Below are 288,358 nucleotides of genomic sequence, written 5' to 3' on the forward strand. Positions count from 1 at the left end.
TGGGTCAAACAAGAGCTAATGGGACTAGGTTGGTCAGCGAGCTGGACTGTAGGGCCTTGTTTCTGTATTGTTCTATGAATGGAAAACTGTAAATACAAGATGGCTTAGATCTTCCATTTTAAGAATGTCAGGTGGCTCCAATTACCAAGATCCTCAAGCACACTGGTCTGAAATCTGAACATTCCTCTGCTATTTTCCCAGCTTTCTTATTGGGAATAAATGTGGACGTGTGCCTACGGTCCGAAAGTTAAGTTAGCCTTTTTATTTGATTAGTTGTTAAGTTTAAAAGTATTTAATATTTTTAAATGTATATGAAACTTTGTATCTGAATATTTTAAAACAAATATTTTCTTAACTTTATTTTTATTCCTGAGTTTTTTTGTGTGTTTATGTTCAATATCAGTGAAAGCTTTGACAGTTTTTGAGCTTGGGGGCACAGCCTCACCAGATATCAATATCACTCTGGGTATGCAGCTGATCACTTAAGAAAAGAGCTTCTGCACTGTAGTAGAGTGCCGAATGTCTTCAGTCATCTGGGAGCCAGGTTTTCAGCAGAAGACTTGAGTCCAGGACCACACTAGAGGAAATTATGTGCTCCAAAGACGGATAATGGTGATTTGGGCTCAGTGGAAGATTTGCTGTATTGTTTGAAAGTTGACTAGAGTCCTGGGTAGTATAACAGCTCCTTGTCCCATTGCTGGTCATTATGACAATCACAAAAGCAGTGAATTTCCTCAATGTTAGATATTTGTATCTGATGCTGACTGAAGTTTTGTAACTTAATGAAAATATTAACGGCATGAAGTAATTCCATGTGGATACTTGAGCACTACACTACTGATATGGATTGTTCAAAAAAAAACATTATGAAGTCGTCTTTGCCGTCTGCCAGCTGGTTTCAATGAAACCTATCTTCAAAGAAATAAATTTCAAAATACAGTGTCAGTAATAATTTCATCATTAAAAAAACATTTATACAGAGATTCTCTTGCATGCCCTATCAAAACACTTACAGAAGCAGAAATATGGTCTTGCAGCAGTGGAAAATGGGAGATATTTGATGACTGCTCATTCTATAATGTTTAAAGAAGGATATAGGATATTTGCCTTCATTGTCATGGCTGCAGAGTGTAATAGCAGAAGTTGTGGTTTTCAATTGGACCACAGTTGAAGAAGATGATGCCAGTGAACAACATGACCAAAGGTGGTGTCCTTCATACAATTTTCAAAACTACTACTTTTACTATTTTTTTCTTCCAAATTTTCAAAGATTAAAGACTGCTACTATTGGAACCTATGATTTACATTTTGATTGTGTGCTTTCAGGCTGATTGGGTGATCTGGCACTTTGCTGAAGGAGTCTGGTGGGGTTTTAAGCAGAATGTGCAGCCTGCAGGCCAAGAAGCCTGGAAAGGGGGTGTGAGCCCATGATCAACTCTATTTCTTGCTGATTAAAGCATCAAGCAAGACTGAAATCAATGAGGACAAGAACAGATGTGCAATGCTGTCTGCCTGCGTTTGACTGGTCTCTCTATCCCTCTTGCTCACTGGTGCCAGAGTCTTGGGTCTTGGGCAAGGTTTAAGCAACACAGTTTGTGGATTGGACTCTTTAGTTAATGTTATGGTGTGTTTCTGGTTTCTAGTTACTCCTTTTTTTATAATTGCTATTTTGTGTGATATTGATCGGGGTGGACTGGCTCTGTAGCCTGCAGGCAACGAACATCACAGTACTAAATTGACTGAACAGAACTACACTGAACAGTCCTAGACTTCCAATGACTCTGTGATGTATACTGTGTTTTTCGTTTGTTTTTTGGCATTTGTGCGACTCGTTCATTTTTGCGCATTGGGTGTTTAATGTTTTCTTTGAACTGATTGCATGGTGTTTCTTTGTTTCATGGCTGCCTGTGGGAAGATGAATCTCAGGGCTGTATATTACATACGTACTTTGATAATAAATGTACTTTCAATCGTTGAAGTATTGTGTATAATTCTGATCACCACACTAATGGTGCAATGATTTAGAAGGATAAAGTCTCAAACAACAATTGTCTGCTGCCTGGTGGTCAATGATTGTTTCTAGGGGACAGAAAGAAGAGCTCTAAGAGCAGATTGAGATCCCATTGATGCATGTAGTCTTTGGCTACCTTCAACTGCATGATAATGGAAATAGAAATTTGCCCAATAATCACTGCACAATGAAATACGTATCACCATCTGTGGCACTGAATTGCCTATCTCTTTCCTTTTGGGAAGGATGTTTACCCACATTCCTTGATATCATTTGAAGGCTGACAGCCAAGCTGTACCTTACAATAAACCTATCAATGTAAATCCTTAGCAACACACACAAAATACTGGAGGAACTCAGAAGGTCAGGCAGTACCTATGGAAATGAATGAACAGCTGATGTTTTGGGCCAAGACCCTTCAGGACTGAGAGGGAAGCGGGGGAAGATGCCTGAATTAAAAGGTGGGGGAAGAGAAAGAGGCTAGCTGGAAGGTGATGTGAAGTCAGGTGGGTGGGAAAGTTCAAAGGCTGGAGAAGGAAGTATCTGATAGAGTGGACAATAGGAGAAAAGGAAGGAGGAGGGGACGGGGGTGCGTAATAGGCAGGTGAAAAAATGTAAATGGTCAGAGTGAGGAATAAAGTTCGGGGAGGGGGGAAGTTTTGCTCACAGAAGTAGAAATCAATATTCATACCATCAGAATGGATGTTACCCAGACAGAAAAAAAGGTGTTGCAAACAGGAGAAAATCTGTAGATGCTGGAAATCCAAGCAACACACACAAAATGCTGGAAGAGCTCAGCAGACCAGGCAGCATCTATGGAAAAGAATAAACAGTCGACATTTCGGGTGTTTAGGGAATGGACATCCATAGTGAAAATGAGACAATCGGGGCCAGGAAACTTGAAGACATTGAAAAAATCCAGAGTGTGTGATGTGTCATGGATGCAGACAGGAAAGGTATGAACCAGGAAGGGTAAAACAGAATTGAGGTATGCAGATATAAGTTCAATGGGGCAAGAACAAGCAGAAACAATGCGTCTACCTGGAGAGGCAGGTTTGTGGATATTGGGTGGGAGGTGCAGGGTAAGGGAACTTTTAAGGTTGGTGGCAGTGGATGGGAGATCCCGGAGTAAATAAGGTTGGTGATAGTGTGGGCGACAATGGCTGGTGCTCCTTAGCGTGGTCCTGTTCGAGTGGTAAGAGGAGGTGTCTAGAGTCATCGCCTGGCCTCAGCAAGGTAGGCATCAGTTCACCAGACTACAGCACCCTCTTATGTGTGGATTTGATGGTGAGGTTAGGATCAGTGGGGACAGAGTGGAGAGCAGTGCTTTCGGAAGGAGTGAGGTTCGAATTGGAGAGAGGAGTGGTGAAGTCGAGTTGGTTAATGTCTCATCAGCAGTTGGCAATGAAAAGATCCAGTGCAGGCAGATGGCGAGGAAGAGGAAGGTTGAAGAAGGAAGAAGGGATCGTCAGTGCGGGCTGGAGAGTCCTTGCCAAAGAAGTAATACAAGGTGTTGCTCCACCACCCTGCGGTGGCCTCACCTTGGCACAAGAGGAAGCCATGGATCAACACATCGGAACAGGAATGGAAACGTGAATCGATATTAAAATGTTTGGCGACCAGGAAGTCCCACTTGTGGTGGATGGTGCAGAGGAGCTCAGTGAATTGGTCCCACAACTTACGGCGGATCTCAACAATACAGAGGAGGTTGCAGTGGGAGCAACAGACACAATAGACAACCCCAGCAGATTCGCAGATGAAATCTTGGCTCGCCTGGAAGCACTGTTTTGGGCCTTGAATGGAGGAGAAGGAGGAGATGTATGCTTGCAGGGTCAAGTGCCTGTTGGGAGATTAGTGGGGAAGGATGAATGATTCCAGCAGAGAGCACAGGGGAGGGGGACAGGTAAAGATATGTTTAGTGGTAGTGTCCCTTTGCAGGTGGCAGAAATTGCAGAGGATAATGTGTTGGATGTGGAGGCAAATAGGGTGGTAGGTAAGGACAAAAGGAACTCTATCACTATTATAAATGGATGGGGTAAGCACAGATGCACTGTAGATGGAGGAGACTCTTTGGAAATGGAGGAAGTCACAGAGGATAAACCAACCACATAAAGTTGATTTAGATGAAGTTACAGAGAGGGGATGAGGAAACTGTGGTTGAAGTGATACATACAGTATGAACTTCTAAAAGGTGTTAAATAAAATGCCACATACTGGATTTATCATCAAGATTAATGCTCATGCAAATTGGCTATAGCAACACAGACAGAAAAATGACCAAATAGCAGGAAACACAGGTCTTGAAAGATTGTTTTTCAAATTGGTGGAAAAGGTATATTGGTGTTCTCAGGTTCAATGCTAGGAATACTGATATACGTTAAAGACTTGGACACCATTTCAAAGTTGCAGATGACACACAAACCAGAATCAGATTAGAATCATACTGTCATATGTCGTATTGCAGCAGCCGTATATTGCAATACATAATAATAAAAAAACTCTAAATTACAATAAGAAATATACTTTTGAAAATTAAATTAAATAAATAGTGCAAAAAAGAGAGCAAAAAATAAATACAGAGGTAGTGTATATGGTATCACTGTCCATTCAGAAATCTGATGGCAGACGGAAAGAAGCTGTTCCTAAAACATTGCGTGTGTGTCTTTAGGTTCCTGTACCTCCTCCCTGATGGTAGCAATGAGAAGAGGGCACATCCTGGGTAATGGGGGTCCTTAATGACAGATGCCACCTTTCTGAGGCATTGAAGATGTCCTGGATACCGGGTAGTATAGAGCCCATGCTGGAGCTGGTTGAGTTTGTAACTTCCTGCAGCTTTATCTGAAACTGTGTAGTGGCCCCTCCATAGCAGATGGTGATGCAACCAGTTAGAATGCTCACTACAGTACATCTGTAAAAATTTTCAAGAGTCTTTGGTGACATACCAAATCTCCTCAAACTCCTAATGAAATATAGCTGCTGCCGTGCCTTTTTTGTAATTGTATCAATATGTTGGGCCCTGGATAGATTTTCAGGGATCCAGGAACTTGAAACTATGTGAGGAGGGTAATAAACCAAGGATACAGAGACAGGCTAATGAAAGTTATGAACACCACACTTGAAGAAGGATGTAAAGGATCTGGAGAGAGTACCGACGAGATTTAGTAAAATGATAAATGAGCTGAAGAATTTCATTAATGTGGATGGATTGTAAAAGCTGACTATATTTCTGTGAACAGAATAGTCAAAGTATCTTGCAGAGGTAATTAAAATAATGAAAGTACAAAAAGCAAAGCAATTTCTTTAATGAAAGGCACAACAACAGTGACACAGAATAAAGGTGATTGGTAAGATAATTAAAAGTGAATGCTTTGGGTCCAGAATGCAGTGCCTGGGCGGTGGAGGTGAATTCACTCATAGCATTCCTAAGAATACTGAATAATAATTTGAAAGAAATACTCACAGGACTTTGAGAAGAGGGCAAGGAACAGGGCTAACTACATAGTTATTATGTCGAGATGGTTTCAAGTATTTCACATGGCTTCCTTTAATGCTGAAGCCATTGTGATCCAGACTCTCTTTGTGCCAATATCACAGTAGCATTGTAACATATTAACATAGCACAATGCTTTAAAGTACAGGTGACCTGGGTTCAATTCCCATCATTGCCTTTAAGGACTTCTGTACTTTCTCTTGGTGGCCGTGTGGTTTGCCTCCGGGTGCTCAGGTTTCCTCCCACAGTCCAAAGACCTACTGGTTGGTAGGTACATATACCTGTCTGGACACGCCCCCCCTGCTGACTGCTCCTGTGGCTCCTCCCACGGACCCCGGTAGAAAGGTGATTGGGGACACCGCCCCGGCCTCAGTCTCCAGGATGCAGTGTGGTGGTCAATTGCTGCTTGTTCTTTCTTCCAGCCGATAAAAGCTTATATCTCGCCTCATGTCTCCAAGAGTTATTGATGGTGCATCACTTTGTAAATTGTTCCATGATTGGGCTAGGTTGCTGAGCAGCATAGCTTGAAGGGCTGTAAGGGCCTATTCCATGCTGTATCTCAATCAATAAGTAAATAAATATCGACCCTACAGCTTGATAACATGAAGAGCAATCATTCCGCACCTTCACCTCCTTAGTATTGTGGCTAGAGTGTAGTGTATTTCTCCTATCGGAAAGGGGTTTGGAGAAAAGTAGAAGTAAATTAGGTCATGAAGGGTCTGGGTCTCTATCCTGGGAGATTTAACCAAAGTAAGAATTTCAACAGTCTCATTTGAGACAAAAGGCTCAGCAGTTAAGAACTGAAATGAATAAACGTTTCAAGCAATACAAGTATGATTATTGTATCAGAGCCTTGAGGTTTAGTATCATGAATAAGTAAAGGATGAGGTACAAAGATAGTTGAATGGCTGTGAAGCACAGTCATATGACATGAGGAATGAGGAAAACTTAATGTAACAAGTATTAGAGTTACAAACAAGAGAAATGGATGGGCTCAATAGCCACCTACATCGTCTTGCACGAACCATAAATGGCCGTATTGGGATGTGAAAAATTGTAACTCATTGTTCTTATTTTGTAGCTGCATAAAACTGGGTGTATTGAAAGCCCCGGAGCCACTCCCATCAGTGTGATTGCTGCAGAGTTCTCCCCTGCACACTTCCATCTGTCAAATTAAAGGCTCACTGCATCTGCAGTTCGGTACTCCATATTGTACTTCATTCACAACTTTGCCATAGAGTGCACAATTGTCTAAATTGACATGTATCATTCCTAAAATAACATGTTGTTAAAATGCACAACCATTTAATATTGCAAATCATGCATGCACATAAGGTTTTTTAAGCTCAACAGTTGAAAATCATCATACAAAGCCAGTTTAGTATGCTTTCAAATGAAAATGAGTTTCTAGACCTATGCACAGAATGTGCTGGAGGAGCTCAGCAGGTCAGGCAGCATCTGTGGATGGGAATAAACAGTTAACCTTTCATCAGGATTATTACCATCCATAGATGCTATCTGTCCTGCTGAGCCCCTCCAGCACATTGTATGTATTGCTCGAGATTTCCAGCATCTGCAGTACCTCTTGTGTCTTGCTTCTGGACCTGTTTTCTTCTGCACTGACAATCTCAAAATACAGAATATGCTGTTGTTAGAATTGCTCACCCGATGTCACAAAATTTATAAAAACCCATTGTAAGTGGAAAATTGTTTGCTCTAATCTAAAACTGCTGAATACCAAATTATACACATTTCATTCGTTTATTGAAGAATATTTAGCTCCATTTTTCTTTTGAGTTGAATTGACTTTATTACTTACATCCATCGTATGCATGAGGATCTTTATGTTACGTCTCCATCTAAATATGCAATGTGCAATTTATAATAAGTAGTACGTATCTACAACAGGACAGTCAATATAACATAAAAATACAGTTGTGTCAGCATGAATTAAGCACTCTGATGGTCTGGTGGTAGAAGCTGTCCTGGAGCCTGTTGGTCCTGGCTTTTATACTGCAGTACCATTTCCCGGATGGTAGCAGCTGAAATAGTTTGTAGTTGGGTTGACTCGGGCCTCCAATGATCCTTCGGGCCCTTTTTACACACCTGTCTTTGTAAATGTCCTGAATAGTGGGAAGTTCACACCTCGAGATGCACTGGGCTGTCCGTACTGCTCTCTGCAGAATCCTATGATTGAGGGATATACAGTTCCCACACCAGGCAGTAATGCAGCCAGTCAGGATGCTCTCAATTGTGCCCCTATAGAAAGTTCTTAGGATTTGGGGGCCCATACCAAACTTCTTCAACCGTCTGAGGTGAAAGAGGCGCTGTTGTGTCTTTTTCACCACACAGCGGTATGTACAGACCACACGAGATCCTCGCTGATGTTTATGCCGAGGAATTTAAAAACCCCAGATCCATTGATGTCAATAGGGGCTAGCCTTTCTCCATTCCTTCTGTAGTCCTCAACCAGCTCCTGTGAGGGAGAGGTTGTTTTCTTGACAACACTGTTTCAGGGTGATGACTTCTTCTCTACAGGCTGCCTAATTACTATTTGAGATTAGGCCAATCAGTGTAGTATCATCAGCAAATTTAATTAGCAGATTGGAGCTGTAGGTGGTAACACAGTCATGGGTATACAGAGTAAAGGAGGGGGCTTAGTACACAGCCCTGAGGGCCACCTGTGTTGAGGGTCAGAGGGGCAGAGGTGAGGGAGCCCACGCTTACCACCTGCTGGTGATCTGATAGGAAATCCAGGATCCAGCTACACAAGGCAGGGCGAAGGCCGAGGTCTCTGAGCTTTTTGTCAAGCCTCGACGGAATTATGGTGTTGAATACTGAACTGTTCACCAAGAACAGCATTCTCACATAAGCATCCTTCTTCTCCAGATGTGTAAGGACAGTGGGTAGAGCTGTGGCTATTGCGTCATCTGTCGATCAATTAGGGGAGGGAAGTTCAAGGGGGATATTAGAGGAAGGTTTTTCACTCAGAGAGTGGCTGGTGCGTGGAATGCACTGCCTGAGCCAGTGGTGGAGGCAGATACACTAGTGAAGTTTAAGAGACTACTAGACAGGTATATGGAGGAATTTAAGGTGGGGGGTTATATGGGAGGCAGGGTTTGAGGGTCGGCACAACATTGTGGGCCGAAGGGCCTGTACTGTGCTGTACTATTCTATGTTCTATGTTCTATTATGAAAATTAGGTGAATTGTAGGGGGCCCAGTGTGGGTGATAGCATGCTGCAGGTGTAGTCCTTCACCAGCCTCTCAAAGCGTTTGCTTATTATTGAGTTGACTCCGAAAGGACACCAGTCATTCAGACATGTTACCTTGTCGTTTTAAGTATCAGAACAATGGTGGATGTTTTGAAGCAAGTGGGCTTCATTACACTGGGAGAGGGAGAGATTAAAAATGTCTGTAAACACGCCTGCCAGTTTTGCCACGCACACTCTGAGTACCCATCCTGGGATGCCGTCTGGTCCTGCAGCCTTGCAACTGTCCAAAGAAATTGGACAGTCTTTACAAAGAAATTTTGATAACCTGACCACCTTTTGAAATGATTTCTGATGACTTTTAAGATTCTTATCCAAGTTTAATTCAGAATTTTAGATTATTATATTGGATGTCTAAAATTGAAGGATGCTTAAACATTCTTTTAAAGACTAGTGTTGTTATTTTCTTAATCGTCTGCTTTATCACACAAGAGGAAAAATATGTAGCCATGAACAAATTTTGTGAACCTGTCATTTCTTTTCAAATAATGAGGTTGTATTTTTTAAACAATGCAGTTAGTTTTTTCCAATGTATTTAGATTACGGTAGATTAAATTAGTTTTATTGTTATTCACACCAGGATGCAATGGAATTCCTTGTCTGCATGAAGCTTGCAGTGTAAAGCATACATGGTAATAAATAGTACCACAATAAAAACAACATGCACAGAACAACAGATTAGTACTTAGATTGCAGTGCAGTTTGATCTTGTACAAAAATAAGCATTTTGCAGTGGAAACTTAATGTCAGATTGGCAGCTGCAAGTAAAAATAATGTCAGGCTGACCTGATTTCATGGAGAAATCACTGAATGACATTCAGTACTACATTATCCAGAGACAATACGTTCATTTTAAGTTTGACTGGCATGGAGGAGATATTTAATTCCAAATTATTATATGCAGATTGGAGTTGGGAGAAAGAAATCCTATACAATGAAAACACTTCAGGTCAGCAAAGTTCTCACAAAAAAGGTTCACTCTACCTGCCTGCATTTCTATAGTGATATGACTAGAACATGATAGATACATACTGTATAACCAGATAAGAGCCCCAAATCAATGAAGATATTTCCTCAATAACAATAGTTCTCTGATATTTTCTTCCCCCCCCCTTGATTTCTTATCTATCTTTTCCAGAAACAAGCATCTCATGAGTTATCAGACCATGAGTATCAATGGCCTTCCAATATCATACCTAAATGACCAATCTACACTCAAACAGTTAATTGGTTAGGAGAGGCATATTTAAAAACAGGGATTGACTACCAGGGTTGGTTATTCCTTAGTAATTAACATTCACACATAAGTAGTAGCTAGCACAGGATGAAAACCTTCCGAACAGAAGTGTTTACAGAATTGCCTTCTTAGTCCTTGTTCATGGCCACAGCAACATTAGCTTTAGACTGTTTCTAAACTGTTTCTGCGTTAGAACATGTTGGCTTAACTGAAGCCTTATAGAGTATCAGACCTTGAGAGTAGGCCTTAAAGCCTATGGGGTGGTACAGTGAAAGAATAAAAGATTAATTGGCTGACCGAGACAGGGTTCAGGGGAGGAGTGGAAGACAGGGTGGCATAGACTAGTGCTTTAATCTGGAAAAGTGAGAAGGGATATTAGGGTTGGTGAGTGCAGGATGTAGGTGATAACTGACAATAGCTTATACTTATTATAGTGCCAAGGGAAACACAATTTTTTTTAGATGTCTTATTAATACACTTCTCAACAGTGGCTTGAACAGGTTCCTTTATGGACCTTTCTGTTAGTCACATTTAGATCTGTTTTTTTTAAAACTCAACTCTGCCAAACTGACACTAAGTATGTTCAGGGAAATCCAAATTTATAGAAGAGGCCTCAAATAGGCATTCATCCCCTTACATAAGCAAAGTCTCTTAATGCCAGGTTTAGGAGCTCACCAAATGGAGCACTGTGGACTCCAACACACACACACACACACACACACACACACACACACACACACACACACACACACACACACACACACACACACACACACACACACACACACACACACACACACACACACACACACTGTATTTGTATTATCACATTTGATTGTGCTTGAACTTCTTCCAAGTCTTATTCCATCAACACTCTGTGGGGGATTGCTTTTAGAATACTCTTCACTTGTCTAGACAAGTACCTAATTCTTTGCAATAGTCAACCTTCTTGGTTTTAATTTAACAAAAAATGCATTCCCATGGCAACCACTTTATTTCTAAATTATCTCTTTTCTGTATATTCCAAGAATTTATTGCTTGGAGTTGGCATATTCAAAAGTATCATTAAAAAAGACATGTAAAGGGAATGTTTTCAGAAGATTATTCTACGTTTTAAATGGATATTACTTGCACTTTGAGCAATAATTCATATAGTTATATGTTAATTTACACATTTTGTTGATTTTATCAGGAATAATGATTTATTTAAAACTTAACATTGCAATAAATCAATTCTTAACTTTTTTCTGTTTTGTATCTTCTCACACTTCTCACACTATTTCTTCACTTATTTTACCACCAATATTATCAACCCTAAATGCTTTTGTGTGCAATCCAAGTAAACTGAAAAGTGTATATCACATGACGAGAATACAAAAATCTTACACAATTTTACAGTCAATAATGTGTTTGCAATAAGATGCTGGTACAAGCAGGCCATACTAACCAATGACCCCTAAGTCTGATTTAAATTTATGGCACAGGATGCATTGAAAACAATTGCAAGGAACTCATTATATTCAACTTTTGGACTAGATTTGCAGCCTGGCAGTACAACTCACTGAACTTGCCAATATGCTGCAATACACTAAGTTTGATGCCCATAAATTCCTGATTTTAGTTGGGCTGAAGAAGAGGAAATATGTAAAAGAAGACAAATTAGAAGAGAATTTGTGTTCTCACTCCAAATACCTCTTAGCCATAAGAAAAGCTGTTGATGCCAAGGAACATGACGCTGCTTGCCCTATCTACTACTATGAGGACTGCTATGTGTTGTCCTGACTTTCCTTTCATAAACTCAGCAATTAATTCCTTGGTCTTACAGATGTTGAGCACAAAGTCCATTGGATATTTCCATTTTAACATGGACCGTCTTTGTTCTAAACCTGCTATTTCCTAACTTTCATCATAATTTTTCTTCCACTTCTCATCAACAGATGGGAACAGGTGCAGCAGGCTAACAAGAAGGTAAATGAAATATTGGCCTTCATTGACAGAGAGGCTGAATTTAAGAGCAGGGAGGTTATGCTGCCACTTGCAAGGATACTGGTGAGGCTCTACCAGGAGTACTGTTTGCATTTCTGGTCTCCTTACTTGAGGAAAGATTTGGAGGCAGGGCAGAGGAGGTTCACCAGGTTGATTCCAGAGATGAAGGGGTTAGATTATAAGGACAGATTGAGTTGCCTGGGATTGTACTCACTGGAATTCAGGAGAATGAGAGGAGATCTTACAGAAACATATAAAATTATGAAAGGGATAGATAAGATAGAGGCAGGAAAGTTGTTTCCACTGTTAGGTAAGCCTAGAACTAGGGGACATAGCCTCAAGATTTGGGGGAGTAGATTTAGGATGGAGATGAGGAGAATTGCTTTTCTCAGAGTGATGAATTTGTGGAATTCTCCGCCCAGTGAAGCAGTGGAGGCTACCTTAGTAAATATATTTAAGACAAATTTGGATAGATTTTTGTATAGTAGGAGAATTAAGAGTTACAGGGGAAAGGCATGTAGATGGACATGAGTCCATGGCCTGATCAGCCATGATCTTATTGAATGATAACAGCTCAACAGCCAGATGGCCTACTCCTGCTCTCATCTCTTATGACCTTATGTTATGAGCATAGCATAGTCGGTTCCAGGTTTCGTATGGAATATTTACAATTCATTCTGAGCCCTTAGTCATCCTTCACAGAGGGAAATGCCAGTGGCCATCATTTAAGGAATATCAGAATGTGACTGGGGAATTTGGCCACGATCTACTGTTGTCCCAGTTTCATTCAGCTAAACTAGATTTTTGGTTGTGAAAACAAATGTTAGAGATAGATTTTCTTTACACAAAGAGTGGTGAGTGCCTGGTATACATTGCCAGGGTTGGTGGTAGAAGCTGATACATTAGGGAAATTTAGGAGATTCTTAGATAGCTAATTGGATAAAAGAAAAATGGAGGATTATGGGTTAGGTAGGAGGGGAGGTTTAGGTTGATCGTGGAATAGATTAAAAGATCAGCACAACATTGAGGACCATTGGATGCATACTATGCTGTACTATTCTATGCTTTGTGCATCTCATTTTTAAAAAAGTATATGAAAGCTTTTTAAAAAGTTCTGGAAAAGATTGACCCCAAAGGTTCTGGGAATGTCAGTAATCACCCAGAAACCAGAATTGTTTTCCACAAGCATGAAGGCTGAAAAACAATTTGTTGGTATTCAAAATCATCCAGATTTTAAACAAGATAAATTTGATTTTTTCTTACCATTGGAAGAATTGTTAAGTGTCAAAGGATGCTGACTTGAGGGATCGGTAAAATAACCAAAGCTGATTAGAGTATTAGGAAAAAAAATTCCAAGCAGCACGTAATTATGACCAGCAATTCATTGACTGAATCTATAGTGGAAGCAGCTACATTAGTGCTTTTCAAAAAAGATTTAAATAAATTAAAATGTACAGGGCTATAGAAAAAGAATGAGGAAAGAAACTAACAGGTGTTCTCTGTCACAAACAAGAGAAAATCTGCAGATGCTGGAAATCCAAGCAATACCTTCAAAATGCTGGAGGAACTCAGCAGGCCAAGCAGCATCTATGGAAAAGAGTAAACAGTTATTGTTTCAGGCCAAGACCTTTCATCAGTTGACTGTTTACTTTTTTCCATGGATGCTGCCTGGCCTGCTGAGTTCCTCCAGCATTTTGTAGGTGTTGCTTAGGTTTTCTCTATGCTGTATGTGCTGTAATGATTCTAATATTCCATGATGTTGGCTTCAGCTACCAATTTTCACTGTCCTTGCATCTTCTGACAAAGTACAGCAGAACACATTACACACAATTAGGAAAGCTCACTAAGGCCTCTACTTTCTGAAGAGGCTGAAGAGAGCTGGACTATGCACATCTATACTCACATCATTCCACAGATGAGCATCTGAAAACATCCTAACAAGCTGCATCACTGCATGATTTGGACATTGCACTGTGGTGGACAGGAAGGCTCTACAATGGGTAGTTATAACTGCCCAACACATCACCAGCACCAGCCTACCTGCCATCAAGGATGTATATACAGAAGGGTGCTGGAAAAGACCCAGTAAGATCATGAAGGATCCTACCCGCTCTACTCATGGACTGCTTGTTCACTCCCATCAGGGTGGAGGCTATGTAGCATGCACACCAGGACCACCAGACTCAAAAACAGTTACTTTATCTAATGTAAGGCTGGTCAACACCTCTAGCCACTAATCCTCTCCTTCCCTCAAGGGAACTATACTTCCCTCAAGTGCAGGGCTCTGCAGAGAGTGGTGCAGACAGTCCAGCGCATCTGTAGATGTGAACTTCCCACTATTCAGGGCATTTACAAAGACAGGAAGGTAAAAAGGGCCTGAAGGATCATTGGGGACCCGAGTCACCTCAACCACAAACCACTCCAGCTGCTTCCATCCGGGAAATGGTACTACAGCATAAAAGCCAGGGCAACAGCCCCTTTCACCAGGCCATCAGTCTGTTTAACTTATGCTGATGCAACTGTATTTCTATGTTATATTGACTATCCTGTTGTACAGAATATTTATTATAAATTACCATTATTGCACATTTCATATTTGGAGACGTAATGTAGAGATTTTTACTCCTCATGTATATGAAGAATGTAAGTAATAGTCAATTCAATTCACACCCCTCAACCACACTACTTTGTCATTTCCTGTCGGTCACCTTATGCACAGAAATCCTGTGCCTAGCATCACTTTATGGACATACAATCCACATATATAGCTATCTTATGTATTTATATTCATTGTGTTTTTTAATATTATTATTATGTTCTTTATCTTATTTTTTTTGTGCTGCATCTGATCTGGGAGCAATAATGTCTTAATTCTTCTCTGCACTTGTGTACTTGAAATGATTTTCCACAATGTTGAATCTCAAATAACTAAAATCAAATGATTTCAAACTCATACATCTGCTGGTGAGTGGCTTTAAGATGTTCATAAGCCCCACAATTCAAAACAACATTGTGAAGTTGCAAGAATGTGACCTGTCCACCTGCTCCATAGTGCAAATATTTAATCAGTCAATCATGTGGCAGCAACTCACTGCATAAAAGCATGCAGACATTGTCAAGAGGTTCAGTTGTTATTCAGACCAAACATCAAAATGCGGGGGGAAATATGAGCTAAACGACTTTGACTGTGGAATGATCATTGGTGCCAGGTGGTTTGAGTGTCTCAGAAACTGCTAATTTCCTGGGAATTTCATCCACAACAGACTCTAGAGTTTACTGAGAATGGTACAAAAAACAAAGAAACATCCAGTGAATGGCAGTTCTGTGGGGGGATATGAATGGCAGCAGAAGACCACACTGGCTTCCCTTCCTGTACCTAATAAAGTAGCCACTATGATAATAAATTTTGATTTGAGAGAAGGCCACAATCAGATGCTAAAGTCATGAATAAGGTGTCAAAGTCACAATGCAGCTATGCAAAAGAGAGCCACAGCTTGGGCTCAGTTTGTTAATATAAGACCACATAGCTAGCAATGATTCTGAGTATTGCCAAAGTAAATCTCATTGTGGAGATCTGCTTTTGCATGTGTCGTAAGTATTGAATGTGAATCAAGCAATTACTATTGCATTTTCCAGAAGTAGTGCCCAAGTGAGGTTTTCATACTGTAAAGATTCAGTCACAAATTACATACAGTGTAAACACGCAAACTAACACATTTCTTACATTAGGTACCTTGGCATTAAAAAAATGGCTTTGAATGTTACCTGCCTTATAAGCTTGGGGCAGTATCTATCTTTAGCCCTATTCCCCCACATGACAGCCTCACAAAGGCAATAACTTGATTTGTCAGTTATCATAAATGCAAAATCGTATTTCATTCTTCTACTACTATGCAAAAAATATTAGATAGATAGATAGATAGATACTTTATTCATTAGGCAATGATCTGCTGAATCATCAACTTTCTATCTGGCAGGATATTATTAAATGATTATATGTTTTGACATTTTATTGCATACTGTTATAATTTTTCATCAGCTTGTGTAATTCATTTTGCTTTTTCAATCACTTGCAAGAGTTTGGGATCATAATTTTATTATCTTACGAACACTTCATGACTGAAAAACATTTAAAGATTGCTTTTAAAGCAAAGTGCATTCATGCATTCTGTTAATTTAAAGGTATTCAGATGCAGTGCATCAAAGTTTGATTGGACTTCAAATGAAAAGAATAAGCAACTTGTTAACCAGTCTTATTGTTTTATAATTATAAAACACCAATATCCTTATTTTATGACTTTCCCAGTGCCAAATGTCTGGAAGTGGTTGTCCAGCAAATAATAATAACTTGTGTGGCACCTTTACTAAAGCAATATAGCACACTGGAGTTCACAGCACCCATATCAAATTAAATTCAACACCAAACCACAACAGTTCAAGAACTATAAGCCAAAAGCTTAAAGTGGTAGAACTTAACTTGTGTCTTCAAGAAAGAAAGAGTGGTAGTGAACATTATGGACTGAATTCTAACAATGAAAGTCTTAGCAGCTGGAAGGTGTAGCCACTAATGGTAAAATGATAGATAACCCTCTTTCTGTCAGCTTTAACCATGAAAAATACAGCAGAAAATGTTCAAAATGCTGGCTGGAGATAGGTGCCTTTTGGGGTAGAAGTGATAGGTAGATGTTATGGTTTTCATTGGGTGTTGTGGGGGTAGAGAATCCAGGGAATCAAACAACTGGGGAATTAACATATATCATTGCAAAGAGAAGTATTGTTTTGATATGAGTTGGGATAATCTGTATCATGCTCTCTGATAGTCTGATGGAAGCAGATTTCATTATAATTTTAAAGAGGAATTAGATATATGATAAAATAAAGAAAAATAGGTGGGGGTGGACCAGATTGAAAATGGGAAAAAAAAGATAAGGGGAAGACAGATAAATTTTGAGAAACTAATTGTTCATGTCATCAGTTTAGATGCTGCACAGATAGAAGATGTGTTGCTGCTCCAATCTGAGTGTGACCTCATCATGGCAGTACTGGAAGCCATGGACCCACTCTGGTTCCCCTTCTCTTCTCATCTCCTCACCTATCCATCACCTCCCTCTGGTGCCACTACTCCTTCCCTTTATTCCATGGTCCATTGTCCTCTCCTATCAGATTCCTTCTTCTTCAGCCTTCACCTCTTCCACCTATTACATCCCAGCCATTTAATACATCCCCCTTCCCCTCCTACCACATTTTATTCTGGCTTCTACCCCCCCCTTACTTTCCAGTCTCAATGAAGGGTCTCAACCTGAAATGCTGTTTATTATTCTTCTCCATAGATGCTGCCTGACTTACTGTGCTTCTCCAGCATTTCGAGAATGTTGCTCAAGGAAAATGCAGTTAGTACTTTACAAGGTTTGGCACATGCAAGATAGGCCAAATGATGGATGGGCCTGATTTTGTATGGAAATGAGTAGAAAATAGCAAAATTTTGTAACATTAGATACCTACTTTGTGATCTAATATTTAAGGAAAAACACCTCAAAATTGCAAGTTCAGCTTCCACCAATTATTTATTAAAGAAAAAACTTAATTTTCTCTGAGGCTTAAATAAGTATTTCATCCTTATGCCAAAGTAGGACATTAGACTAGATCCTCACAACCTCCATTCAATAATTAAGGACCAGAATAGAATATACCTACAAGGAACCCTCTAAGCCAATAAGACATATCATTACAAAGGTTTCTCAACATGATTGACTTCAGCAAAGCCTTTGACAAGGTCCTGTATTGGAGGTTGGTGAAGCAAGTTCAGTTGCTTGGCATTCAAGATGAGATAGACATTGGCTTTGTGGGAGAAGCCAGAGTTTGATAGTAGATGGGTGCCTATCTGACTGTCGACCTGTGAATAGTAGTGTGCTGCAGGGATCGGTGCTGGGTCTATTGTTTGTCATCTATATCAATGATATTGATGACAATGTGGTAAACTGGATCAGCAAATTTGTAGATGACATTAAGATTGGTGGTGTAGTAGACAGCGAGGAAGACTATCAAAACTTGTAGCAGGATCTGCACCAGTTGGAATTCAATGCAGACAAGTGTGATGGGATGCACTTTGGGAGGACCAACCAGGGTAGGTCTTACATGCTGAGCAATAGGGCACTGAAGAATGTGGTAGAACAGTTCCATAATTCCTTGAAAGTGGCATCACAGGTACAGTACTGTGTAAAAGTCTTAGGCACATGTATATAGCTAGGGTGCATAAGACTTTTGCACAGTAGTTTAGTAATTTTATGTAATACACTGTACTGCTATTGCTGCAAAAAAGACAAATTTCATGACATATGTAAATGATGATAAATCTGACTCTGATATGGGTCTCTATTGTGGACTGAGAGTAGGTAGGGACCAGGGAGGGGGGAATCACGGTTGGAAAAGGGGAAGGGAAATGGGAGGGAGCGGGAAGCACAAGAGAGACATTCTGTAATGATCAATAATCCAATAGTTTGGAATCAAATTACATGGAAACATAGAAAACCTACAGCAAAATACAGGCCTTTTGGCCCACAAAGTTGCGTCAAACATATCCCTACCTTAGAAATTACTAGGCTTACCCATAGCCCTCTATTTTTCTAAGCTCCATGTACATATCCAAAAGTCTCTTAGAAGACCCTATCGTATCCGCCTCCACCACCGTTGCTGGCAGCCCATTCCACGCATTCACCACTCTCTGAGTAAAAAACTTACCCCTGACATCTCCTCTGTACCTACTCTCCAGCACCTTAAACCTGTGTCCTCTTGTGGCAACCATTTCAGCCCTGGGAAAAAGCCTCTGACTATCCACATGACCTTGCCTAGTGTTTCAGGGCTGAGTATGTCTGCACCTGTGCCAACCCCTTTCCCTGGCACTCCCTCTTTGCCACCTGCCCCACACCCCTCTGGTGGTGTTCTACCCTCACCATTCCCAACATCCTTTGTTCCCACCAGATTTACAAACTTGCTCTCCGTTCCATGTTGACAAATAAAAGTACCATGCAAATGTCTTAGGCCAGTGGTCTCCAACCACCAGTCCATGGCCTGGTGGTTGGGGACCACTGTCTTAGGCAATGTAAGCTATGCGCCCAAGACTTTTGCACAGTACTGTAGATAAGAGTAATAAAGAAGGGTTTCATTGGCATTCATAAATCTAAGTATTGAGAACAGAGGTTGGGATGTTATTTTGAAGTTGTATAAGACATTGGTGAGGCCTCATTTGGAATAATGTGTGCAGTTTTGATCACCTTGCTACAGGAAAGATGTCAATAAATTTGAAAGAGTGCAGAGAAAATTTACAAGGATGTTGCCAGCACTTGAGGACCTGAGTTATAGGGACAGGTTGTATAGATTAATACTTAAGTCGCTAGAGTGTAGAAGAATGATGGACGATTTGACAGAGGTATGCAAAATTATGAAGGGCTTTTTCCACTGAAGTTGGGTGAGACTAGAACTGGAGGTTATGGGTTAAAGTTGAAAGGTGAAATGTTTAAAGGGAAAATGAGGGGGAACTTCTTCATTCAGAGGGTGGTGAGAGTTTGGAATGAGCTGCCAGCGAAAGTGGTGGAATTAGGTTTGATTTCAATATTTGAAAGAAATTTGGATAGGTACATGAATGGGAGGGGTATAGAGGGCTATAATCTGGGTGCAAGCCAATGGGACTAGGCAGCTCAGTAGTTTGGCATGGACTAGATGGACCAAAGGGCCTGTTTCTGTGCTGTAGTGTTCTATGACTCTGACTCAAGGAAGTAACCTTGGTTCAAGTGACAATGGCTGATTTATCAATGAGTATTTTTTCAGCATAAAGTTATAACCAGCTGTTTTTGTTACTTATTCCATAGTGTTCATTCACAAATATTTTGGTAACGAATCAAACCATTGCAGTAGCTGGTAATCAGCAAAGTCCATGCTGGTAGGTTGCAGGTAATATTTTCATCAAGTCACTACCAACCACAGACAAGCAAACAAAGAAATAATTTAGCTATCCTCCCTTGAACTTCTATGATCCCACCATTGTCAAGTCCACTGAAATTAAAGTATTGATCAACTGGCATAGGTATACCAGTACCATGGCTGAAGCTAGAAAAGGTTTGGGTACTCTAAACGAGAGAGCCATTTCATATTTCATTAAGGTTCAATATTTATTTTTGCCAGGTTTCAAAATTTGCACTGAAGTGGTTTCAAATAGATTGTTATCCAATCTAATATTTCAAAGTTCAAAGTAAATTTGTTATCAAAGTACCTATATGTCACTATATACAGCCCTGAGATTCAATTTCTTGCAGGCATACTCAACAAATCTATAATAGAACAATAACCATAACAGAATCAATGAAAGACCACACCAACTTGGGTGTTCAACCTGTTTGCAAAAGACAACAAACTGTACAAATACAAAAAGAAAGAAATAGTAATATTAAATAGATAAGCAATAAATATCGAGAACATGAGATGAAGAGTCCTTGAAAGTGAGTCCATAGGTTGTGGGAACATTTCAATGATGGGGCAAGTGAAGTTGAGTGAAGTTATCTCCTTTGGTTCAGAAGTCTGATGGTTGAGTAGTAATAACTGTTCCTGAATCTGGGGGTGTGAGTCTTGAGACTCCTGTACCTTCTCATCTCCTATACCATCTAATATTTGTTCTTTATCTTAATGCCAAGACCTAATGCTTGAACCAATATTCTATTAACAACAAACTACTCAATAAAATTAATAAAGTAGAACTTTATTTCCTGAAAATATTCCAAATAACTACCCAGTTGTGGAAGTTAGGTATTATAACCTGCATAACATTTTCCAATCCCTTTATTATTATTATTCATGGCAAAATCAGCATCTATATTTCCCATTGTCTGATCCTCTCTTTCTTATATAGTGGGACCAAATCACCACTCTTCAGTTTTGAAGAATAACTAATCAGTTAATCACACTTCACTCCCATTTACTTGGCCAGTATTCAGAATAAATGACATTGAACCCTGTTGCCAATTGTGGGAGAACCATGGACAAGGGAGTGTAGCTACAAAATAAGACATGCATTTCAAACTGAAGTGAGGACATTTCTTCTCTCAAATGATAATCAATCTCTGAAATTCTCTGCCCTTGAGGGTGTGGAGGCCAGATTATTAGACATTGTTATGGGGAACTGATGCAGAAGAGGAAATGAAGTCAGCCATGATCATACTGAATAATAAGGCAAGCTTGAAGAGCTGAATGGCCTACTCTTCTCCTACTTTTTTGTATGTTCCTGTGATCTGCAAGGCTATGAAATCAGTGAGGGAAGTTGGCATTAGACTGGAAAGTTATATTTTTTGGGACAGATACGATAAACCAAGTAGTCTCCTCCAGTACATTATCCTATCAATATGAATCACATTATAGCTACATATCCAACTAATAATACTGGTTCTGAGGTATTGTCCTTACAAATAAAAATTAAAAAGAATAACATCAAAATTCTTTACTTTTGTAAATAATCTGCAAAAGCAAATTCCTCTAAGGTCAGCTGAGACTTTTATTATTGACTGGTTGCAAACATACTTGGGAGAAAAGCCTTGCCAACTAATGCCATCTCAAAATTTCATTCATTTTTAATATTTTGTGTCAGCTTTCGCACATTGCTAAAAGTGAAGTAACATCTAGGCTGCCTCTGTAGGTCAGCAGAGGGAATCCTGCACAGTTGGTGACTTCATCTTCCAGTTGGGATATTAAGCCCCAATGCCCTGTTCATGCTCTCAGATGCACATAAAAGACACAACAACACATTTTTGAAGAAAAGCATAGCCAGACCAGGATACACAGAAGGCCCATGTTTTTCTTCAATTTTTTTCTCATGTATTTAGCCAACATTACTAAAACCATCTGTTTGGTCATTATCACACTGCTCTTTATGGAACCTTGCTGTTTGCAAATTGGCTGTTGAACTTTCATCATCACAACCTGTGGAATTTGTTGTCAGGAATGGCTGTGGAGGCCAAGTCATTGGGTGTATTTAAGGCAGAGATAGATGGGTTCTTGATTAGCCACAGCATCAAAGGGTATGGGGTGAAGGTAGAGGAGTGGGGATGACTGGAAGAATTAGATCAGCCTATGATTGAATGGAGGAGCAGACTTGTTGGGCCGAATGGCCCGCTTCTGCTCCTATATCTTATGGTCTCACAACCTTATTGATTCTTCAATGGAACTCAAATGGTTGTAAATCATTTTTGAAACTTTAGAACACCTTTAAAGGAATAGAGTCAACACAATCATACAGGGATGAATAGGGCCGTTTGGCCTCTCATATCCACAGTGTCCTTTGCTCCAATCTTTACTACAGTAGTTCTATTTACCTACATTAGGTGATGAGCTTCTATGCCTTGGTGATTCAAATGCTTGTCCAGGTGTTTCTTAAATATTGTGAATTTATAAACCTCCACCAGTTCCTCAGGCAAGGCATTCTAAATAGTAACCAAATAACATGTGCAAGTTTTTCTTCTTCATGTTTTAATCTTAGTTCTTTGGTGATCAAACATTTTTAAATTATAGAAAAATTATAACATCTCCCTTAAGCTAATAAAACTCCAATATCTGCCATAGTCAGGAAGATGATGGTACCGGAAAACTAATTTTCCAAACCATTAAGTGTTATTAACCCAACCCATTTTTATTTCACTTATTTTAGATACTATACGCTACTCAAATAAAATTTTCAATGAATCTGATAAAAAACGGGAACCAGGTCATGGTCAGTTTAAAGAGAGCTCATGAACCAGAGTTCTGGTGAATTGAAGGGGAGCATGCAAAACCTGGCCCAGTGAATTAAGTGGCATGGGTAACTGGGGCCCAGTGGTCTGGAAGGGAGCATGGCAAACATCACCTGATCCAGTTGTCAAACAATTGGTATTTCTAAAAACACATACAAAATGCTGGTAAAACTCAACAGGTCAGGTCGCATCTATGGAAAGGAATAAACATATACAGTCATCATTTTGGGCTGAGACCCTTCATCAGGATTGGAGAGGAATGGAGATGATGCAAGTAGAAAAAGGTAGGAAGAGGGAAAGGAATACAAGCTAGATGGTGATATGTAAAGCCAGGTGAGGGGAGAGGTAGATGGGTGGAGAGGTAGAGAGGTGATGCAGTGAGAAACTGGGAAGTGATAGGTAAAAAAAGGCCGACAAAGAAGGAATTTGACAGGAAAAGAGGGACACCAGAGGGATGTGATAGACAGGTGAGGAGAAGAGAAGAGGTAAGGGGGAGCTAGAGTGGGGAATGGAAGAAGAGAGAAGTGGGAGGTGGAAAATAATCAGGTTAGAAAAATCAATGTTCATGCCATCAGTTTGGAGGCTACTCAGACAGAATAGGAGGTGTTGCTCCTCAAACCTGAGGGTGGTTCATCATTGCAGGACAGAAGGCCATGGCCCAACATGTTGGGAGGGTAATGGGGATTAGAATTAAAATGGTTAGCCACCAGGAAATTCCATTTATTGTGGACAGAACAGAAGTGCTTGACAAAGCATTCCCCAAAATTGTGTCAGGTCTCAAAATGCAGAGGAGGTCACACTCCTTCCTCTCTCCCAACCTCCTTATTCTGGCGCCTTCCCCTTTGCTTTTCAACCTTGATGAAGGGTCTCGGCCTAAAACATCGACTCTTTATTCCTTTCCATCGATGCTGCTTGACCTGCTGAGTTACTCCATATATTACTGAGTTATTTTAATAAAAGTTAAAATTACTTTCCCATCAAATTCAGATATTAACTTATAAAGTAACATGAAGAAAAGACTATTAAGAATGATCTATTGAATGGTGAGGCAGGCCTAATAGATGAGGTTGCCTACTCCTGCTCTTTTTTTATGTTCTTCTCTGCACTGCCTTGAAGGACATGAAGAGATATAAGTTAGGAAATTAAAATGTTAGAAATGACAAGTCATGTTTATTCAGGGTAAAAACAGTAGCTTGCAGGGGGAAAATATTTAGCGATTAATTTCTCCTGATCAAAATGCCAAACCGGGTCAGACACAAATTATTTCCGTTATTATATTTCATAACAGTCCAGAGGTGAGAAATATATTTCAAATCTGATCACCTGTTATTTCACTAGACTCGACAAATAATTAATTATAAATAAGAAATCATTTAAGAGTAATAACTGATGTTACAACGTGCTCCTTAAACTGTAACATGAAGCAGTGAAAACAAATCGGAGAAAATAAATGAATACTTTTTAAAGTAATGGTGTCCTATTAAACGTGCGTGTTTGTATTAAAATAATAAAGGTTATTAAAGAATGTAGTTTGTATTCAGTGCCTGTGGAAAACCCAGTGTGCGCTCAGTTCTGCAGGGTTGTGATCACGTGAGCGGAGTAGAGCTGGAGTTCGGGATAGTTGTAAGAAAACAAGCTGAAAGTTTAGGGATCGCGCTACGCTGCTGTCAGTGTTTCACTTGGGTGAGTGCACATAATCTCTTGCCATTCTGTTTGCTTCTGCTCTTATGCAAAGTGCAATGGTGAAATGAGTCTCGCAGATGTCAATTAAAGAACTTTTAAGCACATTGTAAAAGGCTGCTGCCAATATAATCAAGACAGGAAAGGGCAGATATTTCTGAAAGCAGCGGAAGATGGCGACTCGAGCATCTTTCATTGCTCCAAGTTCCCGTGGAATGTTTCGTTTGCGGTATCAACGGAGTTCCGAGAGCTTTCTGCGAACCCTTCCAACGCAGCCCCCTTGGCGTAAAATGAATGAGCCAGTGTAGATGAAGGTTCCTGAGTTTCTATGTAAACAGTGCTAATTAAAATACAGGAGCAGAAACCTTCAACTGCGTGAAAATGACTTTAATGTGTGAGATCACCTTGTAAAAAAGAAATGCATCAGTGATCAGTGGAACAGCAAACTAAGAAAGATTAAAGAGTAAAATCAGATTAAATGGGGGGGGGGGGGGGGACGTATCGAGTGTTGATGTGAGTCCTGGTTAGAAAAAGAATAGTGTGAGTTGGGAGAGTGAGTACAAATCTGGCGCTGAGTCCCAGTAAAGAAATTTTCTGTGCAAGACTGTACATTTCCCCAACTTCGCAGTGACATTACGACAGGAAAGATGAGGTGGATTTGGGAAGGGATCCTCTGTGAAATGTTTTTTTTTGTTATTCACTGATTTTGCGTTCTTTTGAGAGGGCTATGGGCCAGGGCTATGAACGTGGGCCGAGAAGTCTGGACCTTGTAATGTAACCGCGGAATCCAGCCAACTAACTGTCGGAATTTATTCAATTCCCCCACAAGACATGAGTTTATATACTAAAAGAAGCAGCCCCGCCAGTACTGAATTAAATTAAACTGCATCGAAACTTCCCTTCGGCATTTTTGCTATTCAATATCCTGCGTTGTTTACTTACAGTGAAACGATTTTACAGCAAGACTAACATTCTGCCATATTCAGAGGATTTTTTAAAAAAAAAGTACATATTCAGAAGTAAAGTTGTTACTTTGAGTGCACGAATGGTATTGCCCTTTACTTTGGGGGCGGCGAAGCCCCTCGGCCTAAGCCGCGGGTGTGATGAAGCAGTTGCCGGGGAGGGAGGGCGGCCGGCCGGCCGGGCAGGGGGTTTCTCTGCCCCCGTTGCAAAGCCGAACCGAGCCGCTGGCCGTTGCCACGGTAACGGGGCCTGGCGCCCGGTCCACCCTGCTCTGACAGCTGGGAGACTGATAGCGCTGCCATTGTTTGAATGGCTCTCTCATTGTACTCGGTGGGTAAGCACCCCGATGCGATTTAAATGTTAATGGCACAGATGCAGGAATGCAGCAGCTTATTCTGTGCCGTCAAGTACTTTTCTTTGAGAGGAGTTTGCCTTACGGGGTGGGAGGGGAGGGGGCTGCAAACGGAGTTTTGAAAAATTTGCAACTTGCAGCTCTTTAGTTCTGGAAAACACTTTGGATGTTTTTGCATCTTAAATTTGCTATTGAAATATAAGCTGTCAGTCAACTTTATACTTGATGCAAAGGGATGAGAGGCTGACATATTGTTAAAGAAATCACGAGGTCCTTAATATTAGACACATGTTTAATATAATTTTCTATGACATCATTTTCCTCAAGGATTTCTTTATTGAAGAAATATTGGAATTCTATTTTAAAGCAGTAATTGATGTTCACACAAAATGTTTTTTTTCCAATCTTTCATGACGATGTAAAACGCAAAGCAACACATGCCTTTTATGATTTGTTTTCTGAAATTTTGAGTTCTCTTACAACCATGCCATCTTCACACATTGATCTTTTTGGATAGTTTCACAGTTCAAAATAAATTATTATCAAAGTGCATATATGTCACCATAAAACCCTGAGATTCATTTTGTGGGCATTCACAGTTAATACAAAGAAACAAAAACACAAGCAAAATAATAATAATAAATAAATAAATAAACAAACAAGCAAGCAATAAATATCAAAAACATGATATGAAGAGTCCTTGAAAGTGAGCCCATAGGTTGTGGAAACAGTTCAGTGTTGGGGTGAGTAAAGTTGAGAAGTTATCCCCTCTAGTTCAAGAGCTGTAATAACTGTTCTTGAATCTAATGGTTGTGAGTACTAGGATCCTGTACCTCCTTCCAGACAGCAATAGTAAGAAGAGAGCATGGCTTGTTGTATAACAGTGGTAGAGTGTGTTGGGACTCCTTCTACTGCAGGTGATATATATATATATATATAGATGTATGTGTGTGTGTGCCTGTGCCTTTATTTATTTATTTATTTATTTATTGAGATACAGTGTGGGATATCCTCTTCCAGCCCTTTGAGCCACACCCCTCGATTTAATCCTAGCCTAATCGGTATGTCTTTGGACTGTGGGAGGAAGCTGGAGCACCTGGAGGAAACCCGCACGGTCAAGGGGAGAATATACAAACTCTTTATTGGCAGCGTGGAACCTGGGTCGCCTGTACTGTAAAGCATTGTGTTAACCATGATGCTGCTGTTCTGCCCCTTTTCATGATGAATTTGGCAGAGATATTTTCAAACAAGCCTGACTGAACTCCCTGACAATGATTTGAAAGATGTTGTTCTAGGCCTTTTTTCATTTGCTAATCATTTTATGATGTTCCCAACATTAAGCCCTAATTTCACTTATTTAAGTCAACTGGACAGGCCACTTCATTCTTGTACCAAACTCCGGAAATTGTCGGAAGAAAGTGGAGAGTAATTGAGTTTTAGTGACTTGGAGGATTGTGTGCATTGAGGCTGCACAGGGTTCAGGACTAGATGCTTTGCTTTTTGTGATATTTTTTATTTTATTCAATGTAAAAATTATGGTTTAAGTATTTTTGGAATTCAGGAAGGTAATAATGATTTGGTTTCATAAGCACTGACAGATAGAATTGTTATGTAACTTCTGTTTAAACATACCGTGGGTTAACAATGAAGAATCATATTCTGGAAGAATTAGAGAACTTTTATTTATAGTAATAAACAAATGCGTCTTAACCCAGCCATATGCTGGAACATTCTAGCAATCCTGTGCACGCTCAGTGCTCTGCCCAATCATGTACTGGCACATCATGGCACATGATATCACCACATCTGATGACACGGCCATAGTGGGGTGTGTCAGGAATGGACAGGAGGAGGAGTATAGGAAACTGATACAGGACTTTGTGATATGGTGCAACTCAAACTACCTGCGTCTCAATGTCACCAAGACCAAGGAGATGGTGGTGGACTTTAGGAGATCTAGGCCTCATATGGAGCCAGTGATCATTAATGGAGAATGTGTGGAGCAGGTTAAGACCTACAAGTATCTGGGAGTACAGTTGGACGAGAAGCTAGACTGGACTGCCAACACAGATGCCTTGTGCAGGAAGGCACAGAGTCGACTGTACTTCCTTAGAAGGTTGGCGTCATTCAATGTCTGCAGTGAGATGCTGAAGATGTTCTATAGGTCAGTTGTTGAGAGCGCCCTCTTCTTTGTGGTGGCGTGTTGGGGAGGAAGCATTAAGAAGAAGGACGCCTCACGTCTTAATAAGCTGATAAGGAAGGCGGGCTCTGTCGTGGGCAAAGTACTGGAGAGTTTAACATCGGTAGCTGAGCGAAGGGCGCTGAGTAGGCTACGGTCAATTATGGAAAACCCTGAACATCCTCTACATAGCACCATCCAGAGACAGAGAAGCAGTTTCAGCGACAGGTTACTGTCGATGCAATGCTCCTCAGACAGGATGAAGAGGTCAATACTCCCCAATGCCATTAGGCTTTACAATTCAACTGCCAGGACCTAAGAACTTTTTTTTTAAAGCTATTATTAATGCTTTTTGAGTTAGTGATTTAGATGCATATCATATTATTACTGAGTTAAGTATTGTATGTAATGAGTTTTTGCTACAACAAGTGTATGGGACATTGGAAAAAATGTTGAATTTCCCCATGGGGATGAATAAAGTATCTATCTATCTATCTATCTATCTATCTTATTTTCCTTAAAAGAAAAACAATTAACAGCATTAATCAAAGCAAATACATAATTCAACAAGTCTCTATCAGCCTCTCTGTGTGTTTATGAAAATGAGTAGACCTTCTAAGTGGTACACACAGTTCTTGTGTTCCTTGTTATTATTTACATGATTTGTCTCGTCTTCATCAGATAACTGAATCTCTGAAGTTGGCTCTTTCTTGAGGTCTTTGCGATTTCTTCTTAACACTGCTCCCTCCTCTGTTTGGACCATGTATAATCTGGGTTGTACTTGTTCAAGGACTGTAGCTTTCTGTGTCCATGTGCTCATTTTGTCTTGTATTCTTATTTCCTCTCCTGGATGCAATTCAGGTAATGAAGAATCATATTCTGGAAGAATTAGAGAACTTTTATTTATAGTAATAAACAAACACGTCTTAACTCAGCCACGTGCTGGAACATTCTAGCAATCCTGCGCACGCTCAGTGCTCTGCCCAATCACGTACTGGCACATCATTGCATGTGATATCACCACAAGAATTAAAAGAGAAATGTGAAGTAATGTTTTGTGGATGGCAACTGAGCAAGAAAATATACATCAACAAAGTAGATTAATAGAAAGTGATTGTTGTTAGGAAAGTGTATGGGATAGTTGCCTTTACAAGTTAAGGCATCCTATGTAAGAGCTGGATTAAACAATAGTTAGGCCTCAGAGAAAATACTGTGTATATTTCTGGTCACTACACTACTGAAAGGATTCAATATTACTAGAGAGGGCACAAGGAAATTTTTGAAGATGTTGCTATGGATTGAAATTTAAGTTACTTATTGAAAGGACAGCAGACAGCACAAGTAGGGGAAAAATATGTGAAAGGATGGCTGGGACAAAAAGCCTCTTCCCATTTAGAGGTCCTGGATGAGCATTAACATGGCTGTACTGAAAGTTGGGGACTTGAAGTAATTTAAGCAAGATTCTGGATGGTGTAGAAATGTGTGCCTCCTGTGCTATGAGTTTTGGATGTTCTTCGAGGATATCATTGCTGCATTTCCTGTAATACAGTTTTATTTGGTAGATAAATGGTTAAATCACAAAATACTTGATGGCACCTCTCATTGCATGATTTGTTCAATAAATGTTCAACAGAAATCACAGAAATCTAGGGATACTAATTTGTAATTTGTTGAGGAAGTTTACATGCATCTGAAATTTTTAAAGAGGAACATTACAAGTATAAAGTATTTTTGTTACCATCTCTTAAGACGTCTGAATTTATCAACATCAGAATATAAAAGACATTTAGTTGTAATTGTCTTTTATGACATTGATGTGAAGTCTAAAACAAAAGTAACCTTGTTTTGTCCTAAATGTGTAGTGTTAGTCATGTTTTTATCCCACTTGTCCTTCAACTGTTTCTAATTTTGTGAGATCATTCTGAAACAGGTTTTTTTTTCTCTTGAACCATGTTCTCTCCAAGATGCATTATAAACACTCCACTCATTTCTTACACTTTTTTTTGTATAAGGACTAATTAGCTGAGCGAAGGGCGCTGAGTAGGCTACGGTCAATTATGGAAAACCCTGAACATCCTCTACATAGCACCATCCAGAGACAGAGAAGCAGTTTCAGCGACAGGTTACTGTCGATGCAATGCTCCTCAGACAGGATGAAGAGGTCAATACTCCCCAATGCCATTAGGCTTTACAATTCAACTGCCAGGACTTAAGAACTTTTTTTTAAAGCTATTATTAATGCTTTTTGAGTTAGTGATTTAGATGCATATCATATTATTACTGAGTTAAGTATTGTATGAAATGAGTTTTTGCTACAACAAGTGTATGGGACATTGGAAAAAATGTTGAATTTCCCCATGGGGATGAATAAAGTATCTATCTATCTATCTATCTATCTATCTATCTATCTAATTAGCCAGAGCATTTCCTATTAATTCTTGAGGACTTTAGATAGCTCCCTTGAATACTTCTATTTTGGAATGTACTGTAATTGCAGTTCTGATTACAGTGGATTCTGGTTAATTGGGTCATCAGTTAATCAGGGTAGCTGCTTATTTGGGACAACTCATAAAGAACAAAAACTAATTGAGAAAACAGCCGGGATTCCTTTCATTTATTTGGGGCACTGTGCCACTTAATTGGGGCAAGAAGCTGCAAGAGCAGTTTTAAAATAGCTTCAGTTGTGTGCATTTGTGTTCAAAAGGCAGTGATTTTTTTTGTCATTGATAATTGATGAGAAATAAGCAGGAAGATAATTCAGAACTGCTTTGCTCACTGTGGTTTCAAGCATGCAGGCTTGGAGATGCCAGAAATAGCCGGGAGCGAAAATGAAATGATTTCACTGCTTCAACAAGTGGGGAATTATGAAGGTATTGACGATTCTTAAATGTTACTATGAGGATGAAGTCATCAACAGCATTGAATGAAGGCAGTCCATTATCTGCTTTAGGTGTCTGTAGTAATTTTGTTCATTTACAGTCAAAAGAGCCCAATGTGGATGAAGTCCTCCCATCAATATGCATTAGGAACTAATACACAGGTTTCTAGTACTGAAGTAATATTGATATATTCTTTTTTGTTCTGTATTTCATTTAAATACGTAATTTGCTACTCAGTTTGTTTTCTTTATACCTTTTCAACTATTTCCATGAAACTTCAGCTAGTTGGGGCAGCCACTTAATGGGGTCAAAATGTACTCGTCCTGAAGTGTCCCAATTATCCAGAATCCACTGTATTTGATTCTCCATTATAAAACTTTACCCTCTCCTTTTTTAAAATATGGCTACCATAATTTCTCTGATCAGTAACAGAATACAAATTCTGTCACTACAGCAAATTAAGGAAATTTCTGTCACCATTGGAGTTATTCTTGGCAGTATTTTTAGTTTTTAAATAAATTTAAGGTATGGTGATGTTGAATACTATAAGATGGACAGCTGGAATGTGAGCTCTTGAATTAAGTGCCTTAGTCATGCAAAGTTTAGAGTGGAAGTAAAGAGAAGGCTAACACAGCAACCTTGGCCTCTGTACCTCCCTCTGTAATTGGATCCTCGACTTCCTAACCAGAAGACCACAGTCTGTGCGGATTGGAGATAACATATCCTCTTCGCTGACGATCAACACTGGCGCACCTCAGGGGTGTGTGCTTAGCCCACTGCTCTACTCTCTGTATACACATGACTGTATGGCTAGGCATAGCTCAAACACCATTTACAAATTTACTGACGATACAACCATTGTTGGTAGAATCTCAGGTGGTGACGTGAGGGCATAGAGGAGTGAGATATGCCAACTGATGGAATGGTGCCGCAGCAACAACCTGGCACTCAACGTCAGAAAGAAGAAAGAGCTGATTGTGGACTTCAGGAAGGGTAAGGCAGAGGAACACATAACAATCATAAAGGGATCAGAAGTGGAGAGAGTGAGCAGCTCCAAGTTCCTGGGTCTCAAGATCTCTGAGGATCTAACCTGATCCCAGCATATTAATGTAGTCATAAAGAAGGCAAGACAAAGGCTATACTTTATTAGGAGTTTGAAGCGATTTGGCATGTCAACAAATACGCTCAAAAACTTCTATAGTTGCACCATGGAGAGCATTCTGACAGGCTGCATCACTGGTATGGAGGGTCTACTGCACAGGACTGAAAGAAGCTGCAGAAGGTTGTAAATCCAGTCAGCTCCATTTTGGGTACTAGCCTACAAAGTATCCAGGACATCTTCAGAAGCCAGAGAGTGTAAGTACTGTAGATGGTTTCCTTTCTGACTGGAGGCCTGTGACTAGTAGAGTGCTGCAGGGATAGTTGCTGGATCCATTGTTGTTTGTCATCTATGTCAACATTCTGGATAATATGATTAACTGGATCAGCAAGTTTGCGGATGACACCAAGATGAACAGCGAGGAAGGCTATCATGGCTTGCAGAAGGTTCTGGATCAGCTGGAAAATGGGCTGAAAAATGGCAGATGGAATTTAATGCAGACAATTTTGTACTTCAGTAGGACCAACCAAGATAGGTCTTATGTAGTGAACAGTAGTGCACTGAGGTGTGTGGTAGAACAGAGGGATCTGGGAATACAGGTCCATAATTTGTTGAAAGTGGTGTTACAGGTAATAAGAAATTTTTTGGAACGTTGGCCTTCATAAATAAACGTATTGTGTACAGGAGATGGGATGTTATGTTGAAGTTGTAAAAGACTGTGTGTGTGTGTGTGTGTGTGTGTGTGTGTGTGTGTGTGTGTGTGTGTGTGTGTGTGTGTGTGTGTGTGTGTGTGTGTGTGTGTGTGTGTGTGTGTGTGTGTGTGTGTGTGTGTGTGTGTGTGTGTCTCGCCGGGGCACTGTCATGACAAGCTTTTTGCACTGATCTTTTTGGCGATTGCTCGTCATACGGTGTGTCTGCACATCTGAAACCTGGCAGAGCCCATCAGTCCCCGATTCGAACTCGGGAGCCTTCACTCCAAAGTCTGGCACTGATGCCATTATGCCACCAGCCGGCATATAAGACATTGGTGAGGCCTAATATGGAGTATTTTGTTTAGTTTTGGTCACCTACTTAAAGGAAAGATGTAAACAAGGTTGAAAGAGGACAGAGAAAATTTCCGAGGATGTTGCTGGATCTGGAGGACCTGAGTTATAAGGAAAGATTGAATAGGTTAGGACTTTATTCCTTAGAATGTGGGAGCTTGGATGGGACTACAACCAGAGGTCATTGATTAAGGGTGAAAGGTGAAAAATTTAAGTAGAACATATGGGAAAACTTCTTCACTCATTTTGCCAGAGTTTGGAACGAGCTGACAACACAGGTGGTGCATGCGAGATTGATTTCAACATTTAAGCAAAGCTTTTATAGGTACGTGGATGGTAGGGGTATGGAGGGCTATGGTCCCACTGCAGGTTGATGGGAATAGGCAATTTAAATGGTTTTGGCATGGACTAGATGGGCCAATGGACTTATTTCAATGACTTTATGACTATCAGCGTCAGCCCAGCATCTGCCTACAATAGCAAGTATCACCACAGCAAAGTCACAAACAATATACAGGAGTCTCCAGAGATTATAACTGCTACATCACTCACTCAGTCACCTTTCAATCGATGTCAGACCAAGGAGATGATTATTAACTTTAGGTGGAGGAGACTGGAGGTTCATGAGCCAGTCCTCATCAGGGAGGGATTAGGGGTCAAGAGGGTCAGCAACTTTAAATTCCTCAGTGTTATCATTTCAGAGGATCTGTTCTGGAACCAGAAAAATGCAATTCTGTAAATGCAATTATGAAGAAAATACAGCAACACCTCTACTTTCTTAGAAATTTGTGAAGACTTGGCGTGTAATAAAAAAATATGACACTTCTATAGTTGTGTGTTGGAGAGTATATTGACTGGTTGTATCATGGCCTGGTATGGAAGCACCAATGCCCTTCTATGGAAAGCTTACAAAAAGTAGTGGTGTTACGTACCCGTGACATGTGACAGTGGTACCCTTGTCCCGTGACTGGGGTTGAAGCTATACTGGACGTGAGGTAATGGTCTTGTGATGGTGGAGTGATGTCATTTTCCCGCCAGTAGAGATCATGTGACAGTTTTTTTTTACAGGGTATAAAAGGAGGACCCCTCCCTGTGAGGAGGGGCAGTTCGTGGCTGGATTTGCCATGTTGACTTCATGCCACTGCGTGATTTAATGTTATGACGCAGTTTAGTTGAAAGATGAAGTTTTATCTAATACCTAAAGTTTAAAAGTCATTGCCAGCAGTTTCTTTACAATACTGCTAGTTGAGAATCAGTGGAGAGTGAAGATTGGAGTTCGGGAGTTAAAGATCGAGAAGAATCGATTTTCGACGGTGAAACGGGTTCGACCTTGTTTGATCCTTATTCGGAAGGATTTCGTTGACTATTCTCGTGTTAATCCCTGAGAATCCAGAAAGGATTGAGAATAGTGCGGTAAAGGAAAGGTCAGTGCCTTTAAGCCGTTTTGTTTCGTAAAATTCTTTGTGGGAAGAGTTTGACTTTGGGGAACCGAAGCAAAACGACGTGAAAGAGAATTTAAATCGTCTTAAAAAGTCTCTCCTTTTAAATGGACTGTGAGCATTTTGAACTTTTGGCAATACTACTTTAAAGAACTGTTCTTGCAACATCGCTTTAAGGACTGTAATCTTCATTGCTTTAAGAACTGTTCAAGCTGCCGCACAGCAGCTGATTTCCGGTTACGTTAGTGATTTGTTTAATTTTGGGGGGTTTGTTTTCAGTGTTTAATAAACGTGTTATTTGTTATAAAAACCCTTGCCTAACTCATATATTTATTGTTGCCTGAATCCGTAACAGTGGTTACAGCCCAATCTGTCATGGGTAAAGCCCTCCCCACTATTGAACATATATACACAACGTGCTGTCTCAGGAAAGCAGCATCTATCAAGAACTCCCACAAACCACACCATGCTCTCCTCACTGCTGCCATCAAGAAGAAGGTACAGGAGCCTTAGGGCTCATACCATCAGATTCAGGAACAGTTACTACTTTTCAATCATCAGGCTCTTGAACCAGAGAGGATAATTCACCCCATCTCTGAAAAGTTCCCATGAACTATGAACTCACTTTCAAGGACTTTACATCTCATTGTCTTGATATTTATTGCTTATTTATTTATTATTATTATTTCTTATTTTTCTCATTTTTATCTGAACAGTTTGTTGCTTTTTTTGCACATTGGTTGTTGTCTATCCTGTTAGGTGCGGTCTTTCATTGATTCTGTTGTCTTTCTTGACATGAAATTGCAAAAGTTCTTTGATAATAAATTAACTTTGAACTTTGAATCAATCCAAGTCTCAAATTTACAAGACTATTATGCACTTTTGATAAAGTCATCACATTGTCTCCCATCATCCTTGTTGACCAATAGCACTATGCATGGCAAACCTCTGTATACAAAATGGATTCCTCTATAGAGGTTAGAAATACAACCTGGTAAGTGAAACTTTGCTCACAAACAACGAAGTATCAACTGTTGCAAACTTTATTTGGGCCATCCGTCTGAACTTTGTTTCATACAGTTCTTATTTACTCCCTTTTGACTTAATTATTTTACAGATAAAAGCAAGAAATAATGCAGTCGATTCTGGTTAATTGGGACATCAGTTAATCAGGGTAGCTGCTAAATTGAGACAATTCTTAAAGATTAAAACTAAAATGAAAAAATATCTGTGTTTCTTGTGTTTATTTGGGCTCACAATGCCATTTAATTGGGATAGGAAACTTGCCAAACAGGTTCTAACTAGTGTCAGTTGTATGCATTTGTGTAGCTGTTAGAAACTGCAAGCAGTTTTTAAATAGTGTCAGTTACATGTGTTTGTGTTCAAAAAGCAGCCATTTTTGTCATTGATATTTGCTGAGAAATAAGCAGTAAGACAATTCAGAACTGTTTTGCTCACTGCAGTTTCAAGCATTCAGGCTTGGAGATGCCAGAAATGGCATGAAGTGAAAGTGAAATGATTTTGCTTCAACAGTTAAGAATTATGAAGGTGTTGACAATTATCTTAAATGTTACAATGAAAATAAAGATTTGGAGGGTGCAGTCATCGACAGCATTGTATAAAGACAGCCCACTATCTGCACTAGGTGTTCATTTACAGTCAATCAAAAGAACACAGCACTTGAATCTATTAGGAACTAATATTTTTATGGTATTGTAGTGGTATTGGTGATCTTCTAATTTGTTCTGTTTTTCATTTAAATATATCAATTGTTACTAAGTTAAACAGTAGTTTGTCTTTTTTATACCTTTTAACTATTTCCATGAAACTTTGGCTAAATGGGGCAGCTGCTTAATTAAGCCAAAATGTACTGGTCCTGATGTGTCCCAATTAACTGGAATCCACTATGTTTATGAAACACAACATCTGGTTGTACTCATTCCTCTTTTGCTCTTGTGAAATTACTTTACCTTTTTCACTTGATCCTCTAAACCCTAGTTTACAATTCTCTTCACAACCCTGTTTTTGCTGTCGGCCAGCTGGTTGAAGTGGAGCCTGCGTTAATAGTATAGTCTCTTTTAGTCTTGGTACTGATGCAGGTGTCCATGGAAATTGATCTATTTACCAACTTTACCCCTTTAACCACATGGTCAATAGGCATTTCAAATGCGTAATATAGAAGTCCTTTTGTTTAGCACCATTCTCCCCATACAATTCAAATAGGATCTTTCCATTCATTATAAGACTTCCAGTTATGCTTCTAAGAGGTGATGTCTCTTTATTGGACTACACAGTGATTTGTTATTTAATTAAAAGCTGTCAACCTAAATCTCAAACCTGCTGAGTCTTTCCACAATTTTCTGTTTTTATTTCAGATTACCAGTATCTTCGGTTTTATTTCTTATAATGACCACAATTTTTTTATTTCTATAAATATGTGACAAAAATATGTTTTTAAATTTGATTTGTGGAAAATTCAGCCTAAATTATATCAACCTAGATGAGTAATAAGCTCTTACTCAGAGTTCATTGTATAAACATGGTGCTGGTTACTTGATCCACTCTGAGGTATACTTAATTATATTTACATGCATAAGGAATGCAGTGACTGATACTGTGGGTTCTCAGAGTGTGAAAATTTGAGTCATCTTTGAAGAAAGAGCTGCTTTTTCCATGGAAAGGTTAAAAGGAAAGATTGTATTATATGAAAAGTTCATATATTTTACAAATTTCACGACACATACTGATGAGAATAAATTTGATTCTGATATATTTAATTATATTATGTTTAAACTTAATGGCGAAATAGTATTAAATGAGTATACTTCATCACTGCCACATTTTCATTAATATAAGAGTACAATAGGTAATTACTTTCCAGCAAAGAACTAATGTTTCCTGTGTCTGTAAAATTGTGTAGTCGTTCTATTTCTCCTAATTAGTTTCTCTATTTCATCACAGTATTAATTGCATTTAGGAAACCTACAAGCAGTTAATCCAGCTTCTATTAATATGTAGAGATCATCTGAACATCTAGATAGTTTGATAGGATTAGAAATGTAGCTTCGTTAGACAGATATGCCACTCAATAAGATTATAACTGATCTCATTTGTTTCCCCTTTTGATCACCATATCATTTAATTCAGTTAGTATTCAAATATGTATTGAACATACTCAGTGATGATTATACAGATTCCTCTGGAGAGAATTCCAAAGATTTTCAACCCTCTAAAGGAGAAATCTTTCCTCATCTCAGCTCTAAGATGAGGCAAGGGAATTTCTTACTGTAAGATGTTTTACAATTCCCTATTCCTTTGACTTCTCTTTATTTCTTTTTCAGACTCCTTGTATTCCTTACAGATTAATTGCCCAGTTAACTTTATAGAATCATCAAACATGAATGTATTATACTCTCAGTTAAGTAGATTGTAAATGACATAAATCCCGGGACTGAGTGCCTTGATATTCAGCCCCCACAAATATTTTTACATTTTACTGTTTCATTTTCTAAATTTAAAATATGTTGAAGTAAGATTTTTTGAGCTTATCTACAAAACATTGTGCATCATGTCAATTCAAAAGAAAAATTCAGAAACCTGTCAACAATTTACTAAAAATTAGAAAACAAAATTGTGAGGCTGAGGAAGTATTCAGCCACTTGTAATTACTATGTTAACTTTCCTACATTACAAACTCACCCAATTTGTTGATGTAGAAAATTGGAGGATTACCTGTTTTTGATGAATTCGTAAGAATAAATACTCCCTCTCTCTGTAAGGTCCAATAGTATGGTAGATTTTTAACAGACTAAACCACAATGAAGTCGAAAAAGCATTCAAGGCAAGTCCAGGAAATGCCAATAGAGAAGTGCAAATCTAGGGAAAGGTACAATACCATTTTAAAGACATTGAACATACCTCGGAGTTTAGTGCAGTCCATCATGAAAAAGTGGAAAAATATGAGATCACAGAAACACTGTCTAAGTAAGGCCGTCTCTCTAAGCTTAATCACTGGAGAAGAATTGCTCTTGTAAGAGAGGCTACTGTGACGCCAACAGTTGATCTGAGTGAGCTGCAGAAGTCAATGGCTACAACTGGAGATGAAGTTCATGGTTCCACAATATCTTATCTAAGGCTTTGCACAAAAAGGGTATTTAAGCAAGAGTGACAAGGAAGAAGCCTGGCTTTAAAAAAAAAGGCATATACTTGCCCATAAAGACTTCGCAAAGTATTGTTAGGATGTGGAAGAAGCTCTTATGGTCAGCTGAGACTAAGTGGAAACTTTTTGGCATAAACACAAACGGTACATGTGGCGTAAATCTGCTGCACATCTGCTAGATAACGCCATTCCTACTGTAAAGTATGGTGAAGGTGGCATCATGTAATGGGGATGCTTTTCAGCAACGTGGACTGGAAATCCGGTCAAGATTGATGGAAAGGTAAATGCTGTAAGTACAGGGAGATCCTGGATAAAACCTGCTAGCCTCTGCCAGAAAACTTAAACTGGGGAGGAAGTTTGTCTTTCAGCAGGACAACGACCGAAAGCAGAATGCCAGAGCAACCATGGAATGGCTTCAAATGAAAAAAATTGATGCCCTTGAGTGGCCCAGTCAAAGTCCTGACTTTAACCCCATTGAACATCTCTGGCTATATATATGTATATATATATACATATATATATATATAAATGTATTTTTTTTTCTCTCACCCCTTATGGGTGGTGTATATATGTATTTTTCTCTCAGCCTCGGGTCTTCTGCCAGAGGCCTGGGAGCTTGAGGTTTGGCATAGTACCCTTGCTGTTCCTAGTAGTGCACTCTTCTGGACCAAGATCTCAGATGTTGCTTCCGGGATTTGTTGGAGCTTCTCTCCCAGTCCAGGTGTCACAGTTCCAAGTGCTCCTGTCACTACCGGGATTACTCTGGCTTTAACTTTCTACATCCTTTCTATCTACTCTTTCAAGCTCTGGTATTTCTCCAGCTTCTCATACTCTTTCTTCCTGATGTTGCTGTCATTCAGGATTGCCACATCTATTACTATTGCTTTCTTCTGTTCCTTGTCCAGTATTACTATATCTGTTTGGTTGGCCACTACCTACTTATCAGTCTGTATTTGGAAGTCCCACAGGATCTTAGCTCTGTCATTTTCCACTAACTTCTTGGCTTCTAGGCTTCTTATGCCAGCCTCATCTGATGTCTAGGGATGGTAAATCCCGTGCAGTGGCTTATCTTGCCACGGCCTCTGATCCTCTGGCTCTGCTTCAGCTATTTGGACTTGGGAGTGTTCAATCCATACTCAGCGCCGAAATTCCTGCACACAATTTCTGCAACTTGGTTGTGCTGTTCAGTGTATGCTGTCCCTGGCTGCATCTTGCACCCTGCTACTATGTGCTGGATGATTTTAGCAGATTTCTTGCACAGTCTGTATCTTAGGTCTTGTCTGGTGTGATAGACCCCTGCACCTATTGCTCTTGTGCAGCGCCTCTGTGCTGTCCCTTAGTCCTGCCATTTCCAGCCTTTGGTAGGATTTTCTTATGCCAGCCTCATCTGATGTCTGGGGATGGTAAATCCTGTGCAGTGGCTTATCTTGCTACGGCCTCTGATCATCTGGCTCTGCTTCACCCACTTCCATTTTCATGTCCTCTGCTTGCAGTTGGAGGTATTCTCCAAACAAGTCATCCTTTGGAGCCATCTTCCTGACATACTCATGGGTGTTTCACATTTCTTCCAGACACTTCCAGGTCCCCATCCTTCTTTATTCTGGTGGGTGTACACTTGCTCAACGTTGGACTTTGGGTGGAATCCTCCATGTATTGTTAGTAGTTTCCTGGTCTTGATGCTAGCTGCTTCCAGTTTGTTCCTTGGCCAGCATCCTATTGCAGCTGGGTATCTGATGGCTGGTAGGGTGAATCTGTTGATGGCTCTAATCTTGTTCTTCCCATTCAGCTAGCTTTTTAGGAGCTGTCTCACTCTTTGGAGGTATTTGGATGTTGCAGCCTTCCTTGAGTTCTCATCGTTATATCCATGCACCTGCAGGATCCGCAGGTATTTGTAGCTGTCCTGTATATCTGTTATGTGGCCTTCAGGTAACTTGACTCCTTCAGTCTTGATGAGTTTGCTCTTTTCACCATCATCCAGCTGCACTTTTCCAGTCCAAATGACAACCTAATGTCTCTGCTGTACACTGTTATCAGACGGATTAGTCTCTTTTGTTTCTGCCATACAGCTTGATGTCATGTACAGGAGGTGGCTGATGGTCACTCCACTCTTGAATCTGTACCCATACTCACTCTCTGAGATGATCTGGCTGAGGGGGTTCAAGCCTATGCAGAACAGCAGTGGGGATAGTGTTATCACCCTGGTATATTTTGCATCTGATGGTCACTTGTGCTATTTGAGTTAACTTCTTGCATTGTCCTCTAACAGCCCATTGAGTTCTTGATAAAGATCCTTAGTTGACCTTGTACAGAGACAGGCATTCCAGGATCCCTGTGTGAAGCATTGAGTTGTATGCTTTCTGGTAGTCAATTGAGGCCGTATATGTATATGTGGTGAAAAAAGGAGCAAAAAAAAAGTGAGGTAGTGTACATCGGTTCATTGTTCATTCAGAAATCTCCTAACTCCATGAGACATTTAATGTAATAATGTTCATGTCATACCAATTAACCTTTGGAAATTCAGATAAACTCTTGCCACGGTTTGCCCCATATCTGTAGTCATAGTTACAACTTCAGAAAACTCTTACCAAATTTGTTAAAAACAGTCTACATGGAACATCGTTGATTCTCTTTTTATATTATGATTTTCTATGTTACTACAGTCTGAATCTTTTTCCTGACAACTGGCGTAAGACTAACTGCCTACAATTTTCCAACTGTCTCTTTTTTTTAATATTAGGCATTTACATGTGCTACCATCTAAACTGCTTCACAATTGAGGGAATTGAAGGGTGCGTGCATTTCTGCAGCCTCCTTTTGTAGTACACTATAATGGTGGCTGTTGGGTCCAATGGATATTTCTCCTTTGTTAATAACTCCTTAAGTAATTACTTTCGTGGTGATTGCTTGAGAACAAACTAAAAGTCCCTGCGAGGCTAAGTGAGGGAATATCGCACTGTATGATGTGCTTCCAACCAACTGAGTTCCAAGTCAAAAAAGTACATTTCATCCTTTATTACAAACCAACAATAAAATCATTTGGCTCTTCTGTAACTCATGTAAAACAAAAACGAGCGAGACGAGTGTAATTGGATCAAATTCAAACAAAAACGAGCGTAATTGAATCAAAAACAAACAAGGACGAGCGGTCAAAGAGGAGCGTAATTGAATCAATTTCAAACATGGACGAGCAATTTTATTGTTGGTTTGTAATGAAAGATTAAACGTACCTTTTTGTCTTGGAAGTCAGTTTGTTGGAAGCACATTGTATAGTGCGATACTCCCTCATTTAACCTCTCAGTGACTTTTAGTTTGTCAACAAAAAATATGCGCTCCCTACAGTTGCCAAGCAGGTCAACAGGTGACTATATTGATTTATTTCTATTGCCATCCAGTGCTGCATGCCGCCCAAATCCATGTGACAAACTACCTTAATGCAGAGTGAGGATGCACAACACAAATACACTACAGACAGACAATAAGTAAACATGGCTGCTACAACTTTATTCTTCCATGAAGATGCTTAGGTATACTTATGTCAGGTATAATGAATCAGATGTTTAATCCTTTAGCCATTACTTCCTGATATACTGTAACTTTAGCTTCTGCCTCCACGGGAAACTGTTTATTGTAGCAGCCCTCTGTTAACACATTTATAGAAGTTTCTATTTTGGTTTTATTTCATGGAAGTTTGCCCTCATATTCTATCTTCTGTATTAACTTTTTTGAGGATGTGATTCTAAAACTCGAAATCCTCGGGCTTATAACTCTCCTTGATAGCATTGGAAACATTTTATTTTAATCTAATATATGTTAATCATCCTTAGTTGGTTACAGATGCATCGATTTTCCCAAGGGATTTTTTTCTAATACTCCATCTGAGTGTACATTTTTTTCATGTTGCAGTTGCTTATCGACTGGAAAAATCTTTTAATCTAATTTTCTAGCCCATTTTAGTCAATTCAGCTCTATATCCATGGTTCAGGACTAATTTAAGGCTGAATCGTATTTCCTTTGCACATAAATATTTGTCATATTACAGCCCTTTTTATGTTAAGGATATCTTACTTACACTAATTAGCCCTGTCAAGTTGCACAAAATCCAACCTCCAAACAATTTTTGCCAATTTGATTTGTCCAATCAGTAGGAAATAGTCTCAACCAATAATTCATGGTATTTGTTAATATTTTCTAATTAATACGTCAGTAATACCTCTCTGTTACTGTGGTTAGAGGGTAAGGTGGGGAAGGAGCTGTAAACCACTCAACAGTATTTGTTTCTGTTATTTTTTGTTTCCACTCATGTTGATGATGCTTACTGTTCTTTTGGACCAAGGTCATTATTTCATTTTAATCCCTTATTATAAGAGCTGCCCCATCTTTTCTCTTTTCAGCTTTATCTATCCTTTCTGAATGTTAATCACTCTGATATACTGTATTCCTGCTTTTGGTTACTAAACAAACGTACTACACTGACGGTTATTAGATCAATTTGATTGTTTTATTGGCTTTGAGCATTTTAGCAATTTGCCATTTAAACTTATTCTGGCTATTCAAATGGTAACTGGAGATGAGGAGGAATTTCCTTAGCCAGAGAGTGGTGAATCAGTGGAATCCACTGCCACAGGTGATTGTAGAGGTTAAGTCATTCGGTATATTTAAGGTTGAGGTTGGTAGATTCTTGATTAGTCAGGGTATGAAGGGAAGGCAAGAGATTGGGGCTGAGAGGGAAAATGGATCAGCCATGATGAATGGTAAAGCAGATTCAATGAGCCAGATGGCCTAATTCTGCTTCTATATCTTATGGTCTTTTGGTAACCTTGTTTCATAGTAGTGACTGGACCCTTTTTTTTAATGTAACCTTCACCTTCCTTATATAGATTAAACCCTTAGCTAAAGCCTGAATTCACTATCACTACTATAGGACAGCTTATTTTAAATTGACTCTGCCCTAACTTCCCTCTTTATTAGCTTCTATGTGCTATGAAGTAAAACCTCGATTCTACTATTTGAGCCATGCTTTCAATTCCCTGATCTGTTCAACTCCATACCAAGGAACAATCGAATCATAACTACTCTTGATATTCTTCTTTTAACTTCATTCGCAGCTCCTCAAACTCTCAGCAGAACCTAACTGCTAATTCTCCGCTTCCTATATAGAACAGGACAACCTGGATCTTCTTTCTTGCAGCTCCAAATTCTCTAGACACAGGCCTTCCCATTATGGCAACACAGTGCATTGTGTCCCACCCTTTGCTGAATTTTGTACCCATGTTCCAACAATATCACATACCCACAGCTTTACCTGGCATCCATTGGGCAAAGGATAAAAGATGAAGTTCCTGCATTGTTAAATAATGGCCTAATGTGGTCAGACTTTCTTTCAAGCTACTGCCTAAGCCAAGTGGTGGGACTGCTTTTGGGATCAAAATGTGCGTATTCTTTTCTCCGCCCGTGATTATTGTGTTCAGGTTTAAGCAGTAAATTTCAGAATGAAGTAGTAAGTTATTTTCAATGTTGGCGTAGCAGGCGACATCAGAGAGTGGCAGTAGATGGTTGCCTCTCTGACTGGAGGCCTGTGACTAGTGGTGTACTGCGGGCAATGTTGCTGAGGCCATTGTTGTTTATCATCTATATTAATGATTTGGATGATAATGTGGTAAACTAGATCACCAAATTTGCAGATGACAACCAGATTGGGGATGTGGTGGACAGCAAGAAAGGCTACCAAAGCTTTCAGCAGGATCTGGCACATACTAGATGGGCCTTTTGAAGATGCCCTTGATGCTGAGGAGGCTAGTGTCTTGAGTTTACAACTTTCTTCAGCTTTTTTTCTAATCCTGTGCTTCCATGCCAGTTGGTGATGCAGTCAATTAGGATGCTGTCCACGGAACATGTGTAGTAATTTTTGGAAGTCTTCGGTGACATATCAAGTCTCCCCAAACTCCTAATGAAATTTAGCCAGCATTGTGCTTTCTTTGTAGTTGCATTAATATGTTGGGCCCTGGATAGATCTTCAGAGATGTTGTCACCCAGGAATTTGAAACTGCTCACCTTTTCCACTCATCACACAAATTTATTTAGGTATCCTTGGAGCTGCAAGGCCCATTCTTGATTTTTTTTTGGTTTATTTGAAGAAAATACTGTGTTCATTTTAGGCATGTTTATTCAGTGAATATATAGTCACTGTGAACTCTGCTCAGTCTTCCTCACATTCCACTATTGGAAAGCCTTATTACATGAGAGCTTCAATCACAGTTTATCATACCTTATCATCCAGATAGATAAGCTGCATGCCATCACATGTTAAGTGAACTAGAATCAACAACTTACATATTGGTGAATAGGTTCGATGTTAGTAAATATCTATAGCTACTTTTTAAGCATATGAATTATGATTATATTTGCTTTGTTTTTCTTTATTGTACTTTTATTAACTGTAGCAGGTTAACAAATCATTGTATTAATGAGCCTATTTTTTAAAGTTTTAGCAATACGGTGTGGAATAGGGCCTTTGAGCTATGCCATCCCAGCAACCCCCGACAAACCCCATTAACCTTAACCCAATGAAAGGACAATTTACAATGACCAATTAACCTACCTACTATGCCATTGGATTGTGGAAGAAATTGGAGGACCCAGAGAAAACCCAAGCATTCCACGGAGAAGATGTACAGAGTCTGCTCATAGAACGATGTTAGAATTGTACGCCTTGAGTTGAAGTAGCGTCATGCTGACCGCTAGCTACTGTGGTGCTTTTTAATAAGAAGTAGAGTCACAATGGTTGCGACTTGAAAGGAGGCCATTTGGCCAATAAAGTGCACAGAAGCAGTCCTTTCAGTCCACTGTCCAACTATCAAGCACCAATTTACATTAATCATACATTAATCTCACTTTTTATACTTCCCACACTCTTATCAACATCCTGGTCAGCACAGGCATTGTGGGCTGAAGGGCTGGTTCCCATGCTGTACTGTATGTTTAATTTTCCCCATATTCCTTTACTTAGCAACACATTAGGGACAAATTACAGTGTCCAATGAACATACTAATCCACATATCTTTTAGGATGTAGAAGGAAAGCTAGACATTCACAGGGAGAACATGCAAACTCGACACATCCAGCAGCCGAGGTCAGGATTAACCCCAATCTGTATTACTGTGAAGTGATGGTTTAACTGGTTGCAGTACTGTGCCTATATGTAACATCAAACCTGTTCCTTTCCCCTCACTTTTTTGAATTGTTTTCTTTGAGATATTCAGCCTATTTTTAACAATACAATTGAATTGGATTTTGGATCCTTCATGATTTTAATTACCTCTGTTAAATCTTCACTTCCCCAATCTGAATATGTTATTGATGTCCCTCAACCGTGGAATCTTTTGGACCCGTTTGCACCTTCTACACTCTCACCAATGCCTTCATATTTTTCCTAAAGCGTAGCTTCCAGAACTTGTCACAGAACTTCCATGTTACCCAAACAACTTTTTTTTAAATATAAAGTTTATCAGGACTTTTTTTCATGTATGCAACTTCTTTATGAAGGCTAGGATTCAATGTGTATCTTAATTTTTGAAAGTTTCTTAATTCCTGTGCCACATAGAAATATAACAGCAGTTAAAGAACAATTGACATATCTAAACAAATCGCTATGTTCATCTTTAACAGGTTTTTGCAACTAATGAGCAGTTGCCGAGCACATACTGTATAACCATTCAACATCAGCAAAACCAAAAGACTTTTTTTAAAAAATCGCTTTCAAGGATTCTTTACAAATCATGCTATCAGTATTATTTTTATTTGCACAGTTTGTCTTCTTTTGCAGTTTGGCTTTGGCCAGTCTTTGAACGGTTATACATAGTTTTTTGTAAAATTCTGTTGTGTTTTTTCATATAAATGTCTACAAGAAAATGAAGTACGGTAATATATACTGTGTGTATTTTAATAATAAATTTAGTTTGGATTTTTATATCTCTCTGTTCTTATACCATTTAACAAATTGTGTCTTCTAGTTTATATTGACTTTTATTCTTCCTATCAAAATCTAACATCTCATTTCTCAGCAGTAAGATTTGTCTACCATCCAATCATTCATCGTACCAGCCTTTCTACACTACCCTCCTCATATTTCAGTACACTCCTCCTCACACTTCTAAGTTTTATGTTATCTGCATATTTGGAAATTGTGTCCTGTATATCCAAGTCATTAATATATATTATATTCATGTCAGTATGCATGATGTTGCATGACTGATGCAAGAAAAATGTGGAAACTAATCATTTTAACTTTTATTTTCATAGCATCTTTTTGAATGGACTTATAACCAAGTGCTTTGCTGAACTTTTTTTTGGTCTCAATGATGAGTTCCTGTGAAATGCCTTGATGAAAAGAGAAACCAAATGTGAGTTGCAAATTAATTTTCAGGAGATTTTAATTGCGTAAAATGTTTGCCCAAATGACTAGTTATGTTAGTTCAATTCTAAGTACATTTAATAATCAATGTATTTGTACAGAATACAACTCTGAGATTCATCCTCCTGAATTTTTGCTCTTTGGTACAGTACCAACTATTTAAACTTTTATATAGAAATATTTCCTACAAATGGCTAATACTTACACCTAAAAATTGCCTGGCTCAGGTGAAAAATTTGTTAGAATTTTGGGTGTAGTAAATTCTGAATTTCAATCAGATTGCTTGAAGTTGTAGTTAATTGATGCTACTGTGGAGTGGGAAGGGAACATAGTACGATACTTGAAACTGGAAAACTCATTCTGCATACCATCGGGTTTTTGACTACTCAAGTGGAATATGAGGTGTTATTTCTCTAGTTTGCATTTTCCTCACTGTGGCGATAGAAAAGACCAAGGACAAGCAAATCAGTGTGGGAATGGGAAGGAAGTGGTGTGTCTTCTCCGCATCATTTCCAGTGCAATCAGATCCTTCCTATAGTGTCCCAACCAGAACTCTACACAATACTCGAGTTGGGTCTATCGAATGTTTTACTAAATTGTAACCTGATGTCTCTGCTGTTACATTCTGTGCCATGTCTGCAGAAGTCAAGCATCACAGATTGATCTGTTCTGCCACTTATAAGAATCTCTAGACTTGTATCAAAAAGGTCCCTTTGGTCATGACCTCTGATGGCTGTGTATTACCTACACATATTGAACCTTCCAAAATACATCATTTCACATTTGACAGGAATAAATTCCTTCTGCTGTTGCTGTGCAGTTGATCAATATCAGGTTGTAATCTAAGACAATCCTCTTTGTTATTTGGAGTACCATTAAATGTTTGTGTCTTCTTCATACTTATGGATTATATCTCATATATTCAAATGCAAGTTGTTAATATTTATCAGAAATTTCAAGAGTATCAGTATTAACCCTTGTGAAAGACTACTGACTGGGGATCGCTAATTGGAAAAACAAGCTTCCACTACCACCCACTGCCTCCTATTACCTAACTAATCTTGTATCCAGTCGGCCAGCTTGCCTTACATCCCATGAATAAGAGAAGCAATTTTTTATGATTCCCTTTTAATGTCATGATTTGTTTGTGCCCTATTTCTGGTGAAGACCATGACCATAAGACATAGGAGCAGAATTAGGCCATTCCATTGAGTCTACTCCACCTTTCCATCATGGCTAATCCTGGATCCCACTAACCATGAACTTGATGAATTTGAATCTATCTGAAAATATGCCATCCACTTCCTCCTTGGGTGACGATATGGCATTTCTTCCAGGAACTTTGAAAATATCCTTTAATCTTTTCCTTGTCACTCAGAATATGATGACTGTATTAAAAGAACATTGTAGACATTGGTAATTCTGATTGGGTAGTTTCATAACTCATTATTGCTTGCTTAAATTTAGTCTAATGGTAAGAGAGAGGTTTCACCAGCATTTGACTGCTGACTTAATACTTGATGGATACCTTAGTTATGATGGTGCAGGTAAGGTTCTGGTAGCTGCCAACAAGAATGTCAGCAGCTGTAACACCAGTGTTTATTTTCTCTGTATTTTAATGGATTTCAACAGTGCTAGTGTGTTCAGAATGATTTAAAATATAATAGAGAATGATACAAGCATCATAGCATGTTTTTAAAAATTATGTACCCTGTGCTTTTTCCATTTTACCACCTTTTGGATGAGATTTGAAGTCCTAGTGCTGCTTCACAATATCACCTGTATCGCTGCAACCTAACTTCTGGAACAATGCTTAAATTTACTGTAGAATCCACTCAGATGATCCTTATGATTGAGAATGTCTTATTCTAGACCAGGGGTTCCCAACCTCTTTTATTGACCAATACCATTAAGCAGGGGGTCTGTGACCCCAGGTTGGGAACCCCTGCTCTAGACAATCAACCAAGGCCAATGGCCGATTTTGAACAAGTTACCTGAGAAGCTGCGGTGGGAGGTGATTTGAAGACCTCATGAGGGAGGGCATTAATGGACAAAGCCTGCAATATCTCGAGAACCTGGGTAGACAAAAGTCCTTCGACCTGCTAGACCCCAATCTGCTCCACCGTGATTTCATCCAGAGCTGAACTAGATGACAGAACTTAACCACTGATGCTTGATGTCTTTACTCTTCGCATCAAAGTCATCTACCAAAGTTCAAAGTAAAATTTATTATCAGAATACATACATGTCACCACATACAACCCTGAGATTCTTTTTCTGTGGGCATACTTAGTAAATCTATAGAACAGTAATTAAACTGTAAACTTCAGGAACTATAGACAGTAAACAAACTCTGCAAATGCAGATATAAATCAATAGCAATAAATAATGAGCATGACATAACAATATAACAAGAGTCCTTGAATGAGTGTAGCCATTCCCTTTTGTTCAAGAGCCTGATAGTTGAGGGGTACCTGATGGCAGCAGTGAGAAAAGAACCCTGCCTGGGTGGTGAGAATTTTTGATGATGGATGTTGCTTTTCTACAGCAACATTTTATGTAGATGCGCTCAATGGTTGGGAGGGTATTACCCATGATGTACTGAGCCAAATCCACTACCTTTTGTAGGATTTTCCACTCAAAATCATTGGTGTTCCCATACCATGCCGTAATGCAGCCAGTCAGCACACTTCTCACCACACATCTATAGACGTTTGCCAAGGTTTTTGATGACATGGCAAACCTCTGCAGACTCCTGAGGAAGAAGAGGCGCTGTTGTGCTTTCTTCGCAGTATTATTTATATAATGAGTCCTCTGAAATAGTGACACCCAGGAATTTAAAGTTATAGACTCTGTCAGTCTCTGGTCCTCTGATGAGTACTGGCTCATGGACCTTTAGTTTCCCTCTTCTGAAGTCTATAATCAGTTCCTTGGTCTTATTAACATTGAGCTGGAGGTGATTGTTATTACACCACTCAGTCAGGTTTTCAATCTCACTCCTGTATGCTGATTCATCTCCTTTGATCTGGCCCACAACAGTGATGTCATCAGCAAACTTGAATATGGCGTTGAAGCTGTACTGAGCCACACAGTCATAGGTATGATGCACCATCAATAACTCTGGGAGACGGGAGGTGAACGTTAGGCTTTTATTAGCAGCAAAAGAGACCACGACATCTTGGAGACTGAGGGAGGAGCAGTGCCTCCAACCGCTTTTATACAGGGGTCTGTGGGAGGAGCTACAGGAGCAGTTAGCAGAGGGCGTGTCCAGACAGGTATACATAGTTTACCACATTCACCCCCCCCCCTTTGTTTTAAAAGAGAGTCCTCACGGGGCGAAGTTTCTTACAAATATATTTACAGGTTAAGTTTATCAGGCGGTCGAGTCTGTCGCTGCGATCTACGTAGCACCGGTGGTCATTGCACCAGTGACGGTGGTTGTGCTGACTCCGGCCTGACTTGAGGTGTCAGCCCGTTAGGCCTCAGTAATCCCTCATGCGTGTGCGAGGCGCCCGGTATGGGAGTGTCGTGAGGAGTCTGTGTAGGGCTTGATGTGCGCGGTGTTTCATGGGTATATACCTCGGTGGGTACGGGGTTCATAGTCACCGTGGAGTGTTCGGGGTAGGTGTCTGGTGCTCCTGCGGGCGCCAGGTCATGAACGGAGACCGTGTCCTCCCACCCATCAGGTAAGACCACGTAGGCATACTGGGGGTTCACATGAAGTAGGTGAACCCTCTCGACCATCGGGGAGTATTTATTGCTCCTCACATATTTCCGGAGCAGCACTGGCCCTGGGGACGTCAGCCAAGCCGGTAGGGTGGTCCCAGTGGCAGACTTCCTCGGAAAAGAGTCGCTCATGAGGGGTGGCATTGGTGGACATACATAACAGGGAGTGGAGTGCCTCAGGGAGGACCTCCTGCCAGTGAGAGACCAGCAATCCCTTTGACCTAAGGGCTAAGAGTGTGGCCTTCCACACAGTGGCATTCTCCCTCTCTACCTGTCCATTCCCCCGGGATTACCCCGTAGCAATACCCCTAGCCAGCAGGTACTGGCGCAGCTCGTCACTCATAAAGGAGGACCCTCTATCACTGTGGATATAGCAGGGATATCCGAACAGAGTGAAGAGCTGGCGCAGGGCTTTTATGACGGACGTGGCAGTGGTATCGGGGCAGGGGATGGCAAAGGGGAACTGCGAGTACTCGTCGATTATGTTGAGAAAATAGACATTGCGGTCGGTGGAGGGAAGGGGGCCCTTAAAGTTGACACTCAGTCGCTCAAAGGGGCGGGTGGCCTTGATAAGTTGTGCCTTTTCAGGACGGTAGAAGTGCGGTTTGCACTCAGCGCAGACTTGACAGTTCCTGGTCATCGTCCTGATTTCCTCAAGGGAGTAAGGCAGGTTCCGGGCTTTCACGAAATGGTAAAGTCGGGTGACCCCCAGGTGGCAAAAGTCTGCATGGAGGGTGTATAGCCGGTCGAGCTGTGCTCTGGCACATGCTCCCCGGGATAGGGCATCAGGGGGCTCATTGAGCCTTCCAGGCTATTACTGGATATCACAGTTGTAGGTGGAGAGTTCTATTCTCCACCTCAAAATTTTATCATTTTTGATTTTGCCCCGCTGTTGTTTGCTAAACATGAACGCAACTGAGCGCTGGTCGGTCAGCAAGGTGAACCTTTTGCCGGCGAGATAGTGCCTCCAGTGCCTAATAGCTTCTTTCTCCACTGCGGAGTGCCAAATTTCAGGGCCTTGAAGGGTACGAGAGAAGAATGCTACTGGCCTGCCTGCCTGATTGAGGGTAGCAGCAAGCGCGAAGTCGGAGGCGTCGCTCTCTACTTGGAAGGGAATGGTCTCGTCCACCGCATGCATCGTTGCTTTGGCAATGTCCCCTTTAATGCAGCTGAAGGCCGCGTGGTCCTCGGCTGAGAAGGGAAATGCGGTGGACTTGACCAGGGGCGGGCCTTGTCTGCGTAGTGAGGGACCCATTGGGCGTAATAGGAAAAGAAGCCCAGGCACCGTTTGAGGGCTCTGAGGGTAGTGGGAAGAGGGAGTTCTAACAGGGGGTGCATATGGTTGGGATCAGGGCCAATGACCCCGTTCTCCATGACATACCCAAGGACAGCAAGTTGGGTGGTTCCGAACACACACTTGTCCCTGTTATAGGTAAGGTTAAGAGCTTTGGCCGCTTGGAAAAATCGTTGGAGGTTGGTGTCGTGGTTCTGCCAGTCGTGACCTCAGATGGTGATGTTATCCAGATATGGGAACGTGGCCTTCAGTTGGCACTGGTCCACCATCCGGTCCATTTCCCTCTGGAAGACAGAGACACCATTCGTGACACCGAAGGGGACGCGCAGGAAGTGATAGAGCCTGCCGCCCGCCTTGAAGGCGGTGTAGGGGCGGTCCTCCGGGTGGATGGGGAGCTGATGGTAAGCGGATTTTAGGTCTATGGTCGAGTACACCTTGTACTGAGCTATCTGATTGACCGTATCCGCGCTGCGGGGTAGTGGGTATGCGTCAAGCTGAGTGAACCTATTGATGGTCTGGCTATAGTCCACGACCATCCTATTTTTCTGCCCTATCCGAACAACAACCACCTGGGCCCTCCAAGGACTTGTGCTTGGCTCAATGATCCCCTCCCTGAGCAGCCGCTGCACCTCCGACTGAATGAAGGCCCTGTCCCCCGCGCTGTACCTCCTGCTTTTAGTTGCCACAGGTTTACAGTTGGGGGTCAGGTTGGCGAACAGCGGTGGGGGAGGGATCTTGAAGGTGGAGAGGCTGCAAGTGGTGTCAGTAGTGTGGCTGTTGGCATGGTGCTGGGTGGGATGTGCGGGTTGGTGTGTGTATGTGGTCAGTAGCGGGGTATATGACGAAGTCCCACAAAACTGAGGATTTCTGACAGTGATTGGTGGGAGGGGCCCGTCATACTCCATTGTCACACTTTTCAGGTGGCTCTGGAAGTCGAGCCCCAATAGCACAGGGGCACACAGTTGAGGCATGACCAGTAGCGCAAAGTCCCGATATTCTGTGCCCTGCACCACCAATGTCGCTACACCCCCCCCCCCCCCGGATGTCTGTGGAATGCGATCCAGAAGCCATGGTGACCTTCTGGCTTACCGGCTATGTCAGGAGTCCACAGCGTTGCACTGTATCCGGGCGAATAAAACTCTCAGTGCTGCCCGTGTCAAACAGGCAGCTAGTCCTGTGCCCCTCCACCAGGATGTCCATCATTGACCTTGTGAGCTGGTGTGGAGCGCTTTGGTCGAGGGTCATGGAGGCCAGAGTTGAATCGCCGTCTTGGTGCCCAGTAAGCACCCGTGGGTCGGAGGTGGGGCGAGGTGGCGCCGACAAAGATGGCCGCCCCCATGCCTCGCATGCGGCGGGCAGGCAAGATGGCCGCCCCCCATGCCTCGCACAAGGCGGGCAGGCAAGATGGTGACCCCCATGCCTCGCACGCGGCGCTGCTCGACTCCACTTGTGGTTTGGACTTACAGGCCTTGGCGAAGTGGCCCTTCTTTCCGCAGCTGGAGCAAGTGGGTGCTTTTCTTTCGGGGGTGCTTTTCGAGTCCGCAGAAGTAACACTGCGCGGACTTGCGACTGGCAGCAGCCGTGGTCGACTTGCCGGTGGGTTGCGGGGTCTGCAGCGTCCATGGGGCCGGTGGGAGATCGCACGCCTGGACAGCATCAGCGTTGTGCAGAGCGGCCTCCAGCGTGTCGGCCAGCCCTATCACCGAATGTAAGGTAAGATCGGTGTGTTCCAGCAACCACTGGTGCACGTACACTGACCTGATCCTCGTAATGAAGGTGTCTTGTACCAGGAGCTCCGCATGCTGTTCTGCCGTCAGTCCCCTGCAGTCGCAGGCCCACACGAGTGTCTGTAGTGTCCGGACAAACTCAGCGCTCGACTCTCCGGCCTGCTGCCGCCGTGTCGCTAAGTGATGTCTTGCGTAGACGGTGTTCACCGGCCGCTGGTATTATCTTTTGAGGGCATCCATCACACCCTTGTAGTCTGTTTGGTGTCTGATCATGGACTAGACCCTTCCATTGACTCTGGAGAGGAGAACCCTACGCCTTGTGGCAGGGTCGGTCACATGAATCTCCTCTAGGTACAATTCGAAGCATGCCAGCCAGAGTTCGAAAGCGTCGCCGGCTTCCTGGGATTGTGGGTCGAGATCCAGTCTGTCTCGTCGTAAAATGCTCTCCATGTTTTAATATTGCTGCTAATAAAATTGATGCACCATCAATAACTCTCGGAGACGGGAGGTGAACGATAGGCTTTTATTAGCAGCAAAAGAGACCACAACATCTTGGAGACTGAGGGAGGAACAGTGCCTCCAATCACCTTTATACAGGGGTCTGTGGGAGGAGCCACAGGAGCAGTCAGCAAAGGGGCATGTCCAGACAGGTATACATAGTTTACCACAAGGTATAAAAGAAGGAAAGCGAGGGTTAAGTACACATCCTTGCGGTACTATGATAAAGGCAGGTGCTAGTGCAATGCATGTCTTTGGTCCTGCAGAAGGTAGATATTTCTGTTCCTGTAAGAGAGTGACCTGTGACCTGGGGCAGCATGGTAGTGTGCAGTTAGTGTAATGGCTTACAGCACCAGCAACCCAATTCCCATCGCCGTCTATAAGAAGTTTGTACATTTTGTACATCTTCCGGTGCTCCAGTTTCCTTTCAAATTCCAAAGATGTAAGGTTTAGTAGATTAATTGGGCAGTGCAGACTCATTGGGTCAGAAGGGCCTGTTACCATCCTGTATCTCTACATAAAAAGAAAATGAACAAATTTCTAGCAAATTTGTATTGATGAAGAAAGAATGGCTGCGCGTGTATACTGTAATATCCTTTGCTCCTGGAAGATTGTGAGCTACACACAGATAGTCATGTTTTTATCCATTGAGAGCAGCACTCTGCTCACACAAGTCATCTCATTGCTTGATGTGAAAAGTAACCAGCTTGCAGGTGGCATCTTTCTTAGTACCATATCTGTAATTTTGGATAACATATGGTAGAGACTGTACCTCCAGGTGAACTATAGTGAGATAACATTTAAATGTTATGTTTTTTTTTCATTCTAATTAATTTTCCTACCCTTGCATACATTTATTAATAATCATTCTAAATGGGTAGAGCCTACGTGAAGAGATTAATGTCAACGCTCAGCAAAGAAGGGCATATCACCTCTAGGGTGGAAGTCATGGTCATCTTTTCCATTAAGATCTTGGAAGTAGAATTTTCTTTGCTCCTTGTTACCCTACTGCATTTGGTGAGGGGCTTACTACTCATCTCAGTGCGCTCTTGCCTTAGCCTCGCATGAAACCATTTCAGATGTGGCCTTCTTTTAGCCTTCCTGTGTAGTATAGATGCACTGAACCTTCCACTAAGCAGTTTTCTTCCAACCACGTTGTTTACAAGGGATGGCAGACTGTGACTGGTTGGATCCCAGCTTAACTCTGTGTGATGTACACCCTTTTAACTATAACTGCTCAACCTGGTGGTGTAAGACTCTGATGTGAGGTTTTTCATTTATTTTATGCAGTATATATAAATATATTTTATTATGCTGTAGCAGTTAGGACATCACTATTACAGCTCAGGGTGTCAGAATTCGTAGTTCAGTTCCAATGCCATCTGTAAGAAGTTTGTATGTCCTTCCCATGAAACACATGGATTTCCTCCTTATGCTCATGGTTCCTCCTACAGTCCAAAAACATGTTGGTTATAGGTTAATAGGTCTTTGTAAATTGTCCCATGATTAGGCTATGGTTAAATAGGTAGGTTGTTGGGTGGTGCAGCTCATTGGGCCGGAAAAACCTGATCTGCTTCTTGTCTCTAAATAAACAGATATAAATAACATAGAAGGAAGTCATTCAACCTACTGACTTTTTACCAGCTCTCTGATTGTAAATCAAATTATTTTTCTGTAATGTATTCTCTCATATATGCCTATTATAATTTCCTTGATGTTTCACGAGCTACTTGCAATCGGTGTCATTGTACAGTCGCCAATTGACCTGATGAAGGGTCTCCGCCAAAACATCAACTATTTACTCTTTTCCATAGATGCCATCTGGCCTGCTGAGTTCTTCCAGCATTTTGTTTGTGTTGCAGCCAATTGATTTACCATTCTACAGGGATATGTGTAAAAGTACCAAAGGGAAACCCACGTGGTCACAGAAAGCATGCAGGTTGCAGGCAAATGACTCCAGAGGCCAGCATTGAAACCAGGTCACTGGTCAGCTGCACCATCTGTAGTGCTATTGTGAAACCTAATTATCACACCCCTCCAACTCGTCTCCTTCTATTGTTCCTTCCAGTTCCATCTCCTCTTTAATGGGGTGGCTTATATTAAAACCCTGCAAGCAGAAAATTGGAAAACAGCTGCATCCGTGAGCTGTGGTTACAGAGATGCAACAGCACAAATGCTAATGAGGGTATCAAATCAAGTAGGGTGTAATGGTTACAATAAAATCTTGTTAGCAAGGTTACCTGACAGATTATATGTTCTACTTACTCCAGAGCTGGTTTGGGGTTTGATCGTATCTCTGCGCATGAGGAAGAGGATAGTCCCTTGGGAGATGGAATAGATGCTGAACACCCAAAGATCCTCCTTCCAGGGTTGGTAGGATTTCTCTTATTCCTTGCTGTCATTGTCTAAATCAGAATCAGATTTATTGTCACTGACTGATGTGACATGAAAATTGTTGTTTTGCAGCACTTATACAGGATAAAATGACTAAAAAGTAAATAAATAATGCAAAAAAAACCAATAACAAGGTGTTGTTCAGGGGTTCATGGACTATTTAGAAGTCTGGCGCGGGAGGGGAAGAAGCTATTTTGAAATCGTTGAGTGTGAGTCTTAAGGTTCCTGTACCTCCTCTCTGATGATAGTAATGAGAAGAAGGCATGTCCAGGATGGTGAAGGTCCTTCATGATGGATCCTGCCTTCTTGTGGCACCGCCTCTTGAATATATCCTCAATGATGGAGAGGTTTTTGCCCGTGATGGTGTTGGCTGAGTTTATGGTCCTCTTGCGGCCTCTTGCAATCCTGTGCTTTGTAGCCTGCGCACCAGACAGTGATGCAACCAGTCAGAATGTTCTCTAACATACACCTATAGAAATTTGTCTTTGCTGACACTCCAATTCTCCTCAAACTCCTAATGGCATGCCTCCTTCATGATTGCATCAATGTGTTGGGGTCAGGGTAGATCCTCTGAGACATTGATGCCCTGTAACTTGAAGCTGCTTACCCATTCCACCATGGACACCTCAGTGAGGACTGATGTGTATTGTCCTGTCTTCCCTTCCTGGTCCACAATAAATTCCTTGTTTTTGATGGTTTTGAGCATGACACACTTAACCAGTCAGTCTGTCTCACTTCACTCCTGATGAAGGGTTTCGGCCTGAAACATTGTCACTACCTCCTCCCATAGATGCTGTCTGGCCTGCTGAGGTCTGCCAGCATTTTGTGTTTTTATTAGTCTGTCTCACTCCTGTTTCCCACCTTGTCTCCATCTGAGATTCTAGCAACAATAGCAGCATCATTGACAATGTTACAGATGATGTTTAAGTTGTGCTTAGCCACACAGTCATGAGTGTACAGAGGGTAGAGCAGTGGCCTAAGCATACATCCTTGCGGTGTGCCTGCATTGATTGAATTGATTGAAACAGGTGAAAGATATTTAGGACTTTCTAATTCACCTACAGTGTATTTGAAAGCTTGAGCTTTGTATGGGTAGTGTAGGAATTAGAGTTAATAGTGGAGCGGGAATGGGATTATGAACTGAGTCACAAATGATGTAATGCAGAGTGTGCATTGTGAGAAAGAAAGGGGGACATCAAGTATCAGAATTAAAGCAATATTTTTGGTGTGAGATTTGACACTTTTCTGTGGTACAGGTTTCTCGCTCTTAAAGGAAACCACTATAGCCACCTCTTGCCAAGTTCTTGAATTGGGGCCCTTTGATGATCTCTTGGCAGAGTAAGCCTACTTCTACTTGGTCATTCGGACTACATTGTTGCATTGAGTGAAGTATGGAGTTCTCTTCCTCACCCATGGAGTTTCTCTTTCCTCCTTGGCAAATATAAGATTTGATCTGCTGTCTGGCTGCCATTGACTGTGTACTTTTAAAGGCAGATATCTTTGATTTTTGCCTGAAAGAATGCTTGCAAGTATGCTAAATCAGTCTGGAACCAGATCAATGCCTTTTTAGGGCACGATTCAGGGTATAAATTTTGGCTCTGTCTTAAAATGTAGTTCTGTACCATTTCATGTCTTTTTGTGGTGTTTCCAGTTCAGATTAATTTTATACTCAGCATACCTACAACTCACAAACTATCAGCCAAAGTTTAATACCTAGACATTGATTCACCTAAGTTTTTGAAATTTAGTATTTGATACTCAGTGCTAAATGTAAGGAAGGTTATTTTGGTGAAGGGGTGAAAACGGGCACTAAATGAGTGCTGTGCTAATAGGACATTCCTGCTATGAAAGTCTTGCTTTAGTCTGTAATTTTGTTTCTAATTCTGATTACCATAATTTGAATTTGCCTGAAGGTGCTGAAACCTGTGGTTAGTGCACCCAGGCAGTAATTAGACTAAATTTCCATGGACTAAGTGTTTTCAGACATTACTGAAGGCATGCCAACTAGTACATAATGATGCAATTCTGATTTGTAATGGCCAAATCTGAGACTTTGTAGGTTGTTAAACAACGCACTTGAGATCTAGAGATGGAGGCATATCCTATTTGCTTCAGGAAGCTTTGTCTCTCACCTTTTACTGCAGCTGCCTTACCTCATGTCTCCTTCCCATTCCTTAAGGCACCCAGAGAATCCCTGGCATGTCCAGTCATTGCCTTTCTCCAAGTTAGTAATGCTCTTGTTTTTTTTCCAGATGAAGCTGCATGTGAATGTCTATATTTAATATTCTAATGGTAAACTGTCCCAGAAAGGTTTTCGATGTATTCTAGTATTCTGCTTCAAACCTGAACTGTAACATTTGATGGTCATATAAATCTGAATCAGAATCAGGTTTAATATCACCAGCATAAGTCATGAAATTTGTTGTTATGCTGCAGGTACTTTGCAATGCAAATTACAGTAAGAAGTGTATATATTTTAAAAAGTTTGATTAAGTAAGTAGTGCGCAAAAAGTAGTGAGGTGGTGTTCATGGGTTCAAAGTCCAATCAAAAATCTGATGGCAGAAAGGAAGAAGCTGTTTCTGAATCATTGAGTGTGTGCCTTCAGGCTCCCATTTCCCCTAATTGATAGTAGCAACGAGAAGACGCATGTCCTGGGCGATGGGGGTCCTGAATGATGGATGTCGCCTTTTTGAGTCATTGTTCCTTGAAGATGTCCTGGATGTTGGGGAGGCCAATGCCCATGATGGAGCTGACTGAGTTCACAACTTTCTGCAGCTTTTTCTGATCCTGCGCAGTACCCCCTTCCTTTCTAATCCAGATGAATAGTCTTGGTCCAAAGCATTGACTATTTATTCCCTTCCATAGATGTTGCCTGACTTGCTGAGTTCCTCCAGAATTTTGTGTGTGTTGTTCAAGATTGCTCTAGATTTCCAACATCTGTGGAATCTCTTGTGTTTATGAGCTTTTTTGCCAAGATTGCACATCCAGCTGAAAATGTGTTGAACTAGCATTTCAATTTGTGGCGTCATCTTGACCACCTTAGAGGACTGATTTATGGTACCTTAAATGTCCAGGGGGAAACAAGTCTCACATTACAGCTGAAATTAATTTAAGACCAAAAGGAAACTGTTGGCATCAAGAACGGAAACAAAGCACTGGAAGAACCCAGCAGATCTAGCAGCATCTCTGGTAACAAACAGATGGTCAATATTTTGAGTTAAGATTTTGAGCTCTAATTTTTCTTGTCTTATAAATACAGAACTAATTTGCCTCCTTGCTCCCTTGGTCTGAGAATAATGTGTAAAAGGAATGTGCAGAATTCCAGTAAACAGTAATTTTCATTTGCATTAGCAGTGAATTGGTAGCATGGGTAGAAATCCTCTGAGAGAAATTGCCAATTTTTTTTTCTTTTACACTCATAAAACTAAATGGGTTGAAAATCAATCTGGGTCTCCAACTGAGTGGGCGATCTGCTGCACCAAATTAACATGCACATTGTGATATTGAAATTTATCCCTCCTGAGCCTGTTGGATGATGTGTACTAAACATTGTTTAACAATTGAATTAGGTTTTCGCCTAGCCCTAATCATTAGATGCCTTAAAGTGATTTCCTTTTTATGCTTTGAATAACTTTTAAGATTGATCTCTTTTATTTAAAAAAAAAGCTTGAGGAATGAATGTTATGAAAATGAATTATATCTACTGTTGAGTTGCATGGCATATGATTGACTATGAAGCAGTATAAGTTTGTGTACTTTGAACACTTATTTGTTTAAATAAAGGCAGTGTTGTATCTTTGAGGTTGTCTGAACTCTTGCTGGGAATTGTTATTTATACCTCTGCAAGGAATAATTAAGAAACTAATGTTTAGATCTTTGGCTGCATGCCAGAGTAAGGTTGTGTCATAGGAATGCTTGGCAAAATGGAAGAAGCCATTATTTATTTATTTATTTATTAAATTTTAGAAATTACAAGGAATAAATGTGATAATAAAATAGTAAGAAAAATAATGTTGACCCTCCCCCCTCCCCTTAACCCTCCCCCCCCCCCTTAACCCTTATCTAAAGAAAAGAAAGGAAAAAAAAGAAAGAAAGAAAAGAAAGATTGCCTGGATATCGGAGGATCCCCACATGCTCCATGGAGTTCAAAATAATTTTGATATTTATTTTTACTTTCCCCGATTACTATGATTTTATCTTCAAAGGACCTGTGTTGTAAGTATATATAAATATATATACATAAATATAAATATAAATATACTATCTTTTGTAAGTATGGGAGCCAAATTTTCAAAAATATATCATATTCATTTCTTAGATTATACGTAATTTTTTCAAATGGAATCATTATTATTTTTATTAGGAGACATTGAAGGGACAATACCGAAACTTAAATTGAACAAGAATCAGAAAAAATTTATAAAAATTGCATTGGCAGTAGCCAAAAAAGTTATCGCAGTTAGTTGGAAATCTGATTTATATTTAACTATGGATCATTGGAATAATGAAATACATAGTTGTATTCCATTTAAGCCATTCTTTTAAGCAATATTAATAGATTAATGGAATATAAGAACCTGCAAAGAGAATAAGACCTCAGATGCAGAGGAATGAATAATGAGCATATAAACTGATTGATTAAAAATCCTGTCTCACAGAGAATTATGCCACCAAACAAGATAAATGTAATTGTTCAGATATGCTATGGAAAAGGATGAGGAGGACATTTGAGTAGTTGTCACTTTATTTTGCACAGTATGAACAACAGTAGTAAAGTAAAATGATTGATATTTTAGAAAGAAAATAGTATAAACCAAAATACAGATTCTGTCAATAAACACTCTGATCTTGTCATGGGAAAATAGTAAGATTAACATTCAGAATAGATGAAAATTGGCATCTTTTCATCAAGTCACGTCTTGTATGGGGTTACATAGGATGTAAATTTATTTTATTTTATTAATTGAGATAGCGCAGCATAGGCTCTTCCACTCCTTCGAATCACGCTGCCCAGCAACCCACGATTAAATCCTAGCCTAATCACAGGATGATTTACAATTACTTATTAACCTACCAACTAGCACTTCTTTGGACTGTGCAAGGAAACTAGAGCACCAGGAGGAAACCCACAAGGTCATAGGGAGAACCTACAAACACCTTACAGGTAGCAGCGGGAATATACATCACAAAACTGTTCATTCTGGCCAACTAATCTATACCAGAGTTTATGCCCCACTTGAAACTTGTCCCATCTTACCTCAGCTAAATCTCTCTTTAGCTGAGGTAAAGAGAGATTCCTTTCTCTCTCATATGTTTGTCCAGCTTCCCCATATATGTGCACTTACCATTTGCTTCAACCACAATCCATGATAGGGACTCGTAAATAAAAACTGATTACTGGAAATACTTAGCAGGTCTGGCAGCATGTATGGACTGAATAACAGAGTTAAACACTTAGGGTCACATCAGAACTAGGGTTAGTTTGGAATCAGCTGTGTTTTAAATTGCAAAGAAGGTGGAATGGTGGAGAGAATGAAGTGAATGCCTTTGATTGGGTGGAAACCCAAAAAGGTCAAATTACACAAAAGCTGATGGTGCCAGTTTAGGGATGGAGGAGATAAATTGCTTATTATAGCTAATCAGAGAAGCAAACCTAAGAAGATGAATAAGTGGAAATAACAAACAGAGTTTAAATTACACAATACAAAAGTTGCTGGAAATCTGAAGTGAAAGAAAATGTTAGAAATACCCATAGGCCTGCTACCTCTGAAGAAAGATGATCAACCTATTAAATTCACTCAGATTAGTTTTTCTTCACAGTGTGGCTATTGTTAATAGAAGTTAGAATAACTGGTTCTCCAAAACTGTTGACTTTAATGCTGACTCCTGAGGATAGTTCGCCTCCACTCCATCACAGATGGCTTAGTCTCTCCACCATTTGCTCTTCCCTAAATCAAATTTTCAAAATCAAGCAAATTTATTCCAGTTTGGACAAAAGACCGTTTTCTTCCTTGACCTAATGAATACTTGCTATGGTTTCTGTTGAAGTTCCAACATCGGCAGATTTTTGCTTTACCATATTCTAGACAAGTAAATTTCTTTTGAATTCATTGTTGAATTTCTTAGTTATTCTTATAATCATCCTATCTCCGCATTTGAAAGCATTCTCCCTAAATCCACTCTGTCACAACCTTCGAGAATTTTAATCAGGCAGATTACCCTTGGGCCTATGTCTGTATAACTTCTGCATTAAATAATTATCTTAATTTTCTCAGCACATTTTATGTTATAGATTTTCTATAGATTTGCTAAGTATGCCTGCAGAAAAAAGAATCTCAAGGTTGTATGTGGTGACATATATGTACTCTGATAATAAATTTTACTTTGAAATTTTTTATTTGATGACCAAAATATATGCAATATTAAGGTGTTGCCAAACAAATGGGTTTGTCAAAACTATCCTTTCTCTTCTGTCCCATTAGTACCTGTTTTGTTATTCTTTTTTAAGCCCAGTTTGTAGTAATTTTATAATATATGTAACATGAGATCACTTTGTCCCTGTACTCCCATCTGGACTTGCATCTTTCAAGTAATGATAAACCTCCATATTCTTCCTGCCAAAAATGTGTATCTTCATTTGTCTATATTAGCTTAATTTAACCATTCCTATTTTGCAAGTTTTTTTTTTAATGTCCTCCTACATTTTGGTGCAGACTTCAGTTTTGACTAACCCCCAACCATTACTCCATTTTGTATTATTTGTGCTAAATTGTATCCTTGCAATTCAATTTGTTGCTTGTGCCCTGATTCTGCATTCTTTGACCTTATTAATTTGTCAAATGTGTGAGATCTTAGCAAAGACCTTTTATTAAATCTGTATTAGCAGTTTACTCTCTCTGTCACCAATTCAAAAAAGTTCTACAAGCATGGATTCCTTATTGAAATCCAAGCTACTATAATTTTCATTTCTAGGTGTATTGCTTTTCTCTCCTGGTAGGGATTCCATTATTTTGCCTACTACTGATGTTAAGCTAACTAATTGACAATTCCATAGACATGTTCTAATCCCCTTCATAAAATGTTGGTATTCTGGCAGCACAGCAGTTTGTAATCAATGATTAAATGTATTGAACACACTCTCACAATAGTATTTTGTAGTGAGTAACAGGAATTGGACACGATGATGAAGTGTCAGCAACATGCAGATGTAGGCTTGGAATAGAAACGACACACTGCTACCCCTGTCCTTCTTGGTTTTAGAGGTTGTTGGTTTAGCAGGCGCGGTTGAAGTAATCTGAGGGAATAGGTGTAATATATTTTCTGGATGTTACACATTGCAGCCTCTGTATATTAATGGTGGAATGAATGAACGTTAAGGCTGGTTGCTAGTGTGTCATCTAAATGGGCTGCTTTCTCAGGGGATGCTTTCAATCTCCAAGAGAGTTATTGGAGCTACACTCAGTGCAAATAAAGTGAAGGGAATTTCATTGTGCTCTTGACTTGCCCCTTGTAGATGAAGAACAGGATTTAGCTACCGGTAATCCTTTTGCAGGATGCACAACCTCTAACTTGTCCTTGTAGCCTTGACCTAGAAGTATCCAGTTGAACTTATGATCAGTGGTGACTAAATTCTGTGAGTATGTATATACAATCCATCTAGACCAGGATTTATTCTCTTCTTTTAAGTTTATTGCACAGCAGTAGGTTAATTTAATATATCCCCATTTTCTATCTTAACTGCTTTCATCTCATGACTTATCTATTGTCTTACCAAAATGTACTTTTAGAAGGTATTCAATTTAATCAGTGCCAGAATTTGATAAATTGAACTTGATTATTTATAGTATTGAATCTTTGATTATTGCCATACACTGGTACAGCAGACATATCTTGTATTCATGAATAATATGTTGGTTCATGCTTACATCAACACCTGTAATTTTATCAGATCAAAGTAACCCATTTCAATTTTTTATGAGGACTTTTTGTCCCTTTCTCCAGGATTAATGAAGAGTTCTGCTGACAGAACATGAACTGTTATGTTGTTGAATTTGAATGTTGAACATTAAGAAATGTGTAGAACTTTATATTATCTAAAGCAAATCTGTACTTTGCTTGTACTCATTAGCCACTGCTGTGCAAGAAAATAACAAAGTGCAGACAGTTACCACAAGTAAGAAACGGGCGTAATTCTTCTTTCCTCTGATCTGCTAAATCTTGGATAGTAGATTTATATTGTTTTGGAAGGCATAATTATGCTGTGGTTAGTCGGGACAAATTTGGAGCTATATTATGGAGTGCAGTGAGTCATGTATAGTGGATTGAAAATTCCATTTTGTTTTACCACCTGTCAACTTCATCTTAGCAACCAATTTTTTGAAAACCTTTCTTTCTACATACTAGATTGAAGAGTGGTGTGCAATAATGATATTAAACCAGTTAATCTTGCCAAGATTTCCAATGAATTCGTTTATAATGTTACATGCAACTATGAAAGATAGAATTATTTTCAGTAATGCAGTTGCAAATCCGATCTAACAAAATACTGAAGCACTGGAGTACTGTGTAATAAATACTTAAGTGCCTCACTATTACTATAAATAATGGAATAGTAAACATTGCAACTCAATTTGTATCTATTCTCTCTTAAGTGAAATACTTACAGATACAAATATCTTTTTTTCCCTGAGAAGCAGGCTTTCATGCTGCATAATAATGCAATGACCATGCTTCACATTAGATCATCTGCAGTTAAAATTTTGACATTGTGGAGGTGTCCTGGAAGCTGAGGGATAAATTGAATGGACGTAATAGCTTTAAGGGAAGACAGCTGATACAATGCAAGTTTTTGTAGTGTCACTTTGTTGTTATAGTAGCCAATTTGGACAAAATGACAGAGAAGGTAATTGAAGAAGAAAGGCTTTATAAGTGAAAGAGTAAGCAGTGGCCTCTAGAGGGTGAACTGTAATCCTTAATGGTGTGAGCTGTGCCTTGGTATTTTCTAAGTCTTACTTAAAACTGGATGATTGTCCTGGGTAGATGCAACCGTGAGCTGTGGAAGAAGGTAGTAGACAAAGTTTGCTCCACACTAAGCACACAATAGGGTGTAAATGAGTTTGGGTGCAAAGGTGACGTAGGATAATGGGCTAGATTAAGGGAACCACTGCCTTTTGATAATATTCAGTACATCTGTTTCTCTGGACTGCAACGTGGTGGTCAGAAGTGTACTGGAGACACATGCCAAAATACCTGACCTTTAACTCGGCTGCTGGATTCATTGTTCAGCCAGTGACTATTACAGACTACTGTGCTGAGGGGCAAGATGGGTTTTACAATCTTCCCTTCATCATTTATCAGCAATGGCTGGTATACCAGGACAAGTCCTCATTTACAGTGCTTTGAAAAGTATTCAGCCCCCATTACTAAATTTACTGTTCATTTTCTAAATTTAAAATATATTGTAGTAGGATTTTTTGAGCTAATCTAGAAAACATTGCAGATCATGCCAATTCAAAAGAAAAATTCCAAAATCTGTCAACAATTTACTAAAAAAATAAAAAAAAACAGAATTGTGAGCCTGGAAAAGTATTCATCCTCTTTGTAATTACTATGCTAACTTTCCTCAGGAGCAATACTGTATATTACCTTGCCAACTCACCCTATTTGTTGAGGTAGAAAATTGGAGGATTACCTGTATTCAATGAATTCATAATAATAAATACCCCCTCTTTCTGTAAGGTCCACCAGTATGGTAGATTTTCAACAGACCAAACAAAAATGAAGACAAAAGAACATTCAAGATAAGTCATGGAAGTGATGATGGAGATGCAGATCCGGGTAAGGATACAAGACCATATCAAAGGCATTGAACATACCTCGGAGCTCAGTGCAGTCCATCATGAAAAAGTAGAAAATATATGAAATCACAGCTGCACTGCTTAAATCAGGCCACTCCTCTAAACTTAGTCGCTGGAGAAGGGCACTGAGAAGAGAGGCTTCAGTGATGTCAACAGTCATCCTGAGTGAGTTGCAGAAGTCCATGGCTGCAACTAGAGGTGAAGTTCATGGCTCCACAATCTCTAAGACCTTGAACAAAAAATATGGAAGGATAAAGGATGAAGGCCAAGGACGAAGCTCTGGCTACAATGAAGCATATCCTTCCTTTTAAAGATTTTGCAAAGCATCACTTAGCAGATACTGTAAAGATGTCGAAGAGAGTCTCGTGGTCGATGAGACTAAAGTGGATCTTTTTGGTTTCGACACTAAGTAGTACGTATGGCATAAATCAGCCAGGAAACACCATCCCTACTGTAAAGTATGGTGGAGGTAGCATCATGCTATGGGGATGCTTTTCAGCAGCAGGGAATGGAAACCTGGTCAGGATTGATGGGAAGATGAATGCTGCCAAATACAGAGAAATCCTGGATAAAAGCCTGCTAGGCCTCTGCCAGAAAGCTTAAACTAGGGAGAAAGTTTGTCTTTCAGCAGGACAATGACCGAAAACACGCTGTCAAGAGCAACCATGGAGTGGCTTGGAATGAAGAAAATTATGTCTTTGAGTGGCCCTGTCAGAGTCCCAATTGAACATCTCTGGCAAGACCTTAAGAATGCTGTCCACCGCCACTCCCCAACTAAACTGGCTTGAGCAATTTTGCAAGGAGGAATGAGCAGCTCTTGCTCCATTGCATTGTGCAAAGCCAATAGACTTATCGAAAAAGACTTCTGGCTGTAATAGCTGCAGGGGGTAGTTCAACTAAGTACAGAGCAAAGGGGGATGGATAATTTGAACAGCTGACATTTCAATTTTGAAGTTTTAGTGTTTCATGCTTTTTACAATTTTCCTTGCTTTTTGGGCCTGCTGTGAAAAAAGATTCACAAATAAAAATTCTATTTTAAATTGATCAAAATTGCTGGTTATAATACTCATTTATGTGAACAAAGGGGTTGGGTCTGAATACTTTTACAAGCCCTGTATTTGAATTGGACTGCTAACTTCCATTAAAAAGATGAATGCATGCAATGTTTTGTTTTTAATTTTCAACCATATATTCAAGTTCTCGATTTACAATGGCTAATATTTATATTTAAACTGTTATTTTCTGTTTATTTTTAAATTAATTAACAATAGCTGAATGGTCTGGAGCCTTGACTTTTGTTGCTTGCTTTCCTTGTAGAAGTACTGTATTGTGAAAGCCTCCAATACAGCAGATTCTACAGTTCTATGAAAATTAAATACAGCCATTGGAAATGCATGTGGTATCTACAACAATTCAGTTCAATGTCTGTGCCATGTGGTGCTTTAACTGTGTTTTCAATAAAAATGTTAAATTATTAGTTGGAGGAACTAATTTGTTGAAATGATTCAGTGACAATGGGGAAAATTGGGGGCGGGGGGGGTGGTGGTTTGGCATGGCAAAGCAGTAAGAAGGGAAGTTGGTTACCACTGATAGAATTTAACTGGCACGATACTATATCTGTACTGAAACATTGTGTATTAGTTAACGATGCTGAAAGATTTATTGTGAACATAAAAAGTTCACATTTGTGTAAATGTATATCCTCTATTTTAATTGAAATACGATTATACTCAGTTTTAGAAAACAACTACTTTAATCTGAACACATTTAATGACATCCTTTGTTCAATCCTTGCTATTACTGACGATTTTAAAGAATAAATGAATGAAATTTTAAAATCAACACTATTGTAAACAAAAATTGTGAGACTTATATTGATTTTTTCCAACTTGCAATAGTGTTGATTTAATATGTCTCAGGAAAAGAATTTCAACTTGCAACCTGTCAATTTACAAATTTAATTGAAAAATCTTATAGTAACTTACAATGTTCAGTAATTTTATTGCATTGAAGGTTATGGTTCGAAAAATATCACTAACAGCTCTGTTTCCAATCAATTTTACATTCAAAAATAATAAAGACAATAGTTTAGAAACAGATTTGTTTTACTGATTAAAACAAATTCAGGATTCATAATTTGTGTGGAATTTTCAGCTATATCGATGTTGAAAAATTGAAGCAATCTTCCTTTTGTTTATTGTGAACATGTGAATAGAAATTGCTCTTGGTCAAATGCTGAAAGTCTTAATTTTTTTGCTGTCTTCCTGTTCACTGTGGGCTCCTATAAAGATGTGCAGAACTGGCACACAACTTGATGACTGAAGAATAAATTTCTGCTGGATAGCCTTTGACTTTTGTGACCTTAGGAGGTAAAGCAGCTGTCTGTGGTCAATTCAGTAATGGTGTGATCTGACCTGTGCTGTCATCCACAAAGTTTTTAGTCATCGTGATGGTTAGCAGCAAGCAGACAAGAAGTTGCTTTAGTAAAGAGGACTGGACTACAAAGTTTAAACTTGGTTGATTATAAGATCATGAAATCTTTAACTGTGAAATAAGGTTTGCTGGAATGTAGTATTCACTGAATATTAATAGCTGACAGGACTCCTACTCTGACATACGTTTTGTATCCAAAGGGTGGACAGCTGTAAATGTATTGTGACTTGATATATGGGGAGATCCTGATTTTTAAGAAGAACTTCAAAGTTTGAGAAATAAAAACAAAATTATGCTCATTCTCTGCATTTTGGTTTATTAACCATATAACCATATAACAATTACGGCACGGAAACAGGCCGTTTTGGCCCTTCTAGCCCTTCTAGTCTAGTTTAGTTATTAACCTAAGTAAATACTAATTTGAACTAATTCATTAGAGATGGAGATGTAATAAAGCAAGAAGAGGCTTGAAATGGTTTGATATGTTTCTAAGTAAGATTAAGCCTTTCAAAAAATATTGTCTGCAATCAGGGAACATTTGAAGTAGTTATCATGCTCTCATTCAGACAAGAACTTCTGGTACTGTCATTGTTGTGACTGCACAACTACATATCAGTTAAACAAAAGCACACATGTGGGAGATGGCTTTAACTGGTGTTTTCACATTGCAATGAGAGAGAGAACAGTGCACATGCATAGGAAACAGTGCATGAGCAGGCAACAGATCAATACATAGTGCTAAGGGGATCATACTCTAAAAGAAGTAGATCCAACCATTACACATTACAGTCATGTTTTCTGTTTTTGTAAATCTTTGCAAAAGTTGTATGTTCTGCATAATTTTTTTTACTGGTGGTTAGATTGCATGGTTTCGTTTTACAGCAATTAAAATATTCTATCCAATCTTAAACTTTGAATCAAAAGCCCATTTTTTTCAGGGTAATAGCAGCAATTCCAAATGGATTTATTGGAATTTCTCTGCTTGAAAGACATTGAGTTTGGAATTTACATGCAAAGACATAGATATTAAGCTTTCTGGTTGCTCTTCACAAACCTTTTCATCACTGCACTCCTGGTGTTAGACTCCTCATGGAGTTAAATGGTAGAGAAGACTCTGATAGTTTATCTCCCAAAATTTAATGCTGGGAGATTTGTACGATCTTACAAGCCAGGTTGCTGATTGTAGAATTCATTATCTGAGAGGGGGATAGAAATGCATTTAATATTAATTTTTTTAATGGAAAGTATTATGTAAGTATTTGAAGGAGAAAAAGAAAGTTAATGAGGAAAGAGCAGGCAGGCAAGCGATATTAATATTTATGTAGTAATTTAATAATTAATGTGATGAATTCTCTAGGATGGCAGTCAATTACTGTTGACAACCCTATAATCACCTCAATTTTTTGATAGAATCAAAGAATGACGCAGCTCTGAACACCATTTGGGCAAATGCTGGAATGAGCATTAATGCCAAACATAAGAGTTATCACATAACTAACTTCTCCATGTGATGTACTGGTAAATAAGTTTTTCAAAAATACTGAAAAGCTTATTTTGATTAAAAACCATTCTGTTCCTTCTCCTGAGCTGATTGTCTTTGCTTCATTTTTGGGATATTATGGAAACTAATCTTTCATTTTTAGTAACACACACGAAATGCTGGTGGAACGCAGCAGGCTAGGCAGTATCTATAGGGAGAAGCGCTGACGATGTTTCGGGCCCGGACGAAGGGTCTCAGCCCGAAGTGTTGACAGTGCTTCTCCCTATAGATGCTGCCTGGCCTGCTGTGTTCTACCAGCATTTTGTGTGTGTTGTTGTTTGAATTTCCAGCATCTGCAGATTTCCTCGTGTTTGCCTTTCATTTTTAGTATTTGTTTTTATTGATAGGTTTGGTGGTTGTTTCTGGAAATATGAATATCTGACAGATGTGACTCCAATGAATATTGCACTTTTCAGAAGTTGTGAATCATATAGAAACAAATAGTAATGTTCTTACTGATTTGAATAAAATTTACTATTCGGTTTGTGTATGCTGGCCACATGCACAATTTGGCTTATTTGTTAAGAAGTGAAATTGACCTCTGCTTTTATATGTTAGGATATATCAACATACCAAACCATGAAGTTACTGAAGATACACATCTCAGAAATGCTTTGTTTAATCAGACTACATAAACCACTTACCAATGTGGTTTCTTTATAATGTGAGGCAGGTGCACAATGGAACTTTGGAATCTCCTGCTGACTTCTTTATATAGTGTTGTTCTTACAGTAGTGGAGGAGATTGACATTTAATGTAAATTCCACTGTATATAAAGTTAATTGTTTTTATCTATTTTTTTCCCCACTTTTGTCATTGTAGTGCAAGTCTACAAGTGTCAGGTGTTATTTATTTGGCTCGTTGCTTGTTTTATTGTAAGTGCTAATTGGATACCTGTGGTCTTGTGCAATTTTTTCCTCATGCACCTTGCTCATTAAAGATTTTGAAGGCAAGTGGCTTATGCAGCCAAGTCAAAACCTGGATTGAATTTTTGATTTGTAATAAAAATGCCTATTTCCCTACCAAGTGGGCTGTGGAGATGGTTGATGGAGGTGAGAAGGATAGGGGGAGGGCTGTGGATTATAGGTTTTGGGGAAAAGAAGCAGAAATGTTTTGATATGGCATTGAAGTCATTTTGTGCTTCAGTTTTCTTGCCTAAGTCCTAACAGTCAATGGGGGCTTTTGATGAGTTTGCTAAACTTGGACCAGCATACACCAATTTTACTTTTTTTGTGTGTTTTAAGATTAAAGACTGAGTTCAAGATTATGAAAGTATTGAGTTCAAGGTTCTTCCCTTGACCTAGTTAGAGAACAAGATCAGAAGAGAAATGGGAAATTTGTTTCTATTACGAGATAAGCATTTTATAAATCATCAAAGCAGATATAGGCAAGAATTCAACAGAGCACATCATTCCTCTGTGAAATGATCTCTTGATTAAATTTTACTTCCTTCAAGCATGAAATACAATAACTGTAAACTTGAGAATGTGATGTATTTATAGTTATGTAAATAAGTCACGTGCTCAGAGAACAGACCACAGACTTTGTGTGTCATATTCAGGGTTATTGCACCATATTCAGGGCAACACAGAAAGTGCTGGAGTAGCTCAGCAGATCAGGCAGCATTTGCAGAAGAAAATTAATAGTCAATGTTTCAGGCCAAGACCTTTCATCGGGATTGGAAAGAAGGAAGGGTGCAGAAGCCAGAATAAGAAGGTGGGGGGAGGGAAAGTAGTCCAAGCTGGCAGGTAATAGGTAAGACCAGGAGAAGGTGGAAGGTAGGTAAGAGAAAGGGAATGGAACTCACAGGTTTAGTGCCACCTCACTTGGAAGGACTGATTAGGGCCCTGAAGGGTGGTTGATAAAAAGTCTCAGCCCAAAACATTTCCCTCCGTAGATGCTGCTTCTCATGCTTGGATTCTCCAGTATTTTGTGTGCTGATCAAAATTTTCAGCAACTGCAGAATCTCTTCTGTCACCATATTCAAGGAGTTGCTTGTTCACAGAGTTGAAATAAATATCCTCGTTTAAAGCTTCTGTGTCCTCTGATTTATTAGAAATAGAAAACATAGAAAAGATAGAAAACCTACAGCACAATACAGGCCCTTCGGCCCACAAAGCTGTGCCAAACATGTCCTTACCTTAGAAATTACCTAGGATTACCCATCGCCCTCTATTTTTCTAAGCTCCATCTACCTATCCAGGAGTCTCTTGATATATTACTGGGCAAGTCAGTGTTGATGGTAATGTTTGAGCCCCATCAATATTTTATTCTTTTAAGTGATGCAACTTAAAAAGGTGGTGTATGATCCTTCCACAGACCCAGGCACAGTTTGAAGTAATTTATGAATGGTGATGGCTCTCCAATGTCCAGTTGGTCAATAATTAGTTATGCAAAACTGTAGGTTAACAGAAAACAGCCAGAATTCTTTGAAGGCGGTCCAAATTTTGTGTTCTTTGCAGGTAAAGATTGTTTTGAGAACTGTATGTTTTTTGTCCATCACAGTTGTAGTGGATCCTATTTCAAGGATTTAGGAACTGAATACATCCGCTTGGAAAATCCCGTTCAGACAAATTGTCCGTTGTAATTGTATCTTTAATATATGCAAATATTGAGAAAAACTAAAAGTCATTGAATGTCCAATCCTCATTCCAGTTCCAATGTGTTGGTTTATGACCTCTTCTCGTACCAAGATGAGGCCACCCTCAGGATGGAGGAACAATACCTTCTGTTCTAGCTTGATACCTTTCGGTCTGATGGCATGAATATTGATTTCTCCTTCTGGTAACTAAATTTCCCCCCCCCCCCCCCCATTCCCCACTCTGACCCTTACTATGAAGGGGTTAGACTATGAGAAGAGATTGAGTCACCCGGGACTGTACTCGCTGGAATTCAGAAGAATGAGAGGAGATGTTATAGAAACATGTGAAATTATGAAAGGGATAGATAAGATAGGGGCAGGAAAGTTGTTTCCACTGATAGGTGAGAACAGAACTAGGGGACACAGCCTCAAGATTCGGAAGAGTAGGTTTAGGACAGAGATGAGAATGAACTGCTTTTCCCAGAGGATGGCGAATCTGTGGAATTCTCTGCCCAATGAAGCTGCGAATCTGTGGAATTCTCTGCCCAGTAAAGCAGTGGAGGCTACCTCAGTAAATATATTTAAGACCAGGTTGAGTAGATTTTTGCATAGTAGGGAGATTAAGGGTTACGGGGGAAAAGCAAGTAGGTGGACATGAGTCCATGGCCACGTCAGCAATGATCTTATCGAATGGCGGAGCGGGCTCAATGGGTCAGATGGTCTATTCCTGCTCCTATTTTTTATGTTCTGATGTTCCTCTTCTCACCTGCCTATTACTTTACCCTGGGTGCCCTCCTCCCCTTTCTCCTATGATCCTTTCTCCTCTCCCAGCAGATTCTTTGTTCTCTAACCTTTGACATTTCCCACCCACTTGGCTTCACCTATCATCTTCCAGCTAGCCTCTTATTCCTCCCCTCACCTTTTTTCCTGGCATTTCAGTCTTGAAGAAGGGTCTTGGCCGAAGTGTTGACTGTTCCATAGATTCATTTGTGTCTGGCTATTGACACGATCAATGCCTCTCATCATCTTACACACCTCTATCAGGTCACCTTTCATCTTCCTTCGCTGTAAGGAGAAAAGGCCAAGTTCACTCAACCTATTCTCATAAGGCATGTTCTCCAATCTAGGCAACATCCTTGTAAATCTCCTCTGTACTCTCTCTATAGTATCTATATCCTACTTGTAATGAGGTGACCAGAAGTGAACTCAGTACTCCAAGTGGGGTCTAGCTAAGGACTTATATAGCTGTTGAAGTGCATCTTTTGATTTTTTTGACACAGGTTGGTATCTGGGGCAGAGGAGTGGGTGAGGGAGGAGTGAAATGCTCTCTATAGTGGTAAAAAAAATCTCACCAAATATGTTAGGTGTGTGACACTTTGAAACTTTCCCAGGCCAAGATATTTCTTGTGTTTCAGTTATTCCAGGTGCTACTTCATGCCAGCGCAATTCAAGCGACTATCCTCTATGATCAGTGAATTTTTTTGGTGGGGTGGGGGGGAATTGAGTGTTGGATATAGAGATGTAGTGTCTGGGATGTAACTTTCTGTTACATTGATTGTTTTTATTTTGCATGGATGTTTGCAGGAATATGGAGTTAGGTTACAAATTATTGATGTCTGAATGCTGAAATATCCTTCAGGGACCAAATACCCTACACTTGTCTCTGCATTTTTATTACAAGAATAAAACACCACCTGATTTTAATTATTGTAATATTAGTATAAATGTATTTTAGCATTATGCAATGAACTGGAAATTTAAGAGTGCAAAAAGCTACATAAGACATCTGCTTTCAGCATTTTGTTTGTTGGGGACCCCTGAGAAAAATGGCACATGTTTAGGGTTCCACTGTATCACAAGGTCTGAAAGCAATAGTCATTAATCTTTTTTTAAAAAAAGAAAACTATTATTGATTAAAAGAAAACCTTTAAATATTTTGTAGTAAAATAATCTGCTGGTGAATTAATAAGTTTGTGCAAAATGCGATCTTATGACCTTATTGAATTCCAACCTGAATTATGTACAGCTTGAAACCTCATTTGTTAAGCATACCATGTAAAGGTTAATAACCTTCTTTCACGTCAAGATGTTACAAGTCCTGTGTCTAAAGATGAAAATGTGTAGATCCGTTCATTTCAAATTTTCAAGGTCACAATGTACTAAAACGTGATTTTTTGGGGGGTTGTCACATGTAAGTCGCTGAAAATTTGGCCATAGTCTTCATGACATATCCCATTCAGCCACTTAAGTCAAACCACATAATTCCTCATAGAGCATTTCACTAAGGTACTGAGAAAGGAATTAGATCATATTGCCCGAGGAGCATACATCATTGGGCTTATTTGGGACAATTCTATCTCTACAGTGCAGTACTGGACTTCGTTCCCAATAAGGCAAGTTTCATTCTTATGTCAATGCTGTTCCTCCAATGTGCCAGTCTTCTCCCGTAATTGACTTGGCAACCCTCCCCTGATGTGGAGACTTTGACCATTAGATCCTGGCTCAGATACCACCAGTGGCTCTCAATTCTTCATCCTTAAATGTGCCATATTCTGCAGTAGCAAGTCCTGGAAGTTCGATCTTAGCATTAATTGTAATAGACATTGTTGCAATGCTGCCTAAAGTCATTCAGGGGACTTTTTGGGGTGTTCTCCAACACTTAGCTGTTCAGTGTCAGATTTTCAAAAAAAAAAGTAGAGAGAGCCAAATGTTACATAGGTCAGCAAGTTTCTGTAAATGAATTGAATGTATTTGCTTTTAAGAGCTTAAAACAATTTTGGATCCAAACATACGTACCTACTGATTAATGTATAAACATAAAGTTCTGAAAAATTTCCAAGACTAACACTCAAGTTCTGAAAAACTCAAAAGACTTGGCAAAATAACATAAGTAAGTGATTCTGGTCCTGTTTTCCACGTCTTGCTCTGCTTACTTCTCTTCCCTCCGCAAGTACATTTCCATTCATTTGCAGAAACCTCTGTCCCCTCAGCCTTCTCTCACTTTTTCCATTTGCTCTTCTTTCTCTCCTTCCATGGTCTCCCTGTCTTTACATATTCAGCTTCAGATTCAAGTTCATTTATTTATCACATGCACATCGAAACATACAGTGAAACATATTGACAACCAACACAACCTAAGGATATGTCGGCAGTAGCCTGCAAGTGTTGTCACATGTTCCAGTGCAACGTAGTATGCCAACAATGTTTAGCACAGCAAAACACAACAGGTAACAAAACAACAGCAAAACAAGCCCCTTCCCCCCTCTCACACACATGACAGACAATCCTCCAAACCCAGGACAGGCCTTCAGGATTAGACAATGAACCTCTGACTTCCCCAGCGGACTCTCAAACTCATAGACCCAGGATGATAGTTATTGTGCTTAGACTTTCTAACTTCCGATCAACCTTCGGGCTTCCATCTTCTGTATTGTCCCCAGGACTAGCCAATGAGTTGTTTAGAGCTCAGAATTCTAGACTCGCCAACTCATGTACGTAGGGGTTCACTGTGCCACCACAGAGTATTCATACCATGCAGTGATACAGTTGTAGTACAGGTAACGATGCTGCTTCACTGCTCCTGCAGCTTGGTTGGAATCTGTGTGGCGCTTGCAAACTCTCACTATGACCATATGGATTTTCTCTAAGTGCTCTGGTTTCCACCCCAAATCGAAACATGCGGTAAGTTCATTGACTGTTGTTAATTATCTCAGATGGGTAACAATAGAATCAGGGGAGTTAAGCACATGGGAGGGAATAAATTGCAGGGATGTAAGTGGAGGAATAGGATCAGTGGGTATGCTGGGGTCTAGCCTAGATGATGTAAGGCCTCCTATTGCAAGGAATTATGTAAAGTTTGTTCTTATTCTCCCATTTTCTGACTACTCTCTTTATTTATTTCTCTCTGATTATTCCTGTTAGAGATGGGTTGTCTGATGGGGATAAATTGAACAGGTGTAGAAGAATAAGAGGTGATATTATTGAAACATGTAAGATCCACCACCTTTTTCTACCCTTCCTAAATGAAGGAGATGATGGGATGAATTCATGCCAGTAATGTGACTTCTGCAGGGATTTCATCTGCTCCAGAGGCCTTATTGTTTCTTGGCTCATTCTTGTGAGACTTGGGGTGGTGCTGAGATTGCATTACAAAGGACATTCATGTCAAGTTAATGAAACTTTGACTTGGTGAAATAGATCTTTGAAGTTCTTCTTCCAGTGGGCACTGACTCTCTCAATACTTATTAGGATCTCTGTTTTTGGTTTGTACCATAGTGTGTTAATGTGTGTTTGGACCACAGATCATTACTGAAAGATCTGTCATGTAGCGATTGTCAGGTATTTGCTGAATCGATTTCAGTTTTCCACCTACTAGCTGTTCTGTAGATTACACGTCTTTTGCTGCACCTACTGATGCCTGTGTTATGAATACAATTAATATGTTCTAGTGGTCTCCCTTGTTATTCTCATCAGATCAGATTTAGTGATAAGGAGACCAAAAGTGTGAATATTTGTGGACTTAAGGGTATTCTGGCAGCCCAGTCAGCAGCAGGAGCAGGCCACAGTGATGAGGTTTCTCTCAGGTCAGTAATGCTTGTTTAAAAGTACAGAAGGGACAAGTGGGGCATCCATTATTGGGAGTAGGCCAGTGTGAGACACAGAGTCTCCCAGGGAACTACATCTGCATGAAGTGCATCCAGCTGTAGCTCCTTGAAGACCGTGTTAGGGATCTGGTACAGCAGCTGGATGACCTTCGGCTTGTATGGTAGAGTGAAGAGATAATCAATCACAGTTACAAGGAAGTAGTCACCTCTAAGTTGCAGGAAGATGACTGTCAGGAGAAATTGGCAGAGTGCCTCTGTGGCCATTCCCCTCAATAATAGGTATACTGTTTTGGATACCTTTGTGGCGGATGATCTCTCAAGGGAATGCCACTGAAACTAGGTTACTGGCACTGAGCATGGGTCTGTGACGCAGACGGGAAAGGGGAGTGGTAGTGATAGGGGACTCAGTAGTCAGGGGAACAGACAGAGGTTATGTGGATGTGAACGGGACACCCGAATGTTATGTTGCCTCCCAGGTGTCAGAGTTAGGGACATCTTGGATTGTGTCTACAGCATTTTGGAGGGAGAGGGAGAGCAGTCGGGTGTCTTGGTACATATTGGTATCAAAGAGATAGGAAGGAAAAGCAAAGAGGTCCTGAAAAGAGAACTTGAGAACTAGGCAGAAAGCTGAGAAGCAGGACCTCCAGGGTAGTAATTTCTGAATTACTGCTTCTGCCATGCATCAGTGAGGGTAGAAACAGGATGATTTGGCAGATTAATGCGTGGCTGAGAATCTGGTGCAGGGGCAGAGCTTCAGGTTCTTGGATCATTTGGATCTCTTCTGGAGGAGATATGACCTGTACAAAAGTGACAAAGGGATCTATGTTCTCATGGGAAGGTCATTTAGAGCTGTTGGGGAGGGTTTAAACTAATTTGGCAGGGGGTGGGAACCAAAGTGAAGGGACTCAGGATAGGACGGATGGTTAAAAAAAAGCAAATATAGCATGCAGTCAGACTGTCAAGAAGGGCAGGCAGATGATAGGACAAAATTGCAGTCAGCAGGGTGAGTATCAGTGCATTCAGAGTGCCGAGTAAAAAAGGGTAGCAAATATTACAGATTGCGAGGTATGATGTGGCCATCACTAAATCGTGGCTGAAGGATGGTTGTAGATGAAAGCTGAATGTCCAAGGTTACACGTTGTATCAGAGGGGTAGGAAGGTAGGCAGAGGGGGTGGCATTGTTCTGCTGGTAAAGAATGACATCAAATCAGTAGAAAGATGTGACATTGGATCAGAAGATGTTAAATCCTTGTGGGTTGTGTTAAGAAACTGCAAGGATAAAAGGACCCTGATGGCAGTTATATACAAGCGTCTCAACAGTAGCTGGGATGTGGACCACAGATTACAATGGGAAATAGAAAAGGTGTGTCAAAAGGGCAATGTTATGATAGCCATGGGAGATTACAACATGCTGGTCAATTGGGAAAATCAAGTTAGTAATGGATCTCAAGAGAGTGAGTTTGTTGAATGCTTACGAGTTGGCTTTTTAGAGCAGTTTGTCGTTGAGGTAGGGGATTAGCTATACTGTATTGAATGTTATGAAGTGGAGGCAATTCGGGAGTTTAAGGTAAAGGAACTCTCAGGAACTGTGCAACAGTCTCTTCCCCCAAGCCATCAGTACTCTTCAATACTCAAAGTCTAGATGGACATCTGCATCATTTACTATTATATTGTAATTTGTCCTCTACTGTGCCTATCGTCTTGTTTATTAATTATTGTATTCCCTGCACTGTTTTGTGCACTTTATGTAGTCCTGTGCAGGTCTGTAGTCTAGTGCAGTTTTTATGTTGTTTTGTTGTTTTATGTAGACTATGTATGTTATGTATGTTGTTTTATGTAGACTAATGTAGCCTTGTGCTGTCTCACATAGTCTAGTGTAGTTTTGTGTTGTTTCATGTAGCACCAGGGTCCTGGAGGAATGTTGTTTCATTTTTACTGTGTACTGTACCAGCAGTGACAATACACTTGACTTGACTTGATGCAGTGATCACAACATGATTGAGTTCAATTTGAAATTTGATAGGCAGAAAGTAAAGTAGCAGCATTTCAGTGGAGTGAAAGAGAGAGGAGTTGGCTAAAGTAAATTGGAAGGAGATGTTGGCAGGTATCACAGCAAAGCTGCGGTGGCATGAGTCCTGAGAAAAATGAGGAAGGTGCAGATAGATGTACAGTCAGCCCTCATCCACGGGGGATTGGTTCCGGGACCCCCCGCGGATACCAAACTTTGTGGATGCTCAAGTCCCTTATTTAACATGTATCAGTGCGGTGGTCTTTAGGACCCAGCAGAACCCTGGACTTGTTTTTACCATGTCTCAGTGCAATGGACATTTGGACCTGGCGGCACAGCTCTGAATCCGCAGTGTTTCTGTTCACGAAAATAACGACAATCGCGATTGAAAATAAGGTGGAAGTAATAACGTGATTGGAAAGAGGTGAAACTCCATCGGTCATTGGAAAAGTGTTAGACTACAGTAGGCAATGATTGGAACAATTTTAATGGAGAATGCGAAAGGCCCTGTCCGGATGAAAGCTACAATTATTACTAAGCAACGCAGTGGTTTGATTATTGAAATACATATGTTTCTTAAGTGTTTTATATGCATAGAATGGTAAAATATATACTATGTACTAAGAAAAACGTTTGACTAACTGACGCTAAATAATACCGGATGTACCTGTTCTGACTTCAAATCCGACTTAAAGACAGACTCAGGAATGGAACTCATTCATAACCCAGGGACTGCCTGTACTTTTAAGTCATTTCTAGATTATTTATAATACCTAATACAATGTAAATGCTATGTAAATAGTTGTTATACTGTATTGTTTAGTGAATAATGACAAGAAAAAATAGTCTGTACATGCTCAAGCAACGAGTGCTGGAGAGAGAACTTCCGGGTTTTCCTGATCCGCGGTTGGTTGAAACCGCGCATATGGAATCCGTGGATAAGGAGTGCCAACTGTATTCCAAAAACAAAGAAATACTCAAATGGCAACATAGTATAACCATGGCTGACAAGGGATGTCAAAGCTAATGAAAAACAAAAGAGAAGGCATACAGCAAAGCAAAAATTAGTGGGAAGACAGGATTAGCAAGTGTTTAAAACTCTACAGAGAGCAACTAAAAGAATCATTAGGAGAGAAAAGATGAAATATGAAAGCAAGCTAGCAAACAATATCATAGTGGATAGTGAAAGCTTTTTCAAGTACGTAAAAATAAAAGAGAGTCGAGAGTGGAGATAGGTCTGCTAGAAAATGAGGCTGGAGAAATATTAATGGGGAACAAGGGGATGGCAGATGAATTATATGATCATTTTGCATCAGTCCTCACTGTGGAAGACAATAGCAGTGTGCCAGATGTTGAAGGGTGTGAGGGAAGAGAAGCAAGTACAGATATTATTACAAGAGAGAAGGTGCTCAAAAAGCTGAAAGACCTAAGGGTACATAAATCACCCGGACCAGATGAACTGCACCCTAGGGATCCGAAAGAGATAGTGTAGAGATTGTGGAGGCATTGGTAATGATCTTTCAAAAATCATTGGACTCTGATGTGGTGCCAGAGAACTGTAAAATTGCACATGTCACTCCATTCTTTAAGAAAGGAGGAAGGCAGCAGAAAGGAAACTATAGATCAGTTAGCCTGACCTCAGTGGTCAGGAAGATGTTGAAGTCAATTGTTAAGGATGAGGTTATGGAGTACTTGGTGAGACAGGACAAGATAGGACAAAGTCAGCATGGTTTCCTTGAGGGAAAATCTTGCCTGACAAACCTGTTGGAGTTCTTTGAGGAGATTACAAGTAGGATAGATAAAGGGGATGCAGTTGATGTATATTTGGACTTTCAAAAGGCCTTTGACAAGGTGTCACACATGAGGCTACTTACCGAGTTAAGAGCCCATGGCATTACTGGGGAGTTACTGGCATGGTTAGAGCATTGGCTGATTGGTAGGAGGCAGCAAGTATGAAGAAAAGGATACTTTTCTGGTTTGCTGCCAGTGACTAGTGGTGTTCCACAAGGATTGGTGTTGGAACTGCTTCTTTTTATCCTGTATGTCAATGATTTTAATGACGGAATAGATGACTTTGTTGCCAAATTTACAGATGATACAAAGATTGGTGGAGGGGCAGGTAGTGTTGAGGAAACAGGTAGGTTGCAGAAGGACTTAGACAGATTAGGAGAATGGGCAAGAAAGTGGCAAATGAAATATAATGTTGGAAAATGCATGGTCATGTACTTTGGTAAAGAAATAAATGTGCAGACTGTTTTCTAAATGTGGAGAAAATCAAAAAATCCATATTTCTTTAACCAAAGGGTGGTGAATTTGTGAAATTTGTTACCACAGGCAGCTGTGGGGGCCATTTCATTGGGTGTACTTAAGGCAAGGCTTGATAGGTTCTTGATTGGACACAGCATCAAAGACTACAGGGAGATGGCTGGGGAATGGGGCTGGGGAGTCTAGAAAAGAATCAGACTCGATGGGCCAAATGGCCTAATTCTGCTCCTACATCTTATGGTCTTTTACCAGGTTATTCTCTGAATCCCAATGGAACCAGACACCATGTAATACTCTGCAGCTCCAGTCAGTTTGAAAGTGCTGAATGAGTTGAACATTGTGATTGCTGACATTTGCTTTCCTGCTGCAGAATTGCTGTTGCCTTCATGGTTTAGAGTCTATGTTAATTAGATCTAAACTTGTTTATCTTACAAAAGGCCATGTTACAAGTGTTTATGAAGAGGAAGATTCCATTAACATTGGTTTTCCTTATCCCTGCCCATCCCAGAAACGTGCAGCCACTGCACTTATGGGCGCTCTCAGAAGCAGTCGTCCTCTTTGATGTAAGCCATTCATCAGCAATTAAGAACATAAACAGAAGCAGGAGTAGGTCATTCTCCCTCTTGTTGAGTCATTGAATAATCAGCATAGGCTCAACTCATCCATGCCGACCAACAAGATAAACTACACTCATTTGCCCATATCCTTTTAGATCTTTCTAATCTATGTACCTGTCCAAGTGTCTTTTAAATGTTGTTGTTATTGTCCCTGCCTCAACCACTTCCTCTGGCAGCTTGTCCATATGTATTCCAACCACTGCATGATGAAGTTGCTCCTCAGCTCATTTTTACATTTTTCTCCTCTCACCTTACCTCTAGTTCTTGATTTCCTTTGCCTGAGGAAAAAACTGTGTACGTTCACCCTCTCGATGCCCCTCATGATATTTTTATATTTCTATAAGTTTCCCTATCAGCCTCACTCCAAGGAATGAAATCCTGGACTGCCTAACCTCTCCTTATGGTTCAGGTCCTTGAAGCCGGGCAACATTATTGTAAATCTTCTTTGTACTACTAGCTTAATGGCATCTTCCCTATAACAGGGTAGATGCAGTGCAGAAAACCACCTTTTCCTCTGATCCCCTCAATTATCAAACAATTCACCAGTATCTCCATGTAGTTTATTTTTACTTTAGTTAGGAAGAAGAAAAGTGATTTCAGCATTTCTGTCGGCTTTGGTTGAAGATTTTAGAGAGTGAATTTGAGACTGCCTTTGGATGGCGATACATATAACAAACTGAAGGCTGTGATCAGAAGCTTCAGACGTTGTGTATCTAAGCTTCAGTTAGAGTCATAGAGTTGGTTCAGCAAGAAACATGATCTTCAACCCAACTTGTCCATGCCAAATATTTACAGAATTTGCATAGGTTAAGCTCCTATCATTGAATTCTTTCCTCTCCAATTACCTGTCTGAAATGTTTTTAGTTGGGTCCAAATTGGATCACTAGATTTGACTATAAGGCAGAGGAGAAGAATTAGGCCATTCAGCCCATTGAGTCTGCGCCACCATTTCATCATTGCTCATCCATTTCCATGTTGACCCCATTCTTCTGCCTTCTGCCCATAAACTTTCATGACCTGACTAATCAAGAGCTTATCAATGTCTGCTTTAAATGTACCCAATGACTTGACCTTCACTGCCACCTGTGGCAACGAATTGCACAGTTTCACCACTCTCTGGCTAAAGAAATACCTCCTCACCTCTGTTCTAAATGGACATCCCTCTATTTTGAGGCTGTGCCCTCTGGTCCTAGACTTCCCCGTCAAAGGAAACATCCTTTATTCACCATTTGAGGTACATTTGGATTGTTGATAAATCAGTGATGCAGATGTAAAAATATGTGTGTGTATATGGTTAAAGTTTCCCTATAACACAGACCATCAACTTTCCCTTTTTAGTGATAACATATTGCTATTTTCTCCACCACCACCACCACCACCAAGGTGTGCTCCGTCTTTTCTTTCTTGGGGTAACTAGAAAGGAAGAAACACAAAGCTGAAAGAATGATAACACAAAGGCATTTGCTGTTCTGTGGTTTTCTTTTGTATTCTGGCAATATGTCCAGTTTTGCTCTGCTTTTTCATTCACTGTTTTGTTTATATTACTGAACTCTGTTTATTTTTTTCAGTGGCTAACTTCAGTGTTATGATTAGAATGAATTTAGTTTACTTACATAATTTTCACTGCTAAGAGTGTTGTTTGTTTAAAAATAATGTTCCATTGAAGATAATTACTTAAGCCGTATTTTATAATTTAGTGCACTTTTTGGCAAAAATTTTGGGATATAGTAAATAGTTAGTTGTATCTCATTGTTCCCAAATGGAAACTGTCAACTCTCTGTGATGACTGAAGCTAAGAATCTCCAAAGATTTCGAAAGATACCTAAAGTCACTGTGAAGAGAGTGGCTTAGCACAGAAATTTGGAAGCTTTACCTAAACATTTTAAGCACTGTTTAAACAGTGTATACATTCTTTACCTTTACATGTCAGAAACTTCTACCATATGATCTTGACTTTTACAGCCTACTTGACATCCCTGCTTAAATATTTACTTTAACCAGTTGTAGAATGGCCTTGATTTTGTGTGGGGTAGTGGTTGATAATGAATCGTAGAACTCTGTGAACTGATTGTATGTAAGTAGTACGCTTAAGGTACCCCAAAATACTAACCAGCATAATGCAGACATGTGTTTGCTTTTTTGTAATGAGGCCCACCACAGCTGATTTTCACTGTATACATTTTCTCTTTTTGTGAAGTGGCATATTATTTATATGATTTGCTGTTAAGTAATCTTATAAATAGTCTGTAGAAAATCCCACAGACCCCATGCAGAGATGGATGTAATGAATTTATAAGAGTAAGGATATCAAGGAACATCAGCTTTCCCAACAGAGGAGGGAGGGCATCTGGACTTCTTTGTGAAGTACCCTATTCCACCCTACCCTCTAAATAAAATCTGGAAGGTAGATCAGAAGCCAGAATTGGGCCTCTTGTTCAATGGATATGAGCTATAAAAAAAAGTCCTTCATGCCTTCCCACAGTAGAAATAAATATGAAAATTGACTGTTAGGTAGTATAAAATATATATTTAAGAAGGCCAGATCCATTACAAAATTCAATCAGTAAAGATAGGGTTATGGACACAAACTAACAAAAAGCTAATTTATAATTGAAGATGCAAAGTTCTGTTTATATAAGAATGATCATTCTGTGGAACAATCTCATGGAAAAAGCACTGGAAACCCAAGATCTGCCATTAGTTGAGAAACAATGGGATATTGCACTGGGAGACCCTGGGATGTTTCAGCTGAAATGAATTAAAATGAGTTGAATGACCTTCTCATCCTCAATTATCTTGCGATTTAAGAACAGTTTTCCTCACAGACATACTCCGCAAGCCAGAACATTTTTCAAAATGGTGACAGTCCGGCTATGATTTGCACTTTACTGAATTGTAATTAGCTCAATCAACCAGAAAAATCCTTTCATTGTAGCTTTGAAAATAGCGCTGAGAAGGCACTCTTTGAGTTAATCTGTCAGTAATGTCTTGCACAATAGCAACTATGTTTTAACTAACAGCCTGCCATTGTCTTGAGGGATCACATGATCCGTCATTTATTTCAGTACTGAATTAGAGTTTTGTGTCTCATTCGTATAATCTCAAGTTTCTGTGTGTTTTTCCATTTGTTGCTTTGGGTAATGTGTTTATTAATGCACTTGGTCACCAACGTGTGGTTGGTTCCATTTTTTAATGTTACTAGCTGCAACAGCATTTTTAAGGAGCTTGGCTTTGCAATTTTCTATCATTTGCATCACCGACATCAGAGAAATCTTAATGAATTGGATGTTCTATTAAAAATGAACTATTTTACTTATGCTTTTGTCATTCAGGTGTTTCTGTAATTGAATGTTTTAATTATATGCTGTAAATATTAAAATAGAGTGTATTCTTATTTTGGATATTTATTTTGGCACGATGCAGTAAAGGTTCTCTCATAAGATGTTCTGGACTAGGAATATTGATTTAGTGAAGCTGGCTCAGGGATGGCCAGTGATACTTTTTTCTTAATCTTCTTCATATGCATCAATTAAAGGGATTAAATTATAATCCTGATTCAGGGAAATAAATGTAGAGATTATCATCTGATGCGCTTCATATATGAAGGAAAGAAATGTTGACGAGCTTTTGTTGGTATTGCTGTATGCTTTCAGCAGTGTTATTTTTGCAATTATCACTTCTAAAGAAGGTAGCTGTTGGGTTAGTGATAATATTGTGACACAAACCATGGTCTGGGACAACTGTTAATTCCTTATTCAGCATTACAACAATACAAATTACACTATTCACATTTGAAGAGTTTACATAATGGCAAACAACAAGGCTTCAGAATTCCATCACAGCGGAAGGACAACAGTGTTACATCCTAATGGTTGTTTTGTATCCTTAACATTTGAGTATAGTGTTGAAGTACAGCTTGACAGTTTTCCAATCTCATTACTTGGACAGGGATTTGTAATAGTATTTTTAAACTTTGAGCAGATTGCACAGCGATGCTGAATTAATCTGTTGACTCCCCCAAGTATAAAAGCAACATTTTGCAAAAAAAATCAAAAATGCGGGAAATGTTCATCAATATTTTGTGGAGAGGAATAATAAAAGCATAAAATAAGCTCAACAAGTCGGGCATCATCAGTGGAAAGAGCGGCTGTTTTTCACATTAGTAGCTGCCTATTGTACTTTGCTTTTCAAATTCCATTCTGTGAAACAGAATATCAGAAATAGAATAAGACATGCATTCACAAATATAAATTATGTTTAATCCTGCAGACTGAGCAGGGTGACTACCTACCTACCTCATTGACTACCTACTCCATGGCAATAGGATTTTGAATAAATAAACAAAATGATACAGTATTTGTAGTTTATTTCTTGAACACTTTCTAGACTTTTCACAATAACTTCAGCTTCATACTTAAGAGTTAAGAAGAGAAAAATCAAATGTACTAATAAAATTTTGTTAGGTTAATAAAGAGGGAAGGGAGAAGTCATTGTTGCTCCCATCCTCCACCGAAAAAGTGAGTTATGTGTTCAGAAAAGTTTCGCGTTTTCATCAAATTTTCTGTTATTTAAAATTGATCTGTAGAACGTTTTATTGGTCTAAGACAGAGATCTCAGATTGTTGAGACCTGTTCTGAATCCACATTTCAGAATTCCAAATGTAAGTACTATGACCGTGACAGCATCTTCTGTAACGTGATGAACGCAGATGTTGTCTCAGTATCATTTTATTTCTTTCCCAAGTCTGGCAGGTGGGGTGGAGGGGCATAACTATGCAACTGGGATGAGTTGTGATTGAAAATTACAACAACAAAGGTAAAGAAACAAAGAAATCAATTACTTACCACAAGGTTTCCTCTCAATAAGCTAAATTATTCCCTATGAATTTCTCATATATGCATTGGAAGCTTGGGTTGTTTTGCATCATTTATTTAGCCAATCTATTAATTGTGTCATATCCCCCACTAAATATCTGGAAAGACTATATACTAAGTTTTGTTTGCTGGAAGTAGCAGTTCAGAATCAGAATCAGGTTTATTATCACCGGCATGTGATGTGAAATTTGTTAAGTTCTGAGGGTCACCACAGACTTCAGCAATTTAGGCATTGCCCAGATCTTGGCAGGTCAGCAGTAAGTCTCAAGCTGGTCTGTCGTTCATTATGTTTCATCCCTGGGTATCACCTCTTTAATCTTTTGCAGGTCAGCGCTCATTTATGATCTGAGACCTCATTCATTTCAATTTGAATTCTTGGATTGAGGAAAGTGTTAAGTTTTTAAGTATTTTTATGACTTATATGTGATCAAATTTGTTTAATGAACTTTGTTTAAAGCATTTTTGAAATACTTTACAGTCTATTAATTAATTATACCAGTGTTTATATTTTTATATACCTCTGAGTGCCACCAACTTTTAAATGTTAAAAGTAAGTCACAGAAACAAAAGCTTGAGCCCAATTTTATTTTCAGTAAAAGGTTTTAAAGGCTGTTTGGTCTAAGATAGAGATCTCAGATTGTTGAGACCTGTTCTGAATCCACAATCAGAAATTGATTGCCTGACTGTAGAGGGTTAGCAGGTTTGGCCTAGTGCATCAGCCCTGGATATAGGGACTGCACAGGAACCATGGAGGACAGCTGAAGCCAATGCAAAAGTCCAGGCTGTGATAATGTTGCCTAGTAAATAAAATTTTAGGCTTTGGTTGGATTCTTTAGATATGTAGTAATAATCTTGGTAAATCTTGAAAAATAGTTTGAAGCTTTTTAACATGGAATGGACTCTGTGCAAATTATCTACTGTAGTTTTGATTTATCTTGATTGTAATTTGGGGCAGGAATTAGTCTTAGACTTGGATGGATGGAGGGAGGTGTTAAACTACTTTTGCATTGCTGGAAATTAATTTTGAATCTCCGGTGTTTATGATCAGTATTGTCTTCCCCAACAAACAGTAGCATAATAGTTTAATTTTTGGATTACTAAAGAGAAGTCTGAAATTTTGACTCAGAATCCCAGCATTGCGGCAAGGATCTTTTAATTCAAGTAATTAAATAAATTTGGAATTAGGAAGGCTGGTATCAGCCAGTCAAGCTACATTTGTGAGAAGAGAAACAGTGTCAATGTTTCAGGTTGGAGACACCACAGATGCAATCTGACCTGCTGAACATTTCCGGTGTTTTGTATTTTTGTTCTAGATTTCCAGCATCTACAATTTTGTTGATTTTCAAGTCTAGTATCAATTATAATACCCATGAAATTACCAGGTTGCTGTAAAAGCCTAATTGGTACACTAATATCCTTTGGAAAAGGAAATCTTTGTTTATTTTCTGGTTTTGATCCACTGATGTGATTGACTTTAAATAATCCTCTCAAGTGGCCTGGCAGCCCATTCAATGGGACACAGGGATAGGAAATAAATGTCAGTCTTGTTTCATGATATTTTTAATCTGATCTTTTTAACCTATGACAAAGGCTCAGTATCTTTAATATATTCTAACTAAATTAACAGTTTTATTTTACATACTGTTCTGCGAAGACCAGGGATACTTTAACACCAGGTCTTCAAGATCCACTTTTGGATCTGAGCATAGGCCAAGATTTGTACAGAGATGACTAGATGTGCTTGGTGATGTTAAATGGCATGCAGCACTTAACAAGCATAAATTTAGAAATTTTTTTACCATGCACTACAGGCCCTGAAGAATATTGAAGCAGAACTGACAAGATTGAACTGTGGCTGGGTATTAAAGCTTTTCACTCCCATAGGCTATTGCTGAAAGATTCATCTTTTTCTGGCAAGAGATTTTTTTTTGCTATTACTAATGGCCCAGACCCCTCTTTCCCTCCTCCGCCTTACCCTCTGTCCTCATCTAACATATTTTATTATCTCCACTCCTTGACAGCAGCAAGATTGTAGCTTACACGTTCTAAACTGCGAAACACCTTTGTCTGTCTCTTGTCCAAATTGTTTTTAGTAACTATCACATTGTATAAAGCTCTTGGAAAACTTACTGTTTGCATTTTTTTCAAACAACTTAATGGTGCAAACTGTTCATAAATCATATTACTTTGTGGCTAGCCAACTTTTTGTAAGTTTATGAAATAGTCACAGTATTACCTCCGGATTTTTATGCTTTAATATTCATAGTCGTAGAAAGTTTATAACACCAAAGGAAACCACTTGGCCATGTCAGCCAAAAGAGAGCCACACCACCTAGCCCCATCTCTCATCATTAACTCCATAGTCATCGAGGTTGGGGTTCTTCAAGCACACATGCAGGTGTTTTTCAAGCATGACAAAGGTGTCTGCCTCAACGCAGACAGAGTTCCATACTCCTACTACCCTTCCTAGTCTCCCCTTTAGTCCTTGTACCAATTAATTTAAATTTATATATTGTTCCTTCCTATTTACTGTCTAGACCCCTCAACTACATCCTCCTCAGATTATTTTCTGAAGAACACAGCATAGCCTGATCTTCTTTCATTATTGACATTTTCCAGTCCTAAAAACATCCTCAAAAAATCTTCTCCAGTGAAGCCACCCACAAAGACTTTTTGGGAAAGACCACACTCTAGAGATACTTAGCTAGTGGTCACTGAACAGTCGGCCTCTCAAACATTCCACAGATCCATGTTTAAGAAGCAAACAGGAGTGACACTGATGCATTGTAAGAAAATATATTTAATTGATAGTATACTGAATGTAGAGAAAGGCAATTGCCATAGGTATTTACTGTATATGGAATAAATAAAATGTATTGTTAATAAAAGAAATACAACTGCATACTTTACCATGTCCCATTCAATTAAGTCAACTTAGTAATATATATGACATGCAAAAAGGGACTGCAGAACACCATTGGATTTGGTTCTCCAAACACAGAGGTACTTGCCAGCCATTATCCTCTCCTTCCTGCCTTGGCCATTTTTTTGGATTCAATTTGCCACATTCCTTTTAATTCCAAGGACCTTTTCTTGTTTTGACCTGCCTGCTTTATCAAATACCTTGGTTAGATCCATTTTGACCATATCAAACACACTACCAAGCTTGTGTTCTGTTACACAGCAGTAATTCCACCTTTCTGTATGCTTCTGAGCCATGAACTATCCATGGTAGGCAACCTAGCATACGAAGAAGATAAACGATTCAACATCAGCATTCTATTGTGGAGCCAACTACACTAAAAATGTAGCTGATGCCATTCACGTGCCTTACACCAGATTGCTGATGCTGACACTTTATTCTGAGATCTTTCATGGCAAAATATTGCTAGTAGTATAGAGGGAAAAATGTAAGAGTGATTTTCATGTTGTCTTGAACGTGTTAAACATCATCACTGACTTATAGGAATCCCTAGCCCATGACAATTTAAATGTAGAAAGAGCATTCTGGCTGACAGTGATGACATGGAAGCCCAGTGTGATCTGTAAAAGGAGTACCCAAATTATCCACCAACCGCCCCGTCAAGCATCGCCTGTAATGTCCCTCTCTAGTAGTATCCCTGCATTGCTTTCATCCAGAACACATGTTGAAGTAAGTCATTTTCAACTGCAAGAGGCTACTTAAGAAGAATGCCAGAAAATTAAGTATCTTGCAAATAATAAGTCTGTCTGGTTATAAAATTAAAACTAGACCTGGCCATGGTCTTGTTGGAACCTTATCAAAGCCTAGAATTTAGTTTGATTACCAAAGAAATTCTAACCTGAATCTGACAGGTAGAAGGGACCTGTTAGGTAATTAGTCTCTATCACATATCGCATGCTGTATGCCATGAGCTGAGGATACCCAGTCAGTGAGGATATTAAAAGCCAGAAATTCTAAGTTTCAAGCACGTAAAACATTATAACTTCCTGCTTTACTACTAATAGTTCTTTAAGTTGTTTATTGAATCTTAATTGAAGTATTTCTATGTTGCAAGTTGTGGTATATTGCATTACACCAAAGCACTGCCAAAAACATTATTTTTTCACCTGCAGATTGATGCTCTTTAGGTGTGGGAATGGGTGACAATGTGCGCCTGTGGGTGATAGTGTGTGGTCTGCAGAACATATCTGTGTGTTCTTCATTAATCTTATGAGCAACTGAAAACTGATTATTGTACCCAACACTGTTTGTTGGTTGTATTTGACCAGCCATGTTCCTATGAACGTCTATTGCATCAGTATGTTGCCTTACCTTTTCCCTGCTGTGGACTTCATCCTACCAATTTATCCTCAGAGAAAAGTAAACAAAAAGAGGAGATTAACTGCAATAATGTTTTAAATTATCAATGGGCCAACTAATGCTTGTATATATATATAGTTACTATTGCAATAACTTAACGATAGTGCTGCAAATATATCTGATGATGGAAAACTGATAGCCATAAATGGCAGTCATAGACCTTTGGATTATCTGTAAGCCACAGAAAGAAATTGAAATAGTGCTACACTGAGCTTAGGAGAAATGTGAAAGGAGTTGTACCGTGGATAGGTGTCTGAAACAACTATTTGTATTTATAATATCAATAGCATACAGTCGGCCCTCCTTATCCGCATGCATGAATTCAACCAACCGCGAATCGCGAAAACCCGGAAGTGCTCTTCCAGCACATGTTCGAGCATGTACAGACTTCTTTTTCTTGTCATTATTCCCTAAACAATGCAGTATAACAACTAATTTACATAGTATTTACATTGTATTAGGTATTATAAGTAATCTAGAGATGATTTAAAGTACACAGGAGGATGTGCGTGGGTTATCGTGGATCGGGATTTAAAAAAATCGGATGTTCTCTTACTAAGTGAGTCAGAACAGGTACATCAGGTATTATTTAACGTCAGTTAGTCAAACGTTTGTCATAGTATATAGTATGTATTTTACCTTTCTACGCATACAAAACATTTAAGAACGTATGTTTCTGTGCTGGCTGAAACATGTGGGATAGGTGTCTGAAACAACTATTTGTATTTACAATATCAATAGCATACAGTTGGCCCTCCTTATCCACAAATTCCAGTGGATCCAGTGACAGATCGCTCCGAGCATGCTCTCTACTGTGCCGGGTTGATGTGGAGGATCAAAAACCCAAAACCCCAAAACCCAGTAATTAAACTATTGCGTTGCTTAGTAATAATTGTAGCTTTCATCAGGGCAGAGCCTTTCTCACTTTATCCTTTAAAATTGTTCCAATCGTTGACTGACGTAGCCTAACACTTTTCCAATGACCGATGGCGTTTCACCTCTTTCTGATCGCTTTATTATTTCCACTCTATTTTCAATCGTGATCGTGATTATTTTCGTGAACAGAAACACTGCAGATTCAGAGTTATGCCGCCGGGTCCTAATGTCCACTGCACTGAGACAGGTTAAATAAGGGCTGGGGTTCCGCTGGGTCGTAAGATCCACTGCATAGAGACAGGTTGAATAAGGGACTTGCGCATCCGCGTATTTTGGTATCCGCGAGGGGTCCCGGAACCAATCACTCGCGGATAAGGAGGGCCGACTGTATTTCCAAAATCTATGTTTGCTCCAGATTTGAAACATGGTTGAAAACCTAATTATTGTTGGTGTTGAACTAAACTGAGAATTCACATGAAAGTAAAGTGCTGTTGAAATTGGACAATTGCAAGTTTTCAGGCAACAATTATGAAGAACAGAACAGAGTTAATGTTTCATGCAGATGAGGTGGGGGAAACGCTAGAAGTAAACAGTTATTTCACATGCACAGGAAGTTGGGTATGGAGGGTGGGGTTGGGCTAAGGATGATAGGAGAAAACAAAAAGAAAAATCAGTGGTTGATGAGAGTGGTCAAATGACAAACATGATGAGACTTCAAGGTGAAAGACTGGGATAATATTGGAATAAAAGATCATTCTAGGGAAGGTACACATGGGGAAAATAGAAATAAAATATTGGGAATACTGTTTATTTGAAGTCCAACGGCTGTAGGTCTGTTTGGAAGGTAAGGTGCTGTTTACACTGAGCCTTGTTAAAACATTGCACGATGTCAGTGAAGAGAGAGCAGGGTGGGAATTAGATTGAGAATTAAATTGACAGAAGACTGTAAGTGTGTCTCAAATTTGTGCACTGTCGACGTTTCGGGAAGGGTCTCGGCCCGAAACGTCAACAGTGCTTCTCCCTATAGATGCTGCCTGGCCTGCTGTGTTCCACCAGCATTTTGTGTGTGTTGTTCACAATGATGTTACCTGGACTGGAGTGCTTGAGCTATATCCAGACAGATTCGGTAGACTATGTCTTTTTTTCTCCCTGGAGTGCAGGAGAAGAGTCATGGGCAGGGTAGATAGCTAGATTCTATTTCCCATGATAAGAGTGACTAAAATTAGAGCTGAGAGAGAGAGGAGGTTAAAAGAGATCTGAGGGATAATTTTTTTTCACATAAATGGTAGTTTGTATCTGGAATGATCTGCAGAGGAATGGTGGAGGCAGGAACAGGAACAACATTTGAGAGGCATCTTCACATACCTGATGATCAGGTCATAGAAGGATATGGAAGTAATGCTGGCAAGTGGAATTAGTATAGGTTTTGCATGCTGGCTAGCTTAGGTGTAATAGGCTGATTGGCCTATTTCTATTCTGTACAACTCTGACTCTTCCTGTCTCAAATTAAGTTCTTCTCCACTTCCAATTTTTCCATTGGTCTGCTATATTCCTTCTACTAAAATTATTACTTTTGATCTTTTGATGTTATGGCAATAATCATCCTAACTTTAATTGAGGGAAGTGAGGGAAGTATTTTCAAACTGGAGTATGCTAGATGAAAAAGTGAGGCAAAATCTGCAAATAACTGTCATTTCAGACTCGCAGCTAAGTCTTGGTGCTCTATCAGTGCTTTTAAGGGCCCTTCATCTCATTCTCTATTTATTGCTTGCTTATTTATTATTGTTAGTTCTTTTTTTCTTTCTTTTTGTATTTGCTCAGTTTGTTGTCTTTTGCAGACTGATTGTATGCCCTGTTGGTGCGATCTTTCATTGATTCTATTATGGTTATTGGATTTATTGAGTATGCCTACAAGAAAATTAGTCTCAGGATTCTATGGTGGCATATATGTGCTTTGATAATAAACTCACTTTGAATTTTGAACTCTCATTGTCCTTGGGAATTTTGTAACGGCATTAATTTTTAGCATTGCAATCTCAACATTTTAAACAATTTGGTATCTTGTGTACTGTATCCTCCTTTCAATGTTCAGCGAATTGTACAGATGTCTTCATGGGGTATTGTTTCTTTCAGGCTTAAACTATGTGAGAAAAGATCTTTAGAGTATTCAGCTGGTTCTTCATTAAACATGGACCAGAAAATAATCTGGCTGTTATTGAAAAGGCTAAGTGTGTGACATAAGATAAGCACTTGAATTTAGTACCTAATTATGTTTCTCTTTATATTAAGCCAAAAATGTATCTAAGTATTGTCATTACTGTACTGTATTAAGAATTTCAGTTAATTTTTAAGCACATCAAAGTGACTCTTGTACCCCCTCTAATTTGCATAATGATAATACAGACAATTATTGTGGGAGAGTTGGCGTTACAAGTTGTGATGATAATTGGTAGGGTCAAGGTGATATAAATGAAGTAAATTGCTTCATTTGGATTTAAATACTAACTAACATTTTCTCTTGTCAAAAGTTTTTGTTTATCCTGTGTGCACTTAAGCATTTTGGTCATATATTGGAGAAGCTCCAGGATGTTTTTACCACTGCAGGATATTTATTGTGGTGTATTTATTTTATATAAAACAGTATTTCCATAATAACACAGCAGATTTGTTTGTGTTTATATACTCTTGGCATTGGAACATTGTTAGTAATTATTTGACCTCGAGGATAAGTACAATGCTCCCAGGGAATAATTGTGTTGCAATTGTTGCAAGAGGTTGAACAGCAAAAGCTGCATTCTGCCAACCATGTGTTGAAAGGAGAATGGAATGCAGTTCTTCAATTCAGATTCAAATACAGTAGGACCTTTATTAGCTAATCACATGGATAATGTGGTATGAATCTAGACTCGTTGGTGTATATCGTACACTGCACTTTTTACATGTGAGTATATATGGCGATAGCCGGGATCCTGCAGTAGATTACTAGCAGTGTAGAACTATAACACAGCATGCAGAGCCATAGTTGCTACATGTGCTTAGGACTTAGAATGAAACCATTCTGCCTTTCTAGTCTCTGCCAATTGACAGAGAATCTCATTCCCCAACACATAAAATGCTGGAGGAGCTCAGTGCGTCAGGCAGCATCTATGGAGGGAAACCATTAGTCAATGTTTCAAGCTAGGACCTTTCATCAGGAAGAGTCCACTGCCAATGCATGTGTAGAAATTAGAAAAAAAACCAACTAATACATTTTCTCAACTAAACATCTTACACATAAGCAGATAAACTCTGGCAAGGCACATGTATACACAAGCCAGCCTAACATGGACTGTGGATGTATGGTGCTCAAGTTATGTAAATATACATCACAGTGCTTCCGTTTTCTCCTTTCATCTAGCATTGTAGTGAAAACTTACAGTCTGATGGATATACAGTATACTGTATCTTGTGGGGAAGACTCACCAACGGACTAGACATGCCCATGCATTGTCCTTGAGGAAGATAGCAGAGTTTGTCATCAAAATGTCAGTTATAATCAATACCTTTACCTGGCTGGAAGCCCGAGAAGAGGTTATTCGTTAGACTCTTAATAGTTTTTGAAATGCCACAAGCCACGTTGGAAGCATATTATTTGAGTGTAGAATTTTGTATAAATGATTCTTAATTATTGCAGATCAAATGCATCAGATAATAACTCATAGATATTTACTGTTGTTCTCTATTAAAGATAAGTAAATTGAACAAATATTTAAGCTGAAGTAGTGGCTTATTGGACCAGACATCATATCCCTCAATAAATGGAGTATTACAGTTTGAATTCTCAGTGGGTTGACATGAGTTGATGTGAGCTGCCCTGAAGGTTATTAATTTATTGTCACTACAAATATATTTGAATCTAGACATGCATTCAAAATGGTCCCCTTACTAAAGATCCTTATTTTTATCGTTAGCTTGCAAATCAGAGACTTTGTACTGCTGCCTAGGTGTGATCAGCTAATGCTAATTGGAAGAGTTGTCGCATTTTTAAATTTGGAATGTTGCTTTCACTTTACCTAATTCTTTGTCACAGGATACTCTATGCTAGAGGAGTGCTGGGTGTTTAACTGATACTGTGGTCTAGTTAATTAAAATTTACAATTCCCAAGAGTATGGAGAGAATACTCTGGCTTCAGAGTGAATCATTGCATTGTTTCAATTTGTGCTGTTAGATTGTAGATTGCGCCAATAGAAATTGTGGAATAATTAATTGGTTATTAATTTCTGATATATGGAAATGATTTTTGAAAGCAAGCTGTTCACTTGTTGAAATGCTAGCCTGGGTTATGTGTTCATATTTCGAGAAACATGAGGAGATAACCTAGGCTAGCACTTCACAACACTGTGCTAGACTTAAATGATGGTCCTTTCATATTCAGGTTTAAGTAAAAGATTCTCAGTACTGTTCAGTAGAAAGGCTCTTCCAATAACTTGTTTATTTAAGGTCTTCTAGATGATCATTTTCAGAGGAGAGTTTCTCTCAATACACAAAAGGATATTGTGTATTATGTAAGGGAAGTTATGGTGCAATGGGAGGAATTCATTGTATAAAGATAAGGTCACACATAAAAGAAGTTGTGTTTGGAAACAGATTAAATTTTGAGTTTCTTGCTTTACCATAATACACGTGCATACTAGAGAATAGAAAGAAGAATATAAATCTTTGTTGAAGATAATGGTTACATAAGAAATAACAGTGGTTAAAATTTGTTTTATGATTTGTTTGCAAAAATATGAATCATACTCCATTTGGGGATTGGGGTTTTAATAATAAGTAAATTTAAGTTAATAGCTGAATTATTGTTTGAGAATTGCTTTACTCAGATGAATTGCTTCCAGTGAACATAACCTTTCACCAAAGTCTATTGCCAAAGTGAGAAAATTTCTGCAGCAGCCTGTTCAAATCTTTTAAGAGATAAGAAGGTTGGCTGGACTAATCTGGATCCAGATGGAGGCCAGTCCTTGTTTTAGCTGTTTGGAGATACTGTCCAGAGTTAGCACCAGAAACTTAGTATGATATAAAGTTGCCAATTAGTTGCATTTCCTTTTTGAAACAGACCATCATTCCCAATGATAAGAACTGAAATTCTTTTCCCTGCGCTGTTTTCCTTAGTCATGTTCTAGTAGTTTTTATCTAATGATAGATCCCAGTGTGGACTGAACTCAGTAAAGAGAGGGAAGGAGGGTTTCAATTTTGTAGTGACTTTTGTAAGGCTGAAATTTGGCATATAATTAATACTTTACTAAAATAGCTAAGAAACCAGCTAAATTAGTTTTAGAACCCTCAACAAATAAGATAATTAATTACATAATTTAATGAGGATTTGTCATGGATACAGTGTAGGGGTATGCCACATCGACAACTTGTCCAAACTTTTTCTTGATGAACAGTGTGGTCCAAGGCTGGAACATCCACAGTAACAATCTGCAACAGGAGATATATTTTGATCTGTTGTTGAGCTGAGGGCTGAGTACAGGCATTGCAATACATCATGAAGGGAGGAGAATAATTCAGGAGGCATGATCAAAGCTGTTTTATGAAAAAGAGTATGACTGTTACATACATAAAAGAAAAAAGTACATAAAGTATATTGGGATTTTTGGGAAGTATGCAATAAGATATTACAAAGTAAAGTTAGCACATGTGATTGGAGAAATAAGTTAGTATGAAGGGTGATCCAATTAAACAAAATAGCATATGAATAATTGTGCAATTTTTGGTTTGTCATGGTGGTTTGATGCAAAAATCTAAGGGAGCCAGGTATAGTATGACCAAGTTTACTGCACTTGCTAACGCAGGGATGAAAGTAAATATAGATTGGTTGAATATAGAGTAATAAAGATCGGTTGAATGATTAGATTGACCAAGAAGGTAGCAGGTGGAGTTAAATGTATTGAAATGTGAAATACTTACTTTATTAGGAAGAATGAAAAAACAGAATATTCTTAAATGATGAGACACCAGTAAATGGTAATGTTCAGAGGGATTTGAATGTCCTTCTATGTGAATCACAAAGCCCTATCAAGCTGGTATAACAAAAGCAATGTTAGCTTTTATTATATTGTGGTTGAAGTATGAGTGCATTAGGGATTTCCTTGTTCCGAAGGAGGAGTACTTGTCACTCACTGAGGTGTTGCCTTGTGAGGAAAGATTTGGTAAAGTAGGACTTGTGTTCTCCAGGATTCAAGACAATACAAGGCAATTACTGTAATTGAAAGACGCATCTGCCTTGCAGGCCTTGACATGGTTGATGTTGTGACACTCTTTCCTCCATTCTAGAGAATTGATTTCTTTAAATTATGGAATAGTCTTTGATGGGCACCTTTTATCAGTGAGATCCGACTACATTGGGAGACCACTTCGCCGAGCATCTATGCTCCATCCACCAGAAGAAGCAGGATCTCCCAGTGGCCACCCATTTTAATTCAGTTTCCCATTCCCATTCTGATATGTCAATCCATGGCCTCCTCTGCTGTCGCAATGAGGCCACACTCAGGCTGGAGGAACAACACCTTCTGTCTGAGTAGCCTCCAAGCTGATGGCATGAACATCGATTTTTCAAACTTCTGGTAATGCCCCCCCCCCCCCCCCACCACTATTGCCTATCCCCTTTTCCCTCTCTCACTTTATTGCCTGCTCATCACCTCCCTCTGGTACTCCTCCCCCACTTTTCTTTCTTCCATAGCCTTCTGTCCTCTCCTATCAGACTCCTCCTTCTCCAGTCCTGTGTCTCTTTTTCACTCATCTTTTTTTCTCCAGTCCTGCCAAAGGGTCTCAGCCCAAAACGTCAACTGTACTTTTTTCCATAGATGCTGCCTGGCTTGCTGAGTTTCTCCAGCATTTTGTGTGATAATTGAAATGACCAGATATCATGGAAAATCATTTTTAAATGATAATGGTACATAATGAATTTACTTACAGCCTACCTACATAGAATTTCAAAAAATGCTGGAAATATTCAACAGGCAAGAGGTGGAAACTGAACATATTAAGCAAATGATCTTTTACTAGAACCAAGCTGAATGACAATTGCACACAGAGGTTGACGTTAATGGAAATGTAACCTCTTTTTAAAAAGAAGAACGTTATTTATGGGCTTTTGCATTTTTGTTCCACATGGGGTGTGTGTGATAGCCATACCAGCAAAGATTTTCACACCTTGAGTTTGCATTGTATTTTCACCTGTTATTTGCAGCTCGGCCACTAGGTGGGGCACTCTAGTAAATAGAGCTAAGACTGAAAGAACCAGGTTGGCCTTGGAGAATGAATTATATTGGTTAATTTTTAAGTCGGTATTAGTGATAGCAGATTAACAGAAAATAGAGGAATTTTGATTGTAAGTGAAACATGCCTTTTACACAATTAGTGCAGAGTACAGAAGACAAATAGGAGTTTAGATCTGCAGTTAAAGGAATATTTCAGTAGTGAGTATTATGCACAGATATGGACACAGCATCACTGGGCAATTCTGTCTTAGAAGAATTACAGAGAACGGCAAAGAAATTTGATAGAGTGAGCCATACAAAAAGATAGATAGGCAATAGAGGTTTTTAAATTGGAAAAGTGGCGACTCCAAAGCAATGTAATTGAAGTATTAAATTCTGAAATTAGTTGGTCAAATTGGATCCTAGAATCATGTGCAGAATTAATATGTTCTGACAAATGGATGGTGATTCACTGAGAGAGAAATTTGACTGGTCGAGAAAGTTAAGTTCACGAGTAGTGAATTCACCCGGAGAGATGATGGAATATATTCTCTTAAAGAAACACTTTTAAGTTTCTACAATGGAAAAATAATTTAGCAGAAAAGGCATAAGGGAGGAAGTCCATTACTAAGTCTCTGCCCTTTGGAGTGACCCTCCACAGGAGCTGTAACTCTGAACTGAGCTGTTTAATACTTTTTATGAATGATGCTTAATCTCATTGGAGATGTTTTTAATCATTATGAGAAAAATAAATCCAGTTGCATTGTAGGTTTATAAATTGTGCAATGACTGCTGTTAATTGGACAATTTGTTTTTATAATGGAAGACTTCTTTAACAATAGCCTGCATTTAGTGACAAAACTATAGCCAGACAAAATGGTAATGGTAGGATAATTCCCTTGACTGTTAGGCTTGGGCCTGAGGTAAGTTTTATGTACTTGATTTATATGTAGTTGTCTTCCACTCACTGCATTTTTAAAAAATAAATTACTCTCTTATGCAAAGTTTTGTAGTTTCTGTTTTCTCCACTCTTTAAGTGGATTATAGTGTTTCATTAAATTTATTTGTGTGCATTATGTTTCTCTGAGTCATACGCCCCACCTTCAACTCATTGGCTGGGTGGTGTTGTCATAGCACTGTTTACAGTGTGGTGATAGAAACGACTCCAAACCTTATAGTCAGGAGCAAAGAAAATGTTGGGAAACTCTATGTGTCATACAGCATTCATGGAGGCAAAGGGATAGAGGGAAGTTTAATGTTTTGGGTCAAGATCCTGCATCAGGCAGGGCTAGTTGATGATATGTGGAACTAGTTGAAGAGAGAAGGGGAATTCAGAAACTGTGCCTGATAAAGTGATATGTAGAGGCAGATAAAGGGAAAGAACAGAATTGGGGTAGATGTAGCCTGGTGGATGTAGAGACAGAGGCTGGTGTTTCTTGTGAGCGACATCTCTATTCTGTTTTGTCTAAAGATGCTGCACCACCTTGCTCCTTTCTCTCTCTTTTTGATTCACCCAGACTCTCCAACCCACTCCCAGTACTCCCCCTCCCCACCAAAATGGTTCCATCCTCCTATCAACCATGCACTAAACCTCCTGGGTCTCCACATCACTTTCCCTATCTATCATCTTTTGCAGCCTCTTGCTTATCCTTTTTCTCAACTTTCACCTATCCCTCTTCTCATCTGGCTCCATTTGCCTATCATCTCCCTCTGCACCTGGTTCCACCTACCGTATCTCCTACCTGCCTCTAATGCCCTCCACCCTCTCACCTGTTTATACCGGCTCTTTCTCCCCTACAATCGCAGTCCTGATGCATGGTCCCAGACCAAAATATCAACTAATACTTTGACTCCACAGGCACTGCCTGGCCCGCTGAGCTCCTCCAGTAGTTTGGTTTTTGTTCCGTTTACTGTATGGGCTAATTGAGCAGGGCAGCCTGTTTCTTTGATATATTTTTTTGTATAAAACAGCACAAATTTAATTTTATAGGAATTGGAGGACATTTGTAAGCTTATAGTATTATCTAATTGATCCAGTTAGCCATATTCTATGTGTAATATTGCTGTAAAATGAGGACAACATTTGTGCATGTTATTCCTTTTTATAGTAAGTGAAGAACCTATGAAGTTGCAACATGCATATAGTTATCTATAAACTGTATATCAGACACATCATGAGTTGTACTTCTCATTTATAACTTCAACAGATCAAGATAATCCAGCAAGTTTAGCTACTACTCCAAACATCTATCACCTATTAGTTTTGAATTAAAGAAACAGAATCAACATACTTGTGGTTTAGTGATTTTTTTTAGGTGTACATCATGTTGTTCTGTAGGTGCACAGGAGCAAAAATAAAGACTTGTTTGCATTCCACCTGGGCTGTCAGTCAAAAAGATGGATGAGGCTTAAGTGACAGAAAGATGGTAGAGCTTTCACTGAGCAACCAATACGCCAGCAATGTATATGAGATCTCTATCTTTGTCTTTCTAGCTTATGTTTTTAATGATGTATGTAACATTGAAATTATTAGATATATGTTAAAATTATTATCTAATATTAATGTTTTAATATATCTAGTCAATTAAAATGTTTTATTTTCAGTAAATTGTGTAATTTTAAGTGTAAAATACTCCACCTGTTCTCTTGAATTGTTTTCTCCATTCAACTGGTTAATCTTTTACCACCACCATTTCTAAGTACAGTAGGAATAATTCTCCAATTTAGTGGTCTTGATGGTAAGCCATGCTCAGAAGATACACTTCAGAAATACACGCAGTTTATAATATCCATGTGTGGGTATACACTTAGCATTGCCAGTGGCGAAGGGAAATGAGAAAATTACTCTTGCCATTTATAGCTAACTAGTGAGGCACTGCTTAGAAACTAGTGTGAGATTTCTGATTCAGGAGCTGGTTCAAAGAATAATTCAGCAGATCTGTTCAGATTTTCTGCTTTTATCACAAGCTGCGAATTGATTCGGGTTTGAATTATCCAAAGGATAAGCAGCCTCTAATGGAAGAAATTTAGTATGACAAGAGGACAATTTACATCATCTAATGATTTGAATGACAGTTTTATATTTCAAAAATGTAGGTGTGTTTTCTCAGCAGCTCACTCCATCCTTCCCATGATTTTCAGTAATTAGCTTGGCTCACCTCCATTCTCTGAGGTATTTCTTCATAAACAAGAGAAAATCTGTAGATACTGGAAATGCAAGCAATATACACAAAATGTTGGAGGAACACTTTTCCATAGCTGCTGCCTGGCCTGATGAGTTCCTCCAGCATTTTGTGTGTGTTGCCTGAAGTATTTCTTGTTGCTTTTGCAGTACTCAGCAACTTTGGATCTGAGACCTGAAGGGGTGACAAAACTTGTCCTGCATTACAACATATTAAAATATGTTGAATTGCAGGATAAAAGACATGCTGTACTGATTTAGTTTGGAGCTACCTCTTATCTCTTATCCTGGGCTTTTGGCAGTCCTAGTTTGTTGTGTCTTATACTGACAATTTTCACATGAGGACTCAGAATAAATAGATGTGTCTGCCAATCATTTTGCACTTGATTGTGTGTGCATGTACATGTCACATATTGTCTAACTGGATTGATTTGTGTGTCTTTAAAGGTATTAAGCATGTAAATTTGCTTTTACTTGGAGATCATGCCTGTTACAAAATTGATGTGTACATGGCTTCAGCATCTCAGGTAAATTACATATAGTATATTTTATATGGTGCTTTATTAATAAATACCACATTTATCATCTTGAGTTGAAATGTGCTGTCATATAAACCTTTGCTATATTTTGTTATAAAGTCTGTAAATGGAGAATTTGTGACAAGAGTTGCTCTTCTTTCAGTACCTTTGCATTTGTTTGAGGTAAATCTGGCCGATGATTAATCTTGGTCTAGGAGAGCTCAAAGACCTAGAGACCACAGGCTCCTTTTGTAACAGGTCCAAAACCACACAGTGCACAGTGTAAGTTAGCAGTGTTTAAAATACTTTACATTTTGAAAGCTCCTCCTTTTTTATATCTCCTCTGGCTCCCAGATTGTCAAAGTATACTTTTTGAAATAATTAATTGCAGATTAAAAGGCACTATATTTACTTTCTGTGGGAATAGGCTCTGGCTCAGACGTTCTGGCACCGTTGCGTGAATGGGTTTAAAGTATCTTGACTGGATAATCTAGTGGCAGATTCTGCCACTGTAAACTTGAAGCTAGGGGATAAATTAGCTCCATTATTCACAGCATAGTAAAATGTAGTTAAATTAGACGTGCTCAGAGTATTGTAGCATTCAATAACATTACTTCATCACACAAAAGGACTCTAAAACCTGTGTTTTGGTTTACTTGAAGTGAAATGTTCATTTCATGATATTACATTCAAACTGCTATTTTGATTTTGCAATATTTGCTTCTGCTCTAATTGTTTTCAACATTTTAACAATTTCATTGTGAAAATGATTTGGAATGGTCTCAGATTTGATTCTTGACTTGTGTTGATGTAAGTAACCTTCTGAAGATGGCAGTGATAGCTATATCATTTGCATTCAGATTTCCATGGAAGTTAAAGTCAGTATCCATGTTCCCGAGACATATTTGATGACTCTGAACATAGTACATTACAGGAACAGGCTCTTAACCTCATTAAGTAAGCTAGATGTTCTGCCAGGAAATGAGCACGTGTGTGTTTGGTGAACATAGAATCAGTTTGAACTGTGATGCTTCTAATGGCTGTTCTTTGTGTCTATGCTCATCACACTAAAGAGTGACACATGGACAAAATGTCATGAAAGTAGAACATTGCCTGTTTCTGAATCCTCTGAAATTATTCTTCATTTTTCCGTAGAAGCAATGAGAAATTTATATTATTTCTGCTTCTTGTTCTACATGAGCTACATCTTGATTAAAGGCATCAGTGGAATAAATCTTTTCTAAGATTGAAAATGAATTCAGTACTTTTGTCTCAATAAAATAAATGCTGGAAAAAAACATTCAGGGTAATTAATGTAACAATATTCTTGTACCAAAACAGTATGTTTTGCTTTCCCAGTCAAATGACAAATACACTGGCATCCCAAATAAATGGTAAAGTGATAGCTTACATTTTGTGAATATCTCTGCATTTTATAATCACAGAGCATTGTTCAACTTACTACCTCCCACGGATGTTCTGACTGCCTATTGACTATTCAGTATGAAATTTATAACGGGGTAGTTTTTTTTTGAAAGGAAGTCTCAGGGGTCTTTCAGGAGTTTAGGCTACTTGAGATATTTTGTCAGAGAAAGACAAAATAAAATGGATCTCCTATAGGGAGGTGAAGATCTGTTGAATGGCGTCCTTGTCAGTCCCTGCTTTTGGATAAAACTGGGCTATTGTTCTCTTTGCAGGCTGAACTGTCACCTTGAGCCTCTGATGGCTTTACTGCACTTGGTCCCTAATCTGCTGACTAGTGTCTATTTGTCATTCACACTCCGCTGGGAAGGGGGGGGGGTGCTCATTAATGGGCTTATTAGCTATACCATTCACGTTCAATAAGACCCTGAAGGAGTTTCAAAGCAGCCAATCACTTTTCAAAATCAGTGAATAGATTATGATTCCATTCTGAAACGTAATTAGTGTGAAAGATTCCCTAAACTCGCTGTGATCAGCCTTTTTCCACACCGTGATGAAATTGTTTACATTCATTGTTTGTGCTTTTTAAATTAAGGACAACCCTCTTGTTTTAGTCTCCACACTTCTTTCAGTGGTAGGCTATTTACCTAAACGAGCTGCAGTTGATTGATTGTTGTCCTTCAGAACTAAAGGAGTAAACTCCCTAAATTACTGTTGAAGGGAAAAAATGTTCTCTGCCTTGTCATTGTGCAACGAAATAACCTCTACTACCTATTAGTGCGTTCTGGACTAATAGGTAGACGTTAATGAATACCTCATTGTCTTGCAGCTTCCTGTTCCTAAATTCATTTTGCTATGTGAGTACAGCAGCTACTAGTCTTTCAAATATTTGTTCATGTGTTGGGACTAAACTGAGCCGAGGGGCATGCCAGCAGACCGTGTGCCAAGTTCGACATGCTGGGAAGTGGAGGAGTTACAGCCTGGCCCACAGAGTTAAACATTACTGAAAACTGATTTGATTGGCAGAGGCAGTTTGCTCTGCTTGTTTGATGATGAAGCTCAATGCAGGAACGGGTTCGGATTACAAACAGGGGGGGAGTGACCAAAGAGGGGAGAGAGAGGGAGAAAAGATTTACAGACAGCACAAGGCTTTGGAGATTGCAACGAGCTAGTGAATGAAGTGTATTCACAGTCAGGGCCACAGAATCTGCTTTTGCACTCTATTGCTATCTCCGCTTTCTTACAGGAATACTGTCAAGGAATTGTAATATAGTTCTCCGTTTTTTTAAAAAAAAGTAAGCTAAATTTATCTACAGAGATGGACAGTCCTGTTCATTCTGCGAGAGCCGCATGTTGGATATGTGTGTTTGGGTCATGTTTCATTGATCCAAGTAGTTGACTTTTCCTCGGAGACCCGTGGCAGTTGGATCCAAGTAGTCCAGGGACAACTGTTCCTAGAAGAGTACCCGAGGGAGCCTACATTCCTTGCTTTAATTCATCCTGTACACACGTCTGCTGTGGGGTACGTGGGTCATATTCGTACTGTGGTAGTTAAGGTTCTTCCAGGCAGCGCTGGATTGCAATTATTGTATGCTTAAAAAATGAGACAGTATGTAATGTTTGAAATCAGAAATGCGGTATATCTTTTTATGTATGCTTTATATGTAATATTGTGGTATTCTTAGGGAGTAGAAAAGTGTCTGAAAAGTAATAACGTCTCTGTTCGATATACATTTTGAAGTTAAACTTCATTAGTCACTGCAAAACAAGTGCTCACTTGCAAACTGTACATGGAGGCTTTTTAGCTTGTAGGAATGCAGTGCTTCTCTCAACCTCGCCGCCTTTCCCATGTTTAGAATAATTTGGGCAGGTATGTGATGAGGTGAAAATGGCTTGGAGAGCGGGTGGCATTGAGGCCATCAATCAAATTAACTTGACAGCTCCTCCCCAATGTAGTCTGTGGAGGGAGACAAAGTTCCCTTTCAAAAAAGACGTGCTTTCACTGTATTAGGAACCGTGCAAGGATTGCTGTGCATTTCTGTATTGCTGCAAGGGGCCAATATGTAAACAGTCCGAGAAAAGTTGCATACCCACTGTTGTATTCCAGTTGAGGTACTATAGACCAATAGAGCATTTTTCCTTAAAGTGACTGTATTTTTTAAAAAACATTACCACACAAGGTGTGGCAATTTAAAATACTATAAAATGTAAATGTTTCTTGAGGAAACTAGTAATTTCTGAAATATTTATTCAATTGTGTTATGATTGTAATTCTGTATAGCGAAGATGTATATAGCAATCTGTATTCTGTATAGCAAATATTGCTGGGTATAAATGCAAATCCTGTCATTTTTAATACTCAAATTATGTCATTTATTTGGTCAAATTATCTGAAGGTATAATTTAGCCAAGTAATGATACTTTTTACTAAAAGTACATTAAAATCAAAATGAAGGATATGAGGAAAATACTTTAAAGTTTTCTGTTGCTTCATAACCATAAATAGCAGAGTATTTTTATAAATTGTGTTGGGGAAAAATACAAAGCTTCTGAAATTGAGTGAGATTGTTTGAAATATTTTCTCTTGCTGAAAGTATAATTTACACTATTAGCAGTGCATGTTCCATGTGAAATTGTGGTCAGATGGTCGTGTTGGTATTTTGATATTTTGAATTGCAGATCATGTACTCCGTTTAATCATCATGTAAGCAAGATATGCTTAGAGATGTTAGAGAGCCCTGAAGTGAAAGGTATTGTTCCAAAGCTAAGTGTAACTCAATCTTGATCAGCAACAGAACTTTCTTGCGCAGAAAAATGCAGTATGAGCTAATTTAATTTCTCACTGATGTAAATTGATACCGTCGGATCAGTGAAGTATCGTTAAGTATTGGAATTATATTTCTTTCAGGTTCTGTAATTAAACAGTTAATATTTGGTCAGGGAAGGTGCTAAATTGGTTTTAGGTAGAGTTTTTTGACTTTGGACACTGGAGGGAGATATCCTTTTCTCATGTGTTTTAATCTTGAGTAGTGGTTTTACTTAATTTCCTTTAGCTGATTTTTATGTTATACATGACTTTATATTTTGACTCGGGTCAGAATATCTATTACTCAGGCTGTGAAGCCCTGGGTTGCTCATCCAGTTTCCCATGCAATGCTTGTACAGAAGGACCGCTCACTTATTATTTGCATCCTCATTTCCAATACCAACTGGGAAAAATACTGAATGGATGCATAGTTATTTTAAGTATATACTTTGTAATTCTGACTGAACACTGTTTAGTGGAGCAGTTCTAATCTTATTTTCCAGTAGAATTCTTTGAAATCTCAATTGCAAAAAGAATACAAAAGGGAAAACTAATTGAAGAAAGTTCAGAAATCAGAAACGGGGTTATTACCACTGTCTTGTATGACAAGAAATTTTACACACAGGGAAGTCTGCAGATGCTCTAGATCCAAAGCAACACACACAAAATACAGGAGGAACTCAGCAGGTCAGGCAGCATCTGTGGAAATGAATAAAAAGTTGATGCTTCTGGCCAAGACCCTTGTTCAGAACTGGAAAGCATGAACCCATATATCGTGGACTCAGTGAAATGAATCACAAAAGATTAAAAGGTGCAAAGGGGTATGGCATCTTACCCCTTTCTTTCTAGTCCTGAAGAAGGGTCTCAGCCCAAAACATCAACTGTTTATGTATTCATTTCCATAGATGCTGCTTGACCTGCTGAGTTCCTCCAACATTTTGTGTGTGTTGCTTTTGGCAAGAAATTTGTTGTTTTGTAGTAGCAGTACAGTGCTAAATCACAGAATATGAGATCTTTGTTCCTATTGGAACACACAAAATACTGCAGAAACTCATCAGGTCAGGCAGATAAATAAAGATAAATGAAGATAAATAAACAGTTGACGTTTCTGGCTGAGACCCTCTACAGAACTGGGAAGTAAGGGGGGAAGATGCCATATTTCCTTTGCAACTATTAATCTATTGTGATTCATTTCACTGAGTCCATGATATATGGGTTCATGCTCTCCAAACATGATACTGTGGAAATAGGAGACTTTAAAAGCTTTAGTAAAATAATTCTTTTTTGGGGGTAAAGAAAACATGGTTTTGAAGACTTTTTAAGTTTGTTTTGCAATGTTATAATGTGGAGTAACTGTCACAATTGTAAAAGTAACAATTTTCATACTGTGAGTATTACACTGCATTGAAGCGGATTTCCATAAATGTTCAACTGACGAACTAATTCTTACTGTTACAGCCTCTCAAGGGAGGAGTTACGTGGTTAAGACGAGGACATTTATCTTTCATGCCTATATATAAGAATTCAGATGGGATTAGAGTCAAGATGGAGTTCCAGCACCACTTTAGCTATCTTCACTAACAGGATGCCTAGTTGCCTGGTCTGCTGGGCCATGTTAACCATGGCAGCAATTGTTCTAGCACGGCCACAGATTAAGCCTGCTGATGATGTGCCGGAAGCAGAGGGTAAGTTAACTTTCAATAGTTTAAAGCTAAATGCTTGCCTTGATTACCTCAAAAGAGATTAAAGGTTTAATTGAATATTCAAATGTTTCTAGTCTTTCTTAGTTTTATTTGGTGTAGTCTTCCAAGTAAATTATTAAAACTTGTAACTTGCAAACTTTGCAATAGGATTACTAAAGTTATTTGTAAAGGTTTACTATAGTGACCAAACTTTAGAATTTGGCTTTGGTGGCTGATTAATGTATATTTTCTGAAAGCCCCATGTCTTACAAAGTTTTTTTTCAAGTTTTGTTTTTTCTTGTAAGCCACTATTTAGTTCTTAACTTCCCCATGGGTAAGAAACAAAAAAACTTACATAAATGAAATAGTTAATTGTATTTTTCCTTCAATACCTTTACTAAACAGTGAGTTTGTAATTTTTTTTGTAGTTTCCTGTTGCATTATTATCTCTATAAATTGGTAATTTTATTTTGCTTTTGATACTGAGTCCTTGCAGTGGCTCTAGAAAGTCAGTGTGAGATGCTGTTGAATTGAAAAAGCTTTCTCAAAGCACATTTGATGGTGACGTGCGCTGTTATGAAGTCAATGTATTTGATTGTTGACATTTTTTTTACTGTCTGTCAAGATTCACTATTTAAGCTGTGAAAGTTCCTTAAATTTCAGCAAAATATCTCTTTAAAAATTGTGAAAGAATGCCAAGATTTTTGGCGCTATTCTGACATTTATTTCAGTGACCTTGGTGGGTTTTGTAGCTTATTAGAATTAACGATTTCAAAGTAGCATCTCATATAATTGTTGCCAAAGACATGGAATGCCATACATAGACTAAATGAGATTTTCTTAACTGATTGATAGATTAATTGAATGAAAGCTTATGTCCAGGGGTCTGTCGACAGTTGAGGGAAATTGCAGTCAGTGTTTTCACTTGGAAGTAATCTGAGAATATAGAGAGAACTGTTAGGTTCTCATCACTAGTTAATGAGTCTTGTATTATTTTCTTCCTGCTTGTAACAGGAGCAACTGTAGTGACAGCTTGGTGTAGGAGTCAACTGGTCAAGAAAGCTGTCATGGTCTTTTGAGTATGTAAAGAAGAACGCAAGATAGGGAGGAGCGTGAAATATTGTCTTTCTAGAATAGAGGTTTTGTTTTGTGATTCACAGGGTAAGATAAGTTTCGAAAACATTCAATATGTTTCAACCTTAAATAATTGAGGAATCTTTCATTTGTTATTCATTCAGAATTATGTATGTTGTATAATTGTGGTAAATTGTGAAATATTAAAAGCTGGGAATTCAAACTCGTAGTCTAGCCCCAGTATCTATTCATTTTTAAAAAAAGATTGTTTTGAGAAGTGTTTCTGCATCAAGTTAAAAGATGGTTAAAAACTGTGAGGCTCTAGTTGTAATGAAATTATTAGTCCCCTGGATTGAATTTTCTCCTTCCTCCTTTCTTTGGGGAAATGCCTGGCCTCCACTTGGCAGCTGCCCAAATTAAAGCATTTGAAATCACAAGTTCACTATGAGGAGAACTGTGAGTTTATGCCTTCATCTTGTGACTGCATGGTACATTCCTGAGAGTGATTTAAGAGTTGTCCGTTGTTCAGGGTTGCAGTTCTTAACAGAAAGTATTGTAAAAGCTATGCCTTTGTAGTTGACCCCTTCGTCCTTAAATATCTTCACTTGCAGAATATACACTTTTATTTAGATTCAATATTTCAGTTTAATCAGCATGCTGCAGATTTTTCCTCCCCTAATTTCCCAGTCTTTGTTGTTGAGGACAACAAAAACTATCATGAGAAAAGTGCAGTATTTTATTAATTCCTGTCTCCAAAAAAATCCTTTGGATGCACTAGCCAGAAGTCATCAGCTACACCGACCGATCTATGGCACAGAGCACCCCAGTACCAGTGGAAGAATAGTTAAGGAAAAGAAGATGGGGATGGATAGGACATGTACTGTGTAAGCCGAGCACCAACGTCACCAGGCAAATGCTAATATGGAATTCCCAGGGAAAGTGGAAGAGAGGCTGGCCAAAGAACACATGGCGAGTTGACATCGACATTAACACTGACACCAAGAAACTGGGCTGCACCTGGGGACAACTTGAAAGACTGGCCCAGCACACAGGACTTTGTCGAGCCTATGCCTCAGTAGAGGTAATGGGTTTAACTAACTAATTTCCCAGGCTTGTATCTGTTCTGGCAGGTAGGGTCAGATTTAGATGCTGGGGAGTCTGCGTAAAAACTGTTTCTGCTTGACACCTTGATCCCTAAAGTGATCTACAGTGAAGTTCAGCATCTTTTCAGGACATCCACTGAATCTCAGAAATGAAATAAAAGACCCAGCTTCTATTTAGCATCTGTGAAAAGTAAAACAGAAATATTGAAAATCTCATCAGATCTGTAAAAAAAAACACACAACAAAATAAGTTGATTTTAAAGAAGAAAGAATATGTATGAATTCACTTGTTATTGTGGATGCATTCAAAGAAAACAGTCCACACTGCAATTTTCTGTAACACAAACTGGGACATCTGCACATATTTCAAGAACGCAAGCTGTAAAAGCGATAAATTTAATGTTTATTTATTTACTATTTTCCACATAAATCTGTGAGAATGAATTTTATTCTGCATTCAATTTTTTGCATGTTGGTTTGTGAATTCTGCAATATTGTGTCATACTTGAGATATGACTTTTAACTTCTGCAAGTGCATATTTCTGTTACTGTAAAGTAGGGTTTCCCAGCCTGTGGTCCACAGATCCCTCGGTTAATGAAAAGGGTTATGGCATAAAAAAAGGTTGGGAACCCTTGCTGTAAAGCAGCTGTTGCCTGTGTAGGGCAAAAATATTTCTGAAAGGGGGAAGGCAGAGTTGTCTTGCAGAGTTGCCTGTTTATAAAGCTGTCTGGTTGACATATTAATGAGGATAGTTAGAGTGTAAACAAACAATGATTCATGTAGAAGTTGTAAATTGCAGAGAATTAAATTCACAAGGAGAATGTTTGAAATGCTCAATAAGATCAATTATCATCAGTGGAGAGTGATGATTGATGCAGAGAAAGTGAGTTACCTGAAATTATTGAGTTTGATATTATGACACATAAACAAAAGAAATGCCCAGATGGAAGGTGAGGTACTATTTTCAAACTTTATATTGGTCCTTGTTAGAACAGTGTAGACCAGGGGTTCCCATCCTGAGTTTCATTGATCCCTTGGTTAATGGTAGGGGTCCATGGGATGAATAAAAAGTTAAAAACATTACACAGAGTGGGAGAGGGATGGAAGATCCAAATGGCAGAGACAAGGTGTTCCAAGAAGCAGTATCCCATCTGTGCCTGGTTTCTCTGATGCAGAGGAGAGATCATCCTAAGAAGTAAATGCTGCATATTAGATTGGAAGAAGTGGATGTGAATCATAAGAAGGATGGTTTATGTTGTTGGGTAGTGGAAAGGGATGAGTTAAAAGTGCAGGTATTGTGATTGCATGGACAGTGGAGAAAGCAATGCTGAAAGGGGAGGGTAAGATAAATCTTAGAGGTTTGTGGAGTCTTGTGTGGTGGACGGTGAAGACTTTTGGAAGGAACTCTAGCCTAGCTCTGATCAGGAGGAGAGGGAATGAGAGCAGAGGTCTGGGTGATGGAAGATGCATGGATGAGAGCTCCATCAACAATGGTAGAGTGGACACCATAGTTAAGTGAAAAATACAACATCTGTACAGAAAGCCTTATCACTGGAGTAGAGTTGACAGAGATGGAGTAACTTGGGAAAAGGAATGGAATCCTCTCAGACGAGGTGTGGTAGGAGGAAGTATAGTTAACGTAGCTGTAGGAGTTTGTGGGCTTAACATGAATGTTTGTTGACGATCTATCTACTGAGATGGAGACAACAGATCCAGAAAGAAGAAAAAGCGATGTATGCCATGAGAATGTAGAATGAAAACTGGCAACAAAAGCAATGAAATTTTTGAGATTAATATGAAATGTAGAAAGCAGTGCCAATACAGTTGTCAGTGCTTTAGAAAATACACCGAGGAAGCGGCCTGTGTAGAATTGAAACTGTGTGTTTTTGGCACTCCTATTTTTCATCCCAGCTATACCCCCCTCCCCGCCCCATAATCTCTGGGGCTTAAAACTATCTTACGGTATATATTCACTGTTCCAGTTCCGATGACAGACCTACAACCTGTTTCTCTTTCCATAGGTGCTACCTGACCCATTGAGTGTTTATATAATGTTTTGGTTTTATTTCAGGTTTCCAGCAACTGCGTTTTTTTTAAAGTAAGCTGTCAGTTTCTCCACTATTTAGCCCTGACCAGGAATGAATTCTAGGCATTTCTTTTCAATCTGACCTTAATACATAATTAGTCCATTGATTAAAATCTTTAATTGTATGTTGCATTTTTAAAACTTGTATTTTCTATTCATCCTTTCTTTCATATTTTGCTTTCTATAATTGAGTCAGAATTATACATGGATATGCAGGTTGGAGGAGCAACACCTCATATTCTGTCTGGGCAGCCTCTAACCTGGTGGTGGCATGAACAATGAATTCTCGAACTTCTGGTGATGTGCAGTGCCCCCCCCCCCCCCAATCACTTCACCATTCCCCATTCCTTTTCCGTCTCTCAGCTCATCTCCTTACCTGTCCATCACTTACCTGGTTCTCTTCCTCCTTTCTTCCATGGCTTCTGTCCTCTCCTATCTTCTTTATCCCCTTCTATAGCCCTGTATCTCTTTCACCAATGAACTTCCCAGCTCTTTACTTCACCTGTTCCCACCTCCCCCCCAGTTTCACCTATGTGTTTCTTCCTCCCCTACCTCCACCTTCTGACTCTGATTCCTCATCTTTTTTTTTGAGTCCTACTGATGGGACAGCCCAAAACATGGACAATACCCCTTTCCATGGGTGCTGCCTGGCTTGCTGAGTTCCTCCAGCATTTTATGTGTGTTACATGGATATGTTCCTGTTTAGAGCTTTGGATCTTTCTGTGATTATTGACTGACTTGACTCAGGTGGTGTAGTCTTACTTACATGAGCCATGAGTAATGAGTGGATGTACAGTTATAAACCTTTGAGACTGCATTGCACTGTGGAATTAGATTAAGGGTAAAGCATAAGTGTAACTTGGTGTTAGTCTTCCCTTTCATTTCCATAAACTGAGCCTGGAGCGGAGAACCGATTCTTTATAGAAATGAAATGAAATACCGGAGTCAGACTGGTCTTTCATGAGTTTTTGACCCTCTGGTCCTTTGGGTTATGCCCCTGTTCAAGGGATTTGTAGCAGGCATCTAGATGACAGATATTCAACCCCTGCAGGTTTTCCCAAGGTAAGGAGGGAACTTCAACAAAAAAAACCCGGTGAAATCGGAAATATCAATTAAATTAATTTTTTTGTCTTTTTTAATGGATGGATGTTCCTAGGATACAGAGCAGAAATTCCAAAAGAAAATCAAACATCAAGCAATAAAATGCTACTGTTAAACTGTAACAGTAAAAGGCAAACATGGAGAACTTATTTATTAAAATCTTCCAAAAATAATTGCCTCTTCTTTCGATATTGTTTTAAAAATGGCATGATGAAATTTTTGACTAAAAATTTCTATGTAGAATGAGATTGTGCTGCAATTCCAGATTGTAGAAGTTTGCTGTAAGATTTAGTTGTTTTCCTTTAATAGTTTGAAGCATTTATTCTAGACAGTATCTGTGTGGCAAAATGTTAGCTGAAGTAATCTATGTCCAAGAGTAAATAGAAACTTTCCTGAGAGCTTCAAACCATTTTTAGCTCTTAGGTGGTTAACTATTCAAACTTTTTTTATGCTCTGTATGGTACCAAATAAGGGAAATGATACATTATTTATGATATCAGTGGATGCTGAACAGTGTTTTTAAAAATGTAAAGCAGACAGTTTCAAATGTAAATAATTGGTTAAAGCCACTTTGGATTTCATTTTGGCATCTGTGAACTTGATAGTGTCAAATCAATGGGGCATAAAAATAAAGCAGTCAAGTATTTTCTCTGTTCACCAGATGTAAACATGATAGCATAGGCTTGCAATGTACAGTAAGTACTTAGGTTGTCTGTCTGCAGATTTCAACCGTTAAAAATGGAATTTGGACTTAAAGCAAATGTAAAGTCATTACATTAAAACAGTAAGGAGAGAATACTCGTTTCAGAAATGTAGATTCTAATTGTCAAGAATGAATTGTTGCAAATTCCCAGATCTAGCTAGGTTTTCTTTTCTGTTCGGCAGCATGATCTGTGAGAGTGGTTGGAGTATAATGAGGAAGGAAGAAAAGGTTGGCAGTGCACTTTTCATGAAGTGTAACATCTTAAACCTCAGAACAGTAATGAGTTACTTTGAAAAAAATAATAGCAAGATCCAAACTTCCAATAAGTATTCATTTTATGTTCAAATAGTTTTAAAGCATAAGATTAGACCCTTTTAAATAACGTAATTTTAATCATGTTAGTTTTTGGGAATAGAGTTTCAATCTTGCATGTTTAAATTGGTCAGGCATACACTAAGGAAGCATTACTGCAGAGTTGGAGTATCAAAACTGCAGTATGTATTTATAAATTCAGACTTTTCTGAATAATTGTGACCGTACTGTTTGTTACAACATTATGCTTGTTCAACACACCACTAAGTTTTATAAGTTTGAATTCCCTTTAGCTCAGATTCTCTTTTGTTTGGTACTGGAATACTAAAATATATCAGTTTGGTTGGCATAGTGTCTGGAAAAATGGAATTATTTATTTTTCCTATATTTCAGTAGGTTTTTCAAACACAGCTGTGTGATCAAAAGGTGTATTAATAATAATAATACAAGATAATTAACTGCATTTGTTAACAGGTCAGGAGCATTTGATTGTCAGGATATGTTAAAAGAGTACGCAATAGCAGAAGTTGCACACCATTTTGATATAGAAATATATTTTTTGTTCTTCATTATCACATGGTCTGAATCTTGTAACTCCTAATTCAACAGCACTATGAATGTACTTTCACCAGAAAGATTGCAGCAGTTCAAGAAAGCGGCTGAACAACAGATTCTCAAGGGCAATTAGAAATGGGCAATAAATAGTAGTCTTGCTAGCAACATCGAAATCCTGAAAATGAAATAATTAAAAAAAGAAGGCAATACAATTTAACTAGTCTGTTGTTTGTTCACACTTGTCTCTTGATTGTCAGTCAAGAACAGTCTTGATTCTAAGAAAAGGTGTGCTGGTATTAGAGATGGACCAGAGGAGGTTCACAAGAATGATTCCAGTAATGAAAGGGTTAATTTATGAGGAGCATTTTATGGCTCTGGGCCTGTATTCATTAGAGTTCAGAAGAATGATGGCGGTATCTCAATGAAACCTATCGAATATTGAAAGGCCTTGATAGAGTGGATGTGGAGAGGATGATTCCTATACTGCGGGAGTCTAGGACCAGAGGGTACAGCCTCAGAATAGAGAGATGTTCATTTAGAACGGAGATGAAGATTAATTTCTTCAGCCAGAGGTAGTGAATCTTGATTGGTCAGGCATGAAGGGATATTGAGGGAAAAGGCAGGAGATTGGGGCTGAGAGGAAAAATAGATCAGCCGTGATGAAGCGGCAGAGCAGACTTGAGGGCCGAATGGCCTAATCCTGCTTCTGTGTTTTATGGTCGTATGGAATCTGCAGAATTCATTGCTAAAGACAGCTGTGGAGGCCAAGTCATTGGGTTAAAAGCAGAGGTTGATATGTTTTTGATTAGTAAGGGTATCAAAGGTTACAGGGAGAGGGCAGGAGAATGCGGTTGAGAGGGATAATAAATCAGACATGGTGGAATGGCCTAATTCTGATGCTGTGTAATATGGTCTTATGGACTTAGTATTAGATTCGGCTTTCCTTCATCTGTAGCAAATGCCTGACATGAAAATAATGGAAATAAGTGGCAAACAAAAAAAACAGCAAAATTTTAATTGATGTTATTCAAGAAATCTTCTTGAAATGCCTGTTTCTGAGGAAATTTTGTTCTGTTACTTGCTTTATAATTATTGCTAGCCACAGGCTAATACAGAAAATTAATTTTTTTTTAGTTATAAATCCATTTCTTCTCTTTGTGTATAGACCGCTTTATTTCAGTGGCAAGGTATTCCAGTGAATTAAGTGGGTAAGATGCAGCAACAGTATTTTTGGTGTGTTTTTATTTGTCCTCTTCATTTAGTGTTACTGATCCATGTATGTATAGAACTATTCCAATGAATATTCACCCAACTTGTTAATTACTCAAGCACAGCCTGAACTTTAAATTGAAGAGGACTTTAGAATACTTAATATGTCATAAAATCAATTAATTGAAAATATAAGATTATCACATTTTAGGCGTATATAATGCTGAAGTTAAAATAATTAAAGTTCCATAAAATCACTGATCTTGTTCTCCACGTTGGTGAGTTTAGAATGGTCTCAAAATAAAGAAGTTCAAACATTTGGGCCTGAGATGAGAAATTTCTTCATACAGAATACAGAAATGTACAGTGTATACTGTATACAGGCTGTTCAGTCCACTAGGTCTGTGCTGACCACGATGATAAATTAAACTAATCACAGCTGAAATTTAGAAAATTGAAATCTCCTTGGGTAGTGACTCTGTCTGGCTCCAGTTAGGCAGTCAAAACTTTGTCTGCAGGCTGTCACTCTTGATCCAGCTCCTGGTCGTCACTCATTGTCAAACCCTGGGTTGTCAGTCAGAGGGTAAACTCCAGGCAGACATACTGTGCTTTGATCCAGGAGGTCACTCTCAGTGGCCACTCTCTCCAGCTCTGGGTGGCCACTCTGTATTCCAGTTCTGGGTGGTTGCAGTGGACTGATCTTAATCTGGCTTCGAAAGTCAGTCAGCAATCTGGCTCCAGGCAGTCAGTCAGTCTTCTAATCGGACTGCATGGTGACTGTATTGGAATCAGGATCACTCAGTGGACAGTCCAGTTATTCAGCCCTGGTCCAGCTCCAGGTGCTCCAGTCCAGGTATCCATTCTGTCTGGCTTAGACTGTCATCCACATAATATTATATGTTCTTTTATTTTTCTCCTTCAAAGACTTATGTATAGCCAGTCATTAAATATATGCTCTGTAGAGATCTGCTATATTTTTGACTACTAAAGGAAAAGGGAGGATGCAGTTGAAATGAGTTGCCAAGAGCTTGCTGAATGTCTTAAGGATCTGAGTGATCTATTTTGATCTATTTCAAGTAATGCTGCTTATGGTCTTGTATTCACTCTCTATCAGACTGAAGGGAGGTTGTCAAGGAACATGAGCAGTGACTTTTTTTTTTGGTTCCCTTTGTCAGTCTTGAAGCAATACTGACAACTTAAGTGAAGTTGACAACACAGACCCATGTAGATCTATGTTACTGATAAAGCTATCAATAAAGTCATGTAAAGCAAGATTTTACTTAGTAACTTCTTTGAATTTTTTAGAGCATTGCAGGGAATAAATAATTTTTGAAGGGTGGGCGCATGTATAAATATAGCAGTCAATTTGTGTGCAGCAAGATCCCCTCAAATGGTAAGGGTGAACTGTTAATCAGAAACGAGAAAAACTGCAGATGCTGGAAATCCAAGCAACACACACACAATGCTGGAGGAACTCAGCAGGATGGCAGCATCTATGGAAAAGAGTATTGTTGGTGTTTCAGGCTGAAACCCTTTGGCAGGACTGGAGGGAAAAAAGCTGACGAGTGCATTTAGAAGGTGGTGGGGGGGGGGGAAGAGAAACACAAGGTGATTGGTGAAACATGAAGGGGCAGGGATGAAGTAAAGAGCTGGGTTGTTGATAGGTGAAAGAGACAGACGGCCATTGAAGAAAGAAAAGGGGGGAGGAACACCAGAGGGAGTCAATGGGCGGGCAAGGAGATGAGGTGAGAGAGGGAAAAGGGGATGGGAAATGGTGAAGGAGAGGGATGAGGTGGGGGCATTATTGGAAGTTCAAGAAATCTATGTTCATGCCATCAGGTTTGGGGCTACTTGAACGGAAGATAAGGTGTTATTCCTCCAACCTAAATGTTGTTCCTCATGACAACAGTGGAGGAGGCCATGGATAGACATATTGGAGTGGGAAGTGGAATTAAAATGGGTACAGGAAGCCACACTGGAAGTACTGGACACAGTATATGACCCCAGCAGACTCACAGGTGAAGTGCCGCTTTACCTGGAACGACAGTTTAGGGTATGATAGTGAGGGGTAGGTGTAGCACTTGTTCCGCTTGCAAGGATAAGTGCCAGGAGGGAGATCACTGGGGAGAAACGAATGGACAGTGGAGTTGTGTAGGGAGCAATTCCACCATCGAATACATCTCCCCCACCAACTTTCTGCTTTACGCAGGGATCACTCCAATGTGACTACCTTGTCCATTCATTAGGTTAGATTGGGGGTTGCTGGGCAGCACAACTCAAAGGGCAAAGTATCTCAATAAACAAACAAACAAATAAATTAACAAATAAACAAACAAAAGAAATCAAATTACTATAATCTGCCTTCAAATTGGAGAAATGTACATTTACCCACATTCTGATTTTTCCTTGTTTCTCAAGGATACAGAACAGAATTGTACTTGAGGATGGGGTTGGAAGGGGTAGTGGGAAAAGTTACAAAAGAAGTCATTACATTTACCTACAACATTTATGCTAGAATATTTCTGTTCAGAATGATGAATATACTTTTACTTAGGCAAATTTACATAGATGGCTTGACTTCACTCCAGATCTGTAACTTCTAAGATGGCTATAAAATTTATTTGGAGAAGCATAGCATAGTCTGATTAGGAGTACTCAGCATGGCTTTGTGAGAGGCACATTGCACCACACAAGCCTGTAACAAAACAAACTGATGAAGGTAAGGTGGTGGACTAGGTGTATAGGGAGTTTAGTAAGACATTTTCCCTGTCGTAGACTCATTCAGGATGTCAAGAGGCATTTGGAATTGTCTTGCCCATAGAAGGCAGAGATTGGTAGTAGATGGAGCGTATTCTGACTGGAAGTCGGTGACTGGTGGTTGGTGTAGGGATCTGTTCTAGGTCTGCTGTTCTTTGTGTTTTTATAAATAACATAGACAAGGAAGTGAAAGGGGTGGGTTAGTAAATTGTCATAGGTTACAGTGAGACATTAATAGGATGCCAATCTCGACTGAGAAGCGGCAGATTGAGTTCAATCCAGTAAAGTGTGAAGTTATGCACTTTGGAAAGTCAAACTTGGAAGACAGAAAACAGGGTTAATGTCAGGATTCTTAGCAGCGTGGAAGAACAAAGGGATCTTGGGTTCCACGTTCGTATGGGTTAAGAGAGTGTATGGTGTGTTGGCCTTCATTAGTCAGAGGACTGAGTTCAAGAGCCGCAAGGTGATGCTGCTGCTTTGTTTAGACCATCCTTGGAATATTGTCTTCAGTTCTGGTTGCCTCATGTAAGAAGGATACGGAAGCTTTAGAGAGCACAACTATGAGGAAATGTTGAACAAGCTAGGGCTTTTCTCCCTTGGGAGTGAAGAAGGACGAGAGGTGACTTGATAGAGGTGTATTAGATAGTGAGGGGCATAGGCAAAGTATATAGCCAGCACCTTATACAGCATAGTGATTGGAGAAAAGTACAGGGGAGATGTCAGAAGTAGTTTTTTTTCACAGATAGAGTGGTAGGTATTTGAATCATCCTGCATGTCCCTGTTTTGCTGATAAAGAAAGGTAATCGGGAGGGGTCAGTTGAGAAAGATACTTGCAGCAACTTTCCTTGTGCCAGATAGCAGGAACTTTATGTATTATTGTTACAGACTTCTTTTATGAAGATGGACATGATTATATTATCATTAGTTTCCTCTGGCATGCTCTAATCTTCCCAGAAGACCAGAATCTACACATTCTCCTTCATCTCCTAATTAAGAGCAGATTATGTGTAAATTAGCTTCATTCAAAATGGGTAGGCTAAATTCATCTGTGAATGCTATTTGTGAAATTGCCAGGGAGAAGATATAAATAAGGAAATGAGAAAAACAAGCCTGGCATTAACATGCTATACAATGACTTTAACATGCACTCAAGGAAGCCTGGAACACCTGCCTTTTCCATTAGACAAGTCAGTTTTAAAAAAAAGATTCAAAACATGAACTTGGCTCAGACAATTTCAAACAAGACTAAAGTTTAATTCTTTAAGATTTGACAGATGAATTAAACAGGTTTCAACAGGCCATGTTGCAAGCAATGATGATCATTTATGAATCCATAAAATGTTATTCCTAAATGTAATAGATTCTGCTTAAATTTTTTTCAAGTTATTTTTACAATGTTTATTTATGTAATGCATGTTGACACTGCTTCATGGAACTGATGTTAAATGGTGAGTGAGATTGATGGAGCAAGGGAGAGGCGTTAACACACAGTTGATTACATTTCTCCACAGCCCCTTGTACTGCCTGGCTCAGAAACTCCTCCAATCAATTCATCCTATGAAAACACTAGCATTCATTTCAACTGAAACAACAGGAAGCAGAAACATGAAAGTCTTTGTAATAATTCAGTTCACTTAAAGGGGCCTAATAGTGATATTCTCTGATAGATTATTTTTTAAAATGAGAACCAACATTCATTCTTTGCTTCAGCTATCTCAGCTACTGGACTATGAAGCATGATAGCCCATTAATTTAACTACAAGCCAATACAGACAAACTGATTAATGACTAAACCACAAATAAATAAGGAACTGTAAATCTCATGTAACAACCATGTCAGATACCTTTTAATGTGATATTACCAGCTGAGATCTAGTGATTGATCAAAATCCACAGTCAGGAGTTGCTATACATCTTACAAAAATTCAGGACTCAACAATCCAGTAAATAGTGAAATGAAGGGTTTTAATCCATCACTTAGAATTTGCACTAATAATGTGGAATTATGCCAGCCTTCTGCAAGAATCAATCGATAGCTGATTTTATAATATAAACCAATAATGATCTTGATCAATACCAGTCAATACAAACTTGTAATACATAGTTATAGTTGTTTATTATTGCAGTATACAAAGTGCAGTCAAAGTCATAAATCAGTTTTCTTTGACGTTGTGATGTCTTTGAAATTATGGAGACTTGTGTTGCACTCTGCTCACCCCCTGCTGTATTATCCAGCCGTGGGAAATTATACAAAGCCCATGTTTGTCAAAGTTAGTATCAAAACTGAGTAAAAGTAGTAAAATAAAAAAATGCTACAATGAAAAGCACCAACAAGCTCCTTATAGATTGAATCAATCTACCAGCCAGTACGTCTTTCGACTGTGGGAAGAAACCAGAGCGCCAGGAGAAAACCCACGAGGTCATGGAAAGAACATAAAAACTCCTTACAGACACTGGTGGGAATTGAGCCCCGTCGCAGGTGATGTAAAGCACGTGCTAACCACTGTTACTGTGCCACCCCACTATAGCATTCAACAGGTTTCAAAAGATACATTTAATGTCAGAGGAATATATACAATATACATCCTGAAATACTTTTTCTTTGCAAACATCCACAAAAAGAGAGTGCCCTAAAGAATGAATGACAGTTAAACATTAGAACCCCAAAGCCCCCCCACCAGCAAAAAAGCATCAGCTCCCTCCACCGAGCACTCAAGCGTGCAGCAAAGCATCACAGACTTGCAGTACCTCAAAGACTACTCGTTCACAGGCTCGCTCTCTCCCTAATAAGGGAAAAAGATGTGTCCCCGTTTCACAGCGAGAGGGGAGACATAACAAACAACTTGCTGATTCATGATGTTAAAAGTTTGTTGTGTAGCCTTTTCTGAGCTCTACCCAGAGAGACGGCCTTAGAAAGGCTCAGGTTTCTGGACACACAGCCCACGGCAGCTAACCCGTTGCTCTAGATGTTAAGTGTCTTCCCATGACGAGTCAGTTGGGGCACCGGCCGAGAATCAGCCTGTCTCCAGAGCCATTTCAATCCAACACCTTGAAGGTACTCTAGTCTTCTAGGCCACGTCCTTGGGATATCAAAACGCGGCCGGCCATGAGGTCCTGAGAACCGAAGTCAGAGTGTAACTCCAGGTCACGGTCTTCGAAAGAACCTTGTTAAAGTCCCAGCTTTTTTTTTAACCCCCTATTGATACTGGCTGTGAAAATTGCATGTTAAATTATTAAAAAATGATTGAAAAAATATTGCAGTTTCACCCACCTGCAGTTAGTGTATTAGGTGGGAATTCTCAGATATCCTTGTGTGCTATACATATGGGATATTTGCTTGTATTGCCCCTTTCCATCCTCTACTAATTAAACTTGCGAACACTTGAATTCTTAAGTCATTTACTGAGGAGCAATAACTGAGGTGGTTTCCCTTTGCCCTCATCTTAACCTTTCTCTTTGGGATACCTTCTCCTGAGGGAGGAAAGGAGGAATCAAAGCAGTAATGAGAAGGAAAGTTGAATATGCTAAATAGGTTTGAGCTTCGACTGTCTCTTGCCACCAATCACTTGGAATCTAGGTGCTTGATTCTTTTAGGTAGAAGATAGTGACAGGAAACATGGACAGGATAAAGTTGTCCATTTAGATCTGATTTCAGGAAAAACTTCATTTAAGATTGTGAATCTTTGGAATTTTGTTATTCAAAGGGCTGTGGTTGCTTGGTTATTGAAAATATTCAAGACAGTATTCAATACATTGTTGGAATGCAGGAATATCAAGTGATATGGGGATAGGATAGCAAGGTGGAGTAGGCATCGTCATGATTTCCTCAAAGGACAAAGCAAATGCAACCATTCCAATTTCTTTCATTCTGTATCTTACATTGATGCAGCAGTACCTTTCATGCATTCAGGCCACCCTAAAATACACAGCTAGTGAAGTACTTTCAAAGGGTAATCATTGTTGCAATGTTGGAAACATCACAGTCAATTCACACTTAGCTAACACCCAGAAAAACTAATGTGATGACCACCAGAAAATCTGTTTTAGTTTCGTTAGTTCAGAGATGTTAATGTTCACCAAAACACTGGGAATAATGTCTCAACTTTTTTTTAAAATCATGGATTGGGATCTTTTGCATCTTCCTGAGACTAATTAGGCCAACATAGAACACATAACAGTTTCCATTAGATTAGTTTATTGTCACATACACCAAGGTGCAATGAAATTCCATGCTCGTGTGCAATTCAGCAAAGATTATACACGGTATAATAAATAATATAAGAATGGGTGCAGTGGTAAGTGCAAAACAGCAGAATGGAGCAAAAATAGAAGTCTGAGCAAGTTGGAAAAACAGTATAAAAATGATAGTAACAATAACTGGGAGAGGATGAATTAAGGTTTCAAAAATGAGGCAGCAGTGCTGGGAACGGAATCTGAAAAAGGTGATTGGTACAGAAATCTGAAAGAAGTGGGGAAATTGCCTTTCTTGAATCTGGTCATCAGGACTTTCAAGCTCCCGTACTAGTTTCCACAAGGAAGAAAAGAGAAAAGGGAGTGGTCAGGATGGCAGGCATATTAATGATGCGGTTAGCCTTTTGACAGACAGACAGACATTATTGATCCCGAGGGAAATTGGGTTTCGTTACAGCCGCATCAACCAAGAATAGTGAAGAAATATAGCAATATAAAACCATAAATAATTACATAATAATAAGTTAATCATGCCAAGTGGAAATAAGTCCAGGACCAGCCTATCGGCACAGGGTGTCTGACACTCTGAGGGAGGAGTTGTAAAGTTTGATGGCCACAGGTAGGAATGACTTCCTGTGACGCTCAGTGTTACATCTCGGTGGAATGAGTCTCTGGCTGAATGTACTCCTGTGCCTAACCAGTACATTATGGAGCACATTATTTGTGAAGCAGCATTCTGTGAAGATGGTCTGGATAAAAGGAACTTGTGATCAACTGGGCAGTGTTTATCACTATTGAGAGGTTTCTTTAGCCCAGAGAAGTGCGGTTGTGAAGACAGGAGGTGATGCAACCCATCAAGATGTTATCTATGACGCATTTGTAGAAGTCCAAAGAGATCCTGCTGGACAAGTCATATCTTCTCTGATGCCTCATAAAATACATATACTGATGTGCTTTCTTGATCATCATCATCAGTGTGGAGGACCAGATGTGGTTGCTGGTGATATGAATGCCAAGGAATTTGTAGCTGTCCACCAGCTCTATTGACGAAGAGAGAGTTGTGTTTACCCCTACTTCTCCCCTCCTGCTTCCATAGGCCAACAACCCCACCTCGATTGTTTTGCTGATGTTAATGGCTGGGTTGTTGTTCTCGTGCCATTGCACAAGGTTCGAAATCTCTCTCGTGTACTTCATCCTTTGCTGTTTGGTCTGGCTGCTAGAAGTGGCGTCCATCTATTTGAGTGCTTACGAATGCAGCTCGATTTAAATATAAAACGTTCCCAGCAAAAAAAATGCTGAAACCTAGATATCGAATAAATCAAACCAACGAGAAGCCTCCATCCTTTCCTTTCAATAGAACGTTTTAAGTAAATTGCAGTTACTAACCTGTTAGATTAAGAGGTAATAACCTATTTTTTAATACAGGAATTTGCATGCCTGGTTCATCGTTTAAAATTGTTAACTTCAATTTGAAAAGTTGAAAGACAACTTTTCCTACTTGCGGAAGGTATATAGAGGGAAAGAAAATGGGCAATTTAATACTTCTGCAGAAAATGAAATGAAAACTTTAGCTCCCAGATTTTTACAGTAGACTGAAGTAAACACATTGAATTAATTAAAAATATTAATATTAATTGAAATAAGTATTTTAAAACAATTACCTTATAGTTGTCTTTTTGGCATCTTCTCTAAAGCTGGATGCACTAAAAATGTCCATGTAAAGCTGAGGAGCCAGATATAAAGTGCATCTGGTCCTTCAGTTCAGTTCATTATGGAATTCCCCTGGGTGCAGTGGTGAACCAGGAGTTCAGATCAGGCTGACAAACAGCCTGGAGCTTGCCAGCATTTTGCTACAGAACTGCCAACTACTGCTCAATCTCTTCCCCTGAGAGGATATCTTAGACTTTTATACAATTATCTAATAGTATGCCACTTAGTTAGCCTATTCAAAAAAAGTTTTCAATTGTTCAGTTTTCGGCCATCAATAGGATAGTTTTAACATGTGGAAGACTTCAAAGGTAACAAAGTAATTGCATTAAGAATATAAAGTTATAAATATCACTTGTACACAGTGGACTTCTGTAGTATTTGGCACTTGTTTCCTGTCTCTGTGGTTGTAGTTTTTTGGAGTTGTTTTGGAGTACATGCTTCTTCCTGTCTATAGTAAATGTGACTGCTCCTGCCAATTTCTTGATGATGGAATTACAGCCGAGGAGGAAATCTTTTAAGAGCCTGTTACCCTTTTTCCTTTAGTAACACGCAAAAGTTTTGCGAGCAGAATCACAGGTATTTTCACAGTTCTTCCAGACTTTCAGCTAAAGAGCAGACTGAATTGTACTTGCCATCCTTTGATTGTCATTCTTCTGCATGGATAAATATATTCGTTTAGTTAAAGTTTTGTTGAATATGCCTGCACTATGCTGTAAAGGAAAAGAAGGGACATATCTGGTAAAGAAAAAGGAGGCACATATCAAGCATAGGCAGTTGGGATCAAAGGGGCTTGAGGAGTATAAGAAAGCAAGAGAACACTTGAGAGAGAAATCCGGAGGGCTTAAAAGAGATCATGAAATTGCTCTTGCAGACAAGATGAAAGAGAAACCTAAGAACTTGTATAGCTATATTAAGACCAAAAAGATAGCAAGCGACAAAATTGGTTCTCTTGAAGATCAATATGCTCATCTATACATGAAACTGAAAGAGATGGGGGAGACCTTAAATACATCAGGATTAACTCGGAAGACAGACACATTCTGTAGATCTTTGGAAAGAGTCGTAAAGTCGTGGACCATATCTGGATTACAGAAGAGGAAGTGCTTGCTGCCTTGAGATGAATTAAGGTGAGTAAATCACCAGTGCCTCTAGGACCATCTGGGAGGCTAGTGCAGAAATTTCAGGGATCCTGGAAGAGATTTTCAAAATGTCTTTGGCCAGCGATGAAGTGCCAAAGAACTGGAGGATAATTAATGTGGTTCTGTTATTTAAGACAGGCTCTAAGAATAAGTTGGGAAATTATAGTATGGCAAGCCTGACAAATAAATTGTGGGTAAATTACTTGAAGGTTTTGTAAGAGACAGGATGTATCGATTCTTCGATAGACAAGGTTTAATTAGGGATAGTCAACATGGTTTTGAGCATGGCAGGTCCTATCCAACCAATCTTAGAGAGTTTTTTGAGGAGGTTACCAAGAAGATTGAAGGGAAGGAGGTGGACGTTGTCTACATGGATTTTAGCAAGGTCTTTGAAAACGTCCACATGGAAGGCTGGTCCAGAAGGTTAAGTCGCTTGGTGTTCAGGATGAAATAGTCAATTGGATTAGTGTTGGCTTAGCGGGAGAAGCCAGAGAGTAGTAGTAGATTGTAATCTTTCTATTTGGAGGCCTGTGACTAGTGATATGCTTCAGGTATCAGTATTGAGTCCACTGTTCTTTATCATCGATACTCATGATTTAGACAATAATTTGGTAAATTAGATCGGTAAATTTGCAGGTGACACCGAGGGTGGGGTGTAGCAGACAGTGAGGAAGACTGTCAAAGATTTCTGAGCTTGGATTCTGCGGATTTCACACTGTTTTTTGATTCTGTTGGTATGCCATAACCCTAATTCATTAAATGAACAGATTGGACTTGTGCATAGTGAGAAAAGCAATCAGGAGAGTAACAGTACTTACTTTTATGATTTCATAAATAAAAATAACAACTAGACAAGTTATTACTATTGGGAAATATTATTTAGATTGGAAATAAATTGTGGAAGCGATTTGAGTTTTCTCCTGAAGTATATAATCCAATTGATTCATTGCTACTGCTAAACTTCATTAAGTAGACAGTGCTGAGCTCCATGGTCACATTTCAACGTTTTAACTAAATGTAATGTTTTCATGTGCACGTGGTAGGTAGCATATGTGGATTCTTTTTGAGACAATTGCCTTTTTTTTTTACCATGTAGGTTACCAGAATTGTATTTGAAATGCATCTCCTCAAATGTGCCCTGCAACCCCTACGGATCTTTTGTCCTCACTGAAGCGTTCTGCGCTAAATAGTTATCAGAAGATCAGTATTGATTCCCTTGATGTAAAATAGTCGCACAGAAGTTATGAGCAGAGAAGTGTGTTGGTAGATTAAACATAATTGTTTAATTGTTGTACTCTGATAAAACTTGAAACTGGAATATTATCTGGACATATGAATTAGGGGTAGGAAGTTGTGGGCATACTATATTGCAGCTGGAAGCAAGGGGCTACTTGCAGGCTGTCCCCAGCAATCCAGACTGCTTTGATTGTTGACGCAAAACAGCGCATCTCACTATATGTTTCTGTTATTCATGTGACACATAAAGCTTAATCTTAAAAAATGAGGGAAGCAAGATTGAATGTGTCTCTAGAAAACCGTAAATACACAATTGCTGTTATACCATGTGTATATGCGAAATGGGTGAGAGGGGAAGAAGTAATGGAGAAAAGTACATCAATTAAAATATGAAAGGTCCCATGTAGGAAGTTTAAAAATACAGTTTACTAATTTGTAGCAAAGTATTGACAGTAGGGAGATGGAGCTTATTGCTTAGGGAGTCTGCAATGAATAATTACTGTTTTCACGTCTCTAAAGAAACTTGTCTTATGAAATGTTGTTCCTTCAAGGCTTGTTCACCCAAAGTGCAATTAAAAGTAATTCTGCAGTCACTTTATCATCTGGGAATGTAGACACCAGTCATATCAAATTACTTCACACAGTCTTCATGAAGTGTAGTGCAAGCAATACTTGGTGATTCATTACAGCGGTTCCTTGTTGAAACCTGAAAGACCAGAAGTAATTTTCTTAACATAATTACAGCTTAATTAAAATGACATGTCTCAGATGGGTTTCTTGTAATGGATGTCATTCTGTTGGAAAATGAGTTCTGTCTTTTATGCAGATTTATAATTTAGTCAGATATGAAAGACTGAACTAAAAATATAAAGACCTCTCAAGATCACTATGTAATTTGTATTGCATAGTCTGGAAAAATACGAATGGTGTATTAAGTTGATCTTTGTGCTTAATTCTATTATATAGCTTTCCCACACACATTAAGTATTAGCATACGGGATATCTTTTTATTGAACCATTCATCAGTTGGAACTGGGTATTGGCTCAGCAACAGCTATCCATCTGATATTAGCTCCTGCATACTGTATATCCTTATCCCTCTATTGGGAGGAATGTTCTCTGCAATTTTTCTGATCTTCCCTTTCTGACTCATTATAATTCAGATCAGGAGTATCATGGAGTGCAGGCCAAACCCATCACTTACTGGGTAAAATTAGAAAACTTGTTCTACAATTCTTTTATTTTTATTTTTATTTTATTTTATTACTTTTATTTCCTAATGGCAGCCAAAATTCAAGGTGAATTGTGCTTCCAAGGCAGAGGAGTGAGATTGGGACAAATAATTTTGTCAAATTCTTTTTAGTTATTTGAGGCCATTCTACAGAGGCAAGGTAACTGATCCATTCCCATTGATTTTCCAACATTATAACTTTGGATGTGTTTTGATGTTTGTGTATCTGCACATGTTGTGGGATGCACCAACTAATGTTATTAATGGCTTACCTTGAAATTATCTTCATAGTCCAGAAACTTTTACAATATCATGTCGATTAACACCTTTTCATTAATAAGGATAGCTGCAAATTTGATATTATTCTGCTAAGTTAGAAAAGCAGTTGCATTTCATGGCAAAGTTGCTGGATGTACTTCAGAATGTTACCATATAATTACATTACCATGTTTTAAAATTTCTGCGAACCCTTAAGAAATATTAATTTGTGGGGAATTTTTAACCAATTTCTTTTTGTAGTTTTGCTATGATTTTATTCCTACATAGATGAGCGTTATATCTAATGCATTCTGCTCCTCATGTAAGCAATGAGAATGGTGATAATTTATCTTTCAGTAATTGGGTAAAATGAGTGATACCAGATTGGCTGCTTTGTTATGCTTTGCTCCATTTCCTCTTCATTGACTTCCTGTATCGCCTGTTTTTAATTTTTGCAAAGAATTAAAATCATCTTCAGTGAGTCTAACGACAAATGCTATTTAATTTCCAGTGTTAACTTTGGCTCATTATTGCATTTTTTCTAAAGCAAAATGGGGCAACAACTGAAGTCAGATTTTTCTGACCAATATTGCAACTATCCTTTTCCTTCCCATTCCTTCCTTTTTCTTGCTTTGCAGAGCCTTCATCAAACTACCAAATCTCTCAGCCTGAAGTGTACACAGCGCATCCAGGAGATTTGCTTCAAATGCAATGTCCTTTGAAAGAGGATGTACAGAACATCATTTGGACTAAAGTTGGGCAACAAATAGGGCACAACAATAAGACTTATATTATCAGAGAGTACTTACAAATTAGTAATGCCACACATGAGGATTCGGGCCTTTATGCTTGTACCACAAATAGACCAGTAGGCAGTGGTACTGTATACTTCATTGTAAACATTACAGGTGAGTAATATTTCAACCAGACATTCTACAAAGTTCAACCCTTATCTTGGTTGTCTCTCCAGGCATAATTTTGAGTCAGAGGTTGAAGATGGCAGGTGGAGGGGAAGTGATTGTGTTTATGGTTGGGATTAGTGATGCAGAGGGTGGTGTTGGCAATGTGGACAAATAGAAATTGAAAGCCGAACTGAGAGACTGCAAAGCAGGATTAAGGGAATGACAGATTTCAAAAAGAATCATATTGTTCTTGGATTAAGACTTGTTCTATTTCTGCACTCGTCCATTTTGCAATAATACAGGACACAATAATACCAAATAAAAGTCATGTTAGATCATGCTGGTAGATACATTTTAGTTATGCTAGTCATTTCAGTTTTTGTTTGAAGAAACAAAACACATTTTTAGGTAGCGATTTATTTTGCATCTGCAAAGGGATGTTCAAAATGAAATATCAATTTGTACATCTCATAAAGATCTTCCTGGTGCAGTAATTGTTGGTTTTAATGTTATGAGATATCTCAGATGTTATGAGATGTTCTCGTTATGAGATAGCACTTGAAACATGATTAGCCCTCAAAGTTAGTTCCTTAACTTGGCTCGTTCGTCTGAGTTGGAGTTGTACTGAAGGTATATTGTAAACATCTTCCGTGTTTTTCCAATATGCAAGATTGGGAGTATTTAATTCTGAAAATTATGCTTGGCTTTGGAAGGAACAATTTAAATAATCAAAGATGATACAGGTCCATGTTATGTACCGGTACATAGTGAATCTTGGATATGATAGGAAGAGCTCATAGAAAAAATAGTGTTATGCATTTAGATTTTCTAAAGGGAGTTGGCAAGGTTCCACAGAAAAGGCTGATGCATATGTCAAGAGTCTGATGTATTGGATTGAAAACTGGTTATCACATAATAAGCAAAGAGTGTGAATAAATGGGTCTTTTTCAAATTGAAAGGATGTAGAATACCTAAAGATATGTTCTTGTCCTGCAAATACTTAAAGTTAAAACCAGGAAGTAGGAATAAAATATAAAATTTTTTAGTTTGCTGATGATAAGAATGTATAGGTAGGGCATGTTGTGATAAGGACATTGTGATTCTCAATCAGGATATAGATTGAGTGATGGCGTGAAAACTCGGCAAATGGAATTTAATATGGGGAAAATATACACAAGCAAATTAAGAGGAATGAAACTATCGATCATTATCTAAAGGATCTAGGTGCTCTAGTGCATGACTCACAAATGTTAGCAGGCAGGTTGAACAAGAAATTACGAAGGTAAATGAAATGACATGTTGACCTTTAAGTTGAAGGGGCTGGAAATTAAGATCAAGGAGGATTTATTATTGTATAGGGTGTTAGTGAAACTACATCTAGAATTCTCTGCAGTTTTGGTCTCTTACCTTTTTTTAAAAAAAGGGATATGGTAGCAATCGAGGCAGTTAAAAAGAGATTCATCAAGCTTTTCCTGGAATTAGAGAGTTATCCTGTTTAGAGCGCTAGATAATTTGATATTGGGCTTATATTCCCTTGAGTCTAGAAGAATAAGAGGTGACCTTATTCAATCAATTACATTTGTAAGGGGGCTTGACAGAAGAGATGTTGCCTTGTTTTCATGAGTGGGAGAGTGCTATACAAGTAAACAAATCTACAAGATTAAGGGGTCAGTCATTTAAGACTCGGATACATAGAAATTTCTTCTCTCAAAGTGAGTGAATCTCTGGAATTCTCTACCTGCAAAGATTGTGGAGGTCAGATCATAAGATATATTTATGTTGGAGATAGATAAATATTTGAAAGATTGAGTGTTATGAGGAACTGGTATAGAAAGGTAATTGAGGCCAGTATAGAACATCTATAACCAGGTATGTTTGAGGAGGGCTGGCCTACTTCTGCTCTTAATTTCTTGTGCTCCTGCATTGGATATTGACATTTAATTATTTTTACCTAACTAATACTGCAAATCAATAGTGATACAATTATTTTCCTTTGGCCAACAGTGATGATATGGGGATAGTTAGGGAAAAAGAATGCTTTGGAACTACCTTACAAATATCCATCAATTGATTTTCCATAATCCTGAGAAGATTACAGATTATGGTTTTCTTCCAGATGCCATTTCCTCAGGGGATGATGAAGAGGATAGTGATGGGTCAGAAGAGACAACCATTGATGGTAACAAGATAAGTAAGTACAGGCTGAGGAGATAGACTGTAGGTTCATATAATTAAGTCAGCAGGTGCATAAGGTCCTACAGGTATATCTAATTTCATATATATGAAATTGATGGCCTCAAACTCTAAGCAGATAAACATTTGCAAAATACTATTCGTTTCAAATGTACATAAAGTTTTTATCCTGCAACCATCTTTGCACTGCTCTGGGGAACTTTAACTGAAAGCATGGTATTAATTTTGTTCTTACACCAAGGAATGAAACAAAAACTTTATGATGTTAAAGATTATCCTGGATGTGCCTACTCTATCTAGTAATTGTGTACTCTTTTGGAGTCCATTATCATGTCCAGTTTGTCTGCCATGTTCACGATAGGTTAATTTTGACAAGAATTCAGCTTCCAGAAGCTATTTCACATGATATACCTCTGAAAAGAATCCAAAAGGAAATAAAATAGGTTGAAGGTTATTTGTGGCTTTCTCCTCTATGACTAAGATTTGCAGATTTAGAACCTGTACCAGATCGCATTACAATATAAAACTGAAACCACTGCTTATCAAAGTGTTATTCAGTAGTTGATCTACAGTCTCATTTGTCTATTAAAGCAGTTCAATTAGATATTAAAGATCTATTGCACTGCTGGAAAAAACAGGACAGTTTTTTTGTACTTGTAGAAACGTTCCCCTTTCAGCTGTCATCATAGTCAACTAATTCCATTCAAAATCAGCTCACTGTTTATTATAGAATAACTAGATGGCTGTTTATAATAGAATAAAGATTTGCATAGCATATTTAAAGTTAAATGCCATTTTCTATGGGGAAGTTCTACATACAAGTTCAATTTACTCATGCTGTTGCATCTGGCAACTCTTAACTGTTGCAATGGGATAGGTGGCTAACACATGTTGAACAGCACAATTTGGGGACAGGTCAAATAAAGTTAAGTCCTAGGTCACAATGTTGATCTTCTCTTGGTGTAGAGCTGGGAAGGAATTGCCTGTTTGCCATATTGGTTATGACAGAAGCAGCCTTTGAAAATTAGAAACTGATGAGAAATTCCACGGATTTGTATGTTGCTGAATATTCACTCAGTGGTCACTCTATTAGGCACAGGCTATACCTAATAAAGTGGCCACTGAGTGTATGTTTGTTGTCTTCTGCTGCTGTAGCCTATCCAGTTCAAAGTTTAATGTGTTATGCATTCAGAGATTCCACTTTTGTAACATGTGGTTGTTTATCAGCTTCATCCGGTCGGGCCATTTTTCTCTGATGTTTCTCATTAACAAGACATTTTCACCCATAGAACTAGATTTTTTATTTTATTTTTCACAGTATTCTTTGTAAACTCTGGAGATTGTTGTGTGTGAAAGTACCAGGAGATCAGCAGCTTCTGATGTACTCAAACCACCCTGTATGGCACCAGCAATCATTCCACGGTCAAAGTCATTTAGATCACATTTGCTCCCCATTCTGATGTTTGGTCGGAGCAACAGTTGAACCTTTCGACCTTGTCTGTGTGCTATTATGCATTGTCTGATTAAGTATTTGTATTAACGAGCAGGTGTACAGGCATACCTAATAAAGTGGCCTCTGAGTGTATATACAGGACAGTGTACCAGTGATTCCTTGTCCTATATCTGGTAATGCTTCGTCTCTCTACTTGGTACAATAGACTTGATGGCATTGTGGAGCAGGACAGTATTTCATTTTCAATTTAAATTGTTTATGATTGTGGTCTTAATGAACCATTTTGACATATTGGCCTGCGCCAAATTTACATGTAGACAGCCAGTCTGTAGAGAACCAGCAGCAATCTTACACGCAGGTTACAGCTTGTCTCTGACTTTCATACATGCATGGCTAAGTTCAGATCTTTAAAGTGTGCTGGCGATGGGGAATGATAACCAAGCTCAGTCTGTATGTTATGCATTAGAATGTGCCCCAACTTGGCAATTAAGTTGGTTTAGTGGAAAGGAAGTGAAGTGTTTGACAGAGCAGTATACACTGAAAGTTGCAGCAGTGTTTAAAAAAAAAAAAAAAAAAAAAATTGGTGTTGTCCATGATTTATTATTCTGTATATTTAAGGGCAATAAAAAAAGAGCACAGGTTGAACGTACCACAATTAGAGCTTGCTCTGCTATTTGGAGCAATGCTTGGCTGATCAAGGCTGATCCTTGACCTCAACTCAGTGATGCCCAGTTCTCTTAATTCCCTTAGAGTCAAAAAATCTATCAGTGTTATCCTTGAATATACTCATTGCCCGAGTATCCACAGTCCTATGGGTAAGTATTTCAAAGATTTACATCTCACTCTTCCACTCCTCCCTGAGTAAAGGCACAACATTCCTAAATAGCCAACCTCTTATTATGAGAATGTTCCATATTTACAGATTCCCACCCAGGAGAAGGATCCTATCAAAATCTAACTTGTCAACCCTTCTCAGTCCTCTATCTTTCAGTAAGAGCATCTCTCAGTCTTATCAACTCTAGTCAGCATAGACCAATCCTACTTAATCTATCCTCGTAAAGTAGAATGATAACATGCAATACCACTGTTACAACATAAAAATTACATTCCAACTATTTATAAAAGGAGCTTCATATTCTAAGGTGTGTACGCTGTATTTTGATAGCAATTTTTTCATTCCCTATTTCCCTACATTAACACGTTGTTAAAAGAGAAGCAACGTTTGGCCAGCACCGCGATAAGTTTAATTTATTTACTATTATTATTGTGAACTGATAATCTATTAATTTTGCATCTCAGAAAATATACAAGATTGAAGGGTCTCGGCCCAAGACGTTGATTGTTTATTCATTTCAGACGCTGCCTGACCTGCTGAACTCCTCCAGCATTTTGTCTGTGTTGCTTTGGATTTCCAGTATCTGCAGAATCTCTTGTGTGTACAAGCTTAATCAATCCTTAGAGCTTATTGTGAAAATTGGCAGCTCGCTGTAAAAAAAAACCCCCACATTATTAGTGTAGTAAGCTTTTGCTTTGCTTGAATTATTCTGTTTTATAGAAGTTATTTGCCATCTAGCTTGTTTTTACTATTATTTAATAACCAAAATTCCTTAAATTGTTGTTCACAATTTTGCATTAAACATTTAATTAAATTATTTTGCATAATGCTTAACAAGCTCTGATATTGATCATGGGCATACAAGGAGACATAGGGTTCCGCTTTCCCTGGAGTGGGAGAGATGAATGAAGTGTATAAAATTATAATGGGTATAGGTTGAATAAACTACAGGAAACCTTCCCCATGTCAGAAATTTAGAAGGATTCTGAGGGGGACCTTTTTTTTAACCAGAGTGGAATGCACTACCTGAAAGAGTAATGGAAGCTGAGTCACTGAAAGCATTTACAAAGTATCTAGATAAGAACATCTAAGCACAAAAAGCTGTAGGCTAAGTGTTAGAAGATGGGATTGATATAGATGGGTGGCCATCGATCCACATAGACATGATTGGCCAAATGGCCTGCCACATATTAAGTTAAAAGTCCAGCCAAAGTTTAATGCTAGTAGTTCTTTTTCTTTGAGGAGATCTCAAATTACTTTGTATGTTCGTGTCATTGAGTATTGCAGACATTTTGTACAGTAACAGGTATTGCCTTTGTAGTTCAAAATAAATTTACTTTGAACTTATCAAAGTACAAACGGTACATATACAGCCCTGAAATTCGTTTCCTTGCAGTTGGGGACATACTCAATAAATCTAGAGAGTAGTAATCATAACAGAATCAATGAAAGACCTTCCAATTTGGGTGTTCAACTGTGCAAGTTCAAAAAGAAAGAAGAAATAATAATAAATAAATAAGCAATAAATATTGAGAATAGGAGATGAAAAGTCATTGAAAGTGAGTTTAATGGTTGTGGGAACATTTCAATGATAGGGCGAGTGAAGTTAAACCTCATGATTCAAAAGGCTGATGGTTGAAGGGAGTAACTGATTATACTATTGATATTTAGTGGAAATGAGCTGGAAACATCGTGCTAAAAATAAGTTGTACTGATGTGGGCAATGTTTATAATGGATATAAAACATTACTTAATGGTTTTACCTTTACTTTGTTGTCACCAGGACCAACATCCTTTGTAGCATGGTACTATACAACCATAATTACATTAATCATTGGTATTTAACACAAAAGAGCCTTTGTCTCTGATTTAAATTAGTTCATGAGCTCTAGCTTGTAATTTAGAAAATATGCTCTATAAGGAAGAAAATGACTATTCTTTAAGGAATAAAGGTCTTTAAGGCCTCAGGAAACTGGTGTTTCCCATAAGAGCTTTACGTTTATTGAAATTGTGGAGGTGACAGCTAATGGTAAGCACTGAAGAACGTATTAAGGTTGAAGTAAAGGCAGATGGAACGTGCATTTTCTAATGCGAGATTAATTCACCATGATTCCCATGTTATTTGATACCTGGATCTACTGTATTAACTTAAATTATGGAATGGATGTTGAAAGGTGGGTCAGCCTTTGTACCGTAACTCCAACCCTGAACTTGGGTTTAAATCAGACATGCTTACATCTAACAAAATATTTTATACAGCCTGAAGGTACAAGCAAACATTTATGGTTCCGATGGGAAACAGGAAAATGGGAAGACAAGATGTAACATTAAATGAAAAAGTGAGAAATACTAGACAGGCATTTGCTACTAAATATTTCAACATGAATTGATTTTGCTAACCAAAGCTCAAATTTTACAAAGTATATCAAGGGCACTACTGATAACATCCCTACTCTTCTTCAAAATATTACTCTGCCGAAGAGAGCAAGTGAATCTTCCGTTTAATATTTCATCTGAATGATGATACTTTCTGTTTGTGGAACAATTCCTAGGTAATGCTTTGACATGTTATCCTAGACTTTTATGCTCAAGTCTTAAAATGCTCCCCCATTTTTATCAAATGTAATACTGTTGGAACTAAAATCAAATTAAGATAATGACAAAGGATCTGTATTGTTAATGAATCCTATTACTGAATACTATTTCTTACCTATCTATTAGTGTAATTAGTATTGACAGTTGCAAATGTGACCTAAAGGTATTTTTTGGTCAGCACTTGGTGGATGGAGAAAGTTTTGGTTAAGTTTTAAAGTGAATTCATTTGAAAGGCACGAGCCATAGTATATTTAATGCTCAGAATTGTCTTGCAGAGATTATGTCCTGTGGATCCAACATGAATTGCCATCGTTAAAATATTGCAGAGGATAATTAGTTCTTTGTTACAATGTTTTGGTGCTATATTTTTCTGTGTGAAGCCTCTTAATATTCCATAATAATAATAAGTTTATATGTGTAATGGCCAGGTTTATTGCTGGTAGGCCATCACTTTGTATAGCTCATTAAGAGTGGTAAATTTTGAAATATTGTAAGAAAATTGGAATCTTAGACTTTAAATAACTTGGTTCGTATCACATATTTACTCATTTGTAAAGGAATTTGCTTGAATCATTGAATAACTTTTCTCTTGATGAATAATACTTCCGCAAAGCTCTTGTAAACTTTCCGACAGTTTACTTACTTTATTTATGTTCTTGTTTTTCCAGTGTAAATTATGAACAAATTCCCGCTAACAATAGCAGATTTTTTGAGTGACATTGCACAGTCAGCATACTTTGTTGTGAAATAATTTAACTCGTGTTCAAACTTTTAAGATCTCAAATAGTATAAATTCCAAGCACACCTGAAATGGCAGCGAATGAATGCAAGGTGTTCTTTTGTCCACCACAAGGATGGGAAAGAAATTCAATGCGTACTCTTTGCGTGGTAGTTCTTCACAGCTGATATATTTAGAATTTACTGCTGGGCTCCGGCTTATACCTCTACAGAAGGCAAGGGTGGTAGAAACTCCAGGTGAAAGAGAGGGAGATATCATGCTTTGGATGGGATGCAGAAATTGACTTGATTAACAAGCAATATTAGAGATGACTGCAATTGCATCTAGCAAAATACTACAAGAGGAAACTGTAACAAGAAAATGTGAAAGGAATGCCAAAGAGTTTTAGACGAAATATTCAACAGTTAGCAATTAAAATTCATATGTACAAACAGGCTTTGTCCAATTTTATTATAGAGAATGTCATTGAACATTCCATTTACTCAAAGCTAATATGAACTAAGCATTTGAATGGTAAATCTATGGCTGCAAGGAAGCAAGAATACAAATTAGTATTTAATGTATATACAATGGTTGGATTCTGCAGTTTTGACAATGTGTACCTTCATTTGGTCAAGAGTACACAGTGTAATGTGATTTCTAGTTAAGTAAACATGATGAGTCAAAGTATTTATTGGTCAAGAATAACAATGCAGCAAATTTGTTTATCTGCGGTGAAGCTGGAAAGTGAAACTAGTCATATGTGATTCAATATGAATTCAAACGGTCAAAACAGTGTGGGAGAATAAATTTCTGAAGTTTGAACAAATTTCCTTTAGAATTACAGGAGCCTGTATACTGTTGCCTCATTGGTATGTACTTAAAATGAATGACCTGAAATTATATAGGTTTAAATTATTGGTCAGTTTTACTAAGCTTCAAGCAATTACAAAAATATAAAGGACAAGCTGCTGTTTATACATCTTCTTGATAGATAACTATAATTTTGTTTTGCAATATTGCTGTGCATGCAGGCCTTTTGCTGAGTTTCCTCGGAGTAAAATAAACACTGCAAGAAAATATAAAAAAGAAAATGTCAACATTTTGGGCTATTAATGACTACCTAGCCTGAATTCATTGCTGATGATAAAAGTACTGTAGAATAGAAACCTTCATAATGGTAAGAGTATAGAAAGAGGTCCAAAAAGGAAATGGAATAAGGTCCGGTTTAAGCCGATTATTGTTTTTAACTCCACATTAGTTAGATTTATTTCAGGAAGTTCAGGTTGCAGTTAGAAATAGAATTTCACATAAATTAAAGCAAATGTACAAACATTCTAGATTTTCCAGTTATTAAGATAAGGACTTATTTAAAATCTCTTGATTTTGGCTAATAGAATTTTTGAAATTAATAAAAATTTGAGAGGATTAATCTGGGGCCAAAGAAAGCAAGTTCTGCTGCCTTTCTTGAATAAAAGTGTATTAATTGATTATACTATATATAGTCTGTGATTAAAAGGATCACAGAGAGTGCAAAAATTAATAAAGACTAAAACTGACTTGCATTATTTTTACAGATAGCTGGATGTGTTCAGTCTTCTAGTATTGGAGTTCATTCACTTGTGTGCTTAGAGGTAGTGATTTTGCAACCAGTTCCCATGCCTGTATTTTGAATGCTTTCCACATTGCCCTGGAGCTTGTGCAGTCCTGGCATATCTGTAGAATCTCAGTCCAAACAGCTTGAAATGTGCACATCAATAGAAAATGGTGTTTTCCAAAAGAAGTTCTGTACCGTGAAGTTTGCTGCTTCTAGTAAAATCTGAAGTGTTTGTTTTAAATAGACCTTTTATTCCTATCAAGATGGAGGGAAGATCAAAACATGAAACAACCAGCAAGCTGCCGTTTCTCTTCTAAGAGAGGGAAAATGGCCACAGTTAACATCCAGTTTTTACATTTGTTAATTTACTTTGGATCCACTGATACATTATATTGTGCAAAATGTTAATTATAGTTGCAAGTTAGAATTGGGAACTCAGTTATTTTGGTTCTGCAGTTTCATTTTCAGAGAAAACTTTAGCACCCTAAGTCTGATGAAGTCATACCATGCTGCTTCTGATACCTTCTTGGGGAGGTGAAAGTTCTAAGCTACCATCTGGCCTTTCTCACTGGGACAAAGAGCAAGCAGGAAAATCTGGCAGCGAGCTTAAATGCCCATTTCCCTACCTAATGTAGTTTCCAAGTATGCCTTTAAGTGCACTGCTGGCTGAGCCAGGCAAAACATGCCCCTATCTACAGATAGGCAATGCACGTCATATATAGAAGATTCATTTACTTGAGGCTTTCAGTAACCAATCAGTGGACCTGTTTTTACATCAAGGTATTCATGCTACTTCAGGCTCACACAAGCTACTGATTATTTTTTCCAAACTCTACTGTTAACCTGTAAAAGATCAGGAGGCTGAGGTACAGTCAGCATTATTTTGGTACTTGCAACTGAAGGTGATTACAGTTTATTATTTTAGCCTCAATCTTGTAGTGTTTTCCAGTATAGGGTCTTTATAGATCTGCTTGGTTCACTTTATTCCTCCCTCTCTCTCACCATCCCCTCCCAACCTTAATTGAATGGTGTTTTACTTGCTACAGGAAGATTTGGATAAATAGCATTAAAGTAACAATGATGATTGTTCGAAACAGGTCCCCCATACTGGACTCAGCCTAATAAAATGGAAAAGAGATTGCATGCTGTGCCAGCCGCCAACACTGTGAAGTTTCGCTGCCCAGCAGCAGGGAACCCAAAACCAACAATGCGATGGTTAAAAAATGGCCGTGAGTTCAAACCTGAATATCGAATGGGTTCATATAAGGTAAGGTCCACTTCTCTTATTTATAATGGCATAAACCTTATAAATTCATAAATTAACCTCTAACGAAGATCAATGTAAAAGAAAATCTTGAAAATTGATTTACATTGTCACAAGTCATCTGGGAAACCAGTATGTTGCTGGAGGTTTGTGGTGTACGTGACTTGGTTAGATTCAGTGCAGTGGTTTTTCCACTTGGCAGAAACAGTGGGACCAAACAGGTTTACACTTGTGCACACAGCTTTTTGCTTTTCAATGTAGACAGTTGTGTTTGTGTCTTGCTCATGTACAATCACTGCTTTCAGTTAAAGTATCTTTAATGTGGAAAGAGTTGTGTTTCCAAGCATAACAAAAATTGGTTCTTCATCCAAAGGAGGTGGTTGTAGGAGGGCAAGCATAAGCTTAATCAAAGAGTTTGCTTTCAAGAAGCATAGGGAGGTGGAGAAGCTGAGAAGTCTGGAGTAGGCGTTTCACAGTCTAGGATCAATGATACAAGAAAAATGAAGTCAGTGGGGTTTCATTTACTGAAGGGGTAAAAACGATAAAGAGGAAGGATATCTTTGAGGAATTAGAACACTGAGATTAAAATGTCAAGACTGGGGGAAAGTGGGCTACCATAAAAATGCCAGGTGGATGGGGAATTATAGGAGTAATTGGGAGCAGTTTCTGTGTTAAAGCACTGTGCAGCAAACAAGTATCAGATTTTTCCAGCTATCACATATAAAAAGACCAGGACTAATTCAGCCCATTCAGGCACTTAGATCTGATTGATACTGATGCTTTCCCAAATTTGATTCTAGCTTTTGAATTTATCCTGCTTTGTAAGGGTATAAAATCAAATAAAAAAACCTTCTATATCCATTCTGGAATGAAATGTGACCTCAGATTTGTTTACTGCACCTCATATACTGAAGTTCTAAACTTGTAACACTTGGGTTTAACTAACCTCTATACAATATTTTGGCAAGGTGTTGTAGCCAATATCTGAATTAATTTGAACTAGCAGTTGACAGTAATAGATTGCCAATAGTACCCCATTTCTGATTTTACATTGGTTTTGATGAAACATGAGAAAGTTAAATGGGGATTTAAGGCAGCCAGTCTGTTGATGCTTGTATTCCTATTCTGCATAGTTGAAAATTGTCCTGAATGTATAAAAACCTGCTGTGAGCATCAAGTGATATTTTGAAGTATTTTTCTTAGCAATAACACAGTGAACAATATATATAATCCGAAGCTTTGTTCATCAGTCAGTTTTGCAATGGCGCTGTTTGTCAAATTATTATATTATAAACATATTTTCTTTCTGGAGTGAAGGCATTTTGCTACTCGGGGTAAAGAGAGGCAAAACTGTGCAGGTACGTGACGTCAGCCAGTGGAGCGGGAAAAGTTTAAAAAAGCAAGAAATCTTCAGCGGTGTTTGATTCGGAGCAAGAAGGCTGCGAGTGGAATGGCTAAGGATTTCTGGAGTGAGGGCATTTTACTGCTCGGGGTAAAGGGAGGCAAGACTGCGCAGGCGCGTGACATCAGCCGGTAGAGTGAGAAAAGTTTAAAAAGAAGACCGCCATATCCAGCGGACAATGTTCAGAGTGGGCAGCGGAGTGAGAGGTGGCAGAGTGATCGGGCTTTGGCTCAACGGGCTTAGGCAGTAATAGGACGAGGCGAGGTAGGTTTACCTGTGTTAATTGAGGAAAGGAAGTAGTATATGTGTGATTCAGATTCAGTTTATTGTCATTTAGAAACCACAAATGCAATGCAGTTAAAAAATGAGACAACGTTCCTCCAGAATGATATCACAAAAGCACATGACAAAACAGACTACACCAGAAAATCCACATAACGTTTGGCAATCCCAATCCAGAGTCAGTGTTCTGTGCTTGTATCAGATGTGGGATGTCCTGGAGTCTCCCAGCCTCCCGGACAACCATATCTGCACCCGGTGTGTCGAGCTGGAGCTCCTAAGGGAGTGCGTTAGGGAACTGGAGATGCAGCTCGATGACTTTCGCCTGGTCAGGGAGAGTGACAAGGTGATAGAAAGGGGTTATAAGCAGGTGGTCACACGGGGGCCATGGGAGATAGACAAGTGGGTCACAGTCAGGGGGGAAGGGGAAGAGTCAGGTACTAGAGAGTATCCCTGTGGCTGTACCTCTTGACAATAAGTACTTTTGTTTGATTACTATTGGGGGGGACAGCCTACCTGGGGGAAGCAACAGTGGCCATGCCTCTGGCACAGAATCCGGCCCTGTGGCTGAGAAGGGTAGGGAAAGGAAGAGGAAGGCAGTAGTGATAGGGGACTATAGTTAGGGGGTCAGACAGGCTATTCTGTGGATGCAGGAAAGAAACTCGGATGGTAGTTTGCCTCCCAGGTGCCAGGGTCTGGGATGTTTCAGATCATGTCCAAGATATCCTGTGGTAGGAGGGAGACCAGTCAGAGGTCATGGTACATATTAGTACCAATGACATAGGTAGGAAAAGGGAAGAGGTCCTGAAAACAGACTACAGGGAGTTAGGAAGAAAGTTGAGAAGCAGGACCGCAAAGGTAGTAATCTTGGGATTACTGCCTGTGCCGCGAGACAGTGAGTATAGGAATAGAATGAGGTGGAGGATAAATGCGTGGCTGAGGGATTGGATCGGGGGCAGGGATTCAGATTTCGGGATCATTGGGACCTTTTTTGGGGCAGGAGTGACCTGTACAAAAAAGATGGGTTGCACTTGAATCCCTAAGGTTTGCTAAGGCTACTGGGGAGAGTTTAAACTAGAATTGTTGGGGGGTGGGAACCGAACTGAAGAAACTAGGGAAGAGGCTGTTGGCTCACAAATAGAGAAAGCTTAGAGACTGTGTGAGGGAGGATAGGCAGGTGATAGAGAAGGGAAGCGATCAGACAGATGGTTTGAGATGTGTCTATTTTAACGCAAGGAGTATTGTGAACAAAGCGGATGAGCTTAGAGCGTGGATCAGTAATTGGAGCTATGATGTGGTGGCCGTTACAGAGACTTGGATGGCTCAGGGACGGGAATGGTTACTTCAAGTACCGTGTTTTAGATGTTTCAGAAAGGACAGGGAGGGAGGCAAAAGAGGCAGGGGTGTGGCACTATTGATCAGAGATATTGTCACTGCTGCAGAAAAGGTGGACGTCATGGAAGGATTGTCTACGGATTGCTGAGCCTCTGGCGCAGAGAGTGGTGAGTGCGTGGAATGGGCTGCCAGCAACGGTGGTGGAGGTGGATACGATAGGGTCTTCTAAGAGACTTTTGGATAGGTACATGGAACTTAGTGAAATAGAGGGCTATGGGTAAGCCTAGTTATTTCTAAGGTAGGGACATGTTTGACACAACTTTGTCGGCCGAAGGACCTGTGTTGTGCTGTAGGTTTTCTATGTTTCTATAATATTATAGTGCATTTAGTGAAATTTCCAAACGTCACTTTATGCATGAAATAGAAGTCCTTGCATTAGAATTGAAAATCTGTGTTACATTTGTATGTGTGCCAGAACTGTTTATATTCTGGACACTCTACTGCATTTGAATTTCACATGTCGCCAGTGTACTGTAAACACCAGAAAATAAGGAACATTGTTTACAAAAGCAGATGGAGGGTTTCTTTTCGCATTTTAGTGTACTGAGATTTAAACTGTTAGGCAACCGGGCAAAGCATCTGCCAAATGCTCTGTCTGCAAGATAGAGTCTCTCATTCAACAATGAGTGTCAAGTCGGTCATAAATCAAATAAAGGAGGGCACCAGGCGTCAAACCTTCTATATGTGAGACAATCACAGATGATGTTTAGTCTGGTCTGTACAACTTAAAACTGGTTCGTTTATTGGAAAAGAATAGTGATGTGAAGTTTTTCTTGTAGAGACTGTGTATGAAGCCTGTTTGGTTCCTACAGTTCTATGAATTTATATCTAAATTAGAATTTTGGATCTAAAACTCACATATAATAAATTATTCAGGATGTAAAAGAACCTTTTATTGCTGGGGATATCGCAGTGTAGTTATGCCAGTTTGGTCCTTATCTCTCAACACTTTAAAAATTGTTTTCACATAATGAGAAGCTGACAGAATGGACCTCACACTATGAATGACACATTGTGTGGAAAACACAAGATCAGCCTTTTATCTGCCTACTGATTTCTTAGCATAACATTTATCAATACATTGTGAAATGGCAGAAAAAGCAGGTGCATTTATTGATATTGCATCTGCTCTTGAATGTAGACTGAGACTGGATTCAAAACAAATGCTTGATTTTAAATTTCGAAGCAATCTGAAACTAACAAAACTTGCATTTTAATTATTATATTTTATCAAATTTCTGATTGAGTTTCAAATTTACAATCTGAATGTTGAGTTCAATGATGTTCAAGCATGACCACTATTTTATTTCATTGGCTGTCAATTAAGGTTCTAATGACATTGGCAAAACTTAGATCCAGATTTTGATTCTTTGCTTGTTCTTTGTTCTCCCTTGCCTCTTTGCAAAGTATATGTTTTATCTCTCACCAATTCTGACAAAAGATTAGCATTTCTTTATATCTCCTTCACTAAAATAGTGTATGTCCTGTTGAATATTTTAAGCAGTTTAGTGTTCTGTTTCAAAGTTCTGTACCAGTATGCTTTAGATGGCAAACAGGGCTGGCATAGTGTAGTGGTACCAGGTTCAATTCCCACCGCTGCCTGTAAAGCGATTGTACATTCTCCCTGTGATCATGTGGGTTTCCTTTCACAGTTCGAAGACCTACCGGTTGGTAGGTTAATGAGTCATTGTAAATTGTCCTGTGATGAGGCTGGGATTAAACTGAAGACCTGGAAGGGCCTATTCCTTGCTGTATCTCAATAAATATAAAAATAAAAAGCTTCTGTGGAGAAACAGAATCGGATTTTAGGTCACTGCCCTTAATCAGAACTAGAAAAGTGAGAAGTTGAGCATGTCTTAAATTGCAGAGTGGCTGGGGTGGAGAGGGAATTTCTGTAATAGGGTGGAGGCCTGGTTGCCCAGTAACATAATTACTTTCTCTCTGCAATTTAAAACATGTTTGTTTTCTCATGTTTTTGTTTCTGAAGAAGGATCTTTAACCTGAACAATTAACCATATTTCCCTTTCCATGGATGCTGCCAGACCTGTTGCATTCTTGTGGTATTTTATTGCTTTTCTGATAATGTGGTAGAGGAGTGTCTGATGCCTCTAGGTCTCTAATCAATGGAGTTCAAAAAGATGAGGAGGTATCTCATTGAAACTGAATGAATACTGAACGCCCTGGATGTTGTGGATCTGGAAAGCATGTTTCTATTAGTAGGAGAATCTAGGATCTTAGGGCACAGTCTCTTAATAATGGGGTGTCTCTTTAAAACTGATGTGGAGAAATATCTTCAGTCAGAGTGTAGAGGATCTCTGGAATATTTTACCACAGAAGGCCAAGTCTTTGAGTGTATTTAAGGCAGAGATTAAGTGATTCCTGATTTTTAAAGGCATAAATCATTATGGGAAAACGGGAGAAAAATTCATCCATGATTGAATGGTGGAAAAAACTTGATGGGCAGAATGGCCTTATTTTGCTCCTATATTTCATGATCTTGTGGATTACTTTGGGACCTTCCATCCACAAGCACAATGGTCAGCTCTACAATAAATGCGTGAATCATTTATTCCATACGTAGATGGGCTACTGTTAGCAAGTCAGAAAAAGGAAGGATCATTTCATGTCAAAAGTCAAGGATCTGTGATAATTCTATTTTTTCCACAAGGTGGTGTCTGATCTACTGAGTTTTTATAACTTTTTCATTTTAAATTTCCAATATCCAAAACATACTGATTTTATAGTTTTTTTGAATACATAATTTAAAATGTGTTGGATTAGTCAATAAACCATTTAATCCTTTTCTACAATTCATCTACATCATTAAGTAGATTGGAGAGCTAACTTTATACTCTATACTGTCCACTTATACATTTACTTTACAACAGCCTTCTCAAAGTTAAAAGTAACATCTCAAAGATTCAGAGTACATTTATTATCAAAGTTTGTATGCAACATGCAACCCTGGGATTCATCTTCTCCATCCCTCCCGCCAGACAGTCACGAAACAAAGAAACACCATGGGCCCTGTTCAAAGAAAGCATCAACACCCAATGTGCAAAAAAAATCATGCAAGTGGCAAAACAACAAACAGGCAAATAACACACAGAATGTAAAACATCAAACTGCAGTCATAGAAACAGTCTAGAAATGTTCCGTGTAGCTCAGTTCAGTTGAATTTTGCACTGTGTCATTCATTGACTGCAGTCCGCAGAGCTAGTCTGCATCAAGATATCCCGATCAAAATCACACAAAACAGCAATATAAAAGGGTGTAACAAGAAACCAGAAAGACTTGTAATATGAACTCTGCATAATTTGACATTGGTGGAAGGAAGTTATGCTGGATGAAGCTACCATGATGAATTGAACTTGTGCTTACATATCTTTTGGGAATCCTGTGGACTTAATAGTTCAGCAAAATAACCACTATACTCAAATAATGCAATCCATCATCTTGCATTAGATAAGTTAAGCATCTGACTTTCTATCTCAGTGCATAAATCATTAATTATTGTGATGAACAGCTGAGGCACTACACAGATCCTGTAAGGATAATATGCTGCTGTATCTCCCAGTTCTGTCTCCTGCCTTACAGTACCTTGTTGAATTTTTGCCACAGTGGGGGAAAAATCTGCATGATAGGATAGAGTATCTAATATTTTGGCTGCCTGTGTTATGTTATTGAGATATATATCTGTTAGTTTAAGGCAAAGGAGGGAAATAAGGTAGGCTGATGGTTGATTTCTAAGCAGACCAAAGTTATTACATATTATTAAGCTAAATTCTATAGGTCGCTACAGTAAGAACTAATAAGGAACCATAGCAAAACAGCAGCAGTGCATAAAATGGATTCTCTGTTCTAATGCATCAACTTCTATTATAGTCCTTTGGGCCCAAAATGGAAATGTACTTTTCTGGTAATCAGCGTCTATTCAATTCCAGGGAGCAAGGTGAGACAAAAACATACAGAGTTAAATCTTGACATTTAGTACATGACTACTTAATTATGAACAAAAAAATGCAGGCATTTTGTTAAATTTACTTCTGTACAAGACTCTCTCAAAAAATTGCTGCTTTTTCAACAGATTCGACCTCCACACTGGAGTCTTATTATGGAAAGCGCTGTTCCATCCGATAAGGGCAATTATACATGTGTGATAGAAAATGCTCATGGATCCATAAATCATACATACCATTTAGATGTAGTAGGTAAGTGTACATATAATCACCAAACACCAAGATGATGTTAAATTTTAGAAATTATGACACAGTAAAATTGTTTCGCTAGTTTTGCATATGAGGGAACATTTCAGCACATTATTTTATGTTAGAATAGGACCATGTTCTCTGTTAATGTTGGCTGCATAAAATGTTAATAATATATTTTAGTTGCAACATAAATAAACAGCACAACTTTTGACTCTTCTACTTGGTAAAGAATTTTTATGTTGTAATATGCATTTTCTTGACAAGACACTAAAGAATAAACCAACCAGTAATGGCTGCTAGATCATTTAACACATGTTTTACTTTAAACAAAGAAAACAGCAAGGCTTAATTTTTTTAAATTATTCAGTTTGTTGCCATGTTTTCAGCTGTGTTTTTCCATGTTGTATATGGTCCATTTAGAAGGGAACATAAATAGAGTAAAATCATTTTTAAAAAAAGGTTGTGAAGTGCACAAGCAGTTACCTTGTGCTGGACAATTACAATTTAAAAAAATACCACAAGCAGAGATTTTAGTGGTTTTGCACAAAGAAACCAAACAATATTGTTTTTTTTACTCAAAGCATTATTCATAGCTTCAACAATCAGTGTTAGAAGACAGCTTTGTGAGATATGTAAACAATTACTGCTCTGCCAAATGATGACTTCACAACATGTATTCATCCATGGTAGAGAACCCATAAATAGAATAGTTCTGAGCTGAAATGTCTTACTTTCAATGGCAATGTCTGACAAGGATTGCCTTTGGCCATCTTATTCTGGGGTACAGTAATGTGAACCCGACGCAGTCAAATTCTTCATCAGAATTTAATGTTAAAGGCATTCAATTTGATTTCTTCAGCAATGCACAAGTTTTTTTTACATATTTGAATTATTATATATATTTCATTTTCATGTGAATATATAATAGACATATAATAACAATATATAATATCTTTTTAATGCTAGGAGCATTGTAAGAAAGGTGGATGAGCTTAGAGCATGGATTGATACCTGGAAATATGATGTAGCTATTAGTGAAACATGGTTGCAGGAAGGGTGTGATTGGCAACTAAATATTCCTAGATTTCGTTGCTTCAGGTGTGATAGAATCGGAGGGACAAGAGGGGGAGGTGTTGCATTGCTTGTCAGAGAAAATATTGCAGCAGTGCTCCGGCAGGATAGATTAGAGAGCTTGTCAAGGGGGCTATTTGGGTGGAATTGAGGAATGAGAAAGGTGTAGTAACACTTATAGGGGTGTATTATAGACCACCTAATGGGGAGCGAGAATTGGGGGAGCAAATTTGCAAGGAGATAGCAGATATTTATAGTAAGCACAGGGTTGTGATTGTGGGAGATTTTAATTGTCCACACATAGACTGGGAAACTCATACTGTAAATGGGATGGATGGTTTGGAGTTTGTAAAATGTATGCAGGATAGTTTTTTTTGCAGTAATACATAGAGGTACCAACTAGAGAAGGGGCAGTGTTGGATCTTCTGTTAGGGAATGAAATAGGTCAAGTGACGGAGGTATGTGTTGGGGAGCACTTCGGGTCCAGTGATCACAATGCCATTAGTTTCAATATAATTATGGAGAAGGATAGGACTGGACCCAGGGTTGAGATTTTTGATTGGAGAAAGGCTAACTTTGAGGTGATGCGAAAGGATTTAGGAGTGGATTGGGACAATTTGTTTTATGGGAAGGATGTAATAGAGAAATGGTGGTCATTTAAAGGTGAAATTTTGAGGATACAGAAACTTTATGTTCCTGTTAGGTTGAAAGGAAAGGTTAAAAGTTTGAGAGAGCCATGGTTTTCGAGGGATGTTGGAAACTTGGTTAGGAAAAAGAGAGATATCTACAATAAATTTAGGCAGCATGGAGTAAATGAGGTGCTCGAGGAATATAAAGAATGTAAGAAGAATCTTAAGAAAGAAATTAGAAAAGCTAAAAGAAGATACAAGGTTGTTTTGGTAAGTAAGGTGAAAATAAATCCAAAGGGTTTCTACAGTTATATTAATAGCAAAAGGATAGTGAGGGATAAAATTGGTCTCTTAGAGAATCAGAGTGGACAGCTATGTGTGGAGCTGGAAGAGATGGGGGAGATTTTGAACAATTTCTTTTCTTTGGTATTCACTAAGGAGAAGGATATTGAATTGTGTAAGGTAAGGAAAACAAGTAGGGAAGTTATGGAAACTATGACGATTAAAGAGGAGGAAGTACTGGCGCTTTTAAGGAATATAAAAGTGGATAAATCTCCGGTTCCTGACAGGATATTCCCTAGGACCTTGAGGGAAGTTAGTGTAGAAATAGCAGTGGCTCTGACAGAAATATTTCAAATGTCTTTAGAAACGGGGATGGTGCCGGAGGATTGGTGTATTGCTCATGTAGTTCCATTGTTTAAAAAGGGTTCTAAGACTAAACCTAGTGATTATAGGCCTGTCAGTTTGACATCAGTGGTGGGTAAATTAATGGGAAGTATTCTTAGAGATGGTATATATAATTATCTGGATAGACAGGGTCTGATTAGGAACAGTCAACATGGATTTGTGCGTGGAAAGTCATGTTTGACAAATCTTATTGAATTTTTTGAAGAGGTTACAAGGAAAGTTGATGAGGGTAAAGCAGTGGACATTGTCTATATGGACTTCAGTAAGGCCTTTGACAAGGTTCCGCATGGAAGGTTAGTTAGGAAGGTTCAATTGTTAAGTATTAATATTGAAGTAGTAAAATGAATTCAACAGTGGCTGGATGGGAGATGCCAGAGAGTAGTGGTGGATAACTGTTTGTCAGGTTGGAGGCTGGTGACTAGTGGCGTGCCTCAGGGATCTGTACTGGGTCCAATGTTGTTTGTCATATACATTAATGATCTGGAGGATGGGGTGGTAAATTGGATTAGTAAGTATGCAGATGATACTAAGGTAGGTGGCGTTATGGATAATGAAGTAGGTTTTCAAAGTTTGCAGAGAGTTAGGCCAGTTAGAAGAGTGGGCTGAGCGATGGCAGATGGAGTTTAATGCTGATAAGTGTGAAGTGCTGCATTTTGGTAGGAATAATCCAAATAGGACATATATCGTAAATGGTAGGGCATTGAAGAATGCAGTAGAACAGTGATTTAGTAATAATGGTGCATAGTTCCCTGAAGGTGAAATCTCATGTGAATAGGGTGGTGAAGAAAGCTTTCGGTATGTTGGCCTTTATAAATCAGAGCATTGAGTATAGGATGTAATGTTAAGATTGTACAAGGCATTGGTAAGGCCGAATTTGGAGTATTGTGTACAGTTCTGGTCACTGAATTATAGGAAAGATGTCAACAAAATAGAGAGAGTACAGAGAAGATTTACAAGAATGTTACCTGGGTTTCAGCACCTAAGTTACAGAGAAAGGATGAACAAGTTAGGTCTTTATTCTTTGGAGCGTAGAAGGTTGAGGGGGGACTTGATAGAGGTATTTAAAATTATGAGGGGGATAGAGTTGATGTGGATAGACTTTTTCCATTGAGAGTAGGGGAGATTCAAACAAGAGGACATGAGTTGAGACTTAGGGAGCAAAAGTTTAAGGTTAACATGAGGGGGAATTTCTTTACTCAGAGAGTGGTAGCTGTGTGGAATGAGCTTCCAGTAGAAGTGTTAGAGGCAAGTTCGATACTGTCATTTAAAGCAAAATTGGATAGGTATATGGACAGGAAAGGAATGGAGGGTTATGGGCTGAGTGCGGGTCAGTGGGATTAGGTGAGAGTAAGCGTTCGGCATGGACTGGAAGGGCCGAGATGGCCTGTTTCCATGCTGTAATTGTTATATAGTTATAATAGTTTCTATGGAATAAGAATTTTTTGAAAGTATGCACTCTGTGGAAAAGGCTGCAGCCAAAATAGTTTTCCACAAATTAGTAAAGCAATTTTTTGGAATATTGTTTCGTAACTTTCATTTTCGGTATTTTCAGTTAGGTGCCAGGTATATTGCATAAAATTCACATTTGTCTTTACCTTTTATTTTGCTTTTTGCATATTCATTAAAATAATGTAACTGAAAACACAAGTGCTAGGGTATCTTCAGGCTAAAATCCTTCAGAAGATTACCAAACTATAATGTCTTTAACCAGTTTCTAGCTATGAGTAAATCTGATTTTCAAAACAGCCTGTGATTTACAATTGTGAATTAGCATTATAATCTAAAAGAATGCTAATAATTATAGTCTGGAAATATTCATTTTGCCTCTGTTTGACCACAAAATATTTGCCAGTTGAAATTACAACATACAGCGTTAACATTCTCTCCTTCATTAGCAATGGCATAATTGGCATTGAAGTGAACTTGTGCATTTGTCTACCTGCAATTTTTTACATATCTTTCCTTGGGTCTTTAGAAATGTGTTAGTTGTGATTCAATGTATTTGCAATTAGAAGCTAAACTGATCTACAAGTAGGATAATATTTTAATTTGTAGTGTGCCACCACATTTCAGAGTTGAGGAATAAGTCTGTTATGTAGTTGAAAGAGATAGATGACCTTCATCAAGTTAACCATCACTCCTAAAGGTTTGCTTGCTTGAGAAAATAATGAAATTACGATAGTTTTTATTCCCAAAGGCTTATAGAATGCCAATCTAGAGGGCAGCCATGAACATGAAAGAGGTGGTGCAGGAGAAAGATAATTGATGTGGATGTGGTGGTTGCCCATAGATGCTGGTTAAGTCGTCGTATTTTAAAGAGATGCCTGTGATAGTGGAAGAGGTCCACAGATTGAAAACACACTATAATCCCAACTGATTTTAGTCAAAAGACCTGTATGAGTATTGAATAACAAAATTGGAAAACCAACCTAGGGAGTTTTAAAAGTAGGTAATATTAGGGAAACAGATTGAGATTCTAATAGTTCTTGTATTGGGTCAGAGAAGTTCAATCTCATTTCTTGCCCTCCCCGAAGTCAATTTGGCTGCCATGTCTTTTTAAATTTAATATTCACTTTTAGCATGATTAAAATTCCAAATTTGAAGTTGTTCTTGGCAGAAGATCAAGTGCTGATCAAATCATGATTAGGTGATGTAATGCTTACCTTATGTTGTTAAACATGTATAATTTTCTGAGTTCAGTGTCTCAGTTCAAAAGTGACATATTTTTTTAAACTAAAATCTAGTTTAAAACAAAACTTAACTGACCAGTTTGGTTGTTTTCATAGTGGTTTTAATTTGATTCTTTTAGATATGAATATTTCTAAATGGTGCAGTGTGAAGAGAACTTTAAAATCACTTGATAACTGATTGTCAGCCAAAATTTAATTATATATTTAAAACTACATGCCCAGCACCAAAATCTTATCCAAATGCTGTTAGTGTTCATAGCTATTAATATATTTTCAGTCTTGATTAGTTTCATAATTCAGCCTCTTAGAGAGTGATACAGTATTGACCTGTAACAATTACTTTTCAAGTTGCATTGAAAAGGTGGCTGAGCTAATTGTTTGCATTTGTTTAATTTGCAGCAACATTTGAATACATTAACTAGTGCACCATTCAGGAATTTCCAGAACACCCTCTTGTTTATATTCTGTCTCAAATAACCATGGCATGAACTGGTATAATCTCTTCAATTAGAGCACAAAATTTCATAGGTCATTGGAGGCTTGGGTTTAAACATCTGGTTTAGTTCACTACCAAAATAACTACTGGACTTTTTGTACCAGTAACATATTTGTACCACCAACACAGAAACAAAAAGAAACATAAAACATCAAGAATGTTAATATAATATTCAGCTATCAAAATACATCTTCATAATTTGTTAACACTTCCAGTGCAGCATGCATTCATAATTTGAACATTTTGAACATCAATTTTTTGAAGATTATCCCAGTTTTAGTCCCTGTAAATAAATATCTTACAAAGCATCTACTTTAAATAATTTTTACTTGACTTAATGTATTTGGTTATACTTCCCTATCATAATTAGTTGTAACTTTGAGTTTGTTTAATCATTTCAATTTTAGATTTTGTTAAAGTTGATATATTCTGACAACTAACTTCTATTCCTCTAATATTTCCTCATAATAAAATTCTCCATACTTCAGATTGAACTTGTCAGTTTTCTTTCCCACTCATTCGTTATTTGGAAAAGTGTTCTTGATTGTTTTTGAATGTTGTGATTTGAGATTTTCAAGCATCAATATGATTGCATAAACTTAGTTCAAGCTGCTAATCTGCTTGTTTTCATAATTGCATGGCTACTTTTTCCATATATTGTCACTTCTTTGTGAATGTTTGCCTTCAATTTCTTGTATGTTTAATGGTACAATGTCATTATTAAATAGTTCTTTTCAAAAATTAAACCCAAATCTATCTGATCAGTGTTTTCGATGTAACCAAGAAATTGGTACTTTTTTACATTCTACTTGGTCTTGCTTCAAAATTCAACCTTTTTGGACAAATTTAAGAGTTTTACTGGAACAAATCATTGGAATACAACTTCCACACAACCCAACATTACTTTTACTAGGTAATATTGAAGGGATAAAACCGATATCCAGATTGAATAAATATCAGAAAGAATTTATAAAAATTGCATTGGCAGTAGCCAAAAAAGCTATTGCAGTGACTTGGAAATCGGATACATATCTAAGTATAGATCGTTGGAAGAACGAAATTTATGGCTGTATTCCACTTGAAAAAATCACTTACAATTTAAGAGATAAATATGAAACATTTTTGAAAATTTGGCGCCCTTATTTACAAAAGACAGGATTAAATATATAGGTGCTCCGAAGATGAAATAATTGGTTACTTGGGGAAAGAAATAAATGCATACACCAAAGTTATTACGAACTCCGTGGAGCGTGTGGGGATCTTCCAATATCCAGGCATTCCTTTTTTTTTTCTCTTTCTTTTTTTTTAGGGATGTTAGGGGGGAGGGGTTAAGGGGAGGGGGGCTGGGTAACATTTTTTTTTCTCATACACTTTTATTTTGTAACTATTTGAAAACAATAAAAAAAGTTTTAAAAAAAAAATGTGAAAAAGCCTGAGGTAACGAATATACTGCTGAGAAATGTTACAATTCTGTTTTATAGAGAATAAATATAAGTCTTCTGTGTCAACCATGTTATATGTGAAATAATTCAAATCTCATAGCACCACGAGATAATTGAATGGTGGATCAGATTTGATGAGCTGAATGGCCTAATTCTCATCTTATGCCTATTGTCTTATGCATAAAGTATAATCTATTTTGCTAAACAGTTAGATAAATTCCATAAGACCATAACATATAGGGACAGAATTAGGCCATTTGGCCCATTGAGTCTGCTCTGCCATCTCATCATGGCTGATCCAGTTTTCCTCTCAGCCCAATCTCCTGCCTTCTCTCCATATCCCTTCATGCCCAAACCAAACAAGAATCTATCAACCTCTGCCTTGGTGTCCCTAGCTGCCTGTGCAAAAAATTCCACAGATTCACCACTCTTTGGCTAAAGCAAGCCTTCTCATATCTAAAAGAACGCCCCTCTATTCTGAAGCCATGACCTCTAGTCTTGGACTTCCCCACCATAGGAAACATCACCACATCCAGTCTATCAAGGCCTTTCACCATTTGATAGGTTTCAATGAGGTCACCTCTTATTCTTCTGAATTCTAGTGAATACAGGCCCTGAGCCATCAAACGCTCTTCATATGACAAGCTATTCGATCCTATAATCATTTTCGTGAACCTCCTTTGAGTCCTGTCCAGTTTCAGCACATCCTTTTTAAGATAAAAGACCCAAACTTGCTCACAGTACTCTAAGTGATGCCTCACCAGTGCTTTATAAATTTTCAACATTATATTTTTGCTTTTATATTCCAATCCTCTTGAAATGAATGCTAGCATTGAATTTGCCTTCCTCACTACAGACTCAACCTGCGAATTAACCTTTAGGGAATCTTGCACAAGAATTCCCAAGTCTCTTTGAATCTCAGTTTTTTTTTGCATTTTCTTTCCATTTAGAAAATAGTTAACCCTTTAATTTCTTCTACCAAAGTGCATGGTCACACAGTTCCCAACTCTGTATTTCATCTGCCATTTCTTTGCCCATTCTCCAAATCTGTCGTACTACCTGCCCTTCCACCTATTTTCATATCATCTGCAAACTTTTCAACAAAGCCATCAATTCCATCATCTAAATCATTGACATATAACATGAGAATCAGTCCCAACACAGACTCCGGTGGAACACCACTAGTCACTGGCAGCCAGCCACAAAAGGCTCACTTTATTCCCACCTTTTGCTCCCTACCAATCAGCCATAGCTTTATCCATGCTAGAATCTTCCCTGTAATACCATGGGCTTGTAGCTTGTTAATCAGCCTTGTGTAGCATCTTGTCAAAGGCCTTCTGAAAATCCAAGTACACATCAGCCAATTCTCCTTTGTCAATCCTGCTTGTTATTTCTTCAATGAATTCCAACAGAGTTGTCAGGCAGGATTTTCCCTTGAGGAAACCATGCTGACTATGGCCTATTGTATCACATGTCTCCAAATACCCTGAGACCTCCTCCTTAATAAACAATTCCTAAAGCGCCCCAACCACTGAGGTCAGATGAACTGGCCTATAGTTTCCTTTCTTCTGCCTCTCTCCCTTCTTGAAGAGTGGAGTGACATTTGCAATTTTCCTGTCTTCAGGAACAATTTCAAGATCTAGTGATTCTTGAAAGATCATTACTAATGCCTTCACAGTTTCCTCAGCCACATCTTTCAGAACTCTGGTGTATACACCATCTGGTCCAGGTAACTTTATCTACCTTCAGACCTTTTAGTTTCCATAAGAACCTTCTCTCTAGTTATGGTAACTTCACACACTTCATGACCCCTGACACCTGGAATTTCCATCATACTGCTACTTTCTTCTACATTGAAGACTGATGCAAAATACTTATTCAGTTCACCCACCATGCAACTCTCCAGCATTGTTTTCCAGCGGTCCAGTATCCACTTTTGCCTCTCTTTTACACTTTATGTATCTGAAGAAAGTTTTGATATCCTCTTTAATTTTATTGGCTAGCTTACTTTCATATTCCATCTTTACCTTCTTCATGGCTTATTTAGTTCCCATATGTTGGTATTTGAAAGCTTCCCAATCCTCTAGCTTCCCACTATTTTTTGCTCTATTATATGCTCTCTCTTTGGCTTTGACTTCTCTTGTTAGCCATGGTTGTGTCTTTTTTAGAAAACTCTTTGGGTTTTATATATATGCTTTGCCTTCCAAATTGCTTCCAGAAATTCCAGCCATTGCTGCTCTGCCAGTGTTTTTTCCAATCAATTCTGGCCAACACCTCTCTCATGCCTCAGTAATTCCTTTTGCTCCACTGTAATGGGCTAATACATCTGACTTTAGCTTCTCCTACTCAAATTTCAGAGTGAATTCAATCATATTATGATCACTTGTCCCTGAGGGTTCTTTTAACTTAAGGTCTCTTATCAATTCTGGTTTGTTGCACAACACTAGTCCAGAATAGCTATCCTCTGATGGCTCAACCATGAGCTGCTCTAAAAAGAGATTTCATAGGCACTCTAGAAATTCCTCCTCATGTAATACAGCACCAACCTGTTTTTCACAATCTATCTGCATATTGAAGTCCCCTGTGACTATTGTAAGATTGCCCTTTTGGAATGCATTTACTATCTCATGTTGTGATTTGTAGACCACATCCTTATTACTGTTTGGAGGTCTGTGTACAACTCCCATCAGGGTCTTTTTACCCTTGCAGTTCCTTAGCTCTATCCACAACGATTCAACACTTTCTGAACCTATGTCACCTCTTTCTAATGATTTGATTTAATTTTTTTTTACCAGCAGAGCAATGCCACCCCCTCTACCTTCCTGCCTATCCTTTCAATACAATGTAAGCCATTGGACGTTAAGCTCCCAGTTATAATCTTTCACCCATGATTCAGTGATGCCTACAACATCATACCTGCCAATCTGCAACTGTGCTGCAAGTTCATCAACTTTATTCCATATACTGCGCGCATTCAGATATAACTTCAATCCTATATTCTCCCTTTTTGATTTTGTCCACCTTTTACATTGCAACTCATCCTGTTGACTGCAATTTTGCCCAATCACCACCTCTCCACACTACACATTCCAAAACACTTTGCATTGTTTGCTGAAAATGGTGATGGCTGAGTTAAAATAGTTATCCTAATACCTTAGATTGGAGGAAACATTTTCATTTGGCCTCAGGCATTGGAAGAACACCAGTGATTTTATTTCTATCCTCGTTCTCTATTACATGAGTCATCTGAAACCATTAAAGTTGGAAGCCAAAGGACTGACTCACTTAAATGTTTTCAGATCAGTTTCAGCCAGTGAAGTTCTAAGTAAATTTATTGTCGAAGTACCTATATGTACACCATATACAACCTTTTGATTCATTTTGTTGGGGGCTTTTTCAGTAAATCCAAGAACCATAACAGAATTAATGAAAGAGCGCATCCAATAGGGCAGCCAAACAGCCAATGTGCAAAAACAACAAACTGTTCAAACACAAAGGAAAAAAAATAATAAAAATAAACAATCAAGAAATATAGAGAACAAGAGATGAATAGTTCTTGAATATGAGTCTATAAGTTGTGGGAACAGTTCAGCAATAGTATAAGTGATGTTGAGTGAAGCTACACCCAGTAGTTCAAGAGCTTGATAGTTGAGGGTATCCTCAATCTGGTGTTAGGAATCCTGATGCTAGTGTCGCACCTTCCTGATAGCAGCAACGAGAAGAGAGCATGACCTGGGTGGTGGGAGGTCCCCAATGAGGGATGCTGGTTTCCTGTGACAATGCTCTGTGTAGATGTGCTCAACTGTGAGGAGGGCTTTATCCCGATGGTCTGGGTCATATCCACTACTTCTTGTAGGACTTTCTGTTCAAGGGCTTGTTGTTCCCATACCAAGCTGTGATGCAACCAGTCAATATACTTTCCACTACACATCTATAAAAGTTTGTCAGAATTTTAGATGTCATGCCAAATATTTGCAAACCTCTAAGGAAGCAGAGGCACTGCTGTACTCTTTTTGTAATTACACTTGTGTGCTGGGCCCAGGACAGGTCCTCCAAAATTATAACACTGGGGAATCTTAAGTGCTGAGCCTCTGATCCCCTGATGAGGAATGGCTCATGGACCTCCAGTTTCCTCCTCTTGAAGTCAGTAATCACTGGAGGAAATGGATAATTTAGCATGCGATTAACAAAAAAAATTAGTCATGAACGAATAGTAGGATGATGGATTGAGAAACTGATAAGAGGAACAATAATTTATTGTTTTAGCTGCTGGTGCAAAACAGACCATACGCTTTGAAAGGCCAATGTCTTTTTAAAAAAAATTGATTTACAGTTTAATGCTTAATCCTGTAAAACTTCCATTAAGCAGATAATAATGTTCTTCCCAATTAAAAAGGTTAAAAATTTGTAGATTTTCATTAAAACACCAGATTATCGCATACAGTATAAAGATAATTATCTACCTTATGATGTAATAGACTTTATATTTGCAAGGTTTTTTTTATTTATAGGTTGAATTATATGAGCAGTCAAGACAGTACATAAAATAATATTTTACTTTTGCACTGGATTTGCTCTTCTAGAATTGGTTGTTCATCTTTTTTTTTCTAACTACTCATCTGCTCCATTTGAGTTTATTATTGATGGTTGTTCTAACATTGCCATTACTTACTTTGAGTACACTTAAAACTTAGCCCCTGTGGACTAAGAAGAAGTCACTTTTAGGCAAATGTACAAGCCTGTGCTTTTACTTAGCTGGTGTCTAAATGGCCCCTGGTGAGTGGCCCCAACATGCAATTTTGACAGGCGAATATATAGCTGTTGACTAAATTTTGACAGTTATGAGACTGACTTTGATGTATTTACCTCAGAGCATGGGGCTTAAAACAAGAAGAGACTAGGACCAAAGCACAAAAGAATTTACACTACATCTTGCTCTCAGGCAATTTGTTGTTAGGTGAATAAAGAGATTTTATTAAATCCATTGGCAACTGAAGGTATGTGATTTACACCTGGCACTGGCTGTGGTTGCATAGCTATAAGCAATGATTATGCAAATGGCATTGCAGAGAATGCAATTATTTTAATACTATCTGACAAGGGCCTAGCTCAAATATCCAGATAGTAATTTGAGGATGCAAGCAGGTAAGTGGCACATTGAATGAAAGTTTACTTTATTATTTCTAGTCTCAGTGGATTACAGTATAGATTGTAAATGTACGCTCATTATTCTTTTAGGTATGTTTTAATGCCTTAAACTTCACACTGTGATGGTTAACTTCATTTCTGCACTCTCTTTTGAATTTACTCTGAAGTTACAATGATTATTTGCTTTCAGCTTGGTTTAATTTCCTGGAATGTTTTTTTTGCTGTATGAGTATTTTTCTGTGAAAAGTAGAAATATACATTGCTCCAAAGCTGATCCAGGTTTCAAATTTTGAAAAAAAGAACAAATTTTATATTTAATCATTTAACCTATTAAAATCAGTCTCATGACAAAGAATATATAGCTATTGACTAATTCCTGACAGGAATAAGCCTGACTTTGATGTATGTTCACAATAAAATTCCTAACATAACTTTACCATAGGGTGATTTTAAAATGTCTTTGATTTTGCACTTTTATTTGCATATTTTAGAAGAAAATGGAAAAGCTCTATGCCATTTCAATCCAACCACACACTCTTAGAGCAGGGGTTTCCAACCTGGGGTCCACAGACTCCTCTGTAATGATAAGGATCCATGGCATAAAAAAGGTTGGGAACCCCTGCTCTTAGAGATTATCAAACAAGGCTCCATTTTTGAATACCACTTTGTTTTGCAAAATTGCTGGGAAAGTGAACTAATCTCTTGTGCACATCCTGCCCTTGTTTTTTTTTATTTTAAATTTATTAACAAAAGAAATATGCCCCAGAGGAGTTAAGTTGTCAGAATTTAGAAAGTTACATCACAAAACTGAAATTAGTTTATTAGATGTTGTATGACTAGTTACAGTTGTGATGACTGAAACTGCTTGAGAGAAGTGGTTAATGTAGAGTAGAAGTTTTATTTATGATTAGAATGACCATGAATACTCCTCATGTTCAGGTTAGTGTGACCACAAAAATTTCAGACTCTCTAATAATATCTGAAAGATATATTAGTTAGGTCAGTTTGACCTTAATGCTGTCTCATGATGATCTTCTAGCCATCTTGAATCTTTAAAATCTGGTATCCATTATTTGCTTTTTATTGAAACTCTCTTTATACTTCCTGCCTCAGTATTGAGATTGGGCCATTAACTTCTTGCCTGCCACCTGCTCAAAGATTAGCCATTAGAAAATACACTTCCTTCATATCAGGCCAGTGCTGGTGAGCTCGGAAACAGGAGATTGCCAGCCATTGGAATAATGTACACTTCTATCTTATTATTCTGCCTACAGGTTAAAAGTGGACATCTTTTCACTATCACTCTATATTTAAACAAAAAAAAACTTATTTTTGTAAATTCACCTTGGATGTCATAACACCAAATGGGTGACTGGAAATTGGCAGTCTATTTTTTCACAGGTTTGCTGCTGCACATTTTGCATTACGACCTGAAGCAAATTTAAGCCTTTCGTTTCTTCATTGATATTAGTAATAGAAAACTTATTCACAGACCAAAAGTTGGAGGAATTCAGCAGGTCAGGCAGTATCATGATGAAGGGTTTTGACCTGAAAGGTCGCCTCTTTATTCTTTTCTTTAGATGCTGCCTCATCTGAATTCCTCCAGCATTTTGAACATGTTACTCTGGATTTCAAGCAAAAAATGATGTGAGGCATGAAGAAAATAATAGCTGATTTAGCATATTTACTGAGTACTACTTGTAGTTACTGGGATTCCTGAGTTCTGCATGGCAATCTTGGTTTGAAGGCCCTGAAGAATGCTCCAAATAAAATGTTTGAATTAAAATCAGTTCAAATGAAAAATAAATACTAATACTTGTTCTTGTAAGCTTCTATATGTAAGAGAGACTTTTGGTGTAGTTTTGACTTGAACGCTACAATCAATTTGGCTGCTCCTTTTACATCCCCATTTCCTCCCCCCATCCCCACCACCTTGTGGGTTTTGCTTTCTGTTGAATTGACTGGAAGTATGAATACTACATGCGAGACCTGTAGGTATAGCAAGAGAATCAGTATAGAAATTCCCCACTACAAATTTTGTATCCCTTTAGCAACTAATTTTTAAGCAGAATTGAGAGACGTATCTGGGTGGAGTGCCATTCTGAAATCTTGGTACAGGTTGCACAGAAACCTTAAAAATGAAAAAATATATAGAAAATATTAGATTGTAAAGTTGACAACTAATTTACAACCCAGTTGTTAGTATAGAATGAAATGCAAAGTGATATCTTACAATATTTTAAATGAATCACCATCTTGACTTTAGTCATTTCCTTTTGTTAACATCTATCTTAAAATGAAGCAATTTAATTTTAAAAGTATCTAGATTTTGAGGCATTTATAATTTTTATTCTATTGCTCCACATTTCTAGAATATTATTAACATGACGGTTTTGATAATGCTTCAACCTACTTGACATTATCTCTTGTGATTGCTTATAAACACCTGATCCTGTTTAAATGTGCGCTTTAAATAAAGATCTAATATAACAGATTCTTAGGACATGTTGTTCTGTAAAATTAATCACCTTTTTGTGTGCAAGTGATGGAATATTTGATGGTTTATTTTTTCACAGCTTACATTAATGTTGGACAAAATATTTGGAGTTGTTAGTTGTTATAAATGTAGTGTAATTTATAGAACTTTACACCAGGGAAAAGACTATTTGTTCTGCAGATTTACATTGGTCTACAAAGAGAAATTCAGTTAGTTACAATTCCCAGCTTCTTCCTACAGTGATGCAAGTTTTTTTTTCTTCTGTTGCTACAGCTCATCATGCAATGTATCACTAATCTTGACCTGCCGAGTTATCAAAAATAGAAGCAAGAGAAGCACCTTGCAAATGCTTAGGTGGCAGATAATTTTATCTAGTGCCATTTACCCACAACCCTATCCCATGATTCCTTTTACATCCAAGAATCTATTACCTGCTGTTTTGAATGTAGTTGAAGAATAAGCATTCCTGTCTCTCTTGGGTAGAGATTCTAAAGATGGGAGCATCTAAGACCAGAGGACACAGCCTCAGAATAGGGTGCATCCAATTAGAATGCAGAGGAGGAGGAATTTCTTTAGCCAGAGATTGGTGAATCTGAGAAATTCATGTGGAGGCCAAGTCATTGGGAATATTTAAGGCAATTGTTGATAGATTCTTGAAGTCAGGGCATAAAGGGATACAGGGAGAAGGCAGGAAATTGGGGTTGAGAGGGAAATGGATCAGCCATGATGAAACGATGGAGCAGACACGAAGGGCCAAATGGCCTATTTCTACTCATTTATCTTATGGTTTTATTGACTAATCTTTGGCATTTTCGTTTTGGATCTGATCCCTCTTGTCACCCTTTAACATACTGGGGTCAACTTCAGGTTATTTGTTCAATTTAAATGATCTATAATTTCAAAGTTCCCAATTTGATCTTCTCTTGGTCTTTTTATCTGGTGCCAAAATAATATTTTGTATATCTCTAGTTGATTTTTTTTTGTAATTTATAAAACCAAGGACCTAGATACTTCATTAATTGCTTCATTAGCTTCTTGAGGTTCTTGTGCCCAGTCACCTCTTTATCTTTTTTAATAAAATCTCATGCATACAAAGAGCTTCAAGATAAATGTGCATGTATTTTAAAATTATGCGTTACTCAGCTTGACATTTAGTACATCCTATAAATTGAGTAGCAAATTTGGCATGCAGTTCATGATGAAAAATATTGGAAGTTTCCAGGGTTTAGATTCAAAATGTGAAATTATGGATTCTTAGTGATGCCAAATCTTTGCAAATTGCCTACATAAGATTATCAACTTGTGTTATGAATGCTGAATTGTTCCAGGAAAAAATGTTATGATTCCTTGCGTCTTTGGGAGTCAAGGATATGATGTATAAAGTTTTGAATTACATTTGGAGAAGATAAGCAAAAGTGACATGATGCTGGCAGGAATTTTAATATTTGGCTGTGGCTTCATGAGTTTAATTAGTGGCGGACCCAGTGCCAGCCAGCTGCCTGGTTTATTCTTCGCTCCTCCCCCCACAGTCAATCTCAATCTCACCTCAACACATCAGTGAACAAACACAATGAAATTAGTTTAGTTTACCCTCAGGTTTTTTCTGAAGACTGATGGCTTTAGTCAGTAGCAGACATGTTTAATTGTAGAAGGTGGAATGGTGAATGCAGTATCCCTATATATCATATCTTTAGGAAAACAGCCTATTGTTTTGCAAATGAAATACTTTCTCAGAGATACTTATAGAACTCTGGCACCAGGAGTTATTGTAGACAATTCAATTTTTAATCTGTATAAAGATTTTCTTTTACAATTTGAATTATCATTTTTTGAATTGGCCTTTGGAACTTAATGCAAAGTTTTCAGATGAACAACTAATACAATACACTGGTTTCAAAATTAATACATTTCATTTGTGTTGTAATGACATTACTACACAAGTATAAGGAACAGAGGCATGCAAAGGTCATTCAACTGCTTGTGCCTGGTCCATCTTTCATATCACTACTAATCTTTTACCTCAGCATTACCAACCCTGTATCTCTCTATTTCCTTAGTACACAAAAATCTGTTGTGAGTATTCTCAGCAACAAAGCCTCCAGAGTTCTCTTGGGTAGAGAATTCCAAAGGTTTGCTACGCAGTGGGTGAAGAAATTTCCTCTCGTCACTGTCCCAAACGACCAACCTTATTTTGAGACTGTGACCCCTGTAAGAATTTTGTATGTTTTGATAAGTTTACTTCCCATTAAAATCTCTGTTGAACTCTTGTGGGTACAGATGTTATCTGCTTAAAGTCTCTTCATGGGACAGAACCTGTCCCAGGATGTTGCAGTCCTTCTGTGCACAATATTCCGGAAGTAGTTCTTTACCATTACAGTGAGATGTACTTTTACTTATTCAGTTATTGCGATACAGCGCGGAATCAGCCCTTCGAGCTGCACCGCCAGGCATTCCCCCAATTTAATCCTAACCTAATCACAAGACAATTTACAATGACCAATTAACCTACCAACCGGTACAGTAGAGTTGTGCTTACCACTAAACTTTAAAATACTCTCGATTCTTCATGCAACTAAGGCCAACTTACCATTTGTCTTCTTAATGCCTCTGTTCACCTGTGTATTAATTTTCAATAATTTAAGTTCAAGGACACCCAGTGCCTCTGATTGCTAATGTCTTTCCCTCTTGCCTACCATTTCAAGAATGTACTGCCTTTCTGCCTTCGGTCCGAAACGTTAACTGTACTCTTTTCCTAGATGCTGTCTGGCCTGCTGAGTTCCTCCAGCATTTTGTGTGTGTTGCTCAGATTTCCAACATCAGCTGATTCTCTCTTGTCAATGTTCTGCCTTTCTAATTTTTTATATACCAAAGTGGTCAATCTCACATTTTTACCACATATTGCATCTACCATGGCTTTACCCATTTACTTAACTTTATATCCAAGCACAATTTCAAAAATATCATATGGTTTGTCAAGAATAATAAACAGTGCCAGTTACTAGAACTGTCATTGATATTTTTAACCATTCACAAAATCGGAGCATTTCTGGCAAAACCAATATCTTTAGCATTCTCTCCCCAAGGCATTAAGGAGGCTGAGTCATTGAGTATTTTCAGGGCAGAGATCGATGGCTTTTATTTAAAGTAGAGCAGGCATTGTTTCAGGTTCTTATGCCTGGCACTAAATACTCCTGTGTGAAAATTGGGTGAGAATTACTGTTTAGTTAGTGCTATGTGATAGCGTTGCTAAAGGTGGATTGTGCTGGAGCATGAAGTTAAAACTTGACCCTTCCATGTCCTATCCAGTTCAGACTCGAGCCTAAGGTCTTGTTGATACTTGACCCAATCCTGCCACATATGGCCATATCTTTCAGTCTTGGGTCAGGTAGCCAGGTGGGATGATAATTACTGTTGAAAGTTGTTACTTGCTGTGGGCATTAGACACTCTACTTGTATCTTTGAGGATTCATCTGCTTAGTGAGAGTTGGTGCTACCAACTCATTTGTGGCAATGGGCATAGTAGTTTCTGCTGCTGCTGCCTTCAGCATCAGTTCAAAGTGATATTCAACAATTGAGGAAGAGCTGTAATAGTAACGTGTATGTTTGATTCTTCATTTTTGACCTGAGAAAACAGAATCAAATACTGATGAATTTCAAAGTCATTTAGACTTGTTCTTCAATGGTAATGAAGATGTCTGGGATGTTGACTCGGGTATCTGCAATTTTCCTACATTGCTGCTGTGTTTGACTGTGTGGTAGTTCTCCCAATTTTTACATGTCTCCAGGTGTTACTGAAAAAGGCTTTTCTGGGTTGGCTGCACTGATTATCATATTAGACTCTGGTGCCAATGATGATGCCAGGTGGTGCGCCTAATTCTATTAAGATTTTACAAAGCGTGTGTTCAGATGGATTAGTTTTAATGCCATTTCAGAAGTCTGTTTAGAGTCAATCACACTAAAATATAATGGCATTGATTCCCACGGCTATCTTGACTATATATCAATTCCCACCTTGTCTCCAGTAAAAATTCCAATCCTTTTTCTCACTTCTTTTGCCTCTGCCGCAACTGTTCCCAGGACATTTAGAGATGTCCTGCTCCATTTCCTTCCTCCACCGATGATGCTGCCCTTACCGGCATCTCCATTTCCCAGATATCCACACGTCCCATCTTCCTGCTGCCCTAACAGGAGTAGAGTTTCTCTTGTTCTCGCATACCACCCCATGAGACTCCGTATCCAACACATCATTCTCCACAACTTCCAACATCTTTAATGGAACCCTACCACTATACACATTTTCACCTGCCCCCACTCTCCGCTTTCCATAGGGATCATTCCCTCCATGATTCCCTTGTTCATTTGTCCCTCCCCCTTAATCTCCCTTCTGGCACTTAACCCCTGCAAGTGGAACAATTGCTATACCTGCCCATCTATTTTCTTCCTCACCACCATTCAGGGCCCCAAATATTCCACCCAGGTGAGGCAACACTTCACCTGTGAATCTGTTGGGTCATCTACTATATCCGGTGCTCCTGATGTGGCCTTCTTTACATTGGGAAACTGCTTTGTCAAGCACCTGCACTCCATTTGCAAAAAGCAGTGTTTCCTAATGGCCAACCATTTTAATTACTATCCCCATTCCCATTCCAACATGTTGGCCCATGGCTTCTAGCTTGCCCTTCTTTCCTCCTCCCCCCCCCCCCCCCCCCCCATTTTGGCATCTTTCCCCTTCCTTTCCCGTCCTGATGAATGGTCTCAGCCCGAAATGTTGACTGTTTACTCTTTTCCATAGATGTTGTGCCTGACCTGCTGAGTTCTTCCAGCATTGTGTGTGTGTTGCTCTGGTATTTATTAACTCTTACTGATAATTAATGTATTTAATGTAATATATAAATATTCAATGGAAATTGCAATTAATGGCTACTAACCTGCTCTCACCAGAACCTTTTATCTAATTTGGAAATTCATGTTTTATTTCAATCAAATCAGATATAATAGTGTAATTTGTAACTACACAATCACAGTGTTCTGCTTATTTTTTTGTTAGATATGAAGAGAAAAGTAAATTTAAGAATAAAATGCAATTAAAGTCACTTAATGTTTCATGTCACTCAAGTAATCATCCTTAGTTTATTAACATCCGTCAATTAACAATATTTTTTGAAAAAAGGTTCTAGTGCTTTCCCAGTATATATGATGAATAAACTCAGTTGGGCTTCCAGCCAGGTACAGGTATTAATTTTAACCAACATTTTGTTGACAAACTCGAAGATGGCACAGTTTGTCATCAAAACGTCAGTTAAAATTGATACCTGTACCCAACTGGATGCTTGAGGAAAATTTTATTTTGAATATCTTAAACTTGTAAATTTGTTTTCCTATGCAATGTATATTGAGGCTTAAAACAGTTTTAAACTTTTAACTTGAAAATAGTTGTATTTTCCTCAGACAACTGAGAAAACGACAATGCTTTGAAGCAGTAATATAATGGTAACAGGAAGATAATTGAAATTTGTAGTTTAGAGTAAAAATCTTGGACTTAAAGGTTCAACATTTAACATTTGACTGATTGTACAGTGTTTTAAATGAGCTAATTGTGGCCTTATAATGTGGCAAGGTTGCCCCATGAATTTATTCCCTGTAGATGCCAGCATCTAGCCAAATATATTTGACTGTATCAAAGGTCTTATTGTAAACCAGAGACACCATTTCTTTGCAATGCACTCAAAATGTTTGCTTGTGAAAGATTCTGTTGGCAAATTCAAAACACCTATTTAGAAATGCTGGCAAGCTAATAAAAGTAATATATGCGGTGGTGTTGGTTCTCATGTATTTCTAAGCGTGCATCCTTAAAGCAGCTCTTTTAGTACCTCTCTGTTTTCTTTGGGGGTCTGAAGCTGTTCTGTGGTCTCCTTCCAAAGTTTAAAAGCATTTCAGAGCTTTTTAAACTAGATACTTTTTACAAGCCTCATAGCTATTAAAGTAGGATGTTGCTTCATACGTAATGGAAAAACAACTAAGAACAGCCATGCACTAACAACTCCCTATATTTAAAATTCTATTTCCATAAGGCAGGACATAATTTTTACTGTGTTCCAAGTAGTAGCTGAAACAGCAGTCCATAACGTTAATAGCTTTTTATATTCCTTTATACCATAAAGTTGGGTGAAGTAAATTTCTTTTGTTCTTGTAGCTATTTACAGTACTTCAGTACAAGCTTTATTTTTTCAAGTGTGCAGTAGTTTCCTGTTAACTATATTAATGGAATTTAAAATTTGAAAAATGTGAAGATGTTTGTTACATACAGTACTGCGCAGAAAGTCTTAGAAGCATATAGTTAGACTCTTTCACAGTATTGTATCATGTAATGTTTCATGTACCAACGCAATGTATGCTTGTTTTCTCAAATTTATTTCAGAGCGATCACCACACAGGCCTATTCTTCAAGCAGGATTGCCTGCTAACAAAACAGCATTGGTGGGAAGTGATGTGGAATTTGTGTGTAAAGTATTCAGTGATGCCCAGCCCCATATTCAATGGCTAAAGCATGTTGAAAAGAATGGAAGTAGATATGGTCCAGATGGAGCTCCTTACATCAATGTCTTAAAGGTCTGAAATTTTCTTTCAACTTGAATTTAATAAGGCTTTCGACTTGATAATTATGATGAATGACACTTGTAATCAATGAGGACAATGCATATTTGTATTTTGATGATCTGATATCCAATTTGTTTTAAATGGTAGCTAATTCTAATCCCAAGGATTTTTTTGCTTAAATTGATTTAGTTTTCTTCCAAAGTTCTATTTCAATGACAGCGAAAATACATTTACATTTTAACAGAATTAAAACAGTGTGCAAAACAGAGGGACTGTACATCTGACTGATCTGTAAGATAGTTCATTGGGCTCATTCTAGTGAGTTGCTTGCTACTCCACCATATATTCTTAGATAGAGCAGCACAGTGGTCTCTGAAGCTTCCTTCTGATCAAGGAGTCCCTATGCCGACCACAAACTGAGAATGGCAAGCTACACTCTTTGACTGACGGCTATGTGAGCCACATCCACAGGTTTAACCTGCTGTCCAGACTGTCACTAGACTTTCAATATCTCTGACATTCACAAGTACTGTACATAAAAATATTTTGCAATTTTTATTTAAATTAGATATTTATACAAAATTAAAAATATAATACTAAAGGATGATTATAAATAATCAAATACATTTAAATAAAATAAATATAGTTTTAGTCACTTCATTTCATTATCTAAACCTTGTTTAACTCTCTGAGCCATTTCTCTCCATTGAAGTAAAGGGAGTTGATGATCTTCTGTTAGGTTTAATCTATGGACTTCCCAATTTAACCACTGGAACAGAAGGAAGTCAGTGCTCTGCCTGGTGGACTTCATGAATTGTCAGTGTCAGAGCAGAGCTGGAAAAGTAGTGATCAGGCTTCAGAAATGTTTTAGATTGATGATCTAACCCTTGCTGACAGAAAGATACAACACTGGTTTGAAATGTGCCAAATAAACTGGTATAAGCTATCCATGCCATATCATCCATTCAGTGATTTTTTTTTTAACAAATTTTTTTTTCCTTCAGACCACAAATTGTGGAACATTTTTACAAAGAAAATAATTTCCTTTTATATCATAAAGTTATTTCATAAGAAGAATGATGCTGGTGGTGGGATATTAGCTCTGCTCATTCTAGAGCAGTGATGATATTTTTATCTTATGTTATTGGTTTGTTCTAGCATTCGGGAATAAATAGTTCCAATGCAGAAGTGCTGAATCTGTACAATGTGACTGAAGCGGACAGTGGCGAATATATATGTAAGGTCTCCAATTATATTGGAGCAGTCAATCAGTCTGCTTGGCTCACTGTTGCTCAATTCTCCCCAAAAGGTAACATCATTTAAAAAAAACAAAATCACAAAGCTCTGCCCATGGTAAATAAATTTAGGAAACAGCTGATTCATGCTTGGAAGATTGAAAGCAGCTTACAGAATCTTTGGGCTTTGGGTTATTAATGGTTTCTTAACTTCCTTTCCAAGATGCAACTTTATGCACGGTAGACATGGAAAAATATCCACAATATGTGGCTAAGCTATTCATAAGTGTCATTCAGTATTTTGTCAGTTAAACTGTACTTTCTTCATCACTATACCATTCTTCAATCTCCTGTGAATTTTCATTAGACTTCTTCATGAAGGTCATTCTAAATTTCCATCCTCATCTGTTTTACTTCCTCCTTCATTTCATTGCCTTCCTTGATTCTAAGTCAGAAATAATAAAAACACGTATTGTGGCTCTATTTTTCCATGAAGTAAATTGCATGCCTAGAAGGGTGAGTTAAGATGGTGATGGGTATCTGATTATTCCATACTACAAGCTTGAAGTTGGGTGCAAGCTTTGGATGAAGGGTTGTGGATAGGCACATACCTCCAACAGGTTGCTGCACCTCTGCTGTTTAGCAGCAATCCCCTGGTTTGTTGTCCCTGTCCACAAATATCTCATGATATCTTGCTTGTTTGTTTTTTGCTTTCCTTTTTCTTCTAGACTGCCGGTGTTAATACTACGGACAAAGAAATTGAGGTGCTCTATTTACGAAATGTAACTTTTGAGGATGCTGGGGAGTATACATGCTTGGCGGGTAATTCTATTGGGATTTCTCATCACTCTGCATGGTTGACAGTTGAGTCAGGTACATATGGCTTTCCTTCAATGGTTAATCTTTCACCTAAAGCAAAATTGACACTGCTTCCTATAGAGGAACTGGCAGGAGAACGAAAATGCAAAAATCCATTGTACCATATTATTTTTATTATTATAGATGGAAAGAATACAAATATAATTATTTGTATTTGATTAAATAATTAAAGGGAGAGTCACAATTACAGTTGCTCTTTTTGCCAATGTAATGCCAGTTCCCCTTCTGCAATGGAGCAGTTAATTCTTGGGAGTTTATTCAATGAATCAACTTTATTTCTTCATTGATTGCATGCATTCAATATGAGGTTCTGATTCATTTTCAGCGGGCATGGAAAGTCTTACTGAGCATGTTGAAATTGATACCATTTCTCTCTCTTATGAAATGGTCATCAGTGATATTTTTTAACTGATAATTGGCAGAAGGAAGGTGGCACTCTGCAAATAAGTTCAGATGAAACTTTTCCAATTATCAGTTGTCAATAAACTGCACCTGCTTGGTAATTCCCTCATAAAACTTCAATTCTGTTGGAGAATGACGGGCATTGGATTTGCAGGATGCAATGACAACTAATCTCTTTTCCCTGGAGAAGGAGACCTGTTAACCACACTGTTTGATCTGAATGAAGTGTTGAGGTTTTTTCTCCAAACACTATGACTGTCTTTTTAAGAATGCTACAAACCTTTGCTGTAGTTTCTAATTTCACAGACAATTGGGTAAAAACCTTTGCACAGCTTTGCTTTCATTAAGAATCTGGGATTGTGCCTTGTTTTATTTGCTTCTTGTTTCACCTTAAAGCTTTCAGAGGGCATTTTATGCTTCGTAGCTTTTGGCAGTACTTGTTATGGATGGCAGAAGCTTAAATAGCATTTATTATGCTAAATATATTGTGCTGTAGATGTAAGTTAATGATAAAATTTAAGGCACTGTCTAGCATGTTGAATGTTTTCTGCTTGTGAAATGTACATGAAACTGTGTAACAGAATATTTATCACTTTAACAAAAGCTGGTTCACATTAAGCCTTATAGCTAATACGAGCCTTGAACTTTGTACCAGAGCATGTCAAGTTTTAAATTTAATATCAATATTTATTACTGAATGCAACAGTTGTAGTGGAAAAGATGTCTGTCTGTTCAAACTGAAGAAATTATTAACGTATTAACTTTTCAGTTTTGTACTTGAATTTTAACTTGTGTTTGTTTTTTGCTACTTCCCCAGCTGCTAAAAGAGCTGGAGGCTGTATTTTTTCAAAAGTACTTTTGACTAGTTTTGCTGTAATCAATTTTTTTTTAAGTCACCTTGCCCTATGTCCCCCTATTTTTTGCATCCTGTGTCACTCTAGAATCCAGCACAATGATACGTACTATCATACTAAAAATACTGTATATATTTGTGGTTTTCCTCAGTCCCTGATTTCCTTCCTTTTCTTGTGGAGACATATGATTCCATAGATGTATAAAGACACCCAGCAAAATGGCTTTGCTTAATGTGTGGTCCCAGTGAATCTGTTATAGCAGTATTGCAGCCAAATAGGTTTTCTCAATTAGTACAACACCACACACAAAATGCTGATGGAACACAGCAGGCCAGGCAGCATCTATAAGGAGAAGCACTGTCAACGTTTCGGGCCGAGACGCTACGTTGGGACTAACCGAAAGGAAAGATAGTAAGAGATTTGAAAGTAGTGGGGGGAGGAGGAAATGCGAAATGATAAGAGAAGACCGGAGGGGGTGGGATGAAGCTAAGATAAGCTAAGGTATAGCACTTGTTCCGCTTACAAGGATAAGTGCCAGGAGGGAGATCAGTGGGAAGGGATGGGGGGGACGAGTGGACAAGGGAGTCACGTAGTCCCTCCCCCCACTGCTTTCAAATCTCTTACTACCTTTCCTTTCGCTTAGTCCTGGCGAAGGGTCTCGGCCCGAAACATCAACAGTGCTTCTCCTTATAGATGCTGCCTGGCCTGCTGTGTTCCACCAGCACTTTGTGTGTGTTGTTGTTTGAATTTCCAGCATCTGCAGATTTCCTCGTGTTTTCTCAATTAGTATTTTATCTGTTTTATTGAGACACAGCACAGAGTAGGCCCTTCTGGCCTTTTGAGCCGTGCTGCCCACCAGCCCTCCTTTTAATCCTAGCCTAATCACAGGACAATTTACAATGACCAATTAACCTACCAACTGGTACATCTTTGGGTTGTGGGAGGGAATCCATGTTACCACAGGGAGAACATACAAAAACTCCTTACAGATAGCAGTAGGAATTGAACTTGTGTCACCAGTACTGTAAAGCCACCACTGGGTAATGAACAGAAATGGAAACTTGTCCTTTATGCCATTGCATGGTGAGGTCACTTCAAAGGAGATGGCTACCCTACCAGTATGATACTTACTTCTGTAGAAGTAGAAGTTCTGTAGTTGTAGATGACTCTATATCATACTGGTGTACGTTTTACCAATGAAGCTATTTAAAGGGCATTCACAATTTTTTTCTAAACATTAAAACTACTCTTGAAGAATAGGGTTGTTAAATTAATGTGTTATTTCTATTTTAGTTGTCTTTCATATCCGAATCTTTATGCTAATATTTGACAATTGTTTCTTCACGTGTAATCCAGTTCCTGAAGACAAACCAAAGGGGTTGACCTCTCCTGACTATCTGGAAATAGTTATCTATTGCATTGGTGTTTTTGTAATCGCATGCATGGTGCTGACGGTTGTTATTTGCCGCATGAGGAGCACAGCCAAGAAGCCAGATTTCAATGCCCAGCCGACAGTGCACAAGCTGACCAAAAGCATCCCTCTGCGCAGACAGGTAACAGAAAGTAGATAAGAGAGCTCAAAAACCTTTACTTGACATAATATCCATTTATCATTCATTATTACTCAGCACTCCAGTCATGTCTCAGAAATAATCACTCAGGTTCCCCTCCTTCAATGACAGTAACGAAAAAATTGTATTTATTTTAAATTGACCTCTTCCAGTTTCCAGTGCCAACCTGTTTACCGCACATTAAGATTCTTATGAAATAACTACTCATTTCACCAGTAAGCAGTAGATGCAGTTCCTCAAGTATTTGTTTCATCCCATTACTTGTTTTATTTTCATAGTTTCATGCAATTTCATTTTTGTTTTGGAATTCTTTCAGCTGATGGACACGGTGTTCCAATTGCGTAAACAATTTTTAATTTGCACTTTGGATGATAAGGAATGACAGTTTCTTATTACTTTGTAGAGGTCTTGTTTGTTACCATTGCACTACTGTGCTCCACATGGTTAAGTTAATTGTGTAGGAATAGAATTCAAATGTTGGAAAATGGATTGGAATTATGAAAGTATTGGAGCAATCTATGGAGTTCCTGTTCCACCACTTGTTCTACTCTTGTGAGACAATCAAATCATCCAGCATTGGGGAAGGATATTCAGATTTGGAGAGTCACCACTCACTGCTTAAAGGAATATTGCAAGGTTGTTGTTGCTGTTGTATTGGCAAATCTCTTGTATCCAACCCTTCCTTCTATACCCCTGGTGCCTAAGTTTCACCAGAATCTTATTTGTTTTCTTAAACATTTCAAAATTAAACTGTTCGACTTTAATCTGTGATTTATTAACATGCAATTCAGGAATTGTATGTTCATAGGGTATTTAGGAATTCTGCATTTAATAGGGTTTTCTCTGACCTCCAAAATAACTTTGCATTGACTCAGTTGTGTCAGTAGGTGTTTTGCTTCACCAGACTTCAGCTTTAGAAGGCATGACCCCTTAAGTTTAATTATCTTAAAGTTTAATTATATTGCTGGTATAACTGAAGTGCACAGTTTAATACCCAACTAGTATATTTGTGGGACTATTTTAATTTTGAGTTATGAAATCTGGATTGGATGATAACATACAGACCAGCAATATGGTACAAAATTGAAAGATCTGGAACTGTCATTTTTTGACTTGGGAAGTTACATCTGAATACATTTGCCTGATTCCATAACTTAGGCAATCTCAAACATCACAATGACAATTAAAAGGGTGTTGAATTCCAGATTCTTCCTTTAATCTAAATCACTGATATTTGTTGATTATTTATCTCTGCCCCTTTTATAGACACTTGCTACATGCAAACTTGATATTATGTATGTATCTACATCAGTGCATTAAAATCTATTTTATATGTAAAAGTTAATCTTTATTTTTGTGAGAAGATGGCATTTAAATCCCATACTGCCTGTTGCCAGCTGAGAGAGGGTGAGCAGTTGATGTGGAGTAATGAGGGTGGCAACTTGGATTACCCAGGGGTACAACGGTGTGCAGTTCAAATGGCCTAGTTTACTTACCTGTTCAAAAACTATAAAAGTCTGCATCCAGGGTTTTTATTTGGCCTTATAAAAAATACATCAAGGCAATCCAGTCAAAATTTGTGGGTCATCAGGACCCACTGTCTATTTTAATTTAAACCAGTTTGGAAAAGCCACTGCAACATTGCCACCAGGTAACCATCAGGTGTGATCTGCAAGAAAGAAAGTGAGTACAAAAATGGTTTTGTTTTGTCCATTTAGAGGGCTTGTGTCTGTGCTCTGTTGTTACATGACTCGGTGACTCTAGAGCTAATGTCACCGTGCTCCTCCAGGCACGGCAAGGAAAGCTGTGTCTGTCTCAGACTGCACCGTGCATTTTCACCCCACTTTCTGCCAGTTAGTCGAATCAGAGCCATTATAGCAAAATATTTGGAAGAAAGTGGTTTTGTATTTGGCATAATTTACTTATTATCATTTAATTATTTCTGGTTTTATTTTGCTGTATTTCTACTCTATTCTTGGTTGGTGCAACTGTAACGAAACCCAATTTCCCTCGGGATCAGTAAAGTATGTCTGTCTGTCTGTCTGAAATAATCAATTAATTAAAACCAGCGTTTCCGATATGTGGCAAGAGTTAAAATGTTAAGTAACTGATCTCTTATGCATTTTCAAATCTTGTAACTTTCTCATCTTGGAATTAATATATAATATTGATTGTATTCACCCATTATGCCCTTTGAAATACTGCTGAGATGTGATCAATATGTTCATGTACCCTCTCTGCCAAACTGGACTTTCCTTGATAATACAGTCAAATGCAGTGATTCAAATCAGGAAATGAAATGTAACTGTTATATTAGTTCACATCCAGTTCTGTATTTTTCAGCTAAGCTAGCAATTGTGCCTGTGGGTTGTCCATCTCTTTCCTGAATGATAAAACTATGTTAATTTTATGAGCTCTGGTAAAGGTGCTGCTTTGTATATAGATCTTCTAAAAAGGTTCAGTGTTGCTTACTTATAGGCTGCAAATGTCTGCTACATCCCTTTAAAACCTTTTGTTTAGTTTCCTGTTTTCCAGTTAAACATTGAACTAATCTTTTGAATATTACGCAAGGAAAATTTGCTGCAGAATGTGGCTTTCATTGTTAATCTTCATGTGGTCCTTTAGCCTATAAATAGTTAAAAGTCTTAATCCCGACCTGCTGCACATGGTGCAACCCTGGTGACAGGATGTGATAATACCAAAGGAATTCTATGTATGCATGCATGACTCTATTCTGTCACCTCGAACTGCCAGATGTCACCCCAAATTACATATCATTAGCTTTTCTTTCAGTCTTAACAGTGTAAATTAATAACCATTTTAAAAGTAGGTTTCATTAAGCGTGCATATTAGCATTTTTTTTGTAAAATGTGATTCTATTATATTAAGTTGACATAAGAAACCTCTTCAGTCGTTTTAGTGGCATTTGAGTGAAATTGTCTGTTGTCGGTAACAACATTGATTAGTGGAAACAATTTATAATCAAGTTATATTTGATAGTTTAGCTACTAGTTTTCTGTTGCAGACAAAACATTTATTGGTGATGTTTCCAAACTTTGTATGAAAACATTTTTCTAAACTATGTTTTTGTTGTATTGATCAATATGCTTAATTTGCAGTCATTTTCCTGAAAATTGATTTGTTCATCAGTGTAAGCCTTCAGGATATTCCAAAGAGATGTAGTTTTGGAAGCATTTACTTTTTTTTCTTTTAATTAGCAATACAAGGTTAGCCTGTAGTATTTTTAAGGAAATTATTGTAATTTCAAATGCTTATAGAGATTATACCACAAGCTAAACTTCGGTACTTTTTTAAAAAAAAGGTATTCAAACTGGTATTTTCCTCATAGTTTTTATTTAAACGATAAATTGAGACGAGAAGTTTAGTCAATGCAAACACTTGAACATGAGCAGCTTAAATTGTGAAAGTGGGAGCACATTTTCATTTTTTTTTAAATCGGATGGTGGACTTGCACAGGACAGCAGGTGGAAACATTTTGTTGGTATTTATCTTCATAATTTTTAATGTGCTTTTGGTTCCCTGTAAGTAATCATTAACTGCTTTTTGCATTCATTAGTTAAAACAGAGGACCTGGCACAAAGTGCATGATGATGGCTTTGTAATTGTATATATGAATATAAGTTACACCACACATTTAGAAGAAAAGAAAACATAATGTAAGGTGAAGTTGTGGAAAAATTTCTTGTCTGGATAACCTCCAGGAGTTTCAAGTACTCAATTACAAACATTCACAGCATGTGTGTTCCAAAAGCTGCAGTCAATGATTTGGGTTAAAACATATGATAGAAATTACAACCAAATGTGCCATAGGTAGTTGTAGCACTGCCAGTGAACTGCTGTAATGGACTGGAAAAAAGAAAAATAACAAAAAAATGACATAAATGTGGATACAAAATATGCTTCTCTCACCCTAAAAATTATTTGGCATCTACTGTATTTAATGTCAAGATGTAAAACAATACATTCTCTGTTTCAGTTCTTTTCAAACATGCTCCCTCATCTTGTGTTCTGTTGCGTTGATGTCTGCATAGTTGCTACTTTATGCCGTCATAGAGTTTTTGTCACTTTTGGCAACTGTCATCGCTTGGTCCAATTCCTACCAAATGTAAAGCCCATGGATGGAAGACAGTATGAGTCAAAAAACAAAGGAAGCTCGGGTCGGGCACTGAGAACTCTGTACTACAGAATGCCTAGAAGAGAGAAAAAGAGTAGATGGGAAATTAAAAACAGAGTTAAAATATGGCAAATAAAATCAAAGAAAATCCAAGCATATTTTATAATTATATAATTGCAAAAAAAAGAGTGCTAGCAGTTGAAAAGTTAATGTATAAATGTTAGTATATTATTTTTGCACGGGGTATGTATAAATTCTTAACTCCTGGCTATTTTCTCAAGAGAGGCTGCTACCTACAGCACCGCTAAGGAGGAAGAGTAAGAGAAAAATTAATGAGTTAGGCAACTTTGAAAGTATTTACATCATCAAGACCTAGTGAAATATATCCTGAAACGTTAATGAAGTAGGGAAACAAATTACGGATGTTCTGACCACTGTTTCTCAGTCCTTCCTAGCTATAAGAATGGTACCAAAGGGCAGTGTCACTGCTAATGTTGTACCATTAAAATAACAGGAGGGTAAAAGACCATGTATCACAGGGCAAAATTCAAAGTAAATTTATTATCAAAGTGCGCATATGTCACCATATACAACCCTGAGATTTATTTTCTTAATAAGTCCATAGAATAATAACCATAACAGAATTGATTAAAGATCACGCCAACTTGGACATTCAACCAGTGTGCAAAAGACAACAAACCATGCAATTACAAAAATAAAGAAATAATAATAAATAAGCAATAAATATTGAGAATTTGAGATGAAGAGTCCTTGAAATTAGTCCATGGGTTGTGGGACTGTTTCAATGATGGGGCAAGTGAAGTTTGGTTCAAGAGCCTGATGTCTGAGGGATAGTAACTGTTCCTGAACCTGATGGTGCGAGTCCTGAGGCTCCTGTACCTTCTTCCTGATGGCAGTAGTGAAAAAGACAGCATGTCGTGGGTGGTGGGGGTCCCTGATGATGGATGCTGATTTCCTGCGATGGCTTTTTATGTAGCTGTGTTCAATGGTGGGGAGAGCTTTACCCATGATGGACTGGGCCATATCCACTACTTTTTTTAAAAAGTTCGTTAAACTTAAGAGGTGGGCAAATTATCAAGAACATTCCAAGGATCGGCATTGACCTTTCTTTAGGAAGGTATGGGTTAACAAAGGGCATTTAGCATAATTTGGTAAAGAAGCATTGTATTTGAGCAATATGGTTGAATATTTTGAGGAAGGATTAATGACAGTGGTTTGTTTGGTGGAGTCTGCACAGATTTTAGCAATGCTTTTGAGAAAGATCCACATGCAGGCTGGTCAGACAATAAAAACCCATGGGATGAAAGAAATAGTGGCATATTGGATCTCAGCTGGCTCAGTGATAGGATGAATAGCTGATGATTGGTAAAATTGATATTTTAATCACAGAAGGTTTATGACAAAAAAAAGGCTATTTGGCCTTTTCTGCCCTTGTCTGTAAAAAAAAACACTAACTAAAAATGTTTTTGTAACAGTAGTTTCCAATGAGGTTCCAACAGGGCTCGCTTCTAGGTTCCTACCTTAAGCCTTTGCTAATAATTGATGTGTATGTGTAGGGGAAATAATGAAGTTTGCATATCATACAAAAAAGGGTTATGGGTTTAGCAGAGAGGAGAAATACTCTGGCCTACAAAGATAAACTAAGAAATTATGGTCTAGTAGTCACATGTACAAAAGTTGGCAGATGGAATTTAATGCAGAGAACTGTGAGCTCATGCATCAAGAGATGTGATTTGATTGGGTCTGGGTTTAAGGAGAGAGGGGGAAATTGTAAGATTTACTACTGAAGCTCTTTTTCCCCACAGTGAGTGGTGAGTACTGTACCTGGTACATGCTGCCAGGGGAGGTTGTGAATGCAGATACAATAGTAGTATGTAATAGGCATTTGGACAGCACATGAATAAGCAGGACATTGATGGGTACAGACCTTTGTAGATTAGTTAGATTGGCAAGGTTGGCACAAACACTGTGAAGGACCTGCTGATTTGTCTATGTGCAGTAAGACAAGGGAATACCCAGTAAATGGGAAGTACCAAGAGCAAGAGATGGATTTTGGAATGTTTGTCCTTAGATCCTTAAGAAGCAGGAAAAGTTTTTAAAGTGCGTAAGAGAGAATTTTGGATGCTTTGACTGATTAGCTCTGACTTAGAATATTAAAAAAGCAAGGTTTTATTAGAATGGTATTCCTCTTTGGAAATTCAAAGGGCATTTACTGAAGTATTTAAAATTATGAGAGGCAAAGTTTAAGTAAATAAGGTACTTACTTTTGCATTTGGATTAAGAATGTTGACATGTATTTAAAATTGTTGGAAGAATTTGAGGGTGGTTGAGGAAAACATTTTTCAATTTGATGGTGCTGGGGTGTAGAATTTCCTGACAGAGCGGTAGAGGTGGAAATCCTGAACACATTTAAGCAGCACTTGAAAGTGTACATGAAGAACCAAAACCTGCAGACCTAAAGGCCAAGTATAGAAGCTGGGATTAGTCTAGGTACCTTTATTTTTATAGGTAGGGACCTTTTTGTCAAAACTTTTCTATGACCATTGTACAGATTTTGTGCAATTCTGTAAACAACTTTAAACTAGTTAATTTTGTCAACTGTCTGTATAATTCTTCCTAAATATTGTCATTAATTTGACTTTGATAGTTGTTTTTGGCACAATCCAAAATCACTGTAAACATCAAGAATAGCTTTCTAGTCCTAAATTTGAGATTGAGATGCCCATCTGAAAGTTTGAAACTGAAGCCCATTTGGCATGATTTTTAAATACATAATGTTATTTTGGCAAGATTAATGGATGCAATTTTTTTACTAAAGTATGTTGATTGCATTAGTGCATCTGTGTACTGACCTGATAAGGTAAGATCTTCTGCTGATAGCTGTATATTGTAGACTACTGAAAGACGGAGAGTTTGGGGTCAGGCTTCAGACTGTTTTCCTTCCCAAAATCTAAAATTGAAAACTTATTTTTCCTCACATCCTGAGCAACAAGTACAGTAATCCATGTAAAGGTTAACTGGCTGATTCAAGCTCCTGAGGGGACCAGGGATTAATAGGAGGTTACTCAGTCCAGGTGTTGCAGTGGAGAGGTCTATCTAATGTCTAAAGGAAGCAATAAAGGATGGTCATCCATACTGGGGTCGATGCTAAGTAAGGCGTTCTGGAGGCAATTTGCTGCCAAAGGAGGGAAGCCCAAAATTCACTCATAGGGTCAAGTGGATCAGTGTCTTCAGCAGAATATGATAGGTAGTAATTTGTAATGGTTCTCCCCTATTTTAACTGTCTCCACATACAAGTTAATTTTTCATCACATTCACCATATGTCAAGACAATAGCTTAATGTATAAATATAATTGATTGCAGTATATTGTGACAGTGGGAATCATTAGCATTTTGTTTCTTCAATGTTGCTGTAAACAGGTTTCAGCAGATTCTAGCTCCTCCATGAATTCAAACACTCCCCTAGTAAGGATCACTACACGACTCTCATCTGTAGATGCGCCAGTGCTGGCAGGAGTTTCAGAATATGAACTCCCAGAAGACCCAAAGTGGGAATTCTCACGAGACAAGTAAGTACCCAGTAGGATCTTATTCCCTAATTGTTAGCCCAAATCGTCAAATTCATAAGAAGTTTGAACCTAGAAATGTCAGATCATTTGCATTTCATCAGTCATCAGGTGATTAGTGTATATGTAAATCAAGAAGACTGCTGAAATAGAACCAGAAACACTGGAAAAACTCAGAAAGCCAAGCAGCATCTGAGGCAAAAAAGCAAACAGATAACATCTTATGTTGGAGGCCCTTTTTCAATTTTGTTTCCGATTGCAGCAACTGCTATTTTATGTGATTTCCAAACTGCTAGAAACGTTGAGAGCTCGCTGAGGCCAGATTTCCAGGAGGTTTTTCCTTTCTTAGCTTAATGTCATTTATCCTCTCTTTGCGTACTGTCATTGGACTGCTCTCTGAGAGAGGAATCTGGTCTTGCTTTAGAATATCATGCCAAAGTTGGTCTGTCTGACAGAAATGTCATTTTTTTTGTATTCAAATTCGGGACTGAAGATTGAAACCAGATTATAAATAACTTGTATTTTAATTTTGGATATTTTAATTACAATTATATCACTAAGCAGGGGACTGCAGACACATGAAGTATTGTTTGCTTCTGTTTGCTTTCAGAAATCAGTATGTGTTTTCACATATAGAAGTGGATGCAACTCCTCAATTATCTATGAGCTGTGCTATAGCTGTGGAGATGGTTGCAATAATCCAAGATGACCTCACTAATTTTTTTATTTCTTTTTTTTGTGCTACCTATTTAATTTAACTATTTAATATAAATAAATATGAATATATACTTGTTATAAATCAGTTTTTTATCTGTTATTATGTAGTGCATTGTACTGCTGCCACAAAGTTAACAAATTTCATGACATAAGCTGATGATATTAAACCTGATTGTGATTCTGATATGTGCACTTCTCCAAGGGCCCAACCTGGAAAGCACCTAATTTTGTATCTAGGCTTTTTTTCCCATGTATGTGAGGCCTTGTTGAGGAATATTATCTTTTTGGCATAGAGTGACATTTTTTTTTGCTGTGAACTTTTGCCTAATGGGAACTGCATTGATTGTTTAAACTGTTTGTTCTTAACATAGCCATGTAATAAGTAAAGATTGAAGACTGGACTTGCCTCTCTGGATGAGCTTGTATTTCAGCTACCTGATCCAGTATTAAGTTTATTGCATTATTTAAGAAGAATAATTGAAAATAAATACAAATATTGAAGGTGATAATTTCTCAAAAGCAATTTTCATCATTTTAACCAGAGGGGCAAGTAATATTTAAACACCGAATGATTTAGCAAACAAAAAAAACTCCGATCTGTTAGAGCAGGAGCTAAATACTTACTCATGGAAGTATCTGTGGTCAGGATGCCAAGAATTTTTGGCATCTTTTCTGTTCCCTTCTCTTCCCATGCTCACCACCCTTTCCACTACCACCACTACACAGAGATAGAGACATTGAGACACTGAGCATGTTTCTCTGTGTGTCTTTGAGACATGCTCAGGGACACAGACGGACACAAACTATCAAAATGTTTTTGAAGAAGACCTGCATACTTCATAGCCACCAGCAAAGACTTGCAGTATTAATTCTGTCCCTGCTAACTCAACCCAGAATATAGGAAATGAGCAGCGCACAAGTTCCAGTGAAGCCCCACTTAGAAGAATGTTTGATTTACTAAGTATTTCTGAGGAAAGAGATGTGTACCAGATTTTTACCATCCCATTGAATCATAGACTCTGCACTAAGTAGAGCATGTGATCCAGAATCTTTTGCCATATGCGTCCGGAAGTAGAATGTTCATCATCATTATATCTCTTTCCAGGTATATTTGCTTCACTGCTAAAAGCGAATAGCTCTATTGCTCTCATATCCCAGTCTATATTTCTAGTTGATACCCAGAATGATGATGAAAGATAGACATTTGGAACTGTGTGGATCTAAAGATGTAATGGAGGATGGTCATATCTGATTGGTTATGGGACTAACTCCTTTAACATTTTTCATCAAGGCATAAGATGAATGTGGCATTTATTTACTTGTTTAAATGGTAGCTTTGCTGTGAGAAAAAATCTCTGGGAAAGAAAGTATATAATCTTCTTGGTCTACTTGTTCCCAGCAAGTATTTCAATTAAGTGAGTGCCTCTAAAAAGCAATGTGCTTTAATTAATGCCTACATTATTCTGGTCAATGCTGCAGTCTGTGAACCTACATGTAAGCCTCAGGGGACATATTAAACTTAGAAAATTCTAGGGCATCACATTTAAGAAAATAGTGTTTAACACAAATGTAGGTGGAGCAGGTTTGCAGTGAAAGAGAGCTTTGAGAGTCAACTTGTTAGATCTTATGTGCATTTCCAGCACAATGGAAGGATTGTATAATTCTGTTGAACACACTATCTAGTGGAATTTAAATTGACTTACCTGAAAATGTCAATGTTTGCTTAACATCACAGTTTAAAATTGCAAGTCTGATAAAGGTCTTAACTGATATTTCCTCAGTAGAAGTTAAGTTTTCAATAATGTAAAAGTTCATGCTTTACAAAAACACAATTGTTCATTTTTTTAAAAAAAAAGTCTTTAAAAGGCACATTAAGTTCAGAGTCCAGTTGTACTCAACAATGTTTAAGTTTGTTCAGTAGTTCTCTACTTTTGGTAAATGTTATGGTTTATGAGTTTATCCATATCAGTTGATACTTATTTTTGATTCAGAGCAACATATTGGAGTGGTGTGTACATTAATAGATGAATAATTGTCTTTTTTTGTCTAGTTAGGATATTAAATCTTCTACATCATCAGAAATTAAGAAAAAAAAGTTTGAAGTCCATTGGTGCTAATCTTCTGTTTTCACTTACAGACTGACGCTCGGTAAACCCCTTGGGGAAGGCTGCTTTGGACAAGTTGTAATGGCAGAGGCTGTAGGAGTTGACAAAGATAAACCAAAAGAAGCCATGACTGTGGCTGTAAAGATGCTGAAAGGTAAAAAGGGAAATTTAAGACCATTTATTTATTTTTTTGGCGAGTGAAGCTTGACCTTCTAAAGGTTGTCGGCTTAGTATTTGACCTCTGTATTTATTTGGTCATCTGAAAATATTTTGACTAATTAGATAAATCTTTGTAAGAAATTCCATGGAATTAAGTCTAGTAATCTTCTGCATTTTTTCACATGATGACAGGCTCCTTATTTTGGATAGGATTGTGATAAAGAATACAAAAAGAATGCTATCAGACTAATAACAGAACAGTCCACTAAATATTTCTTCAGCTAACTTGGGAAGAAGAGTTAGGTTTTAATGTGTTAGCAGACTAACTCTGATGTATCTGTTTAACTGGTTTAAATAATGTAAAATCTTAATTACAATCTTCTCAGATGATGCCACAGAAAAGGATCTCTCAGATCTTGTTTCTGAGATGGAAATGATGAAAATGATTGGAAAGCATAAGAACATCATCAATCTGCTAGGTGCATGCACACAAGACGGTAAGCGGTCAAATAGCATAGTTCACTCAAGGTTGACCCTGAGTTTTTTTTTGTAATCTTTTGGCTTTGACTCTAGGTTTCAGATCAAAATAAAACTACTAAACAGCAGTTAGAGTCAATATTGATTGAATGGAAGAAAATGATCTAGTGCAAACATTACATTTCAGCAATTCTACTATCTCACTTTAGGATAAGGACAGGGCTAAAAGCAGCTTAATCATTTGTTCCCTGAAACCATTACATCATCTGATTTGAAGGAAGGAAATAAATACCCTACATTTTAAAATGCATGGTGGACAATAAAATTTTTATTTTATTGTAGGCCCTTTCGGCCCTTCAAGCTGCATCGCCCAGCAAACCTTGATTTAACCCTAGCCTAATCACGGGACAATTTACAATGACCAATTAACCTACCACCCAGTACGTCTTTGGATGGTGGGAGGAAACTGGAGCACCCAGAGGAAACCCAAACAGTCATGGGGAGAATGTACAAATTCCTTACAGACAACATGGGAATGTACTGTAAGGCATTGTGCTATCCACTATGCTACCGTGCAGTAAGTAGCAAAAATAATCAAGTCGAACAAAACTGCTTCATAATGAATCCACAGCTTTGCATTAAAATTGTTCATAGTAATCATGCATCTTTACATATTTGCCATGTGTACCTTTTACACTAGTGGTATTAAACTAAATTTCTCTCCTAATGGACTTCTATTGCTTTCATCCACACTGCAGTCTTCATTCTTCTACAGCTTTGAAGTAAAAGGAAATGGGAAACAACCTATTTTTTATATATGTATGTATGTGTATGTATATATATATATATATATATATATATATATATATATATATATATATATATATATAAAACCAAGCAAATAACTTAAAAGACAGTACCAAAGTAAGAGAATGGAATTTTATTTAGTTCAAAAGTGAAAATTAGCATTTTGATTGAAGCTTATATCCAGCCGCATCAAAGTATATATTCTGAGATTGGGAAAATTGTCTGAAATCTGAACTAATAACATTCTGGCAGAAAACAGATGTGAAACATTTTGCAGTATATTTCGCTTTGTAAGTATCTTTCATTGAAATGAGATCATATTTTATTAGAAACATGGAGCACCAATTATTGTACAGTCGCTTCAAAAATATTTTGACATTGTTGCAAATTCGCATTTGGCTCTCTGAACTCCCTGCTGTTTTGCCATACACTTTGTAACTGGCAAAAAAGTGTTTACACCTACAGCTCGAAAGAGAACAAAAGTGAAGAAAAATAGCCGTCTATTTCATGATGAATTGCCTATTTCAAATAGGCAATAAAATAATTCATTGATTGTGAGGAAAGGTGAAGGAAGTTTGATAATGCACTTTAGTATGTTTCTAATCAGCTAATGTTTATATCATTGTTTATTTTGATCTTTAAATTGAAAAGTGAGATCTCCCTTAACTATGAATGTGTATATGCACTGCCTCAAAAAAGTATTCAGTCCCCACAACTATTTTCACATTTTACTGTCTCATTTTCTAATTTTTTGAGCTAATCTACAAAGCATTGTGCATCATGTCAAATCAAAAGAAAAATTCCAAAACCTGTCAACAATTTACTAAATATTTTTAAAAAACAAAGTTGTGAAGCTGAAAAGGTATTCATCTCTTTGTAATTACTACGCTAACTTATATGTACTACCTTACCAACTCACACACCCAATTCGTTGTAGAAAATTTGGAAGATCACCTGTTTTCAATGAATTCATAAGAACAAATACTCCCTCTCTTCATTAGGTTCACCAGTATGGTAGATTTTCAACAGACCACAGCAAAGTGTTTTTCCCTCTAAATTTATTTATTTATTATGTATTTCCTTGTACTGCTGCTGTAAAGTTAACAAATTTCATAACATTCCCCAGTGATACTAAACCTGATTCTGATTCTGAAAATGAAGTGTTACGAACCCCGTAACTGGGTCACTTACCAGCAAAGATAGAGAGGTCCGTTGAAGTCTGATGGTACTATTTTTAACAGTATTTATTGGTAAAAATACACAAAAATAATATCAATGCAAACATACAGATAATATACGTCGTCAATACTAAATCTAAAAGTGCTGGTATAATAATAATCAATAAGAAATAGCTCTATCGTTGTCTAGGGGATAATGTATTGTCCGATGGAAATAGAAAAGTCACTCAGTTCATGCAGTTCATACAGGCTTCAGCCTTTGGGGACCGCTGGGTTTTCAATTGTTGGAGAGAGAGAGAGAGATTTTAGAAACTTGCCAGCTTTTCCTTTTTATGATATCGATCCTTCGAAATTTCATTGGTGGCCTCTTCTTTAGCTAAGCCGTTCTTCCGTGGTAAGGCTCCAATCCCAGGCAACGGGAAAGGACGCACGCGAGCCCTACACCGGCTGTCGCTATTAAACGCTGTCACGGGATTTCTAGCATTTCTCCTGGTGCGTCTAAAAGAGTTGTTCCCCAGACCCTCTTTTATCCTTCCTCACGGGGTCTCAGATGTCAATCAGGTTGGGATGATGCAATCCCTCAACCAGCCCACTCTGGTCATTCCCTGAGGGCTTCAATGAATAGTACAGTACTCAATACACAATTCCGTCTCCAAGAGACAATGGCCGTTATCAATGGTTCCGCCTTTCTGGGGCCAGGACACATTCCAAACCTGTGTATTCTGGACGTCTCTCTGTCTCATTTCCTGGGTCCCAGACCCGAATTAATAGCGATCTTGCGATTCTCGAAAAGGGGGGGGCTACGTTGTACCCTTCGGCCCCTCAGAGTTGTGGTACATTCGTAACAGAAGACAAAAGACAAGTCAGGAAAATGATAATAGAGAAATGTAAATCAGGGAAGGAGTAGAAGACCATCTCAAAGATTGAACATATTTCAGAGCTCACTGCAGTCCATCCTGAAAGAGTGGAAAAAATATGAAACCACAGCCAGACTAGTTAGGTCAGGTCATCCCTCTAAACTTAGTCGCTGCAGAAGAATGACTTCTAAAAGAGGCTACTGTGACACCAACAGTCACTCTGAGTAAGCTGTAGGTGTCAGCAGCTGCAACTGGAGAAAAAATTCATGGCTCCACAATCTCTAAGGCCTTGCACAAAACAGGGTATTTATTGAAGAGTGGCAAGAAAGATGCCCTGGCTAAACAAAAACATATCCTCTCCCATAAAGACTTTGCAAAGTGTCACTTAGAAGATACTGTAAAGATGTAGAAGAAGATCTTGTGGCTGGATGACACTAAAGTGGAACTTCTGGGCCTCAATACTAAACAGTACATGTGGCATAAATTAATATTTTGCATCAGCTATGTAACACCATCCCTACTAAAGTGTGGTGAAGATAGCATCATGCTATGGGGATGCTTTTCAGCAGCAGATTGGAAATCTGGTCAGGATTGATGGGAAGATGAATGCTGCCAAATACAGAGAGATCCTGGATAAAAACCTGCTATCCTTTGCCAGAAAGCTTAAACCGGGGAGGAAGTTTGTCTTTCAGCAGGACAACGAACCAGAGCACACTGCCAGAGCAACCATGGAGTGGCTTCAAATGAAAACAAATCGATGTTCTTGAGAGGCCAATTCAAATTCCTGACCTTAACCCGAATGAAATTTCTGGCAAGACTACATGATTGCTGTCCAGCATGACTCCCCAACTAACCTGGCACATCTTGAGTAATTTTGCAAGCAGAAGTGGGTAATTCTTGCTCCATCATGTTGTGCAAAGCTAATAGAGACTTATCCAAAAATACTGTTGAATGTAATAGCTGTGAGAGGTGGTTCAACGAAGTACTAAACAAAGAGGGATGAATGCTTTTGAACTGCTGACATTTCAGTTTTGAATTTTTAGTTTTTCATGCTTTACAATTTTCCCTGTTTTTCTGGCTCTTACTGTGGAAAAAAGGAGCATGTGATTCACAAATAAAAATTCTCAGTTTAATTGATCAAAGTCCCTGTTGCAATACTATACGAACAAAGGGTTGAGAGCTGAATACTTTTACTAGGCACTGTATTACCAAATGTTTATTTACCTCAATTTTTGTTTTGTCTAGGCCCCTTGTATGTAATTGTTGAATTCACAGCCAAAGGCAACCTGCGCGAGTATCTGCGTGCGCGGCGTCCCCCTGGTATGGAATATACATTTGACATAAACCGTGTGTCTAATGAACAGTTAACATTCAAAGACCTGGTATCATGTACTTACCAAGTGGCAAGGGGCATGGAGTACTTGGCTTCGCAAAAGGTATGCAACCTTGAAGTGGACAAATTCCACTGAAATTCAAAATCCATTGTAAATATTTGATCAACTGATACAAATTTACAAAGGTAGCTTTTCAGATGCAATCTAGATTGCAACCAGACTATCTCTATTAGGACAGCAAACATCAAACATATGTTTATCAAACTGCTCCATGTACTGCTGGTAGAAAGTTACATATTTATATAAAGGTGTTAACCCTTGTATAATAGGTTACCGTATTTAGGCTGCTCAGTTGCTTACTGAAATTTAGATCAATTGGCGAAATAAGGATGCAAAGTTCAAAGTAAATTTATTATCAAAGTACATATATGTCACCATATACAACCCTGTGATTTTTTTCTTGCAGGCATTTACAGTAAATAACGAACTATTTAGATTCTTGTGCAAGTATTTTGTAATGTGCTTATTCCAGAAAAAGGTGTCTATTTATGCATGTGATGCTAACCATTATTCTAAATCTATTAAGATTAGGAATTGAAATTAGTTGGATAGAAAGAGAACATTGTGTTGCTCGCATTAGCATGAACTTTAGCTTCCTTCCCATTTTCAAGACGTACTCTTAAAAAAAAATTGCCTATTTCAATTTACAACTATTTAACGCTTTTATGAAAAATGTAGGAGTGTGAAAATACAAAACAGCATCTTTAATGTAAGAAAAGGAATTGTTTATTCCAAGGTTATTCCCTCGAAGTGCTTTATTGAAGATTTTCCTTGTTCAATTGCCACCACCAAACTTAGCAAGTTTGTAGTATTCTGAAAAGTGGTTGGAGAATTCACTGTCTTCCTCTAATCACATTTCTTTCCCTCGACCTTCATACCCACTCCTCATTGTTTGTACCTGAAATGCAGCAGTAGCAAGCTTCTGGATCTGACTTAATGCAGATAAACATTGTACCTTCTGTTTCAGTGTATTCATCGAGACCTGGCAGCCAGAAATGTTCTTGTTACAGAAAATAATGTCATGAAAATAGCAGACTTTGGGCTGGCTCGAGATGTCCACAATATTGACTACTACAAAAAGACAACAAATGTAAGTATACATGTCAGTTTACACAGTTTGTATTAAATATTGTCTTATATTCTTTTATTAAAGCCTTTTTTACTTTTGTAACAAGCTTTGCAAGGCACAGCTTTATTCACTGCAGTTTTGTGCATGTTAACTTCTTCCGAGTCATGCTGCTAGCCATTTTGGGAGGCATTGAATAAAGATTTGGTGAAGATTTCTTGGTGAATTTTCCGTTAAAATTATTAAATGGTGATTGTTTACTTGAAGAATGTTGGCCTTAGTTAGTACATTACTTCCTGGCAGTCACAAAATACCGCATTTTTGATCTGTTTTATGAACTTAGGTGGCTTTATAGTAAGTCCTGCTTGGTTCGGGTCAGTACTGGTCCCCCAGAATGTTGAGGACAGGAGAGCCTAGAGTGGGAAAATGGCAGAAGGGAGAAGTAGGTTTTGATGGTTCCCTGGTCTGTGGAGCAGGTAGACTGGCCAGTGCAGGTTGTGGGTTGGGGATTTCATTCTACAGTGAGACCAGAGAAGACAGGGACCAGTGATCACAACCAGATCAGGAAAGGGCTAGTGACTGTAACGGGCCATGATCAGACTAGAGCTACACCACAGGCTGCAAAAGTAAACTACGCTCAGAATGACTGTATTTTCTCTTGAAGTAAAATTCAGGGAAAGTAGTGAGGAATTCATTAAAAGTAACAATGTTTCAATGGATTTTGCATTAAATCACCAGGTTTGAGAACTTTCAGCTCAACATAATCCTTTTTGAACTATGTCTTCGTAACACAGGTCATAAATCACACCGTTTTGATCCAGTTTCTACCATTAAGTAAATGGAAAGTCATGTGTATCTCAATGATGTCATATAATTGATCCATGAACAATGGATAGGATTTTGCTGGGAAATCTGTGCAAACCATGCAAGATGTTCACAAAATCATCGTTTATGCATTGTTAAAGCTTATAAATGGTTGCATATTGAATTTCTCTAATCCATTTTCTAGGTTCTGGTTTCCATAAAAATCGTGCAGTGCAAGCTCCAGTCAGTTAAATCATGGACATATGCATTTGCAGCATATACATTTATGACAGATAAATTTCTGCTAAAACAGTTTTCTCCTTTTAAAGTTGGAACATATATATAACATAGAATATTATAACACAATACAGGTCCTTCAGCCCATGATGCTGTGCCAACTTTTTGACTTTCTCTAAGATCAAACCTACCCTCCCTTATATCCCATGTTTTTCTATCATTCATGTGCCTATCTTAGATTTTCTGAAATGTCCCTAATGTATCTACAAGCCCACCACTCTTATATTTTCTTTAAATCACTTTAAAATTATGCCCTCTTGTATTAGCCTTTCCACCCAAGGAAAAAGTCTCTGGTCATTCACTCTACCTATGCCTCTTATCATCTTGTACACCTCTAACAAGTCTCATCTCATCCTCACCACCTTGGCATTCTCGAATATGAGCAGCCAGATGTTTTGGTGCCAATATGCACCAATGACATAGGTAGACGTGGTGAAGAGGTCCTGAAGAGAGATTTTAGGGAGCTAGGTAAAAGCTGAGAAACATGACCTCCAGGATAGTCATCTCAGGATTGCTGCCTGTGGCACGTGCCAGTGAGGGTAAGGATAGGATGATTTGACAGGTGAATGCTTAGCTGAGGAACTGGTGCAGGGATCATTGGGATCTCTTCTGGGGAAGGTATGACCTGTCCAGTATCTTCACTGTGGAAGATGCTACACTGTAGAAGGGTCATGAGGTGTGTGAAGTTACCATTACTAGAGAGAAGGTTCTTGGGGCAACTGAAAGGTCTGAGGGTAGATAACTCACCTGAACCAGATGATGTACACCCCAGGGTTCTGAAAGAGGAGGCTGAAGAGATTGAGGAGGCATTAGTAATAATGGTTCAAGGATCACTATATTCTGGTATGGTCCCAGAATACTGGAAAATTGCAAATGTCACTCCACTCTTCAAGAACGGAGAGAAGCAGAAAAAAGGAAATTATAAGCCAGTTAGTCAGACCTCAGTGGTTGGGAAGATGTTGGAGTTGATTATTAAAGATGAGGTCTCAGGGTACATGGGGGCACATGATAAAATAGGCCACTGTCAGCATAGTTTCCTTAAGGGAAAATCTTGCCTGACAAATCTGTAGGAATTCTTTGTAGAAATAACAAGCATAATAGACAAAGGAGAATTGGTTGATACAGTGTATTTGGATTTTCAGAGGGCCTTTGACAAGGTGCCACACCTGAGGCTGCTTAACAAGCTGCAAGCCCATGGTATTATGGAAAGCTTCTAGCATGGATAAAGCAGTGGCTGAGAGGAAAGGGTGGGAATAAAGGGAGCCTTTTCTGGTTGGTTGTCAGTGACCAGTGATGTTCCACAGGGGTCTGTTTAGGACCGATTCTTTTTGCATTATACGTTAATGATGGAATTGATGGCTATGTTGCAAAGTTTAAAGAGCATTTGATGGCTCTGGCCGTGTATTCACTAGAATTCAGAACAATGAAAGTAACCAAATTGAAACCTATCAAATGTTGAAAGACCTTGATAGAGTGGATATGAAGAGGATGCTCCCTTATGGTAGGAGAGTCTAAGACCAGAGGACACAGCCCCAGAATAGAGGCGCATCCTTTTAGAACAGAGATGAGGAGAGAGGTGAATTTGTGGAATTATTTGTCGTAGGCAGCTGTGGAGGCCAGGCTTTTTATATTTACAGCAGAAGTCAATTGATTCTTGAGTGGTCACGGGGGAGAAGGCAGGAGATTGGGCTGAGGGGAAAATTGGATCAGCCATGATTAAATGGTGGAACAGAACAATGAGCCAAATGACCTCATTCTGCTCCTATATGTTTTTGTCTAATTCCAACGTGTCATGGCCAATTTGGTCAGTAGTTGGTACAACCAAGCCATTCTTGTTCCCTCACCTGCAGCATATTCTGTGACCTTGCTATCCTCTATGCTTCCTCAGCATAGAGTATGCTCCATTAACTGAGGGAGTGTTAATCAGCAAGAGGTTTCCATGCCCATACTTGACCTGCTGCCATAAAGCTTAATGGATTTTAGAATCAAAACACAGGTCCTGTAAGTCTTACTGTACAATATAATGATGCCACTCCTGGTAGGTCTGAAAAGTTGATGCACGTCGTATCTATGGACAACAGTAGAAGAATGAGACTGTTGGCTGAAAGGTGCTTCATTAAATTTGTCTGGAGATGCTGTACAGCTAGTTTATGGAAATGTTCTCCTAAATTTGACTTGCTATAACTTTACAAGATCACTGGGATAGTTATGTCTTTGTTTTCTCTTTCCTTAAATCAATGTTAGATGACAAGTCTCTTATTCTTAATGCTCTCAGCTGCTTTGTGAGAACTGATTAACTTAATTCATATGACTTATTGGTAGTGCAATGGCCTGAGTCAAATTATCGTAAGTTCAAGGACCACTGAAGACACTTACAGTAAAATTCATGTTGGCATTTTCATGCAATACCTTGGGAATGCTGCACTGCCGTATTTATCATTTCTCCGTTATACAGGTTTCCCCCGCTATCCGAAGGTAGAGTGTTGCTATGAAATTGTTTGTAAGCCAAAATGTCATAAAACGAAGTAACAATTACCATCAATTTATAAGGGAAAATTTTTTTGAGCGTTCCCAGACCCAAAAAAAACCTATCAAATCAAACCAAATAACACTAACATACAGTAAAAGCAGGAATGATAAATATGCACCCTATATAAAGTAGAAATATTGTATGTATAGTGTAGTTTCATTTATCAAACTCAGGAAGATAGCAAGCCAAAATCGATTTGGAGGGGGAAAAAATCGGTACGTACACACATGCGCAAACAACTGCATGCCCAAGGCTTCACGGTCATTGTAGTTTTTCTTAGGGTAAACACACATATAAAGCGGGTGTCTTTTTTTCGTAAAAGCGAAAATCAGTCCTCTTTGGTTAGCGAAAACAGGTACTAATGTAGGTCTTTCGTAACAGCGAGCTGTCATAAAGCGAACGTTCGAAAAATGGGGGCCACCTGTATCTGACCTTTCTGAATATCTCAAAGCACTATTTGAAGGCCAACAGAAGATGGGGTTGGCATAGTAGTGTAATGGTTACCACAATGCTCTACCATATAGGTGATCTGGGTTCAATTCCCACCACTGCCTGTAAGGAGTTTGTATGTTCTCCCCGTGACTGCCTGGGTTTCTTCTGGGTGCTCTGGTTTCCTCCCACAGTCCATAGGTGTGCTAGTTGGTAGGTTAATTGGTCATTGTAAATTGTCCTGTGATTAGTCTAAGGTTAAATCGGTAGGTTGCTGTGCAGTGTGGCCTGAAGAGCCTACTCCACGCTGTATCTCAGTCAACGAATAAATAAATAAATAATAACAACGACGATATACCGGTAGTGTTCTGTTAATGGATGAATGTTAACTAAAGCAAATTGCTTTATAGTATCTAAATTGGCTCCTTTGTTCCTTTCTACAGTAGCTAGTTTAGAATAAGTGATAAGACTGCTTTTAAGCAGGAAGCTCCATCTCGTAGAAGAAAACTGGGGGGGGGGGTGAATTAGAAGAATTTATAAACATTTAAGTTCTGGACATATACTATCTGTAGTTAGTTTGTAGTTGCTGATATGAGCAATTGAGAGAGCTTGCGTAAGCTGCTTTGGCCTGACCATGACCCTGTCACAATGTGCAGGGTCAGTTTCATCAGAATAATTGGGGCAGTTGACCCATGTCTATTGAAGCACAACACAGGCAGTCAGCCTGCGGTGCAGTCAGAGTCTGAGGCCGCAGCTTACTGAACAGAAAATCAAAGTAAGAAAGTAAAATTTCTCTGCAGGGGACTTACTTGATTAACTGTGCACATTTTCATTTTAGGGTTATGTGTTTTTTAGAATCACATGTCCCATGTCTGCTTTCAGTTGAATGTACACCACAACTATTTCTGAATTTTGTCCTTCAAAAGGGCTGTATTTGAAATTCTATCCTGCTGAATGACTGCTTCTAAGATGAACTTGAGTGAATCAACCAACCATGTCTTATCTGGCATTCAGTTAATTTACTTCTTGCCTGCATCAACTCAACTATTTACCCACTATTGCTCCAAATCCTTTGATACTTTTATCTGTCAAAAATCTATTGACTCAGCCTTAAATGTTTTAATTGTTCAAGCATTCAGTCTTTTGGGTGAAAACTATTACATATTTCCACTGTGTTTCTGCTTTGGTAAAGTGCTTATTTATTTCAATTCTCAACTTCCTGCTGTTAATTTTTAAAGTTATTCAGACTTGGCATTCTGTGTTTCAGGGTCGACTGCCAGTTAAATGGATGGCTCCTGAAGCTCTCTTTGACAGAGTCTACACACACCAGAGTGATGTGTAAGTATTGATGATATGTAAACGTAATTTTTCTGTGACCCCCATTCTTTAGCTGTCACCTTGAATTACAGTAACTGAAAATAAAAAAAATTCAGATGCTGTAAATACAAAATATATTTTCATATATCCCATATATACACTTGTCATAGCAGCAAACTTGGAGATCTATAATTCCCTGGAACTAGGATTCTCCTATTGGAGATGGTTTTGCTGGTTTAAATAAACAGGAGTCATTGAAAAGGAATTAATAGGAAAATTAGTTTTTTCAGCTTAGTAGACATGGTGCAGTACAAGTCTTTGAAGATCATCTCCAGAAGCCAGATATGTGTTGGTGGGGAAGGAGGAAAATGAAAATAAAGTTTTTTAAAACATTTATTGTTATTTTATACCAGTCAGGATAATTTAGTTTTAATATGAGGCTCGAAGCTGGTATTGCTGAAATGTTTCCAAATGTTCTTAACTGTGCAAAGGAAGTTGCTGAATTCAGATGTGTAATCTTATTTTTTTTTATAAAAGAAGCCGCTTTGTACACTTAGACGTTTCTTGTGTATGATGGCTGTTGCACCTTTATAAACTGAATTCAGCTTCTACATTTGTTAACCAACAATGAACTCTTCGATGCTTGCTGCATGATCAGTGATTTGTATGGATTAGGTTAAAGGAAATGCGGGCATCAAAAGTAATAATTTTATAGTAAACTGACGACCAGTGCTACTAATCCATTTAATTTCAAAGAATATTAACCTAGTAGTTCCTAATGTTACAATGAAAGGTCTTGTTGAAGGCTACAGATGTAGCACCAAAAACAAGTTTTTTTTCTTTTGCATGTCAAGCACGTACTTTGTCCTATCAGTTCCTAAACTTCCTAACTTCTGAATTTTATCATCGAAGAACTCATAAATTTGTTATGTGATCTGGACTGTAAATAAAATTCATAATTTTACAAACATGGGAGTAACATAACTTGTTAAAAATGTGGGTGATCAAGTTCAGTAATACAAAAAGTGTTGTGGGATATTAAAACAAGTACACATTTAATAAAGCTTGTATGATGTAAAACAGCAATTCATTTGGTGTTGAATTAAAAATAAAGGTGCCTAATATTACTTGCTCTGTATTCTTTTAAATAAGAAGGAAGGAAATGTGACATAGTGCATTTGACCACCTTTATGCCTTCAGCCCATCTTGGTACATGAAAGTTATGCATTCTATAACTGAAATATAAGGAGCAAGATCCAAGCCTTATTATTCTAGTCTAAAGTAAAATGTGATCTGATATTCTAATTAAAAATATGGGGAAATGCAATCTGTAATAATCAGTCACATCTCAAATTTGCGTAGTCAATATTGAACATAAAAAGCAGGATTTTAAAAAAAACTACAGCTGCATTAAATCTGAAATAAAAACAGAAATGTTGAAATATTCAAACTCTTTGGACAGGTACATGCATTGTAAAATATTATAGGGCTATGGGAAAAACATGAGCAATTGGGAATAGTTTACATAGGAATCTTGGTTGGGATGGACTAGATGAGCCAAAAGGCCTATTTGTACTATAATATTTCTACCACCTGTGTAGAAAAAAATGCACATGTTAGTGCTTCACATTGTTAATGTCTCTAAAAGCATTGATCACGTTTATGCCCTCAGCCCATCTTAGTACACAAAAGGTTGGGTGAGGCTGCAACCAGAGGTCATGGATTGAGGGTAAAAGTTGAGGGTGCAGGTCGATGAGAGTAGGTAGTTTAAGTGGTTCAGCACAGTCTAGATGTGCTGAAGTGCATCTTTCTATGACTCTAGTTATGCATTCTGTTACTGAAATATATGGAGTAAGATCCAAGTCATATTATCCTAATCTATGTTGTGTTGGTCATTGTTGCCTCAGGTATTAGCATGAATGTTATAAATGATCTTTAAGATAGGAAATTGAACTATCTCTTGGTCTCCTGATACCATTTTAAAATATTCTTGAATAGGCATCAGATGAAAATTAAGTGTAGATATTATTGTGATGTTTTATAACATAACATTCATGTGCAAGATAATATAGTGAATTGCTAATAGACAACCATTGAATGTTACCATTGCACGAGACATTGCGTTGATCATGGGGGAGCAACATTTGAGGGGACCTGCAGCAGTGCAAGAATATAGAAGCTAAAGGAGAGAAAATGTCCTGGAAAACTCTCACTTATTCCAATTAATTTCACAGATGGTCATTTGGAGTATTGATGTGGGAAATTTTTACGTTGGGAGGATCTCCATATCCAGGTATTCCAGTTGAAGAACTTTTTAAGCTTCTGAAGGAAGGTCACAGGATGGACAAACCAGCTAATTGTACTAATGACCTGTAAGTTTCACAACTCAAATACAGAATGATGGAAAGTGATGCATTTAGATGACCACAAATTGTAGACTGTACACTGTGTTGTTCCCTTTACCGATGAGTAAACTTGTGATTATCACTTTAAGGTACTGTTCTCAATTAAGTCGTATTTTGATTTTTAGTTGCTGCTTATGTAAGCTCTAGCCACACCTAATACTGAATTGAGATTAATCATTATGGATACAGCCAATCTCCCCCATGAGTCACACAGTATTTGCCAGGGAGAAACAGTCCTTGTTTCTTCATGCAGTTAACATACCAAAAAGCTGAGCACATTTTGGAGCATGCTCCAAGGTCTTACTGATCTTTGTTTTTATGGTAGGTGACAATGCAATTAAATGTTAAACAATGACTTTGCTGTTTCATCATTAAATTAATTTCAGTCCATATTAATATTGCACTTTAGAAGTGAGATTGCCTGAAAAATACAAAGAAATTGACAGAATTACTGAGAATAAGATTTTGGGGCTGTCTAGTCTTCAGGCTACCTGTCAATAATACAGTAATCTTAAAACTGTCTTGGGCATTAAAATATAGGTTAAAAAATCTCAGAACTGTGGATATTTGTGATCTCTGAAAGCCTTTGATAAATTCGAACTGAAAAGGAAATAGTCACTAATCTTACTATGTTTTGTGGGTTCCACCATGTTCCACTTTGTGTCCCCACAAAATCCTATGGAGTCTTACCCAACCAGAAGCCCTGGATGAACTAAGAGATTCTGCAGAGGGTCAGATCATTGGCGTTCAGGTCTGGTGACCAAGTAAAGTGAAAGAGATCCAAGCACAACCTCTGGAAAGCTATTTCACATGTGAAGTGTCAATACCAGACCAAATTGGAATCACTAAAGGATGCTCGATAGCTGTGGCAGTGTTTGAATGCTGACACTACTCCCAGTTGAGATCAATGCCTTTTATGATCACTTTGACCAGCAAAACAGGAAGACACCTTCACGACCTCCCACAGATCCCAACAGCCCTGTGATTTCACTCTCTGAAACTGACGTGAGAGCATCCTTCAGGAGAGCAAACCCTCAGAAAGCATCTGGCGCAGACAGGGTACCTGGCTGAGTACTGAAGACTTGTGCTGTTCGGTTAGCTGGAGTGTTCATCCATACCTTTAAATCTCACTTCAGCAGTCTCGGGTACCCACTTTCTTTAAGCAGGCTTCAATTACACCAGTACCCAAGAAGAACGTAGTAGCCTGGCTCAATGACTATCATCCAGTACTGCGATGAAGTGCTTTGAGAGGTTGGTGATGAAACATATCAACTCCTACTTGAAGAGCAACTTGGATATGCCCCAGTTTGTGTACCATTACAGCAGGTCTACTGCAGGTGCCATTTCATTGGCTCTTCACTCAACCCTGGACCATCAGGACAATGAAGATAGGGTGCTCTTCATTATCTACAATTCAATCTTGCATTCAATGCCATCATCCTCTCAAAACTAATCAATAAGCTTCAAGACCTTGGTCTCAATATCTCCTTGTGCAGTTGGATCATTGATTTCCTCACTTGCAGACCCCAGTCAGTTCAGATTGGCAGCAACATCTCCTCCACAATCATCATCATCATCAGCGCTGGTGCACCACAAGGCTGTGTACTTAGCTCCCTGCTCTACCGTCTTTATGCTTATAACTGTGAGGTCTAGCACAGCTCCAATGCTATATTTAACTATGCTGGCGACATTACTGTTGTTGGCCGAATCAAAGGTGGTGATGAATCAGTATATAGGAAGGGATTGAAAATCTGGCTGAGTGATGCCTCAAAACAACCTCTTACCCAATGTCAGCAAAACTAAGGAGATGATTATTGACTTACTGGAGGAGACAGAGGTCCATGAGCCAGTCCTCATTGGGGCATCAGAAGTGATGAGGGTCAAATTCTGTGGCGTTATCAGTTGAGAGAATTTGTCCTGGGCCCAGCACACATTTAACATCTAATGCAGGCCTCTACTTTCTTAAAGTCCACTTTGTTGTGTGCAGTTTTTCATTGATTCTACGGTGTTTGTATTTACTGTGAATACCCACAAGAAAATGAATCTCAGGGTTGCATATGGTATGTACTCTGATAATAAACTTAGTTTGAAATTTGAACTTTAACTGAGCTCAGATAATGTGGGGCCTCAGTGGAGAAAGTTACCTAACAACACAGAGAAAACTTTTACTGTTTGTATTACAATTTGCACCAACCTAACTGCAAACTGGAATGACTTCGAGAAAAATCCATCTTTGTGCTACAGGTACATGATGATGCGTGATTGCTGGCATGCAATCCCTTCACAGCGACCAACTTTTAAACAATTGGTTGAAGATTTGGACCGAATTCTCAGTTTAACATCCAATGCGGTAAGCTAACTGTACTTGATTAACTGATGTACTCCGTACACATTTTACGCAGTCTAATGCTCTTCTGTGTTTTTGTTTCATAAGAATGATCTTAAGTGATGATCATAAATTAAAATATTTTGAATTAATGCAGTGTAGACTGTTAAGTAAATTATAATCTTGATTGTTTTTAAGAAACACATTTTTGTTGTTCCAACTAATTAGCACTAACAATTCCAAATCCTTTCAGAAAAAAGATCAAAAGAGCATTAAGCAGAGATGATTTCCTGCTGTCTGTTCCAGATCGATGAAAGGGTTTATATGACATTTGGCACTCAGTGCTGACACAAGTTAAAGAAAACCCATTGTTTATTGTTAATGAAAAGTACAAAATCTTCCAGTCGTTGTCATTATCAGAACTTTTTAAATAAACACAAGTCCATGCTAATTACAAAATTAACTAGTCGTCAGGCTCTAAAGTTAATGATCATTTTTAATATTACGAAGTTACCCTTGAGCAAACAATGTTTTTAGTATTCACCAGGAGTTTGAGATATTATTGTACTTATCACTATTTGCATGCTAAGAGTAGTTCAGACTGCGAATGGATTTTGGCAGCACCTGTTACAAGGTTTATGGTTAAAGTATAACTTTTTGAAATTTAAAGCAAGCATATCAGGTTGGAGAATCTAAATGAACATGTACTGGAATTTAACTTTTTATCTTGTTTTCTTATAATGCATTACTACAGCTTGAAGTATTTTGAATTTGAGCAGATAACATCTCCATATAGCACTTTTGATACCTCAGAATTTTATTTCAAAATAAATCTGAAGCGGTCAAATAAATCTGCTTAATAGACTGCTTTTCCTCATTATTTTAACATATTTATTTTCAATTAGAGTTATAGATTTGATGTAACAGTCATGTTAGTTATTAATATTACTGTGCCTTTCATAAACACTTGTCTTGGTTTAACATAATTAATCTATAATTTTTGCTAATTTGTGTTTTTCTTGTGAATGCTGAATCTCTAATGATATGTACCCCTAATATGATGTTTCTAGAAATAAATTTTCATTGCACTCATGCATAAAAGTACTTGTGCATATGACAATAAACTTTGACATTGACTTGTACTATGTTAACAAGAATATGAATGGTGAAAATAGCAATACTTAATAACTGCCCTTTTCTATTGGCAGGAATATTTGGATCTTTCTGCTCCATTAGAACAGTATTCACCCAGTTATCTTGGTACTAGAAGTTCCTGCTCATCAGGAGATGACTCTGTGTTCTCTGACCCCATGCCCAGCGACCCGTGTCTTTCAAAATGTCAACCACACATGAATGGCACCATTACAACATGAATGAAAAAGCCATTTCTTACAAAACTAACTTTTAAACATCGTCTTCCCTGTTTTACTTCAAGAAACTTGGGCACCAGAACAGAATGTTGGTTGGATATGGTTACAATGAAAACGAGGATTGCAGTAGGCTGTTCTAGAAAAAAAATGTTCAGCTATATATGGTATATTTTGTTGAAATGGAGACAAAATAATTATTACCAGCAAAATTTCATTTTTGGTGACCTGACCAATTTATTATGTTCCATCAAAAGCTGTCTTGTTGGACTTTGGGCAAGGCTTGAAGTTGGAAGTTCTGCCTAGATTGTTAATTTTGTAATATTGGAAAAGTTATCCAGCATGAAACTTCAGTCTGCTGGCTATATTTGTAAATATATCCAAATATGTATAAATATATTTTATATATATATTATTATATATATATTTACAGTGAACTATTTTTTGTATGGATAAAAAGGTGATTCTATTGCAACCAGAAAATGAAAGCAACTTTTGTTAAATAACTAAATGCGCTTGAAAACTGTTTCTGCAGCAATTCCTAGCACTTCTGTTATGCAACATTTTCAAGACACTAAGTTATTCTTTTCAGGGAATAATTTATTTAACTGGTGTTTATAAACAATTAAAACAATTAATCTTCAAATTTCTTGTATTATGTGCAACTTTTGCTAGATGGAAAATGGATCGAATTCTAAAACATGATTGAATGGGTGTTATAAGAACCATGTCTAAGTAGCAGAGTTTGTCCAGAAAAATAGCTTTGATGCAAAGCAGCAAAAAGAGTTTCACTTAAAGTTTTGCACAGAGAGAATGTGTCATACTGATAGTTCCTTCCGAATCTGGCCATCTACTGCAATTCAGTGTTTGTTGATGGGCAATTTGCAGCGATCCATGAAGAAAATTGTCTACAGTGGTATAATTTGGGATCCAAAGGTTTTGATTTTCCTCAGCTGTGATAAGGAGGGTAGAGGGGAGGAAAGTTGGCAGTGTGGGGCATAGGTGGTGGAGATAGGGCCAGAATGACTGACTGCCTCATCTTTTCTGGAACGATATTTAATCTTTTCATCAGCCCTTTCGTTATCTACTCTCATAATATTAAGTGGGATTTACAGAGCACAGGGCAGGGTGGTAGGTGTGAGTTGAGGAATTGGCTGGTGAAGATTTGAACAGCTCAGATTTCATGCTCACTTTTTCATCCAAGTTTCTCTTCCTTCCCCATGGATCTTTGTGTGGTAGGCCCTGAGAGATTGATGGCAAGCTGCCAAAATTCTTCATTGGAAGAGGACGGCCCAGTACAACATGGCTCAGATTCCATTCCTGTTCCAAAGACTTAATTAATATCTTCCTTTTATCGCAAGTATGCTGTTCTTGATATGCCCCCATGGCCAGCTGCAGCGCGGTCAGGATTCTCCTCTCAGAATTCAGTCCTCTGTGGGCAATAGATCCGGCCAGAGTCAGTGCTACGTTAGAAGGGACTATGAATGGTCCCTTCTAATAAATGGGTTAAGGGTTATGAATGAACTAAAAGTTATTCAGTTCTACACATTGGATAAGATAAATTCCACAAAGCTTCATGTGTAACTCTTATCAATTGCAAGTTATATTATAGAAATATATAAATTTGATACAAATTATTACCATTTCCCATTACTTTAAATGAAAATTATTGTAACCTTAATCATGCAAAAATACCTTCTCTAGATATAGGTAATATCACTTTCACCATTCTATTTCCCAAAATATAGAATGTTAATTGAATGTTAATTGACTTTGAAGATGTGATACCAGCTTGCTCAACCTGTGTGAACAGAAGAATTTAACTATTTGTTAACTGAAATAGTGCTTAAAGCTTCATCTGAAACTCGACAAGTATGAAATTCAGTGGCTGCTGTGCTGTTGTAAACTTAAAAACTGGCAAATATTTTGAACAGGTGAGAATAGTTTCTAAAGCTGATACTGCTTTTGCATTATTTTGCAGTAAATTTAATCTCTCGTGTTTGAATGTGATTGAGCTCTGGTTAGCCAATTATCATTATACTGTGTTTCCAGGGAATAAGGTGCACAATATATACATGAATGTTAAGGGACCATTTCAGTGCCCTGACCAATTCACTTTATTTTCAGTATTATAATTTCCTATTCACTGATTATATTGTGTCAGGAGTGTGTTTTCATTTTATTACCTCCAACAGTGAGTTTTTCTGCCAAAGCCAAAATGATCAGTGAAGTGGGGATATCTTTACAGATCTTCACAATATTATATAGAACACAGCTCGGAAGGCTAAACATAACTTGCTCTGTGCTAGTGCTGAACTTGCAGTGTATCCTAGTTGGAACTCCAATATGACATGGAGGGATATAGTCAATGTTTAGGTTGGACGGATTAGTGTCTGGGTGTTTTTGATTTGCTTTTTAGCTGGTTTGGCACAGCATCCTATGCTGGACTGTTCTAATATCAAAAACTTACATTTCTGATCTTGCTATCTTATAGCAAAATGACATCATCCTGAAATGAGAATAGTTGATAACTATGGGAAGCAATGAAAGACCAGATTTCTGGAAAGTTAAGATCCAAACCAAATCTCATCCATTGGATCTGCCAGACTAGTGCTTCAGAAAGTACATTTATTCCTTAATGGCTTTAAAATTGATCTGAAGTCAGTGGCATTGTATTTTTTCATGCATAGTGTAGCTTGTTCAGTTTCCTTTTTATTTGCTTTTAAACACCCAGTATGTCACTGGGCCAGAGTTGCTGTCAACCTGTTTCAAAATCGATAATTTAAAAGTGCACTTTAGCAAACAAAACCAAACAGCTTCCAAAAATTAGATTACCAAAACAAGGGAAGTGATGCTGAAAATGATAGGTGTGGTCATTTAGAGTGAATGTGAGTTGATCAAGAAAATATTCAGCATGTTTGGCAATAAAAGCACACTACAGAAATATAACCAATTTACAGTGATGAATACTAACTTGTATGTCTTGTAAAATTTAATGTAAGGATGGAATAGGAAAGAGAAACAACACACTATGGTTTATTTGTCCAATTTAACATAAATGAAGTAATTAGGTGATGTATTATATTGTGATGGCAGGAAAACTAGCAAGACCAATATTTAGAATAGCTGCTTTGCTTGGTGAGAAGGTGCTTTGTTCATTCTTATCTACATTCCACTACTTTGTATATTTGAATAAGGCAAATGCCATCCTCTGTGTCATAAAGTTGAAATTTGTGCATGAATTTCATAACACAATATTCAACTAATTTATTAATTTTTTACAGAAGAAGTTCTATTTTGTTGTTACAGTTTTCAGATACCTAAAGCCTAGTTAAGGCTATAAATGATTTGTTTATATGAAAGATTGCTTATATATTATTCTTAAATACTGCTGGACACATTATTAAGCAAAAGAAAATGTAACCAAAACTTAGTTTAATTTTCCTTTAAATGTCAAATGAATTCCCTTTTAATTTAAATGTTAATATTTCCCTGACATGTCTTGTAAAGTTGTTGATGCTGATTATTTGAGAGGCAATAAAATATTCCAAGCCCACCATAAAATGTCGGCTTCTGCATGAACCATATGCTGCCACCTGTAGAAACAATAAATCGAAGCTTTAGCTATCAGTCATGCAGCCATTGAGTTATGTTTTGAAATGGGTAATTGCTTAGGAATATAAATAATACCTTTGTTTGAGTCTGGGTGTTAACCTCACTTTATTGTACTCTGAAAGATTAGTATTGTTGAACACAAAGCAAATTTTGATCAAATACAGGAACATGTATGACTCTGCAGGTATATTTAGAATGTGGTCAAGACTAGTAGTGACAGCAGATACATCAAAATGTTCAGGGTGATACACTGCAGTAAAATAAAGACACAAGTCAGCACAACAAAAATATTATAAACACTTTTTATTATGTAGCATCTTTAAGATACCTTTATTTATCTTGTTGCATTTGAGAGTTTCAACTGTACACAGTATAATTCATACTGTGGGCAGCATGGTAATGTAATGGTTAGCACAAATGCTTTACAGTACCAGTGACCCGGGTTCATTTCTCATCGCTGCCTGTAAGGATTTTGGGTTTCTTCTGAGTGTTCTGGTTTCCTCCCAAAGATGTACAGGTTGGTAGGTTAATTGGGCATTGTAAATTGGTAAATTATCTCATAATTAAGCTAGGATTAAGTTCAGGGGATTACTGGGCGGTGAGGCTCAAAAGGGCTGGAAGAGCCTATTTCAAGCTGTATCCCAATGGTTGCTGTTTGATGGGCCCATTAGTAAATCTGACACACGTATGGGTACACATTGCCCGAAGTATTAAATGTAATACACCGTCCAACAAGAGCAATGCTGAAATGAATCAATATTCCTAACTTATCAAAGTTATCAATTCAGGGTATCAAACAAACTACAGTGGAACCATTCTCTAATTGATTAATTATGAAACAGCAGAGTTCCTATTTTTTTCTTTCTCCTTGAGACCTATGGCTTTCTTGCAATCAAATGGGTAATATTCTAGAATTATTGATACCTGCATAGTGGACAAATGGCTTGTTGTCCTATGGTACCTAACGGAAGAGCTAATCTTAATGCTCCAGCTGAGACTCTATAAAATGGCATCATTGATACCAGTAAAGATAAGTAGCAGTTAGTGCAACACTATTACAACTTGGGGCTTTCCAGAGTTTGAAGTTCAATTCCAGCGCTGTCTGTCAGGAATTTGTACGTTCTTCCCTTGAGTATGTGGGTTTCCTCCCACAGTCTGAAGACGTACCCGTTTGTTGTTGTAAATTGTCCTGTGATTAGGCTAGTGTTAAATAGGTGGGTTGTTGGACAGTGTGGCTCATTGGGCTGGAAAGTCTTGTTCAGCGATATATCTCTAAATAAACATTTTTTAAAAGTTGCAATATTCATATGCTGCATGACCATAACCATTACTACATGATGAAATGCCTGCACACTTTTCAACAAAGTTGGATGAATTTAGGCTCTGTGTGGAGATGTGATTAGTTCAAGACCTTGGTTTAGGAATTTAGACTTCAGTCTAAGTACATGGATGAATTAAACATTGAAAGGTCACTCATCATCAAAAGACAGTTTAAAGTCTCACACTTATATTTTAAGTTTCTAATTACACTTTCCAAAGAAGGTCTTTGCAAGTTTGCTGTGTTGGAATGTAAAATGCAGTAATACTTACTAATTTATACTGGTAAATGGGGATATTATTTACCAGTATATTATTTAAGCTGAAGAAAATGAAGTCATAACCATGTTCATAGATGGAAAAGCCACTCAAAGAATTATCCTGCAGTATCAAATTAGATAAAAGTGTCAAGAATTAAAATGCATATCATTTTCTTTTTCAGATCTTTTGTGAGTGAAAAAATATTTTTTCCCCTAAGTGAAACAAGATAATGAACAGTTCAGGGTCATTGAGAATTGCTTCCAGTTTTTGATAAAACTCATCTGGATGCAAATTATTTTCATGCCCCCAAAGTATTTCCATATTGGTGGTACTTGGGTTGAGAGTATGACAGGGCTCTTTGTCTCAAGAGCAGCATTCACTGGGTACTCCCAGGACAATCTGGGCTTCCCAGCACATTGCTGAACTGGAGCACCTGCCAGACAAGATTATCTTACATCCCTTAGGAGGTCCCTCCAAGAGACAGTGTGCAGTAAATGATATGGGCAAATACTATTCTGAATTCATGCCCTTAGGATTCAAAAATATAGTAACAACATACTATGAGATACCACATAATTGTGTTGTTGGTGTGAATAACTCCAAATGACCACCTGCCATTAACTTGCATTGGGTTGCCAACTTGGAAACAACTAACCTGATTTTTCAGATTCCCTGAGGTGGATGAACAATACTTCCTACACTGCTGTCAGTTTATTTTGCACGGGAAATGTCGGCTCAGCAGAAAGAGAAAGGAATAACAATTCAGGGTGGGATATGCCAGTAATGATGTAGCAACTTGACGCAATGCTGCTGTTTGATAACTTTTGTTATTTCTTTGAGGGAATGTAAGGAGCTATTTAACAATATGATCATGACAATAAAAGCACTTCAAAGTCATTTCAGAAATCCTTCAGCGATGCTCACATTCATATTGCAGATATTTTGTGCAATTGATATCCTCTGAATGCCAGTGGGATAAATGACAAGATTTGCTGATTTAATGGTGTCAGTACCTCCGTTTGCATCCTCTCTTCCTGTCTAGCCCTAATCTTTCCTCAAATACATGGAATTATTTCACTTTCTTTTCATGGAAAGAGGGTATTCTGTCTCACTCAAGATTTCTTCCATCATTTCCCATGGAACTGATGTCAAAATACATAGAACCATTGTCTAATACTGTACGTTCTGAGAGCATAGACTAAATCATAATTTAATGTGGCATCCAAGTAACTTGGGCAAGACCAGCAGCTAATCAAAAACCAGTGTTGAAGAATTGAAAGAGAGAACATTAATCTGCTGCTCTCCCTCTGCACACACAATGGCAACCCTTCTCGTCCCACCCTGCCCCAGGGTGACTTAAGCAGTTTTACTCGTAGGTGCCTAAGTGCTGTCTTGGTTACCTCAGTTACCGTAGTCTTCTCTTTTGGTCACCATAGGCCTTTCTTGTACAAGCTAATACTTTCAGTGGATCAATATAACACAACGATGAATACAATGCCAAGCCAGTGTTTCCTTTTCCAAGTGTGCAGAGTGCTTTGTAGAACTGCTACTAATGCTTAAAGGAGAATTTTGAACCAGGGGAGGATTTCCCCTTGCATTGTGACCAAATTGCTGTTCTATAGACATTGTGTAGAGTGAGAATGTGAGGAACTGCAACAGTCTTTTCCAAATTGTATTGGACCATGATGTTGGCCCAGTGTACACTATAGGCTTATCCACTTCAGTTGCCAAGCTATTATCAACTACTTTGGCCCTCTTCTAAGTATCACAGAATGTTTTCCTGGTCTATTCACTTAACCCATAGATGTGGGAGAGTGAACTGATTCTGTATTTATGGAATGAGAAGAACATAAATACAGAGTGGCTGTAATAAATCTCCATCACACCTCAAACAACATACCTGAAGTCTTTTCACCATGTGAACTTGTAGCTGCAGCATCTTTAATGGACACCAGACTGCAGTAAACAAAAGATATTCACAGCAACACTCAAAATGCTGGAGGAACTCTGCATGTCAAGCAGCACCTATGGAAATGAATAAATAGATGACGTTTTGAGCCGAGACCCTTCATCAGGACCAAGAAGGAGGGGGGAAGATGCCAGTCTTTAAGGGAGATAACCTTTTGAACTTCTGCAATTACTGTCCCTCCCTCTTGCGACTCTGTCACTCACCGTGTATGCTTAAAATGTGCAGGCAGCATGTTACAATTAAATGATCTTGAAAAACTCAAGCACTATAGATCCTCTTGCCAGCAGTGCAAATTGCTGACCTAACAACATGGGAGTTGCAGAACTGGCCTTACAGAATCCGGATTAAAACGATTAACATTTTCATTTTTGGATGTAAATCCATGTAGCTCAAGCTAGTTTATTTTATCACCACTAATGTTTTCCAGACCACTCATACCTTCAGAAATGGACTTAAAAACTGTGCCATTTGGGCGTGAGGTATTTGTATTTGAAGGTATTAGACATAAATCATCTGTAGAGTATGTTACAAAGCAATGATTCTTCTTGTCTGTGATAGATTTCACCTTAATCTTATATAGTGGCTAAATAATTTCTTTCCTGAAAGAAGGTATTGTCCTAGATTTGGCTCCTGCTACTCAAGGTTTCCTATCTACTTTGTGGACATACATAGAGTTTATTGGGATAGCAACCCCCACCGCCCCACACAGGCACACACAGACTTGTGGCTTGTGAACACATACTGAGTACCTACAAGAACAAAATAGTGTTTTCTTTGCCATAAAACATTTTGACGTGCTTTCACACAAAATACAAGGCCATTACTACAAATGCACAATAATAACAGCATATAAGAGACTCCTAGGAATATGTAAGCAATGAAATGACTGTTCAAGCTGAGCCATTCAGAGCTATGATTTCACCCGGAATTAGTCTGAATGATCTTTCGCCACTCATTTACAGACTTACTGTAATGTCAGTTGTATTGCACATTGTTTTTTTATGTCAGGGTTTATTTTCTATTCTAAGAAAGAAATGCCCAATTTAGGAGATTATGCAAACCTGAATATATGACTAAAGCTGAAGGAAGGTGTAAAAATAAGCAGAATGCAAGACTGTAAGAATTTTAACCTAAATAACCTTGCACTCAGGAATCCCAGTGTTGAAACAATATTTCAATTATTATGGGAAGTTGGATAACTAGAAAAACATTTATTTAAACACTTTAGATTGCAACCTATCTAATATTGAAATGTTAGGAAACATTCTCTCCACATGCACTTTATTCTATCGCGGGGGAGTCTAAGACCAGAGAGTTCAGCCTCAGAATTGAGGGATGCCCATTTAGAATAGAGTTGAGCAAAAAATTTTTAGCCAGAGGATGGTGAATCTGTGGAATTCATTTCGACAGACAGCTGCGCAGACCAGGTCATTGGTTATATTTGAGATGGAGGTTACCAGGTTCTTCATTCATCAGGGCTTAAAAGGTTACAGGAGGAAGGGGGTGAGGGGAGTGATAAATCAGCCATGGCGGAATAGCAGAGCGGACTCACTGGGCTGAATGGCTGAATTCTTTGCCTATGTCTTACAGTCTAAACCATCTGCCAGCCTATCCAGTTTCTGCCAGATGGGTAGATTTAAAAGCTCTGATTTTCTTAATTAATGTGGTTCATTTACTCATTTGAATTAAATGAATCATAGTAATTTCTTGAAGCTCAAAACCAACTGGACAATATCCAAGTGCCTGCACATTTTAATATTTTCCTATGATGTATCTGTTACCTCATGTTGGCATAAAGTAGTCTGCTCATTAATGTCCCCTGAGCCCCAGCCTAGGTCTATAGAAAGCAATCTACAATATTAAGCAAACCCATAGCACATTCAACCAACCGATGGAGAGCGGAAAAACAAATTACTAGAAAAGTGCCCCCTGACACTGTTCGCTTTGGGCTGAAATGGTCCCCAACTATTGTTGAGGTGAAGGAGAGGGATTTTGAAACAACAGTATGGCCTCAACTTTGAGCCGTGATTTAAGCGGCATTGGCAAGAGTGGGGATGGCACAATAAGAATCAACACTGAAAGGACATATCTGCTTGAGTTACTAATCACATTCCTATGATATAGCTGAGCATTTACAGTACTGTGCAAAAGTACTGGCACATATGTGTGTGTATATATATCCAGCTAGGGCGCATAAGACTTTAGCGCAGTACTGTATTTGTCAACGTTGAGAGCGAGTTTGTAAATCCGATGAGAGCAAACGATGTTGGGAATGATGAGGGTGAAGTGCCACAGAAGGGATGAGGGACAGATGGCAGAGAAGGAATGCCGGGGCAGAGAGAGGTGTGGCACGAGAGCAGGCGCACCCAATCCTAAATCAGCAGGCAAGGTCATTTGATTCCAGACAATTGGTTTTATTGATCATCACAGAATGTCTTTCTAGTGCTTCCCACTTCCTCGCCTCTCTCTTCCCCTTTTGCCAAACATAATTCCCCTCTCCCTGTCCCTTTTCCCAATCTCAGTTCACAATAGAGACCCAGAATCAGGATTATCATCACTCACATATGTTATAAAATTTGTGTTTTTTTTGCAGCAGCAGTACAATGCAATACATAAAATTACTACAGAACTGTGCAAAATTCTTAGGCACCCTGGATATATCTGTGCCTAAGACTTTTGCACACTTAGTATACGCCAAATGCAGCTGTTTATTGGCAACCACATCACCAGCAACCTCACCTGGTCCCTTCTCACTGCAGCAGTGATCAAGAAAGAAACACACACAAAATGCCGGGGGAGCTCAGTGAGCCAGGCAGACCCTATCGTCCTGCCAAAGGGTCTCAGCTCGAAACGTCAGCTGTACTATTTTCCATAAATGCTGCCTGACCAGCTGAGTTTCTTCAACATTTCGTGTGTGTTGCTTGGATTTCTAGCATCGCCAGATTTTCTCTAGTTTGTAAGAGCATCAGTGTATTGACTTCCTTAGACAACGTTGGGAAGATTCAGCTTGTTTATAAGATTCTCTCAAACTTCTACAGATTAGCTGCAGGAAGTATCCTGATGGGTTGTATCTCATCGAGGTACACCAACGGCTCTGCTCTGGAGCAGTGGAGCCTACAGAGATTGATGAACACAGCCCAGTCCATCAGTGGGTTGTCACTTCCTACCATTAGTGCATTGTTTCAGGAAGGTTAATAGTATCGTTAAGGTTGCCATGCCACTGGCTATTCCCCGGGAGAAGGTACAGCAGCTTAAAAACCCAGATGTCTAGGCTTAAGAACAGCTTATTCCCCACCTGTCAGGGTTCTGAACTAATCATTCATTGCTTGTGGTGTTCCACATTCCTGTACTCTTAATTCAACCTCTCCCTGTTTATTATCTTATTTTCCCTTTAGCGTCTTTTTGCACAACCTTTGCACTTGTCATTGTATTTATTGTTCTACCTTATTATGTTCCACATTTTAGGGCAGTGCAGCAGAATAGCAGTCAGCACAACACTTTTCAGCCCCAGCAATGAGGGTTCAATTCTCGTCTTTGTCTGTATGTGACTGTGTGGATTTCCTCTGGGTGCTCTGGTTTCCTCCCACAGTCACAAAAAGATGTTAGGGTCAGGCTTGACCCAGGCAACACATTTCACTGTATGTTTTGATGTTTCAATGTACACGTGACAAATAAAGTTAATGGTAAAGGGAAAGCTAATCTTACAACCATGCATTCTGTTTATCCTGTGAGCTTCATGCAAACAAGGAATTTTATTGCATCCTGGTGCATATGACAATAAACTGGTTGTGGTGAACTACATATACCTGTCTGGACTGCTCCTGTGGCTCCTCCCACAGACCCCTGCTGACTGCTTCTGTGGCTCCTCCCACAGACCCCTGTATAAAGGCGATTGAGGCCTGAGCCCAGCCTCATTCTCATTCTTCCAGTCAATAAAAGCCGATACCTCGCTTCTTACGTCTCAGAGTGAGTTATTGATGGTGCATCACTGGTTTAATTTGAAATAGCAATCAGATCATTTGTCAGGCTGTAGACAGTAAGAATCACCAATGGACTGTAAGGTAGTAGGTGTCCATGGAACAGATTTCTTCCAGCAAGCAAAAGCAAAGAGAATGCTTGAATCTTTCATTAGGGACCAGTAACAGGGCACATGTACATGCAGAATGTGCTGGGGCAGAGTAAATATGGATTGCTAGAGGTGATTTTCATTTGACAATTTTGCTGGAGTTTTATTATGCTTGTAAAGGGTACGACAGGAGCTAAGTTTTGCTTTTTAAAAAATTAAATATCAAAGTTTAGAATGACTCTTATCATTTTGAAAATACCTTAGAATTGATTGAGGGTTCATTACCAGACTGAAAAACAAATCAGAATAAGCACTGACTGGGTGTAATGTGCCTAAATGTGCTCTGTGGGAATGAAAACTGTGAGAAGGGCCCAAGGCGATTTGAACAGAAAAAGTGAGTGTGAAAAAATGGTAGAGGGAAATCAATGCAGAGAAATGTTAGTGTCTTCATCTTGGCAGAAAAGTCAATAAAGCTGCCTTCTTACAAACCCTGGTGACAGATTGAGAATTCTAGAGTCTTGTCTGTCATTGTACCAGAAAACACAGGAAGATAACATGCAGGTAAACTGAATATTTCAGTAAGTTTATGGTTGGTATGCTGGCCTTTATTTTAAGTGTATTTGATATAAAGGTAATAACTGTGGTTATATAACAGTACTGATATGATGCACTGGGTACAGTTTTGGTCTTCTTAATAGAGGAAGAATATTCCTCACTTCGAGGGAGTGCCACAAATGTTCACTCTAATGATTCCACAGATGAGTGGTGGAGGAATATATATCCCCTCAATTGTAAGAAAACTAGTGACAATTTAATTGAAACAGAAAATTCATCAGATGCTTGGGAAGTTAGATGGCCAGAGGACATCTCCCACATTGGGGAGCCGAGAACAAAGGCCATTGAATCAGGATAACCTTTGGGGATGAGAACCTTTCTCACTAGTAGTATTGAATATCTTTGGGGATACAATTGCAGCAGAAGGCCAGCCATGATTTTGAACGTTGAAGAAGGTACACAAGGCCAATTATCCAATTACTGCTCCTCCTTTTAACATTATATGGACCTGCTTAAGTATGTAACAAGATGAAATGTAAATATTGACAAAGGGTGGCAGATTCTTCTAGGGACCAGTGTTCAATCCTGATCTCCTATGATGTTTTATGTGGAACTTCATATTCTCCCAGTGACCATTTGGGGTTCTTCAGCTGCTTCAGTTCTTTTTCTTACCCCAAAGACGTGCTGCAATGTTAATTGGCTACTGTAAATTAGCTCTAATGTAAGTGGCTGGCAAGAGGATTGGTGGCTGCTGACGGGTATGGGAGAGGAAATGGACTGCAGGGAAAAACGTGGGAGAATCGGATTGATGGGATTACTGTGAGAGGCAGAATAGCATTGATGGGCTGAACTTCATTCTAATGTCATAAAGAAGTCTAAAGTCTCGAATGACACATTCACAGTGGAATTTCAGAAATGTCAGTTCTTGTAACAGATTTAATAATCTGATACAAGAACTATTTGGACCATGTTGCTCCTGGGCACTGCTGATGATTTGGCATGACTGAAGTATCTTGAGGTATCAACCTGTCAGTAGATCTGAGGTTTGTTTTATTCAGCTCTAGACATTCCTGCAAATCAAAGCCTTATGAATAGGAAGGCCCCACCTGGATGATCAACAGGAAAGCTGCTCTTCACTAGAAAAGTTACAGCCAGTTCCACCTTAAACCCTTAGGGTTTCTGAGCTTTGTCAGTATTAATCCGGGCCATGGGCATCGTGTTGACAATCAACTGCAGCTTTTCTGTATGCTGAATGAGTTTGCTGTCTCTGTCGTGGTATAGAAATGCTACCAGCATTGCATCGTTTTAGCTTGGATTAGAGGCTGTTAAACACATTGTGGCATTCAGCTGACCAAAGCAAATCCCCACACAGGGTGTAAAGCCACGAAGTGAATGAAAGCAGAATGTTTGGTTATGGAGACATCTCAGACCCATCCGACTGTCGAGAGACAAACTGGCATGTGGACTTGTGAACAGCAAATGAAAGTCAGGGCAAGGGTCTAATTAGATTTCTATTTGAGATTACCTAACGCAATGCAGATCAGGGATCCAGCTTCGGAATTTTTGTTCCCACAACATTAAACAGCGGGCTTAAGGCCAAAAGGAGATGATTTTCCTGTCCTTAGAATAGGGCTTTGGACACAGGTGGGTGCGGTGAGCCTCAAAACTATGCAGAAATCATTCCCCCTTTGTTTTCTGGTCTTATGGGGGTTTCAGGAGCATATAAAATGAGGATAGGAGGACTTGCCTCCATCTACTACATAGCACAAGGACCAAATCCATTGCACCTCCAGGAAACCTGAGTTTTAACAGGTTTTACAAAGTTATGAAGCTCTTTGTTCTAAGGAAAAGACCACATGGCCATAAGACATAGAAACAGAATTAGGCCATTCAACCCATCGAGTCTGCTCCACCATTCCATCATGGTTGACCCTGGATCCCACTTAACCCTATACAGCTGTTTTCATTGTCTTTATGGATTGTTTTTTTCTTCCCATTGACTCTTCGGCTTTGCTGAATCACTGTGCGAATCATAAGAACTGAGATGATAGATTTGTTAGAGGAAATTAGCAGACAAACACAAGAAAATCTGCAGATGCTGGAAATCCAAGCATAATACACAAAATGCTGGAGGAATTCAGCAGGCCAGGGAGCATCTATGAAGAGGAGCAAAGAGCTGGCATTTCGGGCCGAGACCCTTCATCAGTAAGGCAGTCTAGTATAGGCGACCTCGTGTTACAGGTAAAAAAATACTCACCCTTACAGAATTGACAAATCATTACACAAAAAACTGAGATTTGGAATAAAATTCACTCTCATGGAACTTGTGTGGAGAAAAACAGAGAAACAGAAAATTTATTTGGTTGAACGTGCATATCTTGATGGCGAGAGTTTGTGTTATGGGAAATTGCAATATAGACTATTCTATGAATGTAACCCCATTCTAACCCAAGGGGTCACCTGTAGAAGATGCTTAGGATAGTGCATGGACGTGACAACATAGAGATACAGGTTCAACAACTGACAGCTGTAGGTCAAGGCACAAAGTTAAGTACAACATTAAAACAGAAAAAGCTGGAAATAATCAGCAGATCAGGCAGGATCTGTGAAGAGAGAATTAGAGTTAATGTTAAACAGAGTTACTAGCCTCTCACAAGGACAGAACAAAAAGTTATGACTCTCTGATAGATCCTAGACCCTCCAGCAGAAATATCCACTAGTAAGGGACACAGTCTTAGGATGAGTGATTACCCAGTTTGAGCTGAGTGAAGTTATCTCCTCATGCAGATATTTGTCAATATTTTAGAAATTTCCACCCAAAAGGACATAGGATGCACAGGCTTTGAGAATTGGGACTTTAAAGTAACAAAGGCTCATGGGTAGCAAGAGGAAAAGTGGATTTTAGGATCAGATTGAATGATGAAGATGGCTTGAGTGATCTTGCTGTTTCCCTTTCTTCTGTTTTTAAGCCAGGACTATAACTGACATGATTCAGGCTTGGCTGTATGTGTTTGCAAGCCAAGTACAAGGATTGTGCACAGAAGGAGCAAAAATGTTCAGTACAAAGTATCGACATCATTTCAGCTGGCGTGGTGGAGTTTAAATCTCAGTTCTGCTGCTAAGAGAATTCTGCTGCAATTCTAAGGAGTTTGTACATTCTCTCTGTGACCACATGGGTTTCCTCCAACTGCTCTGGTTTCCTCCCACAGTCCAAAGACATGCCAGTTAGTCAGTTAATTCATCATTGTAAATTGTCCTGTGATTAGGCTAGGGTTAAATAGTTGGGCAGTGTGGTTCGTTGGGTTGCAAGAGCCTCCAAATAAAGAAATAAGCAAAAAATCCACATCAGCAAAAATCATATCAGATTGGATTCCAGACTGCTTCTGTCACATGTCTACTGATGAGGTGTCTCATGCAGTTCCCTTCACCTTCCTTTACCCTACTTTCATTGTGGAGGCTATATGACAGGAGATATTTAAAGAGGAGTTAATACATTTCTGAAAGATCATTCTAAAGTGGATCTTACCAGGTGGAAGGTGGGAGAAGAGCAGATGAATCGTATGGCAGATCAAACTTGTTTGGGTAGAATGTGGGGCCTGCCCCTATTTTCTCATGTTCTTATGTATCACCTTTTAGTAGTTCATCTCACATTCTAAAACGCCCAGCTTAATCAACACCACAAGTTTTATATTAGATTTGGCCAATGGCTATCTTTCTTCTCTCTTTCCAACACAAAAGATTGATTGTCCATTTCCCTTCACAAACTGTTGGTTCATTTCCATAGGTGCTGCCTGACCCATTGAGTTCCTCCAGTTTTTTTGCGTGTGTTGCTTGGGATTTACAGCATCTGCAGAACTCTTGTGCTTGTGATTTGCTCTGCCATAGATGCTGTCTGGCCTGTTGTGTTCCTCCAGTGCTTTGTATGTCGATCAAGATTCCCATGTCTAATTTTGGCTCCTTTCGCCTGCTCCCCTTGCGCAGATTTTTTCTGTCCACCACAAGGAGAGTTCCTTTAAGGTCTGACATCTTCCCGGTGATCTGTGAGGCAGAGTAGCTTGAGGGTGGAACTTATCACGCAGCTCCTGTCAGGAAGTGAGGAGAGTCTGATTTTGACCAGGACTGATTTTTAATGCACCTTTGGTCTTGGTTATGAATTTTACCGGGATTTCAATTGAGAATTAAAGTTCAAAGTGCATTTATTATCAAAGTATGTATAGCATATAAAACTTTGAGATTCATCTCCTTCCAGGCAACCACAAAGCAAACAGACCCAAAAGAATCTGTTAAAAAAAAAATCATCAAACACACAATTGTGCAGAAAAAGAAAGAAATTGTGCAAACAATAAAAGTAAGCGAGTAGCATACAGAGCTGAAATTCACGACAGTGAGTCCATGGCTGGTTAGTCGCAGGCCACAGCCCCAGTTCAGCGCCGAGATGAGTAAACCTTGCAGGACAGCGAGCTGAACACTGCCTGTCCCTCGCCTCCAGTACCGACACTCCCACCTTTTCAACCTGACCCGGTGCTTAGATCATCCAAACCTCCTCGGGTCGTTCCTCACCTTCCGGCCCGGGTCCTGCCGCTTCAGTACGCTCTACAAATCACAAGCAGCAGAAGAGGATGAATGCCAGCTATCAGGCAATACCAATTTACCAGTGTCACACATGTCCATTTCATGAAGGCGCTGCATCTCCTCCATTTACAGTGCTGGGATTACTTCTGGTGAAACTGTAGTTCCGAGCATTTGTCGAGCCAGTTGTAGTGCCTACACTTCAAAGATGGTGTCAGAGGTGCATCCTCTCGTTAAAAACTGCATTGGATCAAGTGTGCAGATGAATGGAGAAAATTACCTTTCTTGTAGCTGTGTGCTTTCAGTGAACTGTGATATTAAATGTTACTATATACAGTATCACAAATCAGGTACCCACTCTTAAAATACATGGCTGGCGAAGTCAACATTATAAACATAATTCTCCTCAGAACTTCATGGGAGTTGGGGAAGGGCAAGAAGGTCTTTAATGTTCCACTAAAGCTGCAAGTGTTGAGAGATATACGTTGTATTCTAAATTATTTCAACCACTTTAAAGTTTAATTTAAGTCTTACATAAATATTTATACTACAGAGAACCCTTCATCTGAATGTTTCTTTGAGGCATGTTAACTGCATTAGAATAGTGCTGAATGAATTCTTTCAGCTTTCACTGAAACCAACTTGTTTTCAAATAACCCTTAGTCCCCGTGCCTTTCTGGAGTGTGAGTTACAGGCTAAATTTATAGAAATGTTCCAATGTATGTTTTTTTCTCTGACAGGCAGTCTGTTATTTTTTTTGGGGGGGGAGGGAGGAGGGGCAGCAGTGAACTTTGATCTCTAAAAGCCTCTGAGAAAGATCAATGTTTCATACTTTCCCCTTTCTCTTTAAGCTGCAAATGGCAAAGCAATTTGATGTCATTGCACCAATGCCGTAACGTCCCCCTGGCTTGTCTCTCGGATTCAGTGTGTGAGCAAAGTTTTTCTTTGTTTTCACACATCAGGCTGTACAACAAGCAGAGCAGTAATGGCTCCATTTTGAAAGGAGCTCTGTGCTGAAAGAGCTGTGCCATTCATCAGAAGTGTCATCTCAGGAATGTAGCCAGATGTATTGACTTTCTGGCAACTGCATTAGTGCCATCTGGCCTGCTGGAGGCCGAATTTGACAGAAATGAAAGCTGAAGACAAACTTACAAAATTGTGTCTTGTATTGGCTCCTAAATGTAATATTGTCTATAATATGTTTACTTTAATAGTCCCTCCAACTTCTCAGTGAATTTAAGAAGGATTTCAGTTTACTTAATAAGATAATTATAGATAGGGGAGCCTTGTATGTTTACATTTTATACATTTTTGTCAGTAGATGATTTTCCAGTGTGGCCACGTATAAAGCCATGGATCACTGAGGAAACATGCCTAGCAAATGTGTTGCCTGTAATTAACAGAACGAATAAGGAACAAGTAAACTGCATGCAAGGAAGCAGGAAAGGATTTTACACTGGAGTCAGAGAACTTGTCTCTTTCAGAGCAGGTCAGGAGTTCAAGTACGTGCACCGCCTCTCTCTCTCGAATCTGTTTACCTGAACTTCCTCAGCTGCAAATGCCACGTGTGGATGGAGTGCCTCCTGAAAGACGAAAGGGAGCCCTAGCAAAGTATCATTTATCCTTGTTGAATAACCACAAGATGCCTCTGCACTGTGGGACATATCTGATGGGGCAAAACAAAACATGTCTGTCCTTCAGAGGATAAATGCTTCTGCCAAACAAAGAGGGCTGAGGAGTCAAAGATATTAAAAACATACTCCAAATACACCTGAAGTATTTTGTTCCCATGCGTTGAATAGTTTCAACATTGCATCATTGGTAAAAACAACAATTTTTGAAACTCAGTAAAATCCAGGCAAGAACTGGATTTCATTATCCACACAGAATATAATGCTGTTGATATTCGGCAGTAAAGGTGATGAAACGACCCTTGTGTTTTACCAGTGCCAGTAGATCACATCTCAAACACTGTAATCAGAAAGAACCAAACATGGATGTTACCACTTGAGGTTGTTCACAGACATTGAAGGAACTGAAGATAACCTTTCAACTCATCATCTTCAGGCCAGAGAAAATCGATTTTAGATTAATCCTGTTTCTTAACTTTTGGTCTACAGCTTTGTAGCTTATGGCTCTTCAAGGTCAACCTCAAGTTCAAGTTTAATTATCATTCAATAAATACTCATGAATACAGCCAAATAAAACAGCATTCTGCTGGGGCCAATATAATATACGAGTATAATACTTTGTATATAGATATATACTATTTATATAAATAAATGAATATATATACCCGCAGTCCCTGAGTGACACGTCCTCTAAATTGATGGTGCATGGATGTTTTTGACATGAACAAGTAGTTGATCCACAGGTGAACGTATGCAAACACACACATGCAGTCCAGCTTGTCTTCTCCCAAGCTAGTCATTAAGAGCGAGGCATAGAGTCATAGAAAATTACAGCACAGAAACAAGCCCTTCTGTGCTGGTCCATCTAGTGCATGCCAATCCATTTATACTCCCATTGACCTGCGCCTGGAACATAGCCCTCCATCTGTGTACATAGAATTGGAAGTTGAGCTCTCATGCTTCACTTGTGCTGGCAGCTCATTCCACACTCACATGACCCTCTGGGTGCTGAAGTTTCCCCTCAAGTTCCCCTTAAACTTTTTACCTTTCACTCTTAACCCATGACCTCTATTTGTAGACCCACCCAACCTCAGTGGAAAAAGCCTGCTTGGATTTACCCTATCTATACCCTTCATAATTTTGTATGTGTTAGAGAGTGGTAGGAGCCTGGGTTGTTCTGCCAGGAGTAATGGAGGATGGAGACCAATAATGGCATTAAAGAGACTATTCAGCAGATAGATGAATATGCAGGGAATGAAGAGATAAGGATCATGTGCAGACAGCAGAGATTTAGTCACATTTGACATTCTGTTGGGCACAGATATTCTGGACCGAAAGGAGTATTCCAATACTTAACAGCTCCATGTGGGGTGTGGAGAGGACAGAGGAAAAGACAGTGATAGAAGAAATAAAAGGAGTGGTCGATGACCCCCACCTTTTTATTCGGGCATCTTCCCTCTTCCCTCTCAGTCCTGAAGAAGAGTCTCGGCCCGAAATGTGGACTCTCTATTCATTTCCATAGATGCTGCCTGACCTGCTGAGTTCCTCCAGCATTTTGTGTGTGTTGCAGTGGTATAGAAGACATTGGTCAGGAAGATAACTGAGGATCAGAAAGGGGAAAAGAACTGGGGATTGTAGAAGAGGAGATGACTCAGGATCAGAGGGCAGTCAAAACCTTGATTTTATGAGCTAACTATTTCGCTGTGGTCTTTCCCTGTGTGTTCCCAGATTTGTGGTCATCCTACTTTTAAAGTTGAATCACTGCTTGCTCTATCATTCTTTCACTATCTTGAAATACACACATGTTTGAGAAATGGTTGGAATAGAGGGTTATCCCAATCCTTCAGTCAGGAGTTGATTGATTCCAGACTCAGCTCTCTATCCAAGATATGAAGGTCCTTGCCAACTTCTTCAAAACAGAACAATAACAATGAAGGCCTGTCACACTTTTCCGAACAGTGGATGGAATATTCTGTTTTTGCTGTATATGATTTTGGATCTCCTTCCTTTTGAGAAAAAGATTTAAGTAACAAATCCACAACCAACTTTGAAACCTATTTAAAATAGTCACCGATTTGCAAAGGGGGAATACATTTTGCGTCTGTGACTTTAAAAAAAAGCAGCATGCACGTTAACTGTCATTGTGTTGAAAACTCATCTGAAGTTACTTATACACATCTTCAGTCAGTGGACAGTCTCTCTTGTTGGTATGCTGGATGATGATGTGGCAACTGTTACAGGCCATATGTGTGTTATGTGCAGCTTGCTAACGACTTGAACTTAACTTAAAAGCGTTAGTTTTTAAAATCAAAGTCTGCCATGTAAATAAAAACAAATATGATGGTAGAAGATTACAGTAAGAAATTAATAAAGATCCTTCATTTACTTAATTCAGTCATATCATTTGATAGTTTTGTTAAATCGAATCATGAGGAAACACATAGATTTGCAATTATTTCACTGCAACCAATATAGATTTATTTTGCCTGGAAACTAAACTTCATTATCAGCTCCATTGTGGACTTACTTTCAGGGATTCTGCAGTTCATATTCTGTGGATTGTTCGTTTACTATTTTAAAAATTTGTTTGCATCATTTGTTCTTTCTTTTCCACACATTGGATGTATGACTGTTTTGGTGGTTTGGAGTTTTTCATGAATTCTATTGTGTTTCCTTGTTTTGTGGCTGTTTGCAAGAAGATAAATCTCAATGTTCTATATGGTAAATCTATTTTGATAATAAATCTGCTTTGAACTTTGAACTTTCATAGTAGTTGTACATATATTTACCATGGAACCTATTCTAGTTTTTAAATTTAAATTCTGAAATTTCTTCACATATTGCTAATATATCCCATAACAAATTTAGATTTAACTTTGAACCCTTTTCTTATTGATAGCATTTGGTAATCAGATTCAGATTACAATTCACTTTGCTTTCTTTCCAAGTAGGAACTATTGTAGTGTAGTGGTGGAGTTCCAACAGCTGCTTTTAGTTTGCATTCATAGACCTTTTGTGTCAAATCCCATGACCTAACCTATGGTGTTCGTTTCCCTTGGCATGTTGATGGATAGCAAATTTGATAAAATCATATTAAAAACTTGATTAAAGCAACATTTCATTTGGTTCTGTAGAAATTTGGTCTTTTTATTCAGTGTTTTATTGATTATTACCCTTATGCAAACTCAATCAAATTTAACAAGAAGCTTAATAGGTAAAACTGAATGAACAAACTTTAAAAATATTAATATTCGGAAACACATGTTAATCTCATTAATGTTGAACTGTTAATGCAACACCACATTGACCGAGTTCACCCTTTTGTTTATAAAGAGAATGCAAAAGAGTGAAACAAAAGATTGAGGGGAGGAGTAGGTGAGAATCACAAATGTGGACATTTTAAAATAAAAACTGTAAAGACAAGAAAGGCACAGCAGGTCAGTGGCCTCTGACCTGAAGGTGAGGTAAGATTTACTGTTCTACATTTTCAAAGTGACCAAAATGATAAAATGTTGCTGGACATTAACAATCATGAAACGGACAGAATATGAATGGTGAAACTATAGAATTGACAGCTGGAGAAGCTTGCAATAACACTGGCGGTAAGTCAAAATATACTCTGTGGAAAATCCCAGCAGACTATGTAAAATTTTTGTTTGTCTCTATAAAATAAAACTAAGCTATAAAATAGATTTATGTGATCTCATTGGATGTTGCAAACTAATTTTGCAAGACTTTTTGTAATGAAGTTAGCAAAAGAGGTCACAGGAAGACTCTGATTGTCACAATGATCTCAGTTATGATTGTGAATTCTGCTCTGTTCAGTCCATTTTTGAATGTCAGGATCGATAGGCTGGAAGTCACTGGGAATTCTGGGATGCTGACGGATGGGTAGGAAGGATCGTGTCTGTATTTAGTGGAGTGAGGCATTGAGTTAATTCATTTACATTTCTTTCTGAAGCTCTGAGAATCAGAATCTCGATGGAGATAACTTCACTCAACCACTTGCCCTATCACTGAATTGATCCCACAACCTATGGGCTCACTTTCAAGGACTCTTCATCTCATGTTCTCAATATTAATTGCTTATTTATTTACTATTTTGTTTCTTTTTGTAATTGTACAGTTTGTTATCAGCTATGCTGAATTCCCTCGGATACAGCAAAAGCACTGGATTGTTCAGCCAGCCCAAGAATACATTATCAAAACATAAATTCCAGGCTCCAAACACACACAGATTAATAGTAGAGGTATATTCCAAAGAAGAAGAAATAATTACGTACACTTCCTGCAGGACATCACCATTAGTTCCGTTGGTCCCTAGCAGCATTCCTTTAAAGCTTTGACAATACGTACAATAAGCCAATTGGCATGATATAACTAGTTGTCAGCTACCTCTCTGTGGTCAAAGCAACCCCCTGCATCTGGAAGGCCCTGCTTTACTGTTCAGATGAGAACTAGTTTTTATTTTTTAAATGATGAGAGATCGAAAGGTGATGATCTTCAGGGAACCTAGATCTTCTCATGCATAAAATCGGTGAACGTCAACATGTAGCACCAACAATTAAGAAAGCAAATGGTACATGGGCCTTTATTGCAAAAGGATCTGAATCATAGTGAAGAAAAATCTTGTTTTAATTTTGTGGGGCCCTGGTGCATCACATCTGCACAGATCTGGTATCATTGTGCAAGGAAGGAAGGATGTAGGAGACAGAGGCAAGACAACAAAGGTTCAGCAGATTGATCACTGGGATGGTGGGCTGACACTCAAAGTGAAGATATGAAGACTGGGCCTAATAATCACCAGAGTTTAGAAGAATGTGAGGTGATCTCATGGAAGTGTAAAACATTCTTACAATACTTGACAGCATGGGTGTGGAGATGTGGTTTCACTGTCATCAGCCATTCAGAACAGAGATGAAAAGAGATTTCTTCAGCCAGATGATGGTGAGTGATTGGAATTTTCCAACCAAGAGGGTTACAGAATTCTCAATTCCTAAAGATATACAAGGTAGCGATTGATAGATTTCTAAAGGAAATTTAGGGGTGTAGAGTTAGTGCATAAAAATGGTGATGAGATAAGAGATAAGCAATAATCTTATTGAATGGTAGGCAGCATAGAGACCCAAAGGCCTACACCTTTAATTGATGAAGTTACAACTTCAAGGTAAGTATGAACCTAGAGATCAGGGAGAGGCTAACCAGAAAATCCTGGCCTATACTCTCTATTCTGGATTCCTCTGATCAACAGTTCCTGTGGATCTACCCTAATTAATAATTATTACTTTAAACCTTCAATTCAATTTTCCCTAAAAAACATAAAGTCCTAATTTATCATTTTGACCTTTGAACATTTCTTCTCATTCCAGTGAATCTGCAATTAACTTGATCTAAAGTGAATGCAAATTCCCTCAGGTGTGGTTTGACCCATGGAGGAAGTCCCATCATTCCCTCTAAGCTCGGCGGGTGCGCGGCCGCACAGTAACTGAAATGCTCCCGTGCACATAGCCCTTGTTGCAGTGCAGCTGGAATTGGATGCAGCAAGAAAAACTTTACAAAATTGTGAAAGATTTTCTTTGTTGTATTTTACTTCAGTCTACCCATCAATTAATAAATAAAATTAAAAGTATGTGATTTTTCAATTTTCATCCCAAGTACTCATAGTATGCATATTATTTAAAAAAACACACACATTTAAAGTGTCATGCAGTTTTCAGGCTGTATAAAAACGTCCTGCTCGGAGCAATAGTTGGTCCGCACAGCTGTAAAAACAATTAGAGAGATCGTTGATAGTAATGCTTCACTTTCCAATAGTTCCAGCAACAATCACCCCAACTTTCCTTACCTTTGATGCCTCGTTCACTTTCCAGATCTTCCCAGCAACATCTGTACATTTGTCAGCTTCCAATCCAGTATCACATCGAAGAAGTTGCTGACGTCCTAATCTATCAGGCAGCCATACATGTCTATATGATACTGGAGACTGACCTTTGTCACTGTCAGTCCCTCTAAGGCAGGGGTTCCTGACCCAGGGTCCATGGAACCATCGGCTAATGGTAGGAGTCCATGGTATAACAATGGTTGGGAACCCCTGTTCTAAGGAAATGGGCAATTGCAAATGCACCCACTCAGTCCTTAGAGACACATGAACAACATGAGCATTTGTCTTAACCACGAGGGTTATTTTTCATGTGCCACAGACAGGTTTCCCGGCTGATATTGGGCTAGTCTTCATTTTGTGACAGTTCCTGTGTATTCTTTCCTTCACATGGAGATGAGAGAATGTAAGGAGATTGAGAGATCTCAGGGTAGGGTGGTGGTGCGGGGGGAATGTACATTGGCTATGTGGTATGAGGTGTTGATGTGGGCAGAGACATTGTTCTGACAATAAAATAACAAATTGTGCATTACACCAAGGATTTTTAAGCACAAACAAGAGAAAATCTGCAGATGCTGGAAATCCAAGCAAAGCACACAAAATGCTGGAGGAACTCAGCAGGCCAGGCAGCATCAATGGAAAAGAGTACAGCTGACATTTCGGGCTGAGAGAAAAGAAAATGAGGAGTAGATTTAAAAGATGGGGGAGAGGGGAGTGAGAAACACAAGGTGATAGGTGAAACCTGAAGGGGGAGGGATGAAGTAAAGAGCTGGGATGGTGGAGGAAGGGAAGCTGCTTTATTTGAAGAAGGAGGACAATCAATTTTTAAGCAGTTGACTTTGGTAATGTTTCTATAGCCAGGCTTTGTGAAGGTGCTTTGAAAGATACTCTTCAAAAATGTCTCCAAAAGTACAAAACAGTGATTGACAGAGTGGAACTGAAGCTCCAGTGGTACAGATCTCTGGTGCTTTCTATGTGGAGTTTCTATGATGGAACTCTGCCAGCTTCATCATGGGCACCATCCTCCTCAGGACCCAGGACACCATCAAAAGGCAGCATCCATCATTAAGGAACCCCTTCACCTATCACATACTCTCTTCTCATTACTGCCGTCAAGGAGGAGGTACAGGAGCTTGAAGACACACAGTCAATGTTTCAGGAACAGCTTCTTCCCCTCCACCATCAGATTTCTGAATGGACTTTGAATCCATGAACACTACCTCACTATTCTTTTTACAATACTGATTTAATTTAATTATTTTATATATACTCACTGTATTATAATTTATTATTATTAAGTATTGCAATGTACTGCTTCCCCAGAGCAACAAATTTCCTGACATGTGCCGGTGATATTAAACCTAATTCTGATCCATCTTCACTCTGTAACTGCTCGGGGCTCCCCCATCTGCTCTGGTCCCCTCTCTCATCCTCGTGTCATTCTGGTTCTTAGGTTGGTATTCTGTTCAGTTTTTGTTGCCTTATTATTGGAAGGAAGCAAACACTTTAGCGAGGGTATTACTAGGATGACGCCTGGTTTAAAGAACATGCCTCAGGTGGACAGATTGAGTGAGCTAGGCTTTTTCTCGCTAGAGTAAAGCAGGATGACAGATGACCTGATAGAGGTATACAAGATTATAAAAGATGTAGATTGAGTGAACAGCCAGAGGCTTTTTCCCAGGTGGCAATGGCTAATCCAAGAAGGCATAATTTTAAGGTGATTGCAAGAAAGCATAAGGAGGGATGTCAGACATACATTTTTTACACAGAGTGGTGGGTATGTAATGCCTGAGGATGCAGAATTCTGTAATGCAGAATTTTAAATTTATTTAATTCTTACATCCATCCCACAACGCGAGGGAGTAAAAATCTTCGCATTATGACTTCATCGCAATGTACAGACATGTGAATTTATAAGTCTGATGGCTTGTAGAAAGAAACTGCTCCATAGCCTGTTGGCCCTGGCTTTAATGCTGCAGTATCATTTGCCAGACAGAAGCAGCTGAAACAGCTTATTGTTGGGGTGAGTGGTGTCCCCGATGATCTTCCAGGCCTTCTTTACAAACCTGCTGCTGTAGATGATCTCAGTGGAGGGAAGTTCACATCCACAGATGTGTTGGGCTGTCTGTACCACCCTCTGCAGTGCCCAGCGTTCCAAGTTTGGTACAGCCTGTCAGGATGCTCTCAGTCGTGCCTCTGTAGAAAGTCTTGAGCATCTGGGGGCTCCAGTCAAACTTCTTCAGTCACCGGAGCAGCAAGAGACACTGCTGTGCTTTTTTTTACCACACAGCTGGTGTGTACAGTCCAGGTGAGATCTTTGGGAGGTAGAGGCGATGCTAGAGGCAGAGACATTAGGGACATTTAAGAAATTCTTAGCTAGGCACATGGATGATAGAAAAATGTAAGAGGGAGGAATTAGATTAATCTTAGTGTAGTTTAAAGAGTCGGCACAACTTCATGGGCCAGAGGGCCTATACTGTGCTGTGTTAATTGGCTGTTGTAAATTACTGCTGGTGCTGTTGTGTAGCAGGAGGATTTGGGGGGGGGGGGGTGGGTGTTATTGGACAAGCATGGGAGAAGAAATAACAAAGAAATAAGTGGGCGATTGAGGTTGATGAGATGTTCTGAAAGCTGACATAGACTTGAAGGGCTGAAAGGCCTTCTCTATCACAAAAAAAATCTAATGTATTAATGTATGATAAATTAATCAAGTGCTGCAAATGGCATCACACTGGAAGGCGTGCTTTATAAGTCAGTGTCCCTGCTACAGAGCTTATGTGCTCTTTGGGAATTGAGGTCGGTGATGATCCAGGCCTGAGGGGTTTTCTGTTAAAGCAGTAACATTGCTATAATTAAAATCCCAAGTCTTTTTCACTTTAATTATGAATTCTTGGTGCATGTCTCTGATATATGGAGCTTTAAGGAGACACTATATGCCTTCATAAAGTGTCTCCTTATTTCATATCCTTGCAAAATCCCACCAGTGTCAAAACTCCCAAAATATTCTATTACTCAGTGTGGCTTTCAGATGCTGTCTAAACATTAGGCTTTCTGAAAGCACTTATCCAGGTCTATTTTCATACATAAATTCCATAAAATAACTTGTAACCACCAGCGGGTCTTTTGGCAACTTCAGCACTCAGTTGATGCCATCGTCAAAGGATTACATAGACGTCTCCACACTTAGGGATAGGATATGGAGCTGATGCCATTTGCTGACGGACATAAGAAGAGAAGAAAGGGACCCAGTTTTGGGAACTGATGTCCTGTGCCCTTTGATGCTGGAAATTTGGATGATTTGATTCCGTGCCAGGACATTTGCCGACCTCCCTGACCCAGGACTTTTCCTCAGAGGGTTGAGGGTGAGGAAAATAGACCAGTATTTGCTTGTGCTAAGTGCATGCCTGTTATCAAAAGCCTATGCAATGAATATTGGTGTGTTCCGAAGCTTTATTTAGAACTGTTCCATGCTGATTTATGTTTACCACTTCATGCCTGTTGCTGCAAACATTGCAGTGTTTGCATTGGTATGTATGAAGGCACAAGTTACAGGCACATAAGTTGGGGGGCGGGCGGGGTTGTGGTTGATGGGATTGCGCTGAAGGCTGGCATAGATGGACCAAATAAAGCTCCTGAGCTCCTAATTAAATAAATGAATCAATGAAAGTAAGCAGACAAGACCAGTGAATAATTAAGAAGGCAAATGTTGTGCTGGAGACACAAGAGACAGCAGATGCCAGTATTTGGAGCAACAAACAATCTACTAGAACAGGAGTTCCCAACCTGGGGTCCACAGACCTCCTGCTTAATGCCATTGGTCCATGGCATAATAAAGGTTGGGAACCTCTGTGTTAGAGAACCCCAGCAGGTCAAACACCCTCTGTGGAGGAAAGGAATAGTCGATGTTTCAGGTTGAAACACTGCATCAGGAAAGAGCTGATGTTGCTCGATCTGCGGACTTCCTCTAGTAGGTTGTGTGTTGCTTGCAAAAGGACTTAAGGGGAGACATCTTGCTTCAGTTCTATGGGGCTCTGGTGTGATAAGGTCTGTATAGATCTGGAATCCTTGCATAGGAAGGGTGTCTGAGTTAAAGGGAATATAACAAAGGTTTAACAGTGGATTCCTCAAATGGTCTTCTTCATTGGTCTTTTTAAATGGTCTTCAAATGGTATTTTTCTTCTATGATAGAGTAGAATGCAGCAACACCACAGCTCCTATGCCCTAAGTTCAATCCTGATCTCAGTTATTTTCTATGTTTCCTTCTACGTCCCAATGAGATGATGAATGAAGAAGAAGTAGAAAGCCCTTAACTCCAAGTGCAAACATCGGGACTCCATTCTTATTTTTACAAGGCCAAGTGGGTAGCTCGACGCTCAACCCAGCACGGATGGAAAGCGTGCAAGGGAGCCGGCTGGATTCAAACTCGGGAGCCTTCGCTCCGAAGTCCGGCGCCGATGCTACTATGCCACGAGCCTGATGATCACTGTAAATTAGCCCGGAGTGTAAGTAGATTAGTTTGAGTTGGTAAATTGCCAAGGGCACTTTGGGTGAGAATAAAGTGAAGGAATACCTAGAAGTAAGAGAACAAATGGCATTGACAGGGTTGTGCTTTGAGGATCTAGTATGGACTCAATGGGCTGAATGGCCACTCTTCATGATGTAGGTAAGTTTAAAAAAAACATTGTAGTTGTTTTTGCTATGTACAGGAGTTATCACTGCAATAAAATGGATTCTCGAACTCACAATGTACTTTGTTATTGTGTGTTTAATATTTCAATAATATTGTAAATACAATGTTTGATGAAGCATTTTTTGTTGTTTACATAATGCATTGCAGGTTATATGTAGAAGTACATAAATGGAATACGTCAATACGCCACCACATCATCATGCATCTCGCTAAAGTAAAAATGAACCATAAACACATTATCTCCCGGCTCCATCTTTATCTTGCAGTCGGTTTTATGTTTTGGAGTTCCAAAACATCACAGTGGCGATGAGGAAATTTTAAATAAAACTGAGATGACTAGCTATCTGTTGAAGCACAGTTGGACATCTAGGTTTTAAAAAGGCACAGTGAGATGTTCAAGTTAAAAAAAAAGCACAGCATAGCACGTGCTTCTTTGCAAGGAGACAGTGATGTCGAGTTGAAGAAAAGGCAGAAAATAGTCTGTTAATGGGTTCATAAACAATGACTACAGATTGATAATAATCATAAGTTTTTTTAAAAAGCAGAAATGGTTGGCTACATCAGAAAGACAGACATGTTTGATTGCACAAGAGATAACTGGATGTTTACACTAAGTGAAATGAGCAGTATTTTAAAGCAAATGGAAGAGCCGGTGTGAAATAAAACCATAAGATCAGAAGATATAGGAGCAGAATTAGGACATTTTGCCCATCGAGTCTGCTCCACCATTTCATCGTGGATGATCCATTTTACCTCTCAGCCCCAGTCTTCTGCCTTCCCCCCATATCTCTTCCTGCCCTGACCAGTCAAGAATCTATCAACCTGTGCCTTAAGTATACATAAAAACTTGGCTGCCACAGCTGCCTGTGGCAACGAAATCCACAGATTTATCACTCTCTGGCTAAAGAAATAAGTACCAGTTTTACTGAGTACATTGGGTTTAAATTCATACAGCTTGTTTAGTTTGACTGCTTCAACCAAACCAGACAAAGTGAGCATTGCTGATAGAAACATAGAAAAACCTACAGCATAATACAGGCCCTTCAGACCACAAAGCTGTGTCGAGCATGTCCTTACCTTAGAAATTACTAGGGTTACCCATAGCCCTCTGTTTCTCTGAGCTCCATGTACTTGTCCAGGAATCTCTTAGAAGATCCTATCGTATCTGTTGCCACCACCGACGCCGGCAGCCCATTCCACGCACTCACCACACTTTGTGTAAAAAACTTACCCCTGACATCTCTGTACCTACTTCTAATCACCTTAAAACTATGCCCTCTCGTGTTAGCCATTTCAGTGCTGGGAAAAAACCTCTGACTATCCACACGACCAATGCCTCTCATCATCTTATACACCTCTATCAGGTCACCTCTCATCCTCTGTCACTCCAAGGAAAAAAGGCCAAGTTCACTCAACCTATTCTCATAAGACATGCTCCCCAATCCAGGCAACTTCCTTGTAAATCTTCTCTGCACCCTTTCTATGGCTTCCACATCCTTTCTGTAATGAGGCAATCAGAACTGAGCACAGTACTCCAAGTAGGGTCTGACCAGGGTCCTAAATAGCTGCAACATTACCTCTCAGCTCCTAAACTCAATCCCACGATTGATGAAGGCCAATGCACCGTATGCTTTCTTAACCACAGAGTTAACCTGCGCAGCAGCTTTGAGTGCCCTATGGACTCAGACCCCAAGACCCCTCTGATCCTCCGCACTGCCAAGAGTCTTACCATTAATGCTATATTCTGCCATCATATTTGACCTACCAAAATGAACCACCTCACACTTACCTGGGTTGAACTCCATCTGTCACTTATCAGCCCAGTTTTTCATCCTATAAATGTCCCAGTGTAACCTCTGACAGCCCTCCACACTATCCACAACACCCCCAACCATTGTGTCGTCAGCAAATTTACTAACCCATCCCTCCACTTCCTCATCCAGATCATTTATAAAATTCATGAAGAGTAAGGGTCCCAGAACAGATCCCTGAGGCATACCACTGGTCAGCAACCTCCATGCAGAATATGACCCGTGATTATTATATTGTGAAAGTAATGCAGGAACATTTAGAACTGAAACCATTGCTGATTGCAGAATGCTTTACGTTTCAGAAATGGAAACAAAAAGAAGTGGTGTCTGTTTCAGGCTACATCCACACTAGACCAGATAAATTTGAAAACGCCGGTTTTGTGTAAAAACGATAGGCGTCCACACTATGCGTTTTTGAAAATATCTCCATCCACACTGAAACGGAGATTTCGGCGAATCTCCTCCTGCTGCGCATGCGCAGGACACATCTACTGAAAACAAGCGACATGTTTGGTGTCGAATCTTGCTGTAAAAGTACACATTTGTGCAGTTACAGACTAGAGAAACGTAAACGACAGACAGCTGTTGGCTGTCGCGCAGGAGAACTTAAAACTAAAAAAAGACAAATACTGGAGCGTACGGTGGCAGCCGACAGGGAGTTCACGGACAGCTTGACCCGACTGACGACGAACATTGAAAAACTGACTAACTCTGTTGCATTAATAAAGCACCTTGTTAAATGTATAAAACATGTCTGTGTCAGTGTTATCTTGTATTTCCATACAATGTTACATTAGGCTGTTACACATCTATTGTCAGAGAAGTACTTGCGTAAATAGGTAAAACACCTTCATACGAGCAAGGACAGAAAACAGGGCAAAGTGAGTACAATATACTTATGTATTCAGTAAGTTATGGGTCAAAGTATTTGGTGAGTACATTTCTAACTCTTCTGGCTTCAGTCTCGTTGCCGTCTGTTCTGAAATTGTTAGGTTGTATTCAAGAAAACAATGAAATAGCGCGCTGCTGTCTGATAGCGTTTTCAAAAGTCTCCAGTTATGCCGTCCACACTGACCTGCCCGAGCAGCGTTTTCAAAAATATCCACCTTGGAAAGCGTTTTTGAAAAGCTCCGGTTTCAGGAGACGAAAACGCCGTTTTAGTGTGGATGGAGGGTAAAACGAAGAGAAAATGCTTCGGTTATGGATTTATCCGGCGTAGTGTGGATGTAGCCTCAGTGTACATGGCTGAACTGAAGAAGTTGTCTGAGCATTGTCAATTCTGTAATGAGCTTAACGATGCGCTAAGAGATTATTTAGTTTATGGAATCTTTGAAGAAAGCATTCATAACATCTCCTAACCAAAGCACGTCACATTTAAAAGAACAGTTGAAATAGTTGTATCAGTGGAAACAGCAGGCATTGATGCAATTGCGTTCCAGTCAGGAATGAAAGAGAGCAGGAACAAAATTGCAATGTCTAAACAGAAACTGGCCTGGCCAAACAAATTGTGTTACTGTCTGGCAGGGGCTGACATATGCCAGAACAATGCAGGTTTCAAGACGAAACTTGCAGAAAATGCAACCAATTAGGACACATACAAAGAGCATATCGGGCTGACCAAAATAAAAAGACTGTACAGGAAAGAGAAAAAATGAAAGAGTGAAGGCGTAGTTTCAGAAAGAGCACTGATCTGCATGTTGTTGATAACAAATCCGATAATGATGAGAGTGACGCAGGACTGAGTAGTGTTGAGATTTACAATGTGAAAGCTAAACATAGACAAACAACATGGTTTACACCAGAAGTGAATGGGAAATTTAGTAAAATGGAATTGGACACTGGCTCAACACACACAAAATGTTGGAGGGACTCAGCAGGCCAGGCCCATCCAGGAAAAGAGCACAGTGGACGTTTCAGGCCGAAACCCTTCACAGGACTCTGGCTTGACTACTTCAGACATTCCACAAGAAGAGTTTGAACAGCATTTCTAAGATACTGAACTGAAGCCTGCAGATATCCCGCTAAGAAGCTACACCGGAGAAAAGATAACTTCTGAGAGAGTGACGGTTGTAAGAGTGAAATAAAACAACCACTAGGCCGAGGTGGCCAGCCCCATTGCTGGATCTCCTCCTTTCACAGCCATGGCAGAGTTAGCGAGACTGTAAAGATTTGTCAATTCAGGCCACATAGGACTTTAGTTGTGATGGACTGGCAGACCTTTTCATGACTTGTGCATTTTATTTGAAAGAATATTGCAAAACACTTGTTTATGTATTTATTGAGATACAGTGTGGAATAGGCCCTTCCGGCCCTTTGAGCCACACTGTACAGTAATACCCCAATTTAACCTGAGCCTAATCACGGGACAATTTACAATGGCCAATTAACTTACCAACCAGTAGGTCTTTGGACTGTGGGAGGAAACTGGAGCACCTGGAGGAAAGCCACGTGGTCACAGGGAGAACGTACAGACTCCTCACAGGCAGTGGTGGGAATTGTTAGCTGTTACTCTGTACAGTGATATAATAATATTTTCATTAAATATTCAATGGAGCACAAGGAAATCAAACAGGCGTGCTTACAGGCTCCCAGTGGGTCAGGGATGTGAATCAGGGTACCAATGCGTTAGTGGGAGTGTGGGAATAAGGACTTCAATGTGTTAGAGGGATCAGAGGAACCAGGGCCTCAGTGTGTTAGAGAGACACTGCAGGGAATGTGGGAGTCAGGGTCCCAGTGTGCTTCAGGGAATGCAGGAACCAGGGTATCAGTGTGTTAGAGAGAGACTGCAGGGAATGTGGGAGTCAGGGTCCCAGTGTGCTTCAGGGAAATGCAGGAACCAGGGTATCGGTGTGTTAGAGAGACACTGCAGGGAATGTGGGAGTCAGGGTCCCAGTGTGCTTCAGGGAAATGCAGGAACCAGGGTATCGGTGTGTTAGAGAGAGACTGCAGGGAATGTGGGAGTCAGGGTCCCAGTGTGCTTCAGGGAAATGCAGGAACCAGGGTATCGGTGTGTTAGAGAGACACTGCAGGGAATGTGGGAGTCAGGGTCCCAGTGTGCTTCAGGGAAATGCAGGAACCAGGGTATCGGTGTGTTAGAGAGAGACTGCAGGGAATGTGGGAGTCAGGGTCCCAGTGTGCTTCAGGGAAATGCAGGAACCAGGGTATCGGTGTGTTAGAGAGAGACTGCAGGGAATATGGGAGTCAGGGTCCCAGTGTGCTTCAGGGAAATGCAGGAACCAGGGTATCGGTGTGTTAGAGAGACACTGCAGGGAATGTGGGAGTCAGGGTCCCAGTGTGCTTCAGGGAAATGCAGGAACCAGGGTATCGGTGTGTTAGAGAGAGACTGCAGGGAATGTGGGAGTCAGGGTCCCAGAGTGCTTCAGGGAAATGCAGGAACCAGGGTATCGGTGTGTTAGAGAGACACTGCAGGGAATGTGGGAGTCAGGGTCCCAGTGTGCTTCAGGGAAATGCAGGAACCAGGGTATCGGTGTGTTAGAGAGAGACTGCAGGGAATGTGGGAGTCAGGGTCCCAGTGTGCTTCAGGGAAATGCAGGAACCAGGGTATCGGTGTGCTAGAGAGAGACTGCAGGGAATGTGGGAGTCAGGGTCCCAGTGTGCTTCAGGGAAATGCAGGAACCAGGGTATCAGTGTGTTAGTGGGGGTGTGGGACCAGGACTCTAATGTGTAGAGGGACCACAGGAACCGGACCCTACTGTGGTTGAGGTAGTGTGGAGGTCATGGTCCCAGTGTGTCAGAGGGAGTGTGGAAGACACGGTTCCAGTGTGTCAGAGGGAGTGCAGGAATCAGACTCTGGTGTGTCAAGGGAGTGTGGAAGTCAGGGTTCCAGTATGTCAGAGGGAGTGCAGGAACCGGACACTGGTGTGTCAGAGGTAGTGTGTAGGTCACGGTCCCAGTGTGTCAGAGGGAGTGTGGAGGTCACTGTTCCAGTGTGTCAGAGGAGTGTGGAAGTTAGCATCTGGTAAGTCAGGTGCCGAAACATAGTGATTTCTAAATAATTGGATAACATATTATCAGAAGTTTACTGTATCAATTTCCCTTTTCTTTGTACTGAGTCACTGTTGCAATGCACAGTCAACTGACAGATTTGTATTTTTGCCTGTTCTCCTGAGCAGAGAGCAAGAATTTCTACTTCACTTGAGACAGGATCTTTAAGCTCCTGGTTACAAGTAGATGTGGCAGTTAATTGGAACACAATGAAATACTATAAACAGCCATGTGATAATGATCACTGTCTGGGTGAACTTCTCTGTTTCATCTTGAAGGACTCCCATCACCCAGGATATGCTCTGTTCTCATGGCGACCATCAAGGAGGAAGTACAGGAGCCTGAAGAGACACACTCAATGTTTAATGAACAGCTTCTTCCCCTCCACCATCAGATTTCTGAATAGATATTGAACCCATGAATTTTTCCTCTCCTTTTGCATCACTTATTTAATTTAATTTTCTTCTTTAATCTATACCTATTAAAATTTATAGTTTTTATTATTACGTATTTCAATGAACTGCTGCTGCAAACCAACAGATTTCACAACATATACCAGTGATGTTAAAGCTGATTCAGATTCTAAACCACAGCTCCAAACACCTTGGGCAGTGTGGCACTTCCTCTGTATTGCAATGGAGTATTATACATATTTATGTTTAACAGATAGAGTGCTGGAGGAACACAGTGGGTCAGGCCACATCTGAGGAGAGTATTGGATTAAGGTTTAGAATTGTTATTTTTCTAGTCGATTTAATATTTTAATATAATTCCCTATATGTTTGTAATTGTTTAGTGAATCCTCAGTAATTGTAGTATAGCTGATTCAATATTTTTCTCGAGATTCTCTGCAGCCCGAGTCACGCCATTGAACCTGACTATTTCATAGGCTACCTCCTTTCACAGAATGTGCTTTATCTCTCTAGTGAGCTAGAGAACCATGAAATCTTTGTTCTTTTTCTTTTTTTTTATTTTATTGCTTAATTTTCTCTCTTTCTCTCTGCTGGCATGTGAACAAAGTCACCAGAGACGTTGGTAGATATGAAGCAGTCTCTTTATTGAACAAAATAAGACAAAGTAGGCATCATATTGAAACCCCTTTCAGAGTAAGAGGTCTGCTTGACCCAACATTATATGACATTCTATGTGCTAAAAATCAAAGGACAATTCCATATTTACAATACATCCACAATAGCTTCCTTTGAACTGCACACAAACTTCACACCTCCCACTTCACACTCACACCAGAGACACCTAAATGCATCTTAATCAGCATTGTCTGGTCTTCCCATTAACTGTGATTCATGGCTTTTATGAATCCATTGTTCAGAGCTGCATTTAAAATTTGATCTACAGTCTATTTGAATATATGAATATTTGAAAATTGGTGGCTGAAGTCAGTTGCTGAAGATATTTGCTGTATGTGCCGACCCCAAAATCACCGAAAGCCTCTCTTACAGTAGACAGTGTTTGTTATGGTTCTTTTTTTATGACCAAAATGACAAAATTGATGACTCATTCTTGACTTTTGAAGAACCTCTAGATCAATATCACTGGATCCAACAAGGGAAATGGACAATTGACATTTCAGGTTCAGATACATTCTTTCAGCATCATTCAGCACTGTGAGAGTAACTTCGTGAGGAAGTTCAAGGCAGTGGTTCACCACCACATACTCAGAACAAATTTGGGATGGGCAGTAAATGCTAGCATTGTCCATGACACCCCCTCCTGCCAATGGAAAACCTTGCAGTGGGGACAAAACCTTGTGGTCTCTCTGGTTTGTTCTATCCACTGGAAAAGTAATACAGTGAATTTTGGTGGACAGCCTACAGGACTGTCCTCCTGAAGGGTCTCATCTGTCCATTTGCCTCCACAGATGCTGCCTGACCCCTGAGTTCCTTCAGCATGTTGCTCCAGATTGCAGCATCAGATTTCACTTGTGCATCCAGCGCACAGGATGATTTCTTGAACTGTGAGCAATCCTGTAGTGAAGGGCCATAGGCATCTCCACACGTTTTCACAGTTCAGTGAGACCTTCTCTCACCACTCCCTCTCTGTAATTTCTGCTGCTCTCCAACTCTTTGACCACATTCTCACACAGACTTGCTGCCACGAGAGGAAGGTAGGAGAATGGGACTGAGGGGGATAATAAATCAGCCATGATAGAATGGCTGAGCAGACTTGATGGGCTGAATGGCCTAATTCTGGTCATATGCCTTATAATCTTATGGTAACAGCCACACGCCCTTCTTCAGTACTCATCCAGATTAAGGTGTCCACCTAAAAGGTTGACTGTTTCCTTCCCTCAACAGATACTGGCTGACTTGCTGAGTTCCCCTTGTTGCCTGTTGCTCTCACTGTGCAGTAACTCGTGTCTCCCCAGCGATCTTGACTGCTACAGGCATGGGTCCAGAGGCTCAGAAGGCAGTAGCAATAGATGGCTTGTTTTGTCCTTGCTGAATCAGAATCAGGTTTAATAATACTAACATATGTCATGAAATTGGTGGAGGGGCAGGTAGTGCTGAGGAAACAGGTAGGATGCAGAAGGACTTGGACAGATTAAGAGAACGGGCAAGAAAGTGACAAATGAAATACAAATGAAATGCATGGTCATGCACTTTGGTAGTAGAAATAAATGTGCAGACTATTTTCTAAACGGGGAGAAAATCCAGGAATCTGAGATGCAGAGGGACTTGGGAGTCCTTTTGCAGAACACCCTGAAGGTTAACTTGCAGGCTGAGTCAGTGGTGAGGAAGGCAAATACAATGTTAGCATTCATTTCAAGAGGTCTAGACATCAAGAGCAAGGATGTGTTGCTGAGGCTTTATAAGGCATTGGTGATGCCTCACCTTGAGTATTGTGAACAGTTTTGGGCTCCTCATCTTAGAAAGGATGTGCTGGCATTGAAGAGGTTGCAGAGGAGATTCACAAGGATGATTCCAGAAATGAAAGGGTTATCATATGAGAAATGTTTGATTGCTCTGGGTCTGTACTCGCTGGAATTCAGAAGTGTGAGGGGGGAGCTCATTGAAACCTTCCGAATGTTGAAAGGTCTAGTCAGAGTAGATGTGGAAAGGATGTTTTGCATAGTGGGGGAGTCTAGGACAAGGAGGCACAACCTCAGGATAGAGGTGTGCCCTTTCAAAACAGAGATGCGGAGAAATTTCTTTATCCAAAGGGTGGTGAATTTGTGGAATTTGTTGCCACACACAGCTGTGGAGGCCAGGTTGTTGGGTGTATTTAAGGTAGAGATTGATAGGTTCTTGATTGGACATGGCATCAAAGGTTACAGGGAGAAGGCCGGGAACTAGGGTTGAAGAGGAGATTTAAAAAAATGATCAGCCATGGCGAATGTGAAGCAGGCTTGATGGGCCAGATGGCCTAGTTCTGCTCCTATGTCTTATGGTCTTATGAAAATAATGTTGTTTTGCTTCAACAGTACCTCGCAATACATAATACTACAATACATAATAAAAAAAACTATAAATTACAATAAGATATATATATATATATATATACTGTGCAGTACTGTGCAAAAGTCTTAGCAACATACAGTATATATAGCTAGGGTGCCTAAGACTTTTGCACAGGACTTTATTTGTCAATGTGGAGTCAATTTTGCACAGTACTGTATAAATAAATTTGTAGTGCAAAGACAAGGCAAAAAAATTAAAAATAGTGAAGTAGTGTACATGGGTTCATTTCATATACAGCAGCTCATCTCTTTGTGATAGAAGAACTGACATCATAGTACAATAGCCTCTGTTTTATTATTTTGTACATTACTATTGCAGAGTATTGCACATTGGCAGATTATTATTGTGTAGATTATTACTCTGTACTTTAGTATTAGTTAATATTATTATCATTGCTAAGTGTGTTTTTAAGTGTAGCTGCTGTAACAAAATAATTTCCCACTCAGGATCAATAAAGTACTTTATTATTATTGTTATTATTATTATTATTATTATTATTATTATTATTATCCATTCAGAAATGTGATGCCAGTGGGGAAGATGCTTTTTCTAAAGTGTTGAATAGATGTCTTCAGGCTGTTCAAGAGAAGGCATGCACCACATTGCTCTGGGATTTCCAATCTGGGGTCCCAGGACCCCTTGGTTAATAGTATTGGTCCATGGCATAAAAAACTTTGAGAACTCCTGCTCTAGAGTGAGCTGAGGTTGAAGAAGATGCCCCCATGGACTTCTGTCGATATGGTTTTCTGTACAGTGTCTGCCCCCACCACCACTTCCTCCTGCCCTTCACCTCACCGTGCTGTTTCCTCCTATCTGATAAGTGGGCTCAAATGAAGAAAAGCTCACTTGACTCCAAAAACATAATCCAGGACCTGTGGAAAACCTTCAGAAATCAGAAATTAGTTGTAGGAGACAGCAAACAGGGAAAAATGCCCATATGACCTTTGAGTATGAAGGGATGAACTGGCGGCTGATGTTCTTGTTGTAACAAACCCTTTGTACACCAATTCTGAAGGGTTCTTGATGCCTTTCTCACTAGAACTGGGAGATTGAAGATGATGGGGAAGACCAATGACACAAAAGAATTCCATAGTCAGTGTGGAAACATTATTTAACTATGATAGTTACAATTTTTGGACACTCTTGGAGGAATCAAGCCTAACAGACATGCATTTCACACACAATGCATCCCTTTAAAATGGCCAAATTTGTGCAAGTGCGAATCTACTAATGGTGCTGCTGGGAATTCAAATGTAACATTGACAAAGGCAGTGCATGGAGTCAATTATTTTTGGCAACCTTAAACTGAGAAAACTTTGCCTCTAACTCATTTTGCAAAGGGATTCTCTTTTTTCAATGCTTGAACTATTTATAGTTGAAGCCGCCTGATGCTTATTTGAACTGAGCCTGGTTTGAGTTTACACAACGCTCATTTCTGTAGCTGCAGAATGCAGTTGTGTCACTTCAACCAGTGATCTTGTTTGTTGTCTTGCCAAGCTATTTCTTACTCTATCACCACTGCGTTCTGGAGAGTGTTAATATTTTCAACTCTTCCTGTTTATAAAAAGTCCTTAACATTTTCCAGGACCCACCAAACTCCAGTGGTAGTTGTCTGCATTACCTGAAATGGCAAAAGAAATGAAACTCTTTATGGAACACATTTATTAGGGAGGCAGTAGTTACTTTTCTCTGCTTGGCATTAGGCTCTTACAAGGTCTCAAAAGTTATCCAAATGATCAAAGCTTATTTCTTGAAATGATTCAATATTTGTGAAGTATCAAATGTTTGTTCTTTCAAGAACTGAATATTGGTGTAGTGATATCATTTTTTATTGGTCTCTGAACAAAGCTGACTGTTGATATATGTCATACTGCTGTCGTCGTTCATTTAATTTATTCCAAACTTTGCTGAATTTTATGACATGTCTGGGGTATGTTAAACAACCAGTTTCTAGATCTGAGATCTAAGAGAATCAATCTATGCCACTGCAAGTCTGAAGTATTGCCAGTTAGCATCAGACTTTTTAAAACAATTCTACCATTCACAGCAACGCAATAGTACGAGCAATTGTGTCTCAGAATGGAGGATGCTTTTAAAAGTTCCATACTGATATTTTTACCAAGTGTGTGGATTTTTTAAAAGTCTTTCCATGAATTTTGAAGCAAACCCTTATTAATGTTGTCAAAGCATCAACAGCTTTAGGATGTTACGTTAACAGTTTAATATCTATGTCCATTCATTTGGTTTCAACACAATTTGTTAAATATTGCTCATAACTTATTCTATAATTACAACGTGTACTTGTCTTAGTATAAAACCAAATGGCACATAAAACAAAAGGCCAGGAATTCACTGGGATCAAAGTAGAAAGGAAAACATAATTTTTCTGTCCTGATATAATGAAAGAGAAGCAGTTGTCTGAAAAGAATCTGATTAAAATTTGGCAAGTGAGCACAGTCTAGCATCAGATCAAAGGGAAAACAATAAAATTAAACATTTGTCTGTTGCCCAAATTGTGGAGAAGACCCTGTAGACTGTATCGAGCAATGTGCAGATTGTGCTGTCACATTCAGAGGCATCTCTGAAAGGGGAAAGTGCAACAAAAGAATTAATGCATTGTGTGCAAGAAGGGCTTGTGACAGAAATGCAAAAACAACATCAACATTTTTAAGGCAAGCCTCTATTTGAACACTTTGGACCTATTCTGAGCTGTTCTGGGGATTTGGATCTAAGGACTCAATTTGGCTTGGAATGCTGTTGTTGCATGATTTATTTGCTTTTTCTCTCTTTCTCTGTGGGCACTGTAGGTTGGTCTTATTTTATAAAATTGGGTTCTTTCAGGTTCCTTGCTTTGCTACTGCCTGTTAAGCAAATAAATCTCAAGGTTGTATGATTTAGGCATTCTTTGATAATAAATGTCCTTTGAATCTTTGAAGTGGAATTTTCATTTAGAAGCAGGAAGTTAAGAATGCTTCCTTGGCAGCACTGACCAAAAAATAACTCTAACAATCAATTCAAAGTTTGAAAAAACTCTAATTGCACCCAGTCTAATAGCTAAGCTAAGTCAGATCTCCTACTGGTGCCTGCAGAGATCGCCTGGGATAGAATTTGATTGATTTGATCATACTTGGTTAACCAACCTGTCTGTTCTCAGATTGCCCTTCCACAACAGATGTGGCGTGAAGAATTGTACAGGTACGGGAATGTGTTTGATGACCCTTCTCCTTTCACCTGATTCTTCACGAGTCTTTGGCTGTTCTCTTGAGTGATTTCTCTGAGTCTAGCCACTGAGGTTTGACACCTTCTGGCCTATCCAAAGTATTTGGCACTGTTCATCAGATGAGAGCTCTGAAATTACCACTTGCTCTGTATTCTGCTTGAACCATGCCTCTCTTATCTAAAATTAGCACAACATGTGAATCAAATAGCCCCTGAATAATCTTGTATACTTCCTCTTCATTGATACTTAGCAGCTTTGAGGATAGAACAAAGAATCTCTATGAAAGATGTCCTGCAGATGCTTTCTTGAAGCTTTAATGCTTGACGGAGGTACTCACCAATGTAGATGCCACTTGCCCAGTAAAATGTCATTTCCTGACGTTGTGGTTAAGTACCCTGATGGGGGCAGAATGAACACATGCAGTTAACATGTGCAATAGCTGCAGGAAATGCATGATGTGGAAAGGTGTAACGACTGCAAAAGCTTCTCAATAATGGCAGTGCTCAGCTTTTATAAAGAATTTCACTTTTTTTCTTTCCATTAAGAACATTGTGTTCAAAATACTGAGGCCTGAGGTATCGTGCCTTTGATAGGCTAACTTTAAAATCCAGATCTGTTCAAAACTTCGCACGCATCACTCTTGTGTGAAGCAGGTTCAGCAACCAAAATGAATGTGGTAGCTTTAAAAAACCATGAATGAATTTGATATGAACTCGGTCTTTTTTCCTTGGAGCGACGGAGGGTGAGAGGTGACCTGATAGAGGTGTATAAGATGATGAGATCGTGTGGATAGTCAAAGGTCTTTTCCCAGGGCTGAAATGGCCAGCATGAGAGGGCATAGTTTTAAGGTGCTTGGAAGTAGGTACAGAGGAGATGTCAGGGGTAAGTTTTTTATGCAGAGAGTGGTGAGTGTGTGGAATGGGCTGCTGGTGACAGTAGTGGAGGCGGATACGATAGGGTCTTTTAAGAGACTCCTGGACAGGTAATTGGAGCTCAGAAAAATAAAGGGCTAAGGGTAATCCTAGGTAATTTCTAAGTTAAGGACATGTTCGGCACAGCTTTGTGGGCTGAAGGGCCTGTATTGTGCTGTAGGTTTTCTATGTTTCTATGACAATCAGACCCTAAAGATGGGTACAGAGTCTCTATCTGAATAATTAATTGAGACCTCAGGGGTCCAACAGACTGGCTATAAAATTGCCCTGACAATTTTAATCATGGCCCAAGCACATGCAGGTTGGGTAGAGATCATTTAATCCCCAATATAATGCTGCAATATTGCCTTTCATTGCAAATTATATTGGACAACAATTTTTTTCAGAAGTGTTGCTTCCTCAAATTTTTTTAATGATAGACCACTTGAAGCTGAACAGAATTTCAGACTACTTTTATCACGTAGGAATTTGAGGGAAAGAATAAATTAACTCTTATTGAATATAATGCATTTAATTGCATAATGGTGCTGACGCTTTGCAATAGTCCAACTAAAATGTTTTGTTGGTGACTTTTGTAATGTATGGATCTATTTCTTTTACAGCAATAACTCCCCTAGCGTTATGTATGGATGTGTTGTCTAAGCGTTGATCTGTTGTCTGTACATGTGCAATGTTTTTTCTCTCTCTCTCTCTCGCTGCAATGTGAATGCACCTGTTAAAGCCATCTCCTGTGTTCATGCTTTTATTTGCCAAGGCACAACAATCTTTATTTGTTCTCAGTATTTGAGGCTTCTCGCTTAAGTGTCCATCAATAATCAGCCAACATTGATGGATTCCAGTTGCCCCAACAGTTTCTCCATGACAGCAATGCCCTGGTGAAAGAATTCAACAAGCTCATCATTGACGGTGTCAAGATTTGCGGGGAAGAAGTCTAAATGGGAATGCAGAAAATGAATCTTTAGTGACATGTTGCACTTCATGGTTTTGTATGCTTGAAGCATGTTGCCAACCAGCTCCACATAGTTTGATGCTCTGTAGTTGCCAAGAAAATTTTCAATAACATCCTTGACTGCCTTCCATGCGATTTTCTTGGTCCCACTAGAAGTTCTTCAAATTGCCTATCGTTGATGACCCATTTGATTTGAGGATCAAAAAATTCCTTCCTTAATCTTGGCATCAGTTATTCTGGGAAACAGCTGTGTCAACTATCAAAATCTTTCATGGAAATTTATACTCTTTCTAAAACTTATCCTATCAAGCACCGTCCACCCTACCTGCACATGCTCAAACATGCCCGGACAAGATAGAAAACTTTTCAGCTTATATTGTGAGCAACGTTTTAATTGACTTGAATTATGAACTGAAAAAAAAAACAAATATAGGTGATTTAAAATACATGGTGCATAATAGGGAAATTTCATGGTGATTTTCCTGATCAACAGCTCAAAATCCGTAAGGTGCACGTAAAGGTATTCAGGAAGCAAAGTCTTTTTGTCCAGTGTTATTTTTCATTGATATGCAATAACTAGTCATTGTATTAAAACATCATATAGTATAGTTAACATTTTCTCTGTTTGCAATTGAACAGCCAATGATAATTTGCATAGTCGTAAGAACAAGAGCTTCTGCAGATGCTGGAAACCTTAAGCAACACACACAAACTGCTGAAGGAACTCAACAAGTCAGGCAATCTCCATGGATGGAAATAAACAGTTGACCTTTTGGATCGAGTTCTGATGAAGAGTCTCAGCTGGAAATGTCAACTGTTTATTCCCCTCCACAGATGCTGCATAATTTGCATTATCACAGCTTGCTTGTTCTTTCACCATGAAGTACTGTACTATGCACTCGATTGTTGTTGAACTCAACATCTCTGATTATATGTTCTGAGCACAGTCATGCTGGACATCAGTCTGCTTTTGTTGGCAGTCTTCCAGTACTTTGACTAATCTCTGCTGAATATAAACTCTGAGCTTTAGCGGTCTGTTTGCCTAGAAAGGCATCAGAGCTGATTTCAACTATTCTTATCTTTAGGGCAAACAACATTGGCATCAGAACCGGTGAATTATACCAAATACAAATCAAAGTGTTTGCTTTGAAGATATCCTATTTCTTGTCAGTGTTGACTGATTGAGCAAAAATAATAAGCATTGCAAGGGAGAAGAGTCCAATGCTGCCCAACTTTGCCCTGATAGCCAGATGCTTTGGATGCAAGAGTAAACGCAGCAAAGCATTAGAGAGATCATTGTGTTCTTCATAATATCTTCCAAATCCATTGGCAGGATGGGGAAGTCCAAGTGAACGTCTTCTCTCATGGTTACACCTCCGGAATGAGGACTTTGACAATGCTCAGGGAGCTCTAACGGACAGGCCACGTCATCCGCTTGCTTCACACTGGACTCTCAAAAAGACCATATTACTTTTGAGTTCCATCATTGCAAGAGATTTCAAGTAGGACAGAGAAGGACCTTCAAGGAAGTTCTCAAGCATTCCTTATGAAGTGTAGAATCCTCATAGACTCAAGGAAAATCACTGGCCAATGATCACTCAAAATGCAAAGGCACAGCCAGGAAGCTCCTTGTGTCAATAATGGTAGCATATAGAGACCAAACACCTGAAGAAGCACACAACCCTAACCACCCACTCACCCACCCATCCCATCAAATTTTACCCACCAACAGAAACTGAGGATCCTTCACAGAATTCCTCTAATGGAGTTGAAGAAAGTCATCCATAAACCCAATGCCTATAGTTGTCTTCAGTGGAAATGTATTGTTTCCTCAGAAAGTTTCTGTGATTATGATAGACAGCTTGAAGCTGAATACAAATATATTTTTATACTACTTGTATCACGTAGGAACTTGGAGAAACAAGAAGCAAACATTTATTGACTGTAATGTGTTTAATGGCAAATTGGTGCTAATGCTTTGCAATAGTTCAACTAAGCCAAAAATGTTCGGTTGATGATTTTCATTTGTACTCAGTGTCCGAGACTTCTCAATTAAGTTTCTAATTATTCATAGTGGAAAAGCATTAGAAAAAAGACATGCCATTATTTTCTTCTGCTTTAATTCTATTAGAGTGAAGTTCAAAGTTCAACGTTCAAGGTAAAATTTATTAGAATAGCATGTTTATGTCACCATATACTTCCCTGAGATTCTTTTTTTTTTCCATTTTATTTTCTTGCAGGCATTCACAGTAGAACAAAGAAATACAATAGAGTCAATGAGGAACACTGCTCAAAACTGGCAAACAACCAACGTGCAAAAGACAAACAACCTGTGCAAATACAAAATAATAATAATAATAAATAAATAAGGAAATAAATAAAACTGAGAACATGAGTTGTAGAGTCCTTGAAAGTGAGTTTATAGTTTGTGGAATAATTCAGTGCTGAGGTGATTGAAGTTATCCATGCTACTTCAGGAGACTGATTGCTGGAGGGTAATAACTGTTCCTGAACCTGGTGGTGTGAGGCCCAAGGGCCTTTTCCTCCTTCCTGATGGCAGCAGTGAGAAGAGTGCATGGCCTGGATGGTGGGGTTCTTTGATGATGGATGCTGCTTTCTTGTGTAGGCTTCCTGTAGGTGTGCTTATTTCCAAAAGAGGAGACAATTTTCATGCTTTTGGCAAGATGGAGTAGAGGGTTAGTTCCTATACAAACATTCCTCTATCCAACCCTCTTCAGAATCACATGAAAATCGGGTGGCTAAGTCATAGGAACAATGGAAGAATAGAGTAAGCACCGTGAAAATGATCAGATGTATGAGCTTGATGAGATGAGAATTACAACAAAGTCGCAGTCTTGTAGAAAAATTACTAATTCCACCATTTGTTACAATAAAGCTCTATCTCATCAGTAAGAAAAGCAAGTGAATCCATATTTCAGAAGTTAATTTGCAGTTAAACAGCTTTTATTAATGAAATTAATGTCATCAATGAAATCAATCAATAAAAAAATGTGATGATTAGAACTTTGTTGCTAGAGGACATCAATATGGTTGATATTCTACTTCTGATTTTGTCCAAGCCAGTAGGGATAACATTTACTTGCATCACTTGGGAATATTAGGAAATGAGGGGAAGAAGATTGGACATCTTCCATTATGAATGAGTGTTCTGCAAAATTACTAACCCTGAGGTTAATGTGAAAATTTACTCAGCTGCTTGAATACTAAAGTGGTTCTTGGCATGTATGTAGATGAGCAAACTGACAATTATTCATGTCTGTTAATATATTTGTTGCTCCAAGAATCCCAAATAGACTTCATACAACATATGTCCTCTGTCATTAATCATACTGTCATACCTTAACTCTGCTTTCACCAACTGATCACATCATATGTAAAGTAGAATATCCACCTACACTTGCTCTCATTTGTAAGTGGAGTCTTAAAGTACTTGAACATGTGTGCAGCACAAGTATGAGAGCACTCAAGCCCGAAACTTCTTCATATCAGATGTTGATTTCTCATTACATTTACAACTGGAGGACTTTCCAAAGTCAGCTAATTAATTGTGAGGGTCGTCTAATTTGATTAAGCTTCTGGGCAATGGCTTCAATATTTTACATATTTCTAGCATCTGGAAATCAGATTCTCAACAATGTTTTCTACATTGTGAGTGATAGTCCTTGTAGGCATAATCCACGTTGGGAACATTGACATGTTCATGCGTACTCCCTTATAGACATTAATATGCTCTTAAAATAGCTCCTAAGTAATCATTAGAAAATAACTGAATGATAATGCACTTTGATTGTTTTTTTTTAATGTTCTTTTCTTAACCTACTCTCCCCTTGGCAAGATGCGGGCTGCAAAGAAAAGAGCCATCAGGACTGTCACAGAGGCTGCTGAGCGAGCCTCCAGATGGCCATGGGTCAAGAGGCGTGACCTTTGGAGTGTTGCTGCTGGGACACAAGCTGGGGTCTGATCAACCCTGGCTGGGTTGCCTGGATGAGAGGGTCTCTTGTTGAAAGACCCAAAACACCCAATGACCCTAGGTTACATCACTGATGATGTGTCCCAGCACATCCTAGCATGGACCTCAGCATCTTTATTAAATTATAAAGCATTTGGTCTTTGATATAGAGATTCTGGGTGGATTACATTTTCCTTGTATTCTGCAACCACCATATTATGTGACTTTCAACCTCAGAGTTAATTTTTTGAAAAGTAACTGAACAATATTGTTGCCTGAACAAGAAGACACAGCAGCGTCTCTACTTCCTAAGGAAGTGAGGCAAGCAAGGCTCCTCCCCGCCATCTTAACTGCATTTTGCTAGAGCACCGTTGAGAGCATCCTGGCCAGTTGCATCTCTATCTGGGTGGGAGCAGCAGAACATCAGATGGAAAGTCCCTACAAAGGACTGTGTGAACGGCTGAGGAGACCATAGGGACATACCATCCATCGCGGACATTTATCAGGAGTACTGCATGTGCAGGGTCTGTAGTATTATTAAGGATTCCACCCATCCATCCATCCAGCATCCTTTTAGACTTTCTACCACCAGACAGACGACTATGATGCATAAAACCAAGAACAGTCAGGATGGGAAATAGTTTCTTTCCTCTCCATTAGGCTTCTGAACTCACTATCGCATCACATTTGAAGTGTCACTGGATAACTTGTACTGTACCCTACAATATTTAATTAATGCACGTTAGTTTATTATTTATGTGCGATTCATCTGTAGATCTTATCCTTACCTTCATAAATTAGCATGTGCTATGTGTATTATGTGTACTACTGTGCTTCACACCCTGGTTTGGAGAAATATCTCGTTTCTGTATACATTATATGGTTATATACGTTATATACATGCATATAGTTAAATGACAACAAAGTTGACTTGACTTGTGCACGTTTGGAGTGTCGTCTTTAGTTCTAGTCACCGCATTAGAGGAAGGATGTTGAGGCTTTGGCGAGAATGCAGTCGAAGCTCACCAGAATGTTGCCTGAACTAGAGAGTATTAGCTATAAGGAGAGGCTGGATATACTTGAGTTGTTTAGTATTTAATATTAAATATTAAAATATTAAAAATGTAATATTAAGAAGGGAGGGAAGCAAGAGACAGGAAGTTATAGGCCTGTTAGCCTAACTTCAGCGGCTGGGAAGATGTTGGAGTCCATTATTAAGGATGAGGTTTTGGTGTACTTGGAGGTACATGATAAAATAAGCCATAGTCAGCATGTTTTTTAAGGGGAAAATTTGTCTGACAAATCTCAAAAGTTCGAAGGTTCATTTTATTATCAAAGTTTGTATGCAGAATACAACTCTGAAATTTGTCTTCTCCAGATAGCCATAGAATACAGAATACCATATAAATAGTTGAAAGAAGGACATCAATCCCTCCCACACAAGAAGAAATTATTTGCAAACCCCAAATACCTGCAACCCCTCCCTCGCACAAAACTAACTGATCACCCAAGCCCCCAGCCCCCCAATCAGCAACAATAAAGAATGGGCAAGAACATGAAAAAATCATAGAGGCCAACATGAACTACAGTCCAATCCATGAATCTCAAAATTTCAATTATATCTCCAAGAACATCAGGAAACAGTGGCCACTCCGACAGCAGTGACTCAAACCCAAATCTGTTGGAATACTTCGAGGAAGTAACAGGTGGGATAGACAGAGGGAAGTTGGTGGATGTTGTTTCCTTGGATTTTCAGAAGGCCTTTGATAAGGTGCCACACGCAAGGCTCCTAAGCAAAATTAGAGCCCATGGTATTACAGAAAAGATACTCGCATGGATGGATAGAAGATTGGCTGACTGGCAGGAGGCAAAGAGTTGGAATAAAGGTTTCTCAATGAAACCTATCAAATATTAAAAAGCCTAGATAGAGTGGATGTGGAGAGGACATTTCCTACAGTGGGGGAGTCTAAGACCAGAGGGTACAGCCTTAGAATAGAAGAATGCTCCTTGGAGGAATTCCTTTAGCCAGAGGGTGGTGAATCTGTGGAATTCATTGCCGCAAACAGTTGTGGTGGCCAAGTCATTGAGTGTATGTAAAGGGACAGTTGATAGATTCTTAATTAGTAAGAATGTCAAAGGTTGCGGGAAGAAGTAGGAGAATGGGGTTGAGAGGGATAATAAATCAGCCATGATAGAATGGTGGAGCAGACTTGATGTGCTGAATGGCATAATTCTGTTCTTGTGTCTTATGGACTTACAGTTTGCTTCTGGTGTCAAAAGCTAAGGGAAGACCTTATAGATATTTATAAAGTGATGAAAGAGACATAGGTTAGTCAGAGACTTTTTGCCAGGGTGGAAAGATCAAAAGCTAGAGGGGAATGGCTTTACAGTGCAAGGGAGAAATTTTTAAGGATATACAGGAATGTGGCAAGATATTTACTGGAACACACTTCCAGGGGGCAAAAGAATGGTGATTCATGAAATGTGTGTTTTTTAGTGGCAGCAGTACAGTGCAATACATAAAATTACTACAGTACTGAGCAAATGTCTGAGGCACTCTAGCTATATACAGTGCCTATAAAAAGTATTCACCCCCTTGGAAGTTTTCATGTTTTATTGTTTAACAACATTGAATCACAGTAGATTTAATTTGGGTTTCTGTGACACAGATCAAAAGAAAAAGATTCTTTCATGTCAAAGTGAAAACAGATTTCTACAAAGTGATCCAAATTAATTACAAATTTAAAACACAAAATAATTGATTGCTTATGTATTCACGCCCTTCAAGTCAGTATTTAGGAGATGCACCTTTGGTAGCAATTACAGCTTTGAGTCTGTGTGGATGGGTCTATCAGTTTTGCACATCTGAACACTACAATTTTTCCCCATTCTTCTTTACAAAACTGCTCAAGCTCTGTCAGATTGCATGAGGATCATGAGTGAACAGCCCTTTTGAAGTCCAGCCACAAATTCTCAATTAGATTGAGGTCTTGATTCTGACTTGGCCACTCCAGGACATGAACTTTGTTGTTTTTAAGCCATTCCTGTGTAGCTTTGACTTCATGCTTGGGGTCATGGTCTTGCTGGAAAACAAATCTTCTCCCAAGTCACGGTTCTCTTGCAGACTGCATTAGGTTTTCCTGCAGGATTTCCTTGCATTTTGCTGTATTCATTTTACCCTCTACCTTCACAAGCCCTGCAGTGAAGCATCTCCACAGCATGACGCAGATACCACCATGCTTCACGGTAGGGAAGGTGCGTTTTTGATGATGTGTGCTGTTTGGCTTTTGCCAAGCTTAGCACTTAGTCTGATGGCCAAAAAGCTCAATTTTAGTTTCATCAGACCATAGAACCTTCTTCCAGCTGACTTCAGAGTCTCCCACGTGCCTTCTGGCAAACTCCAGCCGAGATTTCATGTTCTTTTGTCTTCATGGTGTAGTTTTTGCCAGGATATTGACTCACCAGTAGTTGGACCTTCCAGATACAGGTGTATTTTTACTACAATCAATTGAAACACCTTGACTGCACACAGGTGATTTCCATTTAACTAATTATGTGACTTCTAAAGCCAATTGGCTGTACCAGTGATGATTTGGTGTATCATATTAAAGGGGGTGAATACTAATGCAATCTATTATTTTGTGTTGTATATTTGTGATTAATTTAGATCACTTTGTAGAGAATTTTTTTCAGTTTGACATGGAAGAGTCTTTTTCAGTTGGTGTCAAAAAGAGCCAAATTAATTTCATTATGATTCAATGTTGTAAAACAATAAAACATGATAACTTCTAAGGGGGGGGGGTAAATACTTTTTATGAGCACTATATATGGGCCTAAGAGTTTTACTCTGTACTGTAAGGGACTATGTCATCGTTGTCGTTGTTTGGTCACAACTGGAATTTCCAGTTGATGGACGATTTCCCTCCACGCTGCACTGTCCCACCACTTGTCCACAACATCCCTAGTCTTGTCCAGCTTGTTCCAATCCTTGATGTTATTCAGCCACGTTGTTCTTTGCCTTCTTCTTCCTTTCTTTCCCTCCACCTTTCCATATAGCAAGTCCGTCAAGATGTTATCTCTCCACGTAACATGCACAATAAGCAACTTTAAACTTCTTAATCTTCTCCAGCAATATCCGTGGTCTATCAACTTCGGATAAAACCCTCTCATTTCAAACTTTCTCTACCCAGCTAATCTTCAACATTCGTCTACAGCACCGCATTTCAAAAGCATTAATTCGTTTCATGTCATCCTTCTTCAGGGTCCATGTTTCTGATCCATACCTCAGCACTGACTCGAGGAAGAGGATTCTACTTTGGATATCTACCTTCCGATTGCATAGTAGATCTTTTAGCTTCATAAACTGGGTCTTAGCCATACCTATTCTCCTGTCATTTGTCAGACAACTGCCAAGATATTCAAACATTCGTACCTGTTCAATGTCTTGTCCATTCACTTGTAACAATACCATCATGAATGAGTCTTTAGTGTTTGTTTTGCTTACCACCATCGATTTGTTTTCTTAGGGTTTATTTTAAGTCTGTTAGACAAGGCTTCTCTCATTCACTTTATTCAGCATAATTTGCAGTTCGCATTCGCTGTCAGCTAACAATGCACTGTCGTCCGCATACCTAATGTTATCCACCTTCCAGCCTCCAATTGGAGTACCTGTCTCCTGACGGTCACATTCCCAAAAAATCCATTCTCCGTAGAGGCTGAACAAATCCGGCGATCCAACACAGCCTTGCCTTATGCCTTGTTTAATACATGCCCATGGTGATAGCTCATTTTCTACCCTGACCACTGCTTTCTGTTTCCAATACAAGTTCCTTATTATCTGCACATTCTCCCATCCCAGATCGTATTTGTTCAGCACCTCTATTACTTTCTCATGTCTTACTTTATCAAAAGCCTTTTCACAGTCAATAAAGCATAAGTAGCTGGTCTTTTGTGCCTCAATACAACTGTCCATGATGTTTCTCATTGCAAATATTCCTTCCCTTGTTCCTGAGCCTTTACGAAAACCAAACTGCGTTTCTCCAATTTCTACCTTTCATTCTGCTGAACACTATGTTCAACAGTAGCTTGACAAAATGAGACATTATGCTTATCGTCCTGTGTTCGTTACACTTTATCGTCCTTGGCTTTTTTGGTAAGGCGTAAATACCGATTTGACAAAGTCCTCCAGAAGATTTCCTGTCATATAACTGCTGTTTAATATCACTAAAAGGTTCATTTTTTGCTTTGGACCAAGTGATTTTAGAATTTCAATGGAAATCTCATCTTCACTTGCCGCCTTTCTGACTTGAGGACTCCAAATTGCACTTTCCATCTCTGACATCAATACTTAAGGGTGATTGGTCATTTGATTTAACTCTGGTAAATCCTCAGTCCTGCTATCTTCAAATAATTCTGAGATGTACTCAACCCATCTGTCCATGATCTCTTCTTTTTCATAGCATGGATTACCACTACCATCTTCGACACACCCAGCTGATGGCACGGTCCTCTGTAATTTCATCATATCCTTTACCTTTTGGTGAAGACCTCTATAATCATAATTTCATTCATACTGCTCAGTTTCTTCGCACTGTTCATTCATCCAATTCTCTTTCGCTTCCTTTCAGGGACTACAGATGCAGCATTTTGACGCAGAACATTTACTTTTATTTTTCTCCCATGGATGTTGCTTGAGTTGCTGAGTTTCTCCAGCAGATTGTTTGCTAAAACCTGAAGGAAAGATTCCACAGACTTTCACGCCTGAGAGGATGGGATCCAGGTTCTGCATCTTAATGCCAGCTTCCTTCATTTTACTTTGACACTGAACTAAGGTTTTCTGTCAGACTCTTCAGCGCACCAGGAACATTGTCAAGTACAGCCATTAGCCTTCATTCTTGAGCTGTTTCATTGTGCTCATAAGAACATAACAAATAGGAATAGGATCAGGCCATCTGGCCCATCGAGCCTGCTCTGCCATTCAATAAGATCATGTCTGATCTGGCCATGGACTCATCTCCACCCACCTGCCTTTCCCCCATAACCCTCAATTCCCCTACTAGGCAAAAATCTATCCAGCCTTATCTTAAATATATTTACTGTGGTAGCCTCCACTTCATCGGGCAGAGAATTCCACAGATTCACCACTCTCTGGGAAAAGCAGTTCCTCCTCATCTCTGTCCTAAATCTACTCCCCTGAATCTTGAGGCTATGTCTCCTAGTTCTATTCTCACCCACGAGTGGAAACAACTTTCCTGCCTCTATCTTATCTATCCCTTTCATAATTTTATATTTTTCTATGAGATCTCCTCTCATTCTTCTGAACTCCAGTGAGTACGGTCCCAGGCGACTCAATTTCTCCTCATAGTTTAACACCCTCATCTCTGGAATCAACCTGGTGAACCTCCTCTGCACCGTCTCCAAAGCCAGTATATCCTTCTTCAAGTAAGGAGACCAGAACTACACACAGTACTCCAGGTGCGGACTCACCAGTACCCTGTACAGTTGCAGCATAACTTCCCTGCTCTTAAACTCAATCCCTCTAGCAATGAAGGCCAACATTCCATTTGCCTTCTTGATAGCCTACTGCACCTGCAAACCAACCTTTTGTGATTCATGAACAAGCACTCCTGTCCCTCTGCAGAGAAGCATGCTGCAGTTTTTTACCATTTAAATAATAATCTGCTCTTTCATTTCCCCTTCCAATGACCTCACATTTACCAACATTGTACTCCATCTGCCAGAACCTTGCCCACTCATTTAACCTATCTATATCTTTCTGCAGACTCTCCATATCTTTTGCACAATATGCTTTTCCACTCAATATAGTATCAACAGTAAACTTAGATACACTACACTCAGTCCCCTCTTCCAGATCGTTAATGTATATCGTGAACAGTTGTGGGCCCAGCACCGACCCTTGCTGCACACCGCTCACCACCGATTGCCAACCAGAGTAACACCCATGTATCCCAACTCTCTGCTTTCTATTAGTTAACCAATCCTGTATAAATGCTAATACATCACGCCCAGCTCTATGCATCATCTTGGAGCATTCCTGTGGCAGAAATCATGTTCAACCATGGAACTACATTCACTAATTTTGATTACTTTTATAAGTTTCAGATTCAGATTTATTTATCACATATGCATGGAAAAATACAGCGAAATGCCTTGTTTGCATTAATAACCCTCTCCCTCTCCCTCTCACTCGCTGCTGCTAGAGGAAGGTCTTGGGCATTGGGCAAGGTTTGATGCTGCTTTAGGGTTGATGCCATGTTACAAACATGGGGCCCTTGCCAATTCATGCCCCAATAAGCAATATAATCAGAGCTGGTTGCATGTAGAAATCACTTTAGTGACTGAACAACACGAGGCTGCCAATATGATCAATGAATGAGGGTTGATCAGATATTGCGATTCCCTAGTCTATTTTTGTGTTAATCCACTTGAGTCTCTGTGATGTCTTGGAATAATTTTCGTTTGCATGGTTATATTCAGAATTCCAGAAGTAGCTAAAAGTGATACTTGGTCCTTCCTCACAAATTGATCTCTAGAAGGGATCTGCAAATACAGGTCCATAATTCATTGAAAGTGGTGTCACGGGTAGATCGGGCCATTAAGAAAGCTTTGGCACATTGGCCTTCATAGATCAAAGTACTGATTACAAGAATTAGTGTTATGTTGTATAAGACGTTGGTGAGGCCTAATTTGGAGTACTGCATGCAGTTTTGATCACCTATCTATAAGAAAGATATAAATAAGATTGAAAGAGTACAGAGAAAACTTATGACGATGTTGCCGGGTATGGAGGACCTGAGTTAAAAGGAGAAACTGAAAAGGTTAGAACCTTATTACTTAGAATGTGGACAATTGACCGGAGATTTGATAAGAGTTGTGCAAAATTATGAGGGGTATAGTTAGGGTAATTTCAAGCAGGCTTTTTCCACTGAGGTTGGCTGGGATGACAACCAGAGCTAATGGGTTAAAGGTGAAAGATAAGGGGAGCATGAGAGGAAACCTCATCACTCGGAGAGTGGTGAGGGTGTGGAATGAGCCACCAGTGCAAGTGATGGATGCAGTTTCGATTTCAGTGTTTACGAGAATTTGCGAGAGATACATGGATGGCAAGGGCTTGGAAGGCCGTGGTCCGGGTGCAGCTTAACGTGACTAGGCATTTTAAATGGTTCAGCATAGACTGGATGGGCCAAAGCGCCTGCTTCTGTGCTGTAGCTTTCTATGACTCTATTTCTCTATGACTAAACACTCAACCTTTAGACAAAATTTGAATTGGGTGTAACAGTTTTTAATTGGGTGCAAAACCACAATATTTGCTAAGCAGCCCTTTGGTCACGCAAAACTAATATTAAATATTGAAATCATTGCTCTCTAACAAATATTTCAAAATTTCAACATTCTTAAATGAATTAAAAATAATTTTAATTCTTTGTTTATTAATGGTATCTTCGTTTCTGGATTAATCTCATGCGTATGTCCCAATTTTTATTGCATGACCTGACTTGTAATTAAATTCAGAATAAAATGAAAAGGGTAATGTATTATACCTTCTGGTTTAGTGTTAGCAAGAATTTCTAAAATCGATTAACTCCTCAGTCTCCTTGTGAATATCAGTGGGGCATGTTGACAGGGAAGGCTCAAAATGGATGACAGGAACTGCCATGAGAAATAATGAAATCTCTGCCGCAAAGCATACTGAATCATCGTGTGGAGCTGTCATCAAGGCCAGTTTCAAACCACCAAATCCAGGTCAACATATTCCTGCAAATTATTGAATTGATTTTGTCTATTACTGTTACGTCTTTCTCATGGAATTACTTGATTTATGTTCCCAAATTATCTTTGCATCAAAGGTCAAAGTTCAAAGTAAATTTATAAGTACATACCTATATATGTCACCATACACAACCCTGATGTTCATTTTCTTGTGGTCTTTCACGGTAAATACAAGAAACACATTAGAATCAATGAAAGACTGTATCCAACAGGATGAACAAACACCCAATGTGCAAAAGGTAACAAAACTGTGCAAAATACACACAAAAAATAAGCAATAAATAGCAAGAACATGAGATGAAGAGTCCTTGAAAGTGAGTCCATAAGTTGGGGAAACAGTTCAGTGTCACGGTCCCGACCGTTGATTCCTCATATTCTCCTAATTCCCTTTTCCCCGTGTTCTCCCCGGGCACCTTGATTGTGGCACACCTGATTCTCATCTAAGCCTGCAGCATAAATACCCGGCTTTGTATCCATGCATCGCCAGATTGTTGTTTCATCCAGTGCGGTAATTCATGCTTCCGGCCGCTTAGGATTGTGTTTTGTTTCAGCACTGTGGTTTGCGTGTGTTAACTCTGTCTCTCCGTGTCAAGATAAGCATTGCCTATGCCTGCCTTTCTGTTCATCCTCCTGTTTGCCGTACAGCTCCAGCCACGCTCACGTCCTTGTCTGCATCCCAACTCTACCTCCGTGCCAGAGTCCTGCCTTTGGGTTCACACGTCCTTCGCAACAGTTATCCTCTCCGGTTCAAGAGTTTTGTTGTTGAGGTGTAACAACTGTTCCTGAACCTGGTGAGTTGAGTCCTGACACTCCTATACCTTCTTCTTGATGCTAGTTGTGAGAAGAGAACATATCATGTGTAGTGGGGTCCCTGTGTCGAAGTGCTCAATGGAGGGAAGGGCTTTACCCATGACAGTGGGGTGTTATCAGCTAATTTAAATATGGCATGGGAGCTGCGCTTAGCCACACAGACATAAGTGTAAAGCAAGTAGAGCTGTGGCTAGACACACAGTCTTGTGGTGCACCAGTGCTGATGGAGATTGTGGAGTTGTTGATGCCAATCTGAATTGACTAGTTTCTGCAAGTCGGAAAATTGAGGATCTGGCTTCACTTGGAGATATTGAGGCCTAGAAACTTATAGATTATTGCGGTCTTGAAACTTATAGATTAGTTTTGAGGGGATGATAGTATTGAATGCCTTTTAGTTATGCACTAATCTGCCATGAAATTTTGAATACTAATTCTACTTTTATGTTATTGGAAGACAATAAGATATAATGTTTATTTTGAATAACCTTCAATAAACATTGACGGAAGAATGCTTAAGTGGTAGTTCCAAGTTTTTTTTTATAAGGATGGAGTAGTATTAATGAAAAATTATTCTTGCTATTAAAGAAAAAAAACTAATGCCTTAAAATCATACTGTGGCAGTCTAAAGTGTGAAGGCTTGCTCTGCTTTTAATTGTAGAGATAATTATATTTTGGAATATGTTGATTTTCTATGCAAATTAATTTTAGCCAAATGCATTTGGATATATGTGACCCTCAATAATTTCAGACCATATACTCTAAGTGGTTGGAATTTATAAGTAGACATTATTAATTAAAAAAGATTATTTTCTGCACAGTTCTGAAAATGCAGAAGTAAATTACACTACATTGATTGCCGGACATTTACAAAACCTATGCATGTTAAATTAAATTAAACATTGGGTGTGGGAACCTTTATCATTATTCAGTCTGTACTGAATGTTCCACTATCTTGACCTACATTGTTTTTTTCCCCCACAAGTTTAGGCAGCATTTCTGTATCATAATTAATGAGTTACTGTCAGCTATTTATCACAGGGGAAGTGGAATTGATTTAAAATTCTGTCTGTGCACGCTTATGGTTGGTGGCTATTACTGTATTCATTCAAATAAATGTATACAGACACAAAAATAAGTAACATGTTCATTCAGGTAGACTTCGATTTAAAGGTGAAATGTTCCATCCACAGATCTTGGGGATTAATGTCACCTATTCAGTTTAGCTCCAACAATCAGCCTTCGTGGGTATGGAGACACTTGTGGATGCCCTCAGCACTTCGCAAAAGATGGCACAAACGATTCATTTCACTGTATGCTTGATGTGCATGTGGCAAATAAAGCTGACGTATTTCTTTACCTTTAGTCTTAACCTAATGTTGTATCAATTGTCAGACGTCCACAATGGGAAATGGGAAACATAATTGACCCCATCAACTGGTTTGCCACTATCTTCCTTGGTGAATGTAACAATTGGGGGAGCATGCATTTTATATAATATTATGAAACTTAGTCATTCTGAAACACACTAGGAAATCTACCATTTTAGCCTGGCCTTCCCTTGACTACGGGAGGCAGGGTGGAGATACATTGCTACCAAAGCAAGTGTAAAGTGCTCCTTCCCTTCGCTAGCCTGCAGCTCACCCTTGGGCAAGGTGTAACACCTGCTTAGCCCCCTGTTCAGGGTCACATGAAGCCATGGGAGCAGGTGGTGGATGGTCGTATGAGCAGCTGGCGCACATCACAAGGCTTGGTTATGCGACCACTGACACCAGGCTGACGGTCTCTGAAGAGTATTAATAATGGCTGAGTCATTTGTCTTGTAAAGACACTGCTCAGAAGAACACAATGGCAAACCACTTCTGCAGAACAACTTGCCAAGAACAATCATGGTCAAGACCACATTTGGCCACGTCATACAACACGACACATGATGATGATGATGAATTTATACAGATGTACTGTGGAGAGCATTCTAACTGGCTGCATCACTATCTGGTATTGGGGGGGGGGGGGTGGCTACTGCACAGGATCGAAGTAAGCTGCAGAGAGTTGTGAAGTTAGTCAGCTCCATCTTCAAGGAGCAATGCCTCAAAAAGGCGGTGCCCATCACTAAGGACCCTTATCACCCAGGCCATGCCCTGCTCTCATTGCTACCATCAGGTAGGAGATACAGAAGCCTGAAGGCCCACACACTCAATGATTCAGGAACAGTTTTTTCCCTTCTTCCATCCAATTTCTGAATGGACATTGAAACCATTAACACTACCTCACTACTTTTGCAACACACACACAAAATGTTGGAGGAACTCAGCAGGTCAGGAAGCATCTGTGGAAAAGAGTAACAGTCAACATTTTGGACCAAGACACTTCATCAGGAGTCCCAGCCTGAAATGTCAACTGTTTAATCTTTTCCATAGATGCTGCCTGGCCTGCTGAGTTCCTCCAGCATTTTGTGTGCGTTGCTTGGATTTCCATCATCTGCAGATCTTCTTGTGTTTGTGATCTCACTACTTTTTAATTTTCTGCTTTTGCACTACTTACTTAATTTAACTATTTAATATATATCCGGCAGTTTTGATTTCAACATTTGAGTCATTTAGACCAGCCTTCCTCAGGATGTGTTCAGCATATAGATTAAATAAGTAGGGTGACATTATGCAGCCTTGTCTTACTCTGTTTCCAATCTTGAACCAGTTTGTTGTTCCATGTTCAGTTCTAACTGTTGCTTCTTCATCTTTGTACGAGGTTCTTGACCTTACCGCCATGGTGACCCTACCAGGAGCATAGATCCAGACGGCATCGCTCTTGGGATCTCAGGACCACACAAGCTTCTCCACCGCGACAAGATGACAATCCACGGAGAAGATAACTTGGCAAAAAAACCCTGGAAAACGTGGACCACTTTCCGTATCTTGGAAGTCACCTCTCCTCCAATGTCGACCTTAATGATGAGATCCAATATCGTCTTAAGTGCACTGGAACAGCTTTTGGACGTCACCGAACAAGAGTCTTTCATGATCGTGACATCCGAACGGACACCAAAATGTTAGTGTACAAAGCAGTGGTGATCCCAACGCTCCTGTATGCATCAGAAACCTGGACAACATACCGACAACATCTGAAGGCACTTGAAAAGTTCCATCAACGTTGAAACATCTTAAATATCAGCTGGGAAGATAGAAGAACCAACGTCAGCGTGCTAAATGAAGCAAAAACAACAAGCATTGAAGCCTACGTCATCAAGAACCAACTAAGGTGGAGCGGTCGTGTTGTTCAGATGAAAGACGAACGTCTGCCGAAACAAATCTTCTACTCCCAGCTTAAAGAAGGCAAACGTAAAAGAGGCGGAAAACAGAAGAGATTCAAAGACGTCTTAAAAGCCAACATGAAGAAATGTAACATTGACATCAACAATTGGGAAACCAATGCCAGGGACAGGAAACTCTGGCAAACCATCATCCGAGAAGGAACAGCAACTTTCGAAGCCAACAGATGTGCAGAATTAGAAAAGAGAAGGAAATGGAAAGAGAGGCAGCAACAACCAAAGCCCAATCTGCCATCTGGAACTACCTGTCCTGAATGTGGAAGAACTTTCAAAGCCAAGATTGGACTCATAAGCCACTTGAGAAACCATAAATAGATCAACAGGACGAAGACCATCATCCTCGACCTTGAGGGATAGCCACGATGATAAGTTTCTCATAAGGCATTCCCATTTATTTAAGGATTTTCCATAGGTTATTATGGCCCACTCTGTCGAAGGCTTTAGGTGTAGTCAATAAAACATAGATGAATACTTTTCTGGAATTCCCTCGATTTCTCCATAATCCAGCGTAGGTTAGCAATTTGGTCTCTGGTGCCTCTGTCTCTTCCAAAACCAGCTTATACATCTGGCATTTCTTGTTCCATGTATTGCTGGAGTCTTGCTTGCATGATCTTTAGCATTACCTTGCTAGCATGTGAAATTAGTGAAATTGTTCAGTAATTTGAACATTCCTTTCCAATTCCCTTCTTGGGAAATGGGATATAAACTGATCTTTTCCAGTCTAAAAGCCATTGTTGGATTTTCTAGATCTGCTGGCAAATTGCATGCAACACTTTTAAGGCATCATCCTTTAGAGTTTTAAACAATTCAACTGGAATCCTTTCACATCCTGCAGCCTTATTGTTGGCAATGTTTTCTATCGTCAATTCAACTTTACTTTCCAGAATGTCCGGCTCTAGATCGATGAGGGAGCCATTGCAGGTGACTTCGCTGTTGGAATCTTTCCAGTATAATTCTTCTGTGTATTCCTGTCATTTCCTCCTCATTGACCGTTACCTTGTCATGGTGAGGGTGCTTGTGTATCTCTGTGACGCTATGAGCTGTACTCAAGTTGGACAGGTCATGGCAGGGAGGTCAGACTAAATATGGTACAGTATACTGGAGAAGGAAATGGCACCCCACTCCAGTAATTTGCCAAGAAAACCTTATGGATAAAAGTAATGAGAAATGAAAAGAAGGTCCAATGTAGTCAAGATCGATACACCATTGGAACCTGGAATGTGAGATCCATGTATCAAGGTGAACTAGACGTGGTCAAAAATGAGATGGCAAAACTAAACATCAGCATATTGGGAATCAGTAAACTAAAGTGGACAGAAATTACCAGATCTTCTACCGTGGGCAGGAAACCTGCAGGAAGAATGGAGTGGAGTGGCTTTAAATGTCTAAAAAATAGTATCAAAAGCAGTGATTGGATACAACCCCAAAAGCGATAGAATGATCGCAATACAACTTCAAGGCAAGACTTTCAACATCACAGTGATCCAAGTTCATGCACCAACCACAGATGCCATAGAGGATGAAATTATTCAGTTTTATGAAGAAATGCAGTACTTCCTGGATATGACTCCTAAAAGGGATGTTTATATGTATATTTACTGTAATTCACAGCTTTTTTTCCCTATTATTATGTATTGCATTGTCCTGCTGCTGCAAAGTTAACAATTTTCTTGACATGTGCCAGTGATATAAAACCTGATAATGAATTCTGAATTCCTTGACTACTTTCCAGCAAGACTATTATTGAACCGAAACTTCCCTCTGAGATTGTTTAGCAAACCAGCTAGTTGTCCTGAACTTAAGTTTACCAAATATTCCATGGAGCACAAAGGCGGCAGCCACCACCTTCTCAAGAGCAATAAATACTGACTTTATCAGTGATGTCCCATCTCACAAGTGAATTAAAAACGCACTTTATGTATTGCAAATGCCACACTACACGCCATCACATGGCTTTTTTGATTCCTCAGTCAGATCAGGAGTTGTTTTTGGAATAATCTTGTTTCAACAGATTGAATTACACCCAAAACTGCTTTTTCACTGAAGAGTAAGTGACAGCCTGAAGCATTTATTCAAAATTAAAGCCTCTGCTATCAATGTTTCTGTTGTTTAAGATCTGGTTGTCTCACCACCTGGCTGCCTTGAGGCTTATCAGTCATCATCTGCCAATGCAAGTTTGCTGGAATGGGGGTCTGTAGTTGACTTATTCAAAGGCATTTTATTGAAACAATAGGTTTTAAAAGAAAAAGCCACGCACGCCCTCTGCATTTAGTAGTTTAAATCTACTAGATTCAACTATCTAGTTCACAAGTAGCAACATTTTAAGTCAAATGAGCATAAGTGTTTTTAACTCACTTGATTGTTTTGAAAAATGTATTCCCCAAAGGCTGCGGAAGTTCAACATTTTGATAATAAGTTTACTTTGAACTTCGAAATAGGTGCGGGACAATGAAATACCACAACTCCCCACACGCAGGTGAGAGAGAAGATGCTTGGACGATCAGCATTAGAGTGAAGTTGTCATGTTCACCATTTTAACGTCTAGCATTAAATAGATAATTATATATAAATAGATAGCTAGATATATAGGTAGATATACATAGATAGATAGATTGATAGATGGATATAGTTAGCATGCCTATGACTTTTGCACACTAATATAGTAATTTTATATATTGCTCTGTACTGCTGCCACACAAAAAATAAACAAATTTCATGGCATATGTGAGTGATGATAAACCTGATTCTGATATGGGTCACTGTTGTGGACTTGAGAGTGGGAAGGGGGCAGGGAGAGGGAATTCAGGGTTGGGAAAAGGGGAAGGGAGGTTGGAGGGAGCAGGAAGCACCAAAGAGACATTCTATAATGATCAACAAACTTACTGTTTGGAATCAAATGACCTTGCCTGGTGTCTCAAGGCTGGGTGTGACTGCACCCGTGTCACCCACTGCCGCTGGCACTCCTTGTCCATCACCTGTCCCACATGCCTCCCGTGGCACTCCACCCTCGCCATTCCCAACATCCTTTGCTCATGCTAGCTCTACAAATTCGCTCTCTGCTCCATGCAGACAAACACAGTTTTGTGAAAAAGTCTTAGGCACCCTAGTTATATATATGTGCCTAAGACTTCTGCATAGTACTGTTTACTTTTAGAACAACCAGATTTGGATTAGTTTATTGTGTCATACACCAGGGTACAATGAAATTCCTATTGGTATGAAGCTCGGAGTAAGCAAAATACATGGTAATAATAAATATAACAACTAGTTCTAATCAGCATAGTAGCGGAAATAGAATGGTAGAAAAAAGAAATGCTGAAGTGACCATAATAGACTAACCAAGAGAGTTAGTGTTAAGAATACAAGAAAAGGACAGTACTTCCAGCAAAGAGTTGTGGAGCAGGTGATAGTTTAGAAGCAATGGGAAAGAAGCTGTTATGAACTTTCGACATGCTATATCATTTTCCATGAGGTAGAAGAGAGAAAAGGGAGTGGCAAGGTGCTGGAATTTTTGACAATACCACTAGCGTTTCTGAAGCAGTACGCTGTGAAGATGGACCAACGGGCACAGCCTCAGGATCGAGGGGGCTCCATTTAGAGCAGTGATGAGGAGGAATTTCTTGAGCCAGAGGGTGGTAAATCTGTGGAATTTGTTGTCATGGGCAGCTGTGGAGGCCAAGTCACTTGGTGTGCTTAAAATGGAGATTGATATGTTTTTAGTTACTCAGAGCATGGAAGGTAGAAGGCAGCAGGATATGGGGAAGAGATCATGAAATGGTGTAGCAGATTCAATGGATCAAATGGCTTGATTCTACTCTTACGTCTTATGGCCTTATAGACTGGATAGAAGCAGGTGATGAGCCTGTGAAGGGCCGAGCTGCAAAACCATGACATTTGGAATATTTTCCACAGATACAAGATAAGATTCAAGTTTATCTATTGTCATTCTACAGTCCATGAGCATAAACGGAGAATGAACTGACTGTTACTCTGCACCTGATGCAGCATAAAGAACAGAATCAACATGAAAAGCACCATAGAAAAACACAAAAATATAAAAACAATCTGATAAAACACAATGTACCGGTCACTATTATATTCATATAAGAGGGGAGAGATCTAAAAGAGATCTGAGAGGTAACTTCTTTATACAGAGGGTAGTGCGTGCCAGGAATGACTTGCCAGAGGGAGTGGTCGAGGTGGACACTATTGCAACATATAGATAGGTACATGGATGGGAAGGGTTTGGAGGGTTGTGGGCTGAATGTGGGAAACTCAGACTGGCACAGGGATGTTGTAGTCAGTGTGAACCAGCTAGCCCAAAGGGCCTGTTTCCAAGCTGTATTATTCAATAAATCTATTGCTTTAATTAATGAAAATATTAGTGTACGCTCACTGAATTATACTTTCTCTCTCCCCAGTTTTAAGTACTAACTTAAATCATACTTCTTTTGGCCTCATCCTGTTTTCCCACTTGGAAGCCAATCTTCCTGTGAAAGGCACTATAAATACGAGCATTGTTATTTGAGGTGAGTTTTATTTAAACATGTGCAAGCAAGTGGGAAGTGCACTTCCCTTCTCTCCCTTTCATCTCCACTTCCCTTACACCTTTCTTGGCATTTTAAGACTCTTTGCAGATGTTCTACCAAAGGAGAACACCACTGTAGACTCTCTCCCAATCTGAAGGATGAAAAAGTGTGGGAAGCATGCATTATTCCACAAGATGGTGTCATAGCAAATGAGGAAAAATTGTGCCCCAGGTAGACAGGGTGGTGAAGAAAACACTTGGCACAGTGACCTTCATCATTCAGGACACTGAATATTGAAATTGGGATGTTATGTTACAGTTGTATAAGATGTTTAAGATAAGATATAAGATTGTATAAGATAAGATGAGGTGATGCATTTTGGAAGGACAAACCAGATGACCGAGTACAGGATTAATGGTCAGTTACTTAAGAGTGTGGATGAACAAAGTGACCTTGGGGTTCAAATCCATACATCCCTCAAGGTCGCTGCACAGGTTGATAGGGTAGTTAAGAAGGCCTATGGGATGCTAGGCTTCATTAACAGGGGGATTGAGTTCAAGAGTAGAGAGGTCATGTTGCAACTCTACAAATCTCTGGTGAGACTGCACTTAGAGTATTGTGTTCGGTTCTGGTCACCTCATTATAGGAAGGATGTGGAAGCTATGGAGAGGGTGCAGAGGAGATTTACCGGGATGTTGCCTGGTTTGGAGAACAAATCATATGAAGCAAAGTTAGCAGAGTGTGGTGAACTACATATACCTGTCTGGACACGCCCCCCCCCCCCCCCCCGCTGACTGCTCCTGTGGCTCCTCCCACAGACCGTGGCTCCTCCCACAGACCCCGGTATAAAGGCAATTGGGGCCTGAGCCCTGCCTCTCAGTCTCCAGGATGTAGCATGGTGGTCAATTGCTGCTTGTTCTTTCTTCCAGTCAATAAAAGCCGATATCTCGCCTCACGTCTCAGAGTTATTGACGGTGCATCACAGAGCTGGGACTTTTCGCTTTGGAGCGTAGAAGAATGAGAGGGGACTTGATAGAGGTCTACAAGATTATGAGAGGCGTAGATAGGGTGGATAGTCAGTACCTGTTTCCCAGGGCAAACACCAGAGGGCATATTTACAAAATTAAGGGAGGGAAGTTTAGGGGAGACATCAGGGGTAAGTTTTTTTACACAGAGGGTTGTGAGTGCCTGGATTGACTTTCCAGGGATGGTGGTGGAGGCTAAAACATTAGGGGTGTTTAAGAGCCTCTTGGACGGGCACATGGATGAAAGAAAAATGGAGGGTTATGGGGTAGTGTGGGTTTAATACTTTTTTTTACGGATTATATAGGTCAGCACAACATGGAGGGCTGAAGGGCCTGTACTGTGCTGTAGTGTTCTATGGTTCTATGTTGGTGAGGCTGCACCTGGAGTATTATGGTGGACCAGATTTGAAAGGCTGAATAGCCTAATTCTACTCCTATGTGAAACCTGTGAGCAAACAAATCTCAAGATTGTATAACATCCATTCTTTGATAATACGTAAATGTAGTTTGAATCTTGACTCTTTGAATCTCTGTCTTACTGTCTACAGCTTCAGTTACCAAGTTATAGGAAAGATGTCAAATGATTCTAAGTACATTTATTATCTAAATATGTATGCAGTATACAAGCCTGAGAGTTGTCTCCCCACAGGCAGTCATGAAACAGAGAAAACCATGGAACCATTCAAAGAAAAACATCAACTCCACCCTACGCAAAAAACCAAATTATGCAAATTGCAGCAAAAAGGAGCAAAAACACAGAATATAAAATCAAAAATCAAGAGTCCATGTTGAATTCGGTTCAGTGTTTGTTATCCACAGGCCTTCTGATTCAAAGTCACCCAAAAATAGCAACAGAAAAAGGAGTGAAAATAATCCAGAAAACATATTATAATGTGGACTACAGTCCAATTCACAAAGCGCTTGGATTGAGCCTTGCTCCAACAGCACTGAGGAGAGAGAGAGAGAGAGATGTCATTAAGCTGGAAAGAATGCAAAGATGATTTATGATAACACAAGCGTCCAAGTAATAGCGAAAGGTTTAACAGGCTAAGACTTTTTCCCTTGGAGAGTAGGAGACTCCTACTAGTCAACATTTGCTTCTAATTCAATGATGATGTCACCAGCTGCTCTTTATAAGATTGGCAATTCCTAGTTCTCTCCCATCAGTCTCTATTGCTTTTATATGAAGATTGATGTTTTGGGTCAAAGTAATAGTTTTCAGTTGGTATTTCTTTCCTAATGGCAAGCCTAACTATCTGCTCACTAGCAACTCCTTGGATAGTGCCACCAGTTTTTCAGGAAGCCTTTGACTGTCAGAAACCATTGGCGTATCCGCCTCTGCTTCCAATTCCCTTTTCCTAATTAATTCATTTTGCTTTTATTCAACTCTTGCTTCAATTGTCTTTTTATACTCTATTGTTTTTCTATTATTTCTATTTGTTCTTTTTAACTTTCACTATTTTGTCACTGCTTCTGTTTCCCATAATCCTCTTTTCTCTTTTGATATCCTGCTGTTTATTGGCATCCCTTCTCCCTGCTCCTTGATCCTCTTGTCCTGCTGGTACTACGAGCTTGAGATTTCTTGGCACTCGTTGTTCCAGATTTGTCATGTCTAATTAAAGGGATAGTAAATACAGATTATTTCTCTCTTCCTTTTGGCAATAATACATATCTGAAATTCAGTACCAATTTATGTTGTGTTTTGTAACTTCAAAGCATTAAATGAATTAAAATGAATTCACAGGAGTCCAGGATTGCGAGTGTACCTTTGTCTTTACTTAAGCGAGCCACACATGTTACACATGGTATCGTGATGATGTATGCAAGTCACATATTTATATATATAATCTGTAATGAATTATTTAAACTACCAGGAAAGCTTAATCAACCAATATATAAACAAGATTACTCATATATTATTGAAATATCAAATGCTCAACAACCTGCCTATAGGGTGAACTATGATATAGAATATCTCATAAATGCACAGTCCAAGGATTAAATCTGTTACAATTCATAACTATAGGAAATTATTTAGCAATTTCAACATCCTGATAACATGCTAACATTTGTTAGATGCTGAGGTACTTTCATGTAATCAATGATTAAGAGAATTGGGATTTGGGTGGAGGAGAACTTAGACCATAATACCATAAGACATAGGAGCAGAATTAGGTCATCTTGATGCCCCAACCAATCAGGAATCTATCAACTTGGGCTTTGAATATACCCACAGACTTGGCCACCACTGCAGTCTGTGGAAGAGCAATCCACAGATTCACCACTCTCTGGCTAAAAAAATTCCTTTCAACATTCTGTAGGTTTCAGTGAGATCCCCCCGCATTCTTCTACAGTCCGGTGAGTACAGGCCCAAAGCTGCCAAACGCTCCTCATATGTTAACCCCTTCATTCCCAGAATCATCCTCATGAACATTCTCTGGATTCTCTCCAACGACAACACATCCTTTCTGAGATAAGGGGCCTAAAACTGTTGACAAGACTTCAAGTGTAGACAGATTAGTGTCTTATAAAGTCTCAGCATAATCTCCTTGTTTTTATATTCTATTCTCCCTTGTAATAAATGCAAACATTGTATTTTCCTTCTTTACCACATACTCAACCACCTACTCAACCTGTGAATTAACCACCTGGGATTCTTGTCCCTTTGCATCTCTGATATTCAAGTTTTCTCCCAGTTTAGATAATGGTCTGCACTATTGTTCCTTTTACCAAAATCCATTATCATACATTTCACAATGCTATATTCCATCTGCCACTTTTTGCCCATTCTTCCAGTTCGTCTAAGTCCTGCTGTACTTGCATTGCTTCCTCAGCACTATCTACCTCTCCAGCTGTCTTCGTATCATCTGCAGACTTTACCACAAAGCCATCAACTCCATTATCCAAATCATTGACAAACAATGTGAAAAGTAGCGGTCTCAATACTGACCCCTGAGGAACGCCACTAGACTTTGGCAGCCAACCAGAAAAGTTTTAATCACACTCGCTGGGATTAGGCAGTAAAATAGGTCATGGACTAGATGAGCCAAAGTGTCAGTTTCTGTGCTGCAATAAATGGTCAGCACAATGTTGTGGGCTGAAGGGCCTGTAATGTGCTGTAAATTTCTATGTTCTATGTTCATTCTTTGGGGACAGTCTAAAGAGAAGTAGTCAATTAATCAAGAAAAGCAATACCTTCACAAGAGATCAAGACAATGAAGAATCATATTTTTCCATTGGAAATGTATGGTATATTCAAAAGATATTGAGCTATTGAAGGAAAACAACTTTGAAATAAAAGAACAGACTTGTCCTTGTTAATGACTGAGCAGCTATGAAAGGCTCAATGGCCTACTCCTACTCCTGGATCTCCTGTTCATCTTATGTAATGAGATACCACAAGAAAAACATTAAATTACTGCATATTAGCATATTCTGGAGGAAATAATTGCACCAATGGTAATCAAGTAAGCACGATCAGGTATACTGTGATAAGAGCATGGTAGAATTATTGTTTAGCTGGTGGACTCTATCCAGAGACCTAGACGTCATTCCCACAATCCTGATTGATAAGTTACAGAACCTGGGCCTCTGTACCTCCCTCTGCAATTGGATCCTCGACCTCCTAACCAGAAGACCACAATAGAAACATAGAAACATAGAAAACCTACAGTACAATAGAGGCCCTTTGGCCCACAAAGCTGTGCCGAACATGTCCTTACCTTAGAAATTACCTAGGGCTACACACAGCCCTCTATTTTTCTGAGCTCCATGTACCTGTCCTGGAGTCTCTTAAAAGACCCTATCGTATCCGCCTCCACCACCGTCGCCGGCAGCCCATTCCACGCACTCACCACTCTCTGTGTAAGAAACTTACCCCTGATATCTCCTCTGTACCTGCTTCCAAGCCCCTTAAAACTGTGCCCTATTGTGCTGGCCACTTCAGCCCTGGGAAAAAGCCTCTGACTATCCGCACGATCAATGCCTCTCATCATCTTATACACCTCTATCTGGTCACCTGTCATCCTCCGTTGCTCCAAGGAAAAAAAGATGAGTTCATTCAACCTATTCTAATAAGGCATACTCCCCAATCTGTGCGGTTTGGTGATAATATTTCCTCCTCGCTGATGATCAACACTGGTGCACCTCAGAGGTTGTGCTTAGCCCACTGCTCTACTCTCTGTACTGTGGGGGGTGGTGAGGCTATTGCACAGGACTGAAAGAAGCTTCAGAGAGTCATAAATTTAGTCGGCTCCATCTTGGGTACTAGCCTACTAAGTACCCAGGATATCTTCAAGGAGCGGTGTCTCAGAAAGGCAGCGTCCATTATTAAGGACCCCCAGCACCCAGGGCATGCCCTTTTCTCACTGTTACCATCAGGTAGGAGGTACAGAAGCCTGAAGGCACGCACTCTGCGATTCAGAACCAGCTTCTTACCCTCTGCCATCCAATTCCTAACTAGACATTGAACCCGTGAACACTACCTCACTTTTTAAATATATATTATTTCTGGGTTTTTTTGCATGATTTTTAATCTATTCAATATACATATTGTCACGTACCCCGTGACTGGGTTAAGAACCAGCAGAAATAGAAAACACTTTGGAGTCTGGTATTACTGTAAACTAATGGTATTTATTAGTAAACTAAGCAATACAGCACTATAAAATGCAAATATATGAAACAGGTTAGCAATGATATATACAGAAGTGTGGAAATAGGAACCAAAAACAGGCTCTTTCAGAGCTAGGGGTAAATGGATAAAGTCTTACGATATGATGTAGAGTTCAGTTCAGGTTGAGGTAGTTGTTGGAGAGAGAGAGAGAGAGAGAGAAGTGATGAGAGGTGATCCCGTTGCCGTCCATCTTCCTGTTGTGGTCACCGACTATGACCATACCACGTACGAATGTTCTTCAGTGGTGGACCTGTCACATGGCGAGGGTGGACACACAAACAGTTCCCCACCGGTCGCACTTTCTCACACTGTGAGACACTGATTGATTTCCCCGAATGGATCCTCCAAAACCCCCACCTTCACGTGGGTGCACAAAGCTCGTTCAGTGTCCCATGGTGTGTCTGCCTGTGTCTTAGCAGACCTGCTTTTTATCTCCACATGCTGGACACCAGCTGTCCATCAACCGGCTCCGCCCTGCTGTCTCTGCAGGAATCTTAACAAGCAGGCAAGGTGTCCTTGGAGCAAAGGTAAACAATCAGCCGAAGAACCATAACATGAAATCTTCTCTCTCTTTCTCTCTCTCTCTCTCTCATCTGCACTGGATGCCTCCCGCTCTCTCTCTCAATAGCTGCACAAACAGAGTCCAAGAGCCAGTCTCATTCTCCTGACATGTTAAAGTGATTGTTCACAGAAAATATGAACCCTAGGGGTACATAACAACATACTGTAATTGATTGATTTATTATTATTTTCTTCACCTGTATTATGTATTGCATTGAACTGCTCTGCTAAGTTAACTAATTTCACACCACATGCCAGTGATAATAAACCTGATTCTGATTCTAAACCATAAGTTCAATTCCTGCTTAACTTCCTGGTAGACATGAAATTTAAATTTAAATAATTGAGTAAATTTAGAATAACTAGCTGGTCTCAGTAATGTTGACAATGTAGCTACTGGTAAAATCCCACAATTGCCCTTCGTACTTGGAAATAAAATTGTAGCATCTATTCTGTTGCTGCTAAGAAAGGCAAGTGAGAGAAGTAAAGCTGCTGACAGAATATTCTTTATTGAAATCAATAAACTCTCAACTAAACACAGTGCCTGGCACAGCAATGTATCAAAAGTCATGCCATGTTATACATTTGACTCTTCTAAGCATCATATTACAGAAGTGAACCATCCTGTTCATTCAGGACGAGATGTGGCTCCACACCAACCATAGTGGTTAGCTTCAACGCCTAGCATGTTCCTCCTTTCAGTGACTGGACATGAAACACTCATCTTGTCAGTGATATTTAACTCATGTGAAAAGAATTTAAAGAAATCTAAGAGACAGAGAAGTATTAATACCATCTGATTCTGAATTTGCATCAATTTTGATCCAACAGCCAAGAGGGCTGGTGCTGGGGAAACTTGACAGCAGTTTAAATGGTAAAAGGTGGCTGAAGGATTCTCGAAATACTGAAATCTGAACCAATACCCTGCCAGATAAAAGCTGCTCATATTAAATTAAAGTTCAGCACTATCCAGTCAAAAGAACGTTCACTGGAAAGAAATTCGGACCAGATGTGAAAAATTTACAGTTTTGGTACTTGTCACTTTCTAACAGTGACATATATTTCCATTTACTTTGTACTCACTGGTTCACCTTGTTGAAAAATAGACCTGGAGATCAGAATATCACTGCTTAATATCACTGTTACATGTCATGAAATTTGTTGTTATGCAGCAGCAGTACATTGCAATACATACAATAAAAACTAAGTTACAGTAAACATATATATATACAAAGTTAAATTAAGTAAACAGTAAGTATATATATAAAAATAATTTAAAGGAATCGTACAAAAAGTGAAAGTAGTGAGGTAGTGTTCATGGATTCAATGTCCATTTAGAAATCTAATGGCAGAGGGAAGGAGCTGTTTCTGAATCATTGAGTGTGTGCCTTCAGGCTTCTGTACCTTCTTCCTGATGGTAACATTGAGAACAGGGCCTGACCTGGTTGATGGGGGTCCTTAATGATGGATTCCACCTTTCTGAGGCATCACCTCTTGAAGATGTCCTGATTGCTGGGAGGCTAGTGTCCGTGATGGAGCTGACTGTGTTCACCACTCTCTGCAGCTTATTTTGTTCCTGTGCAGTTGCTCCCACACCCACCTGGTATACCAGATGGTGATGCAACCAGTTAGAATGCTCTCCATGGTGTATCTGTAGAAATCTGGGATTTAAAAAAGGCAATGGCAGCTTTATGTCTACAATTGCAGTATGACACATTCAACAGACTCAAGGCACCAACAGGACCCACATAAGAAGAGATTAATTTGAGTGACCAAAAGCTCAGTTAAAGAGGTAAATACTAAGGAGTACTTAAAGATGGAGAGTAAGGAAAAAAATAGAGGGATTTAGGGAAAGAATGCTGAGCTTAGGTTACAAGTGGTGCTATAGTGGAAGGTATGTAAGAGGTTCATAATGCTAGAGGAATAACATTGAGAAGACATGAGAAGGCTTGAAAACCAAAAGGAGAATTGAGGAAATGCACACCAGCAAACACCAGGGCAATAGATGAATGGCATTTGGGGCAAGTTAGTTTATCAACAGCAGTTTTGGATGAGCCTAGCTGAAGGGAGGATGGAGGTTGGAAGAGTGACTAGGAGGATATTGAATTGATTGGTAGTTTCTCAGTAGCTTGTGAATTGGAGTTGTTTTTATGATGCAGGAAGCAAAATTATTCTCTGCATCCTTACATTTGCAAATGATGTTAAGTATTGCAACGTAAGATATAAATGGCTTACAGTGCTTCATGTGATAAAATAATTTAATCAGGGATTTGCAAGGAAGCAGTGGATACAGACCAGTCCATCATGGGTAAAGCTTCCCCACTGTTGACCACATACATCTACATGGTGGATCGTCGCAGGAAAGCAGGGATCCCCCACTCTCTTCTCACTGTTGTCATCGGGAAGAAGGTAGAACCCATACTGCCAAGTTCAGGCACAGTTATTACCCTTAACCAGAATGGATAACTTCACTCAACTTTACTTGCCCCATCATTGAAATGTTCCCCCAACCAATAGACTCACTTTCAAGGATTCTTCATCTCATGTTCTCAATATTTGTTGCTTATTTATTTGTAATTATTGTTTCTTTCTTTTTGTATTTGCACAGTTTGTTGTTTTTTGCACACTGGTTCTCCATTCTGTTGGTGCAGTCTTTCATTGATTCTATTCTTGCTATTGGATTAATCGAGCATGCCCACAAGAAAATTAATCACAGGGTATATGGTGACATATATGTACTTTGACAGTAAGTTTACTTTGAACTTTGATTTATGATTGTATCATAACTGGATAAGTCAAAAGCTTAATGCTTTGTACATTACTTCCAGGTAGCTAGAGTAATTCATTTGCTGGACTTGATGCTGGAGATCATGCTGCTGCTTGTTCCAGGAATTTATTAGGATTTTCAATCAGTCTGGATCAATTCCATTGGTTTCAGTTCACAAGATCACAAGATCACAAGACAAAGGAGCAGAAGTAGGCCATTCAGCCCATCGAGTCTTCTCCACCTCTCCACCATGAGCTAAACTATTCTCCTATCTAGTTCCAATTTCTGGCTTTTTCCCCATATCCCTTGATACCCTGACTAATTAGATACCTATCAATCTCCTCCTTAAACACCCTCAATGATTGAGCCTCCACAGCTGTATGTGGCAACGAATTCCATAAATCCACGACCCTCTGGCTAAAAAAATGTCTCCTCATCTCTGTTTTAAATGGGTACCCTCTAATTCTAAGACTGTGACCTCTTGCCCTGGACTTACCCACCAAGGGAAACAGCCTTTCCACATCTACTCTGTCTAACCCTTTCAACATTCAAAATGTTTCTATGAGATCCCCTCTCATTCTTCTATACTCTAATGAATACAGTCCAAGAGCTGACAAATGCTCCTCATATGTTAGCCCCTGCATTCCAGGAATCATCCTCGTAAATCTTCTCTGAACTCTCTCCAACATCAGCACATCCTTTCTAAGATAGGGGGCCCAAAACTGCACACAGTATTCCAGATGAGGTCTCACCAGTGCCCCATAGAGCCTCATCAACACCTCCTTATTCTTATACACTATTCCTCTTGAAATAAATGTCAACGTAGCATTCGCTTTCCTTACTGCCGATCCAACCTGGTGGTTAACCTTTAAGGTATCCTGCACGAGGACCCCCAAGTCCCTTTGCACTTCCAATTTTTGAATTTTCTCCCCATCTAAATAATAATCTGCTCGATTATTTCTTCTTCCAAAATGTACAACTGTACATTTCTCAACATTGTATCTCATCTGCCATTTCTTTGCCCACTCTCGTAAACTGACCAAGTTTCTCTGCAACCTTTCAGTTTCTTCAACACTTCCTGCTCCTCCACCTATCTTGGTGTCATCTGCAAACTTAGCCACAAAACCATTTAATCCATAATCTAAATCATCGATATACAGTGTAAAAAGAAGCGGCCCCAACACCAACCCCCGCGGAACACCACTAGTAACCGGCAACCAACCGGAATAAGATCCCTTTATTCCTACCCTTTGCTTTCTGCCTATCAGCCAATGCTCCACCCATTCCAATATCCTTCCTGTAATTCCATGGGCTCTCATCTTATTAAGCAGCCTCTTATACGGCACCTTATCGAAGGCCTTTTGAAAATCCAAATACACAACATCCACAGCCTCTCCCTTGTCAATCTTATTTGAGATTACCTCAAAAAATTCCAATAGGTTGGTGAGGCAGGATCTTCCCTTTATGAAACCATGCTGGCTTGGGCCTATCTTGTCATGCACCTCGAGGTATTTCATAACCTCGTCCTTGAGGATCGACTCCGATAACTTTCCAACTACTGATGTCAGACTAATAGGTCTGTAATTTTCTTTTTGCTGCCTCCCTCCTTTCTTAAACAGCGGAACTACATTTGCAATCTTCCAGTCCTCCGAAACCATGCCAGGGTCTATTGATTCCTGGAGGATCATTTTCAAAGCCTCCACAATCTGCAAAGCCACCTCCTTCAGAACCCGTGAGTGCACCTTATCTGGTCCGGGAGACTTACCTATCCTTAGTCCATTTAGCTTCCCAAGCACTTTCTCTCTAGTAATCTTGACTGTACCTAATTCTATTCCCTGAGACCTCTGGCTATCTGGTATGTTGCTAATGTCTTCCCCTGTGAAGACTGATGCAAAATACTCATTTAGTTCCTCTGCCATCTCTTTGTTACCCCCCCATTATAATTTCTCCAGCATCATTTTCAATCGGTCCTATATCTACCCATGTCACACTTTTACTCTTCATATATTTAAAAAACTCTTAGTATCCTTTTTTATGTTAATTGCCAACTTCCTTTCATAATTCATCTTTTCTTTCCTAATGACTTTCTTAGCTTCCTTCTGTAAGTTTTTAAAAGTCATCCAGTCCTCAGTTTTCCCAGTAATTTTTGCTTCCTTGTATGCCATCCCTTTTGCTTTTATTTTAGCCTTAGCTTCTCTCATTAGCTACGTTTGTGCCATTTTCCCATTCATGATTTTCTTTTTTCTTGGAATATATTTTTCCTGCACTCTCCCTATTTCTTGTAGGAATTTCATCCAATTCTGCTCTACTGTCCCTCCATCTAGCTTACTTTTCCAATCAAATTGGGCCAGTTCCTCTCTCATACCACTGTAATTTCCTTTGTTCCACTGAAATATCGATACACCTGATACCAGCTTTTCCTTTTCAAATTTGAAACTGAACTCAGTCATATAATGATCACTACTTCCAAGGGGTTCCATTACCTCTAGCTCCCTATTGCCTCAGGTTCATTACACAGCACCCAATCCAAAACAGCCAATCCCCTGGTGGGCTTATGGACAAGCTGCTGCAAAAAGCCATCCCATAGGCATTCTACAAACTCCCTCTCCTGAGATCCAGTATCTTCCTGACTTTCCCAATCCACTTTCATATTAAAATCCCCCATAATTATCTTGACATTTTCCTTCTGACACACTTTTTCTATTTCCAGCTGTAACTTGTAGTCCACATCCCGGTGGCTGTTTGGAGGCCTGTATATAACTGCTATTAGTGTCTTTTTACCCTTGCTATTTCTTAACTCGACCCATAAGGATTCTACCTCTTCTGATCCTATGTCCCTTCTTTCTAGTGATTTGATATCGTTGCTTACCATCAGGGCCACGCCACCCCCTTTACCTACCTTCCTATCTTTCCTATACACTGTGTATCCTTGGACATTCAACTCCCAATCACATCCATCATTTAGCCATGACTCGGTGATGGCCACAATATCATGTCTTTTAAACTGTAGCTGTACAACAAGGTCATCCACTTTATTTCAAATGCTGCGTGCATTTATGTACAGTACATTTAGATCAGTACTGTATCTGTTACGGATTTTGCTATATTTCTATCACACAGCAGATTATCCTGTCTGTTCACCTGCCTGTCCTACTTGTCATCTTTGCTGCACAGTATCTTTGACTTATTACTATCTTCCTCTTCCTCGACCCTAACACCCTGTTTTCCTTCCCCCTACCAACTTAGTTTAAACCCTCCCTAACAGCTATATTAAACAATCCTGCCGGGATATTAATACCCTTTGAGTCTTATATCTATGTATCTATGTATTTTTCTGTTGAAAGATACATGCCTGTGTGATAGGCATGTAGTTTTAGCTTCTTGTTAAATATCATCATCTCCTCAGTATTGATCACTAAGCTTCTAAACCTGGACTTTTGTATCTCCCTCTGCAATTCTATCCTTGATTCCCTCATCACGAGACCGCAGTGCAGATTAGTGATAACATCTTCTTGCTGATAATCAACACAGGCACACCTCAAGGTTATGTGCTTAGTCCATTTCTCTACTATCTCTGCACTCATGACTGTGTTGCTAAGCACAGCTTGAATGTCATCTATAAATTCGCAAAGGACATTACTGCTGATGGCAAAAGTTCAGATGGCAGCGAGAAGGCTTACAGGCCAGCTATCTGAACGGTTTTGCAGCAACAACCTCACATTCAATGTCAGCAAGACCCAGACATTGATTGTGCACTTCAGGAAAGGAAAATCAGGAGAACACACACCAGTCCTCATCAGGAAAGGGAGAGAAGCTTCAAGTTCCTGGCTGACAAATTCTCCAAGGATCTGTTCTGGGCCCAACACATTGACGTAATTACAAAGAAGACATGCCAGCAACACTACTTCATTAATAATTTGAGGACCTTATGTATGTTACCAAAGACCCTTGCAAATTTCCATAGAAATTACAGAGAGCATTCTGACTAGATACATCACAGGTTGACATAGATGCTCCAATGCAGTGGATTGAAAGAGGCTGAAGAGGACTGTAGACTGAAGCCAGTTCCATCATGGTCACCAATCTCCCCACTATTGCAGCCATCTTCAAGAGGCAGAGCCTCAAGAAAGGGACATCCAACCTTAAGGACCCACACCTTTTTGGGACATACCTTCCCCTCATTACTACCATCAGGGAGGAGGTATAGGAGCCTGAAAACCCACACTCAATGATTCAGGAGCAGCTTCTTCCCCTCTGCCATCAGATTCCTGAATAATCCATGAATTCTTGAACATGCCTTCATTATTGTTCTTTTGCACTGTATATTTACTTTGTAATTTATAATAATTTTATTATGTATGCTCTGCCATAAAACAGCAGATTTCATATCGTATAAGATGGTGACAAGTAAACTGATTTCGGTTTTGAATTTTGAAATGTCCCATTGTCCTTGTCTCTATGGATGTACGGCTACCTTCTATAACTCTATCTTCCATTTGATATTGATCATGCCGTGTAAGTGCTGGGGTTGGAGTCTGATTCTTCTTTGCTACTGGTGTTTATGTTTCCCTGCTGTATTTAAGAGTACAAAGCTTTATTCTCCTTAGGATGTCATGAACTTCCTGTCTTGGTCCAATGGTCTCCTTTATGATGATGCAGAGAACAAACTTCCGACAGGCTCTTGAAGGGTGATCTGTCTTCAGAGCACCAACAAAATCAGAACACTAATAAATTCAAATTAAGGTATCTACTTCAGGTGATATGATGACTAATAAGGTCATGGTTACACAAAACTTGTCAAGAAACATTGATGTCGATATTTCGGTCAATTGTACATGTGCATAATGTTTTACTGAAAATCATTCCAAACACGTTAAGGGCAAGACCCTTAAACAATCTCTGATTTCTGGTAATAACATTTTGGTAGTATGGTTAAGATAGAGAAAAAACAAGATGATTAGTCATAGGATTTTGACCCAATACAGATTAGAAAGAGGACATTGAGCCACTGTTAATGATTAGCTCCCCTCTCCTGGTCTTTTTCCACAGCCCTACAATATTCCTCATTTCAGTATGTAATCTAATTCCAATTTATAAAGTTATTAATTCATCTGTTTGTACTACCCTTTCAATAGAAAATCATAATCATAACAACTCACTTCAAATTACACCTTTGGTTCTTTTGAAAGTTACATTAAATTTTTGTTTTGTTGGCTCCTGATGCTTCCAGCTGGAAATAGTTCCCCTTATGTGTTCTATTAAATCGTCCCTTAACATTTGCTTCTTGGAGAACACACTTCTTCAGTATCTCCATTTCTGTTTCCAATCTTGTATATGTCCTCTGCCCTCTTTCCTAGACTTCCCAGACACTAGGCACAGGAGAGTCTGTGCATAAGATGACTGACAGGAAATGATAAAGTAGTGGTGGGTTAGTGGGTGGAGGTGTTAATCAGACTTACTGCTTGGGGAAAGTTACTGTTTTTGATTCTGGTGATCCAGGCTCCAGCTGGAACATCCAAGTGTTTTAAAAAGTTTAACATACTTTTCTTGCTTTGGTAGGCTATCCCATAGCTATAAAATGAAGCTTAAGACCAAAAGACCATATGCCATAGGAGCAGAATTAGGCCTTTCAGCCTATTGTGTCTGCAATACCATTCGATCATGGCTAATTTATCATATATGTCACTTTAAAAGCTGTAGTGCATTTAATTTTTCAGTCATATTGTAAATATATTGAATAATTAAGTATTCTTTGTTTATATAATTAATTACGGGTTATATGTAAAAGTACATAAGGGCTTGTGTCATTACACCACCACGCCAAATGTGCATGTATCATTAATGTACATGAGTTATCCCCAGCTCCAGTGTTATTCTTTCAATTAATTTTATGTTTTGGAGTTACAGAAAATAATCGTGGTGATGAGTTAGTTTTAATATGAACCTGAGATGACTACCTACAGTATTGTACAAAAGTTTTAGGTACATGTGCATACAGCTAGGGTGGGTGCCTGAGACTTTAGCATAGCACTGTAGTAATTTTATGTACTGCTGCCGCAAAAAAATCCTCCAAATTTCATAACATATGTGAGTGTTGATAAACCTGATTCTGATATGAGTCTGTACTGTGGACTGAGAATAGATGGGGCAGGGAGAGGGGAATCATGGTTGGGAGAAGGGGAAGGGAGAAGGGAGGGAGCAGGAAGCATCTTAATGATATTCTGTAATGATAACCAAACCAATTATTTTGAATTAAATTATTTTACCTGCGTGTCTCAGAGCTGGGCGTGTCTGCATACGTGTCACCCTCCACCCCGGCACTCCTCTGCCAGCTGTCCCCCATCCCTTCCAAACCTGGCAATGGTGATCCACCCCTTGAACTCATTACCACAGATTGTGAAGAAATGACAATGGACAAAGCAATGTGAAGTGGCTTTCAAAAAGCTAAAGTAAAAGGTGATATCAGACACTCAGACATTTTGATCTACATTGTCCAATGAAGCTTAACTATGATGCCTCTCAAAAGCAAAAATGAAACTAAGACATCTATCTTGTTTCTCTTTCAATTAATCTTTTATGTTTTGGAATTACAAAACCTCTTCAGGAAGGTGCAGACGAACCATCCTCATGGTTCCTCTGTAGAGAGAGTTAAGTGCACCAAGTTCCTGGGAGTTCACATCACGGATGACCTTGTCTGGTCCCTTAATATCACCTTCCTGAACAAGAAGGTACAGGAAAGCTTCCACTTCCTAAAAAGCAAGGCTCCCACTGCCACCATCCCACCCCCCACCCCACCATCTTAACTGCATTTTACAGGAGCACCATTGAGAGCATCCTGACAATCTCCATCTCCATCTCCATCTGGTATGGGAGCAGTTGAGCATCGGACTGGAAGTCCCTACACAGGACTGTGAGAACAGCTGAGCGGATCATAGGAGTCTCCCTACCATCCATTGGGGACATTTATCAGGAGCTCTACATACACAGAGCCCTCAGTATTATCCAGGATCCCACCCATCCTTCCAGCATCCTCTTTGACTTTCTACCATCAGACTCCGATGCATAAAAACAGGAATGGTCAGGATGGGAAACAGTTTCTTCCTGCAGGCCGCATCATATTTGAAGTGTCACTAATTAACCTGTTCCATATCTTACAATATTTAATTCATGCACTTCAGTTTGTTATTTATGCATGCTTCATCTGAAGATTTTATCCTTATGAAGAAACGTGTGTAATGTGTACGACTGTGCTTTATACTCTGGTTTGGAGAAAAGTTCTCTCAGTTCCACATACACTGTATGGTTACATACATTACATACATACATACATATAAATGACAATAAACTTGACTTGACTTGATCCTTCAATTTGTTTTTTCATGTTTTGGAGTTACAAAACTTAACAATTACCTGGACCAAAAAAAAGTAATGGTTGGACATTATGGAAGGAGACTTCACAAACTGGATAACGAATAATTTTCAACTGTTATCTCCTTTTTGTGAAAAGAAGTTTTGATAGGACCAGATTAAATTAATTTAGCAAATATTCCTAATGAAGCATAGTTATTAATATAACTTACAGAAAGCAGGTAGTAGATAATTGGGAAGGGAGGGGAAGGTGTGACTTCAATGCTCCTGATAATTTGGAGTATCACTGAATTTGGATAAGATTGGACTGTTGTTAGGCTTTTACCTGCATTGAAAAAGCATACTAATGCAATCCTAAAGCTTCTCCATGGTTTAGTGTGTTTGTTAAAAAAGATGGTCTAAGATTGGCAAAAAAAGCTACAAAATATAAAGCAATTTTTAAGCAATTTATTGAGAGTAAATGGAGTGTCTTCAACCCTTTGCACTAATTGACATGGTTTCAGCACGGTCCCCACCCACAAAACTGATTACACCAGGATGGTTTAATCAGATTAAGAGATTTCAGTAATTGTAATCTTTTGTGGAGTGTCAAAGATCCACATAAAAAGATGTTCTGATTATTTTTTCATGAGATTGGCGTGCATTTATCGTTCCTTGTCAAGTTCACTTTTTTTCAAAGTGAGCCATTTTTTTCAAACTGGAATTTTTCTGATGTAGTCATTCCTGCAAAGCTGTTAAAGATAGATATAGAGTCAGCAATAATTAAGGAACAGTACCATCTTTCTACATCATGTGACTAGGAGGGGATCCCAAAGGTGTCCCTGGGAAAATGACTTTCTTCTTGATGTAGGGAGTTGAGGTTTCGGTCAGCACTGTTAGACACCCTAGGTGAGTAACTGCATGTGTTTTGTAAGCAATGTTCCCTCTAATTTTTTTAACAGTTGCAAGGAACAACCATTGCCTTGAGCAGGAAATTTTTACAAGGTCTGAAAACTGCATGGCACTTTATAAATAATAAATCACAGGCTGGTGGCTTATTAACAATGAGCTATTGATTTCCATTCTGTGTTTATTGTTACAATTTGGAACAGAGTTGTGACTTGAAACACTGAAATTGTAAATACACTGAAGCTCTAAAATGTTTCAAAGTAAAGGTTGCAGTTTATTATTTGTTTGTAACGTTTGTTTATTATTTAGAACATTTATGGATTGTATTAATTTACACATAATCAAGTACAGGGGATTTTGCATAATTATTAGCATAATTAGCATAATTTTGAAACTATATTAATATTGTGTAAAAGAAAATTCCACCTATTCAGCAACAAATGTTACAATGCGGCTAAGCAATTGTGCAGCTTGGATGGAACAGTGTTTGTAAGTAGATCGCACTGCTGGCATAGTGAGGGATTGCATGAATGTTTAAAGTGATGAAAAGCTAAAAAACAAGGTAGCTGCTTTGCACTGAACGTGTTGTCCTGTGCTGTCCTCAAAGCAGTTCAGGATGACAGAGAGAACTGCATCATGCTCCTCACTTGTGGCTTGGCTATGGTGGAAAGGCATTCGGATGTTGAAATCAAATCACTTACCATAGAGCATACAGCCTCTGGCATGTTCTTGGAGCCCTGATAATTAGGCAGCTAATTCAAAAGAGGTTCTGGTCAATGGCGAACATTAGGAGATTGAGGGTGAGGGAATCGGTGATGGTAATGACATTGAATGGAAAAGATGGATGATTTGGGTCTTTTATGTTGAGAATGGCCATTGTCTGGCACATTTGTGGTGAAAATTTTAAGGAACTGTTCCTTGATTATGTTGATTTATGGCAGATTTTATTTTGGATAATAAGGAAATAAGTTTGAGGAGAAAAAAAACACATCACAAAACTAAAGCAATTTTGGGAGGAATTTGAACCAGAATCCCTACTCTATACTATTTAGTGCAGTCAGTTGTCTGATGGTACTCGTCACTTCTTCCGTTCTGTGGTCTGGACCACAACCCTTGCCTCACACACATTTCTTATGGGATGTCCGTGGTTGCCAAATTCCTGTCAGCCTCACTGCTGTGGCCATTCTATCCAGCAGAGTGGATAATGAGTGGTGATAGGTCTGCAGCCAGTGCAATCTAAGGCTTTGTCCACTCACTTGAAAGGAAAGGGACATTAAAAAATGATGAAAAATTAAATAATTAAAAACTTAATAAAAGATAAAAATGTAAATGTATTTTAAACACATTTTTGTTATGGAAGTTATTTAAACAGTAATATTGTTTAAAATAACAAGAAAAATCCTCATCACTGATTGTCATTTGTCATTTCACTAAAGGCTCCATTAAAATGAATGGGATGTCACTAGGTATTCCTGCCATGGCTGACTTAAAGCTCAGCAGCCAACTAGCTCAGTACGTTACGGAACTGTCGATCGATTCATGGCTGAGCCAAATAGTGGCGCAAGAGGCCATTTGCACTGCCAATCTATGAGAGACCCATGACACAGTATCTTGGAGCCACTGAAGGTATGTTGGCTCATTGGGCTTTGCTATTATGTGGGAGATGTCCAGGTGTAGGAGAAGGCTGATGCTGAGCCTCACTACCCCACTGAGTTTCTTCATTACTGTGACAGCTGTCTACTCTGCCGTACTAGATTGCCCTGGGTCAATTACTTCAGACTTCCAACGTTTGCAGACTCTTTGATTTTCATCGCCATGGAGATTACCTTCCAAGTTGATTTTGATTCCTGGTATTAGTATAGCAGTGAGCTGACAACTGAGAAATCTGCAGGTAGTTGCCTTCAGGAGCTAAGCAAAAATTGGAAAATTCAGGATGACAGCTACACTAACAACTTTTTTTTGGAGATACAACAGACTCCAGATGTGGGGTTTTGACCTGATGCGTTGACAATTTCTTCCCAACCCCCACCCCCGCACCTTCGAACAGATGCTGTCCGACCCGCTGAGTACCTCCAGCAGACTGTTGGTCGCTAACTAATTTTTTACTGGGTTACCCCTCGAGTTCTTGATTATGTGTTGTTGTGCAGCCACCTATTAATACTGACGTTTCTTACAGAGCCTGTTTGAAACACCACAAAAAAAAGGGCCGTGCTTTAAGCATTTTACAGGTACAGCAGACTGATTCAGAGCTGGCTTAATGCATTCTGCAACACTTACTCTGTTTGCATTACATAATGGAAACCTAGCAAATGGAATAACAGTACCGTGCATTGATAGACCACCCAACAGCATGAGCTGGTGTTTGTCAGACAGAGGGGGAAAGGGAGCACAGGGTGACATAATTGTTGTAATAGTAGGTTAGGTTCAGCATGAGAACATAAGGAAAGTCAAGGGTGAGAAAGGCAACTCAACTCATCAGCCTTCACTCTCCTAATGTTTCCCTCCCCACCCCCCCCATCATGGCATTAATTATAATTTGAATCAGTCTAGTGTTTTTGCCTCTCATTAAATTCTAAGTCAACATTAAGGTGAAGGGGGTTCTGTGTCACAGTTCCCCAGCTCCACTTCCTGTGCTAATGCCAAGAGAGAAAATACCCTTTGGGTGCTAATCACAGGAAAAGCAATCCCAGAATCAAAGTTCTCAACGACATTTTCCTGAAATCACTGGCATCTCTCTGAAATCCACACAGTCTCATAGATTTTTCTCTCCACGCAGTTGTTTCCATGATTGCTGGTGACGATTTCTCTACCAACAGTCAAGTTCTGTCTCTCCTGAGTGCTTTGCTTATTGGAATTCATTATATTCCAGTGTTATTTACACTTTGAGACTCAGATCAGTCACTTAAATTGTGTTTATTTTCAGAAAACAGACCATGTTCTGCCAAAAGGTATAAGGCACGTTTTTACATAGAATCAAGATTGATGAAGGAAACTTAAGTAATTGATTTATTAGTGACTAATGTGGAAACATAAATACAAATAGTATCCATACACCTAAAACAATATAGATACTCCAGCATTCTGAAAAAAATTTGAGTATTTTTTCCATGATCCTCAGTTCAAGACCGGCAATATTTTATAGTTGCTGATTAAAGTCACATGATTATTTTTAATGATTATTAATATATTCAGTGTTATTAATTTGTTTTTGTTTATTTGTAAATTTATTTAGCTCCGTAGAGTGAACCAAAGTGGTGAAATGGTGATAATAAATGCGTGGGGTAACATTTGGTTGAATGGCCAAGGAATCAGATTGTATGATATTGATTAATCATGTTTTTGAGGTATCCACCACATTGATAGCACATTTTCCTACATTATAAACACAAGAAAGTCTGTAGATATTAGAAATCCAGAGCAGCACACATAAAATGCTAGAGAAACTCAGCAAGTCAGGCAACATCTATGGAGATGAATAAACAGTCGATGTTTTGGGCAGTGTTGCCTTTTGAAGCATTGATGAAGATAGCACATTTTCCTACATTGCCTTAGAAACATAGAAACATAGAAAACCTACAGCA

General features: G+C 38.9%; 1 protein-coding gene across 9 annotated transcripts; it reads left to right on the forward strand.

Annotated features, from left to right (window-relative positions):
• Positions 1-24,337: 24,337 nt before the first annotated feature.
• Positions 24,338-206,686, forward strand: LOC140715460 (fibroblast growth factor receptor 2-like). Of its 9 annotated transcripts, XM_073027689.1 has the most exons (20): positions 24,338-24,447; positions 46,857-46,957; positions 56,484-56,582; positions 109,233-109,459; positions 130,761-131,030; positions 133,141-133,215; positions 141,513-141,682; positions 148,843-148,966; positions 170,045-170,235; positions 171,382-171,532; positions 174,950-175,152; positions 182,742-182,890; positions 185,742-185,863; positions 186,255-186,365; positions 190,433-190,623; positions 191,549-191,671; positions 196,975-197,045; positions 199,259-199,396; positions 201,674-201,779; positions 202,964-206,686. In XM_073027689.1, exons 4-20 carry the CDS (start codon positions 109,303-109,305, stop codon positions 203,126-203,128), a joined length of 2,517 nt encoding a protein of 838 aa, XP_072883790.1. In that variant the 5' UTR covers positions 24,338-24,447; positions 46,857-46,957; positions 56,484-56,582; positions 109,233-109,302; the 3' UTR covers positions 203,129-206,686. The 9 variants fall into 9 exon arrangements, with proteins under 9 accessions (XP_072883790.1, XP_072883791.1, XP_072883787.1 ...); XM_073027690.1 differs by lacking the exon at positions 56,484-56,582; XM_073027686.1 differs by lacking the exons at positions 24,338-24,447; positions 46,857-46,957; positions 56,484-56,582 and adding an exon at positions 105,996-106,490.
• The last annotated feature ends 81,672 nt before the right edge of the window (positions 206,687-288,358 follow it).

This window comes from Hemitrygon akajei, chromosome 23 (genome assembly GCF_048418815.1).
Source record: "Hemitrygon akajei chromosome 23, sHemAka1.3, whole genome shotgun sequence".
In the NCBI taxonomy this organism is placed as follows: Eukaryota; Metazoa; Chordata; class Chondrichthyes; order Myliobatiformes; family Dasyatidae; genus Hemitrygon; species Hemitrygon akajei.

Coding starts and splice junctions, on each gene's coding strand:
- LOC140715460 (XM_073027689.1), top strand. CDS start 109,303: ATGGGATTAGAGTCAAGATGGAGTTCCAGCACCACTTTAGCTATCTTC. Junction 197,046..199,258: donor TACACACACCAGAGTGATGT/GTAAGTATTGAT, acceptor TTAATTTCACAG/ATGGTCATTTGGAGTATTGA. Junction 199,397..201,673: donor GCTAATTGTACTAATGACCT/GTAAGTTTCACA, acceptor TTTGTGCTACAG/GTACATGATGATGCGTGATT.